Source organism: Salmo trutta, chromosome 16 (assembly GCF_901001165.1).
Source record: "Salmo trutta chromosome 16, fSalTru1.1, whole genome shotgun sequence".
NCBI classification, from domain to species: Eukaryota; Metazoa; Chordata; class Actinopteri; order Salmoniformes; family Salmonidae; genus Salmo; species Salmo trutta.
Window position 1 is genome coordinate 54,305,103 of NC_042972.1, and position 252,963 is coordinate 54,558,065.

At 43.6% G+C, this 252,963-nt stretch overlaps 3 protein-coding genes and 1 long non-coding RNA gene across 10 annotated transcripts; 2 read left to right on the forward strand and 2 right to left on the reverse strand.

Annotated features, from left to right (window-relative positions):
- Positions 1 to 11,721: 11,721 nt before the first annotated feature.
- LOC115151050 (SRSF protein kinase 1) lies at positions 11,722 to 65,584 on the forward strand. Of its 2 annotated transcripts, XM_029694984.1 has the most exons (15): positions 11,722 to 11,965; positions 12,599 to 12,653; positions 38,760 to 38,881; positions 39,673 to 39,781; positions 42,674 to 42,849; positions 50,529 to 50,635; positions 51,022 to 51,187; positions 57,400 to 57,425; positions 57,638 to 57,857; positions 58,207 to 58,581; positions 59,034 to 59,134; positions 59,546 to 59,653; positions 60,581 to 60,650; positions 60,845 to 60,937; positions 62,620 to 65,584. In XM_029694984.1, the coding sequence occupies exons 1-15, from the start codon at positions 11,953 to 11,955 to the stop codon at positions 62,802 to 62,804; spliced, it is 1,926 nt and encodes a 641-aa protein (XP_029550844.1). In that variant the 5' UTR covers positions 11,722 to 11,952; the 3' UTR covers positions 62,805 to 65,584. The 2 variants fall into 2 exon arrangements, with proteins under 2 accessions (XP_029550844.1, XP_029550845.1); XM_029694985.1 differs by lacking the exons at positions 11,722 to 11,965; positions 12,599 to 12,653 and adding an exon at positions 28,976 to 29,046.
- On the reverse strand, positions 27,578 to 29,066 carry LOC115151052 (uncharacterized). Its single transcript, XR_003867202.1, has 2 exons — positions 28,593 to 29,066; positions 27,578 to 28,147 (listed from the first exon to the last, which is right to left on the reverse strand). It is a non-coding gene; the product is annotated as an uncharacterized LOC115151052 (long non-coding RNA).
- Positions 65,585 to 65,692: 108 nt separating the features above from the next.
- lhfpl5a (LHFPL tetraspan subfamily member 5a) lies at positions 65,693 to 79,422 on the reverse strand. 2 transcript variants are annotated; one of them, XM_029694987.1, is made up of 4 exons: positions 79,106 to 79,422; positions 78,061 to 78,334; positions 75,991 to 76,221; positions 65,693 to 65,831 (listed from the first exon to the last, which is right to left on the reverse strand). In XM_029694987.1, exons 1-4 carry the CDS (start codon positions 79,232 to 79,234, stop codon positions 65,821 to 65,823), a joined length of 645 nt encoding a protein of 214 aa, XP_029550847.1. In that variant the 5' UTR covers positions 79,235 to 79,422; the 3' UTR covers positions 65,693 to 65,820. The 2 variants fall into 2 exon arrangements, with proteins under 2 accessions (XP_029550847.1, XP_029550846.1); XM_029694986.1 differs by having other exon boundaries at positions 75,991 to 76,239.
- Positions 79,423 to 119,235: 39,813 nt separating this feature from the next.
- Positions 119,236 to 233,427, forward strand: LOC115151053 (kinesin-like protein KIF21B). Of its 5 annotated transcripts, none has more exons than XM_029694989.1 (35): positions 119,236 to 119,691; positions 180,007 to 180,229; positions 184,476 to 184,658; positions 187,899 to 188,048; positions 189,328 to 189,459; positions 191,686 to 191,907; positions 196,434 to 196,549; positions 196,629 to 196,824; positions 197,493 to 197,682; positions 198,018 to 198,081; positions 198,284 to 198,517; positions 198,905 to 199,131; positions 199,469 to 199,657; positions 199,829 to 200,028; positions 200,273 to 200,380; positions 200,708 to 200,898; positions 203,828 to 203,935; positions 204,601 to 204,766; positions 204,968 to 205,171; positions 205,263 to 205,364; positions 206,057 to 206,222; positions 206,308 to 206,368; positions 207,153 to 207,207; positions 207,758 to 207,969; positions 208,218 to 208,292; positions 208,586 to 208,696; positions 213,399 to 213,437; positions 218,313 to 218,449; positions 218,666 to 218,846; positions 219,057 to 219,221; positions 219,432 to 219,549; positions 219,766 to 219,936; positions 221,033 to 221,232; positions 222,128 to 222,268; positions 227,926 to 228,003. In XM_029694989.1, the coding sequence occupies exons 1-34, from the start codon at positions 119,651 to 119,653 to the stop codon at positions 222,225 to 222,227; spliced, it is 5,037 nt and encodes a 1,678-aa protein (XP_029550849.1). In that variant the 5' UTR covers positions 119,236 to 119,650; the 3' UTR covers positions 222,228 to 222,268; positions 227,926 to 228,003. The 5 variants fall into 5 exon arrangements, with proteins under 5 accessions (XP_029550849.1, XP_029550851.1, XP_029550850.1 ...); XM_029694992.1 differs by lacking the exon at positions 119,236 to 119,691 and adding an exon at positions 157,120 to 157,248; XM_029694991.1 differs by lacking the exon at positions 222,128 to 222,268 and having other exon boundaries at positions 227,926 to 233,427.
- The last annotated feature ends 19,536 nt before the right edge of the window (positions 233,428 to 252,963 follow it).

Consider the following 252,963-nt stretch of genomic DNA (forward strand, 5'->3'; position numbering starts at 1 on the left):
TTGCAAATTACAGAAATATCTAATTGACATAAGTATTCACAGCCCTTCGCTTTAACACTCCAAATTTAGCTCAGCTGCATTCAATTTCCTTTGATCATCCTTGAGATGGCACTGCAGCTTGATTGGAGTCCACCTGCGCCCAATTCAATTGTTTGGCGAAAGGCACAGGAATACAAAATAGGGGGTTTTAATACTCGACCCAAAAAATACAACATGCCATGAAAAGGCACAGGGACAAAAGCCCAAAATTAAAATGTATACCAAAACACAGGGATGAAAGCCAAACAAAGAGCAAAGATAAACCTCTAATAAAGTCCCGTAATAACAATAACCGGGACGAGACCCATAATAACGAGTACACGCAGCACGAAAGCCGACACAACAAAGCACATGTACTCACAAGACCAACGGACATGGGAACAATAACTGGCCAAGACAATCGTGAATGGAGAGCACATATATACAATTACTAATCAGGGGGGAATGGGAACCAGGTGTGCGTAATGAGACAGTTCAGTAACGCCTAGAGGCCGGGGACGTAGACCTCCGGTACTGGTGCATGGAATGAGCAACAGTACCAGGGGGATCCGTGACAGGACATGATTTAGAAAGAAACACACTTGTCTATATAATGTCCCACAGTTGATAGTGCATGTCAGAAACTATACCATGAAGTCCAAGGAACTGTCCATAGATCTCCGAGATAGAATTGTGATGAGGCATATATCCGGGGAACGGTATACTACTATTTTTAGAGTGTTGAAAGTTTCCAAGAGCACAGTGGTCTTCATCACTGGGAAATTCAAAAAATATAGAACTACCCAGACTCTGCCTAGAGCTGACCAAACCGAGCAACCGGGCAAGAAGGACCTTGGTCAGGGAGGTGACCGAGAACCCAATGACCACTCTGACAGAACTACAGAGTTCCCTGGCTGAGATGGGAGAACCTGACAGAAGGACAATAGTCTCTACATCACTTCACCAATCAGGGCTTTATGGGAGAGTGGCCAGATGGAAGCCACTCCTGAGCAAAAGGCATATGACAGCACTCCTGGAGTTTGCAAGAAGGCATGTGAAAGACTCTGAGAGCGTAAGGCAAAAGATGTTGTGTTCTGATGAGACAAATACAGTATTTCAACAAGTCCAGGCGATAACAGGCTACACTGATAACTCGAGCTTGGTTCCCAAATTTCTAAACCATACCAAGCCCTATTTTGTATAGTGTCGCAATAATATTTCAATTGAGGAAGTGCGATCATAATCATTAGGATATTTTAGCGATCCGCAGTAGATGTCCTAAATGCCCCACAGCCTTCAGATGTGAGCCAAACAGCGCACTTGCACTTGATATGTGTTTTTAGGCTATGGATCAGAAAGTGAACTTGTCATTTCCAAACGTTTAGATCAGTTGTATGCTGCTTTGGGATCAATTAACAGCAAGGGTTGCATTAAATAGGCACAATATTTTTTTATGATGTATTTGGCGATGTTCATTTCATTCGCACTAAACTTACAAGTAAAAGCATTCACTGTGAAAATTTATACATGTAGGCCTTTCATATATAGACTATGCACAGCACTTGGTTCAATTTATCGAATCACATTGCTTTTTTTGCGCAAAACGCAAAAACCTGTCAAACTCACTCTAAACACCAGTGGCGACCCATCATTCAGGGCAGGTGGGGCAACACCTGTTTAGCTTAAAAAATAAAAAATGTTTTGTTTTTTTTGTTGCCTGTTTTTGCATGTTATTTTTGCATTAATACGTGTCATATATCAGTTTGCAAACAATGCTTTCTTGAGTAAGGCAGCTCCAAAATCCAGGTATATACAGAGCATAAGGGTTGGTAATGTTCTCTAGTTGCGCCGTGATGGTCTCAGTGTTCTGTCACTCATGAGGACACTATATCACCGCAAAATCTACAGGGAGAGCTTGAAAATTCAAGACCCTTGGGTGCTGCCATATATTTTCCTTATAAGTGCCCATCCAAGAAGGCTCAAGATCATTGGACACAAATAAAATGATGTCAAATCTGTTAAATCTACCGTAGCTTTGATTGGGCGTATCATGTCAACATCATACAGTACTTTCAAAATCTTAGCTAGCAAGCTAGACAAGCTGTCGTCATCATGAATGAAGTCGACAATCTACTGGCAAATCCTTTTCAATCCTTGTCATATGAAGACAAATTCTAGATAAAACGTATCGGTGCTCATCAGCCGTTGGACATGAACATTACACACAAATTGGAAATTTAAACAATGAGTGGTTTGGAAGGAATCAGTGGTGCTGTTCAGTGGAGAGGGTGTGTGGTCCAAGTCTGGGTTTAAGGGTCTCTTTTCCAAGCTTAAAATAATAAACATTCAAATGCAACACCATGGGCCAGAAAAGGTTGAACACATTGGCCATGCTGTCAATTCAGCATGACTTCTGCCGCGTTCAAAACAACTGGAAACTCGGAACTGGGAAATCTCAGACTTCAGTGAGTTCAAGACAACTGGTAACTCCAAAATATCTTTTGGGGAAAAAACACGTTTTGAACGGTCATCCAACTCGAAATTCCAAGTTCGGAAACTCAGGCCTCTTCCTAGAGCTCCGACCTGAAGATCACTGACTTCATAATTCAACCTTGTTTTTTTCAGAGTTCCGAGAATGGTAGGGACTCGTGGGCCAAGTTGTGTTAGTTGGTGTTATTGTCACCTTGGGAGGACCCTAAAATACCACACTTGTTCTATATTAAACCTTGTTGATCCTTCTGTGAGTCCCAAAATGTATTGTATGCTACTACATAAATTATGTGATATGCCAGGGAGATATGTATACTGTTGCTAAGAAAGTAATAGTAGTATGTTGTGTAGTAATTTATTAGTAGCCCATGTGCCTCATCCTAATAATGTGGTCCCTTTCCCCCTCATAACTTAGCCTACTGTTCTGACTGTGGTGCACATGTAGCCTGTTTTAGAGAATATTGTAAGAGAGTAAGGACCGACTCTGGTAGAGACGAGAAGCAGGTACAGCGAGTAAACATTTAATTATCAACAGACATGGAACAGCACAGGACAGGACAGCGTCTGGACAAGAATACATAACATTAATGCAGACACCAGGAACAAACGGGAGAGCAGACAGTTATAGACGGGGCAATCAACAAAATGAAGGAGTCCAGGTGAGTCCAATGAGCTCTGATGCGCGTAATGATGGTGACAAGTGTGCGCAATGAAAGGCAGCCTGGGGCCCTCGAGTGCCAGAGAGGGAGAGTGGGAGCAGGCGTGACAGTACCCCCCTTCTAGGGGTGCCACCTGGCGTCCCACCTGGGTGAGCCTGACAGGCAGGCCGAGGCATGGGCGCTGGAAAAGCCGGCTGGGGCATAGAAACCCGACGAACCGGTAGAGGCATGGGAGCCTGGCGAGCCGTGAAAGCCCAACGATCCCGCTGAGGCATGGGAGCCCGACGAACCGGCTGAGGCTTAGGAGCCTGATATGGGGTGGGCGCCTGCCAAGCCCACTGAGGCAAGAAGACCTATCGAGCCAGATAAGGCGTGGAAGCCCGATGAGCTAGCTGAGGTACCCCCGGTTCCCTCGGCGACGGCACCACAGATGTGGTGTTTTGTGCTCGTGCACATAATTACATTACCCGACCTCCCCCAGTAAAACTAATCCTGTCTGAATAGGGCTATATATGGAGGGTTTACCCATATCCAAAACGGACCTGCATGGGTAAAATATTTTACTCCTCTCAAACTTTTTATATTTTAATAAAGCTTTGGTGATTAAGATTTATTTCCAATTGGTCTCAGGAGCCAAACCCTTTATCGACAATCTTGGCTACTTTGCAATTGCATTGGGCAGACAAAACAAAGCCTTAATTGAGGAAGAGGCCTATTCGGACTGGATTCATTTTACTGGGGAAGGTCGGGTTATGTAATTATGTGCAGGAGCAAAAAACACCACATCTGTCATTTTAGTACCGTTCATTTTTTTCATTTCATTTAAAGTACTCCAAAGCTTTTTACTATAATTCTTTATATAATTTATACTTTATCCACAAAAGCATATGGACACCCCTTCAAATTAGTGCATTCTGCTATTTCAGCCACACTCATTGCTGACAGGTGTTTAAAAGCGAGCACACCGCCATGCAATCTCCATAGACAAACATTGGCGGTAGAATGGCCTTACTGAAGAGCTCAGTGACTTTCAACGTGGCACCGTCATTACCGTCAAGTATGTTTGTCAAGTCAGTTCGTCAAATTTCTGCCCTGCTGTTATTGTGAAATGGAAACATCTAGGAGCAACAACGGCTCAGCCCCAAAGTGGTAGGCCAAGCTCACAGAACGGGACTGCCGAGTGTTGAAGTGCGTAGCGCGTAAAAATCATTTGTCCTAGGTTGCAACACTCACTACTGAGTTCCAAACTGCCTCTGGAAGCAATGTCAGCACAAGAACTGTTAGTCGGGAACTTCATGAAATGGGTTTCCATGGCCGAGCAGTCACACACAAGCCTAAGATCACCATGTGCAATGCCAAGCGTCGGCTGGAGTGGTGTAAAGCTCGCCGCCATTGTAGCAGTGGAAACGCGTTCTCTCCCTATGTTGGTTGATCACACCAAATGATTTAATCAGCCTCCTGAGTTTGAAGAGGTGCTGTTGTGCCTTCCTCACCACTGTTTGTGTGGATGGACCATTTCAGGTTGTCAGTGATGTGTACGCCGAGAAACGTAACGCATTTCACCCTCTCCACTGCACTCCTGAATTCCACGATTAGCTCGTTCATAAGAGGTTATTTTCCTGGCAACACTCTGCCAGGGCCCTCACCTCCTCCCTGTAGGCTGTCTTGTTGTTGTTGGTAATCAGGCCTACCACCGTTGCGTCTTCTGCAAACTTGATGATTGAGTTGGAGATGTACATGGCCACGCAGCCATGGATGAACTGGGAGTATAGGAGGGGGCTTAGCACGCACCTTTGTAGGGCCCCCATGTTGAGGATAAGCGTAGCGGAGGTGTTGTTGCCTACCTTCCCCACCTGGGGTTGGCCCATCGGGAAGTCCAGGACCCAATTGCACAGGGCGGGGTTCAGACCCAGTGCCCCGAGCTTAGTGATGAGCTTGGAGGGCACTATGGTGTTGAAGGCTGAGCTGTAGTCGATGAACAGCATTCTTCCATAGGTATTCCTCTTGTCCAGATGGGATAAGGCAGTGTGCAGTGTGATGGCGGTTGCGTCATCCGGGGATCTGTTGTTTTGCACACATGGTCCTGTTTTATCCATTTCTGTGCTGATCAATGGGCAGTTTATTACCTATTAAGGCCTGAAAATAAGCCCCCCACAAAAAATATTGCAGCAAGAGGAGTTGCCACATTTATCCAATAGGTGTCTCTATAATGACAGTCTAAATCATCAAGTTTGCAGACGACACTGCGGTGGTAGGCTTGTTTACCAACAACGACGAGACAACCTACAGGGAGGAGGTGAGGGCCCTCGGAGTGTGGTGTCAGGAAAACAACCTCACACTCAATATCAACAAAACAAAGGAGATGATCGTGGACTTCAGGAAACAGCAGAGGGAGCACCCCCCTATCCACATCGACGGGACAGTAGTGGAGAAGGTGGAAAGTTTAAGTTCCTCAGCGTACACATCATGGACAAACTGAAATGGTCCACCCACACAGACAGTGTGGTGAAGAAGGCGCAACAGCGCCTCTTCAACCTCAGGAGGCTGAAGAAATTTGGCTTGTCACCCAAAACACACTCAAACTTTTACAGATGCACAATCGAGAGCATCCTGTCGGGCTGTGTCACAGCCTGGTACGGCAACTGCTCTGCCCACAATTGTAAGGCTCTCCAGAGGGTAGTGCGGTCTGCACAACGCATCACCGGGGGCAAACTACCTGCCCTCCTGGACACCTACATCACCCGATGTCACAGGAAGGCCAAAAAGATCATCAAGGACAACAACCACCCGAGCCACTGCCTGTTCACCCCGCTATCATCCAGAAGGCGAGGTCAGTACAGGTGCATCAAAGCTGGGACCAAGAGACTGAAAAACAGCTTCTATTGAGTGGCTGCTGCCAACATACAGACTCAAATCTCTTGCCACTTTAATAATTGGATGTAATAAATGTATCACTTTAAACAATGCCACTTTATATGTTTACATACCCTACATTACTCATCTCATATGTATATACTGCACTCTATACCATCTACTGCATCTTGCCTATGCCGCATGGCCGTCACTGATCCGTATATTTCTATGTACATATTCTTATTCATCCCTTTGCACTTGTGTGTATAAGGTAGTTGTTGTGAAATTGTTAGATTACTTGTTAGATATTAATGCACTGTCGGAACTAGAAGCACAAGCATTTCGCTATACTTGCATTAACATCTGCTAACCATGTGTATGTGACCAATAAAATTTGATTTCAAATACAACACGTAAAATGTCTTTACCTTGTTGTCTGCGTTTCTCCCTTTACATTTACATTTACGTCATTTGTTGTTGGTTCATCACACAATTATTTAATCAGCAAACATTATTGTAAAATGGTGTTAACACAATGTTGAACATTGGAAAATAGTGTAAATACAAGTCACATCCTGGTGATTTTTTTTCTATTGATAAATGTGAAGTTTCCAGGCGGGAGGGCTATTAGCTAAATCAGTCATAAAATTTGGCATGCCATCCAGTTCAAGTCCCCTTGCTTTGTAGTACGAAAGTAAAAGCTAAAGGCACTGCACTGCCATCTACTGAACTGGATTGGTGTAACAGTATATGCGTACCAAAGCAGATCTTGCATGTTGTAGGCCTACTGGCCTATCAATACAATGCATTCACAGTGCACTAAACACACTTTAAGTGAATGTACTAAAGCAATCAACACATCTACGCACTGTGAATTGCATTGATATTAGGCCAACAATAATCTAATCAAATTTTATTTGTCACATTCTTCGCAAACAACAGGTGTAGATTAACAGGGAAATACTTACTTACGGGCCCTTCCCAAAAATGCTAAGATATTTTTTTTTGAAATAGTAGAAAAATAATCTGAAACTGAGAAAAATAACACGAGGAACAAAGAGAAAAATATTAACACCAGAAACAAACAGAAAAATATTAACACCAGAAACAAACAGAAAAATATTAACACCAGAAACAAACAGAAAAATAATAACACGAGGAACAAACAGAAAAATAATAACACGAGGAATAAACAGAAAAATAATAACACGAGGAACAAACAGAAAAATAATAACACGAGGAACAAACAGAAAAATAACACGAGGAACAAACAGAAAAATAATAACACCAGAAACAAACAGAAAAATATTAACACCAGAAACAAACAGAAAAATAATAACACGAGGAACAAACAGAAAAATAATAACACGAGGAACAAACAGAAAAATAATAACACGAGGAACAAACAGAAAAATAACACGAGGAACAAACAGAAAAATAATAACACCAGAAACAAACAGAAAAATATTAACACCAGAAACAAACAGAAAAATAATAACACGAGGAACAAACAGAAAAATAACACGAGGAACAAACAGAAAAATAACACAAGGAACAAACAGAAAAATAATAACACCAGAAACAAACAGAAAAATATTAACACCAGAAACAAACAGAAAAATATTAACACGAGGAACAAACAGAAAAATAATAACACGAGGAACAAACAGAAAAATAATAACACGAGGAACAAACAGAAAAATAATAACACGAGGAACAAACAGAAAAATAATAACACGAGGAACAAACAGAAAAATAATAACACGAGGAACAAACAGAAAAATAACACGAGGAACAAACAGAAAAATAATAACACCAGAAACAAACAGAAAAATATTAACACCAGAAACAAACAGAAAAATAATAACACGAGGAACAAACAGAAAAATAATAACACCAGAAACAAACAGAAAAATATTATCACCAGAAACAAACAGAAAAATAATAACACGAGGAACAAACAGAAAAATAATAACACGAGGAACAAACAGAAAAATAATAACACGAGGAACAAACAGAAAAATAACACGAGGAACAAACAGAAAAATAATAACACCAGAAACAAACAGAAAAATATTAACACCAGAAACAAACAGAAAAATATTAACATGAGGAACAAACAGAAAAATAATAACACCAGGAACAAACAGAAAAATAATAACACCAGGAACAAACAGAAAAATATTAACACGAGGAACAAACAGAAAAATAATAACACCAGGAACAAACAGAAAAATAATAACACCAGGAACAAACAGAAAAATAATAACACCAGGAACAAACAGAAAAATAATAACATGAGGAACAAACAGAAAAATAATAACACCAGAAACAAACAGAAAAATATTAACACGAGGAACAAACAGAAAAATAATAACACCAGGAACAAACAGAAAAATAATAACACCAGGAACAAACAGAAAAATAATAACACCAGGAACAAACAGAAAAATAATAACATGAGGAACAAACAGAAAAATACTAACACCAGAAACAAACAGAAAAATACTAACACCAGAAACAAACAGAAAAATAACATGAGGAACAAACAGAAAAATAATAACACCAGAAACAAACAGAAAAATTATAACACAAGGAATAAATACACAATGAATAACGATAACTTGGCTATATACACCAGGTACCAGTACTGAGTTGATGTGCAGGGTTACAAGGTAGTTGAGATAGGTATGTACATTTAGGTCGGGATAAAGTGACTAGGCAACAGGATAGATAATAAACAGTAACAGCAGCATACAGTATGTGATGAGTCAAAAGAGATTAGTGCAAAAAGGGTCAAAGCGGATATTCAGGGTAGCTATTGGTTAACTATTTAACTAACCATTTAGCAGTCTTATAGCTTGGGGGTAGAAGCTGTTCAGGGTCCTGTTGGTTCCAAACTTGCCGTGCGGTAGCAGAGAGGACAGTCTATGACTTGAGTGGCTGGAGTTTTGAACAACTTCCTGTGACACCGCCTGGTATAGAGGTCCTGGATGGCAGGTAGCTCAGCCCAAGTGATGTACTGGGCCATACGCACTACCATCTGTAGCACCTTGCAGTCGGATGCCAAACAGTTGCCATACCAAGCGGTGATGCAGTCAGTCAAGATGCTCTCAATAGTGCAGCTGTAGAACGTTTTGAGGATCTGAGGGCCATTGCCGAATATTTACAGCCTCCTGAGAGGGAAGAGGCATTGTTGTGCCCTCTTCACGACTGTGTTGATGTGTGTGGACCATGATAGTTCCATAGTGATGTGGACACCAAAAAACTTGAAGCTCCCGACCTGTTCCACAACAGCCCCGTCTATGTGGATGGGGGCGTGCTTGGCCCTACATTTCCTGTAATACATGATCAGCTCCTTCAACTTGCTGATGTTGTGGGAGAGGTTGTTGTCCTGGCACCTCACTGCCAGGACTCAGGCCTCTTCCCTGTAGGCTGTCACATCGTCGTTGGTGATTAGGTCTACCACCATCGTGTCGCCCGCAAACTTAATGATGTTGTTGGAGTCGTGTGTGGCCACGCAGTCGTGAGTGAACTGGGAGTATAGGAGGGGACTAAGCATGCACCCCTGAGGGGCCGCCGTGTTGAGGATCATCGTGGCGGATGTGTTGTTGCCTACACTCTCTACGGCATATCAGGAAGTCCAGAATCCAGTTGCAGAGGGAGGTGTTTAATTCAAGGGTCCTCAGCTTAGTGATGAGCTTTGAGGGCACATTGGTGTTGAACGCTGAGCTGTAGTCAATGAACAGCATTCTCACATAGGTGTTCCTTTTGTCCAGGTGGGAAGGGCAGTGTGGAGTGCAATAGAGATTTCATCATCTCTGGATCTGTTGGGGCGGTACAAGAATTGGAGTGGGTCCAGGGTGTCTGGGATGATGATGTTGATGTGAGCCATGACCAGCCTTTCAAAGTATTTCATGGTTACAGATGTGAGTGCTACGGTACGATAGTCAGTTAGACAGGTTACCTTGCCATTATTGGGCACAGGGACTATGGTGGTCTGCTTGGAACATGTAGGTATTACAGACTGGGTCAGGGAGAGGTTGAAAATGTCAGTGAAGACACTTGCCAGCTGGTCACTGCATGCGCTGAGTACGCATCCTGGTAATCAGTCTGACCCTGCGGCCTTGTAAATGTTAACCGGTTTAATGGTTTTACTCACATCGGCTATGGAGAGCATGATCACACAGTCGTACGGAACAGCTGGTGCTCTCATGCATAGTTCAGCGCTGCCAGTATCGCAGCGTGCATAGAAGGTATTTAGCTCGTCTGGTAGGCTCGCGTCACTGGACAGCTCACGGCTAGGTTTCCCTTTGTAATCAGTGATAGTTTGCAAGCCCTGCCACATTCGATGAGCATCAGAGACGGTGTAGTAGGATTCAATCTTGGTCCAGTATTGACACTTTGCCTGTTTGATGGTTCGTCAGAGGGCGTAGCGGGGATTTCTTATAATCTTCCGGATTAGTGTCCCGCTCATTGAAAGTAGCAGCTCTAGTCTTTTGCTCAATGTAGATGTTGCCTGTAATCCATGCCTTCTGGCTGGGATATGTACGAACGTACTCAATCCCATCAGATTGATCCTGGAACATATTCCAGTCTGTGCTAGCGAAACAGTCCTATAGCTTATTACTGAAAGGTCGCTGGTTTCGAATCCCTGAGGCAACTGGGTGAAAAATCTGTCTATGTGCCCTTGAGCAAGGCACTTAACCCTAATTACTCCTGTAAATCGCTCTGGATAAGAGTGTCTGCTAAATGATTGTGTAAAATGTAAAATGATTCCCTACACTTCCTTGTGTTGCCACATAAACTGAAATTAGGTTAACTATTCTAATTTCAGCAACCAGGTGGCGGAGCGATTTCTGCATATTGCACATTAATTTCTTGTTATTATTTCTTGTTATTATGCATGTATTGTTATTGTATTGATACATATTGCTGCATTGTTGGAAATACAAACACAAGCATTTTGCTGCACCTGTGATAACATCTGAAAAACTGCACACAACCAATACACTTTTATTTGATTGTACTGTACCTATGATCAGGGGTATAATCATTAGTCAAAACAGTTGCAAAACGTTTCGTTTTCCAACTAAAACGAGAGTTTCTATTTTACAAATTCGGGTAGGTCACTCCCCGTTTCGTTTGCTTCCGTTTAAGAATCGTTTGCTACAGAATCGGCGCAATGAATACGCCCCAGGTATGGTGTTGTGCATACTGCTACCACTAGGTGGAACCACTACACTGGTGTTGGGTTGAACACGTTGGCTCTTGACAGTGCAGCATCCATCCAACCTGCATGAAGTTCTGGAAAAGGTAGTAATCGATTAAATGCATGGCAAACTCCTATTATCAATAAAGTGGGCCTAGATTTGGCCTGGGCCACATCTGCATGATGATAGATTTTGGGGCAAGTGAACCAGGACTACTGTTTATTCAGTTAAAACGATTCGATATAATCATATATCAATATGATCCGTAAACATATTTGTTTTCTAAGAGGACATGTAGCAAAAATGATCATTTTGTTTCATGTAGGTCTAGCAAAGGGACACAGACAGTAACGTTAAGTGGCCGTGGTCAAGAGGGAACGTTTGTCTGTAAGGGGACGCCGGTCGGTGCTATGTGGGATCGTTGGGACGTCCCCCCAAGGAGGGCCTAGTAGTCTCAAAAATAGATGGGTGTTGGTTAAATTGTGATTTTCATGAATGGAGCGGCCGTTTTTTTTCTTCCTGTCAGCGTGAAGCGGTAGGAAACGACAATGAATCGATGAGCGCTCAACTCCGTTCACATACTCTGATACAAGGTTCGGGTTATGGACGTCCCAAGAATTCCAGATTGCAATGAAAAAGGGACGCCTGCGCTCTGACTACTACACTGAAAACATATCGCTCAACTCCAGCTTGAACCCCATCCCCGGCCCGCTTACAGCATGGAAAGGAAAGGTAATCTGCTTAAAGAATAAGGATGATAAATGAACAGTATCGGTGAACGCGCACAGAAATGATCCAACAAGCTGAGGCCGTTGATTTTGGACATATGACTGTTATTGAAGGAATTGTCAAGGCCGTGGATTTTTGTTGTTGTGTGGAACTAGACAATAGCGAACCACGCGTTGTAGCTAGCTAGGCACGTAATGCTAGCGAGCATGAGCTGTAACGCTAGTTAGCTATCGGCACTAGTTAACGGTGCAGATTTTCCCAGCTGCACAATCCCGATATTATTTGATAAACATTTATTAAACTCGTTTGTGCAACTGAATAAACGAAACACCTGTATTTTGTAGCTAGCTAACTTAGCTGCTGAAATGGCCAGACTTAGTTAACACCTGCTCGCTAGCTATCTTAGCAGCTAACGTTATCTGGCTAGGTAACGTTAGTTCCATATTGCAACAATACTTTAGCCCTCCTTATCACTACGGTGTTTACGTTCTAACTAGCGACCGATATTCTAATTAACTAGCTAACGTTAGCTACCGGGTTGTGTATCAAACTAACGTTAATACGTACTGTTATGGAAGTGAAAGGTCTGCCAAATGAAACGATGGTAACGTTATTTTGTCATCTACCCCGTGACAGTTCTTGCACTCCAGGCGAGGAAGAAAAGGACAAAGACGAAAAAACCCGGCAAAAAGTGAGTGCCTAGTAACTTTTTTTTAAATTAGTTAGTAACTTGGACTGTCGAGAGAGCGCTCCTCTGCATGACCGAATTGACTGGGCGGCACGTGCAGTCGTACGCTGCCGTGAACATTAGATCCTGGTTATCGGTTAGATAATGTCTGATTGGAATCTTTCTGTTGGTATTTGTCTTTCATTATGCCACAATCCTAATTTCGCATTCCTTATCCTGGTTTGTGTGGTTGACTCATTCACTGAACTGACATGTGAAGTGAAAGTTGCCCTGATGCCATTGTTGTGTCCAGGGCTGCATCTCAATCGTGTCAATGGGGTTCCTTCCCTCCTTCACTACCTCAGGGTTTAATGGAGAAGGAACCTGTGCTGTTACTACTCGTGAATGAATAACTGAACAAATAAATGAAAGGACATTTGACATTATTCCTGTTGACAGTGGTGCTCCTATGACAGTATGGTCCATTTTATGCTTTCACTGTGTGTGTGTGTGTGTGTGTGTGTGTGGTGGAGATTCAGGGAGATGATGATGATCGAGCCAAAGTTCTGCCAATTATTGATGAGCTCGATTAGCCTTCTCTCCTCTGAGCACACAAACACTGACACACACACACACACACACTCATCTGCTGCTCTCATGCTTTGGGCTGTAAGTGTGTTAGCATAGCAGTGCTCGTAGGGCCGAATGCCTGTAGGGTTGTTGCATGTATACTGACTGAGGGAGATAGATTGTGTCTGCCCTGCAGGAATCATTAGATATAGAGCTTATAGTATCACACCTTGGAAGGGAATTTAGTGGTCCTAGATGAGGACGGGCAAGGTTATTTAAATATCCGAATGGACATTAGTATTTTTTGACTTTTGAGTACATTGTTTTACACAAAATCATAATGAATTCAGGGCATGTAAAATGATACCTAGGCTAAATATAAGCCTTGCACAACCATAAGTCCCACTAATAATTTTATAAAAATAGTCAAGGTGCTACACAAGATGCCGATAATATACAGTGAGTGCATTCAGAAAGTATTCAGACCCCTTCACTTTTTCCACATTTTGTTACAGTACAGCCTTATTCTAAAATTGATAAAATGTTTTTCCTCATCAATATACTGGACAATGAAAGAAAGTTGATTTGAAAACCAATATGGAAGTCTTTACTGAAAAATGACATCCGGATATGGTCTGATTTTGGCTAGGCTACTTTGAAGCAAGCTAAGACATGCCTCATAATACGTAGTAAAATGTGAAGGTTTCAAATGAAGTATATGTTTTCAAAATGCATACTGCCTCCAGCTCATTGCAAAGTGAAGCCTGCCTTCGGTTGCCTATGCATTTGGATGGTGAATGGGAAGCGCACTTCAATTACCAGTTGAGAAATAAAAATAGTTGCTCTTTTTAATCGTGGTCATCAAAACGGTTTTATCACGCAATTACATTTAGAATTGTTGCGCAATGATTGGGCTAATAAAAGCAGGTTTCACTCCAGCAGCAACGAAAGAGCTGTTTGAGGAGCTGTAGCATCAGCTCTCGTGCTGTCTGACAGATTTCCTGCTCAAAGGCTGAAAATGCTGTGTAAGACCCAGAACGAATATACACGTGGCAATTTAATTCCACAAAATGATGCAAATTAACCGAATAGACCGATAAGCATGACCGGTCAAATGAATTACATTGACTGCAGTGGTAGGCTTGATTACCAACAACGACGAGATGGCCTACAGGGAGGAGGTGAGGGCCCTCGGAGTGTGGTGTCAGGAAAATAAACTCACACCCAACGTCAACAAAACAATGGAGATGATCGTGGACTTATGGAAACAGCAGAGGGAACACCCCCCTATCCACATCGACGGGACAGTAGTGGAGAAGGTGGAAAGTTTAAGTTCCTCAGCGTACACATCACAGACAAACTGAAATGGTCCACCCATACAGACAGCGTGGTGAAGAAGGTGCAACAGCGCCTCTTCAACCTCAGGAGGCTGAAGAAATTTGTCTTGTCACCAAAAACACTCACAAACGTTTACAGATGCACAATCGAGAGCATTCTGTCGGGCTGTATCACCGCCTGGTATGGCAACCGCTCCACCCACAACCACAAGGCTCTCCAGAGGGTAGTGAGGTCTGCACAACCCATCACCGGGGTCAAACTACCTGCACTCCAGGACACCTACACCACCCAATGTCACAGGAAGGCCAAAAAGATCATCAAGGACAACAACCACCCGAGCCACTGCCTGTTCACCCCGCTAACATCCAGAAGGCGAGGTCAGTACAGGTGCATCAAAGCTGAGACCAAGAGACTGAAAAACAGCTTCTATTGAGTGGCTGCTGCCAACATACAGACTCAAATCTCTTGCCACTTTAATAATTGGATGTAATAAATGAATTGCTCATCCATATATTTGCTCATCCATATATTTCTATGTACATATTCTTATTCATTCCTTTACACTTGTGTGTATAAGGTAGTTGTTGTGAAATTGTTAGATTACTTGTTAGATATTACTGCACGGTCGGAACTAGAAGCACAAGCATTTCGCTATACTCGCATTAACATCCGCTAACCGTGTGTGTGTGACCAATAAAATTTGATTTGACTGGTATTTCCATCAATGAATAGGCACAAAAGCCTTATTTCGCAATGGGACTTTATTTCTTCTCCTGGACAATTGGCCTGGTTGCAATTTTGTTTGTCAGTGTTTAAATTACCGGCTAAAGGAAACCCAGACACACACACATCTCCAGTCCTCCGGCTCTGTTTCTGGTTGTCCTAAAATGGCCTAACAATGCCAGTCTCAATCTACACAACACCGGGGAAGAATTTTCCAGTTTTTGTATTCCGCTGCAGCGCTCTCACGCACTTTCCTTCCATTCTCCTGTCTCACAGTCCTGCTCTCTTCTCTCCTTCTTCTTCTTTTACTTCCTCTTTCTCTCTCGCCTCAGTAGCTCACTAGCATTAGTTGCGCAGTGTGTTCAGTTATGGTGTGGTACAGAGGAGAGCTGGGGAGCGGTGTTGCGAGCGAGCCCCAGATCAGAGCACCGTTCCTGGGTTAGCCTCGCCGAGCCTTCCCCTGCCTCCGGGCCATGTGGCTTCAAGACTGGATTGTTTCTCTCAACACCGCCGTTGTCAAGCGGGCCACCGGCCTGAGGTGCAAGTGAGTGGCAGATCGGATGCTGTGTGTGTGTGTGTGTGTGTGTGTGTGTGTGTGTGTGTGTGTGTGTGTGTGTGTGTGTGGGGCTCAACATTAAGGTTTGTCTGCTTGTCCGGGCAAGTAGGAAAAAATGAATTGGTCAGACAACCAGAATATAGATTTCAGTCGTCCTTATGAACAAGTAAAAAAAAAACTCTATCCAATCAGATTTGGATCAGGCAGTGCATGGTTGACATTGAGTAAATTGCCTATATTCCTAAAGCCTACTTCAATAAATGTTATATTTACACAAAGCAAGAGAACAATGTAGACCGAGCTAAGAGTTTCACCAAAGCAGTGCAAAATATTTTTTATTTTTTTCTCTCTCAAATGTCAGATGATCTAGGCCAATAGACACTCATGTGTCTTATTGTTAAAGAAGGCCAAATGTTCAATGTTCTCTCCACTTGGTATGAATGTGACGTCCCTATTAAGCCACTCCTTCAGTTTCATGCATGCTAGATTTCTTCTGCCGCGCTATTTCATGATCAAACGATGAATGAATCAAACGGTGTTCTCGGCTACCTCAGTTTTAAGTTGTTTTTGAATAACCCAAAAACATGGGAGGCCTAAGGTAATAATGAGAACGATTTGAAGAAACAGTAGCAGGATATACAAATCCAATGATACATTTCAACAAACCTTACAATTGAGCAAAGCATTTTTAAGACAGAAGGGGAAAACATCCCTCCTTGTCATTGCGCACCAAACGACCAAAGCCTAATCATACCAACTGAAATTTCATTAAAGCATGAAGACAAATTTAAAGTTATGAGTATTTTCCAAACTATTCCAATAGTGTTTATTGTCCTAAAGTTACAGCTTTTAAATTGGAATTAATTATGAAAGTAGGCGTCTATGCTATTCTCATTCACAGATTTATTTTTAATGACATATTTTAGGCCACAATGAGTGAGAAGGCGCAAATGATCCTCAGGTGGTCAAATCTAATGAGTCAAAATAACTTATGCTACAACTGAGGAAAACTTATGAAGGAAATGATGCATATTGACATATTATTCTAGCAATGTGCAACCTACCTACAACACATATAGTAGCCTAGGTCTAATAACAGAGAAGGATGAGGCAAAAAAAAGCAAATCAGTTTATATTTATCCAGTTCTCAGGACAGCAGATTTGCTCTGCAGCCCATGATGATTTACAACCCATCACAGACACACAGCCAGCAAGGCTTGTTGACTGTCACTCACTCCATCTGTGCGCTTCGGCACACAGAGATAGCCAGATAGGGTTAGGCTACTACACATCTCTTTCGAGCCAAACAACTCCACCAGAGTGGAATGGGCTATTTGAAAAGATCTGGCTCCACTAAATATATTTTTGTCAATGTCATGATTCCTCTCGTCTCCTCTCTCGAGCCAAATGCGTAGCAGTCTTCCATTTTTTTTGTTGTGTGTTTTTAAAAACTGTTTGGGGATGGCTGCTAGGGGGCGATAACATTGTCAATGAGCAAGCTCCCTATTGGCCGAACGTGTTAGACCACAAGTGGCTTAAGCTTTTGGACAAGTAAAAAATCTGTCTGGTCAAAAAAGTGAATGTAAATCCCTGATGTGTGTGTGTGTGTGTGTGTGTGTGTGTGTGTGTGTGTGTGCAGCACACCTGACTTATTGGTGGCTCGACCCATTTTTTTTACTACGCAGCAGATGCTGACTGACATCACTCCACTGGGCACCTGATTAGGTGAGAATGACGAGTTTAGGAGGAGTGGTGTGTGCATGGTGTATTACATGTGTACATGAGGTGTATGCAGAATTGTGTGTATGGAGACATGTGAGTAGGGTTGCAAAATGTATTGAAAGTTCCTGCAAGCTACTGACACAGGCTAGTATATTCACGAATTTGGGGTGGGAAAGAATCTCCTGGTGATATCCACGTTAGAGCTCTGCTACCCGAGACCGACGGGCCCCCGACATATGGTTTAGGGTCGGGTAGGGCCTGTTTTAAGACGGGAGAGATTATTTCACAGAAAATAATGTCCCTTGAGTTTTGTCGCAGTCTAGTGTGACAAAAAGTAGCTAACGGCTAACTGTTCTCGTGTGTCTTCATTGAGCAGAGCAGCCCAAGCAGAGCCGTTGCTATGGATACTCAGACTGAGCTGCCAAGAGCAGAGCTCATGCGGAGAGGACCCGCTAATGGATTTACTAATGGAGTAAGTTATTTTGGGCCGGGCCTTCATTTTGGCAGACGCAATCAGTCCTGGGTAAAGTAGGGCCTGAACGTTGCGTAGGGCCTGAACGTTGCGTAGGGCCTGAACGTTGCGTAGGGCCTGAACGTTGCGGCTTGGCCTCGGGCTTAAAATGAATGCCAACAAATAGGTAAATGACGGCTGTTGGTGTATCTTGCTAACCTTATCTAGCTAGCTAATGTTATCTGTTGCTGATTTAAAAAAAAAAAATGTTTTTAACTACACCGTTCTCAAAATATTAGCCAGCTGGCTAATAGTTCTGGAGCTGGGTTTGTCATTCACATAATAAGGAAAACGTTGCCACAGATGTAAATCGGTTTCTTTGACTTCGTTATCTCCAAAGTTTTGGCATCTTCCACCAGAGACATGCACTTTTTCTACATTGTAATGGACATGGTGCAATCTTTTTGTAGGTAGGCTACTGGCAGGCTGGGGTACAGCAAAGCCAAGTCAGCCCTTGCTCATGGTTCTCACAGGGGCTGCACCAATCAAAGCAGTAAAGCGTGTAGTGAAGTGGTCAAAACCATTCATCTTGGGTTGACGGGGGGAGCAGGGTATGCAAGTGTAACCGATGTGAAATGGCTAGCTAGTTAGCGGGGTGCGCGCTAATAGCGTTTCAATTGGTGACGTCACTCACTCTGAGACCTTGAAGTTGTTGTTCCCCTTGCTCTGCAAGGGCCACGGCTTTTGTGGAGCGATGAGTAACGATGCTTCGAGGGTGGCTGTTGTCTATGTGTGCAGAGGGTCCCTGGTTCGAGCCCAGGTAGGGGCGAGGAGAGGGACGGAAGCTATACTGTTAGTCATACGATGCAATTATACCAGTTATAAAATTGTCCTTTTTTTTCATACAGATTAGCAAAAAAAGATATAGAAAATGTATAAACTATCCAACAGATTTTTAATTTTCTGCTAAAAAAAGAGGGGAGGATAAAGCATACATTTGCGGCCCTTTTTTTTAATTTGCTCCATGGTTACGGCAAAAAGCTGTTTGGCTCAGTCATGACTCGAAGAGGAACAACTTCGCAGGAGTTTGATTTAATAAACAATGCCATGCTGGTGGGTGGTAAGGTTCAAATAAAACCTAGCCATGAAACGAAACGGGCCAAAAATCATTTCCACATCAACACATAGGAAAAGACAAAGCATTGACGCGGGCAGGTTGGATTTGTCACTTCAAGCCCAAATATATCATACTTTGAATAAAACAATGACTTATTGACTTAAATCGTTGTGCAGCATCATGGGTAAGCTCTGGCCATCGTTCTTCAGCTCTACTGCTGCGAATGTTCAAAACGTTCATAAAAATAAAAAAAATCTGTATAAATTCATTGTTTTACCATGAAGTAGCGCGGTGGGAGAGATGCATATTTTTTGACTTGACATTTTGGTGAAAATATTAGCTCTGTCTGCATTGTTCTCTTGCATTCTGTTTTATAACATATCAATTAAAATAAGTTATGCAGACTATAGCGAAGAAATAGGCCACTTGCCGTGGGCTGCCCGGTCAGCTCTACTGCGTGGTGTCTGTCACATCACAGTGTCGTCACCATCGACAATGGAGGTCAGTCATCTTCGATATCTGATGCTATTGAAATATCGCCCAACCCTAGTGTATGTGTCAGATTGATGTCTCAGCGTCCCTGGCTATAGCCCCTGGTGACTGTATCCTGCTGCTCTGTTCTCATTTAAGCAAGCCTTTATTGGCCCATCCTAGGGCCCTATAAAATCTGCTTGGCGGAGAACTCGGACCGAATCACGGAATCCAGACATTATAAACGGAATTCAACAATATTCAAAAATGTATTGAACAGTAGGAAATCCAACTAAATGTATTGAACTTAGGAATTCCTTAATTTGCCCAAAGGTAAGACTTTAATAAAATGCATCAGTGATTCATATTTTCCTGGGACTTTTTGAAAGGAAACGGGAATGCCCCTGTTTGTGTGTGAGTGAGAGAGATGCGGGGGTACGTCTACACAGAAATAAAGCCGGTATGATGCGTTTTGCATCATTAAATGGGTGAATCTTTCCTTGGCTGAATGATATCATGATTATTTGCATCAATTCAGAGGCAATTTCTTTTGCAAACTACAATAACATGAGCGCTACAGAAACATCAGCAAGCAGTAGATATGTTCTATATGTGCTATTTCTATGGTTCCCATTCTGAAGTTTTGGTTTTTGCGTCTTTTAATTATGGTTTTGTACACCAGCTTCAAACGGCTGAAAATACAATATTTTTTGGTTATTGAAAAGATATTTCACAGTGGTTTAGATGGTACAATGATTCTCTACAATGTGTATTTTGTCACAAACTGAATTTAGGCAATTATTACAATTTTAGCAACCAGGAAATGGAGTAGCGATTTCTGCATAGTGCACCTTTAATAATAATGGATAAGGAAAATACGTTCTAGACCTGATTTCACCAAATGTTTGTTTTCAATTGAATTATACATATTCTCTTACAGAAAGTGAATAGATCAATTGATATTGACAGTCACATTGGATATTGCCTGGGAAGTAATCTGATGCAATTTCTTTGTCATGGAGACAAACCAATGTGCATCAGTTGCGTCTTTCTCCAGCATTTTACCTCTAATTTCTAGCCTAAAGCGCTGTGAATTTATTTGTAATTTTAGATAGGTAAAACAAGTGTTTATTGTACCAAAAGTTCTTTATTTATATACACTACCGGTCAAAAGTTTTAGAACACCTACTCATTCAAGTGTTTTTCTTTATTTTTTTAAATTTTCTACATTGTAGAATAATAGTGAAGACATCAAAACTATGAAATAACACATATGGAATCATGTAGTAACCAAAAAAAGTGTAAAACAAAATATATTTTATATTTGAGATTCTTCAAATAGCCACCCGTTGCCTTGATGACAGCTTTGCACACTCTTGGCGTTGGGTCATTGTCCTGTTGAAAAACAAATGATAGTCCCACTAAGTGCAAACCAGATGGGATGGCGTATTGCTGCAGAATGCTGTGGTAGCCATGCTGGTTAAGTGTACCTTGAATTCTAAGTAAGTCACAGACAATGTCAGCAGCAAAGCACCCCCACACCATAACCGCTCCTCCTCCATGCTTTACGGTGGGAAATACACATGCGGAGATCATCTTCACAAAGACGCGGCGGTTGGAACCAAAAATCTCCAATTTGGACTCATCAGACCAAATGACAGATTTCCACCGGTCTAATGTCCATTGGTCGTGCTTATTGGCCAAGCAAGTCATTTCATCTTATTGGTGTCCTTTTAGTAGTGGTTTCTTTGCAACAATTCGACCATGAAGGCCTGATTCACACAGTCTCTGAACAGTTTAGGTTGAGATGTGTCTGTTACTTGAACTCTGAAGCATTTATTTGGGCTGCAATTTCTGAGGCTGGTCACTCTAATTAACTTAACCTCTGCAGCAGAGGTAACTCTTGGTCTTCCATTCCTGTGGAGGTCCTCATGAGAGCCAGTTTGGGACTACACTTGAAACTTTCAAAGTTATTGACATTTTCCCTATTGACTGGCCTTCATGTCTTAAAGTAATGGATAGTTATTTCTCTTTGCTTATTTGAGCTGTTATTGCCATAATATGGACTGTCTTACAAAATAGGGCTCTCTTCTGTATGCCACCCCTAACTTGTCACAACACAACTGATTGACTCAAACGCATTAAGGAAAGATTCCACAAATATACTTTTAAGAAGGCACACCTGTTAATTGAAATGCATTCCAGGTGACTCCCTCATGAAGCTGTTTGAGAGTGCAGTCGCAAAAACCATCATGCGCTATGATGAAACGGGCTCTCATAAGGACCGCCACATGAGTGGAAGACCTGTAGCAAATAGGAAAAATAAACAATAACCCTTGATTGAGTAGGTGTTCTAAAACTTGTGTGTGTGTGTATAAGGGATGCACGATATATCGGTAAACATATAGGATTAAGGCCGATATTAGCTAAAAATGCCAGCATCGGTATTGGACCGATGTCTAGTTTTTACGCCGACGCGAAAAACCAATGTCAAAGCTGACGTGCATACCTATATTACGTAGGTACATGATGTAATGATGCCACGGAAAATGTTGCGTTATACGTGCAACACAGCATTCCTAACCTAGCCCACAATGTCTGCTGTGTGGATCGAGCAGTCATTTGAAAGAGCAAGAACATTTCAGTGAGACAACTCAAAGGCGAAATCCATTAAAACCAAGATAATGGAATTCATTTCCTTTGACAATCAACCGTTCTCTGTCGTGGGTGATGTTGGCTTTCGCCGACTGGTCGAGCACCGGTGCGCTATTTTTCAGATGTTGCCCTACCGGAGTTACACAGTAATAGCGTCATTGCTATTAGCTTCACGACATGCATACTATGGAACGCAGTTTGGGTCTTTGCGTGTCAAAAAAGATACAGTAGCACTGTGAAAGCTGTACAAAAAAGTCTGCGAACACAGGCCAGGAGAGATGTGTTTAAATTACCGCACTGGTAATAAAGCATAATTTGTTCAACCGCAACTTCTGGTGTAGCTAGCTTTAGCTTGGTACCTAGCTAGCACCAATACAACCAGCCTGAAAACAATGACCAGTTGAAACTGCAGTAATTTTCATTATTCTTAGCAATGATTTAGGAATCCTTGTGAGTAAATATTTGCTAGGTTGCCACTTGTTGTTTGCCTATTGAAATTGAACTTCAGTTCATGAAAATAAATGGCTAGCCAGCTACTTAATCCTGTTGCCCAAAACTAGTGGAATTTGTAGTTTGCCTTCAAAATAAAAGTATGGCATAATAACAGTGACGCAAATGAATACAAATAGTAGAATGTATGTCATACTTTTTATTTTGAAAGCTAACCGCAAAGTCCACTATTGTGGCTAATGCTTATTGTGGCTAGCTTCACATAGATAGGTCCGACCACCATTAATCAAATTAGAACTGTCTTATAAATTAAGGTTATTTTAGATGACACCTAGCTATATAGTTAGCTAGCTATAGCTACTGAAACAGATTGTCGTTTTGCTATGTTTTTGGGGAAGAACATTGTTTGCATCCATGAGCTAGGTAGCTTTTTTTTAGGACCAGCACTGTAGGTGCGCGAGACAACTTTACCAGCATCATAGCATACGTATCGATGAATCGTTGTGACATATGAAATATGAGTAATAGTGTAATCAATGTGTAATAACTACGTAAAAAAATTAAAGCGTTAAATTATTATGTGACGTGCAGTCATTTCAGGTCCTGATTGGTAAACAAGCTTATTTGACACGTATCTTTTTGACACTCAAAGACCCAAACAGCGTTCCATAGAAATCCTGGTTGAGAATGAAACGACTGAACAATGAAACAGCACAGCAAGTAAGTGAAAGAAATAAGTTTTGATTATGTTTTACTGGTAATGAGGACATACGTAAGTGCCAACAAAATAACTTTTTGGTCAGTGTGTGTGTGTGTGTGTGTGTGTGTGTGTGTGTGTGTGTGTGTAACCTGGCAAGTCGGTTAAGAACAAATTCTTATTTACAATGACGGCCTACCCCGGACAAACCTGGACTACGCTGGTCCAATTGTGCACCGCCCTATAGGACTCCCAATCACGGCCGGATGTGATACAGCCTGGATTCGAACCAGGGACTGTAGTGATGCCTCTTGCACTGAGATGCAGTGCCTTAGACCGCTACGTCCATGTGTGTGTGTGTGTTAACTATTTAACTGTACTGGAATGCTTAAAAGGCCGCAAAAAATGTTTTCGTATCGTTTTTTGTTGTTGCAAGGAAAATAGTGGATATCGGTATTGGCCAAAAATGTAGTGTGTGTGTGTGTGTGTGTGTGTGTGTGTGTGATATAAATAAATAATACAAAATATATTAGTTTTTAACCCCTCAAGTCAAAGTCCACGAAACGTTGGCACCCACTATGGGGGCCGTGACCCCTAGGTTGGGAACCCCTGATCTAGTTTATTCCTTTCCTCCCAATTTTAACCATTGTCCCACAGATTTAGAAAGGGAAGACCAGTCAATTCCAGTTGTATTATCCAGGGCAATGGACTGTATGTTACTGTAGTGTTTTTTCTAACACTGTAATTCTCTGCAACATTTTCATCCTTGATCTCGCTCTGTCTGCATAGCCGTTGTTCCTGCTCTTTATGTAACCCATTTCTTCCTGCAGTGAGTCTGTGTGTGTTGGACTGCAGAGAGCCCCCCAGCAGTGAGACTGAGTTAGTTAGGACATGAGGAGAAGGGGCGGTAGGGGGTGGGGAAGGAGCACTGCAGACTGTGTGTGTGTGTGCAGATAGGTTACAGAACTACTGTTGTAAAATGACTGTTTTTGTACCGACTGTCTCACTGATTGACACTCCCCTGACTGGCTGATTGGCTCTCACTGACTGACTAACTAGCTGATTGTGAGTGGACTAGGCAGATGTAGGAAATTAAGAAAAGGCCTCCTCTTAGTCTAGCTGGCAAGACACGTTCTGGTGTTTTTCCTGCCTGAAGTTAAAGGTCCAATGTAGCTGTTTTTACAATTAAGTACCATACTGTGATTGTTTCTTTTCGACAATTTAAATTGAAAACAAAAATGGCTTCTTAGCATAAAGTAATTTCTCAAGCAAGAAGTTTGCTAGGACTGTCTGGGAGTTGTCTGAGTGAGGAGGGGAAATCTGAAAACTTGCTGTTATTGGCAGAAAGGTTTGGAACTCTCTTATTGGTGTATTAACTAATTTACCGCCTGGTGATGTCACCAGGCAGGCTACAACTCCATCCCATCAAAGCAGGCTGAAATTTCAAGCTGTCTTTTCAAACGACTCTTACACTAAAAGGGCGTTATCATTTTCATAATTTCACACTTATTCCAACTTCATAGTGTGGAAATACTTTTGGTCATGTAGTGTATGTGGACACCTGCTCGTCGAACATCTCATTCCAAAATCATGGGCATTAATATGGAGTTGGTCCCCTCTTTGCTGCTATAACAGCCTCCACTCTTCTGGGAAGGCTTTCCACTAGATGTCGTAACATTGCTGTGGGGACTTGCTTCCATTCAGCCTCGAGCCTTTGTGAGATTGGGCACTGATGTTGGGCAATTAGGCCTGGCTCGCAGTCAACGTTCCAGTTCATCCCAAAGGTGTTTGATGGGTTGAGGTCAGGGCCTGTGCAGGCCAGTCTAGTTCTTCCACACCAATCTCGACAAACCATTTCTGTATGGACCTCGGTTCGTGCATGGGGGCATTGTCATGCTGAAACAGGAAAGGGCCTTCCACAAAGTTGGAAGCACAGAATCATCTAGAATGTCGGTGTATGCTGTAGCATTAAGATTTCCCTTCAGTGGAACTAAGGGAGCATGTAAAACAGGCCCAGACCATTATTCCTCCTCCACCAAACTTTACAGTTGGCACTATACATATACAGCGTTCTCCTAGCATCCGCCAAACCCAGATTTGTCCGTTGTACTGCCAGCTGGTGAAGTGACTCAATCCATTCCAGCCAACACTTGGCATTGCCCATGGTGATCTTAGGCTTGTGTGCAGCTACTCAGTCATGTAAACCCATTTCATGAAGCTCCCTATGAACAGCTATTGTGGTGACATTGCTTCCAGAGGCAGTTTGGAACTCGATAGTGAGTGTCGCAACCGTGGACAGATACATTTTACATGCTTGAGCACCCAGTGGTCCCTTTCTGTGAGCTTGTGTGGCCTACCACTTTGCGGCTGAGCTGTTGTTGCTCCTAGATGTTTTCACTTCACAACAGCACTCAGTTGACCGGGGCAGCTCTAGCAGGGCAGACATTTTATGAACAGACTTGTTGGAAAGGTGGCATCCTATGATGGTGCCACGTTGAAAGTCACTGAGCTCTTCAGTAAGGCCATTCTACTGACAATGTTTGTCTCTGGAAATTGCATAGCTGTGTGCTCGATTTTATACACCTATCAGCAACGGGTGTGTTGCCAGATCCACTACTATTGTGTTTATACAGTGCATTCGGAAAGTATTCAGACCCCAATTATGACAAAGTGAAAACAGGTTTTTCAAAATCTGAGCAAATTTATTAAAAAGAATAACAGAAATCTTATTTCCTTAAGTATTCAGACCCTTTGCTATGAGACTGAGCTGAGGTGCATCCTGTTTCCAGTGATCATACCTGAGATGTTTCTACAACTTGATTGGAGTCCACCTGTGGTAAATTCAATTGACTGGACATGATTTGGAAAGGCACACACCTGTCCAAATAAGGTCCACCGTGCATGTCAGAGCAAAAACCAATGAGGTCGACGGAATTGTCCGTAGAGCTCCGAGACAGGATTGTGTCGAGGAACAGATCTTGGGAAGGGTACCCAAAAATGTCTGTTGCATTAAAAGTCCCCAAGAACACAGTGGCCTCCATCATTCTTAAATGGAAAAGTTTGGAACCACCAAGACTCTTCCTAGAGCTGGCAGCCCGGCCAAACTGCTCAATCGGGGGAGATGGGCCTTGGTCAGGGAGGTGACCAAGAAACCGATAGTCACTCTGTGGAGATGAGAGAACCTTCCAGAAGGACAACCATCTCTGCAGCACTCCACCAATAAGGCCTTTTATGGTAGAGTGGTGAGCCGAAAGCCACTCCGCAGTAAAAGGCACATGACAGCCTGCTTGGAGTTTGCCCAAAGGCACCTAAAGGACTCTCAGACCATGAGAAACAAGATTCTCTGGTCTGAAAAACCAAGATTGAACTCTTTGGCCTGAATGCCAAGCGTCACGTCTGGAGGAAACCTGGCTCCATCCCTACGGTGAAGCATGGTGTTGGCGACATCATGCTGTTGGGATGTTTTTCAGCAGCAGGTAATGAAAGACTAGTCAGGATCGAGGGAAAGATGAACGGAGCAAAGTACAGAGAGATGCTTGATGAAAACCTTCTCCAGAGTGCTCAGGACCTCAGACTGGGGCAAAGGTTCACCTTCCAACAGGACAGCGAGCCAAGGCAACGCAGGAGTGGCTTCAGAACAAGTCTCTTGCCTAGCCAGACTCCGTACTTAAAAGTTTTTTAACGTCTCTGGAGAGACCTGAGAATGGCTGTGCAGCTCCCCATCCAACCTGACAGAGCTTGAGAGACTGCAGAGAATGGGATAAACTCTCCAAATACAGGTGTGCCAAGCTTGTTGCGTCATACCCAAGATGAATAGAGGCTGTAAATCGCTGCCAAAGGTGCTTCAACAAAGTACAGAGTAAAGGATCCGAATACTTATGTAAATGTGGTATTTCATTTATTTAAAAAAAGAAAGAAATGTCTGTGCTAAATGGAGTTCGAGACGTCAGGAAATCATATGAATAGACCCCAATAACGTTATAGTCTATTATTCAGAGGGGTTAGGTTAAACACGGAATACACATTTCAGTTGAAGGCATTGTTGTACAACTGACTAGGTAACCCCCTTTTCCTATCTTATTATGAGGGTTTTGAAATATGAGGTGTTTTAAATCCCATTTGACTACCTGCCTTTTTAGCTTGGCCTTCAATCAATGAGGACTTTGCTTTATGTTATTTGATTAATCTCTTCTTTTTGTTTTTTTTAATGAAATGTCACATTTTACGTAAGTGTTTTTTTTTGTTAAACGCACTTAAAACAAAGTTTGAATCGATGACACGACGAGTCGTATGAATGTGAACTACAAGGTTATAGACCTGTTCTGGAATAGAGTGCCTGTGTATTGCTTTTATCATGACTTCTCAGTGCAGAGTTTTTAACTGATCATTAAAGATGTTAGGGGGTGTTATGTGTAGATCAGTGACACAATCTCAATCGAATCCGTTTTTAAATCCAGGCTGTAACAGAACACGATGTGTAAAAAGAGGTACTTTCTGAAGGCACTTTACATCCACGACAATATATGAAAAGAGTCGTTTCCTTGATTGCATTTGACAGTGTGTTGTGCCCTTATAGCCATTCCATTACGCGTGAATCAATCTGGTCTTTTCTTTACGCTTCGGGTCCACAGTCCGCACACAGCTTCATACCTTTGTGCGATTTGTAGTCCGTCACCGTCTCCGGTTTCTTTTCTTTGTTGGTCACAGCCGATGGCAACAGTGGGATGCATGGTGCTGAGGTGTTGCTCAAGTCATTGCTAACAGCCATCTGAGTGAAATAAAGATATTACGGTCAAACACCATTTTTGTTTAGCCTAGGTTCTTGGAGACTATGCTGTACATGTTTTGAGGTGACAGGACAGTGTTCAGTGTGTGCAGATTTACCCCTGGCTCCATAGTAACAGTAATAAGTGGGAAACATTGAGAGCGACACGGTAACGTAGAGTAATGGGCTGAGTAATTTATGAATTAACTCTCTTTCACTTTACATAAAGAGAGGGAGATGCACACGGACACAGAGGCAGACAGCCACGTTGTGCAGCGTTGCTAAGAGTAGTGAACACAAAGAGAGTGAATATGGCACAGGTGCAGATTGTGATGCATTGTAATGATAATGAGAGAAGGAAGCGGAGGGAGGGAAAGAGAAGAAAGACTGGATGAGAGGGGGGGAGGTTGTTTTGGTCTGAGGTGGAGGAAGTGTAAGCATTCTTCACCTGCAATGCAGTGCTGGGCTGAGTCGGCCAATCGTAGCCGAGCAGAGAGGGGAGGAGGTTGGGCCAGGCGCTGACGACAGCCAAGGAGAGTTCTCGGTCACAGAGAGGGTGAGAGTGAATGAGCGGGGGAGAGAGGGTGGGAGAGAGGGGCAGTAACAGCAGTGTCTAGCTCCTTTGCCTGAGACTGCAGCGAGACTGGGGCTCACAGATTTCCCCTCTTCATTCTTATCCTCCTGTCCTTCTCTGCACTGCTCTCTCCCGCTCTCTTCCTCCCTTTGTACTTTTCCCCTCTGTTTTCTGGACTCTGTTCATCTCCACGCTGATCCCATCTCCTCCTCCTCCTTCACTCATCTCCTCATCCTGTCGTATTGTGGTGTATGGAGTGAGGATCTCCGGTCCCGCCTGCACCCATCCTCTCTACACCTCCCTCCATGGGCATCCGAGCATCCTGCAGGTAAGAGCAGGGGGAGAGGAGGTGCGTGTGTGTGTGTGTCTCAGGATCTCTGCACTTGCATGTCCTTGGAAGTACCCCTGATATGTGCGCCTGCCTGCGTGTGTGTGTGAGCTGTAACAGCTGGACTTTGTCCTCTGCAGTGGTCCTGAGGATTTGAGGAAGCAGAAAAGACACTTCAGTGATATTTAGGGAGAAGAGTCTGACTGAAAACACTGGTCTTTCTGCCTAACTGAGAATTCAACAGTGGTCAGGGAGGTCTGCGAGTCTTTTCTGTCTCTGATGTTTGACCCTGGTCAGGGTATTAAAGGTTAGATTCGCAAAGTAGTGACCGAAGGAGAAGAGGGTTAATAGAGAAAGGAAGTGTGTGTGTGTGTGTGTGTGTGTGTGTGTGTGTGTCAGGACGTGACATTAACTTTATTTAGCCACGTGTCCTTTGGACAAGTAGGACAGATTTTGATTTACTTGTCAAAGAAATATATAAAATGCTCTAACACCATTTTACATCATTGTATAATATAATGCATTACTATTTGCATTACTATTTTTTTACTATAGAAAATCTGAGAAAATGTAGGCTACACTCTGCCTATTAGCTTCTTTGCAAAAACCAAATACTTTGTCTTTATAAAATGAATGAATAGAATTGGCATAATAAAGCAATCCCCATTAAAAAATTGGTCAGTTTAAGATAGAAATATTGCCCTTCCGCACCTGTGGTGAAAGGTGAGGAGTTAGAGCGGTGTTTGACAGACCATAAGACCAAAATCGTTTGTAGCGTCCGACCGATTTGGCCTGCAAACGTTTGACCCCTCTATGGAAAGGCGATTCTCACGAACACGTTTATGTCTGTTGTTTTGCTCTAGGAAGTATATATGGAAACTGTTTAGTGACACAAATAAGCGGTTAAATACTTTTGTGTGTGTGGACAACCCTTCAAATTAGTGGATTTGTCTATTTCAGCCACACCCGTTGCTGACCTGTATATAAAGTCGAACACACCGCCATGCAATCTCCATAGACGAACATTGGCAGTAGAATGGCCATACTGAAGAGCTCACAGAAAGGGGACCGCTGAAGCGTGTAGGGCGTAAAAATCATCTGTCCTCTGCAACGCTCACACTGCCTCTGGAAGCAACGTCAGCACAAGAACTGTTCATCTGGAGCTTCATGAAATGGGTTTCCTTGACCAAGCCGGCCCACACAAGCCTGAGATCACCATGCGCAATGCCAAGCATCGGCCGGAGTGGTGTAAAGCTCACCGCCCTTGATCTCTGGAGCAGTGGAAACGCCTTCTCTGGAGTGATGAATTACGCTTCACCATATGGCGGTCCGACGGACAAATCTGGGTTTGGTGGATTCCAGGTGAACGCTACCGGACTCGGTGTGTAGTGCCAACTGTAAAGTTTGGTGGACGAGGAATAATGGTCTGGGGCTGTTTTTCATGGTTTGGGCTAGGCCCTTTAATTCCAGTGAAGGGAAATCTTAACGCTAAAGCATACAATGACGTTCTAGATTATCATGCGTTTTCAACTTTGTGCAACCGTTTGGGGAAGGCCCTTTCCTGTTTCAGCATGACAATGCCCCCGCGCACAAAGCGAGGTCCATACAGAAATGGTTTGTCGAGATCGGTGGGGTAGAACTTGACTGGCCTGCACAGAGCCCTGACCTCAACCCCATTGAACACCTTTGGGATTCATTGAAACGCGGACTGCGAGCCAGGCCTAATCGCCCAACATCATTGCCGACTTCACTAATGCTCTCGTGGCTAATGCTGTGGGGACTTGCTTCCAATGTTCCAACATCTAGTGGAAAGCCTTCCCAGAAGAGTGGAGGCTGTTATAGCAGCAAAGGAGGGACCTACTCCATATTAATGCCCATGATTTTGGAATGTTCGATGAGCAGGTGTCCACATACCTTTGGTCATATAGGGTAAGTTTCCTGATCTTTCTTATCTCTCAGATATAGGACAGACACTTCAGAACAAACTTCCTTTTTTTGGGGGGGGGGTGACAACTATCTGTTGTACCATGTAGTGACTCTGTTATTCAATGTGTTTGTATGGGCTAATAGCAGTAAGGCCAAATACAATTTTCCATCAATTAATATAGATTTTAAAATAAAAAATAAAATGTATTTGATACTTCAAGGGGTCTTTTTAAAATGTCAAATCAAATAGGTAAATGATCCTCTGTATGACCTTAAAACAATTCCATATAGCTTAGTAGAAACCCCTCTCCCGGCTTAGACAGGGCTTTGGCTGTAATGGGTTAAAGTCTGGCTACATTTTCTGGTTACTGCCTCATGTCAGCATCGGTTTGAACACGAGGCTGTAGCCAATATGCATATCACCTATAATTTGACCTGTTGGCTTTTTATTTATGTTGATGAAAAATAGATTTGAATATTGTTCCAATGTTGGCCTCTTCTGATCGAAGTCATTGATATTGTGATGACATTTTTTGTAATATATATTTCTTGTCCATTCAGACAACTTAAATCTATATTCTTCTTGTCTGATTTTTATTTATTTATATATATAATTTTTTTTTTTTTTTTACTTGTCTCGGACAAGAGGGCAAACATTAATGTCGAGCCGTGTGTGTGTGTGTGTGTGTACATGTGTGTCAGGAATGAATGAAACAGCAGCTGTGACGTTGGTTGCTCATCAATGGAGACGAGAAAATGTCGGTGACATCGTCGACACGTCCTTCCCTTTCATAATTGTCTGGCACCCTCTCTCTCGCTCCACCTCATTCTCCGCCCCTCTCTCCCCACCAGGGTTGTGAACTTTTAAACGACACGGGGGATCGTTAACGTTGAGACAATCCCTAACTAAATGTCATTTTTTTACCAAATTAAAATCTGTGTAGTTATCACAAAACTACCACTAAAAGGAACTGATCATCATCATCATAAAGGGAACATTTTCATTTTCGTTAGGCATTTTAACGCAACAACACTGACGTTAGTAGGAGGAGATGTGCATCTTTGAAATGATTTGCCGTGGATATAAAGCGCTCCGCGTTAACAGTTGTGAGACGGGAAGCGACTGCAGCCAAGTCCTCTATGGCAATATTTTGATAAGTTAAACGAGGTGGTGGTTAAATAAATGCACACCTTGTAAGGTGGATTTAATTTCCAGTGACTATGAGAATGTTGCTTGTTTATTCCTGGTTTGTTGTGGAGGATGATGGAGCCCTGTAGCCTACAGCTGTTGTGGATGAAGACCTTTCTCTGTTCATCTTTCCTTGATTCCTTGTATCCTCTTCACTTCCTTTTCAAAACGCTATGAGATGGGAATCAAGGAACGGATGAATTTGTAGTCCCTGAGGTTCAGAATAGTGTCGCTATAGTTGATCCCAGTCAGCTGACATGGGTTGGTGTGTGTGTGTGTGTGTTGGTGTGTGTGTGTGTGTGTGTGTGTGTGCGCGCTCGAAGAAGGAAACGGGGAGAGAGCAAGTCAATACTAATTTAGATCCAAAATCCAGTTTTCCTCAGTGGACTTCCAGTGTTGAACAGAAAAACACCAGACAGTGTCTTAGTCTAAAAAAAATGGGACGTGCTGCTCTGTTTTTCACCCTCTGATTTCCCCATGGCAAACATCAGCCTCTCAAGCTGACTGGAGAACTTGCACACACGCTGTGGCGTAGATATAAAATGAATTATAGTTCTATGGGCTGAGGTCCCATGCGTCTGAAGGCGGAAGTACACTACACAATTTTTGCCCAGTCTACAGGCTCTAACCAGAGAACTAATCACATTTTAACTATTCAGTCAAGCCAAATCGTATTGAACGTGTAACCATATAGTAAATGCAGCTGGTGGCACAATCAGGTCAGAATCATGCTATATTTTTCTGGGCAGGTTTGCACGTGTAGTCGGGAAATCATTAGGTTTCTTTCCCTTCCAAGACGATTCGATACGTCTAGATACAGTGCATTTGGAAAGTATTCAGACCCATTGACTTTTTCCACATTTGTTGCGTTACAGCCTTATTCTAAAATGTATTAAATATATTTTTTCCCCACATCAATCTACACACAATAATCCATAATGACAAAGAGAAAACGGGTTTAAACATAAATAAATCACATTTTATTTGTCACATGCGCCAACAAAATGCTTGCTTACAAGCCCTTAACCAACCATGCGGTTTTAATACCTTATTTACTTAAGTATTCAGACCCTGCGCTATGAGAATCGAAATTGAGTTCAGGTGCATCCTGTTCCCATTGATCATCCTTGATGTTTTGTACAACTTTGAGTCCACCTGTGGTAAATTCAATTGATTGGACATGATTTGGAAAAGCACACAGCTGTCTATATAAGGTCCACATCAGAGCAAAAACCAAGCCATGAGGTTGAAGGAATTGTCCATAGAGCTCCAAGAAAGGATTGTGTCGAGTCACAGTTCTGGGGAAGTGTACCAAAAAATGTCTGCAGCATTGAAGGTTCCCAAGAACACAGTGGCCTCCATTCTTAAATGGAAGAAGTTTTGAACCACCAAGACTCTTCCTAGAGCTGGCCGCCCGGCCAAACTGAGCAATCAGTGGAGAAGGGCCTTGGTCAGAGAGGAGACCAAGAACCTGATGGTCACTCTGACAGAGCTCCAGAGTTCTTCTGTGGAGATGGGAGAACCTTCCGGAAGGACAACCATCTCTGCAGCACTCCAACAATCAGGCCTTTATGGTAGAGTGGCCAAACGGAAGCCACTCCCCAGTAAAAGGCACTTGACGGCCTGCTTGGAGTTCGCCAAAAGGCACTTAAAGGACTCAGACCATGAGAAACAAGATTCTCTGCACTGATGAAATGAAGATTGAACTCTTTGGCCTGAATGCAAAGCGTCACATCTGGAGGAAACCATCCCTACAGTGAAGCATGGTGGTGGCAGCATCCTGCTGTGGGGTTGTTTTTCAGCGGCAGCGACTGGGAGTCTAGTCAGGATCGAGGGGAAAGATGAACGGCGCAAGTACAGAGAGATCCTTGATGAAAACCTGCTCCAGAGTATTCAGAACCTCCAGACTGGGGAAAAAGTTCACCTTCCAACAGGACAACGACTCGAAGCACAAAGCCAAGACAACGCAGGAGTGGCTTTGGGACAAGTCTCAATGTCTTTGAGTGGCCTAGCCAGACCCTGGACTTGAACCCGTTCGAATATCTCTGGAGAGACCTGAAAATAACTGCACAGAGTTGCTCCCTATCCAACCTGACGGAACTTGAGAGGATCTGCAGAGAGGATCTACAGAGAAGAATGGGAGAATCTCCCCAAATTCAGGTGTGCCGAGCTTGTAGCGTCATACCTAAGAAGAGTCGAGGCTGTAATTGCTGCCAAAGGTGCTTCAACAAAGGACTAAGTAAAGGGTATGAGTACTTATGTTAATGTTATTTCCTTTTCTTCTTTTTTTTTTATACATTTGACCAAAATTTATAAAAACCTGTTTTTGCTTTGTCATTGTGATATTCTGTATGGATTGATCAATTTTAGAACAAGGCTGTAAAGTAATAAAATGTGGAAAAAGTTACTTTTCACTGACAATCCCAACTCAACAATAATCTGTCCAAAACTGCGTGCGCTGCCTTTCCTTCCAACTATAGGCAATGCGATTTTAAAACAAGCCACAACTTTTTGGCCTTCAAGAGGTGACCATTGCATCCAACATTGTAATAGCACCTCGGTTGGTCAAGATGGTCAACCCCGCCTATTTTCCTGTTGTATTCCATTACAAGCTATTCCATTACAATAAAAGTTCCTAAGAAGTTTAAAAACTCCAAAACCTCGCTCTCTCGCCAATGAACTCTTGCTTTCTTGCCTGACAAACTAACTACAGAGTTTGCCAATGTTAGCTGATTAGTTAAGAAGCTGGGACAGTTTCCAAATGAATTGCATCGGTCGAAACATGACAAAACAAGCAACTTGTTAGCTGGCTATGTAAACAAATATCCAACTCATCATGAAATGTATTTATAAAGCCCTTCTTACATCAGCTGATATCTCAAAGTGCTGTACAGAAACCCAGCCTAAAACCCCAAACAGCAAGCAATGCAGGTGTGGAAGCACGGTGGCTATGAGCTCCACTGCACGGGCATCTACCCTACACAGCTAAGCTGTAAAATAATGTGAAAACGAGGCAATGTATAGCCTATGCATTTCTGCACATAGCAAACATGACAAACCATAATTTATGCCAAACAGATAAACACAAATTACTCTAGTCTTGATTTCAGTGGTTAGAAGTCCAAGATGACACCATACTGGATGGCCGCTGTTTTGCAAGCTCCGACCCAACATTGCTATTTTGTTGTTTATTTCACTCTATTTTCACAATATATCCGTTGTTTCTTTTGAACATCAGATCGGCAGTTACTTACCCGAATTCCGGCTTTTACTTCTCCTCATCTTCCCTGGGCTCTAATTCTGACCAATTCTGACCGATTTTTGGGGGGCTGGCCAAGCGGAAATGCCGACGTTACAGAGGCAAGCGATGGGGATAATGATGAGATTAATGCGAAGGGAAAACTGGCCACCTCTTCCCTCCATTCTACTGGCTAATGTACAGTCACTTGATAATAAGAGGAATGACCTCCGATCCAGGATTTGCTACCAACGGGGGGGACTGCAATATTCTTTGCTTTTCAGAAACATTGCTCTCGGACAAGATACCCCCCACGGCTATCCAACTAGATGGGTGGACAGTACAATGGAGTCATGGAAATTAAAGGGGGGGGGGGGGTGTTTGCCTCTTCATCTACAACAACCGGTGTGCTAATTCTGTTATTCTGTCTTGGAATGCCTGATGGTCAAATGTCGACCCTTCTATCTCCCGAGGGAGTTTTCAACTGTTATTGTGACTGCTGTATACTTTTTACCTCAGGACAATGAAAATAGCAAGCTGGAGCTTAACAAATTGTACAAGGCTATAAACAAGCAGGAAACCCTACATGCGGAGGCTGCTTTTCCGGTTGCACACGATTTTAAGACACATGATGCCCAACTTCAATCAACACGTCTCCAACGCCACTAAGGGCGATAAAGTCCTAGACCACTGCTATTCTACCCTCAAGCATTCATACAAGACCTTCCCTCGTCCGCCATTTGGCAAATCAGACCATGACTACGTACTCATGCTTCCTGTTTACAAGCAGAAGCTGAAACAGGAAGTACCCGCAATTTTCTATGTTGAGAAATGGTCACCAGAATCAGAGGGTATTACAGGACTGCTTTGCTAGCTCTGATTTAGAATATGTTTAGACTCCACCAATAACATTGACGAGCTAACCACCTCCGTCAGCGGCTTCATTATAAAATGCATCGGCGATGTGGTACCCACGGTGTGGGTTCACTGTTTCCCCAATCAAAAGCTCTGGATTAACACAGAGGTTGGCGCTAAACTGAAGAGCAGGGCTCCCACTCACAGAGCTATCGTAGACAACCCTCGTGCTACGGCCCGAAGACAGGAATAAGTACAAGAATGCCCGCTATGACCATCGCAGTTCCTGTATACAGTATGCTTACTTACTTTATTATGCATTTCATTTTCCTTATTTCTCTTTTCTTTCTTTTTTTGTAATACATTGTTATTGATTATTGCATTGTTGGGTTTTGAGTTTGCAAGAATGGCATTTCACTGTACTTGTGCATGTGACATTAAAACTTGAGACTTGTCTGTATGGCTAGCTAGTGAAAGTGACAGCTGAAGTTGACGCTTCGTGAGCGCGGCCCAAATTTACCGCTACTCACAACTGTTTGGGTCGTTAACATATGAATTAACTCGGTAGGAACAAGACAAAACAACTAGTTAGTTGACTATATACAGCTAAAAACCAACTACTTCCATGAGACAGAGAGCAATCATTTTGAGCTCCACTGCTGATGTGCTTGCCTGTACCAACCAAGTTATCGTGACAGGACTTGATAATCTGAGAGCAATTCCCCAAGTTTTACAGCATCAAACATCGACAACACCAAACATAGAGAACCAGTCAAAAGTTTGGACACACCTACTCATTCAAGGGTTTTTCTTTTAATTTTACAATTTTCTAGTAGTGTAGTAATCGTGTTGTAACCAAAAAAGTGTTAAACAAATCGAAATATATTTTAGATTCTTCAAACTAGTGACTCTTTGCCTTGATGACAGCTTTGCACACTCTTGCGTTCTCTCAACCAGCTTCACCTGGAAGGCTTTTCCAACGGTCTTGACGGAGTTTCCACATATGCTGAGCACTTGTTGGCTGCTTTTCCTTCACTCTGCGGTCCAACTCATCCCAAACCGTTTCAATTGGGTTGAGGTCGGGTGATTGTGGAGGCCAGGTCATTTGATGCAGCACTCTCCTTCCTGGTCAAATAGCCCTTACACAGCCTGGAGGTGTGTTGGGTCAATGTCCTGTTGAAAAACAAATGATAGTCCCAATAAGCTCAAACTCGATAGGTGGCATGTCGCTGCAGAATACTGTGGTAGCCATGCTGGTTAAGTATGCCTTGAATTGTAAATAAATTACTGACAGTGTCTCCAGCAAAGCACTATCACACCACCACCTCCATGCTTCATGGTGGGAACCACACACGTGGAGATCATCCGTTTACCTACTCTGCGTCTCACAAATACACGGCGTCTGGAACCAAAAATCTCCAATTTGGACTCATCAGACCAAATGACAGATTTCCACAGATCTAATGCCCATTGTTCGTGTTTATTGGCCAAGCAAGTCATTTCTTCTTATTGGTGTTCTTCAGTAGTGGTTTCTTTGCAACAATTCGACCATGAAGGCCTGATTCACGCAGTCTCCTCTGAACAGTTGATGTTGAGATGTTTCTGTTACTTGAACTCTGAAGCATTTATTTGGGCTGCAATTTCTGAGGCTGGTAACTCTAATGAATTTATCCTCTGCAGCAGAGGTAACTCTGGGTCTTCCTTTCCTGTGGAGGTCCTCATGAGAGCCAGCGTCATCATAGCGCTTGATGGTTTTTGCGACTGCACTTGAAGAAACTTTCAAAGTTCTTGAAATTGACTGACCTTCATGTCTTAAAGTAGTGATGGACTGTTGTTTCTCTTTGCTTATTTGAGCTGTTCTTGCCATAATATGGACTTGGTCTTTTACCAAATAGGGCTGTCTTCTGTATACCACCCCTACCTTGTCACAACACAACTGATTGGCTCAAACGCATTAAGAAGAAAATAAATTGTGCAAAGCTGTCAAGGCAAAGGGTGGCTACTTTGAAGAATCTCAAATATAAATTATTTTGATTTATCACTTTTTTTGGTTACTTCATTAATCCATGTGTGTTATTTCAATGTAGAAAATAGTAAACATTTTAGAAAATCCCTGGAATGAGTAGGTGTCTCCAAACTTTAGACTGGTACTGTATATGGGCCCTGGTCAAAAGATGTTTACTATAAAGGAAATAGGGTGCCATTTGGGATGCAGACACAGATTCCTCAATATCACTTTGGCCTATTGCCATTGAGGCCGATTTGATTGAATGTAAAAAGGCATCACAGCTGTCGATGGGGTACTATTTAGAGGCCTGACCTCCCAGCTTCAGGGAGCACCAAAGGGACATATAAGTATGTCAAACATTTTCCGACCTTAAAAGTAGAATCATTTCAAGATGAAACCACGTCCCATGACATCGGTTGTGTAGATCCAGCAGCTGTAAGCCTCAATCCCAAGTTAACGGAAAAGGCTAATTTACAATAACCCTTCTCTCTCTCCAGACCAGACCCTGCGCCGCGGGGAGGTGCGTCCAAGCAGAATGACTCTCCTATCCCCGACCAGGATGAGGAGATACTGGGCTCTGATGACGAGGAGCAGGAGGATCCCAACGACTACTGTAGAGGTATGATACACACACTCTTGTACAGCTAACCTTGTGGAGGATACACAATTCAGTCCCATTCAAAATCCTATTTTCCCTAACCTGTACGCTTACCCTAACCTTAACCCAAAAACCTAACCATAACCTTAAACTAACCCTAGCTCCTATCCCTAACCCTTAAACTAATTCTAACATTAACCCCCTAAAAATAGCATTTGACCTCGTGGGGACTAACAATCTATCAATCAAATGTGTTTATGAAGCCCTTTTTACATCAGCCGATGTGACAAAGTGCTATACAGAAACCCAGCCTAAAACCCCAAACAGCAAGCAATGCAGATGTAGAAGCATGGTGGCGAGGAAAAACTCCCAAGAAAGGCAGGAACCCGGGAAGAAACCTAGAGAGGAACCAGGCTCTGAGGGGTGGCCAGTCCTCTTCTGGCTGTGCCGGGTGGAGATTATAACAGAACATGGCCAAGATGCTCAAACATTCGTAGATGACCAGCAGGGTCAAATAATAATAATCACAGTGGTTGTCGAGGGTGTAACAGGTCAGCACATCAGGAGTAGAAGTCAGTTGGCTTTTCATACCCAATCATTCAGAGTTAGAGACAGCAGGTGCGGTAGAGGGAGAGAGAGAGCGAGAGAGTCGAAAACAGCAGGTCCCGGACAAGGTAGTATATCCGGTGAACAGGTCAGTGTTCCCAGTTGGTGAAATTTTTGTTTACTATTCTTGTGGGGACTTCTGGTTATAGTTAAAAATGTCCATACACACAATCACACACACCAACTACCATATGTTACTATTGCAGGAGGTTACCACCATGTGAAGATAGGAGACCTGTTCAATGGGAGATACCATGTGATCAGGAAGCTGGGCTGGGGACACTTCTCCACTGTATGGCTGGCCTGGGACATACAGTAAGTGTTGACGTACAGTATCTATAATATCTGTCTGACATACAGTGGACCCTTTGGAATTACCTGGATTTCTGCATAAATTGAACATGAATTTTGATCTGAGCTTCATCTAAGTCACAACAATAGACGTCTGCTTAAACTAATAACACACAAACAATTATACGTTTGTTTGTCAATGTTTGTCTATGGAGATTGCATGGCTGTGTGCTCGATTTTATGTACGTATCAGTAACGGGTGTGGCTGAAATAGCAGAATCCAGTAATTTGAAGGGGTGTCCACATACTTTTGTGTATATACAGTTGAAGTCGGAAGTTTACATACACCTTAGCCAAATACATTTAAACTCAGTTTTTCACAATTCCTGACATTTAATCCTAGTTAAAGTTCCCTGTCTTAGGTCAGTTAGGATCACCACTTTATTTTAAGAATGTGAAATATCAGAATAATAGTAGAGTGATTTATTTCAGCTTTTATTTCTTTCATCACATTCCCAGTGGGTCACAAGTTTACATATATTCAATTAGTATTTGGTAGCATTGCCTTTAAATTGTTTAACTTGGGTCAAACGTTTTGGGTAGCCTTCCACAAGCTTCCCGCAGTAAGTTGGGTGAATTTTGGCCCATTCCTCCTGACAGTGCTGGTGTAACTGAGTCAGGTTTGTAGGCCTCCTTGCTCGGCACATGCTTTTTAAGTTCCTTGACTTTGTTGTCTTGAAGCCATTTTGCCACAACTTTGGAAGCATGCTTGGGATCATTGTCCATTTGAAGACCCATTTGCACGCACCAAAGCTTTAACTTCCTGACTGATGTCTTGAGATGTTGCTTCAATATATCCCCATAATTTTCCTCCCTCATGATGCCATCTATTTTGTGAAGTAAACCAGTCCATCCTGCAGCAAAGCATCCCCACAACATGATGCTGCCACCCCCGTGCTTCACGGTTGGGATGGTGTTCTTCGGCTTGCAAGCATCCCCCTTTTTCCTCCAAACATAACAATGGTCATTATGGCCAAACAGTTCTATTTTTGTTTCATCAGACCAGAGAACATTTCTCAAAAAAGTATGATCTTTGTCCCCATGTGCAGTTGCAAACCGTAGTCTGGCTTTTTTATGGCGGTTTTTGAGCAGTGGCTTCTTCCTTGCTGAGTGCCCTTTCAGGTTATGTCGATATAGGACTCGTTTTACTGTGGATATAGATACTTTTGTACCTGTTTCCTCCAGCATCTTCACAAGGTCCTTTGCTGTTGTTCTGGGATTGATTTTTACTTTTTGCACAAAAGTACGTTCATCTCAAGGAGACAGAACGTGTCTTCTTCCTGAGCGGTATGATGGCTGCGTGGTCCCATGGTGTTTATACTTGCGTACTATTGTTTGTACAGATGAACGAGGTACCTTCAGGCATTTGGAAATTTCTCCCAAGGATGAACCAGACTTGTGGAGGTCTACAACTTTTTTCTGAGGTCTTGGCTGATTTCTTTTGATTTTTCCCATGATGTCAAGCAACGATGCACTGAGTTTGAAGGTAGGCCTTGAAATACATCCACAGCTACACCTCCAATTGACTCAAATGATGTCAATTAGCCTAACAGAAGCATCTAATATTATGTTAGTAGGTGCCATGCGCACAGGTTTGAGTGTGTCAAGAACTGCAAAGCTGTTGGGTTTTTCACGCTCAACAGTTTCCCATGTGTATCAAAAATGATCCACTACCCAAAGGACATCCAGCCAACTTGACACGCCTGTGGGATGCATTGGAGTCAACATGGACCAGCATCCCTGTGGAACGCTTTCGACAAAAGGGGTGCAACTCAATATTACAGACCTGCCAACATGCACACATTTTGCGTGCATGTTCGAGATCAGAGGTAAAAGTATGCAGAAATGAATAGGGCCTGACTTTTTTTCGTGTGTATATACACTGCTCAAAAAAATAAAGGGAACACTTAATTAAACAACACAATGTAACTCCAAGTCAATCACACTTCTGTGATATCAAACTGTCCACTTAGGAAGCAACACTGATTGACAATAAATTTCACATGCTGTTGTGCAAATGGAATAGACAACAGGTGGAAATTATAGGCAATTAGCAAGACACCCCCAATAAAGGAGTGGTTCTGCAGGTGGTGACCACAGACCACTTCTCAGTTCCTATGCTTCCAGGCCAGTACATCAGGAGACGTGGAGGAGGCCGTAGGAGGGCAACAACCCAGCAGCAGGACCGCTACCTCCGCCTTTGTGCAAGGAGGAGCACTGCCAGAGCCCTGCAAAATGACCTCCAGCAGGCCACAAATGTGCATGTGTCTGCTCAAAGAACTCCAATGGGCACTTTTACTTTGGCTGAAACACCAGACTATTCTAGCGGACAGCGTTCAGATTCCCTTTGCGGTAGCCTACTTAAGCTTTGTGTAGCCAGTTTGCGGTCTGTCGACGCGATCATTTTGTTTTTATGTTTTAAATGATTTTGCTTTTAGTGTTGATTTAGGAACCGTTTCTAAAAAGCCAATACTTGTGAGCTGGCCCTCGTGATTGGCCCTGTTTTTGAGAGGCGACAAGCGTTCTTCTACTATAGAGACTAAAGTTGGGGTTCATGTGCTAAGAAAAACGTTATAGATAATTACCTCCATTCTACACTGTACATGTAATGGAATTAACATACAATCTGTGCTAATTCCACCAAACATATTTTTAAATATATGTTCTGGACATAGTAGGAATCTTTTATGTTTTGTAAATACCTTTTCAGCGGACTGAACTGCACCCAGGGCGAGCCATAATGTTTGTCAAAGCACATGAATCTCCAATTTGCCTCGCGCGTCTGGTACTCTAAAATGTTGGCAGGTCTGATATTAGTATGTTGGTACACTGCGTTAAGTTGTCCTGTATTTCCAGGGGGAAGCGTTTTGTGGCCATGAAGGTGGTGAAGAGTGCAGAGCACTACACTGAGACAGCCCTGGATGAGATCAAGCTGCTGAGATCAGTGAGGAACACGGACCAGAACGACCCCAGCAGAGAGAAGGTGGTTCAGCTACTAGATGACTTCAAGATCTCTGGCATGAACGGAAGTCGTATCCTCAGTAAAACAATAACAACAGTGCTTTAGCAACTTGTATACACACAAGCATGTTCAAAGTATGAAAACAGACCAAGGTTATTATAGTTTAGTGTTTTTAAGAGTTTTTCGGTTTGTTTTTGAATTTCAGTTTTCTGACCTTGATTTACTAGTTTTTATTCAGTTTGATAAAAACATTTCTATTTTGTTGTTATATTATTTAGTTTTAGTGTTAGGGACAGAAAGTAGCCTTTGGGAGTGGCCATTTATGTTTTGTAGGTTGTATTTCTGTTAGAATCAAATGTTTGGTCACGTCCTTTGTAAACATGGTATGGATGTACTGGGTCGTACTCACCACTCTCTATAGCGCCTTGCAGTTGCCGTATGAAATGGAGATGCAGCCAGCATGTGATTGCGTATGCGTCTCTTCACAGTCCGTGTTGTGCCGCAAGGTGTTTTATCTGTTTTTAAAATCTGATTTCACTGCTCGCTTGAGTCACTTGATGTGGAAGAGTTCCATGTAGTCATGGGTCTATGTAGTACTGCACGTTTCTCAGTCTGTTCTGGACTTGGACTGTGAAGAGATCCCTGGTGGTGGTGTGTGTGTGTGTGTGTGTGTGTGTGTGTGTGTGTGTGTGTGTGTGTGTGTGTGTGTGTGTGTGTGTGTGTGTGTGTGTGTGTGTGTACTCAGCAAAAAAAGAAAAGTCCCTTCTTCAGGACCCTGTCTTTTAAAGATAATTCTTAAAAATGTAAATAACTTCACAGATCTTCATTGTAAAGGGTTTTAACACTGTTTCCCATGCTTGTTCAATGAACCATAAACAATTAATTAACATGCACCTGTGGAACGGTCGTTAAGACTCTAACAGCTTACAGACGGTAGGCAATTAAGGTCACAATTATGAAAACTTAGGACACTAAAGAGGCCTTTCTACTGACTCTGAAAAACACCAAAAGAAAGATGCCCAGGGTCCCTGCTCATCTGCGTGAACGTGCCTTAAGCATGCTGCAAGGAGGCATAAGGACTGCAGATGTGGCCAGGGCAATAAATTGCCATGTCCGTACTGTGAGATGCCTAAGACAGCGCTACAGGGAGATGGGATGGACAGCTGATCATCCTCGCAGTGGCAGACCATGTGTAACAACACCTGCACAGGATCGGTATATCCGAACAACATCACACCTGCGGGACAGGTACAGGATGGCAACAACTGCCCGAGTTACACCAGGAACGCACAATCCCTCCATCATTGCTCAGGCTGTCCTCAATAGGCTGAGAGAGGTTGGACTGAGGGCTTGTAGGCTTGCTGTAAGGCAGGTCCTCACCAGACACACCGGCAACAACGTCACCTATGGGCACAAACCCACTGTCGCTGGACCAGACAGGACTGGCAAAAAGTGCTCTTCACTGACGAGTTGCGGTTTTCTCACCAGGGTGATGGTCGGATTCGCGTTTATCGTTGAAGGAATGAGCGTTACACCGAGGCCTGTACACTGGAGCGGGATCAAGGTGAAGGGCCCGTCATGGTCTGGGGCGGTGTGTCACAGCATCATCGGACTGATTTTGTTGTCATTGCAGGCAATCTCAACGCTGTGCATTACAGGAAGACATCTTCCTCCCTCATGCAGGCTCATCCTGACATGACCCTCCAGCATGACAATGCCACCAGCCATTCTGCTCATTCTGTGTGTGATTTCCTGCAAGACAGGAATGTCAGTGTTCTGCCTTGGCCAGCAAAGAGCCCGGATCTCAATCCCATTGAGCACGTCTGGGACCTGTTGGATCGGAGGGTGAGGGCTAGGGCCATTCCCCCCAGAAATGTCCGGGAACTTGCAGGTGCTTCAGTGGAAGAGTGGGGTAACATCTCACAGCAAGAACTGGCAAATCTGGTGCTGTCCATGAGGAGGAGATGCACTGCAGTACTTAATGCAGCTGGTGGCCACACCCGATACAAACTGTTACTTTTGATTTTGACCCCCCCTTTGTTCAGGGACACATTATTCCAATTTCTGTTAGTCACATGTCTGTGGAACTTGTTCAGTGTATGTCTCAGTTGTTGAATCTTTTTATGTTCATACAAATATATACACATGTTAAGTTTTCTGAAAATTAACGCAGTTGACAGTGAGAGGACGTTTCTTTTTTTGCTGAGTTTATGTATGGGTGTCTGAGCTGTGTGTTAGCTGTTTGAACAGACGGGTCAATACCCCTCACAAAGACAAGTACGGATGCAGTCAATATCTCCTCTATATTGACCATGCATATTATTGTTAGCTCTGTGTACATCCAAGGGCCAGCTGTGCTGCTCTGTTCTGGGCCAACTGTAATTTGCCTATCCTCCTTTGTGTCACTTGATTTTTTTAAACTGGGCAGCAGTCCAGGTGTGATAAAACTGGGGCCTATAGGACTTAATATTTTTTCCCATTTTTCTCTTAAATTTTGTGGTATCCAATTGGTAGTTTACAATCTTGTCCCATCGCTGCAACTCCAGTACGGACTCGGGAGAGGCGAAGGTCGAGAGCCGTGCGTCCTCCTCCGAAACACAACCCAGCCAAGCCACACCGCTTCTTGACACAATGCCCGCTTAACCCGGAAGTCAGCCACACCAATGTGTCGGAGGAAACACCGTACACCTGGCGACCGTGTCAGCATGCACTGTGCAGGAGTCGCTAGTGCGCGATGAGACAAGAACATTCCTGCCGGTTAAGCCCTCCCCTAACCCTGACGATGCTGGGCCAATTGTGTGCTGCCCCATGGGTCTCCCGGCTGCGACAGCCTGGACTCGAACCAGGATCTCTAGTGGCACAGCGCCTTAGACCACTGCACCACTCAGGAGGCCCGGGCCTGTAGGACTTATTTGGTTGGTTTGTGATATCAAGAAATCAGAGCAGCGCTTTTTCATGGACAGATCTCTCCCCATCTTAGCTACCATTGTGTCAATATGTTTTGACCACGTCAGTTTACAATCTAGGGTTACACCAAGCAGTTTAGTCTTCTCAACTTTCTCAATTGCCACATTCATTACCAGATTTAGGTGAGGTTTAGGCTTTAGGCTTTAGTTAAATTGTCCCAAATACAATGATTTTAGTTTTGATATATTTAGGACTAGCTTATTACTTGCCACCCATTCTAAAACTGACCGCAGCTCTTTAAGTGTTGCAGTGACTTCACTTGCTGTGGTAGCTGACTTGTTTAATGTTGAGTCATCAGCGTACATTGAATGAAGGCTACTAGTGGTAGGTCATTAGCTTCTATGGAAATTCAGTACTACTTGTGCCAAAACTATTTTTATTTGTTTCATAGTACTGTTGCTTCTTTTTGTTTTAGTTTATTCACAATTTCTCCATTTACAGTGCGTTTGCAAATCTGCTGTGCAGCCAGACTTATTTGCCATTCCTTTTGTCTCCCTCAACTATAGTTTTTCAATTCTTCATCAATCCATAGGGTTTTAGTAGTTTTTAATGTCTGCATGCTTATTATTAAGCGAAGGTATCCTGCCTAAATGACTACCGCCCCGTAGCACTCACGTCGGTATCCATGAATTGCTTTGAAAGGCTGGTCATGGCTCACATCAACACCATCATGCAGGAAACCCTAGACCCACTCCAATTCGCATACTGCCCCAACAGATCCACAGATCTGGGGCGGCAGGGTAGCCTAGTGGTTAGAGTGTTGGACTAGTAACCGGAAGGTTGCAAGTTCAAATTCCCGAGCTGACAAGGTACAAATCTGTCGTTCTGCCCCTAAACAGGCAGTTAACCCACTGTTCCTAGGCCGTCATTGAAAATAAGAATTTGTTCTTAACTGACTTGCCTAGTTAAATAAAGGTTACAATTATTTTTTTTAAGATGATGCAATCTCTATTGCACTCCACACTGCCCTTTCCCACCTGGACAAAAGGAACACCTATGTGAGAATGCTGTTCATTGACTACAGCTTAGCGTTCAGCACCATAGTGTCCTCAAAGCTCATCCCTAAGCTAAGGACCCTGGGTCTAAACACCTCCCTCTGCAACTGGATCCTGGACTTCCTGACGGGCTGCCCCCAGGTAGTAAGGGTAGGCAAAAACACATCTGCCACGCTGAACCTCAACGCTGGGTTCCCTCAGGTGTGCGTGCTTGTTCCCTTCCTATACTCCCTGTTCACCCAAGTACCACTCCAACACCGTCATTAAGTTTCGCTGACTACACAACCATCACCACCTCCTGGTATGAGCATCCTGACCTGGTTGCACCCCCCACGCCCCTTTTTGTTTTTACACTGCTGCTTCTCGCTGCTTATTATCTATGCCTAGTCACTTTACCCCTACCTACGTGTACAAATTACCTTGACTAACCTGTACCCCCACACACTGACTCAGTACCCCCTGTATATAGCCTCGTTATTGTTATGTAGTTTTCTTGTTACTTTTCAATTTCTTTTTTACTTTAGTTTATTTTGTAAATATTTTCTTAACTCTTTCTTGGACTGCTTTGTTGGTTAAGGGCTTGTAAGTTAGCATTTCACGGTAAAGTCTACCCCTTTTTGTATTTGGCGCACGTAACAACAAGTTTAATTGATTTATGTTATGATCTGAGGGGTGTGGATGCAGATTTCTGCACCATTAGTAAAGATGTGATCACTGATTTTATTTCCTGTGCTGTTTGTATATAGCCTGGTAGGTTGACTGATTACCTGAACTAGATTGCAAGCACTGGTTACAGTTCAAAGCTTTTTATTGACTGAACAGCTTGATGAAAACGAGTCAATTTTTAGGTCACCAGAAAATACACAATTAAGCATTTCGCACATATCAAAATACTCACTGTTAACACTCGGTGGTCTATAGCAGGGATTCCCAAACTCGGTCCTGGTGCTACCCCTTCCCCCCCCCCTAGCACTACACAGCTGATTTTAAAATAATCAAAGCTTGATGAGTTGATTGTTTGAATCCGCTGTGCCAGTGCTAGGGCAAATAAACAAAACCCGGGGGTAGCAACAGGACTGAGTTTGGGGAAACCTTGGTCTATAGCAACTTCCCACAAAAATAGACTTTAGGGTGAGGCCTGTGAACCAGTAGAAATATTACTTCAACAGCATTTGGCATGAGATCCTCTAAGCTTTTTAGAGGAATATGACTGAATATATATATATATATATATATATATATATACAGCAACACATCTCCCATTGGCATTCCTGTCTCTTATGTAGATGTTATGACCATGTATCTGTATCATCAAAGGAATTATCGAGGTGAGTTTCAGAGATTGCCAGTATATGAACGTTATCTGATGGTATAAAGTTATCGATTTCATGAGCTTTGTTTCTCAGGCTACGTTTGTTATTGTGGGCTATTTTGAGCTCTTTTTCTGGGTTGCTTGTTTGTTTTTAGTGCTTTAGTTTCAGAGGTAGACAGTGATATTTACATTTGAGCTGCAGGGCGAACTGCTGACAGTGGGCTTCCTACTAGGGAAAACTGTCTGTGCTAAGTGTATTTCAGATGTATAGGCACAGGATTACTGCTGACAATAGCTGTTGGTTTGATAGAAGTATTAAGAGGGGTTAGAGGAACAAATTAGGCTACTTACATGGACCGTACTACCATTTCTATGGGAGGTGATATGCTTTCCATGACCTCTGTTGCTGATTCTGAAATGTTGCTTGAGATAATCGTGGAACTCCTGCGGTTGGGTTGAATCCTGTCTCTTTTAAAGGTCTGACGAAGCCGATTTTTGTCTCTCATCAATTCATTTCTGGATAAGCCATTGAGGGAATGCTTCCTTTGAAATGAATGCAAGCTACTATACCGCCCGTGTTGCACTCGCATTGCGTCACGTCCAATGGCAGCATACAAGCTCGAGTCGCCGAGGTTCTATTGTTGATAGCTGACGCGCATATTGATTCTGTCTTGTGAATTTGAAATAGTGAGAGTTTTTCGGTTGCATATGGCCTCGACTATACACCGCTGGTTATTTGACTAAGATTTCTAAAGTCAAGAAGCTACTAGCTAGCAGAAACTCTAGCTAGCTACATTGACTATGTTTACAATGTACACACTTTGCTTTTGTGTAATCAGAGGATCATTTAGTACAACCACTAGCAACAGTTCTAATGAGTACTTAGGAAAAACAGGACCAACGCTATTGTACTTGCGTGTAGTTTCTGAATATGGTACAGTAGAGAAAAATAGAATAAAGACCCTCTTCCCCTCTGCTGTCAAAACTAAACGCTCTGTAGCAGTTAAAATGTCACATTGACGCAACGCTGATCGATGCATATAGCGGAGCTGAAGTGTTACTGTGGTTTAAGATTAAAATGGTCAAAAATAAACAAATTGCTTCTTGCAAAGTGCATTTTCTCAAGCAATAATTTTAGTCTGAGTGTATGGAAGTGGTCTGAGTGGGAAGGGGGAAAATGAAAATGTGCTGTTATTGGCAGAGATGTTTGGAACTCTTATTGGTCAATTAACTAATTTACCACATGATGATGTCACCATGGAAGGCCAAAACTCCATCCCACCAAAACAGGCTGAAATTTCAAGTGGTCTTTCAAACAGCTCTTACATTAAAATGGCACTATCGTAATTTTCACCATTTCACGGCATTATTCCAACCTCAAATCAAATTTTATTTGTCACATACGCCGACTACTTACAAGCCCTTAACCAACAATGCAGTTCAATAAATAAAGACAAATATTTACTAAATAAACGAGAGAGAAAAAGTTACACAATAAAATAACAAGGCTGTATACAGTGGGTACCGGTACTGAGTTAATGTGGGGGAGTACAGGTTAGTCGAGGTAATTTGTACATGTAGGTAGGGGTAAAGTGACAATGCATAGATAATAAACAGCGAGTAGCAGCAGTGTAAAAACAATGTGGAAATATACTACATGGCCAAAAATATGTGGAAACCTGCTGAAATAGCCGAATCCACTAATTTGAATTGGTGTCTACACACACACACTGTGTAAAGGACAATCCAATTTTTGACTGCGCTGGTCTTTTTAGAGTGCTCGATGCTCCCACAGAAATTCAACGTCGATAACTAGTTATCATGATGCACAAGCTAGGCCAATTAGAAACAACACTATCTCCTCTCAGCATTTACCTGCCAGACTCGGAAGCTTGAAACCCCCATTAGAAGAAAAAAAAAAGCTTAAGTCCCATTTTGATTTTTTTTGCTGAAAGTTTACATAATAGTTTTTTAGTTTCAGTTGTAGTTTACTATAATAACCCTGAAACAGACAATCAAAGGACGCAGGCATATTCCATCTACTCAGTACTCCCTAAGATCAGTGCGTTAGTATTAGTCAAAATTATGAGTCTTAAAATCTTTATTGCCCTAGTCCTGGCACTATCTATCAGTGGTTCACAGATGTTGCACTGACGTTTGACCGGTGTTGTACAGCTGTTGGCAGCACAATACACTCCAGCTACATGACACGCACAGAGCCACAGATGTAGTGACAGTTTGTCTGTCCGTCACAGCAATGCTTACATCCTGGTCACAGCTGGGTGTCTGGGCAACGCGCCCAGACTTCCTCCATCCCAGCATGGCCAGCTTCTGGAAGGAGGTCGTAATGATTTCTGGGTTCGTTGGCCCACTTCCATATTGGATAGGTGTATACCAAATGCTTAGGTGTGAATGACAAGGGGGTGTGTGTGTGTGTGTGTGTGTTTTTGAGTCCTTGACCCAGCTCCCCATCAGATGTCTGTATGGTGTTTGAGGTTCTGGGTCATCACCTGCTGAAGTGGATCATCAAGTCTAACTACCAGGGCCTTCCTCTGCCCTGTGTCAAGAGCATCATTCGACAGGTAAAACAACACCTTATTCCTCACACAACATTGGGTGTGTTCCAGGTTGGGTGCATTCGGCAGGTAAAACAACACCTTATTCCTCACACAACATTGGGTGTGTTCCAGGTTGGGTGCATTTGGCAGGTAAAACAACACCTTATTCCTCACACAACATTGGGTGTGTTCCAGGTTGGGCGCATTCTTTTTAGCAAAAACAAACATTCTACATAACTTTTACGTCGAAACAGTAATTGTTTGGGGGGTTTTTTGGAGAGAGAGAGGGTTGAAAATTCCAGACACTATCCCAAAAGTCTCCCAGATTCTTGGAATCCTCCAACTGGAATTGTTCTTAATGTTGAAACCCAATGCAGCAGTGGTCTTACTGATGCTCTACCCACCTATAGGTTCTCCAGGGGCTGGACTACCTGCACTCAAAGTGTAAGATCATCCACACGGACATCAAGCCAGAGAACATCTTGTTGACTGTTAACGAGCCCTACATTAGGAATATGGCTGCTGAAGCTACAGAGTGGCAGAGGACAGGAGCTCCACCCCCCTCTGGATCTGCAGGTACATACACACCACAAAGAAGTAGACACATGTATACGTCCTACGATAGGAAGATGGCTGATGAGGTGACAGAGGACAGGAGTGCCAGCCTCCTCTGTATCCACAGATGACTGGCACTTCTCTCAACCAATTGGCAAACTGAATTAACATAGTGAACAGTTTAGGAAGGTTTTATCAACATGAACATAACGTTACCATCCGGGCTTGGGATGGTGAATAATGGGATTGTAAAGCTAGAATCCTTCATTTTAAGCAATAAAGCAGTCACCCTGCCTCTGTTTTGGCACCCTCAGAGGGTCGGAAGAACCCGAGGCATATGGTTTTCAGGGAAAAGACAGAGATGAGGCAAAGCCTGAACCGGATGCTTCCGGTTTCTTTTAACCCCGCACAGACATTTCTTTTACGCCTGCTACATTACATGCTGACCATACCGCCCGCGTTGCGTGCGCCAGCGTTGCAAAAATACATTGCCACATACACATTTGCACATGCATCAATCATTCATCCAGAAATGTTTGCGGGCATCAACGAACGTCTGCGTAGCCAGGCGCTAAAATAGAACTTGTTTTTTTGGGAGCATATACCCACGTGGGTGATTTGAAAGATAAACGAGGTCCACACTCCAGTCCAGTTGGTGGTGGTAATGCGCCTTAAAGTTTGTTTCTAACTTTCATATAAATTCCACAGAAGAAGAATGAACAAGGAGAAAAACGAACTAGGTTTCCCGTTTTTTTTTTTTTATCTGTGGATTAATTGTCAGAGTAGAGAACACACAATTTTGTATGATTCAACATGGGCCAAACATTCTACAAAGATCCAGCAAAAATAGAGGGACCATATGCATTTCAGGTAAATATCAACCCAGGACAAATTAGCTAGCAACAACAAGCTAGCTAAATGTTCATGAATGTTTCATGTGTGTTTCCACCCGTCTCCAAATGAATATAGTTGGTTTAAGAATTTTTGCCTGCTTGTCATGAACGTGTCTGGTGGGGCCCTGAGAAATGTAGCCTCTCAAATTAATAGACAGCTATGGATTAAAGGACTGACTGTCCATTATATCAAAATTAGAATCATGTAAGTGTTTGTTTAAATTTACATGATTCTACTCCAATGTTTGTAAACGATCTTGTATTTTCAGTTCTGATGAAGTACGACAGTTGAACTAAGCTCATGAGGCTTTTCATTATATTCTTCAACAATCAGTGGGTATACAGTTAATTCGGAAAGTATTCAGACCCCTTCCATTACAGACCCCTTCCTCATCAATCTACTACACACAATACCCCATAATGACAAAGCAAAAACAGGTTTTTGGACATTTCTTTAATGTATTAAAAATAAACTGATACCTTATTTACATAAGCATTCTGCAGCTGAAAAACATCCCCACAGTATGATGCTGCCACCACCATGCTTCACTGTAGGGAGGGTACCAGGTTTCCTCCCGATGTGACGCTTGGCATTCAGGCCAAAGAGTTTGATCTTGGTTTTATCAGACCAGAGAATCTTCTTTCTCATGGTCTGAGAGTCTTTTAAGTGCCTTTTGGCAAACTCCAAGCGGGCTGTCATGTGCCTTTTACTGAGGAGTGGCTTCCGTCTGGCCACTCTACCATAAAAGCCTGATTGGTGGAGTGCTGCAGAGATGGTTGTCCTTCTGGAAGGTTCTCCCATCTCCACAGAGGAACTCTGGAGCTCTGTCAGAGTGACCATTGGGTTCTTGGTCACCTCTCTGATCAAGACCCTTCTCCCCCGTTTGCTCCTTTTGGCCTGTGCGGCCAGCTCTAGGAAGAGTCTTGGTGGTTCCAAACTTCTTCCATTTAAAGAATGATGGAGGCCACTGTGTTCTTGGGAACCTTCAATGTTGCAGACATTCTTTGGTGCCCTCCCCCAGATCTGTGACACAATCCTGTCTCGGAGCTCAATGGACAATTCCTTCAATCTCATGGCTTGGTTTTTGCTCTGACATGCACTGCCAACTGGGGGACCTTTTATATAGACGGCCTTACCAAATCATGTCCAATCAATTGAATTTACCACAGGTGGACTCCAAGTTGTAGAAATATCTCAAGGATGACCAATGGAGTTGGATGCACCTGAGCTGAATTTCAAATCTCATAGCAAAGGGTCTGAGTACTTATGTAAATAAGGTATGTTTTTTTTTTATAATACATTTGCAAAAATTCTAAAAACCTGTTTTCACTTTGTCATTATGGGGTATTGTGTGTAGAATGCTGTGGAGGGAAAAAAACGATATTTAATCCATTTTAGAATAAGGCTGTAATGTAACACAATGTGGAAAAAGTCAAGGGGTCTGATAACTTTCCGAATGCACTGTATATCGGGAGTTGTGCCTGTTGACACACGAGTCTGCCCTCTCCTTGGCTAGAATGGTCCCACTGGATCTTGTCTCCTCCTGTCTGCCTTCTAGTCTGAGTACCAGTGTCTTTAGCTAACATTCCACTCCTTGCCACTCCTTGTCATTGCAAAAGACTGGCCTTTCGGCAATCTCAACATTCAATATGCGCTGCATTTACAACAGAGTTGCTCATTAGTTGTTCAAATTAACATTTTCCATGACATGTGGATCCTCAAAAATAACAACAAATGTATAAAGTCAAAAACAAACATTAACACTATATACAAAAGTATCTGGACACCCCTTCAAATTAGTGGATTCGGCTGTTTCAGCCACACCCATTGTTGGCAGGTGTATAATATCGAGCACACAGCCATGCGATCTCCATAGACAAACATTGGCATTAGAATGGCCTAACTGAAGAGCTCAGTGACTTTCAACCTGGGCTCAACCCCATCGAACACCTTTGGGATCAATTGGAACACCGACTGCGAGCCAGGCCTAATTGCCCAACATCAGTACCCGACCTCAGTAATGCTCTTGTGGCTGAATGGAAGGTCCCCGCAGGAATATTCCAATATCTAGTGGAAAGTGTCCCAGAAGATTGGAGGCTGTTCTAGCAGCAAAGGTGGCACCAAGTCAAAATTAATGCCCATGGGAGAGCACTAGTAAGACAGTGACTCAGCCCACGTAATAGGGTCAGAGGCAGAGAATCCTAGTGGAGAGGGGAGCCGGCCAGGCAGCGACAGCAATGGTGGTTCTTCACTCCAATGCCTTGCTGTTCACCTTCGCACCCCTGGGCGATAGCTAGTAATGGCGCCAGAGGGGATGGCTGCCGTTTCATGGGCTCTTAACCAACCGTGCTATTTTGTTTTGTTTGCATTTTTTGTAACTTATTTTGTACATAATGTTGCTGCTACTGTCTCTTAAGACCCGAAAACAGCTTCTGGACATCAGAACAGCGATTACTCACCTTGAACTGGACAAAGAATTTTTCTTTAATGAGTCGGACGAGAGGGATTTAGTCCAGACACCCGACGAGGCCCTCATCCCCGTCATTCGCAGGAGAAAGACGGAGATATCAAGGTGCCTTGTAAGGATCCGGCGACGAGTGGCTAATCTGCCTTTGCCATCGGTATTATTGGCCAACGTTTCATCGTTGGATAATAAAGTGGACGAACTACAAGCACATATATCCTACCAACGGGACAATAAATACTGTAATATCTTATGTTTCACCGAGTTGTGGCTGAACGACGACATGAATAACATACAGCTGGCCCGCTGGCAAGACAAGGGGTGTCAGTCTGTGTATCTGCAAACAACTGGTGCACGATATCTAAGGATGTCTCAAGGTTTTGCTCGCCAGAGTTAGTGTGGTCTACAGTGGTCTACAGATACTCTATCTACCAAGAGAGTTTATATTCTTCGTAGCTGTCTATTTACCACCACAAACCGATGCTGGCACTAAGACCACACTCAGTGAGCTGTATACGGCCATAAGCAAACAGGAAAACGCTCATCCAGAGGCAGCGCTCTTAGTGGCCGGGGACTTTAATGCAGGCAAACTTAAATCTGTTTTACCTAATTTCTACCTGCATGTTAAATGTGTGACCAGAGGGAAACAAACTCTAGACCACCTTTACTCCACACACAGAGACGCGTACAAAGCTCTCCCTCGCCCTCCATTTGGCAAATTTGACAATTCTATCCTGATTCCTGCTTACAAACAAAACCTAAAGCAGGAAGCACCAGTGACGTGGTCAGATGAAGCAGATGCTAAGCTACAGGACTGTTTTGCCTGCACAGACTGGAATATGTTCCGGGATTCTTCCGATGGCATTGAGGAGTACATCAAGTGCATCGATGACGTCGTCCCCACAGTGACTGTACGTACATACCCCAACCAGAAGCCATGGATTACATGCAACATCCGCACTGAGCTAAAGGGTAGAGCTGCCGCTTTCAAGGAGCGGGACTTTCGGACGCTTACAATAAATCCTGCTATGCCCTCCAACGAACCATCAAACAGGCAAAGCGTCAACACAGGACGAAGATCGAATCGTAATACACCTGCCTGAATGACTACTGACCCGTAGCACTCACGTCTGTAGCCATGAAGTGCTTTGAAAGGCTGGTCGTGGCTCACATCAACACCATTATCCCAGAAACCCTAGACCCACTCCAATTTGCATACCACCCCAACAGATCCACAGATGATGCCATCTCTATTGCACTCCACACTGCCCTTTCCCACCTGGATAAAAGGAACACCTATGTGAGAATGCTATTCATTGACTACAGCTCAGTGTTCAACACCATAGTGCCCTCAAATCTCATCACTAAGCTAAGGACACTGGGACTAAACACCTCCCTCTGCAACTGGATCCTGGACTTCCTGACGGACCACACCCAGGTGGTAAGGGTAGGTAACAACCCATCTGCCACGCTGATCCTCAACACAGGGAACACTCAAGGGTGCGTGCTCAGTGCCCTCCTGTACTCCCCTGCTCACTCATGACTGCATTGCCAGGCACAACTCCAACACAATCCTTAAGTTTGCAGATGACACAACAGTGTTAGGCCTGTTCACCGACAACGATGAGACAGCCTATAGGGAGGAGGTCAGAGACCTGACCGTGTGGTGCCAGGATAACACTCTCCCTCAACGTGATCAAGACAAAGTAGATGATTGTGGACTACAGGAAAGCAGGACCGAGCACTCCCCCGTTCTCTTCGACGGGGCTGTGATGGAGCAGGTTGAGAGCTTCAAGTTCCTTGGCGTCCACATCACCAACAAACGAACATGGTCCAAGCACACCAAGACAGTCGGGAAGAGGGCACAACAAAACCTATTCCCCCTCAGGAGGCTGAAAAGATTTAGCATGGGTCCTCAGATCCTCAACAATTTCTACAGCTGCACCATCGAGAGCATCCTGACTGGTTGCATCAATGCCTGGTATGTCAACTGCTTGGCCTCCAACCGCAAGGCACCACAGAGGGTAGTGTGTACGGCCCAGTACGTCACTGACGCCAAGCTTCCTGTCATCCAGGACCTCTATACCAGGCGGTGTCAGAGGAAGGCCCTAAAAATTGTCAAGGACTCCAGCCACCCTAGTCATAGACTGTTCTCTCTGCTACCGCATGGCAAGCGGTACCGGAGCTCCAAGTCTAGGTCCAAGAGGCTTCTAAACAGCTTCTACCCCCAAGCCATAAGATTCCTGAACCTCTAATCAAATGGCTACCCAGTCTATTTGCATTGCCCCCTATTTTATGCTGCTCTGTTATCTATGTATAGTCACCTTAATAATTCTACCTACATGTACATCTTACCTCGACTAACCGGTGCCCCCGCACATTGACTCTGTACGGGTACCCCCTGTATATAGCCTCGCAATTGTTATTTTACTGCTGCTCTTTAATTATTTGTTACTTTTATTTCGTTTTTTTTAACTGCTCTGTTGGTTAAGGGCTTGTAAGTAAGCATTTCACTGTGAAGTCTACACCTGTTGTATTCGGCGCATGTGGCAAATAAAATTTGATTTGATTTGTGCCAGACTACACTCAATTGTAGGACCTACTGAAGAGATGAGTCTTCAGTAAAGACCTAAAGGTTGAGCCAGAGTCTGCGTCTCTCACATGGATAGGCAGACCATTCCATAAAAATGGAGATCTATAAAGCCCTGCATACAGCTGTTTGCTTAGAAGTTGTAGGGACAATACAATAGACACTGTGCTACTGCTACTGTATGCTAATTACTGAGGCAGATTTGACATAATCCTATGCTGGTTTAGTCATTATCTAGCTGAGGATATGACAGTCGAATGTTCTCTTTCTCTTCTCTCTGCCTAGTGAGCACAGCCCCTGCGCCCAAACCAGTAAGTCTCTGTTTTTATGCATTTATAAAAGCATTATGTTTTTTTTTTAATGTGGTTGCTGCTACCAGGTATTGCATGGGGAGTGGGTGGCTCTCTGTTCACACTTATCAATGGAAAAGCAGTTTTACAAATGGTATAGTAGTCTAAGCCTTGAACTCTCTTCCCTTCTTCACTCCTCTCTTTATCCCCCCTCTCCCTACCCCTCCCCTCAGACTGCGAAGATGTCAAAGAACAAGAAGAAGAAGATGAAGAAGAAACAGCGGAAGCAGGCAGAGATGTTAGAGAAGAGGATTCAGGAGATGGAGGGAGCGCCGGAGGGAGCGCCGGAGGGAGGCGAGGAGGAGGGCGAGGAGGAGACTGAAGGGGCCACCACAGACGCCCCCCCGCCCACCTCCGTCACGCTGCAGGACATCGCTAATGGTGTCACAGCAGGTAAACAAACACCGTGGTTTTACAGAACACATTTAATCCAGATTAAAATGATCTTGTGTTAAATTACGGACCACCATTTAGATTTTGTTCCTTTTCACCTTTTTAAAAGAAACGGAAAGGCAAAACACGTGTTTGGGGAGATCAATTGGAGGCGCAGAATCGCTAATCTTGATTACATAATGGCATGCAAGGTGATTTGTAGATCAGTGATTCTGGCATCCCGGCTGCCATGTAGTGGATTTAAAACAATATTTGGACCAAATGTCATTGGACCAGGGTTGCTGATCAGAAGTGTGTTGACATATGGTTATGTGACTGACTGTCCTATCACTTAACCTCTGTCCCCTAGACCCAGCTCCAGATAAAACGGAGGAGGAGAGCAGGATGGAGGTGAACTGCAATGGCCACGCCCTCTCGGAGAGCCATGAGGTACAGAGGACCAACGAAGAAGAAGAAGAAGAAGAGGAGGACCGACAGAACTCCAACAAACTTGACGCCGTAGCCCCTGACAACGCCAGTACCCAGGGACGGGACTCGCCGGCCGAGGGAGTTTACCCAGAATGCAGCGGCAGAGGGCCCGGCGACCCCGGAACACACGATAAAGAAGGGAGAGGAAAGGAGGGCGAGACGGAAGAGTGTAAACGACCAGAGGAGGATGAGGAGGAGATGGAGACGGATGTGGTGCCTGGAAGAGGGGATGAAGAGGAGGAGGGCGAAAGGAACGGTTAGTGGAGGGGGAGAGGTGGCACTTTGCTGCGCACTTCATCAGGAGGGGAAACCTTATCGAATATTTGGATAGAATAAAGATCACGGAGATCAGACATGTCTCTTTGAAATGTAGATTCAAGTATCATTTCAGCTCTATTCCTCACATTTCTAGTTGCAATGTTCTGAACAGTTCACCTCACTGAAGACACTCGCGTTGATGGCGTAAGTGTTATTTCTAAATAGCTGAAATGTCTCTCTCTCTCTACTGTTTCTGAGGGCTCCTTATAATATCACCAACTCAGTACTTCTCTTTCAATCTTTTCCGTCTTCTTTGTCTTCCAGTTGACTCGGCAGAACTGACTTTTTCCGGATGGTGCGGCATCACACAGCGCTCACATTTATAGATAAATATTGTTTTGTTCCTCTTCTTTTTCTCTCTCCACTTTCCACCCTCTTCTCTCTGTTTAGATAAAATAGCAGCAGGTAGTCTGTTGGTCAACCCTCTGGAACCTCTCAATGCAGACAAGATCCAGATCAAAATAGCTGACCTGGGGAATGCCTGCTGGGTGGTGAGTATAGTACAGCCATTTTTGAATTTTTGAAAATCTTATTTGGGCCCAAATCATCCTTCCTTGCTCGCTAGCTTGATCGTTAATCAGGACCGGATGATGTGGAAGACCCACTTCTCATCCCGTCGACTCGAAATGACCAGATTATTAAATAAGTATGACCAGATATGCGACAGACAGCAAGGGTTTTACTACAGTCTGTTAGATATTGCTGCACTGTCGGGAACTAGAAGCACAAGCATTTCGCTACACTCGCAATAACCTCTGCTAACCATGTCTATGTGACCAATAAAATGTGATTTGATTTGACTTAAAGGCTTACACCAATACGAGTCATGTCAGATCAGTGATGCCTTCTCTTTCATCTTTCTCCCTCTTTATTTCTCTCTCCATCCCTCCTCTCCTCCTCAGCACAAGCACTTTACAGATGACATCCAAACTCGTCAGTACCGTTCTCTGGAGGTGCTGATGGGAGCCGGTTACGGGACGCCTGCTGATATCTGGAGCACTGCCGCAATGGTGGGTAGAGATAGGATAGAGTACACTCTCTCTCACACACACACACACCCCGACACACACTCCTCACGCTTGTCAGATCAACCCAAAACATGGCCTCGCCGGTCTGCCTCCGTGTTCCTGTCAGTAGGAACACGCAAGGAACGTCTCTGCACTTACCAACTACCACAGGTCAGGTCTGGCTGTATGTTGACTTGGTCACGTAAAGAAAAATGTGGGTTACGTCTCACACGTACAACCACGTTTAATAAATAGTTTAGTTTCCCAAGGAGGTCCCCAAGAATGTGAAACACCTTAGTCAATGTATAACTAGCCTCAGGAAAATCTTGACTAGCCCAGCAGACAATGCTCTGATATGTATTTGTATTAAGCTGCGGGGCTTACTAGTCATCAGTCTATCCCCTGTCTGGTACAACTCTGCATTTGAACCTTTTCACACGTACAAACAAACGGGTGTGATCATTCTACAGTGGTCCCTGGAGCGTACGCTCACACCGGCCGGGTTAGAATGCTTATTTGGAAGGTCCAGTTTCGTTTGATGCAACAGTCAGCGTTTGAGCTGGCCAAGCTGGAGTTTTTTTCCCAAATTGAGATGATTTTCAGCGTGAAGGAAAGGCAGCCAACAAGTGCTCAGCATATGTGGGAACTCCTTCAAGACTGTTGGAAAAAAATTACCTCATGCCAAGAGTGTGCAAAATTGTCATCAAGGTAAAGGGTGGCTACTTTCAAGAATCTCAAATATAAAATATATTTTGATTTAACACTTTTTTTTGTTGGTTACTACATGATTCCATATGTGTTATTTCATAGTTTTGATGTCTTCACTATTATTCTACAATGTAGAAAATAGTTAAAATAAAGAAAACCCCTTGAATGATTAGTTGTGTCCAAACGTTTGTCTGGTACTGTATATGTGACTGTCCCTTCTAGGCTTTTGAGCTGGCTACGGGAGACTACCTGTTTGAGCCTCACTCTGGGGAAGACTACTCTAGAGATGAAGGTATGTTCCCCTCCCTGTAAGGCACAATATTGTGCCTTTTTTTTTATAGTATCTCATATTTTAGACCTCAAGACACACTCACTCACACCCTGTTGTGTAGATCCTGCTGCTGTGTCTGTGAGGATTCTGCAGACCTTCATCACAAATGAGATTGGCACCGTCTAATTTGTTTGTCGTCCTCCTCTCTTGCGTAGACCACATAGCGTTGATCATTGAGTTGTTGGGTAAAGTTCCTAAGAAGCTGATCCTGGCCGGAAAATACTCCAAGGAGTTCTTCACCAAGAAAGGTAAACAAAACACCACACTAGAGTGGTATACTACAAACCAGGATCAATAAGTTAGCCAGCAAACTTTTTTTTATTTTTAGAAGGGTATGCTTGAAATGGGAATGGTCAAATGAACTCCACAAACAAAAACATATCAGAGTTTAGCTTTGTTAATAAATGACAAAATCAACAGTTATTTCTGGTTGTTTATCAAAGTTAGCTGGCTAACGCATTGATTCTGCTTTGTAGTGTATCCCTCTGCCGTGTGTGTTTTCGTAGCTGTCATAGCAGGTTTAACCTTTTCACGCGTACCAACAAACGGCTGTGATCTTTCTACAGTGGTCCCTGGAGCGTACGCTCAAACCCGGTGTGATTACAAAGCTCATTGAGAACGTCCAGTTGCTATTGACGCAACAGTCAGCATTGTAAGCTAGCCGCGCTGTTTTCTCACCAACATTTTGCACAAACAAAGTCCTTGCGAAATGATGTCCCGGATGTGAAGTTTTATTTTTGGATGCAATGTTCAGACATTCACAGAAGTAGAGATGTCATAACACAGTCATCCAAATCGGAAAATGTAGGCTACATTAGTCCTAGCGCTAACTGAAGTAATACATATTTAGATAACTCTCGGCTGTCAGAAAACACTATGAATTAGCTAATAGCAATTACTATTTATATGTCATCACGGGTGAGCTGATCATTGATCTACATATTTGAGTAAAACACTTTCTAGAAATCGAATGTAATCCGATTTCCACAATGTTTTGTTTTTTTCAACCAAAGAGACAAGATGAGTTTGGTCCGTTTGCAGTAGGCATGTTGAAGGGGGGTGTGTTGTCAACGACCATTCACTTCCGGAATTTTACCTTTCACCTCATAACATCTTTGGTCTGACAGGTGTTAACGTGACACCCAGAATGCATTGTATAATGTCAACAAACATGGCGCCACACATAGCTGGCAAATAGTTTAGCATTAGCTCATTAAAATCGGTACAACCTTCCAAAATGTATTTTACACACATCATAGGTGTCCATTACAATATATGCTATAATCGGAATGCATTATTTTTCACCAGTACTTGAAAACGCAAGTAAAACTGTAAATACATTGTTTCATACATACATGCTACACTAGAAACGCCAACACGCTATACAGAAAAAAAGGCAATTACTTTGATGGGAACGCACACATATCCAAAGTCTGAACGTGCCAATTGGTGCAAGACTGCGCAAATGTCCGCGTACTGATCTGCGGAAACATTGGGGAAGTGCTTGGGCTCTCCTCGAAGAGAGAAGTTTGTCCGGCTCAGTAAAGCCTCAAACATAAATTGTCCGCAATGCTGAAATGGGCCATGTGAATTAATGAGGAGGCGGAACACACCTAAATTCAGACTGTTAGAAAATAATTTGAAATCGACAAGTTGAAACATAGCCTATAGATATTTAGCAGGCAGCTCGCGTTAACTGTCTTGTTGCGCAACAATCACATTTTGAAATAGTGAGTGCATTCTGACATTATGTGCATAAAACAACTCACGCTGGGGGCGACCGTTGGAGATATTTGTTACTCACATGTGAAAAGGTTAAAGTTGAGCCTTGTCTAAAAGTGTGGGTGATTTTTTTTTTTTTTTTCACATGTAAACTAAACTGTCTTGGGAATGTGTGTGTAGTTAACTTTCTCCCTCCCTCCCTCCTTAGGTGACCTGAGGCACATTACCAAGCTGAAGCCATGGGGTCTGTTGGAGGTGCTGGTGGAGAAGTATGAGTGGTCTAAAGAGGAGGCAGCTACCTTTGCTAGTTTCCTTTTCCCAATGTTGGACCTGGTACCAGAGAAGAGAGCTACGGCTGCAGAGTGCCTCCGACACGCATGGATCGCCCCCTAGAGGAGCCACAGCACTACTACAGCCAACAAGCAGCTCATACAGTACACACATGCATACATACATGTACATATACACACACAAACATACATATGTACTCACAAGCATTCACACACACACACACATATATAAATACACACTAAGAGGAAGCCGTTGCCAGCACCATGCCTGCGTTGCCTCCCTAGTGGCTCAACACACGCACAAACCACACTAGACTGGCTACTGAAGCCCTACTGGTGGCCTTCATAGAAAACACTGGTTCCAGAGAAATAAACACAAGGAAGCCCGATCCAGCAGCACTATATCTATTTATGTCGCTCTCTTTTACTTTGTTTCTTTTTGGTACTGACTGGATATGACTTGAGTATCTGATCTCTTTTTCTTTATTTACTCATGTTTTTCTCTGTGCCAATGATGACACCTCTAACAAGTTTCATTCAGAGTTTCTCTTTTGTTTTTGTTTCTTTGTTTGGCAGATGTGCATGTTAAGATCAAACCTCACAGACCTCCAGTGGACAATTTCAAGACCAATCCAATCATATCTACAAAACACCCACTGTACCACTATACTAGCACATCCGAATGGTTGTTATTTTATATACAGTATTGATAGAGGTTAGTTTGAGTCTTTTCCTTCAATAACAAAGCATATTTACAATGTGTGTAGGATTGTGGGGAAGAGTAGCTACCTAGAAAGTAATGAAAAGATTCTAAGGATTCTCCACGGAAGTATTCCTGAATTGACGGAATGCAATGGAACTTGTTCTGTGTCTATTCTATGACATTAACCTCTGTCCTATCCTTCCTTGTCTCATTCCTAGCGGTAGTTTTGGAATGGCACCTACCACAGTGTGGAGATAGTACCATCATACTCTGTCCCGCGTTTCATTTACTACCTTCTGTTACCTGCATTGATCCACAGACCATGACTAGACCAATGCTACTGAATAACCATGTTTCAAACTAGCCAGCAGATTCCGACCTTACCGTTACGCTTGTTTACACTAAGCTGCACTGGGGTCGGAATGCAATCACGGTTAGATTTAGACACCGCGGAGCCGGCGCGCCGTTTAAAACGTTCCTCAATGCAGCGATGGGATGTGCCGCTGTACTCCAAATTGTACTTCAATTCAAACTGCCCTTTTCCTTCCTCATCTGAGCTAGCAGTAGGCACAGCAGCCATTATGGAATGGCGCATCGCATTGAAAAACAAAGAGGCTGATTGGCTGACACTGCCATTCCAAAATGGTGGCGGTGGCTACTGCTCGCTAGCATGAGGATGAAAGGGCATTTTTCTAGTAAAACTAGCAGTATTTCAATCTTCTTGATGTATCAGTTTGGATATAGGTAAACTTTTCAGTACAGTGTTACATCCAAGGATGTGTATATAAAACCTGGATTGCTGATGCTATGTATTGGCCAATAAGTGGCTTTGAAGCAACCGGTCGACCATATTGGCACTCCCTAGAAGAGGCAGTCCTTCATAGGAATTAATGGATTTCCACAGTATTTCAATTAAATTAAAGGACAAAATGACCTGTATTTAAATATTTTTGTAGTGGGGACAGTAACAATTTAAAAGTATGCATTACGGTGTCTAACAGAATAAACTTGGTAAAAACAGACGTCAATGTAGACATTAATAAAGGCATTTTTATAGCTTCCAAAATATTTTTTACAATGGTGAGGGAGTGCCAAGATAACGACGCGGTGGCTTCAAAACAGTGCCCCCTGTAAGTCATCTAGTGTGTGTGTGTGTGTATATATAAATCATTGGGCACATCCCATCCCTGCATTGAGAAGTTTTCCAGCCCATATCTCGCTGCGGCTCTGTTGTGTCTTAATCTAACCATGATTGTGTTCCGAGCCCGGTGCAGCTCAGTGTAAACAAGCGTAACAGGGTCAGAATCTGCTGGCTAGTTTCATACCTCTCCTGTGGTGTTTAAGGTTCTAGATAAGGTTTGCCTCTGAGAAAATAATGCTTATTTTTTTGCTAGATGGTGTGATACAAGATCGTGAGAATTTTCCCGTTTCAGAAAAATGATCAGAATCAGAATAATTCTGTATTTGATTCCAGAACAGATTTAGAAAAAAAGGGCGTTGGAACAGGGTGCCATTTTAGGCGCACACCATATCTGAACCCCTATCTTGTACATATCTGTACCAAAGAGTTGGCCTTGTCTCTCTGAACTTCTGTTTGGAGCTTCTGTTTGAACTGTGTATATTATGAAGAAGGGGAAGCTCTGCCTGTGTCCCAAATGGCACCCTATTATGTATTTAGTGCCCTATTTATGACTAGAGCCCATTTAGGCTCTGGTCAAAAGTAATGCACTATATAGGGAATAGGGTGCCTTTTGGAATACACACTCTGCTAAGGTGCAAATGTTTGAATGAGTCATGAGATCGATTGATGCCTTGAGACGCATTTGCTAGTTTTTTTGCTGCGTTTTTAAAGCTTATTTTCATACTGACGTTGCCCCCCTTGCAGGGTACGACTGTTTTAGATGCATCAAAGAGAGAGAAATGTATAATCGTGGATTGTAATAAAGAATGATGACGCTGTTATAATGCTTTGAAAGGGTGCCCTCCCCGATCCCATTGGTTGTTCTTTTTCTACAAGTCCCTCTCCTCCCTCCTTCGTTCTCAATGCGCTCTTTCCCTGACCTCTCCTTGCCTTTCTTCCTCATCTGCCTCCCCCTCTCCTGACCTCCCTCTCTGCATTTGATTGTCCACTGCTAAACTAAGTATTTTCTGTAGTTGAATAAACATTTAGATTTTGAAAATGGCTGACTTGTACTTGTTGGGAGGCTGTGCAGTATATTCTATATTCCAGTAAAGCAAGGTCAGGGTATATTCATATGGAACATTTATTATCACTTATTATCAGCGTTCATGTATTATTGTAACGTGATGCACTAAAGTGGAGTTGATATTGCCTTATTTCCACAACACCACCACCTCACAGGTCCTTCTGTCATGTTGTATGTGGTACGTCTGTCTTCTGTGGTTGATAACGAGCTCAGGCTTCCTCTGAAACAGAAAGAGAAAGAGGTAAGACTCTTGTTGTACTATTGGAGCATTATTTTCCGACAGATGGCGCCACTCCTACTTATCCAAACTAAATGGATACCCTTCAACCGATCGCTGCCCGCACCCGCCCACCCGACTAGCATCACTACTCTGGCTGGTTCTGACTTAGAATATGTGGACAACTACAAATACCTAGGTGTCTGGTTAAACTGCAAACTCTCCTTCCAGACTCACATTAAGCATCTCCAATCCAAAATTATCTAGAATCGGCTTCCTATTTCGCAACAAAGCCTTCACTCATGCCGCCAAACATACCCTCGTAAAACTGACTATCCTACCGATCCTTGACTTTGGCGATGTCATTTACAAAATAGCCTCCAACACTCTACTCAGCAAACTGGATGCAGTCTATCACAGTGCCATCTGTTTTGTCACCAAAGCCCCATATAATACCCTCCACTGCGACCTATATGTTCTCGTTGGCTGGCCCTCGCTTCATTTGTTGTCAATCCCACTGGCTCCAAATCATCTATAAGTCTTTGCTAGGTAAAGCCCCGCCTTATCTCAGCTCACAGTTCACCATAGCAACACCCACCCGTAGCACGCGCTCCAGCAGGTATATTTCACTGGTCATCCCCAAAGCCAACTCCTCTGGCTGCCTTTCCTTCCAGTTCTCTGCTGCCAATGACTGGAACGAATTGCAAAAATCCCTGAAGCTGGAGACTCGTTATCTCCCTCACTAGCTTTAAGCATCAGCTGTCAGAGCAGCTTACCGATCGCTGCAGCTGTACACAGCCCATCTGTAAATAGCACACCCAACTACCTCATCCCCATGTTATTTATTTTTTTGCTCCTTTGCACACCAGTATCTCTACTTGCACATTCATCTTCTACACATCACTCCAGTGTTTAATAGCTAAATTGTAATTATTTCGCCACTATTGCATATTTATTGCCTTACCTCTCTAATCTTACTATATTTGCACACACTACATAGATTTTTATATTGTGTTACTGATTGTATGTTTATCCCATGTGTAACTCTGTTGTTTGTGTCACACTGCTTTGCTTTATCTTGGCCAGGTCACAGTTGTAAAAGAGAACTTGTTCTCAACTGGCCTACCTGGTTAAATAAAGGTGAAATAAAAATCCCTCAACTGACAGACGGTGCAGGCGGAATCTTCACACTATCTGATGTAAGACAATGGCCTTTTCTCATTTGGATAAAAGTCTGTCCTCCGCCCTCTCTCCTCCCATGACCCGGATACCAATAAGTGGTTGAGGAGTGTGTTGAGTCGTTAGCAGGCAAATGGAAAATGGTCCTACCCTCTAGCCTCCTTTTGGCAAGGAAGCACTAGTGATTCCTATCTGAGTCCGCGGAACAGTTCTGAAATCTGCCATACCCCCATTGAATCAGCTATTGTTTTCTTGAAGGAGAAAAGCATGCAAACATTTAAATGATATGCTACTTATGCTTATCTATAAAATGTTGTGCTGAGCGATTAACCATCATTTGTTTTTAAACTGCTAATTGAGGACTTTGGATTATTCATTTCATTTGGGTTTATTCTGGGAGCACATTGCACAGTTTCTTTAACACATGCTAAGTTAGGTTACTATGGGGCAGACATGGAGAGGGAGAGAAGAGACTGAAGAATCGAGAGGTATAGAGGGCAGTTGCTACGCAAGGTAACGTACACAGACAGTGCATTCGGAAAGTATTCAGACCGCTTGACTTTTTCCAGATGTATTTTTACATTACAGCCTTTTTCAACAATGGATTAAGTATTTTCCCCCCCTCAATCTACACACAAACCCCATAATGATCTTGGCAGAAGGGCCTTGGTCAGGAAGGTGACCAAGAACCCAATGGTCACTCTGACAGCTCCAGAGTAACTCTCTGAAAATAGGAGAACGTTCCAGATGGACAACCATCTCTGCAGCACTCCACCAATAAGGACTTTTATGGTAGAGTGGCAAGACGGAAGCCACTCAGTAAAATGCACATGACAGCCCGCTTGGAGTTTGCCAAATGGCACCTACATGACTGACCATGATGAAACGAAGATTGAACTTTTAGGCCTGAATGCCAAGCGTCACATCTGGAGGAAACCTGGCTCCATCCCTACGGTGAAGCATGGTGGTGGCAGCATGGTGTGGGGACAGCTGTGCAGAGACGCTCCCCATCCAACCTGACAGAGCTTGAGAGGATCTGCAGAGAAGAATGGGAGAAACTCCCCAAATACAGGTGTGCCAAGCTTGTAGCGTCATTCCCAAGAAGACTCGAGGCTGTAATTGCTGCCAATGGTGCTTCAACAGCATACTGAGTAAAGGGTCTGAATACTTATGTAAATGTGATATTTTATTTTGTATAAATTTGCTAACATTTCTAAAAACCTGTTTTTGCTCTGTCATTATGGGGTATTGTGTGTAGATTGAGGGGAAAAAACAATTTAATCAATTTTAGAATAAGGCTGTAACGTAAAATGTGGAAGAAGTCAAGGGGTCTGAATACTTTCCGAATGCACTCTATATACAAAAGTATGTGGACACCCTTTCAAATTAGTGGATTCAGCCATTTCAGCCACATCCATTGCTGACAGGCGTATACAGCCTTGCAATCTCCATAGACAGACAAACATTGGCAGTAGAATGGCCTTACTGAAGAGCTCAGTGACTTTCAACGTGGCACTATCCTAGGATGCCACCTTTCCAAAAAGTCAGTTTGTAAAATGTCTGCCCTGCTGGAGCTGCCCCGGTCAACTGTAAGTGCTGTTATTGTGAAGTAGAAACGTCTAGGACCAACAACGGCTCAGCCGTGAAGTGGTAGGCCACACAAGCTCACAGAACGGGACCACTGAAGCGAGTATCGCGTAAAAATTGTCTTCGGTTGTGACACTCACTAACTAGTTCTAAACTGCCTCTGGAAGCAACTGTCAGCACAAGAACTGTTCGTTGGGAGCGTAATGAAATGGGATTCTGTGTTTCCAACTTTGTGGCAAAAGTTTGGGGAAGACCCTTTCCTTTTTCAGCATGACACTGCCCCATGCACAAAGCGAGATCCATACAGAAATGGTTTGTCGAGATCGGTGTGGAAGAACTTGACTGGCCTGCACAGAGCCCTGACCTCAACCCCATCAAACACCTTTGGGATGATTTGGAACGCCGACTGCGAGCCAGGCCTAATCACCCAACATCAGTGCCTGACCTCACGAATGCTCGAGGCTGAATGGAAGCAAGTCCACGCAGCAATGTTTCAACATCTAGTGGAAAGCCTTCCCAGAAGAGTGGAGGCTGGTATAGCAGCAAAGGGGGGACCAACTCCATATTAATGCCCATGATTTTGTAATGATGTGTTTGATGAGCAGGTGTCCACATACTTTTGGTCATGTAGTGTATCTCTACCAGTATGCCTTATTTACTTTGAAGAACTACTCAAATAGTTATTTAGGCAGCAGCTCTAGAGATGAGAGGATGACATGGAATGAAATAATAGTAATCAAACAAAATGTAATATGCACAACTGAAATATTTTACCTGAAGTGATAAACAGTAATGGGCAGTCACTACCATCATGGGACTTGTATTAATTGTTTTATTCTGTGTTACAGCATTCAGCCCACATAATAATGCATAGTGTATTTAAAGATGCACTATGCAGAAATCGCTCTGCCATTTCCTGGTTGCTAAAATTAAAATATTTCAGTTTGCTACAAAACCAGCAAGTATAGTGTAGAGAATCATTGTACTATCTAAACCGCTGTGAAATATATTTTCCATAACCAAAAATATTGTATTTTCAGCTGTTTGAAGTTGGTGTACAAAACCGAAAGTAAAATACACAAAAATGGAACTTAAGAACGGGAATTCTAGATATAGTGCACATAGAACAGATCTACAGCTTTTTAGACTTGCTTTCAATGAGAATGACAGATCTATAAAAGTTACATACTGCAGGTTTAATGTTTAAGAAAGAAAATAATCAAACCACAATAACCTCAAACATATTGCTCAGTACCAGGCACATGCACAGAGAGGGCTCCACCTGTGCAGAGCACATGCCCCTTTACCCTTCCAGTCTCCTTTTCGGTGGTGGCCCTAAAAATATATTTTTTATGAATGTTTTGTAGTTCTGAACCCACTGCCCCGCAAGTCATTAAATTCTCCTCTATGCTTCAGAACCATAAAGTTGTATGTCTTGATTGTTAATCAATGACTGTCACGTCCTGACCAGTATAAGGGGTTATTTGTTATTGTAGTTTGGTCAGGACGTGGCAGGGGGTATTTGTTTTACGTGGTTCGGGGTTTAATGGTATATGTATTTATGTAAGAGGGGTGTTTTGATTTATGTGTTCCGGGGTTTTTGGGTAATGTTCTTGTTTTGTATTTCTATGGTTTTCTATGTTGTGTATTTCTTTGTGTTGGCCTGGTATGGCTCTCAATCAGGAACAGCTGTACATCGTTGTTGCTGATTGAGAGTCATACTTAGGTAGCCCTGTTTCACCTGCCCCTTTGTGGGAAGTTGTTTGCATAGCTGTGTGTGTAGCCTGCAATCATGTTCGTTCGATCGTTTTGTTTAATTTTGTGTTCAATAAAAGTCACTATGAGCACTCGACCCGCTGCGCCTTGGTCCACTAGGTACGACGACCGTTACAATGACCAGTCATTGGCGTGCAAAGGCGGCCATGCATATCCAGATTAGTGACCAGAAAGAACTCGTTTCATTTCATCCAGTTTTGCCTGGCAAAAACAAAGTAGGCCTACATTTATCATCCATATTAAATACAGTTTAGCAATCTACTACCGGCTCATCTTTGCCCGAACCATAATAGGCTACCTGGCGATTTGATTGATAATTTTCATATTTCAAATTGGCCTAGTTTCAGTGGCTACTAGCTATGTCTTAAGCAGCTGTAACATCGCACTGCCTTCAATATTATGGGGTGAAGATGTAACATTCTGGCCAATTTATTACGATATTTGTGAGGAAGAACAGGGCTACCCGGCTGGCAATGACCACACTGCAGGCAGGCTGCCCTCCAAAGTGATGGTGCATTGCAGACAGAACATGCTTTCCATCCGATCTGGCAACTGCCTCTACAAGTAGGCCGTATGATTTTGCTTAATCTGGACTCCAGTGAAGTGACGTGATAAACAGTTTATTAGGTACATCCATCTAGTACCAGGTAGGACCCCCTTTGCCTCCAGAACAGCCTGAATTATTCGGGACATTCTACAAGGTATCGGAAATGTTCCACAGGGATGTTGAATCCTGGCTTAGGAAGGTCACCAAAAATCCTGAAATGTCCATCCCTAACCATAACATTTTCCGACAAGATAGAACTGCCAAAGGGGGTGGAGTTGCAATCTACTGCAGAGTTAGCCTGCAGAGTTCTGTCATACTATCCAGGTCTGTGTCCAAACAATTCGAGCTTCTACTTCTAAAAACCCACCTTTCCAGAAACAAGTCTCTCACCATTGCCGCTTGTTATAGACCCCCTTCAGCCCCCAGCTGTGCCCTGGACACCATATGTGAATTGATCGCCCCCCATCTATCTTCAGAGTTCTGTTAGGTTACCTAAACTGGGACATGCTTAACACCCCGGCCGTCCTACAATCTAAGCTAGATGCCCTCAAGCTCACAAAAATTATCAAGGAACCTACCAGGTACAACCCTAAATCCGTAACCATGGGCACCCTCATTGATATCATCCTGACCAACTTGCCCTCTAAATACACCTCTGCTGTCTTCAACCAGGATCTCAGCGATCACTGCCTCATTGTCTGCGTATGTAATGGGTCCATGGTCAAACGACCACCCCTCATCACTGTCAAACGCTCCCTAAAACATTTCAGTGAGCAGGCCTTTCTAATCGACCAGGCCTGGGTATCCTGGAAGGATGTTGATCTCATCCCGCCAGTAGAGGATGCCTGGTTGCTCCACAAAAGTGCTTTCCTCTCCATCTTAAATAAGCATGCCCCATTCAAAAAATGTAGAACTAAGAACAGATATAGCCCTTGGTTCACCCCAGACTTGACTGCCCTTGACCAGCACAAAAACTGTGGCGTTCTGCATTGGCATCGAATAGCCCCCACGACATGCAACTTTTCAGGGAAGTCAGGAACCAATATACTCAGTCAGTTAGGAAAGCTAAGGCTAGCTTTTTCAAACAGAAATTTGCATCCTGTAGCACTAATTCCAAAAGGTTTTGGGACACTAAAGTCCATGGAGAATAAGAGCACCTCCTCCGAGTTGCCCACTGCACTGAGGATAGGAAATGCTGTCACCACCGATAAATCTACAATAATCGATCATTTCAATAAGCATTTTTCCATGGCTGGCCATGCTTTCCACCTGGCTACCCCTACCCCGGCCAACATCTCAGCACCCTCTGCAGCAGAATATATAAATATATGGACGAGCAATGTCACAGCAGCATAGACTAAGATACAGTAGAATATAATACAGTATATACATATGAGATGAGTAATGCAAGATATGTAAACATTATTAAAGTGACTAGTGTGCCATTTATTAAAGTGGCCAGTGATTTGAAGTCTATGTATGTAGGCAGCAGTCTCTGTGCTAGTGATGGCTGTTTAGCAGTCTGATGGCCTTGAGATAGAAGCTGTTTTTCAGTCTCTCTGTCCCAGCTTTGATGCACCTGTACTGACCTCGCCTTCTGGATGGTAGTGGGATGAATAGGCAGTGGCTTGGGTGTTTGTTGTCCTTGATGATCTTTTTGGCCTTCGGGTGACATCGGGTGCTGTAGATGTCCTGGAGGGTAGGTAGTTTGCCCCCGGTGATGCATTGTGCAGCACCACCCTCTGGAGAGCCCTGCGGTTGTGGGCGGTGCAGTTGCCGTACCAGGTGGTGATACAGCCCGACAGGATACTCTCAATTGTGCATCTGTAAAAGTTTGTGAGGGTTTTAGGTGTCAAGCCAAATCTCTTCAGCCTCCTGAGGTTGAAGAGGCGCTGTTGCACTTTCTTCACCACAGTGTCTGTGTGGGTAGACCATTTCAGTTTGTCAGTGATGTGTACGTCGAGGAACTTGAAGCTTTCCACCTTCTCCACTGCGGTCCCGTGGAGTTGGGGGGTGCTCCCTTTGCTGTTTCCTGAAGTCCACGATCCTCTGTTTTGTTGACGTTGAGTGAGAGGTTATTTTCCTGGCACCACACTTCCAGTGCTATGGGGCAATAGTAATTTTGTTCAGTTACCTTTGCTTTCTTGGGTACAGGAACAATGGTGGCCATCTTACATTTAACATTTAAGTCATTTAGCAGACGCTCTTATCCAGAGCGACTTACAAATTGAATCTTAAAGCATGTGGGGACAGCTGACTGGGATAGGGAGATACTGAATATGCCAGCTGGTCTGCGCATGTTCTGAGGACGCGACGTGGCTGGTTTTCCTTTTGTAGTCCGGTCACACACATTTCCTAGGTGGCACACTGAATAGTGGGAATTTACCGATAACAACAGGGTTGTCAACAGTTTGAAGTTGCATGCGTTGCGACCTTTTGCCACCTAGGAAATTTGTGTGACCGGTCCTTCTCAAATAGTACACCATAGACATAATTTACACACACACAGAGAAGTCAGCTCAGACAGATCCAGCTCAGAGCCATCAGCAGCATATTTTAATTTAGAATGGAAAATGTATGTTTATTCAGCTAATGTTAATGCGTCGAATCGTAATCCAACCAATCCAAATTTTGCAAGGCTTGCTGCATCGCCAAAGAGGGAGGTAAAAATAAGCTCACTAAACTTCTAATCGGTCAAAACCATTTGATTTTGAGATGGGTGAAATCCAAGGGTGTGCTATATATTCATTGGCTATGTCATAGCTCATTTGTAAATTATAAATATTCATACATTTCTGGCGCAAACAGTTAATCTGCAAAAATGATAAGTTAATTAGTGGGTGAGAACCAAAGTGTACACACACCTTACAGTACTTAATTTACGCACACACACCTTACAGTACATAATTTACGCACACACACCCTACAGTACATCATTTACACACACACACCCTACAGTACATCATTTACACACACACACACACACACACACACACACACACACACACACACACACACACACACACACACACACACACACACACACCCTACAGTACATCATTTACACACACACACACACACACCCTACAGTACATCATTTACACACACACACCCTACAGTACATCATTTACAAACACACACACCCTACAGTACATAATTTACACACACACACACACACACCTTACAGTACATCATTTACACACACACACACACACCTTACAGTACATCATTTACACACAAACACACACGTCAGCTCTGACAGATCCAGCTCATGATATCCATCAGCACCAGATTTTAATTTAGAATGGAAAATAAATGTGTTTATGCAACAAAAATCGTACCAACTCATTTCGAACTAAAACGTATCGCTCTATATCGTATCGGAGCCAATGTATCTAAATACGTATCAAATCGTCTTGAAAGGCAAAAAATGCACATCCCTAGGAGTGGTACATGTGGTTATACACACATCCCTAGGAGTGGTACATGGTACATGTGGTTATACACACTAGTTAGTGGTATACAGTTGTTATTACATACTGGTATAAGGGGTTATTTAAGTCACAATGTCTCTTTCACAGATGAGCCCTGTATACACATCAATATTCACATCGATACACAAAAAGAAAAACACAATCATAGGTCCTCAATCAGCCTTCTGAAATTCCCTAGAAGCACAAATTCATCCATTTTTAGACAACCTTGGAGATCATTCCACAAGTAAGGTGCAAAAAAACTAAAAGCAGATATACCTAACTCGGTAGAGATGGAAGGGATCTCCAGAGTTAGCCATCCCTTAGACCAGGTCTGTTATCTCGGAAGTCTAAGTTAGCCAGAGTTAGCCATCCCTTAGACCAGGTCTGTTATCTCGGAAGTCTAAGTTAGCCAGAGTTAGCCATCCCTTAGACCAGGTCTGTTATCTCGGAAGTCTAAGTTAGCCAGAGTTAGCCATCCCTTAGACCAGGTCTGTTATCTCGGAAGTCTAAGTTAACAACGAAGTAAGGTACGGCTGAAGTTTATGCAGGAGGGCTTAAAAAAAACGAGCCTTCAAAGTGGGCCAGTCTACTTTCTGATACAGAATACAGTGATGCGTACTGAACCTGTTGCCTATAATAAAGTGTAGTGCGCTATTATAAACAGCGTCCAATGGCTTCAATACAGTGACCGCTTCACTCATATCGACAATATCGCCATAGTCTAACTGGTATGGATGTCGACTGAATAATTAGCTTTCGGCTATTTAACGAAAGGTATTAGCTATTCCTATAAAAGATCCCCAGATATTTTGAAGTAAAGTATTACAAAATGGTGACATTTTAATGTACTTATTATGTTGCGCTGAAGAAAGGAAGTGACTAAGAGTTTCATAATATTCCTTAGAGACTGAGGAGGAAAGTTGTGGTAAAGTGGGTTGGGATGTTTGAAACTTCCTAATGAGATCTTTAAAGGGCAGCGATGAACCTTAAAAGTAATTGCTGTATTACATTGTGGCTAAACACTGTGTTGGTTACGCTAGTCTTCCTCTGCGTTTCTACACGGTCCATGCAAGACCTGTAAAGTGGTGTCACAACGCCAGTTATTGAAGACCTACACAAGTTCTCTGCTCTCCCAATGAATTCCTCTCACTGACTGTCTATAGTGTTTTGAGAGGTTGCTTTGCCTAAATGTATTTGTAATAACGGTGCGTTCTGAAGCCGTCTCAGTTTCTCATTGTGCCCTCTGTGATATGATATAAACTCTCTGGGTGATCTGATTCCAGCACTAATGATTTGGACGAGGACAAGGACAACAGTCAGAGACTAAGGTTTGAGGAACATTCTTTGGAGGAACGCCTTGTTTTGGAGGAACATTCTGCTCACGCCCATTAACACCAGTGCTAGAAATGATGTTATAGACTTAATCTCTTCTCTCTCTCTTTTGTCTCTTCTGATTTCCAGTTTTTTTTTAATAGGACGTCGAGATGGAAGTGTTGAGGTAACATTTTATAATTCTATAATTCAACTTTTCCATGTACCTCCTTCCCACTCCCCTACCTCTCACCCCTTTCCTCTTCTTCCCCTCCTCCCTCCATACCTTTGTCTTTTTCTTTCCCGTCCACCTGAAAGTTGTCAGGCAGTAGTTGGTCCTGTCTGTTTCCCAGGGAGAAGGCTAGGAAGGAGAGGATGAGGGAGTCCATGATGCTGATGATAGCCAGGATGTAGGCCCAGCGCACCGTGCAGTTACCCAGGGTGTACTTATCTGTTCTCTGTCCACACATCCTCTTCACCTCCTCGCTGTCCCATCCGTCAGGGTAGATCATACAGCCTATCACCATGCAAGTGGCTAGGAAAGGGGGGGGGGGAGAGAGAAAGTGATGGACCAGTTAAAAAGCGAATTGTAGTACAGGTGACTCTGGAGGGTGCAGGAGCAAGACAGATGGACAGACCAACAATCAGTTAGGTAGATGAACAGACAGACCGATGGACAAGACCAAGACCCACGCAGCAATGAAAGCTACGGCAGTAGTTGCTTGGCAACTCCAGTCTGATGAGTTAGATAAACTTCATCCATAATTCACCCCTAAGCTCAGCCATCTCACCTCACCTCGGCACGCTAAGCTACATGTGATGGGATCACATTACCTGTCCTGAAACATTACACACTCACTTTCTAACCTGGCACATACAAACTCACTTTCTATTCTCTGAGCGTTTACTCGCTCCCTTTTAAATGCAGACTCCGCTACCTAAGTTACATTTGGCAACCGTTTGCCTTGCTCTCTTAAAACTCGCTCATGGTCCTGGAGAGTTTATGAGTATGTTTTGTTCTAGCCCAGCATTAACTTATTTAATTAGTTGAATCAATGTGCCAGTGTTGGGCTAGAACAAAAACCTGCACCACATAGCTTTCCAGGACCAAAGTTGGTGACCACTCTGGATTTCCTCTTCCCTCTAGGTAGCTGTCCTTGGTGCTGAAATATTCAGTTGAACTAATTTTGTTCATTTCCCGGGAGGTGTTCACTCTGATGTTGCAGCCTGCTTTTCAGAAGCAGATCAAAGACAGAGTGAAGTTATTTTCACCACAAGCACAAATAGACTGACTGCGTTGCCATGGGGAAAAGCCTCAGTGTTGCATTACTCACATGCACAGGTGTGGGATTGGTGGAGGAGGAAGAAGAAAATGAAGAGAAGGACTAGTAAGTGGAACAATACCACTAATCACTCTCAATACTTAGCCTACAAAAAAGTAACAGCACCGAACACACACTATCCTAATCATACACAGTAACAAATTGCTGGAAATGTACAGAATTTTTTTAATCGACTGTATTTCTATATTACAGTACTGTAAAGAGCAAAACATTAAGGGGGATCAATGGCATTCTTCTACACTGATGTAAAATTACAGCAATTGCTGTATTTTTACAATACAATATTACAGTAAAGTACTGTATAAGCTGTTTTGCTGTATATTTACAGCGGTATACTGTGTATAATGGTGTGTTGTGGGGAAATGTTGTGGACGGCGAAATAATCTCTGGCTCCTTAACATTGAGGCGTGCCTTGTGAGAGGCTATATTTGTTGCAACCATTAATGAAAATGCTGTACCCCACAGAATACAGTACTATACCGTATTTTATTTTTCTAAAAATCTTTTCCCATAAATATACACTAATCCCATGTAATTACAGTAAAATATTACAATTACAGTAGCAAGAGCGTCTGCTAAATTACAAAAATGTAAAAATGCAAAGCACACTGCTGGGTATTATAATGATCTCCGCCCTCAAACGTCTTCAATTGTAGGCTAGTGAAATACAGAATAGGTATTGAAATACCTAGATCAAATACATGTAACAAACACTGCCCATCGTTGGCACGAGATGCCTGCACTGTAAATCAAACTGTTTATTAACCCCTGTGCTTCCAGTAATGCCCTATACATTCTAGAAATACAGCATGTTGCTATAGTCAGGTGTTCCAGTAATATGCTATACATTTGTGTTTCAGTAAAGGTCCTATAAATCTACAGTAATTTACTGGCTTTTGTGCTACCAGTAATTTATTGTAAATGTACAGTAACCTACTGACTACTGTGCTGCCAGTAATTTACTGTACAAATGAAAGGAAAAGTTTTAGTGTATAGCTTCTTCTTCTACTCACAGGAGGCCAGCTGCATCCATGCGCATATCTTGTAGACGCTGCCGGCATTACAGAAGAAGAAGAGGCTGAAGCAAACAATGCTGCCCACCACCAGCAGCATGGAGATACCAACGAAGAACATGGCTGTCTTGAAGGCCCCGGACGGGATGGAGCCGAAGTCCAGCGCGCTCCCTTTGCAGATGAGCTCGCCGGTGAGCGCGTTCCCGATACAGTAGTGGAACAGGCCAAAGTAGCCCGCCTGCGGGGTGTTGACGCTGTCACCGATCCAGTAGGGCTGGACAAGAGGGACATCAAGAACAAGAAATATGCACACAAGGGTTTTGGTTACTTACAGCATCATCTGGGGCTGTGTACAAATTTTTTTTTAAAAGAACACCAGAGGATGACACAGGAAAATGTTAAAAACACTTATGGTGGCCTCCCGAGCGGTGCAGTGGTCTAAGGCACTGCATCGCAGTGCTAGAGGCATCACTACAGATCTGGGTTCGAGACCGGGCTGTGTCGCAGCCCGCCGTTACCGGGAGACCAATGAGGCGGCGCACAATTGGACCAGCGTCGTCCGGGTTAGAGTAGAGTTTGGCCTGGCCGGGATGTTATTGTCCCATCGAGCTCTAGCGACTCCTGTGGCGGACCGGCCGCATGCACGCTGACAAGGTCGCCAGTTGGACGGTGTTTCCTCCGACACATTGGTGCTTCTGGCTTCTGGGTTAAGCGAGCGGTGTGTCAAAAAGCAGTGCGGCTTGTCAGGGTCGTGTTTCAGAGGACGCATGGCTCACACCCGAGTCTGTACGAGAGTTGCAGCGATGGGACAAGACTGTAACTACCAATTTGGATATCACGAAAACCTAACCTTAACCTTTATTCTAAACCTACCCCTAATCTTAGCAAGCAGTTGCTTAACAGATTTTGCTGATAGCATAATCATCTGTATGTGTCTATCCAAATAAAGTGTGACCACACTTCTTTCCAATGTGGTCCTCGGGATATAACACACAGCAATGTTAATCTACAAATAGTTTATGAAAAGAAATAACTGTCTACTGACCTGTATGAACACCACCATCACCAAGATGGCGAAGCAGATGGTAAAGATGGTCCACAGGACACCCACGGCGCGCGCGTTACGCACGTAGTTGGTGTGGTAGATCTTAGCTGCTTCCTGCGCGGGGAGCATGGCGACGGTTGGAGAAACTATTTCTAGATGATTGCTTTTTTGATGGTTTCCAAGTCAAGAGAGGGAAAAAAAAGGAGAAAAAAATGTTTAGTTCCTTCTTTCTACACTCGCTCACTTAGACATCCGTAGGTATAGAGGTATGTATCCACTCTGCCTTGTCTGTCCTGATGAACACTGCTGCTCGGAAATTCAAAACCATGGACAGCTCCCGGTGCTGAAGGCGTCACTTACTGACATACAGTATCTCTCTCTCTCACACACACACACACACACACTGAATGTATCAACCAACACGGACCCCACACGGAACAGATAGATGAGTGGACAGTTGTGCTGGGCACCCAGTCAGAATACCACCTGTTGAAGTAGTTGGTTCATAAATGAGGCATGCAGTGCAAGGTAGGCCTAGTGGGTGACTCCCCGTGTTTCTCAGGATTCCAATGAATGATTAATTGATGGTGGGAAACAGATCCTTGGAAGAACGAGGAAAGTTCTAGACTATTTTAATTCATTGATGGAGGGATAAACGGGCTCTTACATGGATAGTGAGAGTAATTTGGTGAGGAAGAAGCTGAGCCTTTTGTTGTCTACAGAGAAAAGGCAACGTAGGCTATAGGCTACGCAGCCCTACTCAGGCATCTGAAAACAGTGGTGTCTCAGCAGAGTTTTCAACACTTGGTCAGTGTGTTTTATAGCCTCTAGGAAGGCCTACCCACTGGGCACAAAATGGTCAATGTATTGTGATGTGGAAAATACATTTGATTTTCAAAAATGTCAACCACAGGATTATGTCACCATGATAACCAAATTTCAACATAGACAAACCTTGTATAAAATATGTTGAGTTTTGAACATTTAAAACAAAGTCAGATCTTCAACGTTATATCCACTATCGACATTTGAAGGACAGATATCTTCTGCTTAGTTCCATCTGTGCCACTGACTTAGTCTGGCTTTAATTCCAGTTTGTCAATAAATTCATAATTTATAGTATGCAAGCAGAAGATAAATCTCCTTCAAATGTTGATATTTGGTTGCGTTCAATATTACTTTTGCAATACAGTCAATAGCCTTAAGTTAAGGCTATTTTACAAACGAATGTATTCTAACAGGGTAATGGCTCCTGAGGAGTCTTTTCATGATAATGACACCGGAGGAGATCCTAACTAATCTCCTAACCAATTATGCTATTTTGTGTTTTTTTCGCGTCATTTGTCAATTATTTTGTACATCATGTTTCTGCCATCATCTGTAATGACAGAAAAGAGCTTCTAGATATCAGCACAGCAATTTACTCACCTCGTACTGGACAAAGATTTTTTCTTTAACGAGTCGTACGTTAAGGATTTACACATTTAACACGGTTGCACATGTTAAATGTGCAAACTGAAGGGAAAAAAACTCTTGCCCGACCTTTACTCCACACACAGAGACGCGTACAAAGCTCTCCCTCACCCTCCATTTGGCAAATCTGACCATAATTCTATCCTCCTCATTCCTGCTTGCAAGCAAAAACTAAAGCAGGAAGCACCAGTGACTCGGTCAATAAAGAAGTGGTCAGATAACGCAGATGTTAAGCTACAGAACTGCTAGCACAGACTGGAATATGTTCCAGTATTCTTCCGATGGCACTGGCTTCATCAATAAGTGCATTGATGACGTCTTCCCACAGTGACTGTACGTACATACCCCAACCAGAAGCCATGGATTACAGGCAACATCCGCACTGAGCTAAAGGGCAGAGCTGCCGCTTTCAAGGAGCGGGACTCTAACCCGGAAGCTTATAAGAAATCCCGCTATACCCTCAGATGAACCATCAAACATGCAAAGCATCAATACAGGACTAAGATTGAATTGTACTACACCGGCTCCGATGCTCGTCAGATGTGGCAGGGCTTGCAAACTATTACAGACTATAAAGGGAAGCACAGCCACGAGCTGCCCAGTGACACGAGCCTAGCAGATGAGCTAAATTACTTCTATGCTCACTTCGAGGCAAGCAACTTTGAAGCATGCATGAGAGCATCAGCTGTCCTGGACGACTGTGTGATCATGCTCTCCGTAGCCGATGTAAGACCTTTAAACAGGTCAATATTCATAAGGCGCAGTGCCAGACGGATTACCAGGACGTGTACTCCGAGCATGCGCTGACCAACTGGCAACTGTCTTCACTGACATTTTCAACTTGTCCCTGACTGAGTCTGTAATACCAACATGTTTCAAGCAGACCACCATAGTCCCTGTGCCCAAGAACACTAAGGTAACCTGCCTAAATGACTACTGACCCGTAGCAGTCACATCCAATCTCTATTGCACTCCACACTGCCCTTTCCCACCTGGACAAAAGGAACACCAATGTGAGAATGCTATTCATTGAGTACAGCTAAGCGTTCAACACCATAGTGCCCTCAAAGCTCATCACTAAGCTAAAGACCAACTGGATCCTGGACTTCCTGACGGGCTGCCCCCAGGTGGTAAGGGTAGGTAACAACCCATCTGCCACGCTGATCCTCAACACGGGGAACACTCAGGGGTGCATGCTTGTTCCCCTCCTGTACTCCCCTGCTCACTCATGACTGCATTGCCAGGCACGACTCCAACACAATCCTTAAGTTTGCAGATGACACAACAGTGGTAAGCCTGATCACCGACAACGATGAGACGCCCTATAGGGAGAAGATCAGAGACCTGGCCGTATGGTGCCAGGATAACAACCTCTCCCTCAACGTGATCGAGACAAAAGGAGATGATTTTGGACTACAGGAAAAGGAGGACCGAGCACGCCCCCATTCTCATCGACAGGACTGTAGTGGAGCAGGTTGAGAGCTTCAAGTTCCTTGGTGTCCACATCACCAACAAACTATCATGGTCCAAGCACAGCAAGACAGTCATGAAGAGGGCATGACAAAGCCTATTCCCCCTCAGGAGACTGAAAAGATTTGGCATGCGTCCTCAGATCCTCAAAAAGTTGACTGGTTGCATCACAGCTTGGTATGGCAACCGCTCGGTCTCCGACCGCAAGGCACTACAGAGGGTAGTGCGTACGGCCCAGTACATCACTGGGGCCAAGCTTCCTGCCATCCAGGACCTCTATACCAAGCGGTGTCAGAGGAAGGCCTTAAAAATTGTCAAAGAATCCAGCCACCCAAGTCATAGACTGTTCTCTCTGCTACCGCACGGCAAGCAGTACCGGGGCGCCAAGTCTAGGTCCATAAGACTCCTGAACAGCTAATCAAATTGCTACCCAGACTATTTGCATTGCCCCCCCCCCCCCCTTTTTACGCTGCTGCTACTCTGTTTATTATCTATGCATAGTCACTAACTCTACCTACATGTACATATTACCTTGACTAACCTGTGCCCCCGCAAACTGACTCTTTACCAGTACCCCCTGTATATAGCCTCGCTACTGTTATTTTACTGCTGCTCTTTAATTATTTATTTATTTTTATTTAAATGTTTAACTTATCTATTTTTTACTTAACACTTATAACTGCATTGTTGGTTAAGGACTTGTAAGTAAGCATTTCACTGTAAGGTCTACACCTGTTGTATTCAGCGCATGTGAGAAATACAATTCGATTGATTTTAACATTCAACCTTAAAATGAGGAACACACTATACATTTCTTCTTATGGAATCATATAAAGTGTGCATGTTCAAGATGCCTGCGATGACATATGCATGCTATGTGGAAATCTTCACAATTTCTGTAATAGTCTGCGCAGAATCTCGAACACACAGCAGGAGGAGGGGGTAGGAAAGCGATAACTATTGACAATGTAAGATATTGAAATATGTCTTATGTACCATGGAAAAACACATTGTATGAAATAAATTAAACAAACCATATAACCTATAGCATTCGTACCATGTTCCAGCATTCATGACCTCTGTCACTCAAGATGACCTGAGGAGAACCGTGGGTGCTGAAGATAGTCCACTATCGCCTTGGAGGTGGTCTCGCTAGTCTCGTCCTCGATGGGTGTCATACAAAACTAAAATCTATTTTTGGTTCCAAGCACCCTTTTTAATGTGTTACAGAAGGGGAATTTAGAGTTAAGCACATATTCTTCCTTTACTGACCGTAATGGGTATTGCCTCCACCCTCTTGGTAAAGTTATCGGTCGCTGGCAGACACCAGCTGTTGCCATTCCTGGATTTAGTGAAGGGTCCGATGTGGTCCATCCCTAACATTTAAAGTGTTAGAGAGAAGATATCTTTGTTCTTACCCGTATCTGTGTCGTACAGTCTGCAGATTTTTGTATTTGTAAGGATACTGACACACACACACACACACACACACACACACACACACACACACACACATACATACATACATACATACATACATACATACATACATACATACATACATACATACATACATACATACATACACACATTCTATAATATTGAACTCTGCTGTGGTCAACTAAAGAAACCATTACAAAACAACTTATCAGGGCAACATTTGAATTGGGACACTTACCGATCATGTGCCATGTTGAAACAACTTTGATGGGCTTCAACTCCGGCGCCACGGTCTTCACCCTCTCAAACTTCTGGCAGGCTAGACAGGGTGCTGACCTTAAAGAGAAAAGTGACATATTGAAACATTGTGTTCTCTCTGATATGACATTAATTGAAATCATACTAATTTCAGATATAATAGAATGTGATTGGTAAACACAAGGTTATTTCACTTGCCCAGCTGTCCACCTCGACAATTCCCCATCAGAAGAAGTGTAGGTTGATTTTGGCATTCATGCGCTTCACTCCGAATTGGCCAGCACGCATCTTGGTCAGCACGGCCTCCTTCTCCTCCTTAGTAAATATCACCCTCCTGTGTGGCTGGCCAACCTTCCCCCATAGATAGATTTGATTGCCTAACAAGTTGGACGAGAAGAGTTGTTGAAATACTCAAGTCTAAGTATATTTGCACTGCTGTCTTTCTCTGTTTCTCTCTCTCCATCTCTCTCTCAGTCTGTCTTTCACTCTCTTCCCAACTCTCCCACGATACATTTCTGCCACAAGAAGTTTAAACATAGGACGAGGGTGCTCTGGGGAGAAGAGAGGGCAGCTAGTCGCGATCATGGCTAGAAGGGATCCATCTTTTGTCAAATTAACATCAAAAGTAGATTTGTTTTGTTGCATTTTAGCTAACCCTAATCCTAATCCTTTTTCTAACCTCAACCTAATTCACATAATCTGCTATGTTAATTCTCCTAATCTGCTGCAAAAATGATCCTAACCTGCGAGGGAAAAGTCAAATCTGATAATTTAACAAACGCTAGATCCCTTCCAGCCATGACCACTAGTTCAACTAGTCATGACAGTGCCACAGTAATAAATGTACAAATTATTGGAAGGTTACATTAAGACTATTGAACGCTCTAGAAAAAAAGGTTATTTGGAGTTCTATATAGAACCTTTGGTTATTTGGATGAGATTAGAGAACCCTAATAAAGGTTCTATATACACTGAGTATATGAAACATTAGGAACACCTTCCTTATATTGAGTTGCACCCCCCTGTTTGCCCTCAGAATTGCCCCAATTTGGCGGGGCATGGGCTCAATAAGGTGTAAAAAGTGTTCCACAGGGATGCTGGCCCATGTTGACACCAATGCTTCCCACAATTGTGTCAAGTTGGCTGGATGTCATTTGGGTGGGGAACCATTCTTGATACATGCAGGAAACTGTTGATTGTGAAAAACCCAGCAGCGTTGCAGTTCTTGACATTAGCCTGGCACCTACTACCAGGGGCGCACCTTTTATTTGTCTTAGATTGAAAGCATGAGTTTGTATCAGCCTGTAAGGCTTTCATCAGATTCACTGCTCTTACCCTGCCATAGAAGTGCAGTGTGCACAGATCACCCAGATCCTCAATGTAGGGACTGACATTCGCTGTGAATGGTTCACCTGACCAAAACAAAAAGGGAAATTATGTGAGCGGTAGATACATAGATCAAGTCTGTGGGAAGGGCATGATCATTTTGCAATCTATCTGTTGAGTAGCTTAGTTAACGTTGGCTAGTTATCTTGCTACAGAAACAACAAGCTAGCTAGCTAACGTAACGCTAACAAGTAGCCTAAAGATAACTTTCATGTTTCACTTACCTTTCCAACAACGACGTGAGCTTTATTATACACTCACCGGACAGTTTATTAGGAATACCACCCCGTTCACAAAAATTGATCGCTCCTACAGACAGTGAGTCACGTGGCCATGGCATGCTATATAAAGCAGGCATTGAGGCATTCAGTTACTGTTTGATTGAATGTTAGAATGGGAAAAACGAGTGACCTAAGAACTTTGAGCGTGGTATGATTGTCGGTGCCAGGCGCGCCGGATCCAGTATCTCAGAAAAGGCTGTCACACACGACAGTGTCTAGGATTTCCAGAGAATGGTTACAACAAACAAAAAACATCCAGTCAGTGGCAGTGCTGTTGTCGAAAACAGCTCGTTGGTGAGAGAGGTCGAGGGAGAATGGAAAGAATAGTGCAAGCTAACAGGCGGACCACAGACAAATATCGGTGCAGTACAGCAGTGGTGTGCAGAATGACATTTTGGAATGCACAATTCGTCAATCCTTGTCAGGGATGGGCTATTGCAGCAGACGACCACATCAGGTTCCACTCCTATCAGCTAAAATCAATTAGAAGCAGCTCCAGTGGGCATGCAATCACCAACACTGGACAATTGAGGAGTGGTAAAACATTGCCTGGTTCGACGAATCGCAGTTCCTGTTGTGTCATGCTGATGGCAGAGTCAGGATTTGGCATAACAGCATGAGTCCATGGACCCATCCTGCCTGGTGTCAACAGTGCAGGCTGGTGGCCCCTGCATCCAATTTGCGTGATGCCCTTGTGTCAGCATGGACCAACATCCCTGTGGAACATTTCCAACTTGTAGAATAAATTCCCCGGAGAATTCAGGCTGTTCTGGAGACAAAGGAGGGATCCAACTTGGTACTGGATGGGTGTACCTAATAAACTGACCAGGGAGTGTATTTCTTCACTTCAACATCATGGACCCACCCAGATACAAAGTAGTTGTAGGTATCTGGTCTTTGCTGGAGTACCTTGTCTGGTACATTAAATAATTGCTTATATCCGGAAACTGGAGGCTGGACAAATCTGTTGTTTCGATTGCTTAGTTTGGCCAGGGCGGCCAGCTCTAGGAAGAGTCTTGGCGGTTCCAAACTTCCAAACTGTGTTCTTGGGGACCTTCAATGCTGCAGACATTTCTTGGTACCCTTCCCCAGGTCTGTGCCTTGACACAATCCTGCCTCCACTCTATGGACAATTCCTTCGACCTCATGGCTTGGTTTTTTCTCTGCACTGTCAACATGCACTGTCAACTGTGGGACCTTATATAGACAGTTGTATGCCTTTACAAATCGTGTTCAATCAATTGAATTTACCACAGGTGGACTCCAAGTTGAAGAAACAGCTCAAGGATGACAAATGGAAACAGGATGCACCTGAGCTCAACCTGTTTTCGCTTTGCTATTATGGGGTATTGTGTGTAGATTCATAAGGAAGGTATTTTATTTCATCAATTTTAGAATAAGACTAATGCAACGAAATGTAGAAAAAGTGGGGTCTGAATACTTTCCAAATGCATTGTAAATAAACAAAATATTTGACATTGTATTCTCACTTGAATTTTAGTGTGCTTTTAAATGGTCGAAAGAGCAGTGATAGACAACTAAACCAAAAATCTGACATTGTTTTTCCATTTTAATTTGGTTGTGCATTTAGATGGTTGAACGCATAGTGATAACACATTGGCAATTCAACTCACTTTTGTCTGTCTTTTTGAGTGGGTGAATTTAGGTTGTAATCTCATTGCTCAATATCAGCCAAATATTACCCAATTATTGACATTGAAATTACATGGTGTGCCAAATGGGTATCCTGCATGGTCAGCATAAGTTTTGTTATTTAGATTTCTGAGTCAAAACTGTATTTTTCCTTTTTCGTTTCTGAATTTGAATAACGAAAATCTACTTGTTTACTCACTGTGTCAACATTGGACATGGAATAAAGCAAAATAAATAATGGTCTGTGTACCTGATAGAAGAATTATATGTTTAAAGATAAATGATTAAATAATTCTACCCTGAAACCTAACTATTAGTGATATAGTTTATGTAGCATGTATAATGAGTAATTAAATTGTTAAACATAAAGTTCTAACTAGGTTGGACTAGGATAAGAGAGGAATGTGAGTGTGTGTTTAAGAAAACACCGAGAACCATTAACCTGTTTGACCCGACCTAGCTAGAACTCTGAGCGTTTATGATATGAGAGGGAGTACCCCTCAAGGTTTCCCTAATCTCGGAGGAATGGAACTGTCGGCTGGGTAGTGATATACAGTGTTGAGAACTCTGGAGAAGGAGATAACTCTCCTAAAAGTTTGTGTGTATGTGTGTGCGTAAAGAAGGAGCCTGGTATAAAATAGAGGCCTTTGTATATGAACTGCAGAGTGCCCTCGTGAATAAACATTTTTGACTATTGTAAGCTGGGAATTCTGTCTGTTTTATTTAAACCAGAACTTTACGAACTCTGAGTTGCAGACTGAGTAGATTAATTGAAGTTTATGAACATTGATAACAAAATTTTGGCCAACTAACCTTTTCACGTGTGAGTTCCAAATATTTCTAACAGTCGCCCCACTTTAATTTTTGTGTGATGTCAGAATACACTCACTGTTCCAAAATGTGAATGTTATGCAACAAGACAGTTAACCCGCGCTGCCCTCAAACCAAGGCTTGTCAATTAAAAATTATTGTATACCAAGTTTTATTTTCTAACAACAGTTTGAATTGAGGTGTGTTCCGCCTCCTCATTAATTCACATAAGAAGTTGCATAGCCTTTACTGAGCCGGACAAACGTCTCTCTTCAACGAGAGCCCAAGCACTTCCCCAGTGTTTCCCCAGATCCAGTATGAAGACATTGCACATCTCTAATCAGAACAGGCCTTGCACAAATTTTTTTCACTGGCACATTTTCTGGATGGTGCCCGCATTGCTTTCATTGTTGTTTTCCTTAGAAATTGGACTTTGGATATGTGCGCATTCCGATCAAAGTAAGTAGCTTATTTTATGTATATCATGTTGTTTCTATTGTAGCACACCGTGTGTATTTATGGATCATAATGTATTTACTGTTTTATTCACACGTTTTCAAGTACTGGTGACAAATCATGCATTCCGATCCTTGCTTAGATTGTAATGGACACGTGATGTGTGTAAAATACTTTTTTGAAGGTTGTACTGATTTATGATGAGCTATTGCTAAGCTATTTGCCGGCTATGTGTTGTGCCATGTTTGTTTTTTTAATATATTTTTTAAAATGTAACCTTTACTTAACTAGGCAAGTCAGTTAAGAACAAATTCTTATTTACAATGATGGCCTACCTCGGCCAAACCCAGACGACGCTGGGCCAATTGCACTCCGCCCTATGGGACTCCCAATCACGGCTGGATGTGAAACAGCCTGGATTCAAACCAGGGACTTGTAGTAACGCCTCTTGCACTGAGATGCAGTGCCTTAGACCACTGCGCCACTCGGGAGCCCATGATGTTGACATCATACAATGCATTCCGGTTGTCATGTTAGCGTCTGTCAGACCAAAGATTTTATAACAAGGGATAGTTCACTCGACTGACTTATAGTGCTTTCAAGACAACTGTGAACTTCAGGTCGGAAAGTCTGAGCTCTAGAAAGAGGCCATGTTCCCGAGTTGGATGACCGGTCAAAACGATTTTTCCCTGTCAGAGCAGATTTTTTTCTGAGTTCCCAGTTGTCTTGAACGCACTGAAGTTGGAAGTGAGAGATTTCCGAGTTCCCAGTTGTTTTGAACGTGGCATCAGATTGTGACTTTGGTACCTCATGGTTACCAGCTTAGACCCTCCTTTTCAGGGGTTTTACTTTTATTTAACGTGTACATTTCTGTTTCCCACCCATTTATTGATAATTCCCCCATTTACGTGGGAACTCCTTCAAGACTGATGGAAAAGCATTCTAAGTGAAGCTGTTTGAGAGAATGCCAAGAGTATGTAAAGCTGTTATCAAGGCAAAGGGTGGTTTGAGATATTTAATGGAGTGAATAACCTGGGGGCTCCATGTTACCCACTTTATGACACTCGAACCTTGCATGTCACGTATCACGTGTCTGGATCACAACCAGTCAAAAGCAACATTTGCAATGCAAATTCAGGGGAATTCATTAATTTGGACATTTGCTCAGTACCTGAAGGGTGAATAGAAAACTGTTCACATCAGACCTCTGAAGGTGGTAGCATATTACTGCAATCTAGTCGATGTTACCTTTTACAACAGGTTATTCTTTTACAACAGGTTATTATTATTTGACCATGCTGGTCATTTACGAACATTTTAACATCTTGACCATGTTCTGTTATAATATCCACCCGGCACAGCCAGAAGAGGACTGGCCACCCCTCATAGCCTGGTTCCTCTCTAGGTTTCTTCCTAGGTTTTTGGCCTTTCTCAGGAGTTTTTCCTAGGGAGTTTTTCCCAGCCACCGTGCTTCTTTCACATGCATTGCTTGCTGTTTGGGGTTTTAGGCTGGGTTTCTGTACAGCACTTTGAGATTTCAGCTGATGTACGAAGGGCTATATAAATAAATTTGATTTGATTTGATTCTGTAAATACACTACAATTCAGGATTAATGATACTAACTTCAACCCATGTCAGATTTAAGAATATTGGATACCTCATTGTACATACGGTACCAACATATATAAGCATAATAATATAGACTTTAAAGTGCTTTACCTTTTAAAACAGGCCTAAGAACAGGCATTTGTCGACTAGTGAATAGATGTTTAAAGACGGCAATTACATTCACTTTTATTACATATCAAGAGGAGGAGGGGAGGTAAGGGTGAGGGAGTTTCTTCAACCAAACCCGTGTACACCAATCTATCCACTCTCTCCCCACACACCCCAAATCCCTCCATACAAATGCCATATGTCAACTTTCAGTAAAAACAACACTTGAAGTGAATTTAAACATTGAATTAAACCGATTGTCGAGGGAGAGCGAGAGAGAGATTGAGTTAATCCCCTTGCTTTGGTAATGTCAACATATGTTACCCATGTCAATAAAGCCCCTTGGAATTGTATTTGAATTGAGAGAGAGAGATAATCACTGTTGTACATTCCATTTCAAATTGTGTAAAACTGTTCTAGAGTCATATTGTCTCAGCACAGTAGGGTACAGCAGGGTTAGAGAGATATCCAGACTTACAGTGACGGGGACAGGATTATTGCTTCTCATCAGGGTGTTGTAGGAGGCGGTAGTGCAAGACTTTGAGAGCATCATGTCCACTTGATAGGGCTGAGTGACTGAACTGTATGAATGGTCCTGTCAGTGTGTGTGTCAGAGAGAGAAAATGTGTTTGTGGGGAGTGAATCAGTAACCAAGTAATATTACAGGTTCCGTATCATTGATCATCAACCCCCCCCCCAGATGTAGGATCTGCATTTGATCATTTTCTCACAGCAGGAAAATAATCCTGCAGCAACAGGAAATATTAATTATTGTGTGGATTATAATTAACATTTTTGTAAGGTTTGATAAATATTTATTTAGGGCAAACTTTAACAGCATTTTAAACCTTGAATATGCTATGTTTGCATTTCCTGAAATTTAGCTCAGGGCCATAGGCTACAGAGGCTCACCAGTAGGTGTCACTATAATGTTATAATTGAAATAGCATTAGATCTTACAAGGTCATCACCACACCAGTGAAAAGAGTCGGACTAAAATAGGAATTTATTCCTGAATTTTATCAGAGGCTTTGGGTAATTTTTTTAAAGCATATTCTACCACTGATATGCGTAGCCTAGGATAAGGGTTAGGCTCTAAAATGCTTCGCTAGGCCCAATTTTCGGGACAATTTATCGAAGTTGACAGATGTCAGCTATGTGAGTAATAAGGTAAACAATAGCAAAGCTTTCCTCCATCTTTGTTTCTTAAAATGGATTGTTATTTTCTTTTAACTCTTTTTTGTTGTTGAATGTAGCAATCCATCTTTCTGCCCCCAATGTTCATTAGGCCTGCCTACCCAATGCCCATGCAATTACCCTAATTGCAATGTCAATTGTATTTACAAACCTAGTTTGCATATTGCATTATTTTCCCATTACCACTGTCAACTCTCAGAATGACACATCCAGATGATGCTCTCATGAAAACTAGTCAACGCCTAAATGATCATGCCATTGAAGGAGAATAGGTAAAGAATAGTAACTGCCACCTGTCTCGTCGCACAATGTCACGATATAATCTGATGACTATTGTACTGAAACAAATTAACGGTGCGCGAGACAATCGAACAATGCCGGTCTCGTGGGAGGGGCGGGCCAGTAAATCAATCAATCAATCAATCAATCAATCAATCAATAAAACAAACAAACGCTCCCGCTCATCTGCTCCTCCGTTCATCCCCGCCGGCGCCAAGTCTCATGAATAGAACACCCGACACGCATCTCTTGATGAACGGAAACGACCATCTGCTTCCGTTGATAGGGGGAGGTTGACGATACATTGCTATCTTCAACCTAGTTATATATTTTTTTAGAATAGCAGGTAGCCAAACATTAAATGTCAATTCATTTTATTGTTAAGGAAATGGGTTGACTAATATAAATGCGATGATATTATTAAATGTGATGATGATAACTCTATTGGAACACGGTTAATTCTACCACAACAACTAGACGAATCCTTTCCATGAAGCATATATTTAGAAACCTACTAGAAGGCTATGGAACTATAACAACTGTCGTAGTACCGTTATTTCAATCACTTTGACAAATGTATCAGATGTAAGATATTTTCAAAAGTCTTAAATACAGAACTAAACTGATAACGCTTGTAATGCCGTCTAGCTTATGTTCAGAACCTTTGGTTAAGCACTCGTTGAGGTTTCACGCATCTTTCACCCCTGAGTCATTCAAACCAAATCAACATTTTCAGGGGAATATTTGGATTAGTCACCAATATATTAGATAATGATAGACTTAGATTTCGTCATTTTAACTACCATTTAATCCAATAGCAAAACATACAAGATACAAATGTCAAAACTGTTATTTTCAATGTGCTGAATATAAATAATAGTAGATGGTAAATATCATTTTCCATACAGTATTTGACATTTTTTTCATTAACTTGCATCCAATGGCAGGTTGTGAGCATATTGAGAAATATGTCAGTCTTACAGTTTCATTATCCTGATACAGTACATAGATATAGTCATGGGAGGCTCCAGGGAGGGCAACACAGTGCTGAAGCCCCCTTTAGAATAGGCCTAACATCCCAAGAAAGATTTTGTTAGCATATGCACAGATGTACACCGTATATTACAAGCACCCCTATGCAAGGACCGAGCTACCCCTTAGCTACTCCCCTGTACGTAGGACAAATCATCAGAAATAACGTATGCCATTTTACGTGACTTGTCAACTGATACAGTATCGCCTGTCTCTCTGCTTGAAATTCATCAGTTACAGTGAGTGTATCAATGAAATTCAGATAATGAGTGGAATATATTGTTATATACAACCCAGGTATTTCATCAGTGCATTGTACAATACACTATAATTCTAAATGGTACCACGTGACTACTTAGACTCTTGTCCTACGGAAGCACACCGGCTGATGGAGAATGATTATGTAGTGTTTACAGCCACATCCATATATGATTTGTTTTTACCTTCCAACATAAATTGATATGAAATTGATACATTTGTGAGGTAAAAATATAGAAATGTACAGTGTTAAGCAGTTATCAAACTATATACGTTAACTAGACACTACATACTTTTGTTTTATTAGTTATCAGTTTTGAGAAGTTTGATTAAGTGATGGGTAATTGTATTGTTAACCATTGACAATATAATCATATCAAAGTAAAATGAATATTGCATTTTGAAAAGCAGATACATACTACATCTAAGTATCTCATTTGATATGGTGAACAACTGACTTTGTGAAGTTGTTGTACTCAGTCAATTGAAAATGTGCTTCGAGTTTTGAACCATGAGTCATTTTCATGATCTGTTTAGATTGTTGTGCTTAGAGTTGTGAAAATCTATCACATACTTGTGAAAATTGCACCAAAATGGTTATTTAAAAAAAAAAATCCCCCGATTAAGGGAGAGAGAGGGACAGTGTAAGAGGCACTCAGAGAAAGAGAACGAGAGGAGGAGAGATCAACATCAATAATGATAGCCATCAGCAGCTGTCATCAGCAACTGTCCTTCTCTCCTTCAGGGGAAAGTTGTGTTTTGGCAACTAAGGACAAGGGAGGTCCTGTGTTTTTGGATAAGTAGCCTATTTACCCTGTGAGATTCAGTGTATCAGATCACCCCTTAATGATTGTGAGGTCACAAACAAAGCTGACCTGCAGTTAATGAACAGTCTCAGTGGACCTATTTGATACAGGATACTGTTTCACATTTCAAATAACTGTGGAAGTTAAGGTTTTCCCTGAGAGTTGAACTTAAATATTTTTTTAAATGATCGGAAATAGGACTGTAATAGGCCTATCTTATAGCAAACTTTTTTAGCGTAATTATGCTTAGCCTACATCATCTCTCATGACAAAGTCAACAGTTATATTACATACTGTAGAGCAGGGCTGCCCAACCCTCTTCCTGGAGCTCTACCGTCCTGTGGGTTTTCAGTCCAACCCTAATTTAACCCACCTGATTCTACTAATTAGCTGCTCAACAAGACCTTAACTAGCTGAATCAGATACGCTTAATTAGGGTTGGACTGAAAACCTACAGGACGGTAGATCTCCAGGAAGAGGGTTGGGCAGCCCTGCTGCAGAGAGTCTATGATGATTTCCTTACTGTGACGTCCCTCCCGCTCTGTCTGCAGGGATCTTCTGTTTGGTAGTCTGCCGGTTGCAGGAGGCCAGTGGGCATAGCTGGGAGGATCGTCAGCTGATTTGACGCACCTGGGCAGGCTTGGCCTGCAGGCTATAAAGGGTGGCCACACCAGCCAACATACACTCTCTCTCTCTTCCCTTACTGGCAGGCTGGCTTCTACCACATTTAGTTTTTTTTGTGGTTTGTTTTCACCATACACTGCATACGCTACTGATCCTACAGACATCAAAAGCTTATTTTACACGTTTGTATTAAATGTAATCCCTTTTACATGTAAGTCATGCGCGGTCTCCATTTGTCGTTACGAACTATGAGCCAGGTCGTAAAATCCAAACGCACAGTGTTTTCTGTGCTGTGTCGACCTTCTGTGTGCCTTTCAATTGTTTATCTGTACGGAGACTCTGTATACATAAACAACGGAAAGGCACACAGAAGGTCTACACAGCAGAGAAAACATGAATGGTGACTTTCCTGACCCCCGGTAACTCATAGTTACCCTCAGTCTTAACCCCCCCCATATCTTAAGGCAACATAGTTATGGAGAAACACCACACACTGTAGCTGCGTGGACGAAAGGGTCCTTTGACTTAGGTCCATTTCAGTATTTAGATTGTTTTACTTTAGAACATTGGCTGATTGTTAAGCCAACCATTCAACTTTCCCTGGTTATTGTGTGTACACGGGCAGAACTCTAACCGTTTCCTGTCAGTTTACTAAACTTCACCTTAAAGTCCTGTCTTTCTTGTATTTCCTGTATGTGTTGACTTACTTAACTTATACCTTTTTAGCTTCTAGTGGGCCTCAACAGTCCAGTGGACCCTGTTCTGGGCAATTTTCTTAAGTTCTTTCCAAGTGGTTCCTGCCTGATCTTTTATTTGTTGCCTTGTGGGTTCCATTCATTCATGTACGTCATAGTCAGTGATTCATTTGATTTTCAACCAGGGAAACCAGGTGTGCTCACTCTCTGGGCCAATCAATGACATGAATTGATAGTAAAAAAAACAGCAGGACATTGTGCATCCTTGCATTATACACTGAGCAAACCAAACATTAGGAGCACCTCCCCCTTTTTGCCATCAGAACAGCCTCAATTCGTAGGATCATGGAGTCTACAAGGTGTCAAGTGTTCCACAGGGATGCTGGCCCATGTTGACTCCAATGCTTCACACAGTTGTGTCAAGTTGGCTGGATGTCCTTTGGGTGGTGGACCGTTCTCGATACACACAGGAAACTGTTGAGTGTGAAAAACCCAGCAGCGTTACAGTTCTTAACACAAACCGGTGCACCTGGCAACTACAACCGCGCCCTGTTCAAAGGAACTTCATTTTTTTGTCTTGCCCATTCACCCTCTGAATGGCACATACGCAATCCGTGTCTCAAGGCTTAAAAATCCTTCATTAACCTGTCTCCCTCCCCTTCATCTACACTGATTTGAAGTGGATTTAACAAGTGACATCAATAAGGGATCATAGCTTCCACCTGGATTCACCTGGTCTGTCTATGTCATGGAAAGAGCAGGTGTTCTTAATGTTTTGTATACTCGGTGTATAACGGTAGCTACGTGTTTGTGTATACTGTGTGTTCTCCCTCATGTCAATGCACTCAGCTTTATTAAGTGATTTTATCCCAGCGCTACAGTTAGGCTGTTTATAATCAAGTTATTTCAAATCCAGCAGCAGCAATCCAATTTTCATCCGCATAATGGAGAGAGAGAGTAGGTGTGTGTGTGTCTTGTGAGTGTATTCTTGAGTGTGACTGTGTGTGTGTGTGTGCTGTGCAGGCCAATACAGCCTGCCGCCACAGTCACAAAGCCCTCTGCACTCTCTGCATCGACTGTCTAAACCCTGGGCTCTCTACCATAACCTTACTTACTTAAATGACTTGTGTCCTGTGATGAGTTAGTGAGAGTTATTCTTGTCTCTCAGGTCTTATGGCTTATTGATGAGGATCAGCCTCTAGGCCTGTGCAGAGCCATCTCTGCAGCCATTTCTAAAGGCTCTAGGTCTGCTGGTGTCCTGGGCTCTGGGGTGTAGAGACAGACAGACCAGGGTCCTATGATCCGGTGATGCTGCTCTCTTCCAGCAGTGTGCGTGTATGTGAGAGAGAGGGTGTGTGTGTGGGAGTGTGTGGGTGGGTGGGTGTGTGTATCTGGGTGTGGGTGGGTGTGTGTGTACACGTGTGTGTGTGTGTGTGTGTGTGTATCTGGGGGTGCACATGCGTGTGGTTGTGTGGGTGTGTGTGTGTGCATCTGGGGGTGGGTGGGTGACTGTGTGTGTGTGTGTGCACAAAGTGTGTGGTTGTGTGGGTGTGTGTGCACATTTGTGTGGGTGTGTATCTGGGTGTGGGTGGGTGCTGGTTAGTGTTTACCCTGTCCTAAGAGGCACCCCCTCGATCTTTTCCTCTCTCTCTCTCTCTCTCTCTCGCTCTCTCTCTCTCGCTCTCTCTCTCTCGCTCTCTCTCTCTCTCGCTCTCTCTCTCTCTCGCTCTCTCTCAGCCCTTTTTAGAGCTATGTTTCCATAGAAACGAGGTGCAGGATGCCCTTAAGAAAAGCAGAGAGAGATGTCCACGCCCAAATCAAAGCACATTAACTGTCTATTTTCACCATGTGACTCGACTATCACCCAAAACTGTTGTCATCCTATTGATAATTACACCATATTTAACTAATATGTCAATGTGTTGTTGTCACCATTGAAAATGAAAACTTGTCCTGAATGAATGTACAGCGGTAACAAAGATGATGATGACAGGCACAGCTAACACCCCCAAGGTGTAGCTAGAATAGCCCAGGGAGGTGTATGACTGACTGGTGTATCTGTTAGTGATCAGATCAGACCTCTGGATGTATCCTACCAGTGGCATGTATTAATGGATGCCAAGGAAAGCCAGGCTTCCCCATAAAATGTACAGATAAAATAAAAAATAAACATGAAATAATTTGTCTTTCGTGTTTTGTAATTTTCCTTCAATTCTCAAAGAGGCTAAATGTATCTCACAGGAGAAAGCCTCCGAGCGAACTAAACAGCGCCCCTCTGTCTCTCTACATGTAGGCCGTCTATCTGATGCTGTCTGGTCCAAACAAGTATAGCATTGTTGCCACCCGTAGCATTGAGGGCAAGGGAAGCCAGCGAGCATTTGGCCTCCCTTGATAAAAAAGTATAAAACATTTGCCAATCAGCGTTGAGCTAAACTGAGTGAGCTCAACTGTGAATGGTCCTGGTGCACCAAAAAAAGTATCAAGGGAAGCCAGCTTGGATTTTGGCGTCCTATCAAATGCCATTGAGAGCATACGTCGTTGACAGAAAAACTTGAATTGTTGCATCTCGTTGTGTTGTTGTGTTGCTAGCTAGATAAAATGGGCCCTTTCCTAAATTATCCACTGATGGAGATAGGGATTTGGACTTGTGGTTTTACTTAATTTTCCGTACTGGCCAATGATTTTAACGGCAAATCTGATCCAACCATTAAATCATACATTGTTGTGCCCCTGGCCTGAGAGTATGGAAGTTCAATATGCAGCTAGATGTTGAAGGCTAATGTTAACTAGCTAATGTTGCCTATGAATGGAAGTTAGGCTAGCGAGCAAGCATTTTAGCCAGGTAGCCAGGAAAACAAAAAATATAAGCGTATACTGTATGACAGAGCGATAGACCGTTTCGTCAACATGAAAGAGAAGAGCGTTTAGCATTAGCGTTTCTCTACAAGTAGGGTGAGTCAACATGTTTTTCTACTTGCATGAACGTGCACACACATCAGAACCATGGACAGCCACATCATATTTAGCTTACGTAGATTGGACAAAATTGTGGGTATCTACTGTATTAGACTAAGCATGATAATGTTGAAATGTTGAAGTTGAAATGGTGCCGGAATGATGAAGTCAGCTCCTGTTTTCTTTGCGACTTGCGGTAACTCTCTGTGGTTCTAAATCAATAGTTGTTTCCGAAAATGTGGGAAACATGAACTTGCTTGACCACGCTGTAGGTCACGTAACTGTCTGTTACTGTACATGCAGTGTGCTTTGTGGACTTCACTGGACAGAGGTTAGTGTCCGGTTTTGTGATGAAACAAAGGTGTGGTTGAATTTATTCTGCCACTGTGTTTTCTTATTGTCTCAGACCTTATGCCTATATATCACGGTCACAAAGAATATGAATTAACAAGTTATAGAGCAAACAACGCAATTATCACAACACATAGAACTGGGGGGGCTGATCCTAACCCTCCTGTCGCTATGTTGTCTGTCTCCTCTCTCCGTTCAGCTACTACATGTGGCTTCATTTATAGCTCTTTGATGGACGGGGCTCTCTGGTGTGTGTGTGTGTGTGTGTGTGTGTGTGTGTGTGTGTGTGTCAGAGATGGGGGATGGGAGTCAAAATGCAATTTTAGTGTTCTTATTTGACCTTATTTTACCATCCCCTACCCTGCCACTCACACAACCATACACCCCGCCTTTCCCTTCCCACTCCACCCTCCCGTCCTCCTATCCTCCCGTAGCCCCCTTGCCAGTGTCAGTGGGCCAGCCAGCCTTCTCCCTCTCCCCGACAGCCAGAGGCTAGACTAGCGCCCCTCCACCCTCGCCCCACTCCCAGCCCAGTGTGAAGCACTCAGACCTGAGTAGAGGGAGGCAGGGAGTCTGGGCACGCAACCCACAGCTGTGGCAGGGACAGAGTCAGAGTGTGTTTGGGTCACCAGGCGCCCGGGGCAGAGAGGGATGTAATTGTACTCTACTGTGTGCCACTACTACTGTTCTTACTTGACCTTGCAGTGCAGTCACAGTCCACCCCGTAATCACTCATACAGTTACTACGGTCGGCAATGTGATGTTGTCTATCATGATAACTATAATAACTGTCTGTTGTGAAGATTTGTGTGTGTGAGGGTCTGTAGTGTACTTTGTGTCACTGTTCTGTAAACAAAACAGAGAGGCTAATATTATCTCTCTCTCTCTCTCTCTCTCGTAGGATGGAGACTGGGAGTGGTTTGTCTGCACGGCCCAAGGGCCTACACACAGTCTGACTTAGATGAAGTCACAACCAGCTGATTCTCTGCTTGGTTGCTCTCTCTCTCTCTGTTTCCTTCTCTTTCTGATCCCCTCTCACTCTCTATTCTTCTCTTTCTTTATCTCAGTCCCTCTCTCTCTGCCAACTTCAAATTAAGGCTAGGTTTATTGGCATGACAGGAGTGATTCACAGTTGCCAAACCAACACACCGCAAAACAATAATTGGCTCCCAGTGTTCAGTATATCTATGTCCCATTGTTCTTTCACCTCCTCTCTTCCTCTGTCTATGTTCAGTGGATGGGTTGAGACGGTCTACCCTCCTCGTTATGACAGACACACACCCACGCGGACACACACACACACACAATCCTGGCTGCTGTGTACAAGCCTTTGTCTGTAGAACCACAGAGGGGCTTCTATTACTGAGAACAGAGAGGGGCCTATAGATAAAAAAAGAGAGAAAGACTATAGATAGTAACGGCAGTGTATACAAATATAGCAGTGCAACTAAAGGGCTGTGTGTGTGTGTGTCAGTATTGTCGGTGTGTCTTACTTTTCCCTCCCTTCCCTCCCTCCTAACCAATCAGTGAGCTTAAGACTCTTACGTAATCGTGCTCAATTCAAATGGTGGCAAAGAGAGGAAGTGGAGAGAACAGGGTTTTATTAAAGAATGGGAATCAGCTTAGAGACTTCAAAGCTACTAATAGAAGCTGTGTCTATGTGTGTGTCTTTGTGTGGGGAGGGAGGAGAGCCATCAACGAATGAGAATATACGAGGCTACAGCTTCTTCCTCTTGTCACTTCTGTAACAGTAATGTTGGGCTTTGTATGTGTGTGTGTGTGTGCTCCTCTATCTCCCTGTCACCATGTAACAGACAGACAGGGCTTAGGCCTCCATGCAGTCACTGAATACTGTGTCTCTGTGTGACGTCTGGAGGTTGCATTCCTTACTGCCGCTCCTCTCTCAGGGTGGATGCAACTGGGTTGCTCTCTGATCAGCAGACAGTGTTCATGAAACACAGGTTGATTTTACAGGAAGGCAATCCGTAAAGAGCTCGGTCACAGGAAGTTGACAGTAAATACTAATGGTTTATAGTAAATCATCTATTTAGCAAATGTGTCTCTGACCAAAATAAATGGGAAGCTGGTTTAAGTACGGGTTTTTCTTCCTGGGTTTTGTGGGTAGTTGTTTTCTGTTTAGTGTATTTCACCTGACGGAACTGTTGTCGGTCGTTTTGTTGTTTTGTTCTAGTGTCTTCCTAATAAAAGTGAATATGAGCACTATACACGCTGCTTGATCCAGTTGTGGTGGGTAGTTCTGTAACGCGGGTCGTATAACTTTTTAGGGTATAGGGGGCAGTATTTTTGATTTCGGATGAAAAGCGTGCCCAGAGTAAACTGCCTAATACTCGGGCCCAGAGTCTAATATTTGCATATTATTAGTAGATTTGGATAGAAAACACTCTGAAGTTTCTAAAACTGTTTGAATGATGTCTGTGAGTATAACAGAACTCATATGTCAGGCAAAAACCTGAGAGAAATCCAACCAGGAAGTGTGGAAATCTGAGAATTGTAGTTCTTCTTTTGAATCCCTATTGAAACTACAGTGTCTGTGGGGTCCTGTTGCACTTCCTAAGGCTTCCATTGGCTGTCAACAGCCTTCAGAAAGTTTTTCCATCCTTCTCCTGTTACTGGGCAGAGAATAGTAGCTCAGTCAATGAGTGGACTGCCTATGGACAAAGGACTTGGTGATCTGCGAGCGCGCCCCTCCTTCTTTTTCTTCTGTAATGAATACGCTATTGTCCGGTTGGAATATTATCGACGTTTTATGTTAAAAATACCCTAAGGATTGATTGTAAATAACGTTTGACATGTTTCTACGACCGGTAATGGAACATTTTGACTTTTCGTCTCTGGTACTGCGCTCGTGCGTTATGCCTTTGGATAGTGATCTGAACGCACAAACAAAACGGAGGTATTTGGACATAAATATGGAGTATTTTGAACAAAACAAACATTTCTTGTGGAAGTAGGAGTCCTCGGAGTGCATTCTGACGAAGATCAGCAAAGGTAAGAAAACATTTATAATACTAATTCAGAGTTTTGTTGATGCCAGAACTTGGCGGGTAGCTGTATAGCTTGCTTCGATGGCTGAGCTATGTACTCAGAATATTGAACAATGTGCTTTCTCCGTAAAGTTATTTTGAAATCTGACAAAGTGGTTGCGTCAAGGAGTAGTGTATCTATAATTCTTTCAATAACTGTTGTAAATTTTATCAACGTTTATGATGAGTATTTTTGTAAATTGATGTGGACATTCACCGAAGTTTTGGTGGGAATACATTTTCTGAACATCACGCGCCAATGTAAAATGCTGTTTTTGGATATAAATATGAACTTTATCGAGCAAAACATACATGTATTGTATAACATGAAGTCCTATGAGTGCCATCTGATGAAGATCATCAAAGGTTAGTAAATATTTTAGCTGTACTTTTGGTTTTTATGATGCATATCCTTGCTTGGAAAATGGCTGTGTGGATTTTCTTGTTAAGTTTATGTCCTAACATAATCTAATTTTATGCTTTCGCTGTAAAGCCTTTTTGAAATCGGACAATGTGGTTAGATTAACGAGAGTCTTATCTTTAAAATGGTGTAAAATAGTTGATTGTTTGAGAAAATGAAATTATGAGATTTTTGCTGTTTTTTATTTCGCACCATGCTATTTCACTGGCTGTTGAATAGTGTGGGACGGTCACGTCCCACCTAGCCCAGAGAAGATGAAGGGGACCAAGGCGCAGCGTGTATAGTGCTCATATTCACTTTTATTATGAAGACACTAGAACAAAACAACCGACAACAGTTCCGTCAGGTGAAATACACTAAACAGAAAACAACTACCCACAAAACCCAGGAAGAAAAACCCCTACTTAAATATGATCTCTAATCAGAGGCAATGAGGATCAGCTGCCTCCAATTAGAGATCAATCCAAACAATCCCAACATAGAAATAGAAAAACTAGAACTTAAACATAGAAATAGAAAACATAGAAAAACACAAAAACACCCCCTGTCACGCCCTGACCTACTCTACTATAGAAAATGACATCTTACTAGGATCAGGACGTGACAACACCTGACGACAGAAGTCAGTGTGCATGCGCCCGGCCCGTCACAAGGTGTCGCTAGAGCGCGATGGGACAAGGATATCCCGGCTGGCCAAACCCTCCCCTAACCCGGACGACACTGGGCCAATTGTGTGCCGCCTCATGGGTCTCCTGGTTGTGGCCGGCTGCGACACATCGATCCCAGGTTTGAGTGATGCCTCTAGCACTGCAATGCAGTGTTAGCCGTAGTTAGCCGTAGTTGCCTTGCTAGCAAGCAAGGAATAAGGACGTTGCCAGCCAGTACGACGATGGAACACTTAGAACGAACAACTGGGTCGCGTCCATAGACACAGAACAAAAAGACTGATCGACTGGGTCACGTCTCTGGCAACCGAACCGATAGAACGAACAACCAGCCGGCTAGGGTAGAAAGGATGAAATAGTATAAATATGTTTTTAATGAAAATATGTAAATCATTATTTGAATATGTTGGTAACCCGAATATGTTGGTAAGCCCTCGAAGCCGGTGTTTGGAGGATATATTGGCCGTGCCAATATATCCTCCAAACACCGGCTTCTCAGACATCATTACTTAAGTATCTTTCATAACACACAGACTGTTATGAAATGGTCTGCCTGTCGGTGTAAAGTGCTTAGGTAGTCACCTGCAGTTGACGTGAAGTGGGGACCGTACACTAACATGCACGGCTGTCGCTGTGGCTGAGGGAACAAGGGGAAAATCAAAACAGCTTTGGGTCAAGAGCACTGTGAATGTGTACATGCATATGTGTCTGCGTGCATGTGGAGTGTGCCTTAACAAGTACGATATATGTACATATTTGTGTGGGGTTATGCATGTTTATCTGTCTGTAAGTACAGTATGTGTATCCATGTTTGTCTGTATTTGCCTGTGTGTGGGAATCTGTGTGTACAGTCCATAAGAACAGTCTGTGCGTGCATATCTGTGCGTACCATAGTGTGTATGTGCATATGTGAGTGTTTGTGTGTGTATTCATTGTTTTGTGTGTTCAGGTCCCAGTTGTGTCAGTAGCAACTTGGTTCCCCAGGCTGGAGGATTGAGGCTGATCCTTGTTACTGAATGTTAATCTTACCAGGAATCCTGCGCTGTTGTGAAACTATGCATGTATATATGCATGCTTCAGCCGTCCGGGACCCCAACAACCTCTTGGTCCACTGGTCCCTGCTACTCAAGGCTTATATTCACCAAACGTCTCAGAGTAGGAGTGCTGATCTGGGATCAGACCCCCCCCCTTTTATTTGATTACGTTATTATTTTTCATTCCTTAATTAAAAGTCATCATCTCATCCCTGCTCAGGCTGTAGCAGCCAAACAATGTTCTCTCTGCTCCCCATACTGTACTGTCTTTAGTCATCCTATTTAGCTAGGTTAGGCTGACTAAGCATGCTGCAGAGCTGACTGACTAAATCATTTTACTAGTTTTACAAAGTAGATAAGGCATACTTTCATGAACTGCCTCTATCCCTCTCTCTTTTCTTTGTGTTGTGTATTTTCCTCTCTCATGTGGTCTATGCGGTCTGTGTTTATCTAACCTAAAGTAGCAGGCCAAAAAGTAAAAAATCTCTTTCTGAGTGGAAAAAACAGGCGCAATGGATTATGGTCATTGTAGTTCATTTACACGTTTCTACACTGAACTATGCTGAATATTTGGTTAATGAAAACTACAACTCCCTTCTCCTGCGTTCTACTCTCGTGAATTATTTGATTTCTATCTAGAGAAACTGCATGTTGGAATCAGAAATACCTGAACTAAATAGTATTCAAGTAATTTAACTGTTGTTTAATAACTGTGAAAAAAACGAATTGTTGGTTAATCGCTCAGCTCTATCAGGATCAGAAGGAGCAAAGCTGAGGATAAGAAGTTAGAGGAAAATTCACATCACTCTTCTGAAAACCTAACCCTGGGCTAGATTGTTTTTGAAACTGTATTTGAAAGGCTGTTTTAAATGTAAATTTCTGTCTTGTTCATTCTTCTAGATGCCACAATCAAGACGGGTGCCACTGTATGACCGGAGCAAGGAGAAATTAAAATTCAGTTGTTATCCCAGTGGAAAAGACACCACAATTTCACCCAAAATAACACATTTGCTGTTGTACTTTTTTGTTGCTCTTTTTGAAGATATCCTTCACATAAGAAACAAGATCAAAATAACCAATGTTTTTTTTCTTCCATCCTTGACGGCCTGGATGAGGGCCAACTGCCACTGGAGTTTGATGAAAACAGTCCGGGTAGCACTTTATTTGGGTAAAACATCTGTTACCTTAGCAAGCAGTTGCTTATCGACAGATAGTCCGTTTCTTATCAACAGATTGATTGTTGATAGTATGACCATCTGTGTAGCATCTACAGATGGACTATCCAAATAAAGTGTGACCTCAGGCCGATATCTGACGTGTCAGAGTCTGCTGCACTTGATGTTTTTCTTACAAACCTCATCACTGGCCATCTGCTCCCTGATGCTCTCCTCTGGAGAACCTCCCATCTAGTAACTGCCAATCAGATCCCTCCAGATAGTATTGATTGAGTTACAGAGACCAGATGATTCAACGATGCTCCATAGGATGAGTACTTCAGGAGAGGTTAGGGTTAGCCCTAACCCTAAACCTAAAATCAATGATCCAGAGATGGCCAGCCTCATCATCTCAGACATTAAAGCAACCTGGAGCCTCTATATAATGTGCCATATACCGGTGTTCTGCTGGATGGCAGTAACTGTGCATCAAAAGACTGGAATTAGTGTCATGGAAGCTGCTGCATGCCCTGGCCTGTGTACAGAACTTGTAGAATTAGAGCATAGACTGTATTCCCCAAAAAGTGTATTGTTTTGTAGACGTATTTGTTCAGGACTTCTTCACTGCTCTATATGCATTTCATGAATTTGTTAACATCAAAATTGACTCAGCCTTCATCAAAAAGAAAAAAGGGAGCACTTCATTGAGTACAACAGGCTTCTAAAATGCAATATTTCAACTTCAACTTCAATTTCAACTTAAAATTTCATAAGGCACTATTACAACCCGGTAATGGCCTTGAGGACCTGGGGGCGAAGTTGCCCACATGATGTTTGTGATGGTAGTAAGCCTCAGGCAATGAGGTTTGTAAAGCAGTAACAAATACAGCAATATGCAGTTAATGCCTTTTGGGAAGGTTTTCGATTGTGTTTCCTTTTTCGTAAACGAAAACCTTCATGAAAGGAATTGGGTAGAAGTAAATTAATCGACAAATACAAATATAATTTTACATACAGTATCAGTCAAAAGTTTGGACATACCTACTCATTCATACCCTACCTTTTCACAACATAACTGATTGGCTCAAACGCATTAAGGAAAGAAATTCCACAAATGACCTTTTAACAAGGCATTCCTGTTAATTGAAATGCATTCCAGGTGACCACCTCATGAAGCTGGTTGAGAGAATGCCAAGAGTGTGCAAAGCTGTCATCCAGGCAAAGGGTGGCTACTTTGAAAAATGTAAAATATATGTAATGTCTTGTGTGTAGGTGGCAGGGAAGTCAAGCGCAGGAGAATCAAACTTGGTATAAATGGAGTCGTTTAATAGACTTGACAAAATACAAGAACCCGTCGCACACCAATACATAATACACAAACATAACAAACAAACAATCTCTGACAAGGACATGAGAGGAAACAGAGGGTTAAATACACAACAAGTAATGAATGGGATTGGAACCAGGTGTGTAGGAAGACAAGACAAAATGAACGGAAAATGAAAAATGGATCAATGATGGCTAGAAGACCGGTGACGTCGATCGCCGAGCACCGCCCAAACAAGGAGAGGCATCGACTTCGGCAGAAGTCGTGACAATATAAAATATATTTTGATTTGTTTCGGTTACTACATGATTCCATATGTGTTATTTCATAGTTTTGATGTCTTCACTATTATTCTACAATGTAACCATTGAATGAGTAGGTGTGTCCAAACGTTTGACTGGTACTGTATATATTTCATGACTGCATTTCAATTCGATGATATAATCTTGATGCCTGTTCAAAAGCTGTGTATATTAGCAGCATATCAGAGACCAAAAAGCTGAACAGATACAGATACAGAAATAAATACTTATTTCCCTCATTAAAATGCAAATCAATTTCTAACATTTTTGACATGCGTTTTTCTGGATTTTATTGTTGTTATTCTGTCTCTCACTGTTCAAATAAACCTACCGTTAAAATTATAGACTGATCATTTCGTTGTCAGTGGGCAAACGTACAAAATCAGCAGGGGATCAAATACTTTTTTCCCTCACTGTAAACATTTTTTATTTGTAGGATGGATAAATCACATTTCATTTTCAATGATTTACCAACCGCAAGGGTGGGGTGCTGCTAGCTCTAATTTTAATAATATTACCTTTAATGAGTCTGAGTCTTGTCACCCCTTTTCATTCAACCCTACTTTGTCTCTCAGTGTGGACCACCGAGGAGAGCGCAGGACCAAACGAGGTCTGAAGAAATGTGAGTAATTAACCTTGAATCATGACTGATAAAACTTTCCAGGACATGTAGTAGCACCTTTGCAAATACAGTGGTGTTTCTGTAAAACACTTGACTACAAACAAAATATTTTTCTTCTGGGCATGAGGACAATTGAAAATCTTTATTTTTCTAATCCAAATATTTACCTAATCTAATCACTTTTCAGATGCCAGTGAGCTCACACTAGACAGCAGCAAAGCAAATCACACTAGACGCTAGCACAGCAAATGGTTTCCTGTCCCTGTCCGAGGGGAACAGGAAAGTGATGCGCCAGAGAAAGGAGCAGCGCTATCCCAGCACCCAAGAGACGTTTAATAAATAGAACCAGGTGCTGTGCAAGGAGGGCATCGACGAGTGACATTACTTGGAGGCTGAGTGTCTACACGACGTACATATACCGTAGGCATAGCCTACAAGGGAATAGAGAGGAAAGAGGCCAGTGGCAATATAATGCTAGGACAGAATGCTGTTTCTTGGACATTGTACGCCTCAAAGCATAAGCACAGCACCTAAAAATTATCCACAACTTACGCCTCCCCAAAATCATACCAAATGTGTCTTGTAGAGTAGGGGGTGTTTCTGGACTGGCCGGGCCAGGCTTCTGCCCTTCTACAGCATCTCCTCTGAGTCTGACACACTGACCCACCTGTATGCATTCCACACCCCATTCACTGAGCCACTTTATCTTGGGCTTAGATTTAACTCCCCAAATGCAATAATTGATCTCAGAAAGTATATGTGCCACTGGGTGGGGTGGGAGAGGGGTTTACAATACTGATGTTATTTTGTATCTCTCCTTTCTCCCTTTTGTTATAATTTGTTAAGAATTCTAAAAAGAAATGTGCTATATACTAATACAATTCTTACATGCATTTATTCAACCTCCAAACCATGTCGTGCACCTCCTTCTCTTCTACCTTGTTGTCGAATTCATCCTCTTTGTTGCAAAGCCAGCCCCTCCACCGTTACAGGCACCATTTCCATGGATGTATGTATATTACTAGAACATGATATAATAGCGCTGTGTTCCCCAACTCGAGTCCTCGAGTACCTTCAGCAGTACACATTTTGATGGTAGCCCCAAACGAACACGCCTGATTCATCTTGTTAAATGAATCATCAAGCAAGCCCTCAATGAGTTTTGTTTTTTGGTTTGTTTTTTTACTCTGGTGAGGAGGATTCTAGATTAAATATAACGTTTTTTTTTTTTCATGTTGGTTTTGTTTTGTTGAATTGTGCCATATTGTCACGACTTCCGCCGAAGTCGGCTCCTCTCCTTGTTCGGGTGAAATATGTCACCGGCTTTCATCGCCGCTCCATTTTTCATATGTCCATTGGTCTTGGCTTGCTTCATACACACCTGATTTTCATTTCCCCAAACAATCTACTTGTATTTAACCCTCTGTTTCCCATCATGTATTTGTGTGTCATTGTTTCATGTTATTGTGGTGTTATGTTACGCGCCTTACTTTTGTTATGTTCCGTGTTTTGAGGGCGTTTGATTTATGTAGCGCTCTCGTTTTGGAACGAAAATAAAAGTGTGCCTGTTATCATTACTCTGCTCTCCTGCACCTGACTTCACCTCTAGTACACCCCTTGACAGAATTACACACCTCCAATGGAATCAGCAGGAGCAGGAGCAGGTGCCCCGGTTAGAGGAGTTGAGGAGCGCGTCCAGGAACATTCGGCCATGTTACATCCTCTTGGTGCCATGATGGATCGCGTTGTCCAGACCATGGACCGCTGGGAGAGACAGGAAGTCTCTTAGCTGCCTCGACCAGCACAACCGGGGTTGTCTCCACCTGTCCCATCCGGAGAGAGTTCCAGTGGGATGCGTCTCTCCCTTCCCAGGGAGTATGATGGAACGGCAGCACAGTGCCAGGGATTCTTGTTACAACTGGACCTCTACCTGGCCACTGTGCACCCAGCTCCCTCGGGAAGGGAGAGAGTGGCCGCCCTCATCTCCTGCCTCACAGGTAGAGCGCTGGAGTGGGCAAACGCCATGTGGAAAGAAGGAGACACGGCGTCAAACCACTTCGAGGAGTTCACCCGTCGCTTCCGGGCCGTCTTCGACCATCCACCCGAGGGCAGAGTGGCGGGGGAAAGGCTCTTCCATTTGAGGCAGGGGACGAGGAGAGCCCAGGACTTCGCCCTGGAATTCCGGACCTTGGCCGCCGGAGCAGGCTGGAACGACGGCCCTCATCGACCACTATCGATGCAGCCTACGAGAGGACGTCTGACGTGAGCTGGCCTGCAGGGATGCCACCATTTTCTTTGACCAACTGGTGGATTTGTCCATCCGATTGGATAACCTGCTGGTCACCCGCGGATGCCTGCTGGTGCCATCTTCCAGCACCCCTGCTCCGGTGCCCATGGAGTTAGGAGGGGCTGCTCATAGGGAGGCTGGAGGAGGAGCCATCACGTGCACCATCTGTGGCCGCAGAGGACACACTGCCGGTCGGTGCCGTGTTTGTTCCTCTGGGAGTCGAGGCAACTCTGGCGTCACCTCAGGTGAGTTCGCACCACACTCATCCAGTCCTCTGTTGATCAACTGTTTGTGCCTGTTTGTTTCCCTGAGTTTTCCCCACATTCCCAGTATAAGGTGCTCGTCGATTCAGGCGCAGCTGGGAATTTTATCGACAGAGCATTAGCCATTAGGTTAGGGATCCCCATTTTTCCTATAGTTAGACCCTTCCCGGTACATGCTCTAGATAATCGACCATTAGGGTCCGGGCTAATCAGGGAGGCCACCATCTCCTTGGCCATGGTTATGCAGGGGAGTCACGAGGAGAGAATCAGTCTCTTCCTCATTGAATCTCCTGTGTTTCCTGTGGTACTAGGCCTTCCCTGGTTGGCTCTGCATAACCCCACTACTTCCTGGCAACAGAGGGCTCTCACGGGGTGGTCGCGAGAGTGCTCAGGGAGGTGTGTAGGGGTTTCCGTTGGTGCTACCACGGTGGAAAGTCCAGACCAGGTCTCCACCGTGCACATCCCACCCCAGAATATGCCGATTTGGCTCTCGCCTGTAAAAAGAAGGCGACTCAATTGCCACCTCATCGACGGGGGGATTGTGCGATAAATCTCCTGGCAGATGCTGCGCTTCCCAGGAGTCACGTGTATCCCCTGTCGCAAGCGGAGACGGTGGCTATTTTTTTTTTTTTTTTTTATTTAAATTTATTTCACCTTTTTTTAACCAGCTATGGATACATATGGATAGAGTACAGTAAGATACATACAAGTAAGATAGATATGTCTCTGGATCCCTGCGTCAGGGGTACATTCGGCCCTCTACTTCCCCCGCCTCCTCAAGTAAATTTTTTTGTGAAGAAGGATGGAGGTTTACGTCCGGGCATTGACTATAGAGGTCTCAATCAAATCACGGTGAGGTACAGTTACCCGCCACCGCTAGCCACCATTAGCTTGCTAACAGAGCCAGGAAGTCACACACGCTTCATATGAAACGAATGGGGTGGTATGTGCAGCACAATGCACACAACACTAAATGCTTCACCAAGATAGCTATCTAGCAGTAATCCATGAGGAGGTACAACACTGAGACCATGTGGCTTGGAATATCATTCATTTTGTTTGCTGAAATGATTTATTTTCAATAAATTGTTTTCTTTCATAAATAGCCATAACATGCACATTACTCACATGTAAATACATGTATTGAACTCCAACAATCAATCAACATAGTACGTGCTCAATTTGAAATCTTGAGAAGGAACAGGCAACAATTAGGCCTATGTAGGACCAGTTGATAGTCACCAGAGCAGTTTTATTTAAACTTACACTATTCAGTGGTAACATTCGTTTTTTACACAATAATAAAAAACTTTATGCACAAGGGGGACACTGGATGAATAGGATCACATAAGGTTTACACAACTTATGACTAATAGGATGCAATAAAATGGAAAAACCCCGACATCCCGGCACGCCAGACAGGCAAAAAGGCGCCTAAAAATGAGCATTGGGTGGGATTTGGGCTCTGATTGCTTAGCGACAGAACGAAATTTGCTGGGGAAGAGGTTGGTCCAAAATAGAGGGTTGTTCAACTTTTTTGGGGGGGAGGGTAGTGCGTTTTTACCCCCTGGTTTACATTCGCTCTTCTGCTTGTATTGTCCCTATAAACAATGGCTGGACTTACTTTTAATATTACCCTAATAAAGTTTAGAAACGTTTGTGAAGGTTTGGTATGGTGTCGCTATAATTAAGCTTTAGCTACTGCCGGCGTATGATATGAAGGCAGTGTACCCCAGTGCTCCAGCTGACTCCGACAGTTGAACTTGAGGTGAGGAATACTGTTTCAGGCCTATCAGAGTTACTCCTATAATCTAACATTGTAGTGCTTATCTTTATACAAAATATTCAGATCGAAAATGAACAAATTCTGTACGTCTATATCTGTATAGCAGACGCAGTAGCCGTCTGGCATAAAGAAATGCAAGTTGGCGTCGTAGCATGCCACCGGCATATCTCTCTCTATGGGGTCAGGCCTAAACTTCTCTTCCTTTTCATATTGGCTCTATATACATATTAAAATAGGAATATCATACAGTGGACACCTTAGTCTATAGGTCTATGCATGCAATGCCCTGATACAATCAATCAACCCAAACTGTGCAGCGGCCAATTGATGAATGGAAAGAGACATCTGTTTCAAAACACCAAAAACTTTATTGACATTCGGAGATTATCAAGCCAGGGAGGGATGTATTTTCTTTTAATCGAGATTGACATAGTCAATTTATTGTGGCGTTGAAAACGCAAAACATGGTATTGAAGTGCCTGAAGTCGGAATGCGTTGTTTATTGGTTGTGTGGTGCATTGGCACAGAAACCTGTTGGTGGAAAATTTGTTGCAAATATTTTATATAATTATAAATATGGCATCAAAATGTTGAAAATAGGATTTCCCCCCCAGCTGATCGTTGTCTGCAGCTGGCTCTGATCTTACTGTAATGAAATGGGCAGGGAGAGCGAGCTTATCTGTGATGGTCGGCAAACCCCCACAAAAGCATGCTGATGGCAAAGTCGATATCCACATTTATAAACACAGGGTCGCTACAGTTATTGTTATTTTTGGTCGTAAACATTATTTTTGAGGTGAGGGTGGGAGGGTGTTCAATTTACACTGAACAAAAATATAAACATAACACCTAAAGTGTTGGTCCCATGTTTCATGAACTGAAATTAAAGATCCCAAAAATGATCCATACAGTATGCACAAAAAGCTTATTTAGCTCAAATTCTGTGCACAATTTTTTTTACATCCCTGTTAGTGAGCATTTCTCATTTGCCAAGATAATCCTTCCACCTGACAGGTGTGGCATATCAAGAAGCTGATTAAACAGCATGATCGTTACACATGTGCACCTTTTGCTGGAGACAATAAAAGGCCACTGTAAAATGTGCAGTTTTGTCACACAACACAATGCCACAGATGTTTCAAGTTTTCAAGGAGTGTACAATGTGCATGCTGACTGCAGGAATGCCCACCAGAGCTGTGCCAGAGAATTGAATGTTAATTTGTCTACCATAAGCCGCATCCAACATCATTTGAGAGAATTTGGCAGTACGTCCAACGGCCTCACAACCGCAGACCACCACATCCGGCTTCTTCACATCTGGTTCCTTCACATCCGACTTCTTCACCTGCGAGATGGTTTGATACCAGCAACCCGGACAGCTGATGAAACTGTGGGTTTGCACAACCGAACAATTTCTGCACAAACTGTCAGAAACCATTTCAGGGAAGCTCATCTGTATGCTTGTCGTCCTCATCAGGGTCTTGACCGGACTGCAGTTCAGCGTCGTGACTGACTTCAGTGGGCAAATTCTCACCTTCGATGGCCACTGGAATGCTGGAGGAGTGTGCTGTTCACAGATGAATCCCAGTTTCAATTGTACCGGGCAGACGGCAGACGTGTGCGTGTATGGCGTTGTGTAGGCGAGCGGTTTGCTGATGTCAGCGTTGTTAACAAAGTGCCCCATGGTGGCGGTGGGGGGATGGTATGGGCAGGCATAAGTTACGGACAGCGAACACAATTGCATTTTATCGATGGCAATTTAAATGCATAGAGATACTGTGACAAGATCCTGATGCCCATTGTCGTGTCATTCATCCGCCACCATCACATCATGTTTCAGCACGATAATGCAAGGCCCAATGTCGAAAGGATCTGTACACAATTCCTGGAAGCTGAAAATGTCCAGCACACTCACCAGACATGTCACCCATTGAGCATGTTTGGGTTGCTCTGGTTCGATGTGTAGGACGGCGTGTTCCAGTTCCCGCCAATATCCAGCAAATTTGCACAGCCATTGAAGAGGAGTGTGTAACGGCTGTCTGTGGAAGAAGACCAAGGTGCAGCAGAGGATGTGTTCATCATTAGAATTTTAATAGAACAACGTGAACACTATACAAAAAACAAGAAAACTGACAGCCAAAACAGTCCTGTCAGGTGCAAACACTAACAGAAACAATTACCCACAAAACCCAAAGGAAAAACATGCTCCTTATGTGTGACTCCCAATCAGCAACAACGAGCTTCAGCTGTGCCTGATTGGGAGCCACACACGGCCCAAAACAAAGAAATACAAAAACATAGAACGCCCACCCAATGTAACACCCTGGCCTAACCAAAATAAAGAACAAAAACCCCTCTCTATGGCCAGGGCGTTACAGTACCCCCCCCCCCCCCCCCCCCCCCCCCCCCCCCCCAAGGTGCGGACTCCGGCCGCAAAACCTGACACTGAAGGGGAGGGTCCGGGTGGGCCTTCTTACGGCTGGCGGGCGCGGCGATGGCCTCTGTTCCACCCTTGGCGTCGCCCTCTTAGGTGGCGCACCTGGCCACGCCGAAGGTCTGGAGGGCGACCCTGACTGCGCCCGGCTGGCGGGCGGCAATGGCTGCGCCCGGCTTGCGGTGATGGCTGCGCCCGGCTGGCGGGCGGCGATGGTTGCGCCCGGCTGGCGGGCGGCGATGGCCTCTGTTCCACCCTTGGCGTCGCCCTCTTAGGTGGCGCACCTGGCCGCGCCGAAGGTCTGGAGGGCGACCCTGACTGCGCACGGCTGGCGGGCGGCCCTGGTTGCGCCCGGCTGGCGGGCGGCGATGGCTGCGCCTGGCTGGCGGGCGACCCTGGCTGCTCCGGCGGCACTGACCCAGGATTCACCAGGCTGGGGAGATATGAAGGAGGCCTGGCCCTGGGCGCAGGCACAGGACTCACCAGTCTGGCGGGCGGCTCTGGCGGCTCCGGCGGCTCCAGGCTGGCGGGCGGCTCTGGCGGCTCTGGCCCAGGATTCACCAGGCTGGGGAGACATGAAGGAGGCCTGGCCCGGGCTGGCGGGCGGCTCTGACTGCTCCGGACAGGCGGGCGGCTCTGGCGGCTCCGGATAGGCGGGCGGCTCTGGCAGCTCCGGACAGGCGGGCGGCTCTGGCGGCTCCGGACAGGCGGGCGGCTCTGGCGGCTCCAGACAGGCGGGCGGCTCTGGCGGCTCCAGACAGGCGGGCGGCTCTGGCGGCTCCTGACTGGCGGGCGGCTGTGGCGGCTCCTGACTGGCGGGCGGCTCTGGCGGCTCTGGACTGGCGGGCGGCTATGGCGGCTCTTGACTGGCGGGCGGCTCTGGCGGCTCCTGACTGGCGGGCGGCTCTGGCGGCTCCTGACTGGCGGGCGGCTCTGGCGGCTTCTGACTGGCGGGCGGCTCTGGCGGCTCCTGACTGGCGGGCGGCTCTGGCGGCTCCTGACTGGCGGGCGGCTCTGGCGGCTCCGGACTGGCGGGCGGCTCTGGCGGCTCCGGACTGGCGGCTCTGGACTGGCAGGCAGCTCTGGCGGCTCCGGACTGGTGAGACCCACTGGAGGCCTAGTCCTGGGAGGTGGCACAGGTCGGACCAGGATGGGGAGACCCACTGGAGGCCTAGTCCTGGGAGGTGGCACAGGACGGACCAGGATGGGGAGACCCACTGGAGACCTAGTCCGTGGAGCAAGCACAGGACTGACCATGATGGGGAGACCCACTGGAGGCCTGGTCCGAGGAGGAGGCACAGGATAAAACGGGCTGTGGGGGAGCACTGGAGTTCTGGTACGGACGCTCTTTACCCACACTCCAGGCTGAATGCCCACTTTGGTCCGGCACGGGCGGAGAGCAGGCATTGGGCGAACTGGACCCTCCCAGCGCTCTGGAGACACAGTGCGCAACGCCGGCGCAGGATAACCTGGACCGAGGAGGCGCACTGGAGACCAGACGCGCTGAGCTGGCACCATCCGCCCTGGCTCGATGCCTGCACTCGCATGGCACTTGCGGGGGGCTGGTATGTAGCGCACCGGGCTTTGAACGCGCACTGGGGACACCGTGCGCTCCACAGCATAACACGGTGTCTTACCAGTACCACGCTGCTTCCGGTAAGCACGGGGAGTTGGCTCAGGTCTCCCGCCTGACTCCGCCAATCTCCCCGTGTGCCCCCCCAATTTTTTGGGGGGGGCTGCCTCCCGTGTCCGTTGCGCTCCGTTTCCTCATACCAGCGCCTCTCAGCTCTCGCCGCCTCGATCTCCCACTGCGGGCGGCGATAATCCCCAGCTTGAGCCCATGGTCCTTTTCTGTCCAGGATTTCCTCCCAAGTCCATGACTCCAGATAGCTTTTCTCCTGGTGCCTCTCCTTGTGCTGCTCCTTCCTCCGCTGCTTGGTCCGTTGTTGGTGGGTAATTCTGTAATGGCTGTCTGTAGAAGTAGACCAAGGTGCAGCAGAGGATGTGTTCATCATTAGAATTTTAATAGAACAACGTGAACACTATACAGAAAACAAGAAAACTGACAGCCAAAACAGTCCTGTCAGGTGCAAACACTAACAGAAACAATTACCCACAAAACCCAAAGGAAAAACATGCTCCTTGTGTGACTCCCAATCAGCAACAACGAGCTTCAGCTGTGCCTGATTGGGAGCCACACACGGCCCAAAACAAAGAAATACAAAAACATAGAAAAAGGAACATAGAACGCCCACCCAATGTAACACCCTGGCCTAACCAAAATAAAGAACAAAAACCCCTCTCTATTGCCAGGGCGTTACAGAGTGGGACACCATTCCACAGGCCACAATCAGCAGCATGATCAACTGTATGCGAAGGAGACGTGTCGTGGCAAATGATGGTCATACCAGATACTGACTGGTTTTTTGATCCAAGCCCCTACCTTTTTTAAGGAGTCTGTGACCAACAGATGCATATCTGTATTCCCAGTCATTTGAAATCCATCGATTAGGGCCAAATGAATGAATTTCCTTATATGAACTGTAACTCAGTAAAATCTTTGAAATTGTTGCACGTTGCATTTATATTTTTGTTCAGTGTATTTTACAGCACAAGGGAAGGGTCATGTGAAAATATTGAAAATGTTGGGGAGGTGGGGTAAAAAAAAATGTATGACACCTTGAGTTGGACTCTGTCACGTACACTCCCTCTCCGGGCCTCTAGGTCATCAGGCTGCTGATTATCCCACACACCTGTCACCATCGTCTCGCGCACCTGCGCCTCATGACACTCACCTGGACTCCATCACCTCCTTGATTATCTTCCCTATATCTGTCACTCCCCTTGGTTCCTTCCTCGGGTGTTATTGACTCTGTTTTCATTTCGGTGCATTGTTTATGTTTCGTGTTCATTGTTTATTTTATTTATTAAAACACTCACTCCCTGAACTTGCTTCCTGACTCTCAGCGCACTCGTTACAGATTTGGAATAACACTGTGAAAATGATGATTATACCCCTTTAGTGTAAGAGCTGTTTTGAAAAGACCACCTGAAATGTCTGCCTCTTTGGTGGGATGGAGTTTTGGCCTGCCTGGTGACATTACCAGACAGTAAATGAGTTAAGAGTGGTCCTAAACCTCTCGGCAAATAACAGCTAGTTTTCAGTTTCCCCTTCCCCACTCAGACCAGTCCCAGACACTCCCAGCAAAATTCTTGCTTTAGAAATTGCTCTTTACTAAGCAGCTATTTTTTTTGTTTCTTTTTGACCATTTTAATTGAAAACAATCACAGTAAGGCACTTAATTGCTACACAGAAATGATTTCATATTGAGATAAAAACGACTGCATTGGACCTTTAACCATGGGGCGTTCCTCTGCCCATGCAATTGCTGACACATGCCAGCTCTTACAACGCCTAGATATCAGCAAACCAACCAACAGAAGCTCCTCATAAGAATGAGGATCCTTCCCCTTGTTTTGTTTTTACATTTTAAAAGGGAATTTCAACATCTTACAAAATACTGTAATATAGCCCTGTATATAAAGTCACATTTTATGCTCTTCAATTATATTCTATAACGACTCAAAAGTGTGGACCCTAATTTGTCTTCTTGTGCGTTTTGAAAAAACAATGAAAAAAAAACATTCACAAAAAAGTTGTATTGAATTGAAACGATGGATCATACTGCACATGTCTGTGCAGCTCTCATGACATTTTGGATTGGAAACCTGCCCTGTTTCTGTGACGTGCCTCTAATTCATCTCCGATAATGGTCTCAGAACAAAATGACAATTTGTCAGATGGGATTTGATCCCTTGAACATGAGCCATGGAGGATGAGGAAAGGATTTAGGGCATGTTCCGTTTTTCTACAAGGATTAAACCATAAATAGGTAGGAATCAAGACGTTCGTCGGAGCCAAAATCAGAGAGAGGAAATCATACTTTTGAAACACATCCTCATTGAGAAAATCAACAGTACAAAAGATCAGAGAGGGTCCTTGATTCTGACATTCCTTCTAAACATTCACTACAGCTACAATAGCCTGGAGGTGATCGGCAGGAGAGAACAGAGGGGCGAAAAAAACGGAAGAGAGAACTTACATTTCCTCTTTTGAAGATTGTGACTGAAAGCAGGAAAGAAACACGGCACTGAGCCACTTCCTTCGCAGGTTGCTCCTCCCCACCAGAAACACATTCTACCATAACACCATTGCAATACCAGTTGATAAAACCTTACTCTCTTAACATCAAATCCATAGGTCTAATATTAACTTGTTACATGCTTGTAATAAGTTATGTTGCTTGTACTATTTTACTAGTAGTGAATAGACTTACTATTTTTACTCAAAACCATGATCTATCTGCCATTAGTCACTATAGGACTCATCCTGCAACTAGCCATTGCTTACAGATGGCTCAACAGTGGAAGCTTCCGTAGCCTGGCGTCCTTGATCAACCAAACCTAAACTATGAGGTTTCACCAAAATAACGTTTCCCGTCAAAATCCAATGTCTTTAGGAATAATACTGTCCTTCGCTATCAATAAATATGTCCTTCGCTATCAAATAGCGTTTAAAGAAGTTTTTACCCAGGGTCTCCCATGTTCTGTCAGTGGGCTGCCATTGTAGTCCGTTCTAGGCCACGCAGTTACGCGAGCGTAAGCTAACGCGTGATCTCCCACTTATACAGGCGGAAAATGGTAGACCCTGAGATAAAAATGTGTTTTAAATGCTTATTTGATAGCGAAGGACACATTCAACCTGACGAATCACAAGTAATTGTTAATAGAGATACTGGATATGCCTCTGTTGACGGGAAATTGTTGGCTCGTTGCGGGATGAAGCAATATAGGCCTATCAGTGGTGGATCGACTCACTCTTACTGAAAACCCTTACCTATCTGCCGTTAGTCACGACCGGCCTATCCCAGCTTGTTCTGTGCTTGTGTAACCGATGTGAAATGGCTAGTTAGTTAGCGGTGGTGCGCGCTAATAGCGTTTCAATCGGGTGACGTCACTCGCTCTGAGACCTTAAGTAGTTGTTCCCCTTGCTCTGCAAGGGCCGCAGCTTTTGTGGCTCGATGGGTAACGATGCTTCGTGGGTGTCAGTTGTTGATGTGTGCAGAGGGTCCCTGGTTCAAGCCCAGGTAGGGGCGAGGAGAGGGACGGAAGCTATACTGTTACACTTGTTATATGTTATCTGTAGACTCACTCACTCTTTCTTACTTTACCATGCACTAGTCATCATACAACTACATCCCTAACTTGGTATGTTACCTTTGACCCCCATGATGTTAAATCTGTGACCCTTGAACCTCCCTCTCAGACATGGGAACACTGACTCTCTTTATGACTGGTTAACGGGCCTCAGATGTTCCCTTTGCTACTGCCCACAACCTTAACACACGCGCGCACACACACACACACACACACACACACACACACACACACACACACACACACACACACACACACACACACACACACACACACACACACACACACACACACACGCACGCACACACACACACACACCATTGGGCGCCTCTTGAGGCTCTGAGCTCCCTAATTGGCCTATTAGGTAGGACGGGGGCGGGAGTATTTGATGTATGGCTAAGAGCTTGTCAATCAAATGCGATTACACCCGCCCCCCTACGGTTTTCTCTCTCTGCCTCCGCTGTGCACATTCAACGTGAGACAGACAACAAATAGGCAGAGAAGGTTGTTACTGTGTGGTTTTGGATGAGCGCCGAAACCGTTTGTAGACTTCGCACATACACAACAGGATGTAGCAGCGGCGAAAGAAATAAGAAAGGAGAAGAAAAACGCGTGCGAAGAACGGGAGGTGTAGATTGTGAGAGTGGACAGAAGCAGAAGCCGACGGTAGCAGGATTTCCCACGGCAGGTTATGATGACAGCACCGCGGCCCGAGCTGCTAACCTGAAGTACCGCTCCATGCGTTTTTGTTTGATGCTACGCTGGATTTTTACGCACTAAACGGACTCTGACTGGCACAGTTCAGATACTTTTGTAACAGAGGGGAGCACTGAAAGAAAGAGGACAGGATGGCGAGCCAAAACGACTGCTGTGTGAAGGTCTCTTTGAGGTATGCCCCTCCGCGGTCCCCGAAAGCCCACTGAAAGATTTCTGTTGACCTTCGCAGAACGCATTGTGTCTCTGTCACTGTGTGTCTCTGTTACCGGGCAATTAATTAATTGATTCGCTCACATGTGAGTCCTAGAAGCATTCTCTGGTGATGTTATTTAGCTGTCCATATGTAGAGTACAGCAATAATTGCATTAGTACAGTTAGAATTTGGCTTGCTGTTGCAACATATGGGTGTTCTTGTAGCTACTGTACACAGAGCAGATAAGGCAAAGCATGTGCGAGCATGCCTTCATATAGGTGCAGAAGATTAAGTAGATCAGTGCTATTATGCTGATAGGCTGAATGATCTGTTGGTTGAAATCATGAGTGTTGTGTTATTTCTAAAAGTCCTCAGCCCAGGTGCTGGCGGGGTAGAATATCCATGGGGCGTTGCAGCCTGGTCTCATAGACTAGACGTAGCATAGTAATTGTAAAGCTGGACTCTCAAGTAAGTATGATATATGTTACGTTTGGTATGGTTACATTAGACAGACAGTTACTTAATGCAAAAACGAAAGTACTTTGGTTGGAGAGCACGAATGAAGTGTACAACGTGAATGAAGGTTGCAAATTTGGATATCATCACTGACAGCATTTTAGCTAAATAGCAACTTTTCAACTACTTACTACTTTTTTGCTACATTGCAACTATTTGGCGTGTTAACTAACCATTCCCCTAACCTTAACCCTTTTAACTAACCCTGCCCTTAACCCTTTAACCTAACTCCTAAACTTTACCCTGACCTTAACCTTAACCCCTAGCCTATCTAACGGTAGCCAGCTAGCTAATATTAGATACTTAGCTAGAATTCATAACATATCATACGTTTTGAAAATTCATAACATTGTACATTTTAGAAAATTCGTAACACAATTTGAATTGTAATTCGTAACATATCATATGAGATGGGTGATGGACATTCACAATGTAATACATACCATACGAAACGTAACATACTAAATGGCGTGTCTCAGATTTACGTACAGAATAATACGAAATGCTCTGAAACCAGGTTGGGCATTTCTGCCAGTCACAATAATATCAAATTCTCATCATGTGAGCTCTCCATGCCATGTGCTGTTGCTATTGCAATAGGGTGTCTTTTCATCGTTACAAAATAATTGCTTTCCCTCAATGACTCGGTGTTAGAAGAAATTTGCTTTGGACCTTGCCGAAATGTGCTTTTGCGTTTGAGTCGACCATCACAAAGAGATGCCATCGCTCCGGGGAACAGCATTTACATGTGCCTCACATTTATTCACTGCCTTTGTTGAGAACAAAACCCTGAAGGCACGGGACTGTGTTGTGAGGTTATCCATGAATATTGGACATCGTCGCTGTTTAATTTGCGTGCCGTAAGGGGATATTATATATCACAGTAGGCGATCACCGCTAGGGCTGTAGCGGTCGTGAACTTTCATCACCCGGTGATTGTCAAGCAAATAACCGTCGGTCTCACGGTAATTGACCGTTAATTAACATAAACACATTTAGCATCTCCTGGCTTCCGCACATAAAAAAGTCTAATAAATCCATGATTTATATTAGACAGGTCTGATAGAAGAACAGAATAGCATACTCTGAGTTGTCCTTATGTTAGGTCCTGATCTGGCTATGCCAAATGGCTGTGGGCTACACTAGTTCATTTAGCAGACAAGATTTGCTTATAATTTTGTGGCATTATTTTATATTATTTCATAGTATGAAGAATACAGTTGAACAAATATATGAATATTTTCTCCAAACGATTTGAGGGAGCGCGGCTATTCTGTGTTAATCAGTTAACAGAGAAATAGGTACTCCTATATGCTTCATTTAGAGTTATTAATGTAACTTTAGTTGTTCTACAAACGTTGGGCTTATTACATTGTAAGGCTGCATGATGCGACTAATGATGATTTGAAAAAAGTCGCTTGAAAGGCATGAGCTCTGCTTCGTTTTTAGCGCAGGCTGTACACACCAATAGTCTCTCATTCACAATTTGACAAGCACTTGATAATGCCCTGAATTTCACAGCAGCATCCCCTTTGTGGCTGTAATGCACCCTAAACAATCCATGCCTTTTGCGGCCCAGCTTGCTGCGTTGTGCCCTTCTCCCTGAGTGTGCTGCGCAATCCGAAGCGTCTCGCACTCACATGGCTCTCCTTCACGTGGATCAGGTCTTTCTCACAGGCTACAAGTAAAGACAGACACATCGGGGATGCAACGGCGCACGTCCTTATCCAATTCCGAGGTGTACAGTACTAGTCAAACGTTTGGACACACCTACTCATTCCAGAGTTTTTCTTTATTTGTACTATTTTCTACAGTGTAGAATAATAGTGAAGACATCACAACTATGAAATAACACATATGGAATCATGTAGTAATCAAAAAAGTGTTAAACAAATCAAAATATATTTTATATTTGAGATGACATCTTTGCACACTCTTGACATTCTCTCAACCAGCTTCACCTGGAATGCTTTTCCAACAGTATTGAAGAAGTTCCCACATATGCTGAGCACTTGTTGGCTGCTTTTCCTTCACTCAGTGGTCCAACTCATCAAAAACCATCTCAATTGGGTTGAGGTCGGGTGATTGTGGAGGCCAGGTCATCTGATGCAGCACTCCATCACTCTCCTTCTTGGTCAAATAGCCCTTACACAGCCTGGAGGTGTGTTGGGTCATTGTCCTGTTGAAAAACAAATAATAGTCCCACTAAGCATAATGCTGTGGTAGCCATGCCGACTGACTAATATATAATTGATAGGCGAATATTGTCACCCATCAGACTTCTTGATTTGAATCTTCTCTTTACTTATACAAAATGATATGTGTAACATTTGTTTCGATTTAGAATGGACCATTATCATGCACCTGTATCGAAACGGGCAGCAGGAAAAAATATGTCATCTATGTACTTAAATAGCGAATGGAGGATGCTTTTCCCCGTGGTTTATTTTCATGCCAGCCAGGTAGACTATACTCCTTTTGTAAATGATACGCAATGTGCATAATATTAGGAAAGTTAAGATATAAATATAGTAGGTCTAGCCTATAGAAAGCTGATGAGATCCTCCTCTTTTTATTAGCGGCCATCACTCTGTTTTCTCCCGCAATTGCAAAGCCTATAGAAATGTTGTGCCACGTGAAGTGTTTGATTTTTTTTTTTTTTACATTTACATTGTCAGAGTGATTAGGGGGACAATAGAGTGCTGAGTACCAGTTGGTAGCTAGTTTGGTAGGCTACTAATGATAATCGGCAGTATCAGAGCTTCGAGAAGCATAATTACCCTGACTAAATGGTCACGTGGAATTTGACTGCCTTCATGACTCGTGACCGCCCCGGTGTGACGGTAATACGGTCACCACCCAGCTCGGTTAGAACTCCATAATGTACCTCATTGGATGTAGACCACATAGACTAGTAACGTGAGAAGGCATGACTTAATTGGGCTAGTATATTGGATAGTATATCTGCAGTCGTGCGTGCGTGTTTCTCTTTCTCTGTGTGTGCGTGCGCGCGTGGTAACCTTGTCGCAGCCAGACGGTTTTGCCCCGTGGCAAGGCGGCCGGAATCAGGGCCTTTTTTTGAAGTCAACCGTAATATTGATGGCCCCATTTTCCCATTTTTCCCGTGCAGTGGCCCATGTGTGGTTGGTAGGCTAGATGTTTACAAGGCTCGTAGCCTGTAGTCAGTCAGCTGGCTGCGTCCCAAATGGCGCCCTATTCCCTATATAGTGCACTTCTTTTGACCAGGGTCCATAAGTAAAGAATATGGTGCCTTTTAAGGATGCGTCCAGCTGACGGGCTATAGGCTACGAGCCTTGTAAACATTTAGCCTACCAACCACACATGGGCCCTTGCACGGGGAAATGGGGCAATCAATATTTCAATATTACGGTTGACTTCCAGAGGTCCTGATCTCGCCCCCCCCCCCCCCCCCCCCCCCGGTGCGGCACGAGACTGTCAGACAATGGGCCGACACCACCGCCTCACCACGGGGCAGAACCCGGCATGAGAGTCAGCCTGTCAGTTAGTTCCTTTGCGCTTTGTCACAATGTCAAAAAGAGGAAGTGGTTTAGCCAACATTTTGCTGAGGCTTTTCAAAAAGAGTGAAAAGAAGAAAAGCGACGCTGCTTGTTCATTGTTGTTCATCTGTTGTTCATCTGTTGTTCGTATTAGGGCGGCAGGTAGCCTTTAGTAGATCGAATCCCCGAGCTGACAAGGTACAAATCTGTCGTTCTGCCCCTGAACAAGCCAGTTAACCCACTGTTCCTAGGCCGTCATTGAAAATAAGAATTTGTTCTTAACTGACTTGCCTAGTTAAATAAAGGTTAAATAAATAAAATACAAATGAGGAAGTTGGATGTGCTGTAAGGTGGGGTTAAATGCCCTACTATTGATTTATTCAACTGGCCGGGGAGGGGATGGTATGTGAGGATGAGTGAAGGTGAACGGCATCAGTTATAGTTCACACCTTTCACACACACGCACACAGTAGGAGCCTGACATGACCTGTCAACACAGCAGCAGGAGACAAGGCCTACTGTCCATATATGGTTAGCTGTCTCTCTATTCAAAGCTGCATTTTTCAACAGATTATTTTGTAACAATGGAAGTACAATTTACGTAATTGGTGTTAGTCACCCTGCACTAGGTATAGGCCTACATTAAGCACACAAAGTGAACAGTACTAACCAATGTTAACTAACCAATGTTAACCAATGTAATAACCGTAGTGCCACTGTTGTAATAGGAATCTTAAAAGCATGCTCTGTTCTCTTCTTCGTGTGTGATCTGAAATGTGCGTATTTACTCTGTTCCTAATGGGTGGCACTGAAAGCAGTGTTAGCAGTGACAGGAAGTAGGGACGCACACAAACAAACACACGGCTCTAGATGACTTCCCGTGAAACTAGGGATGCATCCCAAATGGCACACCCAATACACTACTTTTGACCTTATCTCAATGGGCCCTGGTAAAAAAAATTGTGCACTATATTGGGGAATAGGGTGCCATTTGGGATGCACATTAAGATGGACTGTCTTCGTTAACGACAGGGAAGACTATTCCAGGGAACGCCAGGCCACTGATAACAGAGAATAGATGGATGGCTGTGTAATTGCTCCCACATTTATAATTGGAATTCCGTTCTGCAGCAGAGGAACCTCAGTTCTAGGACTGCGGACAAGGACTGCGTTTAGAAAAGGTTTGGGTTTGACGAGCGCGTGTGTGTGAGCCGACGAAGGGAGGTGTTGATGGCCAAACAAAGTCAGGTCATTCACCACCCTGACCCCATAGCCCCGCCCCTCCACAGTCTGTGTCACGACAGAGAAGCCGTTCGTTTCCTGTCTGTCTGGGAAGCCTTCACTAAACAACATTCGGAGAAAATACAGCCAACACACAGATAGCCTGTTACACAATGACCCAGAGTCTTGCATCCAAACAGTAGATCACACACTTCCGGTGCTGTCGATGCCATCTTGAGGGCTGGTGTTGGCTTGTGGTTGACAGATTTATGTTGCTGATGGCTTGGTCTAAGCCATGTGTGTGTTTTATTTAATCTGTGTGTGTGGGAAATCATGTGCTTTTCATGTATTTCTCTGTGTGTGCAAGCTCATTTGTGAACATGTGCTTTTGGGTGTGTGGGTATGTTTGTTCTTGAGTATTTCATCTGCAGGCCATGTTTGCCCCTCTCTCCCCTCTCTCCGTCCCTCTCCGTGCTCCATCCTCCTCTCCCCTCCTCTTTTCACCCCCCCGTCATTGCGGTCCAGAGAGAGGTCTTACGTGAAGGTGTTGAGTCAACAGCCAGTCTTGTTATAAATAGACACAAAGAAGACCGAGAGAGGCTGTTGACTGCACGTCTCCTGCGACGACTGGACGAAACTGGAGGAGACTGGAGGAGAGACACAGGGCCCGCATCCCAAATGGCACCCTATTCCCTATGCAGTGCACTACTTTGAATCAGAGCACTGGTCAACAGTAGTGCTCTAAATAGAGTTGATCAGACGAGCAGCCAGCCACCACCTCAGGGTGCTCTGAAACAACATTACCCGTCAAGCGCGGGGGGGTCTGATGTTCTGCTCCTCTTGTGATGATGAGGCTGGAAATAGATTTAATATGAATACTTTAATTGTGATGAATAGGTTATTATGAACAGGGAAGGAGATACAAGGATGTACTTTGTTGACTGTTGCCATGCAGGAGTGGTCTTTGCGTGTTGTGGTGATCGCAGAAGCGTTTTACCACACTGGTTACCGCCACGGCTTACAATTTTGACTAGAGTCTGTGTGACGCAACGTGCGTCGCGTGAAAGGATTTTCTGCGACCAACTTTCCGTTGCTGCTTTGGTCCGCATTCAGACTGTTACAGGCCACGATATTGACAGTCTGCCCTTGGCACAACAGTGATTAGCCTAGAATACAATGACAGAAGCCAGGGGATGTAGAGTAAATTGACATTTTTGTTAAAAGGGTTTGTTTTGGTTGTTGGACGTATGTCCTGTGTAGGATGTGTGTGTCGCGTCTGTTTCCTGTTGACACTGTGAACCGTTCACTGGGTCGACAGCCTCTCTAGGGGGGCTGCTTTACAGGCCTGGCTCTGGTGGGAACTAGCCCACCAGAGTGTGTGTGTGTGTGTGTGTGTGTGTGTGTGTGTGTGTGTGTGTGTGTGTGTGTGTGTGTGTGTGTGTGTGTGTTATGCTGAGAGATTTAACCAAAATCATTGGTTCAATTATTTTGAATTCCATTTCCTTCTGTTTTTTTTCTTCTTCTGTGAGCTCAACGCGCACACATTGCATAGTTTCTCTAGAGATGAATCAGATCAAGCCCAAACTGTAGTAGGGAGTTGTAGTTTCCAACAAGAAAAACAATTCTACATAGTTTAGCGCAGAAAACTTAATTAAACTTAAGTAATGAACAACTATAATCCATTGCATGCCGGTGTGTTTCTTTTGCACCTGCTACGTTAGATTAGTGTTGGGACAGAAGAATGCGTGACAGAAGAATGTGCAATTTGAAAGGGATAGAAAGCAGTTTCTTTGCGAGGTATCCAGTGCTTCATTTGTAAATCGGGAGGTGCCGGAACAAACAGTGAGCACAAGAGAAGAAAAATCTCCTTTTTATAATAATGCATTGCATTCATTTCATCGCATTTGTGTAGTGGCATAGAGCAATAGAGTAAAAGGCACTTAGAGAAGTTTTATACATGGTACATTTTTTGTGGGTGAAAAATTGAAAATTTTTGGCCTTTTAATAAAAGCATTTCTTGCAATTCTATGTACGTCCTTTTACATGACTGGAGACTTTGGCTGAATCTTTGTTAATACCACACAAATGATCGAAATGGCAGGCAACTTTGACACTGACAAAACTGAGAATCTGATATCAATAAAAACGACCTTGTCTTGAATCCGTCAATAGACTAGGCCTCGGTGTGTGAAGACACGTTGTAGGCTACAATGTGAGGAGGAAATTGTAGTCCTAAAAATGCTTTCCAGTTTCACTGACCCACACAATGATGCGCAGCTCACTCACTGGTGACGGCCGACGGACTCGTGCCAAAAGCCTCTGTCTCTGTCTCAAAACAATATTTGGAAGTTGATCAAATATTTTGGTGGCCTACAGCAGTCTAAATTAAATGATTCAGTGCAACGCTTGAGAGATGCTTGTGTCTTTCGGAGCAGAGAGGGAGAGAGATACTGGCGGGCTTCTCTCACAGCCACCGTCCCAAATATATATATATTGATATTGATTGATATATATATATATAAAATATAAAATATGCCCACAAACTCCAGTATAGCTGTGGGGCTTACAAGTCTGAATTTCTTACAGCCTAATTTTCAAGACATCAATGTACAGCAACGTTTTCAGGCGTCACTGCAGAACACCTGGTTATGCACACACAGCTGTGGGGCTTACAAGACTTGAATTTCGTGTACTTTTCAAGACATACATGTAGCAGTAGAACAAACGTATATCAAGTCAAATGATTGTGATATCAATGAAATACATCGACGCAGGCTACGGCAGAACACCTATTATGTTATACAGGCCTCGTGCCTATGTGATAATATGAAGCGCTTATTCAGATTAACTTCACAGTGCACCTTAGTTATCCAAAACCTCCCATAACACAGCCGTTTCCTTGTGCGTCTCCTCCCTATTTCTTCTTTTGCTCCTGGTATCCGTGACACATCTGTGTCCTTTAGCGATCCATGACCTCACATAGGGGACTGGGTTGAATTGGCTCAGGGGTGGGCCAACAAGGTTCAGAAAGAGAAGCCCTGATATGGTGGAGGTACGCAGAGAGGCGCGGGTTGAGGTCCAAATCAGATTTGTTTGAGAAAATCCCCGCTCGCATTCTGTACTGGAGATGGGGACGGTGTTGACCACCATCACCAGCACTTTGAGTCCATCTGGAACGTGTCCTTTTTCATTACCGTTAGTGTCCTTGTACTGCCTGTAGGTCCGTATGACCGTACATGGACTGTCGATGCCAAGCCGAGAGATTTTACCACTGTTTCTCCATACATAGCTCCTACGTCCTCCTGCCAGTATTGCGCGTAAAGCACCTTCAGCTCCTCTATGACCTGGCTGTGTCCTGTATTGTCCACCGTCCGTCCTCCTTAAGAGAACATTCTAGCCTCCACGGTTCCTCGCCAAGCTCTATGAAAAACTCCCTCTGATTAAGGACTCTACTCTGGTCTTCAACCATTCAGTTTGATGCCTTAGAAAGAGTTCTCCTAAATCCCTGTCTGGCTGAGGTGTGTGTGTGTGTGTGTGTGTGTGTGTGTGTGTGTGTGTGTGTGTCAGTCTGGCTGCTTTGCCATTGCACTGAACACCTTCGCTTCCCTGGTGACTGCCCTGTGTGCAGTAATAATTGTGCGGTCTCTGAATTGTCACTCGAGCTCCAAAAGAGAGAGTTCTTGATGTGCGTCACACATAAGGCCTAGATCGTTGACAAACCCATGCGAGGATATCCTCACGCTAAGGCCACTAGCTCTGACGGGTCACACCGTCGCAGGAGGCATCCTCAATGCTTGTGACCAGCCGGGTCATTTTTCCACACGGACTCGACCGTTCTAAAACTGGATGCCACCCATCTAGTGTCCAAGATCCTGTCGATTTTTTTTAAATTTTATTTTATTTTTTAGCACAGCTAAATGTCTAAACTCTCTATGCACTCCCTCAGCTCCATTCGTTTTATTGGATACGGTATAAAGCACATATGAGCTTGTCCATAAGTATTTTCAAAGGATTGATAGCTCCCGTCTCTTTTACCACATTGCCCAATGTGAGCTCAAGCCTGCGTGCGGAGCAGTTATATTAGGGAAGAGGACCCGGAGCCTCGTTGCTACTCCGCTCTCGCGTCCCAGCGTGACAGACGCACCACCACACGTAATTCCGATGAGGGTTTTGGAGAGAAAGTCCTCAGTAAACTTTACCCCCTCCTAATGCGGATAATAGATTACGGACAATTCCCCCAGCAGATAAGTCCTCCCGTTCCACAAGATCAACAAAAATGTTTGCTGGTACGTCCATATCTGCCAGCTGAAGTCTTGATGTTTACAATCAAGGCTCTGTTTTTAATTCAAACTAGTAGCCTCATCGAGCGTTAGGCAGATTTTTTTTGGGGGGAGAGCACTGTACTATTCTTTCAAATAGTTTTCACTTCATTTCGGATGAAATATGTTGCTGTGTGTTGGCGCAAGCAACATTTTGAGTGGAGTATTCTCCCCAAAATAATCTAACCGAACCGACCACACAAAAAAACAGGAGACTGGCCCCCTGCCCTCATTGTCCCCTGGTTATCTCCTGTTAAGAGCTGTTCAAGGCCAGATACTTACTGTAGCCTATAAAATGCATCCCTCTCTCCACCCTTCCTTCAAGTAAAGCTGGATTGCATGAGCAATCTAACATAATAGGATAAGTGAAAGCGAGTGTTCCAACTATATCGCTTTCTGGGATTGGAAGCAGGGGAGGATGCAATACAATGTCGTTACTAGTGAAGCTAATTACAGTGTTACACCGGTATAACAGCTTCTATCTCAAGGCCATCAGACTGTTAAACAGCCATCACTAACACTGAGTGGCTGCTGCCAACATACTGACTCAACTCAAGCCACTTTAATAATGAAAAATTGATGTAATAAATGTATCACTAGCCACTTTAAACAATGGCACTTCATATAACGTTTACATACCCTACAATACTCATCTCATATGTATATACTGTACTCCATACCATCTATTACATCTTGCCTACGCCGTTCGGCCATCACTCATTTATATATTTATGTACATATTCGTCTTCATTCCTTTACACTTGTGTGTACAAGGTAGTTGTTGTGGAATTGGTAGATTACTTGTTAGATATTACTGCATGGTTGGAACTAGAAGCACAAGCATTTCGCTACACTTGCATTAACATCTGCTAACCATGTGTATGTGACCAATACATTTGATTTGATTTGAAGGTGTTACCAGGTATTCAAACAGGACACCGGATCTACCAACAACATCTTCATAGAGGTCCCTCTCCAGATAGACAGACAGACACACACACACACACACACACACACACACACACACACACACACACACACACACACACACACACACACACACACACACACACACACACACACTCCAGCCTCTTCACCTTGGCCACATGGTCTCTGACCTCTAGTCATTAGAGGAAGTAATTTGTCAGGGGGTGCTAAACGAAAGACTTTCCTGACTGGAGCTGGGACGGTTACAGAAACTGAAGCATGGGAGAGTCAACAAAGCACGGCGCCGTTAGTAAAGAACGGTAAAGTACAGCAAAGCCTTAGCTCAACGCAGACTTACTTAGTATTGTACACTACAGGCCCGATTGGCACATTTTATATCGGCTGATATGAATACAAGGTTTATTACCCATTAACACGGAATGCCATCACTAACCACTGATCTGTCAGGAGTGGTGAAAGCTTTATTGTGGACACGCTTATTTTGATCTATCGTGGCTCTATTGGATTTAGTATGGATCCCTACTGTGTTAGATCAGTGATTTAGGACGAGGGAAAAATGCAAAGGTCTACAGTCTAATCGATAAGTCCAAACTCATGGCAGTACAGAAGCTGTAGCATTTATCAGGAATCAACTGTATTATTTTGTTATTATAAATCCTGGGGGATTACAGTAGGACTGTAGGTGCCCTGTTCACTGCCTGGCTGTTTTTATAAGAAGGTCGTTCCATTTGATTTCAATCACTTTTTGACCGCATCCCTTTTTATTTGAATGAAACTTTCCATGCATATTTGCCCACGGTAGAAGTGGTCAGAAGTTACATTTTTGGTATCAGAATGCCAAAACATTCAGGAGATAAAGGTGCTCAAAGTTGACCCATTATGCATACTAGGGTTGGGCCGTATACAGATTTTCATACCTTCATACCGTTTCTGTACCTTACCGGGGTATACGGTATTAACGGCAGTGCAGTATGTGGACATCTCATTCCAAAATCATGGGCATTAATATAGAGTTGGTCCCTCTTTGCTGCTATAACAGCCTCCGCTCTTCTAGGAAGGCTTTCCACTAGATGTTGGAACATTGCTGCAGGGACTTGCTTCCATTCAGCCACAAGAGCATTAGTGAAGTCGGGCAATGATGTTGGGCGATTAGGCCTGGCTCGAGGTTGGCGTTCCAATTCATCCCAAAGGTGTTTCGATGGGGTTGAGGTCAGGGCTCTGTGCAGGCCAGTCAAGTTCTTCCACACCTATCTCGACAAACCATTTCTGTATGGACCTCGCTTTGTGCACAGGGGCATTGTCATGCTGAAACAGTAAAGGGCCTTCCCCAAACTGTTGCCACAAAGTTGGAAGCACAGAATCGTCTAGAATGTCATTGTATGCTGTAGCATTAAGATTTCCCATTACTGGAACTAAGGGGCCTAGCCCAAACCATGAAAAACAGCCCCTGACCATTATTCCCCCTCCACCAAACTTTACAGTTGGCACTATGCATTGGGGCAGGCGTTCTCCTGGCATTCGCCAAACCCAGATTCGTACGTCGGACTGCCAGATGGTAAAGCGTGATTCTTCATTCCAGAGAACGCGTTTCCACTGCTCTAGAGTCCAATTGCGGCAAGCTTTACACCACTCCAGCCGACGTTTGGCATTGCGCATGGCGATCTTAGGCTTGTGTGGCTGCTCGGACAGGGAAACCCATTTTATGAAGCTACCGCCCAACAGTTCTTGTACTGATGTTGCTTCCAGAGGAAGTTTGGAACTCCGTGGTGTTGCAACCGAGGACAGACGATTTATACACACTACGCACTTCAGAACTCGGCGGCCCCGTTCTGTGAGCTTGTGTGGCCTACCATTCGCGGTTGAGCCGTTGTTGCTCCTAGACGTTTCCACTTCACAATAACAGCACTTCCAGTTGACCAGGGCAGCTCTAGCAGGGCAGACATTTGGTGACCTCACTTGTTGGAAAGATGGCATCCTATGACGGTGCCACGTTGAAAGTCACTGAGCTCTTCAGTAAGGCCATTCTACTGCTAATGTTTTCTCTGGAGATTGCATTGCTGTGTGCTCGATTTTTGTACACCTGTCAGCAATGGGTGTGGCTGAAATAGCTTAATCTGCTAATTTGAAGGGGTGTCCACATACTTATGTATAAATAGTGTATTTCTTTCCAAATGTATTATTATTATTATTATTATTATTATTATTTTTAAATATGCATGCTAACAAAGTACTAGTGAATTCCCATAGCAGACGCTAGCTAAATACTAGCAAGTGCAAGCGAACATTAAACAAATTGCAACGACTAAAGACACCCCAGCTCATGAAGTTGTATAACTATCTCAAAAGGTTTGCAGCACTCACAAAACAAATATTAGACAGCAGGGAACTTGATCCAGGAGTGGATTGGCTGTCTTTGCTGTAACCAAGAAGCTTTATCTTTTTAAGCTCGTGACTTAGCTAGCAAATTAGGAAACCAAATGCATTTCTGGAGACCTTTTTTTTGGCACATCTTAGATAGTGAAACTTATATATTGAACAAAAATAGAAACGGAACATGCAGCATTTTCAACGATTTTGCATTTTCAACAAGTTTTAAATCCATTAGTCCCTAATCTATGGATTTCACATGACTGGGCAGTGCCATGAGTCCCCCCCCAAAAGAAACTCTGGGAGGGCTTTTTTTACAGACAGTTTCATCAGCTGTCCAGGTGGCTTGTCTCAGACGATCCCGCAGGTGAAGAAGCCGGATGTGGAGGTCCTGGGCTGGCGTGGTTACACATGGTCTGCGGGTGTGAGGCCAGATGGACGTACTGCCAAATTCTCTAAAACAACATTGGAGGAGGCTTATGGTAGAGAAATTAACATTACACTCTCTGGAAACAGCTATGGTAGGCATTCCTGCAGTGAGCATGCCAATTGCATGCATCCTCAAAACTTGAGACATCTGTGGCATGCTGTGCACCTATGTAACGATCATGCTGTTTAATCAGCTTCTTGATATACCACACCTGTCAGGTGAATGCATTATCTTGGCAAAGGAGCAATGCTCACTAACAGGGATGTATACACATTTGTGCACAGAATTTGAGAGAAATATCCTTTTTGTGCATGTGGAACATTTCTGGGATCTTTTATTTCAGCTCATGAAACATGGGACCAACACTTTACATTGTTGCAATGATGTTTTTTGTTCAGTGTAGTTTATAAGATATTTAGCTGGCAAACATTAGTAGTGAATTTCAAGTGTAACTTGATCAGCTCTCCTGCGTTGCGCAGCAGTGGGTCGTCACGTCATGACAGCTTCCGTTTGCTCCGTGTGCTCGTTGTAAACAAACATACTCTGTGACTGGCTCAATCAGCTGCTTTGGGGAACAGTTAAAAACAATGACGCAACAGCTGAAACGAGGAACATGATCTGCTTCGTCTTTTAACCTAGGGCACATGTTGACTGCAGGTATTCATTTGAAAATATTCAATATCTTCACATTCATGAAAAAAATAAGCTAAAAATAGTTTGAGGTATTGAAAATCATACTGTGGGTATTTAAAAATACGCTGGTATACGGTATATACATTATACCGCCCAAGCCTAATGCATACCCCACTATACCATGAGATGTCTGTCTTCATCACTGGAAAAGATTATCGGTTGCATTTGATAGTTAAAAAAAACTTTTAACATCAATTATCAAAAAAACCCGTGTAAACTGCATAAAACATTTTTTCGCATATTGTTGCATGTCGTAGTTTTAAACGCTAATTTACATCATTTGAGCTGCGTGTGAAACAGCATACTCTTGAATACAGGGTGGGTGTCATTTCAATATAGTTCATAGAATGGACCTGTCCTTTCAGAGCACCTGCAATTTAGCTGGTACGCCATTGACATTTAAATTGAATTGCCATTTTTACTTCCAATTACTACCACAATGATGGCCGCCGGTCCACCCGCTGTCGAAGGTCAATGGGAATGTATATTCTATTATCTACATTTCTATGATTTCCAATCAGATGAATATGGAGATGTCAATGTTTGATTTAGTTAGATTTTATGCAGTATGTTTTGATCTATTTCTAGCCTGCCCAGGGACTGTGGACGACAGCTTACGAGCTAGTTCCGAGACTATACTCTGTGAGATGTTGATTATTGTGCTTCTGTGGTAATGTGTCTGATTTTAATATCCTCCGTGAGCAGTTTGGATAACAAATTCCCCCTCCCTGTCGATTCCACATGACTCGTGTGTTTCAGTGTGTTGTGGAGGTGTTGTGTGTTTGTCTGTGAGTTTCTCTCTCTGTGTGTGTGTGTGTGTGTGTGTGTGTGTGTGTGTGTGTGTGTGTGTGTGTGTGTGTTTATTTCTCTGTTAGTGTGTGTCCCTCAAGGTGTTATGTTAGTTTAGTTGTTAATGAACTCCTCTGGGTTCATCAAGACAATGTTTCTGTTGCAGAATAACTTCCAGTCAGGCCGCGTGGGCCTCCCTCACACTTCCTGTTCTCTTCCTGTTTCTGAAGCTGCCGAGCAACTCTCTCTGTCAGCGCATGCAACAGTGCGCGCACACAGCCAGAGCATTATTTGAATGTTCACAGGTTTTGAAAGACCGTCTGTTGAGAGTCAGTTGGGTCATTTGCATCCTATTGGTATCAGATGTCAATCAGGTTACCTAAAAAGAGAGGGCTTTTTCAGAGCCATTTCATTCCTTCAAAGGTACAGTTTACAGACCATCTCACATTCAGAGCTGACTTTTACATTGATTTACACAGACTCAGTGTCAGCAGGTTATGTGGAATGTATCCTCTCAGTTCACGATATATGATATATTTAAGCAATAAGGCCTGAGGGGGTGTGGTATATGGCCAAAATACCACGCCTAAGGGCTTTTCGTACGCACGACACATCGCGGAGTGTCTGGATACAGGCCTTAGCCGTGGTATATTGTCCATATACCACAAACGCCTGAGGTGCCTTATTACTATTATAAACTGGTTACCGACGTAATTAGAGCAGTAAAAATAAGTGTTTTGTCATACCCGTGGTATACGTTCTGATATACCACGGCTGTCAGCCAGTCAGCATTCAGGGCTCGAACCACTCAGTTTATAATGGCCAATATACCACGCCTAACAGCTGTTCTTATGCATGACGCAAAGCAGAGTGCCTGGATACAGCCTTTAGCAGTGGTATATTGTCTATATAACACAAACCCTGAGGTGTCTTGCCTTATCGCAATTATAAACCGGTTACCAACATACAGTAGTAGCTTTGCGTCACACCCATGGTAAATTGTCTGAAATGTTTGTGTTTCGTTTTCACCTTTCATTTATGCACTTTCTTGCGCTATGAATTTTGGGGCACCATGATGTTTTAATAAACATCTTTATTTTGCACTCGGTTTTGGATAGCGTGCGGGTCTCCATCTCTTCATATATTGTCTGATATACACACGGCTGAAATGCTGTTTCAGCCAATCAGCATCGAGGACCCAAACCACCCGTTTTATATACGGTGCATTCGGAAAGTTTTCAGACCCCTTGACTTTTTCCAGAGTTTATGTTACAGCCTTTTTCTAAAATTGATTAAATACATGTTTTTCTCATCAATCTACACACAATAACCCATAATGACAGAGACAACAGGTGTTTTGAAATGTTTGCAAATGTATTATAATGAAAAAAATGAAATACCTTATTTACATAATTGAGCTCAGGTGCATCCTGTTTCCATTGATCATCCTTGAGATGTTTCTACAACTTGATTGGAGTCCACCTGTGGTAAAGTCAATTGATTGGACATGATTTGAGAAGGGACATACCTGTCTATATAAGGTCCCACAGTTGACAGTGCATGTCAGAACAAAAACCAAGCCATGAGGTCGAAGGAATTGTCAGTAGAGCTCCCAGACAGGATTGTGTTGAGGCACCGATCTGAGGAAGAGTACCAAGAAATGCCTGCAGCATTGAAGGTCCCCAAGAACACAGTGGCCTCCATCATTCTTAAATGGAATAAGTTTGGAACCACCAAGACTCGTCCTAGAGCTGGCCGCCCGGCCAATCTGAACAATTGGGGGAGAAGGGCATTGATCAGGGAGGTGATCGAGAACCTGATGGTCACTGACAGAGTTCTTCTGTGGAGATGGTTGTCCTTCTGCAAGGTTTTCCCATCTATGCAGCACTCCACCAATCAGGCCTTTATGGTAGTGGCCAGACGAAATCCACTCCTCAGTAAAAGGCACATGACAGCCCACTTGGAGTTTTCCGAAAGGCACCTAAAGGACTCTCAGACCATGAGAAACAAGATTCTCTGGTCTGTTGAAACCAAGAGTGAACACTTTGAGCTCCAGCTTCATGTCTGGAGGAAACCTGGCACCATCTCTACGGTGAAGCATGGTGGTGGCAGCATCATGCTGTGGGGATGTTTTTCAGTGGCAGGTACTGGGAGACTAGTCAGGATCAAGGGAAAGATGAACGGAGGCAAGTACAGAGAGATCCTTGATGACAACCTGCTCTCCAGAGTGAGGGTTCACCTTCCAGCAGGACAACGACCCTAAGCACACAGCCAAGACAATGCAGGAGTGGCTTCAGGACAAGTCTCTGAATGTCCTTGAGTGGCCGAGCCAGAGCCCGGACTTGAACCCGATCGAACATCTATGGAGAGACCTGAAAATATCTGTGCAGAGACATTCCCAATCCAACCTGACAGAGCTTGAGAGGATCTGCAGAGAATAATGGGAGGAACACCCCAAAGGTGTGCCAATCCTTGTAGTGTCAGACTTGAGGCTGTAATCGCTGCCAAAGGTGCTTCAACAAAATACTGAGTAAAGGGTCTGAATAGTTATGTAAATGTAATATTAAAAAAATATATATATACATTTGTTCAAATTGAAGAAAAAAAACAGTATTTGCTTTGTCATTACGGGTATTGTGTGGATTGAGGGATAAAAAACAATTAAATCCATTTTAGAACAAGGCAGTAACGTAACTAAATGTTGAGGAAAGTCAACGGGTCTGAATAGTTTCCAAATTTACTGTAGACTCACTTATCAGAATGTAAGAGAATCACTTATATTGTAGAGAGTATGTATACATTTGTATGACCTGTTGTGAGTGTGAGGTTCCACCCAGCTGTATAGCATGGGGTGGTGGTGGTGGGGCAGTTCTTTAGGACAGAAGACCGTTATCTGTGGACTGGCCAGCTCAGCACAAAGAACTGCAGCTAGTTAATGACATCAGCGCCATTCACTGCCTGTGCTGTGGTCCCTCTGGCCTGAAAAGAGGGAGAGAGGGGGGGATAAAGGGAAGGAAATAGAACAGGTGAGCGGGGGGAGTGAAAGTGTGGGGAGGTGCTCTGTTCAACTCTCTCAAAGAGTGCAGTGTATAAAGTCAGAACATCTGCTTTCTCAGCCACTGCCTGTCACCAAGGGAGTACCCCAAGGCTTGATCCTAGACCCCACATTCTTCTCAATGTACATCAACAAAATAGCTCAGGCAGTAGGAAGCTATCTCATCCATTTATATGCAGATGATACAGTCTTATACTCAGCTGGCCCCTCCCCGGATTTTGTGTTAAACGCTCTACAACAACGCTTTCTTAGTGTCCAATAAGCTTTCTCTGCCCTTGACCTTGTTCTGAACAACTCCAAAACAAAGGTCATGTGGTTTGGTAAGAAGAATGCCCCTCTTCCCACCAGTGGTATTACTACCTCTGAGGGTTTGGAGCTTGAGATAGTCACCTCATACATGTACTTGGGCGTATGGCTAGACGGTGCACTGTCCTTCTCTCAGCACATATCAAAGCTGCAGGCTAAGGTTAAATCTAGACATGGTTTCCTCTCGTAATCGCTTCTCTTTCACCCCAGCTGCCAAACGAACCCTGATTCAGATGACCATCCTACCCATGCTAGATTACGGAGATGTCATTTATAGATCGGCAGGTAAGGATGCTCTCGAGCGGCTAGATGTTCTTTATCATTCGGCTATCAGATTTGCCACCAATGCTCCTTATAGGACACATCACTGCACTCTATACTCCTCTGTAAACAGGTCATCTCAGTATACACATCGCAAGTTAACGCTTATTATTAAAACCCTCTCAGGCCTCACTCCCCCTTATCTGAGATACCAACTGCAGCCCTCATCCTCCACATACAACACCCGCTCTGCCAGTCACATTCTGTTAAAGGTCCCCAAAGCACACACGTCCCTGGGTCGCTCCTCTTTTCAGTTTGCTGCAGCTAGCGACTGGAACGAGCTGCAACAAACACTCAAACTGGACAGTTTTATCTCCATCTCTTCATTCAAAGACTCAGTCGTGGACACTCTCACTGACAGTTGTGGCTGCTTCGTGTGACGTATTGTTGTCTCTACCTTCTTGCCCTTTGTGCTGTTGTCTGCGCCCAATAATGTTTGTACCCTGTTTTGTGCTGCTGACATGTTGTGTTGCTGCCATGTTGTGTTGCTACCATGCTGTGTTGTCATGTGTTGCTGCTATGCTATGTTGTTGTTTCTCTTTATGTAGTGTTGTGGTGTCTCTCTTGTCGTGATATGTGTTTTGTCATATTCTTTTTTTTAAAATATTTTTATTTTTAATCCCAGCCCCCATTCTCGCTGGAGGCCTTTTTGCCTTTTGGTAGGCCGTCATTGTAAATAAGCATTTGTTGTGAACGGACATGCCTAGTTAAATAAAGGTGAAATTAAGAGGAAATAAAAATAAAGAGGAGAGTGATAGAGTGAGCACTGTGTGTTTGAAGAATAGACAGAGCGGGGCAGGGAGGTTAGAGGGAGAGAGAGTCAATTGTGGATGTCCACTTTTGTGTAACTAATGCTGCTCTCTTGGTTGCGAGTCCCTGTTAGGAAAAAAGGATTGGTTGTCACAGATTTTCTTTTTTAAATGGGGAAAAATAGAAGAGTGAGAGAAAGAAGGAAGTGTCCTCCACAAAGGGGACAGTGTCGTAAGTAAACATCAGTCCTCAGTTTTTTTTGGCGTGTTTTGCGTGTGTGTCGCATTCTGTATCCAATGTGTGCTAATGTTGTACGTGTGTCTGCCGATTGATTGAGCGTCAATGTATTGCGTGTATAATTTTGAGGCGCGCAGCTGCACCCAATCTCTGATTCTCCCAAACAGAGAACCTACTAAGATATATAATATATATCGCTCAAAAAAATAAAGGGAACACTTAAACAACACAATGTAACTCCAAGTCAATCACACTTCTGTGAAATCAAACTGTCCACTTAGGAAGCAACACTGATTGACAATAAATTTCACATGCTGTTGTGCAAATGGAATAGACAACAGGTGGAAATGATAGGCAATTAGCAAGACACCCCCAATAAAGGAGTGGTTCTGCAGGTGGTGACCACAGACCACTTCTCAGTTCCTATGCTTCCTGGCTGATGTTTTGAACACCAAGATTGGCAAATTCGCCACTGGCGCCCTGTGCTCTTCACAGATGAAAGCAGGTTCACACTGAGCACATGTGACAGACGTGACAGAGTCTGGAGACGCCGTGGAGAACGTTCTGCTGCCTGCAACATCCTCCAGCATGACCGGTTTGGCGGTGGGTCAGTCATGGTGTGGGGTGGCATTTCTTTGGGGGGCCGCACAGCCCTCCATGTGCTCGCCAGAGGTAGCCTGACTGCCATTAGGTACCGAGATGAGATCCTCAGACCCCTTGTGAGACCATATGCTGGTGCGGTTGGCCCTGGGTTCCTCCTAATGCCAGACAATACTAGACCTCATGTGGCTGGAGTATGTCAGCAGTTCCTGCAAGAGGAAGGCATTGATGCTATGGACTGGCCCGCCCGTTCCACAGACCTGAATCCAATTGAGCACATCTGTGACATCATGTCTCGCTCCATCCACCAACGCCACGTTGCACCACAGACTGTCCAGGAGTTGGCGGATGCTTTAGTCCAGGTCTGGGAGGAGATCCCTCAGGAGACCATCCGCCACCTCATCAGGAGCATGCCCAGGCGTTGTAGGGAGGTCATACAGGCACGTGGAGGCCACACACACTACTGAGCCTCATTTTGACTTTACATCAAAGTTGGATCAGCCTGTAGTGTGGTTTTCCACTTTAATTTTGAGTGTGACTCCAAATCCAGACCTCCATGGGTTGATAAATTGGATTTCCATTGATTATTTTTGTGTGATTTTGTTGTCAGCACATTCAACTATGTAAAGAAAAAAGTATTTAATAAGATTATTTCATTAATTCAGATTTAGGATGTGTTATTTTAGTGTTCCCTTTATTTTTTTGAGCAGTGTATATAGGATATAAATATATATATAAAAATATATAAAAGACAGTAGCCTCTTGAGCATCCAGGCATCAGGTGTAGAGTCTAATCTAGAACCACAGAAGTGTCATACTAAATGGGTTCATGATTTTCCAGAGAACTCTCCTCTGTTCTATTTCACTGTGTCTGGCTGTCACTCTGTTATACGCTCTAAAAGTGACAAGCCATTTACCAAGAAGTAGCCTTGTAGTTTTTTCACTTTGTAGGCTTTTTGAATGTTCTTCAATGGGCAAAAACGTAGCGCAATGGTTTTCAAGCCAAATACTTCAGAAAAGGCATCTTGCAGAAGTAAATGAATCCACAAACACAAATATATATTTTTATACAACTGTTGGGTCTAATCCTTAATGCTGATTGGTTAAAAGCGCATTCAGTGTCTAGTCCACAAATGACCTCCAGCTAAATCTATGACGTTAAAATGCCTATAAACCTGGTTCCATCTGACTGCGCATCAGCCCAGCCAGCCAATATAAAAAGCATCTAGACATTATCTCACATTTCTTTTAGACTAACAATTAGTTTTCAACAGTGGAGAGTTGTATAAAACTTGCTGTCCGTCTCACTGACATTTGCAACATTGTTTCAATATTCAAATTCGATCTCCAGCTGTCACATAGTAATGAACGTATAGGGGCCGGGACGAGACAGACAGGCAGGCAGCGCGTTTTCTCAGCCAGTCGGAGTCATGAATCAGCTGGCTTTTATTTATATATATATATATATATATATATATATATATATATATATATACACAAAGAAATGTAAATTTAAAAAAAATGTAAAACGAAACAAAATTCAGCTAGTTTGCTGTCTTTCCAACTTCAGTTTGAAGTGATTGTGTTAGCTGTGTTGTTGGCTAGCTCCTCTGAACAACAGTGTCCTGACGAGAGCACATTTCTATGCCAGGTGAAATCGCACCTCATTAGCTCATTTGTTATGGATGTATCCAAATAAATGTCACTAGAAAACAGCTTAAACAAATGCAAATGCTGCTACTGTTATTCTGACTGCACTATTTGACGTGACTGTAAGTTAGCCGTAGTTGGCTAGCTAGCAAGCAAGGATAAGAACGTTGCCTACCAGTATGGCAATGGAACATTTTAGAACAAACTACTGGGTCGCGTCTATAGATACAGAACAAAAAGACTGAACGACTGGGTCACGTCTCTGGCAACCGAACCAATAGAACGAATGACCAGCTGGATTGGGTAGCAATCCTAGATTTCTGTCGGGACTATATCTTGTTGAAGGATGAAATAGTATGAATAAATGTATCAAAATAATGTTTATAATGAAAATATGTTAATCATGATTTGAAAATAGAACAGATCTACCGCTTCTTAGACTTGCTTTCAATGAGAATGACAGCTCTATAAATCACATTTCTATATGAATTTGATTTGGTCACCCAAAAAGTTACATATTGCAGCTTTAACGAGATTATTTATTTATTTTTCTAAAAAAGATGGGGGTAAAAATTTAAGAGGGCAGTCCATATGAGCAGACAAAGGATATCCTCTGTATGGAGGAATGGTCTAAGATCCCTCACAATGGGTTCTCCAATCTCATAAAACCTTTTAGAAAAAGGCTCAGTGCCATCATCCTCACATGGTGAGGTATTTAAAACAGGGGTGGCAATCATTTGTATCCTTATCTTTTTTTAGAAGAAAAAAAAAGTGGGGATTTTATAATCGTCAAGCCCATTCAAAAGATTAAGGGACATGACCTGGAAGTAAACGTAAACGGCGGTTACTTTCACAGGGTATAGGCCTGCTAGGACAGGATAGAATGGCCTACCCTCCTTATTTAAATGCAGTCTTTCTCCTATCTCCCCCTCTCACTTTCTGTCTCTCTGTCTCTCTCTCTCTGTCTCTCTCTCGCTCTCAAAGACACACACACACACACACACACACACACACACACACACACACACACACACACACACACACACACACACACTCTCCTTCACGCTCGAGCGGGTGACTCTGGCGCTGCGCCGGACTGACCAGGCCTTCTTTGGCCCAGCAGGACCTGGCCTCACACAATACACACTTTTTCTCTGGCCTGGCCTCACACACACATGCACGCACCACATGCCATAACTGTATGTATGCCTGAATTTTTTCCCAACCCACTGAATTCCTCCCCCAACTCAACCCTGGCCCAGACAGGCAGACCCCTAGTTCTCCTTCCAATCTTCCATCCCTTCCTCCTCCCCCATTCTCTCCGCTCCTCCCTCCCTCTAATCTTCTACTGGTTTGTTATGTAGAGCTGTAGTCTGACAGCAGTGTGACAGTAGGCTGAATGAGCTGGCTCTCTGGCTGTAGACACGATAACAAACGACACTGTGTGTGTGTGTGTGTGTGTGTGTGTGTGTTAGGCAGGGTTGTGCTCAATTCAGAATTTAATTCAGACTGCCTCATAAATTCCAATTAAATTCTTGAATTTGAATTGAAGTAGTAAACAGGATACAGAATTGCAATTTGAATTAAATGAAATTTAATTGAATTCAATGAAATTCAAATGCCTCTTAAATTATATATTAGGTGTAGCGTATACAAATCTCCATCTTGTGCATAAAGCATCAAACATGATGTTATACACTGTAAATGCAAATAGAATATTAATGAAACAATTAGATTTTCAGGACAAACTCTTAAAATGAATGATCAAGGAAAATAAAAACTATATGCGAATATGCTAAGTTATTTTATTTATTTATACATACATACACACACACACACACACACACACACACACACACACACACACACACACACACACACACACACACACAGTGGGCTCCAAAATTACTGGCACCCCTGACTGGCAATGCACAAACAATGCTTAAACAAATATAAACAATATAATTATAGAGAAACTCGAAATACCAACATGTGAGAAATACTGTACTTTATTAATGGTTCTGTGACAACAAAATCAATGTTCTGCCATGGCCATCTCAGTCGCCGGACCTCAATCCAATAGAAAACCTGTGGGAGAGGGCAGTTGATAAGCGCAAACCCAAGAATGTGAAGGATCTTGTTAGAGGAATGGTCCAAAATCCCTCCAAATGTGTTCCTTAACCAAACATTACAGGAAGAGACTCCATGCTGTTATCCTTGCCAGAGGTGGTGGTACTAAGTACTAAATGAGGAGTGCCAATAATTATGAAACCTTGATTTTGGTTAAATTTATTTTGTATTAAGTAATTGAATGATTTTGGTTGGTTCCATTGAAACATTAATAAAGTACAGTATTTCTCACATGTTGGTATTTTGAGTTTATCTCTATAATTATATTGTTTGTATTTTTTTAAGTATTGTTTGTGCATTGCCAGTCAGGGGTGCCAGTAATTTTGGAGCCCACTGTATATACAGTTGAAGTCGGAAGTTTACATACAGCTTAGCCAAATACATTTAAACTCAGTTTTTCACAATTCCTGACATTTAATCCCAGTAAAAATTCCCTGTCTTAGGTCAGTTAGGATAACCACTTTTATTATAAGAATGTGAAATGTCAGAATAATAGTTAAGAGTGATTTATTTCAGCTTTTATTTCTTTCATCACATTCCCAGTGGGTCAGAAGTTTACATACACTCAATTAGTATTTGGTAGCATTGCCTTTAAATTGTTTAACTTGGGTCAAACGTTTCGGGTAGCCATCTACAAGCTTCCCATAATAAGTTGGGTGAATTTTGGGCCATTCCTCCTGACAGAGCTGGTGTAACTGAGTCAGGTTTGTAGGCCTCCTTGCTCGGCACATGCTTTTTCAGTTCTGCCCACAAATTTTCTATAGGATTGAGGTCAGGGCTTTGTGATGGCCACTCCAATACCTTGGCTTTGTTGTCCTTAAGCCATTTTGCCACAACTTTGGAAGTATGCTTGGGGTCATTGTCCATTTGGAAGACCCATTTGTGACCAAGCTTTAACTTCCTGACTGATGTCTTGAGATGTTGCTTCAATATATCCACAAAATTTGCCATCCTCATGATGCCATCTATTTTGTGGAGTGCACCAGTCCCTCTTGCAGCAAAGCACCCCCACAACATGATACTGCCACCTCCGTGCTTCACGGTTGGGATGGTGTTCTTCGGCTTGCAAGCCTCCCCTTTTTTCCTCCAAACATAGTGATGGTCATTATGGGCAAACAGTTCTATTTTTGTTTCATCAGACTAGAGGACATTTCTCCAAAAAGTACGGTCTTTGTCCCCATGTGCAGTTGCAAACCGTAGTCTGGCTTTTTTTTTTGCGGTTTTGGAGCAGTGGCTTCTTCCTTGCTGAGCGGCCTTTCAGGTTATGTCAATATAGGACTCGTTTTACTGTGGATATAGATATTTTTGTTCCTGTTTCCTCCAGAGTCTTCACAAGGTCCTTTGCTGTTGTTCTGGGATTGATTTGCACTTTTCGCACCAAAGTATGTTGTTCTCTAGGAGACAGAACACGTCTCCTTCTTGAGCAGTATAACGGCTGTGTGGTACCATGGTGTTTATACTTGCGTACTATTGTTTGTACAGATGAACGTGGTACCTGAGAGGTACTGAGTTTGAAGGTAGGCCTTGAAATACATCCACAGGTACAACTCCAATTGGCTCAAATGATTTCAATTAGCCTATCAGAAGCTTCTAAAGCCATGGCATAATTTTCTGGAATTTTTCAAGCTGTTTAAAGGCACAGTCAACTTAGTGTATGTAAACTTCTGACCCAATCGAAATGTGATACTGTGAATTATAAGTGAAATAATCTCTCTAAACAATTGTTGGAAAAATTATTTGTCATGCACAAAGTAGATGTCCTAACCGACTTGCCAAAACTATAGTTTGTTAACAAGAAATTTGTGGAGTTTTTGAAAATTGAGTTTTAATGACTCCAACCTAAGTGTATGTAAACTTACGACTTCATATATATATAGATGGGGAGGAATGCATTTTCCAGAATGCATCAGTTTAACCCTCAAGTTGACCCCAAAGCCTTCAAAAAGAAGCTGAACAAATGGTTAGTGGAAATATAATGAGCTATTCTAACCAACTGAGGTTAAAAGTGTATATGAACATTGTTTCCTGAGAAAAGTGAAATATTCTTTGGTATCTGGAAGTGTGACCTGTCAGATTCAAGGAAACTCTCATGTTCTATGACTGAGTGGAATTTATTTGAATTGCACTGAATTCTACATCCTGTTGGGTGTGGCTAATTCAATTTGAATTTCAACTCATGAGTTGAATGGGAGTCAATTCAGAATTGATCACAACTCTGGTGTTAGGATGAGGCCAGCTGGTCTATAAGCACCTCCAGCGCTAAGTAGCTTAATTGTTGTTAGAGCATGTGGATTTGTGTGTGTGTTTTTTTCTTGTTATTGTGTCTGAGTATTTGCTAGTGTTTTTTTTTCTTTTTTCTTGTGTATCTGTTTGTTTTTGTGCGTGCGGCGTTCGTTTCAGATTGTTGTGTATTAAGCTGCCAGAGATATTGTGTGTGAATAGATAGAGAGGGATTTGTGTTTCATATAGCAAAGCTTGAAAAACACTGATTTCAGCAGAAAATCCTGTCTGTGCCATTGTAGTACACTCGGATTAATACCCAGCATCTGATCAGAAATAGTACTGCAATACTGGTGCTTGTAGCCAATACCTACATGTAGGTTTTGAATTGCTTGTTTGCTTTGGATATGGCTCATATGTCCCCTTTCCATGCTGATGTGGCGCCAGACGGGATGGCTGCCGTTTTACGGGCTCCTAACCAACTGTGCTATTGTTTATTTTTTTTGCGTTGTTTGAAACTTATTTTGTACATAATGTTGCTGCTACCATCTCTCTTATGACCAAAAAGAGCTTCTGGATATCAGAACAGCGATTACTCTACTCGACCTGGACAAAGATTTTGTCTTTAATGAGAAGAAAAGACGGAAATGCAGGGGGCAGAGATCGAGGTGCCTTGTGAGAATTTGTTGGCGAGTGGATAACTCGCCTCTACCATCTGTTCTATTGGCCAACGTGCAATCACTGGATAATAAACTGGATCTCCGTTCGAGACTACCAACGGGACTTTACAAACTAATATCTTGTGTTTCACCGAGTCGTGGCTGAACGACGACGTGGATAATATACAGTTGACTGGGTTTTCCGTGCGTCGGCAGGACAGAACAGCTACGTCTGGTAAGACGAGGGGTGAGGGTGTGTGTCTATTTGTCAATAACAGCTGGTGCGCGATGTCTAATATTAAGGAAGTGTTGAGGCATTACTCACCTGAGGTAGAGTACCTCATGATAATCTGTAGACCACACTATCTACCAAGAGAGTTTATCTATATTTTTAGTAGCCGTCTATTTACCACCACAAACCAGAACGCACTCAACGAGCTGTATAAGGCCATAAGCAAACAAGAAAATGCTCATCCAGAAGCGGTTACTCCACACACAGAGACGCATACAAAGCTCTCCCCCACCCTCCATTTGGCAAATCTGACCATAATTCTATCCTCCTGATTCCTGCTTACAAGAAAAAACTAAAGCAGGAAGTACCAGTGTCTCGCTTAATACGGAAGTGGTCAGATGACGCGGATGGTATGCTAGAGGACTGTTTTTCTAGCACAGACTGGAATATGTTCCGGGATTCATCCAATGGCATTGAGGAGTATACCACCTCAGTCACCGGCTTCATTAATAAGTGCATCGACGACGTCGTCCCCACAGTAACTGTACCAACATATCCCAACCAGAAGCCATGGATTACAGGCAACATGCCTGCACCAAGCTAAAGGCTAGAGTTGCCACTTTCTAGGAGCGGGACATTAATCCAGATGCTTATATAAAATCCCGCTATGCACTCAGACGAACCATCAAACAGGCAAAGAGTAAATAAAGGACTAAGATTGAATCCTACTACACCAGCTCTGATGCCCGTCACATGTGTCAGGTCTTTCAAACTATTATGGACTACAAAAGGAAACCCAGCCGCGAGCTGCCCAGTGATGCGAGCCTACCAGACGAGCTAAATGCCTTTTTATGCTCGCTTCGAGGCAAGCGACACTGAAGCATGAATGAGAGTACCAGCTGTTCCGGATGACTATGTGATCACGCTCTCCGTAGCCGATGTGAGCAAGACCTTTAAACAGGTCAACATTCACAAGGCTGCGGGGCCAGACGGATTACCAGGACGGGTACTCCAAGCATGCGCTGACCAACTGGCAAGTGTCTTCACTGACATTTTCAACCTCTCCCTGACCGAGTCTGTAATACCTACATGTTTCAAGCAGACCACCATAGTCCCTGTGCCCAAGAAAGCGAAGGTAACTTGTCTAAGTGACTACCGCCCCGTTGCACTTATGTCGGTAGCCATGAAGTGCTTTGAAAAGATCCACAGATGACGCAATCTCAATCAAACTCCACACTGCCCTTTCCCACCTGGACAAAAGGAACACCTATGTGAGAATGTTGTTCATTGACTACAGCTCAGCGTTCAACAACATGGTGCCCACAAAGCTCATCACTAAGCTAAGGACCTTTGAACTAAACACCTTCCTCTGCAACTGGATCCTGGACTTCCTGACGGCCCGCCCCCAGGTGGTAAGGATAGGCAACAACACATCTGCCACGCTGATCCTCAACACTGGGGCCCCTCAAGGGTGCGTGCTTAGTCCCCTCCTGTATTCCCTTTTCACCCACGACTGTGTGGCGAAGCACGACACCCAACACCATCATTACATTTGCTGACGACACAACAGCTGTAGACCTGATCACTGACAACGATGAGAAACCTTATAGGGAGGAGGTCAGAGACCTGACAGTTTGGTGCCAGGACAACAACCCCCACCTCCAACGTGAACAAGAAAAAGGAGCTGATTGTGGTCTACGGGAAAAAGGAGGGCCGAACACTCCCCCATTCGATGTGGCTGTAGTGGAGCGGGTCGAGAGTTTCAAGTTTTGGTTTCCACATCGCCAACAAACTATCATGGTCCAAATAAGACAGTGGACAACACAATTTCCCCCTCAGGAGACTGACAAGATTTGGCATGGGTCCCAGGATCCTCAAAACGTTCTACAGCTGCACCATCGAGAGCATCCTGACCGGTTGCATCACTGGTATGGCAACTGCTCAGCATCTGACCGTAAGGCGCTACAGAGGGTAGTGCGTACGGCCCAGTACATCACTGGGGCCAAGGTTTCTGCCATCCAGAACCTATATACTAGGTGGAGTCAGAAAAAGGCCCTAAAACTTGTCAAAAACTCCAGTCACCCAAGTCATAGACTGTTCTCTCTGCTACCTCATGACAAGTGGTACCGGAGCGCCAAGTCTAGGTCCAAAAGGCTCCTTAACAGCATCTACTCCCAAGCCATAAGACTGCTGAACAATTAATCAAACCTCAACTAACCTGTAACCCCGCAGATTGACTCGGTACCGGTACCCCCTGTATATAGCCTCTTTATTTTATTATTACTTTTTATTAAATTTTTTACTTTAGTTTATTTAGTAAATATTTTCTTAACTATATTTCTTGTACTGCATTGTTGGTTAAGGGTTTGTAAGTAAGCATGACAAATCAAATTTGATATGACGGACTGTGACGTTTTGTATTAAACACAGTTGTGTGTGTATGTCTGTTTGGATGAGTGTGACTGAGTATTTTAAGCTGAGGGGCTGAATTTGGAGGTGTGTGTGTGTGTGTGTGTGTGTGTGTGTGTGTGCTGTTCGATGCAGCTTTAAGCACTGACCGGGAAGGAGGCTACGCTAAATCTCCAGACATGCAGATACACAGGAAGACTAGCACTTACTCTACCCCCCTGGAGAGGCAGACGGACAAGCGGAGTTCAAACTACGGAGGGTCACTGCAGGCTAGATGGCTGTACAAACACTACTGCGTGTGTGACTATCGCACAGATGGGCTTTCAGGCAGATAAGTGTGATTGCGTGTGTTAGAGATGAGAGATGTTCTCTTGCTCAGCCAACCAGCCTTGTGTGTCGGTGTGTTTCTCTCTGTGTGTGTATGTGTGTTATGGAAGCCAGTCAATGAGTGCAATGGATAGTTTAATGAAGCCAATCATAGATATACACTGCATTCGGAAAGTATTTAGACCCCTTGACTTTTTCCACATTTTGTTACATTACAGCCTTATTCTAAAATGGATTAAATTGTTTTTTCCCCTCATCATTCTACACACAATACACCACAATGACTAAGCAAAAACAGGTTTTTAGACATTTATGCAAATGTATTACAAATTAAAAAGGGAAATCTCATTTCCATAAGTATTCAGACCCTTTGCTATGAGACTCGGAATTGAACTCCGGTGCATCCTGTTTACATTGATCATCCTTGAGATGTTTTTACAACTTGATTGGAGTCTACGTGTAGTAAATTGAATTGATTGGACATGATTTGGAAAGGCACACACCTGTCTATGTAAGGTCCCACAGTGGACAGTGCATGTCAGAGCAAAAACTAAGCCATAAGGTTGAAGGAATTGTCCGTAGATTGTGTTTGAGGTACAGATCTTGGGAAGGGTACCAAAACATTTCTGCAGCATTGAATGTCCCTAAGAACACAGTGGGATCCATCAATTTTAAATGGAAGAAGTTTGCAACCACCAAGACTCGTCCGAGAGCTGGCCGCCCGGTCAAACTGAGCAATCGGGGGAGAAGAGACTTGATCAGGGAAATGACCAAGAGCCCGATGGTCACTCTGACAGAGCTCCAGTTACTCTGTGGAGATGGGAGAACCTTCCAGAAGGACAACCATCTATGCAGCACTTGTAGTGTCCAGACAGAAGCCACTCTTCAGAAAAAGGCACATGACAGACCACTTTAAAATTTGCCAAAAGGCACATAAAGGACTCAGACCATGTCAAACAAGATTCTCTGGTCTGATGAAACCAAGATTGAGCTCTTTGGCCTGAATGCCAAGCGTCACGTCTGGAGGAAACCTGGCACCATCCCTACGGTGAAGCATGGTGGTGGCATCATCATGCTGTGGGGATATTTTTCAGTGGCAGGGACTAGTCAGGATTGAGGGAAAGATGAACAGAGCAAAGTACAGATCCTTGGTGAAAACCTGCTCCAGAGCGCACAGAACCTCAGACTGGGGCGAAGATTCACCTTCCAACTGGACATTGACCCTAAGCACACAGCCAAGACAATGCAGGATTGGCTTCCGGAAAAGTCTCTGAATGTCCTTGAGTGGCCCAGTCAGAGCCCGGACTTGAACCCGATCGAACATCTCTGAAGAGACCTGAAAATAACTGTGCAGCAACGCTCCCCAGCCAACCTGACAGAGCTTGAGAGGATCTGCAGAGAAGAATGGGAGAAACTCCCCAAATACAGGTGTGCCAAGCTTGTACCGTCATTCCCTAGAAGAATCGAGGCTGCAATCGCTGCTAAAGGTGTTTTCAACAAAGTACTGAATAAAGGGTCTGAATACTTATGTAAATGTGATATTTCATTTGCTAAAATAAATGTAAAAAAAAAGGTTTTTGCTTTGTCATTATGGGGTATTGTGTGTGGATTGATGAAAAAAAAACAATTTAATCCATTTTAGAATAAGGCTGTAACGTAACAAAAGGTGGAAAAAGTCAAGGGGTCTGAATACTTTCCAAATGTATTGTACATAACTGTTCACATACAGTAATATAGGGCAATGTATGATCTCTGTGTGTGTGTTCCATCTATCTTAGCGATATGCCGTCTGTTACACACACACACACACACACACACACACACACACAGAAATATCTCATTTAGATTGTGTAACACTTCCATTAATCGCAGTCTCAAATAGCCGCCTGTCCCTTTTTTTAATAGCCGGACGGCACACATTTCAGCAAATTACCGGCTGATTTAAAATAAACACTGGGTATAAATGAATTGTTTACGAGGTAACCATGAATTACCATGAATTGATTAGGGGGGGTTAATGTTTGATTTTGTTACGTTAAATAATTCAGTAATGACTCTCAAATGTTTTTGCAATCATCCTTTTTTTTTATCGCCGGTAAGAAACTGCTAGCCATTGACTGCTAACAGCTGAGAACTGCTAGCTAATTGGCAAGCACAGAAACAGTCGACAACTTCGGGAGTACAGGCCACCCTCAGATCGAACTAACAAAAATAGCCAGTCAAACGGGAGAATAATTATTCTGTCAAGGAATTTTTTTTATTTCTTTTATTTTAAATAGAGGCATACTTAGACAAAATAAACATGATACAGTGTGTAAATGATACCACATTTGTGCAGGAAGAAAATACATGTATTAAAATGCTGGAAGTGAAGGCTGGAATGAAACGATTAACTATGCAAACAATGTGTGCATTAAGGAAATAAACGCCTGTTTTGTGTTCAGTGATTTAAGCAAATATAAGCCCGGGCTATTAATGGAAGTTTTACGGTAAGTATTCACACCCCTGAGTCAATCACATTTGGCTGCGATTACAACTGCGAGTCTTTCTGGGTAAGACTCTTAAGAGCTTTGCGCACCTGATTTGGTATTGCACTACACTGGTGATATGGTGTCTTTTGAGACCCAGCCATAGACTCAGACTTGGGTCTTCCTGTCTGTCTACTGTGTGGAAGGATTGCTCATTTAATGTCCCTCCCTCCACTGCTCTTCCTCTCCCTTCCCCACTCCCCCCTAAAGGAATAATAGACTGAGGCTAGGGGGGTGGGCGGAGGAGGGGGTGTGTGTGTAAGGATTGACCCAGAATCCTGGCTGAATCTGCTGATGTAGCTTTGTGGCTCTACAGACCAGTAGATCAGAGTTGGGCTACTCCTCCACTCCTATCTGTCTATCTATTTAGAATAGAATAGAACCAGCTGTCTAGAATAGAACCAGCTGTCTAGAATAGAACCAGCTGTCTAGAATAGAACCAGCTGTCTAGAATAGAACCAGCTGTCTAGAATAGAATAGAACCAGCTGTCTAGAATAGAATAGAACCAGCTGTCTAGAATAGAACCAGCTGTCTAGAATAGAATAGAACCAGCTGTCTAGAATAGAACCAGCTGTCTAGAATAGAACCAGCTGTCTAGAATAGAACCAGCTGTCTAGAATAGAACCAGCTGTCTAGAATAGAACCAGCTGTCTAGAATAGAATAGAACCAGCTGTCTAGAATAGAATAGAACCAGCTGTCTAGAATAGAATAGAACCAGCTGTCTAGAATAGAACCAGCTGTCTAGAATAGAACCAGCAGTTCTAGAATAGAACCAGCTGTCTAGAATAGAACCAGCTGTCTAGAATAGAACCAGCTGTCTAGAATAGAACCAGCAGTTCTAGAATAGAACCAGCAGTTCTAGAATAGAACCAGCTGTCTAGAATAGAACCAGCTGTCTAGAATAGAACCAGCTGTCTAGAATAGAATAGAACCAGCTGTCTAGAATAGAACCAGCAGTTCTAGAATAGAACCAGCAGTTCTAGAATAGAACCAGCTGTTCTAGAATAGAACCAGCAGTTCTAGAATAGAACCAGCTGTCTAGAATAGAATAGAACCAGCTGTCTAGAATAGAACCAGCAGTTATAGAATAGAATAGAACCAGCAGTTCTAGAATCCATTCTGGAACCCACATAGAGCTCTCTCAATGATGTGAATAAAATCCTCTTCCCTGCATGCTGGGATGCTACTCGGTTTAATAGGGTTAGAGTGAAGAGGGATACAGCTGTATACACAGCTTCACTGGTTTCTATATGATAGTGATGACTTGGACATCTGTCTACCTAATCAGTGCTGTTAGCAGACAGTCAAGCTGGCTAGTGGTTTGAGCATTTACTTAGAGAGAGCCGAAAGAGAGCTTGGGGGGGGGGGGGGCGTAGATAATGCAAATGGGAGAGGCCGAGGGAGTAAATCGACGATGTCCTCCTTTGTGATTCCATCTCTTCTCTTTCAGTCCCGTAGAGAGTGAGAGCGATTCTAACCAGACACACCTTTCCCTCCCATCCTCACATGTTTTCTGTTCAGTCTATACTGTATGTGTGAACTCTCCCCAGCCCGCATTCAGACCTGCCATCGCCCACCCATCCCTGTCTGTCTGTCACCATAGATCTGTGAGAGAGACCTCCACTATCCCAGAGGGTTTAGCCTGATTCTGAACTCCGGGATTCTCTCTTTGTTTTTGGCACGGTTCTCTTTGATATTCTTGTCTTATTGTCTGTCCTTTTTAGAGTGACAAACCCTCACTGCCCCATCTCACTCCATGCCTGTGTATTCATGCATTCCTAAGGGAGGTCACATGATCTCTTCTATGTTTTTCTAGTGTAGGTGGATGCAGACTAATCACTGTATTGTATGTAGAGTGACGGTGGCGTGCTAACGGCTAACAGGGACAGTGAAACGCCTGAGCAGTGCTAATCGCTAAGAAGTAGTATGACTGTTGCTGTGGTCTCTGAGAGACTAGTTAGCTAGCGGTTGTGTGAAGGGTCTGAAAATTGATCTGAAGATTATGGGGTGTCTGGTGTGTGTGTGTGTGTGTGTGTGTGTGTGTGTGTGTGTGTGTGTGTGTGTGTGTGAAGCATTCCTTGTGTCATATATGAAGCGTGTAGAAAGTACATGGCTTTCACTGCAGTCCACAGAGCCAGATCATTTTGTTGAGTACGTGGGTGCGTGCCGTACCAGTCAAAAGTTTGGACACACCTACTCATTCCAGGGTCTTTCTTTATTTTTACTATTTTCTACATTGTAGAACAATAGTGAAGAAATGAAACTATGAAATGACACATATGGAATCATGTAGTAAACTAGAAAGTGTTCAGCACATCAAAATATATTTTATATTTGAGATTCTTCAAAGTAGCCACCCTTTGCCTTGATGACAGCTTTGAACACTCTTGGCATTCTCTCAACCAGCTTTAAGAGGTAGTTACCTGGAATGCATTTCATTTAACAGGTGTGCCTTATTAAAAGTTAAATTGTGGAATTTATTTCCTTCTTAATGCGTTTGGGCCAATCAGTTGTGTTGTTACAAGGTAGGGGTGTGGTATACAGAAGATAGCCCTATTTGGTAAAATACCAAGTCCATTTTATGGCAAGAACAGCTCAAATAAGCAAACAGAAATAACAGTCCATCATTACTTTAAGACATGAAGATCAGTCAATGCGGAAAATGTGCAGTCGCAAAAACCATCAAGTGCTATGATGAAACTGGCTCTCATGAGGACCGCCACAGGAATGGAAGACCCAGAGTTACCTCTGCTGCCCAGAGTTACCAGCCTCAGAAATTGCAGCCCAAATAAATGCTTCACAGAGTTCAAGTAACAGACACATCTCAACATCAACTGTTCAGAGGAGACTGCGAGAATCAGGCATTCATGGTTGAATTACTGCAAAGAAACCACTACTAAAGGACACCAAGAAGAAGAGACTTGCTTGGGCCAAGAAACACGAGAAATGGACATTAGACCAGTTGAAATCTGTCCTTTGGTCTGATGTGTCCAAATTTGAGATTTTTGATTCCAGACACTGTGTCTTTGTGAGACGCAGAGTAGGTGAACAGATAATCTCCGCAGGTGTAGTTCCCACCGTGAAGCATGGAGGAGGAGGAGGTGTGGGGGTGCTTTGCTGGTGACACTGTCTGATTTTATTTAGAATTCAAGGCACACTTAACTAGCATGGCTACCACAGCATTCTGCAGAGAAACGCCATCCCATCTGGTTTGCGCTTAGTGGGACTATCATTTGTTTTTCAACAGGACAATGACCCAAAACACACCTCCAGGCTATGTAAGGTCTATTTGACCAAGAAGGAGAGTGATGGAGTGCTGCATCAGATGACCTGGCCTGCACAATCACCGACCTCAACCCAATTGAGAAGGTTTGGGATGAGTTGGACCACAGAGTGAAGAAAAAGCAGCCAACAAGTGCTCAGCATATGTAGGAACTCCTCCAAGACTGTTGGAAAAGCATTCCAGGTGAAGCTGGTTGAGAGAATGCCAAGAGTGTGCAAAGCTGTCATCAAGGCAAAGTGTGCCTACTTTGAAGAATCTTAAAATCGAAAATATATTTTGATTTGTCTAACACTTTTTTTTTTTTGGGTTACTACATGATTCCATATGTGTTATTTCATAGTTTTGATGTATTCAATATTATTCTACAATGTAGAAAATAGTAAAAATTAAGAAAAACCCTTAAATGAGTAGGGGTGTGTGTGTGTGTGTGTGTTGTGTAGTGTAGTGTAGTGTATAGGTTCATAAGTCAGTCTTTGATAGATACATGGCACTGTAATCTACCAGAGTGACTGACTGGTATGTGTAGTGTATTGGTTCTTGTGTGGGGTTCATAAGTCAGTCTTTTGTAGATTGCAGTGCCATGTATCTATCAGAGTGACTGGTGTGTGTGTGTGTGTGTGTGTGTGTGTGTGTGTGTGTGTGTGTGTGTGTGTGTGTGTGTGTGTGTGTGTGTGTGTGTGTGTGTGTGTGTGTGTGAATAAGCTTCCATTTAATCAAAGTCATGGGTGGAGCACTGTAGAAAAACACAGACTGTACAGCTATAAAGCAGTTCTGACATTATGGATATTGACAGAAAGTCCTAGTCAACCTAACCCCTAAAAAGGGGACTCCATAGCAAAATGCTCTGATAGCAGTGCAAGCCTATCCAGCCCAGCACAGCCTTGCACAGCCACAGACCAGTGTCATCACACTGCATATTCTCTATCTATACCTCGAATGGGCTGGGGCTACTGACCCAATAATGGCGTTGGCAGGTCTGTGGTGCAGTGGGCAGCAGTGTGCCATGGTGGCAGACGAGACAGCAGGTCACCTCTCCAGGGTGCTCCCCCATACCAGATGGTCATCCCAAATGTCCCCTCTGTGTCTTACGCTCCCCTCCCTTCTTCTCCTCTACTCCGCTCTTTAAAAAAATGTCCCCCTTGACTTGCCTAGTTAAAGGTTAAATAGAAAATGTAATAAATGAATAAACCCCCAATTGAGCCATTTTGCTTCATCTCAACTGTCCCATTGTTACCCTTGACCTACTGCCCCATTTTCTATCTATCGCATGTACCCCCGTGTTGCATCTCCCCCTGCTCCACTACTATGCCCCCATTTCCTCACATGACTCTTGCACCTGTCCCCATGTGTACCCCTGCGTCCCCAACACATTCTGTGCCCATACCTCCTCCCCTTGTAACTCCCAATTGCATCCCTGTCCCCCACATGCACCTGTCCCTCTCTGACCCTGTTACCTACACTTGCGTCCCTCTCCATACCGACCTTCGTCACCTTCTCCGCCTCCCAGCTGTGGTCCCTCTTTACATGCTCTAATAGAACCACTATAAACATTCTATCAATTCCACTTCTATGAATAAGGCTCTGTCCTGTCCATGGCTAGCTGGGCTGCCAGTCTGTCTAGTTGCAGTTCTAGCCGGTCTCTCTAGCCGGCCTCTCTGGAGCTATGTTGAGTACAGGTAGCCAGCTTTCTCCATGGGATATACGGGGGCTCCCTATGACCGTCTGTCTCTCTCTGTCTGTCCATCTGTTTACCATAGACAGTTTGAATAATAAGATGGACAACTTGAGGCTGAGGGTATGTCGATTTAGAAGGCAGGGCGATGACTCGCCTAACATCTACACCCGGATTTGTCGGTCACAGAAAATCAATACTGATGTGCACGATACGGAGAGGAAATGGCAGTAAAGTCGCCGACCAACAAGAGTTGCTCAGAAGGCCGTTCAATTGAGTCGCCAATGACGCTGAACTGCGCCAGTGTGTGGAGGAAGAGACTGCGGGATCAGTGATTTTAAAAACAACTTTAGGGTAAGAGCAAAAACTTTTTGGTTGTTGTTGCCAAACCTGAAACCATCCTTCCTTCCTGTTCATGTGTGGTAGGAATGTTACAATGACCTCTATAGTCAACCAGTCAGTGTTCTGTCCTGCTTCTATTGTGATCTATCTACTGAAGGCTTCTTCGGTTTCATCCCTTCGCACTGTTACTGATATGCCCTCAGCTCCCACCATGATAATACACGAACCGCTAACCGGGACAAGTCAACTCTCGGGCCTTTTCATCCAAACGTCTGATGGAGGCTTAATGAATTCAGTTATTATTCTCCTTCTTAGGGAGAGAGAGGGAGAGAGACTTTTAAAAGGTGCATCACTACAGAGTTTCTAAGTAGACTATCAAGTACTCCATCATATCAGGTGAAGCTAGTGTGACAAAGCAGTTTTCACAGACAGAGGATCCCATGTTCACTTTTATTATCACGTTTTCTCTTTGTGTTCAGTGATAATATACTTTTAACACGGGCATTATTGCTGGGATATGAGGTAACAACAGGACCTGGCCTATGTTGAGTTTTTAAAAAGTTCAAAGTGTGTTAACATAAAAGCAATTTGCGATTGTGTTTGGGGAAATAAAGATTTAAAAAAGGTATTTAAAAAGGTAGTGGTAATATTTAATTCAGTACAGACGTTTGTAGGTGGCTTAACTTACCCCATATCCTTGTGCCAGAAGATAAGCTATGTTTTCGAAACTGTAATGTTTACATGAATTCTGATTTATTTCCAGGGACACACAACATCCTGAAATATATGTAGATTACTTTGTTAGAAAAAATACTATATTTCCCTTGATGGAGGGACGCTGAATGTTTAAAGAAAAATGGCGTACTGCAGTTCTCTGTGCAGTTTGATAATAAAGTTAGAATCTAAACAATGTAAAGGGCTAGTTGTGAAATCACAATAACAACAAAAACTGTGAAAATACTTTCCTTTGGTTGGTTGTCGAATTCAAAATGTTAAAAAAAAATTATAACGATTGTGTAAATCACTCCGGATGAAATAAATAGATTTTGTGTTTGTTTTTACTGTATTCCCATCCATTCAAAGCTCATTATACTAAAATGCCTGAGGAGATTAAGTGATGGAGTGGTGTCTGTGAATGAACTCTCCATCTCACACATGCATGCACTGACTTGTGTTTGTGTGTGTGTGTGTTTGTTTGCTTGGTGTGTGTTCTGTTGGTGTCAGTTCTGTTGGTGTCAATTCTTTTGGTGTCAGTTCTGTTGGTGTCAGTTCTGTTGGTGTCAGTTCTGTTGGTGTCAGTTCTGTTGGTGTCAGTTTTGTTGGTGTCAGTTCTGTTGGTGTCAGTTTTGTTAGTGTCAGTTCTGTTGGTGTCAGTTCTGTTAGTGTCAGTTCTGTTGGTGTCAGTTCTGTTAGTGTCAGTTCAGGCTAATCCTAATGTGATTCCATCCCGATGATGATGACTAAACTAGCTGGACTGGGAATTGCCAGGGAGCTCACCATATGATATTATCATGATACTTCGGTGGCGATACGATATGCATTGCGATTCTCACAATTCTATCCGTGTTGCAATTTGATACTGTGATTTTATTGCGATTCGATGTTCCAAACATATTGCTCACCATATTTCTGCTGCAGAGGGACAAGAGAGAGCCTCGAGAACGAGTTTTGATCGGTCATGGAAATAAAAGTTCTGAAAGCAAATGTACTTCCGATTTTAAAAAGATGGAGAAGAAGCTATGAACGAAAAATACTGGAGATCTTCAAAAAGAATATATCCCGATGTGTAACTGTATCAATTTTTATCCCCATCACTACTAGAGTTACTGACTCGGATTAGGAAGGGAGGAAGAGCGAGAGAGGGAGCAAGACAGAGCGACACAGAGCAGATGGATTGAGAGGGTCAGGTGGGTTGCTATGCAATGTCACAGGTTAGGTAATCAAGCCTCATCTCCTCAGTAGCACCAATGTACTGATGGCTTCCTGATCCTACCCGACTCTTTAATGATGTATTGATGCCATCAGACTGTCTGAATTAAGATTAGGGTTGGGAATTGCCAGGGGGGCCTCACAATCCGATATTATCACGATACTTAGGTGCTGATACGATATGTATTACAGCTCTCACAATTTTCTATATGTACAGTTGAAGTCAGAAGTTTACACACACCTTAGCCAAATACATTTAAACTCAGTTTTTCACAATTCCTGACATTTTAATCCTAGTCAAAATGGTCTGTTTTAGGTCAGTTTGGATCACCACTTTTATTTTAAGAATGTGAAATGTCAGAATAGTAGTTGAGAGAATGATTTATTTAAGCTTTTATTTCTTTCATCACATTCCCAGTAGGTCAGAAGTTTACATACACTCAATTAGTATTTGGTAGCATTGCCTTTAAATTGTTTAACTTGGGTCAAATGTTTTGGGTAGCCTTCCACAAACTTCCCACAATAAGTTGGGTGAATTTTGGCCCATTCCTCGTGACATAGCTGGTGTAACTGAGTCAGGTTTGTAGGCCTCCTTGCTCGCACACGCTTTTTCAATTCTGTCCACAAATTTTCTATAGGATTGAGGTCAGGGCTTTGTGATGGCCACTCCAATACCTTGACTTTGTTGTCCTTAAGCCATTTTTGCCACAACTTTGGAAGTATGCTTGGGGTCATTGTCCATTTGGAACACCCATTTGCGACCAAGCTTTAACTTCCTGACTGATGTCTTGAGATGTTGCTTCAACATATCCACATCATTTCCCTTCCTCATGATGCCATCTACTTTGTGAAGTGCACCAGTCCCTCCTGCAGCAAAGCACCCCCACAACATGATGCTGCCACCCCCGTGCTTCACGGTTGGGATGGTGTTCTTCGGCTTACAAGCCTCCCCTTTTCCCCTCCAAACATAATGATGGTCATTGTGGCCAAACAGTTCTATTTTTGTTTAATCCGACCAGAGGACATTTCTCCAAAAAGTATGATCTTTGTCCCCATGTGCAGTTGCAAACCGTAGTCTGGCTTTTCTATGGCAGTTTTGGAGCAGTGGCTTCTTCCTTGCTGACCAGCCTTTCGAGTTATGTCGATATAGGACTCCTTTTACTGTGGATATAGATACTTTTGTACCTGTTTCCTACAGCATCCTCACAACGCCCTTTGCTGTTGGGATTGATTTGCACTTTTCGCACCAATGTACGTTCATCTCTAGGAGACATACCGCTCGGGAAGGAGACGCGTTCTGATGGCTGCGTGGTCCCATGGTGTTTATACTTGCGTACTATTGTTTGTACAGATGAACGTGGTACATTCAAGCGTTTTGGAAATTGCTCCCAAGGATGAACCAGACTTGTGGAGGTCTACAATTTTTTTTCTGAGGTTTTGGCTAATTTCTTTAGATTTTCCCATGATGTCAAGCAAAGAGGCACTGAGTTTGAAGGTAGACCTTGAAATACATCCACAGGTACACCTCAAATTGACTCAAATGATGTCAATTAGCCTAACAGAAGCTTCTAAAGCCGTTTAAAGGCACAGTCAACTTAGTGTATGTAAACTTCTGACCCACTGGAATTGTGATACAGTGAATTATAAGTGAAACAATCTGTCTGTAAACAATTGTTGGAAATATTACTTGTCATGCACGAAGTAGATGTCCTAACCGACTTGCCAAAACTATAGTTTGTTAACAAGAAATTTGTGGAGTGGTAAGTAAGTGTATGTAAACATCTGACTTCAACTATAAATAATATCGTGATATGTAACTGTATCCATTTTTTCCCTCTGTCGCTAGTTAAGATGGAGCCAGGGCTCACTACTGGCTCAGTGAGACCTGACACTTACTGTCCCAAATGGGCACCGTGCCAAAACAGGATGACAGGCACCACAACTCTCCGTCTACTGAGTAGTTATTAATGAGAGAAAGATGACACTGGGGAGATATTAACTATCCTGGAACATGACTCTTAACTCCCTCCCTCTTTGCCTCTGCCAGCACGTGTGTGTGTGTGTGTGTGTGTGTGTGTGCGCGCCTCATGTGTTTGAGTTTGTGTGTATGTGTGTGTGTGTGTGTGTGTGTGTGTGTGTGTGTGTGTGAAGGAGAGCTTACAGTTGTGACGTCCTCTGAGAGGCGAAAGGAGAGGAGGCAGTGTTGTCCACAGATAAAGTATCCAAATTCTCTTTATCTGCATGCAAAGAAACTGCATGCCTGTCTCTCTCTCTCTCTCTCGCTCGCGCGCCTGCACACAGACGAAACATTTCATCGGTGACGTCACTTGCTCTGTAAGAGCGGCGGCTTTTGTGGAGCGATGGGTAATGACGCTCTGTGGGTGACTTGTCGACGTGTTCAGAAGGGCCCTGGTTCGAGCCTAGACGAATTTGGCTAACCGAAATGAGTATGCTGGCGTACTCCCTTAAAACACCTTCATTTTGAGATGCCTTAGCCAGATTACACTTCCTCAAAATAGTCCGAAATAATTTAAAATAACAAAAAGAAAATGTCGTTATTTTTTAATATTTCTGCAGAGGAGATCTTAGTCGCGCAATGTTACATCTAACTAAGATGTTTGGTGCAGTATTTCTCAATGGAAAAGTGTGCATAAAAACAAGTCATCTCTCATTGAACGACAACAAAGACTTTATTGAAGAATCCCTACTGTTGACCAATCACAGACGAAGGGGCGTAAACTTGGGCTTGCCTCAAAGAAAGAATGTGGTGTGCCCTAACAGCACAAACTGTTTTCGGTCCTGGGAAGCATGCGGACGCCTTGAGAGTGGATGAGGCTTATCTCTCTCGCCCTCCTTTCCTCCCTCTGGCTCTCCCTCTCTTTCTCTCTTTCTGTGGCCCTGGTGAAAGAGAGAGAGGAGGAGGAGAAGGAGAGAGAGAGGTTAAGGAGGGAGGAGAGAGGGTGGGAGAGGAGGACAGGGAGTAGTGGGCAAGAGGAGGTGAAGGGAGAAAAGAGCACTGTTGTTTACCTGTCACAGTCTATGATGGACTGACTGTAAAAGAGAACAAGGACTCCTCAGGAGAAGATGGAAAGGGAAAGGAAAAATAGTTTTCTGTGAGGTGTTCACAGGTGAAGGATATAGGATTAACACAGGCATGTCTTCTCTCTCTATTCCTCTCTCTCTCTCTCTCTCTCTCTCTCTCTCTCTCTCTCTATTCCTCTCTCTCTCTCTCTCTCTATTCCTCTCTCTCTCTCTCTATTCCTCTCTCTCTCTCTCTATTCCTCTCTCTCTCTATTCCTCTCTCTCTCTCTCTCTCTATTCCTCTCTCTCTCTCTCTCTATCCTCTCTCTCTCTATTCCTCTCTCTCTCTATTCCTCTCTCTCTCTCTCTATTCCTCTCTCTCTCTCTATTCCTCTCTCTCTCTATTCCTCTCTCTCTCTCTCTATTCCTCTCACTCTCTCTCTATTCCTCTCTCTCTCTCTATTCCTCTCTCTCTCTCTATTCTCTCTCTCTCTATTCTCTATCTCCTCGCTCTCATCTATTCCTCTCTCTCTTCTCGTCTCCTGATTCACTTTCCTCTTCGTCCGTCTCTAGTCCTCCTCACTTCTCTCTCTATTCCTCTCTCTCTCTCTCGCTATTCTCTCTCTCTCGCTCTATTCCTCCTCGCTCTCTCTATTCCTCTCTCTCCTCTCTCATATTCACTCTCTCTCTCTCTCTCTATTCCTCTCTCTCTCTCTCTCTTATTCCTCTCTCGCTCCTCTATTCCTTCCGCTCTCTCGCTCTCTCTATTTCCTCTCTCTCTCGCCTATTCCTCCTCTCTCTCTAGTTCCTCTCCTCTCTCTATTCCTCTCTCTCTCTCTCCTTCCTCTCTCTCTCTCTATTCTCTCTCCGCTCGATTCCTCTCTCTCTCTATTCCTCTCTCTAGTCCTCTATTCCCTCTCTCTTCTATCTCTAGTCTCTCTCTCTCTCTATCTCTCTCTCTCTCTCTCTATTCCTCTCTCTCTCTATTCTCCTCCATCTAATTCCTCTCTCTCTCTATCCTCTCATCTCTCTATTCCTCTCTCCCTCTATCTATTCCTCTATTCCTCTCTCTCTCTCGCTCCTCTCTATTCCTCTCTCCTCCTCCTCTCTCTATTCCTCTCTCTCTCTATTCTTTCCTCTCTCTCTCTCTCTCTCTCGTCTAAATTCCTCCTCTCTCATCTCTCTCTCTCTATTCCTCTCTCTCTCTTATTCCTTTCCTCTCTCTCTCTAATTCCTCTCTCTCTCGCTATTTCTCTCTCTCCTCCTCCTCTCTCCTATTCCTTTCTCTCTCCCTCTATTTCCTCTTCTCTTTCTCTCTATTTTCCTTCCTCCCTCTCTCTCTATTTCTCTCTCTCTCTCTCGCTCTCTCTCTCACTCCCTCTCTCTCTCTAATTCCTCTCTCTCCTCCGTCTCTATTTCCTCTCTCTCTCTCTATTCTCCTCATCTCTCTCTCTCTCTCTCTCTCTATCCTCTCTCTCTCTCCTCTCTCTCGCTCTCTCTCTCTCTCTCTCTCTCTCTCTCTCTATTCCTCTCTCTCTCTCTCTCTCTCTCTCTCTATTCCTCTCTCTCTCTATTCCTCTCTCTCTCTCTATTCCTCTCTATTTGTCTCTCTCTCTATTCCTCTCTATTTGTCTCTCTATTCCTCTCTATTTGTCTCTCTCTCTATTCCTCTCTATTTGTCTCTCTATTCCTCTCTCTCTCTATTCCTCTCTATTTGTCTCTCTATTCCTCTCTATTTGTCTCTCTATTCCTCTCTATTTGTCTCTCTATTCCTCTCTATTTGTCTCTCTATTCCTCTCTATTTGTCTCTCTATTCCTCTCTCTCTCTATTCCTCTCTATTTGTCTCTCTATTCCTCTCTATTTGTCTCTCTATTCCTCTCTCTCTCTATTCCTCTCTATTTGTCTCTCTCTCTCTCTCTCTCTCTCTCTCTCTATTCTACTCTTTTCGCTGGTTCACAGAAGTGGGCGTATTTGAGACTTAAATCAGACTTTATGGAGCAGTTTTACAGTATGGAAATACGGTTTTCAATGAAGACTGATTCTAGCTTCTCTCTTGACTTATTGAGAGTGAATGAGCTTCCTTTTATGATGGCTAGGGTTAAAGTGAGCATACACACACACACAAGTTGGCACACACTCACAGACACCCCACACACTGCTGTTGGCACAATGCTGACTTTACTACAACTCTGGGCTCGATTGAGATGGACTTGGCATCCTTGAGCTAAACGCTGAATGCTGCCTTGTGATTGGCTAGCTGTCTGGGTTTGCGCGTCAGACCTGAGTTACGATAGGCTGTGCTATGGCTGGGACATTTGCATATTTGGCCAGGGCTGTCCAGTCGTAGGGCCTCACGAGTGGGTTCTGTTGCTAGGGGAAACAGAACCTTCCTGACCTTTGACTGTTGACTCTAAACAGTTTGGAGTTCTGACGACGGAAGAGAGAACCACGGAAACCAGTGGCCCTCGTTTTGACTCGCTCTCTCACTCTTTCTCCCCTCTTTCTTTCAGTCAGTACTTTGTCCTCTGAAGTTCTTCACTGGTTGTGTCTTGTGCGCGCTGGCTTGATCCAGTGGTCGACACTGTGTCATTGTGTTAGACTTGGTCCTGTTCCATCGTTGCCGACAGACAGTCTCTATACCAATGTAGTTAGGATTCTTTGGCTGTTTTAAAGAGGACACGCAGGACATTGCCCGCGCGCGCGCACACACACACACACTCTTACGGTAAATACCCTGATTTAATAAATGTTGTTTGTGATTATAGCAGCTTGCCACGGTGTGTGCCCGTGTTGACCTTGTCCTGCCCAGTCCTGTAGAGGATGTGGTTGACCCTCCTCATGTCTCTTTGATTAGGACAACTAGAGGTGATACAGTGGGGCAAAAAAGTGTTTAGTCAGCCACCAATTGTGCAAGTTCTCCCACTTAAAAAGATGAGAGAGGCCTGTAATTTTCATCATGGGTACACGTCAACTATGACAGACAAAATGAGAAAAAAAATCCAGAAAATCACATTGTAGGATTTTTTATGAATTTATTTGCAAATTATGGTGGAAAATAAGTATTTGGTCAATAACAAAAGTTTATCTCAATACTTTGTTATATACCCTTTGTTGACAATGACACAGGTCAAACGTTTTCTGTAAGTCTTCACAAGGTTTTCACACACTGTTGCTGGTATTTTGGCCCATTCCTACATGCAGATCTCCTCTAGAGCAGTGATGTTTTGGGGCTGTCTTTGGGCAACACGGACTTTCAACTCCCTCCAAAGATTTTCTATGGGGTTGAGATCTGGAGACTGGCTAGGCCACTCCAGGACCTTGAAATGCTTCTTACGAAGCCACTCCTTCGTTGCCGGGCGGTGTGTTTGGGATCATTGTCATGCTGAAAGACCCAGCCACGTTTCATCTTCAATGCCCTTGCTGATGGAAGGAGGTTTTCACTCAAAATCTCACGATACATGGCCCCATTCATTCTTTCCTTTACACGGATCAGTCGTCCTGGTCCCTTTGCAGAAAAACAGCCCCAAAGCATGATGTTTCCACCCCCATGCTTCACAGTAGGTATGGTGTTCTTTGGATGCAACTCAGCATTCTTTGTCCTCCAAACACGACGAGTTGAGTTTTTACCAAAAAGTTATATTTTGGTTTCATCTGACCATATGACATTCTCCCAGTCCTCTTCTGGATCATTCAAATGCTCTCTAGCAAACTTCAGACGGGCCTGGACATGTACTGGCTTAAGCAGGGGGACACGTCTGGCACTGCAGGATTTGAGTCCCTGGCGGCGTAGTGTGTTACTGATGGTAGGCTTTGTTACTTTGGTCCCAGCTCTCTGCAGGTCATTCACTAGGTCCCCCCGTGTGGTTCTGGGATTTTTGCTCACCGTTCTTGTGATCATTTTGACCCCACGGGGTGAGATCTTGCGTGGAGCCCCAGATCGAGGGAGATTATCAGTGGTCTTGTATGTCTTCCATTTCCTAATAATTGCTCCCACAGTTGATTTCTTCAAACCAAGCTGCTTACCTATTGCCGATTTCAGTCTTCCCAGCCTGGTGCAGGTCTACAATTTTGTTTCTGGTGTCCTTTGACAGCTCTTTGGTCTTGGCCATAGTGGAGTTTGGAGTGTGACTGTTTGAGGTTGTGGACAGGTGTCTTTTATACTGATAACAAGTTCAAACAGGTGCCATAAATACAGGTAACGAGTGGAGGACAGAGGAGCCTCTTAAAGAAGAAGTTACAGGTCTGTGAGAGCCAGAAATCTTGCTTGTTTGTAGGTGACCAAATACTTATTTTCCACCATAATTTGCAAATAAATTCATTAAAAATCCTACAGTGTGATTTTCTGGATTTTTTTTCTCATTTTGTCTGTCATAGTTGACGTGTACCTATGATGAAAATTACAGGCCTCTCTCATCTTTTTAAGTGGGAGAACTTGCACAATTGGTGGCTGACTAAACACTTTTTTGCCCCACTGTATATGACCACCATTTTAACTTATCACTGACGTTACCTGCTGACATTACCACACAATGAGGAGGGACCCAGATGGCTCACAGTTGCCTTCTACACAGTGGATCAGAAGTGCTACTGATAGAAACTTTTATTTCTAATTCTCTTATTCTTATCCGTATTTCTTTTGAAATTGCGTTGTTGGTTAGGGGCACGTAAGTAAGAATTTCACTGGAAGGTCTACACCTGTTGTAATAAAATTAGATTTGATTTGAACCCCAATGGCAAATGGAAGACACACACATATGGTTCACAGTTTCCCTCATTCCCTTCTGCACGGTGGAGCAGAGGAGTAACTGACTAAACGTTCTGACACAGTTGCACTCCCAGTCCTTACGCAAAGGCACAAACTGTTTTATATGAATTTAGATTTAGTGTTTCAGTCTCATCTCAGCCCTAAACCCATTACTTTATGATGATTCATCTTCTCGATTGGGGGATTAGAGAGGCTTTTAGGGGTTTTAGATAACGCTGTGTGTGTGTGTGTGCGCGTTTCGATAATTATACTGATAGGAGAATCCCCTCACAGCTAGTTTGTAAAGAGTTCCTAACTCCCTCGACGTGTGTCTGCTGGGATTTTAGTTTAACAAATCACTGGGGTAACGAATGCAGACTGGTGGGTGTTTGGTGTAGAAGTTGCCTTTAACCATAATTATTAAGGGAGGGAAATCAAAACTGACCTTGGATCAGTTTCTAAGTGTGTCTTCATCCTGCTGTGGTGTTGGGGGGTGCTGAGGCTCTGTGGTTGTTTAAACATTCTTCTATAGAAATCAAATCACATTTTTTCACACGCGCCAAATACAACTGGTGTAAACTTTACCGTGAAATGCTTGCTTACGAGCCCGTCCCAACAATACAGAGTTTAAAAAGAAAAAATAGTAACACAAGATGAATAAAATACCCAAGAATGGAGCTATATACAGGGAGTATCAGTACCAGAACAATGTGGAGCTATATACAGGGAGTACCAGTACCAGATCAATGTGGAGCAATATACAGGGAGTATCAGTACCAGATCAATGTGGAGCTATATACAGGGAGTACCAGATCAATGTGGAGCTATATACAGGGAGTACCAGATCAATGTGGAGCTATATACAGGGAGTATCAGTACCAGATCAATGTGGAGCTATATACAGGGAGTACCAGTACCAGATCAATGTGGAGCTATATACAGGGAGTACCAGTACCAGATCAATGTGGAGCTATATACAGGGAGTATCAGTACCAGATCAATGTGGAGCTATATACAGGGAGTACCAGTACCAGATCAATGTGGAGCTATATACAGGGAGTACCAGTACCAGATCAATGTGGAGCTATATACAGGGAGTACCAGTACCAGATCAATGTGGAGCTATATACAGGGAGTACCAGTACCAGATCAATGTGGTGCTATATACAGGGAATACCAGTACCAGATCAATGTGGAGCTATATACAGGGAGTACCAGTACCAAATCAATGTGGAGCTATATACAGGGAGTATCAGTACCAGATCAATGTGGTGCTATATACAGGGAGTACCAGTACCAGATCAATGTGGAGCTATATACAGGGAGTACCAGTACCAGATCAATGTGGAGCTATATACAGGGAGTACCAGTACCAGATCAATGTGGAGCTATATACAGGGAGTATCAGTACCAGATCAATGTGGAGCTATATACAGGGAGTACCAGTACCAGATCAATGTGGAGCTATATACAGGGAGTACCAGTACCAAATCAATGTGGAGCTATATACAGGGAGTACCAGTACCAGATCAATGTGGAGCTATATACAGGGAGTACCAGTACCACATCACTGTGGAGCTATATACAGGGAGTACCAGTACCAGATCAATGTGGAGCTATATACAGGGAGTATCAGTACCAGATCAATGTGGAGCTATATACAGGGAGTACCAGTACCAGATCAATGTGGTGCTATATATAGGGAGTACCAGATCAATGTGGAGCTATATACAGTGAGTACCAGTACCAGATCAATGTGGAGCTGTACACAGGGAGTACCAGATGAATGTGGAGCTATATACAGGGAGTACCAGTACCAGATCAATGTGGAGCTATATACAGGGAGTATCAGTACCAGATCAATGTGGAGCTATATACAGGGAGTACCAGTACCAGATCACTGTGGAGCTATATACAGGGAGTACCAGTACCAGATCAATGTGGAGCTATATACAGGGAGTACCAGTACCAGATCAATGTGGAGCTATATACAGGGAGGACCAGTACCAGATCAATGTGGAGCTATATACAGGGAGTACCAGTACCAGATCAATGTGGTGCTATATACAGGGAGTACCAGTACCAGATCAATGTGGAGCTATATACAGGGAGTACCAGATCAATGTGGAGCTATATACAGGGAGTATCAGTACCAGATCAATGTGGAGCTATATACAGGGAGTACCAGTACCAGATCAATGAGGAGCTATATACAGGGAGTACCAGTACCAGATCAATGTGGAGCTATATACAGGGATTACCAGTACCAGATCAATGTGGAGCTATATACAGGGAGTACCAGATCAATGTGGAGCTATATACAGGGAGTACCAGATCAATGTGGAGCTATATACCGGGAGTACCAGATCAATGTGGAGCTATATACAGGGAGTATCAGTACCAGATCAATGTGGAGAGGAATGAGGTATTTGAGGTAGATATGTACATGAAGGCAGGGTAAAGTGACTAGGCATCAGGATAGATAATAATAAGGTATTTGAGGTAGATATGTACATGAAGGCAGGGTAAAGTGACTAGGCATCAGGATAGATAATAAGGTATTTGAGGGAGATATGTACATGAAGGCAGAGTAGCAGCAGCATATTATGAGTGTAAACGTGTGTGTGTGTGGTTTGTATATACTAGAGGTCGACCGATTATGATTTTTTCCCCCACGCCGATACCGATTAATCGGCCAAATTTTATATATGTATTTGTAATAATGACAATTACAACAATACTGAATGAACACTTATTTTAACTTTATATAAAATATAATTAGTCTCAAATAAATAATGCAACATGCTCAATTTGGTTTAAATGATGCAAAAACACAGTGTTGGAGAAGAATGTAAAAGTGCAATATGTGCCATGTAAAAAATTTAAAATAAATGCTCACGTTTTAAGTTCGTTTTAGGTTGTAGTTATTATAGGAATTATGACGCGTTGACTATTTCTCTCTATACCATATGTATTTCATATACCTTTTACTATTGGATATTCTAATAGGCACTTTAGTATTGCCAGCCTAATCTCATGAGTTGATGGGCTTGAAGTCGTAAACAGCGCTGTGAATCAAGCATTGGTAAGAGCTGCTGGCAAACGTCAGACTGCTCTATCAAATATCAAATCATAGACTTAATTATAATAAACACAGAAATACGAGCCTTTGGTCATTAATATGGTCAAATCCGGAAACGATCATTTCGAAAGCAAAACGGTCATTCAAATCAAATCAAATTTATTGGTCACATACACATGGTTACCAGGTGTTAATGCAAGTGTAGTGAAATGCTTGTGCTACTAGTTCCGAACATGCAGTAATATCTAACAAGTAATATAACAATTTCACGACAAATACCTTTTACACACAAGTGTAAAGGAATGAAGAAGAATATGTACATAAAAATATATGAGCGATGGCCGAACGGCATAGTCAAGATGCAGTAGATGGTATAGAGTACCATATATACATATGAGATGAGTAATGTAGGGTATGTAAACATTATATGAAGTGGCATTGTTTAAAGTGGCTAGTGATACACTTATTACATCAATTTTTCATTATTAAAGTGGCTAGAGATTTGAGTCAGTATGTTGGCAGCAGCCACTCAGTGTTAGTGATGGCTGTTTAACAGTCTGATGGCCTTGAGATAGAAGTTGTTTTTCTGTCTCTCGGTCCCAGCTTTGATGCACCTGTACTGACCTCGCCTTCTGGATGTTAGCGGGGTGAACAGGCAGTGGCTTGGGTGGTTGTTGTCCTTGATGATCTTTTTGGCCTTCCTGTGACATCGGGTGGTGTAGGTGTCCTGGAGGGCAGGTAGTTTGCCCCCGGTGATGCGTTGTGCAGACCTCACTACCCTCTGGAGAGCCTTACGGTTGTGGGCAGAGCAGTTGCCGTACCAGGCTGTGACACAGCCCGACAGGATGCTCTCGATTGTGCATCTGTAAAAGTTTGTGTGTTTTTGGTGACAAGCCGAATTTCTTCAGCCTCCTGAGGTTGAAGAGGCGCTGCTGCGCCTTCTTCACCGTGCTGTCTGTGTGGGTGGACCATTTCAGTTTGTCTGGGATGTGTACGCCAAGGAACTTTATAACTTTCTTTATAACCTTCTCCACTGCTGTCCCGTTGATGTGGATAGGGGGGGTACTCCCTCTGCTATTTCCTGAAGTCTATGACTATCTCCTTTGTTTTGTTGACATTGAGTGAGAGGTTGTTTTCCTGACACCACACAGTGCCCTCACCTCCTCTCTGTCGTTGTTGGTTATCAAGCCCACTACTGTTGCGTCGTCTGCAAACTTGATGATTGAGTTGGAGGCGTGCATGGCCAAGCAGTCATGGGTGAACAGGGAGTACAGGAGGGGGCTGAGAACGCACCCTTGTGGGGCCCCAGTGTTGAGGATCAGCGAAGTGGAGATGTTGTTTCCTACCTTCACTACCTGGAGGCGGCCCGTCATAGTCCAGGACCCAATTGCACAGGGCGGGGTTGAGACCCAGGGCCTCCAGCTTAATGATGAGCTTGGAGGGTACTATGGTATTGAATGCTGAGCTGTAGTCAATGAACAGCATTCTTACATAGGTATTCCTCTTGTCCAGATGGGATAGGGCAGTGTGATGGCGATTGCAACGTCTGTGGACCTGTTGGGTCGGTTTGCAAATTGCAGTGGGTCTAGGCTGACAGGAAAGGTGGAGGTGATATGATCCTTGACTAGTCTCTCAAAGCACTTTATGATGGCAGAAGTGAGTACTATGGGGCGATAGTCATTCAGTTCAGTTATCTTTTCCTTCTTGGGTACAGGAACAATGGTGGCCATCTTGAAGCATGTGGGGACAGCAGACTGGGATAGGGTGAGATTTGAATATGTCCTTAAACACACCAGCCGGCTGGTCTGCACATGCTCTGAGGACGCTGCTCGGGATGCCGTCTGGGCCGGCAGCCTTGCGAGGGTTAACACATTTAAATGTCTTACTCACGTCGGCCACGGAGAAGGAGAGCCCACAGTCCTTGTTAGCGGGCCGCGTCGGTGGCACTGTAATGTCCTCAAAGCGGGCAAAGAAGGTGTTTAGTTTGTCTGGAAGCAAGACGTCGGTGATGCAGCCAGTCGAGATGCTCTCGATGGTGCAGCTGTAGAACATTTTGAGGGCCCGTAGCGTGCTTTCTTTGATTCGTCCGTGTCCCGTTCCTAAGCGGTAGCTCTACCCTTTAGCCCAGAGCGGATGTCGCCTGTAATCCATGGTTTTTGGTTTGGATACGTTCTTATAGTCACTGAGGGGACGACATCGTCTGTGTACTTATTGATGAAGCCCGTGACTGTTGTGGTAAACTCCTCAATACTATCAGATATATCCCGGAACATATCCCAGTCTGTGCTAGCAAAACAGTCTTGTAGCTTCGCATCTGCTTCATCTGACCGCTTCCATATTGAGTGCATCACTAGTACTTTGTAAACAGGAAGCAGGAGTCATGGTCAGATTTGCAGAAGGGGGGACGGGGGAGGGCCTTGTATGTGTTTCTGTGAGTAGAATAAAAGTGGTGCAGTTTTAGCTCCTTTAGTGGCACAGGAGACTTGTTGGTAGAAGCGAAGTAGGACGGTTTTAAGTCTCCCCGCGTTAAAGTCTCCACCCACCAGAAACACTGCCTTTGGGTGAGCGGTTTCTTGTTTGTTTATGGCCCCATACAGTTGAGTGCCAGAGAGGTGTTGGCTTGGGGCGTGATATAGACTCACTAGATGACGAGATAGACGGATTAGTTTGTCTATATCAGGCATCCACATCATGACTCAGATAGGATAGACAGAGATTTGAATTATCTTTCTCTGCCTCCTCCCCCCCTCTCACAGTTAATCATTTTTTTTAATCATAGGTTATTTTTAGCTGCAGAGCATCCCTTCGGGTGTGTGCTTGTTTGTCTGTGTCTGTAAGGGTGTGATATTTGCAGTAGTAATCAATGTTATGGATCAGGCCTTTTGACTGGAGCAGCAGTGTGAGCTGACACGGTTACACGGGTCCAGCTGAGCCCTGTGTGTGTGTGTTTGTGTGTGTTTGTGTGTGTGTTGTATTAGGGGTGTCAGTTTTACTAGACCCCTGAGCATTCAGTCATGGTAAGATGTGCTTGAGTGTTGATTTTATTCATGGGTGTGGCATTTCCTGTCCGGGGATCAGAGTTTGTGTGCGATCGTGGGTTGGTTCTTCTTCCCTCGTGGGGACATTTCCCACGTCCCCATGAAGACAAAGGCTATTTTAAGTTTAGCGGTTAGAATTAGGGTAAAGGGTTAGGGTTAGGAGTTAGGGTTAGAATTAAGGTAAGAGGGTTAGGAGTTAGGGTTAGAATTGGGGTATGGGATTAGGATTAGGGTTAGGATTTAGGGTTAGAATTAGGGTAAGAGGTTTAGGGTTTGGGTTAGAATTAGGGTAAGAGGTTTAGGTTTAGTGTTAGGGGTTTCAGGTTTCAGGAAAATATTAAATGGAAATGAATTTTAGGTCCCCACGAGGATAGATGAACAATGATGAACTGTGTGTGTGTGTTCACTCAGGGTCCATTTTCATCTGATTTACTGCGGGTCAACCCTCACATGAATCCTACTCTGCCTCTGTCTATAAGAGGAACAGAAGAAACGCAGAAAAGGAGAGAGAACTAGACAACATTGCTCTAGAGCATTGTTTCCCAACAGTACAACATCTTTGTTGCCCTGGACAAACACACCTCATTTGAACTTATTGAGGGCTTGATGATTACTTGACAAGTTTAAGCGGGTGTGCTTGTCCAGGGCCGCAATGAAAATGTGTAGTTTAAAAAAAAAAAATATTTCCATTTTTGGGTGGTTATCCTTTAATTCCAGTGCGCACCTACAGTAGCAAGAGGCTGTTGCTCAGTGGTATTTTTGTAGTGCATGCGTGATGGTAGAGTTTGCAAAACAAATACCCCCTGGATTGATTTAAGTATGGTGATATAATTATGCCAGGTAAGCATAGGCTACTTTGTTAACATTTAATTGAGAAGGTTTTTTGGTAAAGCCTTTCCCATCTACCTTGAAGATTTTTCATTAGCGTCATCGCTAACGGCTACAGGAAGTGGTAGCTGCGAGCCAGAGGAGGCTGGTGGGAGGAGCTATAGGAGGAATGGGCACATTGAAATGGAATAAACGGAACGGAGTCAAACGTGGTTTCCATATGCTTGATACCGTTCCATTTATTCCCTTCCAGTCATTACAATGAGCCCGTCCTTCTATAGTTCCTCCCACCAGCCGCCACTGCTGCTGACATGCACAGATAGGGGGAATGCGCGTTGCCTACTTCTTCTTTGGGTTTAATGGCGAACTACACTCAAAAGGTGTATTGTCGCCACCAACTGGACGGGGGTAAAACGATTACAAAAGAAAAATGCATTCCCTACAGGGAAGGGAAAGTTAACATGAATCCCCCATACACTACAAAAAATGATTAACAAACATATGTACATTCCCACTCCTTCAGTTCTTCAAACACTCAAATCCCCTGCTCAGGCTCTGGGGCCTGAAAGGGTGGGACGGCAGGAGACAGTACTCCGTGAAGCTCTTCAGAAAGATGCAGAAAATTCCATCATTTTTCTCCCTGGCCATTGTCTTGTACTAAATATGTCAAATCTCCTTTATAGTGGTCTTTCACACACACACATACAACAGGTGTAGACCTTACAGTGAAATGCTTATTTACAAGCCCTTAACCTGCATTGTTGGTTAAGGGCTTGTAAGTAAGCATTTCACTGTAAGGTCTACACCAGTTGTATTCGGCGCACGTGACAAATACAATATGATTTGGATTTGATAGTACACATATTCCAGCTGTACTCGAGTAGGGAGAGACTCCACATGAGAAAATACTTTTCTCCTTTCGGTCATTAACCATACGATTCATCCTCCGTACATCAACCACTCCTGGAATTTTCGTTAATAGAAGTGACCCCGCTCCTCCGCTCTCTCCACTGGCTTCCAGTTGAAGGTCGCATCCGCTACAAGACCATGGTGCTTGCCTACGGAGCTGTGAGGGGAACGGCACCTCCGTACCTTCAGGCTCTGATCAGGCCCTACACCCAAACAAGGGCACTGCGTTCATCCACCTCTGGCCTGCTGGCCCCCCTACCTCTGAGGAAGCACGGTTCCCGCTCAGCCCAGTCCAAACTGTTCGCTGCTCTGGCACCCCAATGGTGGAACAAGCTCCCTCACGACGCCAGGACAGCGGAGTCAATCACCACCTTCCGGAGACACCTGAAACCCCACCTCTTTAAGGAATACCTGGGATAGGATAAAGTAATCCTTCTAACCCCCCCCCTTAAAAGATTTAGATGCACTATTGTAAAGTGGTTGTTCCACTGGATATCATAAGGTGAATGCACCAATTTGTAAGTCGCTCTGGATAAGAGCGTCTGCTAAATGACTTAAATGTAAATGTAAGTGTCAACATCCTCTGAGACTTCAGATATAACTACCTTGGCAGGTGCCCTGCCCCGTAGCTCAAAACATGATGCATAATATCCATCAACTTGATTAATATCCAACACCGTTTTTTTTTTAACCGCAGAAAAACAAGAAATCAGAACAAGCCCATTTTTCATGATCTTCACTGATTTTACTTTACCCAAAGCTTTCTCCTTTAATTTTCCCACACCAATTTTGCGTATTTTTCCATTCTTCTGGACCAAAGTCTATTTCATTCTTATTTCCACTTCCCATGAGGTTCAAACTCCATATCCACCATCTCTCGAAAGCGTCTCCCAAAATGAATTCATTAACGGGAATCAACCTAACCAGGCGCCCCTCTGGAGTGTTAAAATATGTTTCTCTGGACAACGCTAAGCCAGATTTGTGGCCTGTTGCCATGAGAAAAGGGCAACCAGTGGAACACAAACAACATTGTAAATACAACCTATATTTATCTGTTTATTTATCTTCCCCCACTATTTGCACAACACTTGAAATGTCAAACTTTAAAAACAAAAAACTTTTTGAGTGCAATATTTACTATTCATTTCTCTTTTTTTTGGTTTATGTTAAATGTGTTCCTTCTCATGTTTCCCATGCCAATAAAGCCAGAGAGAGGGAGATGCAGTCATACAGGAGAGATGGAATGGAGAGAGAGTGAGATGCAGTCATACAGGAGAGATGGAATGGAGAGAGAGTGAGATGCAGTCATACAGGAGAGATGGAATGGAGAGAGACAGAGATGCAGTCATACAGGAGAGATGGAATGGAGAGAGAGGGAGATGCAGTCATACAGGAGAGATGGAATGGAGAGAGAGTGAGATGCAGTCATACAGGAGAGATGGAATGAAGAGAGAGTGAGATGCAGTCATACAGGAGAGATGGAATGGAGAGACAGAGATGCATTCATATAGGAAAGATGGAATGGAGAGACAGAGATGCAGTCATACAGGAGAGATGGAATGGAGAGAGACAGAGATGCAGTCATACAGGAGAGATGGAATGGAGAGACAGAGATGCAGTCATACAGGAGAGATGGAGAGAGAGTGAGATGCAGTCATACAGGAGAGATGGAATGGAGAGAGACAGAGATGCAGTCATACAGGAGAGATGGAATGGAGAGAGACAGAGATGCAGTCATACAGGAGAGATGGAGAGAGAGTGAGATGCAGTCATACAGGAGAGATGGAATGGAGAGACAGAGATGCAGTCATACAGGAGAGATGGAGAGAGTGAGATGCAGTCATACAGGAGAGATGGAATGGAGAGACAGAGATGCAGTCATACAGGAGAGATGGAATGGAGAGAGACAGAGATGCAGTCATACAGGAGAGATGGAGAGAGAGTGAGATGCAGTCATACAGGAGAGATGGAATGGAGAGAGAGAGAGAGATGCAGTCATACAGGAGAGATGGAATGGAGAGAGACAGAGATGCAGTCATACAGGAGAGATGGAATGGAGAGAGACAGAGATGCAGTCATACAGGAGAGATGGAATGGAGAGAGACAGAGATGCAGTCATACAGGAGAGATGGAGAGAGAGTGAGATGCAGTCATACAGGAGAGATGGAATGGAGAGACAGAGATGCAGTCATACAGGAGAGATGGAATGGAGAGAGAGAGAGAGATGCAGTCATACAGGAGAGATGGAATGGAGAGAGACAGATGCAGTCATACAGGAGAGATGGAGAGAGAGGGAGATGCAGTCATACAGGAGAGATGGAATGGAGAGAGAGAGAGAGATGCAGTCATACAGGAGAGATGGAATGGAGAGAGACAGAGATGCAGTCATACAGGAGAGATGGAATGGAGACAGAATAGGGGTGTGTCTGTTCTAGTGACTAAGCTCTCCAGCGTCTTGTCTGTTGTGTTCTCTGACCTACTGCTGCTTTGACTTTCAGAAGTTAATTAAAAATATTCTAATTTACAACCAAATCCAACCCATTGTGGTTGAGTGCTCAGTAAGTACCGCAGAATGAGTATTATCAGGTGGGTGTCTCCAAGGGCAGATAAAAACAAGAGGAGAGGGACAGAGAAGAAAGGACAGAGAGAGAGATAACTGGCAAAAAATAACGTGAGCTAGAGAGAAAGCCAGGAGAGCGGAACGAACGGCCCTCAGCCCTTTCACGTCCACAGCTGTACCGCCAACGCTCCTGGCGTTCTATTACGTCGGGACGACGTAACACATCTACATCCACGCAGTGCTTGGTGTAAGCAGTCGGCTTGAAACTGTACCAGATAGCGTTTTAGAATGAGATACTCTGGAAAGACACAGGATGGGTTCCGACGGCAGCATGGCCTTAAGAGCGGTGCCGTTCAGTCTCTGATTGGGCATCTTCCTCTTTTGTCTTCTCGAGAGTTCTACTAATAGGCCTGCTAATGTATGTAAATATGTCGGAGGCAGTGTGTTTTGAATGTGACGGGTGTTTGAATGTTTGTTAATGCAACTACGGTACCAGTCCAAACGTTTGGACACGCCTACTCCTTCCAGGGTTTTTCTTTCTTTACATTTTTTTTACTGTTGTCTGCATTGTAAAAAATAACACATATGGAATCATGTAATAACCAAAAAAAAGGGTTGAACAAATCAAAATAGATTTTATATTTGAGATTCGTCGAAGTAGCCACCCTTTGCCTTGATGACAGCTTTGCGCGCTCTTCACTATTATTCTACAACGTAGAAAATAGTAGTAGTGGTTAGTTCGTAAACACTTTTGATTGGTACTGTACTTAGTAATCCTCTCTCCCTAATGCAGGTCTGTAGGCCAGTCTTCCGAGCCCTCAGCCTCAACAAACTGCTGCAGTCAGCACTGGGGGAAGGTGTCTGTGTGTGTGTGGTGGGCATGGTTCTTTTGTATTATCATGTTTCAGATGAAAGTATAGTATAGTGTGGTCTCTTTGTTTTCTGTTTGTGTTTAGGGTTAAGGTTAGAATTAGTGTCCGGAGCTTGGGTTAGTTTTTTTTAGGGTTAGCGGTTAGGTATTCGGGTTAAGGTTAGGGTAAGGGTAACGGGCTCGTGTCAGAGGAAAATAGGATTTTGAATGGGACTGAATTGTGTGTCCCCACAAGGTTAGCTGTACAAGACTGTGTGTGTGAGGGCACATGTGTGAATTGATAAGTGTGTGCAGCTGCTCATATGGAGAGAACATGGGAGAGAGACACTGGTGTGGTCTCAGTGGGGGGGGGCTTATCTCTATGGGGGGGAGTTTCTGTGTGTGTGTGTGTGGGGGGGATTACCTCCCGAGGGGGGGTTAGGAGGTTAGTGGGGGAGATACAGTACTGATTTTGCTTGGTCATGGATTTTACCAGATTAAAATGATTAGCTAATGATCTGCACTCCACATTATCTAGGTCAGTTCAAGTTCTTCATCTATTTTTTTTTTTAAAGCTCATCCTCAGTAATAGCTTGTTGGAATGCTCCCAAATGTGTTTTATATAACAAAGTACCGCCGTCTCACCATTTCATTGACCATACCTCTTCTGTATTTGAATAATGACATTCTTTGAACCCCTTGTTGACAGTGTTGTCTCTCCTGTATTGTTCAGGGACGCAAACCAGTCACCTTTCTGCGAAAGTCGCTGTTTTGAATGCAAAATATGTGACCTATGTGACTTGTGTAGATCCGATGAGACAAGTTTGAGGGGGGGGGGGTTGGAGCAATACTGGATTCAATACTTTGGAGCAACACTTAAGCTGGATGCCACTATAGAGGTGAAAGGAACGTCACACACTTTCCCCCTTCTCACTTTTCAATACAGTGGATAAAAAGGGGTATGCCAGGTGTACTCTCTGCCTGAAAGAGATCAATTATGCCAACAAAGGATATCACGCTCTGCTGGCACATTGTAGAACAGATGTCCACAGGCAGAAAGTGTACAATGTAATACCGTGCAGTGTAGCTCAAAGATATTGGTTTTGTTGAACTTTCCTATAACACTTGTGTGAGTGAGGGGGATCATTATGTTTTTTTTACTCTGAACGTCGATGTCTACTATTTACATTTACGTCATTTAGCGGACGCTCTTATCCAGAGCGACTTACAGTAGTGAATGCATACATTTCATACAATTTCATACATTTTTTCATACATTTTTTTTTTTTTCTGTGCTTTTTCTGTACTATAGTGGCCACTGTAGAGCAAAAATACAATGCCTGTTTGTTTCATTCTATTTCTGCTTTAAGATGTTTTTCTACTTTAAGTGCAATATTTAGATGTGTGGTGACAAGCGTTCTATTATAAAGGCTGTCGTGGCTAACTGCATTATTAGTGTATTGTTTTTTTTCTCAAAACTTGAGTGTCATTTGCGGTAAAGTCTAGGCAATAAATAACATTGGATTGCTTTCTATAATTTTTTTAGCCGTGAGTTAGGTTCACATTACTCACTTTTTTTATTTTACACACAGAGACCGATCATGTAGATCATATTATTTTGTTGTTGAATTAGTTTAAACCTGCATTTACCCCTAGCAGGGATTTTTTTTGCATGTTTCAGCGCAAAAAAAAAAGGGTCATCTTTTTGGGCCCTACGTTTTTAAACTTTTAACTGTAAATTGACAGTGATGAACACTGTTTTAACCCCTCTTTGACCTCGTGTCTCTCTTGTCTCCTGTGTTTTGAAGGATCCGTCCCCAGATGGCGAAGGAGAAGATTGAGGGCTGTCACGTGTGTACCCTGGTCACGCCCGGGGAGCCCCAGATGTTGCTGGGTAAAGACAAGGCCTTCACGTACGACTTTGTGTTTGACATCGACTCAGCCCAGCAGCAGATCTATGCTGCCTGCGTCCACAAACTCATCGAGGGCTGTTTCGACGGATACAATGCTACGGTGTTTGCCTACGGACAGGTACTACGAGAGAGACACACACTCTCAGATGGTCATACACACAGGCCTCTTTACATTATATTACTTTGATGACACATACTAGTCCCAGGAAATATATGTTTGTAGTGTAAAGAGACGGCTCTAGATTCAAATATTTTTTTGAGAGATGGTACCTTAATACCTTAATTGGAGGAGGGGTGGTAGGGTTGGACGGTAATAAAGAAAATATATATTTTTTAAGATGTGTGTGTGTGTGTGTGTGTGTGTGTGTGTGTGTGTGTGTACGTATATTTTATATATACACTACCGTTCAAAGTTTGGGGTCACTTTGAATTTTTTTTTTTTTAAATTTGAAAGAAATGCACATTTTTTTTGTCATTAAATTAACATCAAATTGATCAGAAATACAGTGTAGACATTGTTAATGTTGTAAATGACTATTGTAACTGGAAACAGCTGTTTTTAAAAATGTTTTATGGAATGTGTACAGAGGCCCATTTATCAGCAACCATCACTCCTGTGTTCCAATGGCACGTTGTGTTAGCTAATCCAAGTTTATCATTTTAAAATGCTAATTGATCATTAGAATTATGTTTGCACAGCTGAAAACTGTTGTTCTGTTAAAGAAGCAATAAAACTGGCCTTAATTAGACTAGTTGAGTATCTGGAGCATCAGCATTTGTGTGTTCAGTTACAGCCTCAAAATGGCCAGAAACAAAGACCTTTCTTCTGAAATTCGTCAGTCTAGTCTTGTTCTGAGATATGAAGGCTATTCAATGCCAGGAGTGGGAGGCCCCGGTGCACAACTGAGCAAGAGGAAAAGTACATTAGAGTGTCTAGATTGAGAAACAGACGCCACACAAGTCCTCAACTGGCAGCTTTATTAAATAGTACCCGCAAAACACACAGTGAAGAGGCGACTCCGGGATGCTGGCCTTCTAGGCAGAGTTCCTCTGTCCAGTGTCTGTGTTCTTTTGCCCATCTTAATCTTTTATTTTTATTGGCCAGTCTAAGATATGGCTTTTTCTTTGCAACTTTGCTAAGAAGGCCAGCATCCCGGAGTCGCCTCTTCACTGTTGACGTTGAGACTGGTGTTTTGCAGGTAGCCTAGTGGTTAGAGCGTTGGGCCAGTAACCGAAAGGTTGGTGGATCGAAGCCCCAAGCTGACAAGGTAAAAATCTGTCGTTCTTCCCCTGAACAAGGCAGTTAACACACTGTTCCTAGGCCGTCATTGTAAATAAGAGTTTGTTCTTAACTGACTTGCCTAGTTAAATAAAGGTTAAATAAAAAAAATCTTTTTTACAACGTTATCAATGTCTACACTGTATTTCTGATGTTATTTTAAAGGACAAACATTGACATTTCTAAGTGACCCCAAACTTTTGAACGTCCCTTTTTAAGGACCCTGTCTTTCAAAGATAATTTGTAAAAATCCAAATAACTTCACAGATCTTCATTGTAAAGGGTTTTAACATTGTTTCCCATGCTAACACGCATTCCAATTAATGAACATGCACCTGTGGAACGGTCGTTAAGACACTAACATCTTACAGACGGTAGGCAATTAAGGGGTCAATTATGAAAACTTAGGACACTAAAGAGGCCTTCTACTGACTCTGAAAAACACCAAAAGAAAGATGCCCAGGGTCCCTGCTCATCTGCGTGAACGTGCCTTAGTTATGCTGCAAGGAGGCATGAGGACTGTAGATGTGGCCAGGGCAGTAAATTGCAATGTCCGTACTGTGAGATGCCTAAGACAGCGCTACAGGGAGAAAGGACGGACAGCTGATCGTGGCAGACCACGTGTAACAACACCTACACAGGATCGGTACATCTGAACATCACACCTGCGGGACAGGTATAGGATGGCAACAAAAACTGCCCGAGTTACACCAGGAACGCACAATCCCTCCATCAGTGCTCAGACTGTCCGCAATAGGCTGAGAGAGGCTGGACTGAGGGCTTGTAGGCCTGTTGTAAGGCAGGTGCTCTTCACTGTCGAGTCGCGTCTTTGTCTCACCAGGGGTGATGGTCGGATTCGCGTTTATCGATAGGGGGCTGCTCCCTCTGCTGTTTCCTGAAGTCCACAATCATCTCTTTTGTTTTGTTGACATTGAGTGCGAGGTTATTTTCCTGACACCACACTCCGAGGGCTCTCACCTCCTCCCTGTAGGCCGTCTCGTCGTTGTTGGTAATCAAGCCTACCACTGTAGTGTCGTCTGCAAACTTGATGATTGAGTTGGATGCGTGCATGGCCACGCAGTCATGCGTGAACAGGGAGTACAGAAGAGGGCTGAGAACGCACCCTTGTGAGGACCCAGTGTTGAGGACCAGTGGGGTGGAGATGTTGTTACCTACCCTCACCACCTGGGGGCGGCCCGTCAGGAAGTCCAGGACCCAGTTGCACAGGGCGGGGTCGAGACCCAGGGTCTCGAGCTTAATGACGAGTCTGGAGGGTACTATGGTGTTAAATGCTGAGCTGTAATCGATGAACAGCATTCTTACGTAGGTATTCTTCTTGTCCAGATGGGATAGGGCAGTGTGCAGTGTTATGGCGATTGCGTCGTCTGTGGACCTATTGGGTCGGAAAGCAAATTGGAGTGGGTCTAGGGTGTCAGGTAGGGTGGAGGTAATACGGTCCTTGACTAGTCTCTCAAAGCACTTCATGATGACGGAAGTGAGTGCTACAGGGCGGTAGTCATTTAGCTCAGTTACCTTAGCTTTCTTGGGAACAGGAACAATGGTGGCCCTCTTGAAGCATGTGGGGACTGCAGACTGGGATAAGGATTGATTGAATATGTCTGTAAACACACCAGCCAGCTGGTCTGCGCATGCTCTGAGGACGCGGTCGGGGATGCCGTCTGGGCCTGCAGCATTGCGAGGGTTAACACGTTTAAATGTTTTACTCACGTTGGCTGCAGTGAAGGAGAGCCCGCAGGTTTTGGTAGCGGGTCGTGTTAGTGGCACTGTATTGTCCTCAAAGCGAGCAAAAAACTTGTTTAGTCTTTCTGGAAGCAAGGCATCGTGATCCGCGACAGGGCTGATTTTTCTTTTGTGGTCCGTGATTGACTGTAGACCCTGCCACATACCTCTTGTGTCTGAGCCGTTGAATTGCGACTCCACTTTGTCCCCGTGCTTCGTTGGGATGGTGTTCTTCGGCTTGCAAGCCTCCCCCTTTTTCCTCCAAACATAACGATGGTCGTTATGGCCAAACATTTTTGTTTCATCAGACCAGAGGACATTCTCCCAAAAAGTACAATCTTTTGTCCCCATGTACCGTAGTCTGGCTTTTTTATGGCTGTTTTGGAGCAGTGGCTTCTTCCTTGCTGAGCGGCCTTTCAGGTTATGTCGATATAGGACTCGTTTTACTGTTGCTATAGATACTTTTGAACCTGTTTCCTCCAGCATCTTCACAAGGTCCTTTGCTGTTGTTCTGGCATTGATTTGCACTTTTCGCACCAAAGTACATTCATCTCTAGGAGACAGAACACGTCTCCTTCCTGAGTGGGTATGACGGCTGCGTGGTCCTATGGTGTTTATACTTGCGTACTATTGTTTGTACAGATGAATGTGGTACCTTCAGGAGTTTTGGAAATTGCTCCCAAGGATGAACTAGACTTATGGAGGTTTACCATTTTTTTCTGAGGTCTTGGCTGATTTCTTTAGATTTTCTCATGAGGTCAAGCAAAGAGGCACTGAGTTTGAAGGTAGGCCTTGAAATACATCCACAGGTACACCTCCAATTGACTCAAATGATGTCAATTAGCCTATCAGAAGCTTCTAGAGCCATGACATCATGTTCTGGAATTTTCCAAGCTGTTTAAAGGCACAGTCAACTTTGTGTATGTAAACTTCTGAGCCACTGGAATTGTGATTCAGTGAATTATAAGTGAAATAATCTGTCTACAAACAATTGTTGGAAAAATTACTTGTCATGCACGAAGTAGATGTCCTAACCGACTTGCCAAAACTATAGTTTGTTAACAAGACATTTGTGGAGTGCTTGAAAAACGAGTTTTAATGACACTAACCTAAGTGTATTTAAACTTCCGACTTCAACTGTATTACTTAATTCCATTATTTTACTTTTAGATGTGTGTATTGTTGTGAATTGTTAGATTCTACTGCACTGTTGGAGCTAGGAACACAAGCATTGATTTGATTTGAATGCACTGACTTGAAGTGACCAAATTGTGATGTGTATGTGTGTGTGTGTGTGTGTGTGTGTGTTATAAATAACATGTGTGCGTGTCTCTCTCTGTTTCAGACAGGCTCAGGGAAGACCCATACCATGGGGACAGGGTTTGACATGAACGTGCAGGAGAAGGACCAGGGTATCATACCTCGGGCCGTTCGTCAGCTGTTCCTGGGGATCCAAGAAAGGAAGACACAGGCCCAGCAGCAGGGCACACACCCTCCAGAGTTTAAAGTCAGTGCACAGTTCCTAGAGGTAAGAACGCACACACACATACAGTAGGCAGGCACCCTCAAACATACGCAGTAGCAGCAGTAGCTGCGGACGGACGGACGCACACACTGACGGACAGACGAACGCACACACTGACGGACAGACACATGAACTCCCACACAGACAGACACATGAATGCCCACACAGACAGACGCATGAACGCCCACACAGACAGACGCATGAATGCACACGCAGACAGACACATGAACAGACAGACAGACAGACAGACGCATGAACGCACACACACACAGACACATGAACGCACACACACACAGACACATGAACGCACACACACACACAGACACATGAACGCACAGACGCATGAACGCACAAACAGACAGACGCATACACATAAACACACATGCAAGCACGCACACCCACACACAGACACAAAAGAAACACCCAGTTACTTGGGCCACCCATCCAGTTCAGAGGGGATGAAAAGCTCTCTAGAATAAAATATTGTCCTCCAGGGAGGCATTGTATGTTGTCATTTGTTGTTCTTGCCTTTGATTGATTGAGTGTGTGCATGTTTGTGTTCATTTTCTCTGTGTGTGTGTGTGTGTGTGTGTGTGTGTGTGTGTGTGTGTGTGTGTGTGTGTGTGTGTGTGTGTGTGTGTGTGTGTGTGTGTGTGTGTGTGTGTGTGTGTGTGGTAATATTAACTTTAACCAGATGTGAAGGGGATGCAGGGATCAGCCCTGGTGAAGCTACAGGAAGTGACATTGTGATGACAGCTGAAACAGGAAACAGGATCCTGGTGACTGATCTGATGTTGGTCATTAGCTGTGATGTTACCCAGAATGAGAACATGGACAGACAGGCAGACGTTTGGGAGACATGAGCTTATATGTGTCATTGACATCAACTGGCTGTAGCAAGAGGTGCCTCGTACACACTCAGGTGTCTGGCTTGTAGTGAAGTAATATTTGATATACAGTATATGTACAATGCCAGTCAAAAGTTTGGACACACCTACTCATTCAAGGGTTTTTCTTTATTTTCTACATTGTAGAATCATAGTGAAGAGTCCCACCTGCGGGACACACTATTCAACAGCCAGTGAAATAGCAGGGCGGCAAATTCAAAACAACAAAAATCTCATAATTCTAATTTCTCAAACATACAACTATTATATCCCATTTTAAAGATATACTTCTCGTTAATCCAACCACATTGTCCGATTTCAAAAAGGCTTTACGGTGAAAGCATAACATTAGATTATGTTAGGACAGCGCCTAAACAAGAAAAACCACACAGCCATTTTCCAAGCAAGGAGAGGTGTCACAAAAACCAGAAATACAGCTAAAATGAATCACTAACCTTTGATGATCTTCATCAGATGACACTCCCAGGACTCAATGTTACACAATACATGTATGTTTTATTCGATAAAGTTCATATTTATATCCATAAACCCCCTTTTACATTGGTGCGTGATGTTCAGAAAATGTATTGCCTCCAAAACTTCCGGTGAATGAGCACATCAATTTACAAAAATACTCATCATAAACATTGATAAAATTTACAACAGTTATTGAAAGAATTATAGATACACTTCTCCTTAATGCAACCACTGTGTCAGATTTCAAAATAGCTTTACGGCGAAAGCACATTGTTCAGTATTCTGAGTACAGAGCTCAGCCATCAAAGCAAGCTATACAGTTACCCGCCAAGTTTTGGAGTCAACAAAACTCAGAATTAGTATTATAAATCTTCACTTACCTTTGCTGATCTTTGTCGGAATGCACTCCCAGGACTCCCACTTCCACAAGAAATGTTTGTTTTGTTCGATAAACTCAATGTTTATGTCCAAATACCTCCGTTTTGTTTGCGCGCTCAGATCACTAATCCAAAGGCATAATGCGCGAGCGCAAAACCCGAGACAAAGTCAAATAGTTCCATTACCGTTCGTAGAAACATGTCAAATGATGTTTACAATCAATCCGTAGGGTCTTTTTAACATAAATCTTCGATAATATTCCAACCGGACAATAGCGTGTTCATTAGAGGAAAAAGGAAGAACGGCGCGCCTGCGTGCCCGTACAGTAAACAACTCGTTGGTCCCAGGCTTGAGACAGCTCTTATTCTCTCCCCAGTAACAGTAGAAGCATGAAACAAGGTTCTAAAGACTGTTGACATCTAGTGGAAGCCTTAGGAAGTGCAAAATGACCCCACAGACACTGTAGTTTAGAAAGGCAATCAATTGAAAAACTACAAACCACTTCCTGGTTGGATTTTTTTCTCCGATTTTTGCCTGCCATATGAGTTATGTTATACTCACAGACATCATTCAAATAGTTTTAGAAAATTCAGAGTGTTTTCTATCCAAATCTAATAATAATATTCATATCCTACCTTCTGGGCCCGAGTAGCAGGCAGTTTAATTTGGGCACGTTATTCATCTGAATTTCCGAATACTGCCCCCTGTCACCAAGAAGTTAAACAAATCAAAATATATTTTATACTTGATGACAGCTTTGCACACTCTTGGCATTCTCTCAACCAGCTTCATGAGGTAGTCACCTGGAATGCTTTTCCAACATTCTTGAAGGAGTTCCCACATATGCTGAGCACTTGTTGGCTGCTTTTTCTTCACTCTGCAGTTCAATTCATCCCAAACCATATCAATTGGGTTGAGGTCGGGTGATTGTGGAGGCCATGTCATCTGATTCGGCACTCCATCACTCTCCTTCTTGGTGAAATAGCCCTTACACAGCCTGGAGGTGTTTTGGGTCATTGTCCTGTTGAAAAACACATGATAGTCCCACTAAGCGCAAACCAGATGGGATGACGTATCGCTGCAGAATGCTGTGGTAGCCATGTTGGTTAAGTGTGCCTGTCGTTAGTTCAGCTGTAGGCTGTTTGTCCTGTCATTGGGTTATCAGCACTGATGATAAAAAGCCATTGGCCAGGGTTAATGTGTGCGTGTCCTGTGAAGTGGGAACTTCTGAGGTGACTCTTGACCTCTCACAACCTTTAACCTTATTGCTTCCTAAAGGTCAGAGGTTATGTGGTACACCATTTGATCCTTGCCCTTTCATTGCTCACTGTCGTGTGTGTGTGTGTGTGTGTGTGTGTGTTTAATGGACGTTTGTGTGTGTGTGTGTGTGTGTGTGTGTGTGTGTGTGTGTGTGTGTGTGTGTGTGTGTGTGTGTGTGTGTGTGTGTGTGTGTGTGTGTGTGTGTGTGTGTGTATTTAATGGACGTTTGTGTGTATTCCAGCTGTACAATGAGGAGATCCTAGATCTGTTTGACGGAGCCAGAGACCCAGACTGTAAGAACAGGAAGTCTAATATTAAGATCCATGAGGATGGCAGCGGCTCCATCTACACCACCGGAGTCACCTCACGTCTTGTCAACTCAGAGGAAGAGGTGTGTGTGTACAGTGCTAACAGTGTGTGTGTGTGTGTGTGCGCTATGACTGGTTGATATGGACAAATTCACGATATGGGCGATTCACGATATACTGTTTATCTTGATTTTTTTTTTTAATTCTCTCAAAATAATCTTTGTTGTACAGTTAAAGGTGTAATATAGTGCATTTCAAACAGTCAGCAATTACCTAATGAATTCAGGGCTTGTGAAATTATACCTAGGCTAAATATAAGCCTTCCACAACCATAAGACCCACTAATTATTTTATCAAAATTGTTTTACCTGATTTTTATTTTTTATTTTTTTGCAATAATCACTGATCTGGCTTTCAAGTCTGTCTATGAAAATGCCCTTTTTGTTACAAATTTAACCAGAAACATGCATAATGCACATTCACTAATAATTACAAAAATCTTGTAGCAGGCATTATATAAAATTAACACAGGTCTCAAACAATCTCTCAAGCACAAGCCCACGTGCTAGTGAGTAGCCAGCTAATCCTTATATTTCAAGTTTAGCTAGCTTGGATCTATTTGCTCTTTTCTAACTTATTTCTCAGAATGAGAACGAGTTGTCAATTCCTGACATAATTGTGTTTTATGCTTATTGTACATTTTATAAAACACAGACTAGATGGCTAGTATAACAATCTTTGGCTTAAATGCTGCTAGCGGTACATAGTGCCGCGTGCAACAAAATGAGCACACATGTTCCAGAATCAATGTTCATTCATACTCCTTTTTTTAGTAGTCTCTTCTCTGCTCACAATTTGAGGAGTTGAGACATAAAAAAGGTTAACTTCTCTACCACAGTAAAATCATTTCTCAATGTGTTTCGGTGTCCATATGACCGATTTCTGGACCAAACTTCAAATGCAAATAGCGAGTTGAAACTGCTTGTCAGAGAGGAAAAAAGTGATCTCTCATTTTTGTTGTTGCGACCGGCAGGGGGAGCGGCTTGGTGTGTGAGAGGGGCTTGGTGTGTGTGTGTGTATGTGTGTGTGTGAATGTGTGTGTGTGTGTGTGAGTGTGTGTGTGTGTGTGTGTGTGTGTGTGTGTGTGTGTAAACGGGAAGGTACACAGTCACAGCAGAAGGAGATCAAAAAGAGATAACATGACAACAAGCGGATATAAATGCTCGTTAAAAAAACTAAACATTTAATAAAAACTAGGTTATTGCGATACAGGCATCTGGAATATTGCGCTAAAACATCCATTCAAATTTGATGTATTGCCCAGCCCAAGTGTATACAGTACTAACAGTTTGTGTATTACAGCTGTTACAGTGTCTGAAGCTGGGAGCGTTGTCTCGTACCACGGCCAGTACCCAGATGAACGCGTCTAGTTCCAGATCTCACGCCATCTTCACCATCAACCTCTGTCAGATGAGAGTCTGTCAACAAACTGAGGTAGGGTTGGAGGGAGGGTGTTATGGATCAGAGAGGGTAGATACAGTGCTTATAGAAAATCTACTCCCCCTTGAACTTTTTTCACATTTTGTTGTCAGTGCCTCAGTTTCATGCATTTAAATACGTTTTTTTTAACGTATCTACACACCATATGATTTTATTTTTTTATTGTGGAAAAAAAATGCTATACTAACAGTGATAGCAATGCGAAATGTCATTCTGAGAAAACATCACTAACGTTACACACAGTTGATACACGTTGATCGCCGTTTCTTCCCCATCACTGTCATCAGAAGACTCTACAATGTCTTCAATGAAAATGTTTTTACCTAAATCAGGGGTTTCCTCATCATCTGATTTATTTTTCAGAGTCCGAGAGAGTCAGCATGGCACAAACGTCCTCCAGAAAGTAGTCCATCACAACTGTTTCCCACTGAACTTTGTCGATAGCGCCTGATAAATTCAGGGCAGCAGCAACATATTTGCAGTTCTCCATGGCTAACTTTATATCTCTTGAAAAAAACGCAGTAGAAAGGATTATGTACGCATAATGAGCAGCTCATTTAAAGACACAAGATGCTAGACCGCAGACCAATCTGAAACTCATCTCTCGGCATGTCCAGCCCACTCCATTATCTCAGCCAATCATGGCTAGCAGGTTTGGCTTAACCAACAATGCTCGTAATTTAACAACTTTATTCGTATTTACAGATGGTATAGAAGTTTGTTATTAAGGCATATGAAAGTTCACATGTTCGAGAAGGCATTTCTGGCAAAAAAGCATTTTGATAAAAACTTTTTTTTTTACGTTCAAACAGCTCTCCTGTGAAGTCGTGACTTGCGACGTACACCTAGTTTCCTGAAACGGGTCACATTTACTTTTTTTATTCCTTAGCCACTCCACTGTAGCTTTGGCTGTGTGCATTGGGTTGTTGTCATGCTGAAAGGTGAAATTCTGTCCCAGTTTCAGCTTTCTTGCAGAGTGCAGCAGGTTTTCCTCTAGGACTTTTCTGTACATTGCTCCATTCCCTTCTATCCTGATAATTCCCTGACGATGAGAAACATCCCCATAACATGATGCTGCCACCACCATGCTTCACAGTAGGGATGAGTGTTCTTTGGGTGCTGCGTTTGCTCCAAACGTATCGCTTTACATTCAGGTCAAACAGTTACATTTCTGTTTCGTCAGAACACTACACTTTTTGCCACATGGCTACAGAATCAAGTGTTTTTTTGCATACTTCAAATGCGATTCCAGGTGGGCTTTCTTGAGTAATGGCTTCCTTCTTGCCACGCTACCATACATGCAACATTTGTGGACGGCTTGGGATATTGTTGTCACATGCACACTTTGACCAGTCTTAGCCTTAAAAGCCTGGAGCTCTTTGAAAGTTTCCATTGGACTCTTGGTAACCTCTCTAATCAGTCTCCTACTTGCTCGGCCATCCAGTTTGGAGCGACTGCCTGAGCTAGGCAGGGTATTGGTGGTGCCATACACTTTCCACTTCTTACCAATTGTCTTGACTATGCTCTAAGGGACATTCAAGGCCTTTTGAAATCTTTTTATACCCATCCCCTGATCTGTGCCTTTCCAGAACTTGGTCCCGGATTTCCTTTGAAAGCTCCTTTGTGCTCAAGGTTGAGTTTCTGCTTTGCAATTCACTACCCAGCAGGAGGAACCTACAGGAACTGCTGAATGTATCCAGAAATCATGTGAATCACTACAATTTAACACAGGTGGAGGCCAATTAACTCGGTGTGTGATTTTGAAGGTGATTGGTTACACTTGAGCTAGTTTAGGATGACTATTACAAGGTAGGTAGACACTTATCCAACCAAGATATTTCTGTTTTGATTTTCTAAAGAAAACCTGCACTCTTTTTTTCACTTGGAGGTTGTGGAGTAGGATGTGTAGATCAATGGGGGGAAAAAACTATTTGAATGAATTTTAATTCCAGGCTATAAGGCAACAAAAGGTGAACATTTTTATAGGTAGTGTAGACTTTCTATAGGCACTGTAGATGTATTGACTGAGGGAGAGACTCGAAGAGAATAAATAAAGGTAGAAGAGGGTAAAAGAGGAGTGAAGAGGAGAAAGATGAACGAATCAGACCGAGTGACAAGTAAAGTAATGACAGTAATACAAATAATTAACAAGTTTGAATGAAGTTTTTGCTGATAATTGTTTACTAATTGTTGTCTCTCTATCCGTCTCTCTCTCTCCAGGAGAATGGTGAGGTGAACGGAGGTGTAAATGGAGGTGTGATTGGGGAGGTGAACGGAGAGGTGGATGGTGTTGGCGGAGATGGAGGGTCTATTACCAAGCCTGAGTATGAGACTCTGATGGCCAAGTTTCACTTTGTGGACCTAGCTGGATCAGAGAGACTCAAACGCACCGGAGCAACGGGAGAACGGGCACGGGAGGGCATATCCATCAACTGTGGACTGGTGAGGAGTGTGTTTGTGTGTGTGTGTGTGTGTGTGTGTGTGTGTGTGTGTGTGTGTGTGTGTGTGTGTGTGTGTGTGTGTGTGTGTGTGTGTGTGTGTGTGTGTGTGTGTGTGTGTGTGTGTGCGCGTGCGTGCTGCCACTTCCAAGGAGCGGAACACTAACCCGTACGCTTATAAGAAATCCCACTACGCCCTCCGACAAATCATCAAACAGGCAAAGAGTCAATACAGGACTAAGATCGAATCCTACAATACCGGCTCTGACTCTCGTCGGATGTGGTAGGGCTTGCAAACTATCACGAATTACAAAGGGAAGCCCAGCCGTGAGCTGCTTAGTGACTAGAGCCTACCAGACGAGCTAAATGCCTTCTATGCTCGCTTCAAGGCAAGCAACGCTGAACAATGCGTGAGAGCACCAGCTGTTCCGGACGACTGTGTGATCACGCTCTCCGTAGCTCATGCGAGTTAGACCTTTAAACAGATTAACATTCACAAGGCGGCATGGCCTGATGGATTACCAGGACGCATACTCAGAGCATGTGCTGACCAGCTGTCAAGTGTCTTCACTGACATTGTCAACCTATCCCTGACCCAGTCTATATTAGCTACACTTTTCAAGCAGACCACAATAGTCCCTGTGCCCAAGACTGCCAAAGTGACCTGTCTAAATGACTATTGCCCCATAGCACTCACATCTGTAGCCATGATTTAAGATGGCGCCGACAGAGATGGTCGCCTTGCTTCGCGTTCTTTAATGCCACTTTAATAATGTTTACATATCTTACATTGCTCATATCACATGTATATACTGTATTGAGACACAATCACTGGACACTTTAATAAACAGGCCGACTCTTTTCTCTGTATACATCAATGATGTCGCTCTTGCTGCAGGTGATTCTCTGATCCACCTCTACGCAGGCGACACCATTCTGTATACATCTGGCCCTTCTTTGGACACTGTGCTAACAAACCTCCGAACGAGCTTCAATGCCATACAACACTCCTTCCGTGGCCTCCAACTGCTTTTAAATGCTAATGCATGCTCTTCAACCGATCGCTGCCCGACTAGCATCACTACCCTGGATGGTTCTGACTTAGAATATGTGGACAACTACAAATACATAGGTGTCTGGTTAGACTGTAAACTCTCCATCCAGACTCACATTAAGCATCTCCAATCCAAAGTTAAATCTAGAATCGGCTTCCTATTTCGCAACAAAGCCTCCTTCACTCATGCCGCCAACATACCCTCGTAAAACTGACTATCCTACCGATCCTCGACTTCGGCAATGTCATTTACAAAATAGCCCCCAACACTACTCAGCAAACTGGATGTAGTCTATCACAGTGCCATCCGTTTTATCACCAAAACACCAAAACACCATATACTACCCACCACTGCGACCTGTATGCTCTCGTTGGCTGGCCCTCACTACATATCCGGCTCCAGGTCATCCTTAAGTCTTTGCTAGGTAAAGCCCCGCCATTTAATCCAAGTAAAAATTCCCTGTCTTAGGTCAGTTAGGATTAACACTTTATTTTAAGGATGTGAAATGTCAGAATAATAGTAGAGCGAATGATTTATTTCAGCTTTTATTTCTTTCATCACATTCCCAGTGGGTCAGAAGTTTACATACATTCAATTAGTATTAGGTAGCATTGCCTTTAAATTGTTTAACTTGGGTCAAACTACCACAAGCTTCCAACAATAGGTTGGGTGAATTTTGTCGCATTCCTACTGACAGAGCTGGTGTAACTAAGTCAGGTTTGTAGGCCTCCTTGCACGCACACGCTTTTTCAGTTCTGCCCACACATTTTCTATAGGATTGAGGTCAGGGCTTTGTGATGGCCACTCCAATACATTGACTTCGTTGTCCTAAAGCCATTTTGCTACAACTTTGGAAGTATGCTTGGGGTCATTGTCCATTTGGAAGACCCGTTTGCGACCAAGCTTTAACTTCCTGACTGATGTCTTGATGTTGCTTCAATATATCCACATAATTTTCCTCTCTCATGATGCCATCTATTTTGTGAAGTGCACCAGTCCCTCCTGCAGCAAATCACCCCCACAACATGATGCTGTCACCACTGTGCTTCACGGTTGGGATGGTGTTCTTCGGCTTGCAAGCATCCCCCTTTTTCCTCCAAACATAATGATGGTCATTGTGGCCAAACAGTTCTATTTTCTTTTCATCAGACCAGAGGACATTTCTCCAAAAAGTACGATCTTTGTCCCCAGTGGCTTCTGGAGCAGTGGCTTCTTCCTTGCTGAGCGACCTTTCAGGCTATGTCGATATTTTACTGTGGATATAGATGCTTTTGTACCTGTTTCCTCCAGCATCTTCACAAGGTCCTTTGCTGTTGGGATTGATTTTCAGTTTTTGCACCAAAGTACATTCATCTCTAGGAGACAGAACCTGTCTCCTTCCTGAGCGGTATGACAGCTGCGTGGTCCCATGGTGTTTATACTTGCATACTATTGTTTGTACAAATGAACGTGGTACCTTCAGGCTTTTGGAAATTGCTCCCAAGGATGAACCAGACTTATGGAGGCCTACAATTTTTTCTGAGGTCTTGGCTGATTTCTTTTGATTTTCCTATGAAGTAAAGCAAAGAGGCACTGAGTTTGAAGGTAGGCCTTGAAATACATCCACAGGTACACCTCCAATTGGCTCAAATTATGTCAATTAGCCTATCAGAAGCTTCTAAAGCCATGACATCATTTTCTGGAATTTTCAAAGCTTTTTAAAGGCACAGTCAACTTAGTGTATGTAAACTTCTGTCCCACTGGGATTGCGATACAGTGAATTATCAGTGAAATAATCTGTCTGTAAACAATTGTTGGAAAATGACTTGTGTCATGCACAAAGTAGATGTCCTAACCGACTTGCCAAAACTATAGTTTGTTAACAAGAAATTTGTGGAGTGGTTGAAAAATGAGTTTTAATGACTCCAGCCTAAGTGTATGTAAACTTCCGATTTCAACTGTATATCACTCCAGTATTAATGCTAAATTGTAATTATTTTCGCCTCTATGGCCTATTTATTAACTACCTCCCTACTCTTCTACATTTGCACACACTGTACATAGCTCTTTCTATCTTTTTTTTTGTGTTATTGCCGGTGCGTTTGTTTATGTGTAACTCTGTGTTTTTGTCGCACTGCTTTGCTTTATCTTGTCCAGGTCGCAGTTGTAAATGAGAACTTGTTCTCAACTGGCCTACCTGGTTAAATAAAGATAAAATAAATCAAAATAAATGGATCACTAGTCATTTTAAACAATGCTACTTTAAATAATGCCACTTTAGTAATGTTTACATATCTTACATTACTCATATCACATGTATATACTGTATTTTATACCGTCTACTGCACCTTGCCTATGCCGCTCGGCCATCGCTCATCCATATACTTATATGTACATATTCTCATTCACCCCTTTAGATTTACGTGTATTAGGTAGTTGTTGGGGAATTGTTAGATTACTTGTTAGATATTACTGCACTGTCGGAACTAGAAGCACAAGCCCTTCGCTACACTCACATTAACATCTGCTAACCATGTGTATGTGACCAATAACATTTAATTTGATGAAATGCTTAGAAAAGCTGGTCATGGCTCACATCAACACCATCATCCCAGACACCCTGCACCCACTCCAATTCTTATACCGCCCCAACAGATCCACGGATGACTCCATCTCTATCGTACTCCACGCTGCCCTTTCTCACTCAGACAATAGGAACACCTACGTCAGAATGCTGTTCCTTGGCTACAGCTCAGCGTTCAACACCATAGTGCCCTCCATGCTCATCACTAAGCTAAAGACCCTGGGTCTGAACACCTTCCCCTGCAACTGGTCCCTGGACTTCTTGACGGGTGGTGTAGGTAGCCAGGTGATGGTGTAGGTGGACAGCAACACATCCGCCACGCTGAGCCTCAACACGGGGGCCCATGCGGGGGTGCGTGCTTAGTCCCCTCCTGTACTCCCTGTTTACCCACGACTGCGTGGCCGCGCATGACCTCAACCCTCATCATTAAGTTTGCCATCGTCACTACAGTGGTAGGCTTGATCACCGACGATCAGGTTTCTTGGTGTCCACATCACTAAGGATCTACCGTGGTCCAAACACATCAACACAGCTGTGAAGAGGGCATGAAAACGACCCTTCCCCCTCAGGACACTGAGAAAATTTGCCATGTGCCCTCAGATCCTCAAAACGTTCTACAGCTACACCATTGAGAGCACCATTGTCAAAATCCTGAAGTATCCCTTTAATCCAGTAATTCTTTTGAAACTATTGATCCTCTGTGCCTAAATCGTGCTCTCTGGTGTATTTTGAACATTGAGAGTGGGCTGTGACTGGATGTTTTTTTAATAATATTTGTTTTGACTCTCTGTCCCCACATGGGCCCCTTCATTAATCTGGCCCCGTGTGTGTGTGTGATAATGTTGTGTATGTGTTTTAATTGCTGCTGAGAAACGTGATCATGATGATGATGGTTATGAGTATGTGTTCTAGCTGGCTTTGGGGAATGTGATCAGTGCTCTGGGGGACCAGGCTAAGAAAGGAGGACATGTTCCCTACAGAGACTCTAAACTTACGCGCCTGCTACAGGACTCACTGGGAGGAAACAGGTAACACGCATACACGCACAAGTCTCTATAACACACTAGTCAGCCTCTGTAACATGTCGGATTCCTTTCCCCTCTCCAGTCGTACGTTGATGATCGCGTGCGTGAGTCCGTCGGACCGGGACTTCATGGAGACCCTGAACACACTGAAGTACGCCAACAGAGCCAGGAACATCAAGAACAAGGTGGTGGTGAACCAGGACAAGACCAGCCAACAGATGTCTGCCCTGAGGGCTGAGATTGCCAGGCTACAAATGGAACTTATGGACTATAAAGCGGTGAGGAGAGATGGAGGGATAGCAGGAGGGACAGAGGATTGGGGGAGGGAGGGATGGATGGGGTAAGGGGGGGTAGAGAGAATGAGGGAGGGATGGATGGGGTAAGGGGGGGTAGAGAGAATGAGGGAGGGATGGAGTCAGGGAGCGATGGATAAAGGGAGAGAAGAAGGGAAATGGATAGAGATAGGAAGGCAGAGAGGTTGGAGGATGGAGAAGTGGGAGGAGGGACCAATGGAGAGATGAAGGGATGGAGGGAAGGATGGAGGGATGGAAAGAAGGAATGGAAAAATATCCCTTCCCTCGTGTTAATCAACTTTAACCTTTGGCCTAGAAGATTACAGGAAGCAAGGGATGGTTTAGAACAATAATGTGATTAAGAGCGAGTTAATGGAGCATAACCAATGGATGACCTTGTTGAGTTATAGGAAAGATTCGATCGGAGTTGGAGAGTAATGGAGCATGTGATTGGCTGAAATAATGTTGTCTCGTTTATGATTGGCTGAGGTGTTAACCAGTATGTAAAGAAATAAAATGGAAAATGGGAGTTTTTACCGACAAGTGATATAAAAATCAATATTCTCTTTTTTTGATTGAATGAAATGTCATTGTTCTGTACGTTCATCGGAGGAGATAAAATATTCCTGTATGTGTATTGTCCCCCTCCCCAGGGTAAGCGTGTGACAGGTGAGGACGGCTCGGAGGGCTTCAGTGATCTGTTCCAGGAGAACTCGATGTTACAGAGAGAGAACGACACGCTACGCATGCGAGTCAAAGCCATGCAGGAGACCATCGACCACCTCAACACACGGGTCACCACGCTCCTCGCCAACGAGGTCAGCACGCTGCTGGCCAAGTCAGGTAAGACCGAGAGAGGCGACGCCCCCACTCTCCAATGGGATTGGCTGATTGTTGAAGATTGTGGCTGTCTGAAAACCTGAAAACCTTCAATCCTTTTTCTCTCCTTCCTTGTTTAATCAATTCCTACACGTCCCTCTCAAGGCGCATTGGAGGAGAGGATGCAAGGTCCATCCATCCCTTAGACCTTCTCCTCCAATGAGCTTTGAGAGGAATTTGAGGAGACTAGTATTTGACAGCTCAAAAGGCTTTCAGACACAGACCATATCATGTAGTTAAGAAGTCTCAATGTGACCTCACGGTGACCTGACTGTGAACTCTGACCTTTTGACCTCTAGGTGAGGGCAATGAGGAGATTGGTGCTCTGATACAGAACTACATCAGAGAGATCGAGGAGCTCAGGTAAGAGTCTGTAATGAGTGGGGGGGAAAGCAGTTCACGGAGTTGCAGCTCACTGTGTTTTGCCGTTACTGTACAGTTCATGGAGTTTTTCTTTTGTTGTAGTTTGAGGAACTTTCAGATTATGTTCTGTATACCGTAAGAGTTAAGTTGGACTAATGACATCGGTTTGTCTTCTTGTTCTCTCTACACCCCCCCCCCCCAGATCTAAGCTCCTGGAGAGCGAGTCGATGAACGAGTGTCTTCGTCGCAGTGTAACCCGTCTCTCCTCCCGCTCCCCGTTCACCACCTCCTCCTCTCATAGCTCCACCCCAGGGCCACACCCCTTAGGCTCCTCCCCTTCCCTTTCCATGGAGGCGGAGATGACGGACGTGATTCGTCGAGCCAAGACGGACATCGAGAGGCTGAAGAAGAAGGAGAGGAGACAGAGGAGGATGAGGTAAGAGGAGAGGAATGGGGCAAGGATGGCAGTGGAGTAATGATCGCACAGTGACAAGCAGCTCTCACAGCCACTGGAGGGAGGGAGGGAGAGAGAGACGGACGGATAGAGGGAGATTAAGGGAGAGTGAGAGGTCTCTGCTAATAACTGAGCTCTCCATGTTCACTTGGCAACAGTCCCAAAACACAATGGCAATGGAAGAGTCCCAAATCGAAATCGGACAAATCAAATCAAAGGCACATGGCGTGTAATCAATATTAGTAATAGATTCATATGGTAAATAAATAACAAACTGCTTATTGTGTCACAGCTGTTATGAGCTGTGCCTTCTCTCTCTACTTTGTGTGTGTCCTACTCTGATCCTGGGTCAATACGTTCTACTTGCAGCCCAGAGAAAGAGAAAGGCTTGAAGAAACGAGCGAAGCTTCATTCTCATGAGAACGGACATAATGGAGAAAACGGCCAGATGGACTCGGATGACAACTACACAGAGGATGCGATGTCACCTCTGCAGGAGGAGGAGAGCGGGTGTGACGAGGAGGAGGGGAGGGATGAAGAGGAGTTTGACAGTGATGAGAGTCTGGTGGACTCCGACTCGGACTCTGATGAGAAAGGTTTGTGGATGACGACAATGGCAGTGGCAGAAATGTCTCCATTCCAATTCAACCTATTGACGCTGTGTACTGTCGCTTTGACAGGATTGATGCGCATCAGCAATATGGTGGAAGTACAATTTTTGTCCTCTGTTTGGCTGTATGGTACTTTCACCATATTGCTAACCTATCCAATCCTTTCAGACCTACAAGGAGTACCTAATTAGCATTAGGGCTAGGAGTTGATTTTGAAATCTGCAACTGCCCCACTCTACTATAACATGTCTGTCTTAGAGCCACAGTGTTCACCTCTTGACTCTTGACCTCTCTTTGCCCTCTGCCCTCTAACCCCCTGCAGCTAACTTCCAGGCGGATCTGGCAGACCTGACGAGTGAGATTGAGATCAAGCAGAAGTTGATCGATGAGCTGGAGAACAGTCAGAAGAGGCTGCTGCAGCTCAAACTACAGTATGAAGAGAAACTCATCCTGCTGCAGAACAAGATCAGAGACACACAGCTGGAGAGAGACCGAGTACTGCACAACCTCTGTGAGTAGAACTATGAGTAATGTAGGCACACAGGATCCCCTCAGTGAGTGGAGCGACTCATAGATGCTGAATAGACACGCTGCTCTCTGTCTCCATTCTACCGCTTTCAAGCACACACACTCTCTCTATCGTCTCCTTCTATCCGTCTTCCTTCCCTCTCTCCTCCTCCAGTGTCTATGGAGAACTACACAGAGGAGAAGGCTAGCAGGATTAAATCAGAGTATGAGAAGAGGCTGAAGGAGATGAACAGAGACCTGCTGAAACTGCAGGCAGCACAGAAGGAACACACCAGGCTACTGAAGAACCAAGGGCGCTATGAACAGGAACTGAAGAAACTACAGCAGGAGGTCAACGAGATGAAGAAAGCCAAGGTGAGGAGGAGGAGGAGGAGGAGCAGGGAAGGATGTTAGCTCTATAGGCTACATTAAGTGCATTTCTATTATATGCAATGTTGAGACCTTTGCTCAGCACCTACCCAATAAGTGAGGCAAAGGAGTCAAAGCTAGGAAACGCTGACGTTGAAGATCTGGGTCAACATTGAGACCTTGCCCCTCAATAACGCTCCGTCCCTGACGGTTCTCTCCAGCTAAGTGCAGTATGACCTCTGGTCCCCAGGTGGCGCTGATGAAGCAGATGAAGGAGGAGCAGCTGAGGAGGAGGATGCTGGAAGCCAAGAGGAACAGAGAGATCGCTCAGCTCAAGAAGGAGCAGCGACGACAGGAAGTATGTGTGTGTGTGTTTTTGGGCTCAAAGAAAGTACCTGCTTCACATGATAACCCCCAGTAGACTGCAGTTTCTAAAGCCATCACCCTTCTGGTTACCAGTTGATCTCCAACTTTGTTATCAACCGGCCTGGGATTTGAACCAGCAACTTTCCAGCTATTAGTCTGCTTCTCTAATCCTTAGGCTGCCCTCGGATCTACATTTTCGTGTATTGTTAGTGTATCTCTCTATCTGTTTCTGTTACCCATTTCCAGGTTACTGACGTTTGAGAAATGTATGGTTAATATACAGAATCACCCATATATTGACTGACCTCTCCTCTATCAGTACCAGATTCGTTCGTTGGAGAGTCAGAAGCGTCAGCAGGAGCTGGTCCTGAGGAGAAAGAGCCAGGAGGTGACAGCCTTACGACGCTTGGCTAAACCCATGTCTGGACGCATGGCTAGACGACTACAGCCCCTAGACTCCGGAGCGGAGCTGTCTGCCAGCACCACCTCCTCTGAACCAGAGTCCAACCGGTAGGTCGTGCCGCTACACAGAGGTTGTGTCCCAAATGGCACCCCATTCTCTGTAGTGTTAACATACACTGTAAAAATGTCCTGTTATTTTTCATCTAACTTAGTTACTGTAAAAAAAAAAAAAAATTAAAACAGTATGTTACTGTACCATATTTTACAGTATACTGTTAATATTTTTATGGTATACTATTTTACGGTATACTAATACTGTTACCGTAATTGATTTACAGTACCAATAATGCTACTGTAGTCGTTTTACGGTAACAAATACTCTTACTGTAAAGCCTTATTGGCATTTTTTTTCTTTCAATTTTTCAATTCCTCATCAATCCACAGGGATTTAACAGTCATTTTCTTAATATTTGCATGCTTATTAGTAACTGGAATAAGCAATGGTCTAAGACACTGCATCTCAGCGCAAGAGGCTTCACTGCAGTACCTGGTTTGAATCCAGGCTGCATCACATCTGGCTGTGATTGGGAGTCCCATAGGGCGGCACACAATTGGCCCAGCATTGTCTGGGTTTGGACCGGGGTAGGTCGTCATTGTAAATAAGAATTTGTTCTTAACTGACTTGCCTAGTTAAATAAAGGTTAATTAAAATAAAAAATAAATCATAAATGTGTCAAGTGCAGCGTCTGTTTGCTCCTCATTACACACCACGGACCATCAAATATTCTTTACATTAACAACGTAGGAATCACTACAAGTTATTGTATGGCCTCTTATACACTATATTAGGCCCAGCCTTTGGAACTTTGGTTTTCCTAGATATGGCTACAGTATTGTGATCACTACATCTGATGGATCTGGATACTGCTTTCAAGCACATTTCTGCAGCATTGGTAAAGATGTGATCAATACATGATGATTTCATTCCTGTGCTGTTTGTAACTACCCTGGTAGGTTGACTGATAACCTGAACCAGGTTGCAGGCACTGGTTACAGTTTGAAGTTTTTTCTTGAGTGGGCAGCTTGATGAGAGCCAGTCAATTTTTAAATCACCCAGAAAATATAAGTCTCTGTTGATATCAAATACATTATCAAGCATTTCACACATATTATCCAGATACTGACTGTTAGCACTTGGTGGTCTATAGCAGCTTCCCACCAGAATGGGCTTTAGATGAGGCAGATAAACCTGTAGCCATATTACTTCAACAGTATTTAACATTAGATCGTCTCTAAGCTTTACAGGAATGTGGTTCTGAATATAAACATCAACAACTCCACCATTGGCGTTTATATATTTTCTGTACATGTTATAACCTTATATTGCTACCACTGTATCATCAAATGTATTATCCGAGTGAGTTTCAGAGATTGTCAGAATATGAATGACATCTGTTACTAGCAAATGATCCATTTCATGAACCTTGTTCCTTAAGCTACATATGTTTGCGTGGGCTTTTTTCAGCACTTTTCTTCTGGGGTGCTTCCCTGTTTCCATTTTCATTCTTTACTGGGAAGCTTAGTAGAAGTAGATATGCTCATGTTATTTATGTTAGTGCAGGGTGAGCTGCAGACAGTGGACTTCCTCCTAGGGCACAGGTAGAAATCTGGTTCGTAGGCACGTGATTACTTCATACAATAGCTGTAGGATCAGCAGATGCTTTCAGGGCAGGTAGAGGGACATAAATTAGGTTACTTACATTGCGTCTACCAACGGCCCTGGTGCAATGTACATTTGCTGAAGCATTATGACAATTCTGCGTCACAACAGTAGGGATTATCTGAGCTGGGCTTGGGTCATTGATAAGTCATAGTCTCAACACAGCCGTGTAATGGACCAGGAACCCAAATGATTTTGGTTGGATCCCATCCTCCTTATAAAATGTGTTTTGTTTCCAAAAGGTATCGAAATTGTCAACAAAAGCTACACCCATTGAGCTGCAATAATCACGTAGCCAGTTGTGAAGAGAAAGAATCCTGCTAAAGCGTGCCGCGATTCAGAGAGGGCACAGGGCCAGATAGGATGGGTCTTTTATTAGTTTCTAGCAGAGAGTCAATCAGCTCTTTCAAATCCAGTTTCAACTGTTCAGAGCTGCCCTTCATAATGTCATTAAAACCCACACGGACTACGATGGAAATCAATTCTATGTCCAGACGTAGTACATTTGGGAGCAGCTTAGTAATGTCATTTACTCGAGTTCCGGGATAGGACATTGTTTTTGCAGCAGGAACGGTCACATTTCTTTCCACCCATGACGGTATTTGTTAGTGACAGAGACGTGGTTGTTGGCTTCCTTCATTTTCAGTTCTGTGGCCTTCACTAAGTGAAAATGATTTATGTATGATGTGCCTTTCTGACTGTATATTTATAAAATAAATGAAGTTCTACAAACAAAGCAATGCGGATAAAATAACCAATCAGGTACGAATGAACTAAGAACAAAATATTACATTTTATAATAATAATTAGCAAAAAATATGTGCTTTGGTTTGATTGCCCGTTTGCTTTTAGTGTCGCATTCTACTTTGAATATTCGCAAATACAGTAAGTGAACTGCTACTGTTTTTTTATGTAGCATTTTTTTTACGGTAATGTCCACAATACATGAAATGTTTCCCGTCCATTGAATTTCATCCAACAATGTAATTTATGGTAATCTACTGTATTCCGTTTATACAGTATGAATGAAGTCTGTTGATTATACAGCAATTTACCATGACAATTTCGAGATTGTTTTTAACAGTGTAGGAAATAGGTTCCGGTGTGTTTTGTTAAACAGTTAATATAAACACTACTTTTTAAAACTTTCTTCCATTTCATAGTTTGATTGTTGTTTTATGTCGTGTTTCAGTTGAATTATAACTTTGGTTTTATAATGTACAATTACTTGTTGAAGAAAATAAAGTAGAAAATATCTCCTTCTCTCTCTGACTCTCTCTCTCTCCCTTTAACTCTCTCTCTCTCTCTCTCTCTCAGGACCACCTCAACCAAAGTGTCCAACATAGTGAGACAGTGGAACACCAAGATGAATGGCTACCTGGGAGAGAGCGAGGGGACTACCACCAACGGGACACAGGTTGTTGGGTAAGTCGTGGCAGGGAGTGTGTGTGTGCCATCGATTGTCAGGTCAGATGCAGAGCAGGGACTGGTGTGTTTGTATCTGGTGTGTGTACATGTTTTTGATGCATCGCCAGGTCAGAGAAAGGATGCGTGTGTGAGAGTGTCAGTGTGAGACTTGTGAGTGTGTTTGTATGTGTTTTTTTGTTGTTGTGTGTGTGTGTGTGTGTGTGTGTGTGTGTGTGTGTGTGTGTGTGTGAGTGCCAGCGAGCGTGCAAGGTTAGATTCAGATTAGGTATGACTCTGTTGACATTTACTTAGCCAAGGCTTTCGTCAGCTTCAATAAAGTTTTATTCAATTTTACAAAGCCATTTATCGAATTATCTTCAAAATGAATTGACAGGAGTGGCTTTCTTAGTCATATAATCCCTCTCCTTCCCTCCTCTTCCTCCCTCTCCTTCCCTCCTACTCTCTCCTTTCTTCCCCCACCTCTACCTATCCCCCTCTTTCCCTCGCTCCTCTACCTTCTCTCTCTCTTCCCCCCTCTCCCCCTTCCTTCCTCACTCCCTGCTCCCCTCCTCTCTCTGCCCCTACTCCAGCAGCAGTACTAAGGATTGATATAGCTGTGATATGATTGACAGTTGATCTGTTTTGTAACGTCCTGGACTGTATCTCTGTCTCTCTCTGTGCAGCAGTAGGACGCGTCTCCAGCAGCGCAAGGGTGTTCTAGTGGGCAGCAGTAGTTTCTCCAAGGCGGCCCGTCAGAAGTGGCAGACTCTAGAGAGGAGGATCCTGGACATCGTCATGCAGAGGATGACCATCACCAACGTAGAGGCCGACATGGACCGACTCATCAAGGTACTGTGATGTCACTTCCTTTGCACTCTAGTGAGACTTCCTCTTAACTTTTAGTGCATTGTGATGCACTTGCAAACTCATTATTACTGACTTCATTCACTTACCAGTTTACTTACTTAAAACATGCATCATTCCTTCCTGTCTGTTAATGATCTGGCTAACATGTTTTTTTCCCCCCTCTCTTCCTTGTGTGTGAGACAGAAGCGAGAGGAGCTGTCTGTGCAGCAGGAGGCGCTGTTGCGTAAAAGGCAGGTGCTTATGGCTGAGGGGGAGGGGCCTGACGGGGAGGACCGCCTTGTCCAGGAAATGAACGAGGACATTGAGGTTCTGAATGCAAACATCGACTACATCAACGACAGCCTATCAGACTGCCAGGCAACCATCGTTCAGATAGAGGAGACCAAGGTGAGAACACACACACACATTAGTGTAAAATGTCCTAGTTCTGGTTTACGGAGCTCCGTGGAGCCTACTGAAGCCTGGGTGTTTCCTGCAGGATGAGCTGGACTCAGTGGACACCTCAGTGGTCATCAGCTCCTGCTCTCTGGCTGAGGCCCGACACCTCCTGGACCACTTCCTCAAGGCCTCCATCGACAAGGTAACTAACATGGGCCACGACCCAGGACCATCTGGTGGCTACAGGAGTTCATAGTTTTATAGTCCAGATATACCATAACACAGACTCCAAACTAATGTCTACTGAAAGTTCTCAACTTGGAAATAGTCCCTATCAGCTCCTCTTCAGTTTACAATTATTTTGGCAAATGATGTGCAAATGGACACCCGTTTCAGGGAGGGTTGGCCAGTAGTGGAAAGATCCTGCGTGTGAACTGAGAGAATCAGTCGGGACTGAACGGGATGCGTAGTATAACAAGCACCATTAGTTCCGGTGTTTGTTTTTTCCGTCACTGATTATCTGGACAAATCACTATTTCGCAGGTGTTAGCATCTTTTGATTTTGAAGTGGAGGGGACGTTCGGGCCTGTAACTTGCAAAAGAGAGAGGGGTGGAGCTCCTCATTCGGGTTCCGCTCCTCGTTCACGTATTTCCTGATTTCTTCTCTTAACGTGTATGGACCCCCGAACTAAAGTCTCACGTAATTGGTCAGCTGCTCGATTAAGTTCTGGGTTAAACAAGGTTACCCAGAAGTAGTTAATAGCTGTATAGTTGATATATGCTTCCCTCTGCTGATCTTTCCAGGGACTGCAGGAAGCTCAGATCACTTCTAGTAACGTGTTAGTAACTGGTAAGTGTGTGTGCGTGTGTGTGTGTGTGTGTGTGTGTGTGTAGGGTTTACAGGTGGCTCAAAAGGAGTCTCAAATCCGTCTGTTGGAGGGCCAGCTGAGACAGACCGATATGATTGGCTCTGCCCATAACCACCTCATCTTGGACGCGCTGAGAGAAAAGGCTGAGCGTATCCCCGAGCTGCAGGCACTCATTCACAACGTACAGCAGGGTGAGGACACGCACCTAGCATGCACACTCACTCACCTCACCTCACCTCACTCACTGTTTCTTCATGTTTCTGTCTGTGTTCACAGAGAATGGTTATGTCAGCACCGACGAGGAGCCTTCAGAGTTTAGCCAGGCCTCTGACGGCAGGTAAGACTACACGATCCGCTTTCTGGGGCCTCATTTATAACCGTTGCGTAAACGTAACACTAAACGTCAGCGTGCGCCATTTCTGAAAAGACTGTGCACGCACAAAGACGTAGAGATTTATAAACTTGGCGCACTCCGTACATACGCGTATTTCCCGTTCTAAATCAGACCTGACGTTAAAAAAAAAGTGCGTGTGTGAACAAGCATCCTAACTCCGCCTGAAAACACCCATAATTCACCTTTTATGGTGACAATACCGCCCTTATTTGCTGTACACTTTGGAAGTATTGGAATGAGGCCAAGACAGTATCTAAAGGAAATAGCAGTGGTGAACTTGATCAAATGTCTTCTTTTGTAGTTACATTTGCTTCGTCTGACCCTTTCAAATTGTTGTAGACCTGTAAACGGGTCGTTTGAATGCAATAATGTTTGCATTCACTTTTCCCCCGAACCTAAATACGCTGCCCGCGAACGTTGGTGTAATATATTCTCCATTTGCACAAGGTTACTACTTTTGCTTTCTCGCCACGCAGTCCTTCCAGCGGCTAGAAACCGCGTGTACGCGGGGTCCACACTTTGTGGGAGGGTAAGCACGTTCGAGTCAAGTTCAGTTCTTTATAAATTGCCAACGTTTCCGTGACAACTGCCGCACGCATGTTCTGGAGCCTATTTTGTGCGTTCGCAACGTTTTTATAAATGAGGCCCCCTTGAACCCCGCACCGCATACTCATCGTCACTCATTTTCTGCGTGTGTTTACATCTCTTGTTTTCTCTCTCTCTTCAGTGTGTCTCAGATGAAGTCTTCAGCTAGTCAGGATGACTTCAAGCTGAAGGTTCAGGTAGGTGAACGTGTGTTTCAGGTGTAGGCTACATGGTGTCTGTCTCCTCTCCTCAGCGGAGGAGAGGTGGTCCGGATGTTTCAGTGGTCTGGATGTAACTGACTCGCGTGACGTGTTTGTGGATAGTTACAGCACTGGAGTAGATTCCGTTGACTGAACAAAGTGGAGGTTGTTGTCAGTGAAATCATATTTGTAGTTGTACTCAGCTGCCAGGAGATGGCAGCCTCTGCACATGAGTCATTATGGCTATGATAGTTGCCTTCACAGAACCCCAAGATAACTAAACTACTCTATCCCAAGCAGTGGAGGCTGCAGAGGGGAGGATGGCTCATAATAATGACTGGAACGGAGCGAATGGAATGGTATCAAAACATGGATACCATGTGTTTGATGTGTTTGATACCGTTCCACTTATTCCACTCCAGCCATTACCACCAGCCCGTCCTCCCGAATACAGGTTCCACCAACCACTTGTGATCCCAAGCTATAGTTTGTTCTATTGAATGCGTAATTGGACATCTTTCTTCCTACTCTTTCCGCCTCTCCCCAGACTGAGTCCCGTCTGTCAGCCCAGATGAAAGCGGTATCGGCAGAGTACCTGGGTCCCGCGTTAGACCCGTCCACTAAGAACATCACCAAGTCCCTGGTCTCCCTAACAGACATCCAGGAGAACGGTGGCTCAGGTGGCCTGAGCCTCACTCTCCCCATCTTTAGAGACAGGGTGTCCAGGACCGTCAGCCTACCTGTCCGGGGACACACCTTGTGAGTCTTAAGCTACTGTTCCTTATGAGAAGTTCCAATATGGCAGATGGTGGCTTCAGAACAGCGCCACTTGTCGTCCATCTAGGGAATCTAGTTCTATGGCCGCAATACTTGCCAATGCTAATGCTAGCTTGCTATGGCTATACATGGCAGTGTCACATGCTAGTTCTAACAATCTGCTACTGTAATGCTAATGCCTATTTTCGCTCTATCTCTTGCTCTCTCCTCGCTCTGTGTGTATTTATCAGTCCTCGACAGTCTCGGGGGGGTGACACATCCCCTCTAACAAGGAGGAAGTCTTATGACCGAGGCCAGTCTTACAGGTAGATAAACTCTCTCCCTCAACTAATCACTAGCCAATACATTGTTTAGTTGAATCTCTCTCCACAATCCCTTTACCAGTGTTCCTGCATTATTGTATTCCTTTTTAATTATGTAAAGTGTGTCGTGACCCATGTGAAATGCACATGAAATAAATCTGACTTGATCGATCAATCAATCTGTTGAATGTGAGACACAAAGTCCAAAAACTGGAAAACAAGTTGTCATCATCTCCCGCATCTCTCCACCCTCCCCTCTCCCCTGCACCCTTCTCGCCGATCGCTCTCTCTCACAGAAACGCTGATGGGCACACTCCCCCATCCTCCCCCCCTCTCAGAACCAGGAACGACCGCAATGTCTTTTCAAGGCTCACCAGCAACCAGAGCCAAGGCTCCGCACTGGACAAGTAAGTACACACACACACAAACACACACACACACACACACGCACACTGTCAGTTCGAGACGCCTCAATATAGGGAATAGGGTGCCATTTGGAACCCACCCCATGTCTTTTGATTTCGTAACAGTCTCAGGCAGCCTCGAGTCAGCTGTGGAAGTCGACTTACGTCCTTGAATGCATTGATTGTAAGGTGTTTTTGTATACAGTAAGAGTGTCTGCTACATGACTAAAATATACGATGTTGAGAGTGCTGTTGTGAAAATAATTCAAATATATACTCCGTCTGTTCAACCTAAGCGTTAGACTTTTTTCCTCCTAGAAAAAAACAAGCCTGAAGAGCAAATTCCGTTTTCCTCTACATTGTAACAGAAAACGAAATTATACTGTCATTTGGAATATTATCAACAGTAAAATACTTCAAATGTATAGGGGACAGATTGGAGTGGCAGCAAGTCTTAAATGGTTGAGTATTTCACCATGTCCATTAAGGTCTGTAGTCACTGCCAGTTTGGAAGCCTTTGTCTAGAAGTGCAAGTGATATAAAATACAGCATATTAATGAATATTTGGTGATGTGTAAACACTTTACCTAGCAGCCAACCTGCTTGCACCAATCCCTTGTAATTACAGTAAAATATTGTGAAATCCAAAACCCCTCTCCTTAATAAATGTCATTAATTCATTCTTTCCGATTACGGTAGCATTTGCTTTTACGGTATAATACATGAAATGTTATGGTATTGTACACAGTACTTGCTTTGATACCGTATTTGTATTATAGTACGTGTGCTGTAATATGAAATGGAGAATTTCACTTGCCACTGAGCTGCCTGTAAGTTACTGTCAAATTCCCAGCATCCCTTTTACAGTGTACTGTTCCTTTTTCCAATCAATTCTAATTCTCAGCCCTGAAAATGGCATCCGTTAATTCTCAGCCTCTAAATTGTTTGTGTAATTTCACATCTTTATTCATCTTTATTAATCCTGCTAGGTTGTTGAGTTTATTGATCCGGTGTAGTAAGTGGTGGGTAATAAGTGTGTGTGTGTGCGTGCGTGCGTGCGTGTACTAGGGCGGTTGGTCTACGGCTGCCTGATAACGCCTGTGGATTCTCATGATCTACACCCAGGAGTAGTTCATTGAGCACAGAGGAACTTGTTAGATTCCTCTGTGGGATGTTGTCAGCAGGCAGCCATTTTGTTCTGATTTGAGTTGAGGGTGGTGGATAGGATACAGTTTTAGGCGTGTAGCTGCACCATCAGGGGCATATTTCACAAATGTGTTACATTACATGGTTTATTGTTATCGTTGGTTTGATGCTCGCTGAGGCTGGGAGGTTGATCTAATTTGTGTTTGACAGTAGAGGATGAGGTGCGGGCTGGAAAGTTGGGTTTATCGTGAGTTTTAGTTACAGGTCATTGCTTTTCAATGGTGTATGATGTTCAGCATGGTTTTCACATCAACATGTTTTTGTAAGAATTTTACGTCTATCTGGTATGCTTTGACAAGAATCAATCCAAGTTGTTACGTTTCCTTGCACACTGAGTGGGTTCACTTTGCTTTGGGTTTACTTATGTTTATTCATTTATCCAAGTCTTCCTCTTCACATAAGGTTGATAATAATAATAATGTAAAAATGGAAGTTTACATACACCTTAGCCAAATACATTTCAACTCAGTTTTTCACAATTCCTGACATTTAATCCTAGTAAAAAATTCCCTGTCTTAGGTCAGTTAGGATCACCACTTTATTTTAAGAATGTGAAATGTCACAATAATAGTATAAATAATTATTTATTTATTTCATCACATTCCCAGTGGGTCAGAAGTTTACATACACTCAGTTTGTCTTTGGTAGCATTGCCATTAAATTGTTTAACTTGGGTCAAATGATTCGGGTAGCCTTCGACAAGCTTCCCATAATAAGTTGGGTGAATTTTGGCCCATTCCTCCTGACAGAGCTAGTGTAACTGAGTCAGGTTTGTAGGCCTCCTTGCACGCACACGCTTTTCCAGTTCTGCCCACAAATTTTCTATAGGATTGAGGTCAGGGCTTTGCGATGGCCACTCCAATACCTTGACTTTGTTGTCCTTAAGCCATTTTGCCACAACTTTGGAAGTATGCTTGGGGTCATTGTCCATTTTGGAAGACCCATTTGCGACCAAGCTTTAACTTCCTGACTGATGTCTTGAGATGTTGCTTCAATATATCCACACCATTTTCCTACCTCATGATGCCATCTATTTTGTGAAGTGCACCAATCCCTCCTGCAGTAAAGCACCCCCACAACATGATGCTGCCACCCCCGTGCTTCACGGTTAGGATGGTGTTCTTCGGCTTGCAAGCCTCCCCCTTTTTCCTCCAAACATAACGATGGTCGTTGTGGCCAAACAGTTCTATTTTTGTTTCATCAGACCAGAGGACATTTCTCCAAAAAGTATGATTTTTGTACCCATGTGGAAAACCATAGTCTGGCTTTTTTATGGTGGTTTTGGAGCAGTGGCTTCTTCCTTGCTGAGCGGCCATTCAGGTTATGTCAGTATAGGACTCGTTTTACTGTGGATATAGATACTTTTGTACCCGTTTCCTCCAGCATCTTCACAAGGTCCTTTGTTGTTGTTCTGGGATTGATTTGCACTTTTTCGCACCAAAGTACGTTCATCTCCTAGGAGACAGAACGCGTCTCCTTCCTGAGCGGTATGACGGCTGCGTGGTCCCATGGTGTTTATACTTGCGTACTATTGTTTGTACAGATGAATGTGGTGCCTTCAGGCGTTTGGAAATTGCTCCTAAGGATGAACCAGACTTGTGGAGGTCTACAATTTTTTTTGAGGTCTTGGCTGATTTCTTTTGATTTTCCCATGATGTCAAGCAAAGAGGCACTGAGTTTGAAGGTAGGCCTTGAAATACATCCACAGGTACACCTCCAATTGACTCAAATGATGTCAATTAGCCTATCAGAAGCTTCTAAAGCCATGACATCATTTTCTGGAATTTTCCAAGCTGTTTAAAGGCACAGTCAACTTACTGTATGTAAACTTCTGACCCACTGGAATTGTGATACAGTGAATTATAAGTGAAATAATCTGTCTATAAACAATTGTTGGGAAAATGACTTGTGTCATGCACAAAGTAGATGTCCTAACCGACTTGCCACAACTATAGTTTGTTAACAAGAAATTTGTGGAGTGGTTGAAAAACGAGTTTTAATGACTCCGACCTAAGTGTATGTAAATTTTCGACTTCAACTGTATCTTATTGCACTACTGATATCTTCCTCATTAGCAATATTCCTCAATATTCCTGATCTGCTCATGTCCTCACAAAACAATGACATCTGTATGGTCTGGTACAAAACATCCATATGGTTTCTACAAAAACAAGCAGGTCTGTTTAACATCTGGACATAATTCTCCAGGAAAAGTGATAACAGGTTCTGAATCTGAATAGCTGTAGCCTGATTTGAAACCCATAACACACAAACCTTCTTAAAATCCTTTCTCGGAGATGGAAGGATGCCGACGTTGCAGACAGCCTGATTTTCATATAGAGTACAGTTGCACATTTGCACTTACAAAAGCCTTGAATTAATATGCTGGCCACTAATAGCCATACCCCATAAACCTCTTACAGTATTACAAATCAAATACTATGGCTGAATTTATGAAGGTTTTGTTATGTTGCCTTCCAGCAGCTTTGCTCCCTACTGACATTCTTAATGTCCAACTGGCATTACAAAGCCTGCTCTCTCAGGGTAACAATCCTGCGAAATGAGCAATAAAATATTTATATTGTGCGTCCAAATGGCACCCTATTCCCTTTATAGTGCACTACATTCTTTTATTTTATTTAACCTTTATTTAACTAGGCAAGTCAGTTAAAAACAAATTCTTATTTACAATGATGGCCTACAAAAGGAACAGGGTGCCGTTTGGGACAGGATAATAGTGTAAAACTGCCTTTTATTGCAGCGCTTGCAGTGTTTTCCCTAGTTTACAACTCCGGGAATAGGTGGTACGCCAGAGCAGATCTTTCCCACAGAGACAGCTAAGAGTGGTGGGTTCTCCTGTGACGTCCAGTCTGATTGACAACCCTGTCCTCCAATCAACTGCCTTCTCCCTGCTGATAACGCAATCCCCTCTCTCTGGCCTGCCCCTTCCCCCTCCTTTACTTCCTGGTTATTGGGAAACCCCACCACCAATCCCAGTAACCCCTCCCTCTCTAATTGCACTTCTGTTTTATCCCTTACTGTACTGTAGGTATCCCTTCCTTCTTTAATCCAGACCCAAACTGCTAAACCCTCCTATTGTAGCAATGTTTTTATCTCCCCCACCCGAATCCTAACCCCACCGTGGGCTAGTGGACTAGTCTGAGTGCCATGCCATCTCTACTACTTTGTCTTGTCACATTCTGAAACAGGCTATCACTCAGGCTAGCCATAGTCTAGGTGGCAAATCGCTGTATACCTTTTCCCACCCCTATCCCCTTTCCCCAAGCCTAACCCTAACCTGCATCTTAACCTTACCAGTATAACCCTTCCTCCTCTAGCCATAGAGCTCAACTCCTATCTTCCTCTCCTCTCCTGCTCCTAACCTCACTCCTGTCTTCTCCTCTCCTGTCCCTGCTCCTAACTCTGTTAACGTTGCTCCTAACCTCCTTTCCTTTCCTTTCCTGTCCTGCTCCTAACCTTGCTCCTGTTCTGTCTTCAGGTCGGATGACAGCGACTCCTCTCTCTCGGAGGTGCTCAGGTAGAGATATCTGTCTGTCTCTGTCATTCTGTCTCTCCTCTTGCCTGTTTGGCCAGTCACTCAGCTGGCCACTCCTCCTTTTCTGGGGTGGGCAGTCGATGTGGAGCATGCTTTAACCTCATCGGTCCCCCCTCACCTTCCTCCAATCCCCTTCCACCTGTGTGGTGTTCTATTTCTGTGTTGCTCCTCCCCACTACTCACGGGATCTGAATGAACCTTTTTCATCTGGAGAGCTTGGGTTAAATAAGAACCCTTTTGGATGAGGGCAGTTACGTTCATTCAAGCTAAGGCTACAGAGGATAACGATTCTGAGAGGATAGCGTCTATAAAGCATTGACAGCACATAAATAGACCTCGTTACACTCTTAAAAAATGATGTGTTAAAAACATTCCAATTTGTTTTTTTTGGTAACCCGGCGCTGGGTGAACATTGGATAGCACACACAGCGGGTTATTTGAATAACCCAACATGTTGGGTCGTTAGGATTACCGAAACATGGGTTCATTTAACCATCAGTTGGGTATTTTTTTTAATCTTCCTGCTGGGTTGACCAAGCAGTTGGGTCTTTTTGAAGTAGGTTAGCGTTTTTTGTTTTCGTCATGAATGTTGTTCTGGAGGCAGCTCTGCAGAGTGGTCACTAGCTGGCGCAGCCACAAACACCCTTAAAAGACCTTTGCTTGAAAAACGAGAAAAAAGTGTCAATTATACTGTTTGTCAATATTGAGACGACATTGCCAGTATACACTTCCTCAAAATAGTCTGAATTTGTACGTTTTTGACAAGGAGATCTTAGTCGCGCAATTTATACGTGTTTGGCGCCGTATTTCTCAAGTGAAGAATGTGATTCAAAATAAGTTGTCTATATTTGAATGACAACAAACACTTCCTTGAAGGATCTCAGAGATTCCACACAACTATCTAACCAGTGAACATCACCGACGAAGTGGCGTAGACTTAGGATTCCGAACTTCGACTTGCCTCCGAAAAATGTTTGGTGCACAAAACAGCTGAAAAAAACCTTGCGAAGGCCAAAATGAACAAAATGTACCAAAATAACGTTAGAATATACGTACAAACTGTTTTGGATGGGAAGCATGCGGACGCCTTAACCCTAATCTTAAATTATAACCAATGTTAACTTTGCAGCTGGCCCATCTAGCGGAAATCGCTCAGTTCTGCCTCCAGGGCGAGATTCATGAGAATAAAGGTTAACCTGTCTTTTGCAACGTTATCCTTAGGTTATTTTCAGGAGTCATGGCTTTTTAGAGGTGTGGCTTTCAGAGATCTTATTGTCCACCCGTGAAAGTAAATGCCATTCCTGTTCACCATTTTACATTTACATACTGTAAATAAAAAATGTTCCTTTACATTTATTTTGCGTTTTACACATTCTTGTGGAATATTAAGATTACTTATTACATATTATTATAAGGTGGTATCTATCCCAAAATAGGTGTTTTTGGAACTCGTACTTCTGTAGGCCTCATTGAAGCTACATAAATGTCAATGTTCAACCTAAAAATGTGATAACTGTACAACAGAACAGATGAACAGGAATGACATTTTCTCTCATGGATGGCAAAAAAACAACGATCTGATCTGACCGCTGTGTCGAGCTACTGTTTAAACTCTCCTTCCCCAGACTGTAAAAGTGGAATTGCATTTCCGCACTGACATATCAATCACTGTTTTTATAACCCTTTTCGAAAGTTCAGAATGACATACTTGGAATTGCGCTAAAACAGTGGGCTGCACCAACAATGAATAATTTAACGCTGATGGGGGTGCTCCAGTTGATATGTTCAGTGGTTATTGCAGTGCCCTTGATTTGTTACGGGACCACCCAGCTGCCCTGAGCCGCACAGCTATTTCAACCCGTAATAACCTACCTATTTCAAACCAGGATGAAAACCCGCCAACTTTAGAATGACGCCAACATTTTCACGACTTTTCTATTGCCGGCAACAAAGCCTGTACTTTTAGTCATAATAGCGCTAATGTGTTTTAAAAGTCCCGCCAATCCCCTCAGTATAAAGATCACCTTTCATCTTACCAGCTTTGGCACGCATTAAATCATAAACATTCTACACATTAGATTACACACAAAAACGACATCAGCAGCCTGGCGTTTGACTATAGCCAATGTTTTATTCGTCATAACAAGGTCATTATTTACTAGGAATGGCGAGCTAAAAATAGCTTACGGTTGTGAATGTGAAAAAAAAACAAGACAGTCCATTCTGTCCGAGAACTTTTTGACGCATAAAGATACTATTAAATTACCAGAGGGGCTATCTCATAAACATTCAAAGTTCCAGAACGGTGTGAAAATGGAAGCCATGTTGGTCAGGGAGAAATCCGAACCAGTCTAATTGGAATGAAAGGCGGTAGAGGCAAAATCCTGATTTTAATTATGCAAGAAAATAAAAGTAATGCATCAGAAATTGTGTAATAGAATTATTCTCAACCTAAAATATTGTCATATAATTATAATACAGTTTTATACAGGTTTTATACACATTTTCTGTATAAATAGTATCTTTAAATGTATGTTAACGGAACACAACAACAGGATCAAAATTGCCGGCTGCTGGTATATGCTGCCTGTACAAAAAAAAAAAGTGGTTTGAATTGAGTTCTTAAACACATTGCCCGATTTAAAATAAAAAATAAAAAATGTTATATTTTTTTTAAAGGCGACAATTCGTAAAGTCTGTCTGTAAAGGGGGAAAGTCTCCAATAATACAAGTAGATGACGGAAGAGAGGAAAGAAGGAAAAGAGGTATGTGGATATTTCGAGCCTGAAAACCCTCTAGGCTGTTCTTAGCCGTTTGTCGCCGTCAAATCTCGGTGTCTCTCTCTCTCTCTCTCTGATAATCTAACATCTAACACGTAGAGATAAAGAAATAGACATTATAGATCAATCTCACTTATCACAGCTCTAATCATCCTACTGACAGTCTTATTACACCTCTCTGGTTTTCATCACATTTATACAAAGATAATGGCGTTATCATAGACTGATCTCCCTCTTATCTCATTATATGGGACGCCACGTTTGGAAGGTTCAGAACCACACGACACACAGGCAATACCATGCACTGCAATACCTTCCATTCCATTATATTATTTTCAGGATAGCACAAATGGAATAACTAATGTAAGGCCCCTGTTTTGAAAGGCTTTGATTGTCAGGTCCTCTGTTCTCTCCTTGGAATGAGAGATCAGAAAAAGACAGTGATTGATTGATTGGGCAGAGAGTCCACACAACTATCTAACCAATGGGAATAGCGATAGAAACACTCTTTCAGAGCCTATTGGCTAACTTGTGAAAGTTCCCCTGCTCTCCCTGGACATAAGGTTCATTCAGAAGACAGCTCAATCCCTCTTATCCATAAACCCAGTGTCCAGTTCCAAACCAACAGATTTGATTTGGAACTGGGTCGATATACTAGCCCTGTCACACCTAACCTCCATCCTACTTTACCCCCTCCCTCCTCTGTGACAAGACAAAGGCCTGGTTCCAATCAACCACTCACAGTCCATTTGGAATGGATCTAGGCCACAGACAGAGAAGGAGACGGGGTCTGATGTGACAGCCCCCCCCCCCCCCCCCCCATTCTCTCACTCACTCACCTGTCCCAGAAGCCTCTGCCTTCGCCTGAACACTGAACTGGGATTGGGATTGGCTCGCAAGGGCAAGGACCACGAGCTCAGCTCACTCTTGATTGGTGGAGATGTTGCATGTACTGTAGATGCCACAAGTTGTTGTTTTTTTGAGTTGGCTGTTGCCGGGCTGTCGTTGAGTTCTGCTTCTTCTTCGGCGCCGTGAACCGCCGCCGTTCTCTATCATTTGAATGAACTGCACTGTGTTTCTGTAGGTCTTTTTTTGGGGATTGTTTTGTGTTTCAATTCATTTGCGTTTGTGAGACTATAGCTGACATGCATGCAGCTTCTCTTTCTCGCGTCACTGTGATTGGCCCAGGCTGGTCTAGCAGCCGTGACATGCTGCTCACCTGCTTTACCAGCACAAATCACGCCACTGCTATACATAGGGAGGGAGGGTAAAATATAGCCCTATTGGACAAAGCGAACAGGACGCGTGTGTGCGTGTGTGTGTGTGTGTGTGTTTGAGGGGTCCAGGGAGACAGATCTGTCCCATATTTGCCTTTAATCACTGGTCCCTTTATCCCCACTCACTCCTGTCGCTCTCTCTCTCTCTAGTTCCCCCTCTCTCTCTCTCTCTCTCTCTCTTTCCATCCGTCCCTGTGTCTCACTTGGCCGGCTCCCCCCGAGTGCTCTGGGACTCTTGTCCTGGCAGCGAGAAATTAAAGAGGGAGAGAAAGGAATAAAGGGAGAGAAGGAGAGAGAGAGAGACAGAGGTAGAGAGAGGGATGATGAAGGAAAAGAAAAAGAGGGATAGGGGTAGAGAGATAGAGGGAGGGATGGAGAGACAAAGGAAAAAGGGAGGAAGAGGCTCGTTATTTCTGAGGGAGAGTTTTTTTTTGCCACTGCCAGCCAGGAGATGGATGGTTTTAGACCAGGCTCTCTAATTGAGCTTCCACAAAAGAGAGATGGAGAGCAACGGGTGGGTACAGAGAGGGAGGGAATGGGAGGGAGTGGTTATACCTATATCTCCAGCAGGGGGCATGATAGAGCTGTGCTCCTTTAGGCCTGTGGATTTTCTAAGTGTGTGTTGCGCATTTGTGTGTGTGTTCTGTGTGTTCGTTCATTGAGGTGTGGAGCCTATCTTTTCATATTTGATGAAGTGTGTATTGCGTACTTGTGTGTGTGAGATGTTTTGTGTCTGTGCGGGGTTAGTGGTCTGTGTGTCAGTGTTTGTGTGTGTGACGGTGTGTGTGTGTCTCCCTCAGGGGTGTGATCACTCCCACGGGGGGAGTGAAGGGGGGACGGACGGCGCCCCTCCAGTGTTCAGCCGTAGCAGAGGGACACTCTAAACCTGTCCTCTGTGTGGATGCTACAGATGAACTGCTCTTCACTGGATCCAAAGGTACAACGACAATGTCCTAACTAGGACCATGGGATGCCTTTTTGTCTTTGGAAACAAACATCAATTGGTTAAAGCTATCATGTTAACCTCATGGACTATCAGTCCTCGCATTCATAGCTCCAGTCCCATCCCTTCATAGAAAACGAAGTGGTTGGGCTGCCAGTTTTAGATGTTGATGTTTTTGACCCTTCTCTTCTTTCTCTTGTTTCTCGTCAGACCGGACGTGTAAGATGTGGAACCTGGTGACGGGACAGGAAATCGTCACGCTGAAAGGGCACCCCAATAACGTGGTCTCAGTCAAATACTGTTCTTCCTCCTGCCTAGTATTCTCTGTCTCCACCTCCTACATCAAGGTCTGGGACATACGAGACTCTGCAAAGTGTGTCCGCACCCTCACGTGAGTGGCTCGCTGTGTATCTTTCCACCAATCACGGCTCACCTTCACCACCCTCACTGATCAGTCAGTGCTACTCTGTAACGGTCCAGACGCGTTTACGGCCAAGCTGAATGAACCAATGTTTACATGTTTACTAAATCTCAAGATCTCTCTCTCTCTCTCTTTCTCTCTCTTCTCTCTCCTCTCTATCTCTCCTCTCTCTCTCTCCAGGTCTTCAGGCCAGGTGGTATCGGGGGATGCGTGTGTGGGCACCACCACCCGTACCATCACGGTGGCACAGGGTGAATACCAGATCAACCAGATAGCTCTCAACCCCTCTGGCTCTGTCCTCTATGCTGCTGCTGGTAACACCGTACGCACCTGGGACCTCAACAGGTACCAGAAGGACACTGGTTTTTAGCATTGTAACCACTGCTATGCAGCAATGTATTTTTACTTTTGGCGTTGATTTAGCTTTGTATGTACGTACATTAGCTGTGCCTATAAAGGTTTTCTAGCAATAAAAAATAACTCTCTCCTATCTCGCACTGTCTTTTTCTCTTTCTCCCTCCCCTCTTTCTCTCCCTCTGCCCTTCCGTTCTCTAGGATGATGGCATTAGGGAAGCTGACAGGTCATATAGGCTCAGTGATGTGTCTCACTGTAGGACAGTCTCTACTGGGCAAAGACCAGGTCATCACTGGCTCCAAGGACCACTATGTCAAGGTACTGGACACACGGCTACACGCAGTGGCGCACACACACACACACACACACACAAGCATTTCCATTGTACCCCGCTACGCAGGCTACATCCTGATTATCTACCCTTCTCTTGAGGTGTGAACTGGCATACTTCCTGTTGTGGATTCCCGTTGGAGTGTGCAACCATGTTTGTCTGTTTGGTCATGTTTTCTGACTGCTGTCCTGTTTTTGTGTCAGGTGTTTGACGTGGCAGAGGGCATGCTGGGTAATTTAGGCCCCGCCCACAACTTTGAGCCTCCGCACTATGACGGCATCGAGTGTCTGGCCATCCAGGGAGACGTTCTGTTCAGCGCGTCACGAGACAACGGCATCAAGAAGTGGGACCTGGAGAACCAAGAACTCACACAGGTACACTCTTAGATAAAAAAAAAGGTGCCATCTAGAACCTAAAAGGGTTCTTCTGCCGTCCCCATAGGAGAACCCTTTGAAGGAACCTTTTTGGTTCCATGTAGAACCCTTTCCACAGAATAGCCTTTTGTTCTATGAGTGGAGAGGGACTGTGGGTGTGTCACGGCACCGTGTGGCAGCGATAAATGAATGTCATTGATGGCAATACTGGCGGTATTGGGGAAAAGGGAACGTACTGCTACTGTACAGGCGGGTTGATGAAGGGTTATCTGTCTACAATGTGGCCAGCCTACAGTGGCAGGAGTGAATCCTGTGAGGTAAAAAGCCATGTCTTTACCGGCGCAGCCCAAAGGGCTACAACCCAATCGATACCCTACTAGGGCCAGGGTCCATAGTAGTGCACTATATAAGGAATATGATGCAGCCAAAGTGTTAGCTCTGAGGGACAAGTTAGTACTGTGTCATCCAGTTTTTCATTTGCCATGAGAGAATAGTCAGCATTGTAGAGCAGGTATGTCGATAGCTACTGAGTAGGGTTAGGGAATACTTACTTTGATCGTTTGTTTATTGAGATAACTTTGGTGTATTTCAGTATTTTCAAATAATGTTTTCCCGAATCAACTACTTCTATTGGAAAAACATTATTTCAGTGACTGAACAGACCTGGGTTAAAATGCATTGGATTATTTAAATATTTGTATTGGAATATACACTTGCCTGTGTATCTTAGTATTTTTAAATACATGACAGTACTTTCTGAGTGTATTTCCAAATGCATTCCCATATTTAACTACATGTGTTAATCAAAATACTTCCAACATTGTCTTTGAAAGTATTTGAAGTACCCTAAATAGTATTTAAACCCAGGTCTGGTGTATGTCCGTGTAGGCGTGCGTGCGTTCATGTAAGTATCCGGTAAAAGCTTTATAAATCCTCTTGAATGGTGGGTAATCTTAGTCAAACACCCACAGTAAGCCTCTGTGGAAAGGATATCTGTGCCCAGTTTAGCCATAGAGGACCGTGTACACTGATACACGGTCAACGTTGGAACTTCAAACACTACTTCTGTGACTGTGTGTCCCCACCTCCTCCACAGCAAATCCCCAACGCCCATAAGGACTGGGTGTGCGCGCTGGCGTACGTTCCCGGTCGACCCATGCTGCTGAGTGCGTGTCGGGGAGGCATGCTGAAGGTGTGGAACGTTGATAACTTCACCCCCATAGGAGAGGTCAAGGGTCATGAGAGCCCCATCAATGCCATCTGCACCAACTCACGGCACATCTTCACCGCTTCCAGGTAAAACATGACTAAGACATAATTATAACCATATTATAGCTTATTATAACCTTTCTCCGAGATGTATTTTTCAATTCATATCCAGGTATGATGTTACGCCACTGGAAGGGTAAAGTAAATACGGTAGTTGGGGGCTTTCAGTGGATGTAACTGCACTGGATGTAACTGCACTATCAGGGGCATATTTCACTAATGTATTTCATTACATGGGTTATTGTTAGATGATTGTTAATATACTTGGTGTTTATGCATCGCCCTGCTAGAGAGTTGGTCACATTAATGACATACCTTACTGCAGCAAAGCAATTAGAAAAAGTTACTCCAGAACACTACATTCTTTCTGAGAAGATGCTATGTTGTCTAGTGCAACATTGACTGGTGCATGAGGCATTCATCTTCCTTGTCGAGGATGAATCTTTCTGATGTCACTCAGCCGTACACAACTAGTCACTCGCTTGGTAGAGCTCAGCTGATGCGTGCGACCAGGCGTATCATTGGCATGTGCAGTATGTCTTTCTTCTTCCCAGCATCTCATGGAAAACTTTAGCAGACTGACAGGACCATATGGTACGGCGGTGAAGTACACGTCCTACATCACTAGGATTGTAGATTGAGAGGGGTTTGCGTGGATCTGCTTCGCACGCCCAATAGTCTCTGTCCTCCCTGTACCTACCTCTTTCCACCAACGCCTTTCACTTTTCATGCTTAATGCCCTTCCTGATCCATCTGAATACACCTTTACTAAACTAGTACCTTATCTTCGTCTTGTACTAACCCGCTTTAACCTCTCCTTTTCCCCTCTCTTCCTTCTCCTACCTCGCTCTCTCTCTCTCTTTCACCTTCTGTATTTTGTCCGCTTCTCCTCCCCTCTCCTCCTCATCCTGCCCTGCCACAGTGACTGCAGGGTGAAGTTATGGAGTTATGTCCCAGGTCTGACCCCCTGTCTACCTCGACGGGTTCTGGCTATCAAGGGTCGTGCCACAAGCCTCCCATGAGCCTTCACTCCGACTCACAACCCCGCTTCTGCTCTCCTCTGGTACTTTCGCTCATTTGCGTTGCTTTCTCTTTCTGATTCTTTTCATCTCTCCGTTCCATCTCTTCTTCTCTCCGTCCCCTGTCTTCATCTCTCTAGAGCCCTCTTTCTCTTGCTCTTTTTTATTTTCTCCCTCTCTTCATGTCGCTAATGCCCTTGCCCCAGTGGCAGTCGGTGCCATTTAAGATGAGGGAGGATTCTTTTTTTTTTTCATGAACATGGCCTTATTTCTATTACAGCGTATTGGATGACTGTCATTCATATTCCATTCACCCAGCTCAATGTAACATCAAAAGGTTCAGGCTACTACATGATACTCGTATTTTCCCTGTATCCATCATGAGGTTGCTACAACCTAGCCGATGAATGAAAGTTTACAACGTAGAGAATCTTGAGTAATCAAGGTGACAGACAGTGACACATTCAATACCGCCTTGCACACTCTTGCCTGCATCTAGCTGATCTAGGGAGCAATCATTAGTCCAACAGTTGCAAATGTGAATTTCTGTTGGACATATTTAGGTGTTTTTATCCCCATTTCATTCCGGTTGCTTCCGTTTAAGAAACCACATGAAAACAGCGTGATCACTTTGCTCATTGTATATATAATTCCTTCTCGCATCGATCTACGCGCTCTCCTCCTCTCACCTATTTCCTTCACTTGTGGACTTCAGTGCACAACAAATCAGCTGTCTCTGACCAAGCTTTCCAAGCCAAACCTTCATATCATAACCGCTAACCGCTACACACAGCCTACATCGTTGTCGCGTCATAGTCAACATAGCGGGTTTACTAACATGTTAGTTCTAATAGCTATCTACAATCATGCAGTACAGTGTACAGTCAGAAAGCAGTTTAGCAGTTACACAATAAGAGTAATTAACACAATACCATACGTAGTTCATAAGGCCTTATTTTGTGGGCCTAGTTTTACCCTAATACAGGGGCCTGAAACTCATATACATCACATTGAACCAAAACCACGCCCATCATTATCATATTTCCCAGCATGCTCTACTGCAGGTACATTTTTTGAAATGTTTGTTAGAATATTTTTGTGTGTATATATAGAGTGCATTCGGAAAGGATTCAGACCCCTTGACTTTTTCCACATTTTGTTATGTTACAGCCTTATTCTAAAATTGATTAAATTACTTTTTTACCTCATCAATCTACTCACAATACCCCAGAATGACAAAGCGAAAATATATGTATTAAAAATGAAAAACAGAAATACCTTATTTTCACAAGTATTCAGACCCTTTGCTACACGACTCGAAATTGAGCTCAGGTGCATCTTGTTTCCATTGATCATCCTTGAGATGTATCTATAACTTGATTGGAGTCCACCTGTGGTAAATTCAATTGATTGGATATGATAACGTCCCACAGTTGACAGTGCATGTCAGAGCAAAAACCAAGCCATGAGGTAGAAGGAATTGTCCGTAGAGCTCCGAAACAGGATTGTGTCGAGGCACAGATCTGGGGAAGGGTACCAAAACATTTCTGCAGCATTGAAGGTCCCCAAGAACACAGTGGCCTCCATCATTCTTAAATGGAAGAAGTTTGGAACCACCAAGACTCCCCTCAGAGCTGGCCGCCCGGCCAAACTAAGCAATCGGGGGAGAAGGGCTTTGGTCAGGGACATGACCAAGAACCCGATGGTCACTCTGACAGAGCTCTAGAGTTCCTCTGTGGAGATGGGAGAACCTCCCAGAAGGACAACTATTTTTGCAGCACTCCACCAATCAGGCATTTATGGTAGAGTGGCCAGACGGAAGCCACTCCTCAGTAAAAGGCACATGACAGCCTGCTTGGAGTTTTCCAAAAGGTACCTAAAGGACTCTGACCATGAGAAACAAGATTCTCTGGTCTGATGAAACCAATATTGAACTCTTTGGGCTGAATGCCAAGCGTCACGTCTGGAGGAAACCTTGCGCCATCCCTATGGTGGAGCATGGTGGTTGCTGCATCATGCTGTGGGGATGTTTTTCAGTGACAGGGACTGGGAGACTAGTCAGGATCGAGGGAAATATGAATGGCGCAAAGTACAGAGAGATCCTTGATGAAAACCTGCTCCAGAACGCTCAGGACCTCATACTACGGCGAAGGTTCACCTTCCAACAGGACAACAACCCTAAGCACACAGCCAAGAATACGGAGTAGTGGCTTCGGGATAAGTCTCTGAATGTCCTTGAGTGGCCCAGATAGAGCCCGGACTTGAACCCGCTTGAACATCTCTGGAAAGACCTGAAAATAGCTGTGCAGCGACGCTCCCCGTTCAACCTGACAGGATATGAGAGGATATGCAGAGAAGAATGGGAGAAACTCCCCAAATACAGGTGTGCCAAGCATGTAGCATCATACCCAAGAAGACTTAAGACTGTAATCGCTGCCAAAGGTGCTTCAACAAAGTTCTGCGTAAAGGGTCTGAAGACTTATGTAAATGTGATATTTCAGTTTTTATATAGACTTTTTGTACTGTATTATTGACTGTATGTTTGTTTATTCCATGTGTAACTCTGTGTTGTTGTATGTGTCGAACTGCTTTGCTTTATCTTGGCCAGGTCGCAGTTGTAAATGAGAACTTGTTCTCAACTGGCCTACCTGGTTAAATAAAGGTGAAATAAAAAATAAATATATGTAAAAAAACGTTTTTGCTTTGGCATTATGGGGTATTGTGTGTAGATTGGTGAGAAAATACAATTGTATCCATTTTAGAATAAGGCTGTAACGTAACAAAATATGGAAAAAGTCAAGGGTCTGAATACTTTCCGAATGCATTGTATTTTTTTGAATATCTATGTTTGTGCATGTACATTGCTTGATTGATTAATCTCATGCTACACAAAGATAAATAACTTACATTTTTCTAAACTAATCCAATACTTACTTTTTTGCACCCATTACTGAAATGTTTGTTCCAGTTTAAATGCCTTAGGTAGTCTCTTTACAATGTTCCTAACCCAGGCACTCATTCTGAATGCAGGTAGCAGGTGAATAAATATCCTAACTGTTGTATATCCTATATCCTGGCTGACTTCCAATAGGAATTACACATCATTTTGCAAGCCAGTATAGTGTGACTTGCAGGCCTGATGTGGCCTGTAAACCATGAGTTTCAGGCCATTGTATTGCACTTTCAGAAAAATAGGTTTTGATTTGTCCTAAAGGGGTACAAACACTTGTTACTATAATGGTACCTTGTAAAGTCATCCTTTGTACCTTTTTATTTATAAGTGCATAATTGTAGCCCAGTTCATACCTCAGGCCATTCCAGTGACTTTTCCAAAATTCACAGATTTTCCAAAAATCCTCTTTGAAAGGATTTTGGATTTCCTGGTTCCGTTTCTAGGAAACTTTCAACCAAGATTTCTGGAGAACCTGGGAATTTTCGGAAAGTTACCAACATTTTGCAACTCTACCTGCAAGTCACATTATGAGGAAAACTACCTAAGGGGTCGGCAACGACATTTATGTGATCGTGTCTCAAAGTAATCAAGGTATGAACTTATTATTATTTTCAAATACCCAACAGTTGGTCCTGTGTGGTCCTCTGTAGCTCAGTTGGTAGAGCATGGTTCTGATAGTGGGATAGATACTCACGACCACCAATATGTAAAATGTATGCATGCACGACTAAGTTGCTTTGGATAAAAGCGTATGCTATATGGCATATTTTAAATATAATCTCTTTTTGGGTTTAGTTGTGATCATTTTGCTGTGTAAATAATATTACTCAAATTAATTTCCGGCCCCTAGACCATCCACCCTGACAAAAATCGTCCCACGGCCGAATCTAGTTGCTTACCCCTGACCTGCATTTAAGCTGGAACAAACATTTCAGTAACAGGTGCAAAAAATCGAACCAACTGATTGGATTAATTTTGAAAATTGTATGTTTATCTTTGTGTAGCATTAGAGTAATCGCTCAATGTACATGCACAAACATAGATATTGAAACAAACAATTCTAAAAATCTGCCTGCAATAGAGCATGCTGGGAAATATGATAATGATGGGTGTGGTTTTGGGTCAAAGTGATGTGTATGAGTTTCAGGCCCCTGTATTAGGGTAAAACTAGGCCCACAAAATAAGGCCTTATGAACTACGTATGGTATTGTGTTAAATATATATATATATTTTTTATGATCATATATTCGCTTAGGATCTCACTTGGTGCAGTCCATAGGGCTGAAAATTAATAAATGCAACGACCATGTCTCTGTCAATAGCAAACACAGTCATGTGTGGTACTGGTAAACACTCGAAAGTTGACCTGGGAAAAATGCAAATAAGGCTTATAGCCCTACAGCAGGGCTTTCCAATTCCTGGCCTGAAAGGCCGAAACATTCTGGTTTTGGATTTTTATATGGTTCTTCAAAGAACCATCCCAATTTATGGTTCTTCATAGACCCTAAAATGGTTCCCCTATGGCATCGCTCTCAAGAACCTTATTTGGTTCCAACTTGCACCTTTATTTGTAAGAGTGCACGTAACACTACCAATAATTATTATTTTAATTGGGTCCTACCTACAGTACACACACATGCAGATGCATGTGCACACACAAGCAGACACAAACACACACGAGCGCGCGCATGCACACACACACACACACACCCTTCCTCTCCAACATCATCCATGTCAAATCATCCTACTATTTTCCACTAATGCTACAGTAACACGGGGTCTCTGCAACACACCTCAGTGAGCCCAGCTAGCAGCCTGATGTTAGGAGGGATTGGGGAGGGAGAGGGAGTGTTATCCTGGGTATTAAGACAGCAGTAAGCTCGGCAGAAACACGCTTATATGACAGCAGTTAGGAGGTAGTGCTCGACAGGTCATGAATGGAGAGGAGATTAAGAGTAAATTGTCAACTGAGCTGAGAGTTTCTTCACAGGGAAACGAGAACAGAACAGCAGAGAAGATACGTTGATTCTCTTCTTAACTTCCTAATGCAATTATAGTATTTTGCAAACTTCAATTGGAGCTCTGTTGATCAGAGAGAGGGGGGCGGGAAGAGATGAATAGGAGGGAGATGGGGCGAGGGACGGAGAGGGAGGGGGCATATGGTGTTTGAGAGAGGGGAGAAAAGAATAGAGAATTATAGAGGAAGAAATAAAGAGGGACAGAGGGATGAGGGTTGTGGTGTTTGCTCTATCTTGAGGGGAGGTTGTGTGTCACAGAGGAGGATGATGTTTGATGTCTATTTTGGAGCTGATTCCTTTGTGCTCCGTAATTGGTGAAGGAGTAGGGGGTAGCATTTGTGTGTGTGTGTGTGTGTGTGTGTCATCTTTCTGTGAACTGTAGGTTTTGATGTCTTGTCTCTCTGGTGCTGTGTGGGAGTCACAATGGAACTGTTTGAAGACGCTAGCAATTGAGTCCCTCTTTTCTTCTCTCTCTCTCTCTCTCTCCGCCTCTTGCTCTTGTTCTTTTCCTCCCCCCTTGTATTCCTCGGTCTCTCCCTACCTCTCTCTTGGTCATCTCCTTCTGCTCTCCTTCCCTCTCAATGTTTCTCTCATTCTCTGTGTCCCCCTGGTCCGCTCTCTCTCTTTCTCCCCCTTCATCTCCCCACCCCCACTCTATTTCTCTCTGTCTCTCTCCATCTCTCTACCCCGCCATCCCTCTGTCTCTCTCTCTCCCTCCCTCTCTTTCTAGTGATATGACAGTGAAGATCTGGTCAGCAAAGGTGGGGAAGAAGAGTTGACGTTCGGTCGGAGCGTTATTGTAACATCATTACTGGTGGCCATCTTCACTGAGGGCCTTCACCCCTGACCCCTGACCCTCTCACCTCAACCAATCGGGTGTGACGCGGCAGGACGTCATGGTTACCAACCATAACCGGGGACGACCAAAGTGTGGATGACGCGTCGTCGCAAAGTTTAGTCTCCTCCGGAAAGATCCTTATGAGGAGTGTGTCTTGAACTGAAAGGCAAAACGGGAAGTTTGAGACTTTTAGCCTTTTCTTGTTTCTACTGCCAATCCAACTGTAAGTGCAATTGAGGTGTGATGGGATTTGGACAAGATAAAACCTTTATTGTGCCAGATAATGGCTGTGTGAGGACAAAAAGCAGGATGTTCATAGACACAGCTACTGACTGATTCATCTACTCTCCTATTTATTACTCATTCAATGAAAATAAGGTCTCCCAGAAGTGAACTAACCCTTGGAGAACACCATTTCTGAGCCAACTAAAGACTTTCTATCTTCAGGGCTGTCTGTGTTTGATTGTCTACTGGCTGAGATGAACCAACTGGAATTCATTTACAGCAAAGGGGGCTGAGAGAGTGAGTTGTTCAGTATATATACAGTATGTATGTTGAAGCCACTGGACAGTTTGTTGAGAGTTCATTTCAGCCCTTTGTGATTCCCTGCCTCTTCATCTCTATGGATGGGTTTGCAGGCTGCTGAGTCTGCACTGAGAGAGCCTAGCAATAATAACATCACTACTAACACCAGTCCTGGAGGAACATACACACGCACAAACACACACTGCTGTCTTATCAGGGTGGGTGTGCAGGAATAATAGTATTATTCACACAGACATACCAACCCCACCAGACAGCGGTAGCTCCACAGGTGCCACAGTTCCAGATCATTATCTCTCCTGCCTTTATATAGCCTGAGACTGGCTTGCGTCCCAAATGGCACCCTACTTCCTATAAAGTGCACTGCTTTTGACCAGGGATTAGAGTGCCAGTTGGGGCTCACCCTCTCTCTCACTGAGGCTCTCAACACTTCAATAAGCACCCTGAAAATCACCATCTCATCCTCTCCTCTCCTCTCACCCTGTGAGCCTGGTATGCTGTGCGACTCCATTCTGATCTCGTTAGCTGTTGTAACTTGTTGTAGCTTCTGCAAAACTGGGTTTGAATCACAGGAGGTTGGTGGCCCCATGATTGTGGGGGACTGGCTCATGGTAATGGCCGGAGCAGAATAAGTGGAATGGTATCGAATACATCAAACACATGGTTTGATGCCATTGCATTCGTACCGATCCAGCCGTTATTATGAGCCGTAAATCCCCTCAGCAGCCTCCACTGGTTTGAATACTATTTGAAATCTTTCAAATATTTATCAGCGTTTCTTCTAGCCTGCCTGGATTTGCCAGACGTGGCCCGTGATGCCAGGCACGCTCAATCAAGCACAGGTAAACTATTTAGAATTTCAAATAGTATTTGAGCCAAGGTCTGAACTGATGATAACTGTAACTGCGGACACCAATATAGCGCTAGTTCTGCACCACAACGACAGTGGTGGGAGGGATGGTAATGCTAGCCAGGCTAATTGGCTGCTGTGTTAGCAGGTGGTGATGAGTTATGCTGCATGATGGGCAAAAGTCTGATTAAGTAGGTCAGGACAGGAGAAGAGCGACGCCTCCCTATTGGCACCCTATTCCCTACATAGTGCACTACTTTTGACCAGAGTCCTATTGGCCCTCGTCAAAAGTGGCGCACTATATAGGGAATAGGGTGCCATTTGGGACGCATGCTTTACCAGATCTTTTATTTCTTCCGTTCAGTAGTTTTAAAGACGGAACCCTTCGCTGCTGTGTGTGTGCCTTTGGGGTAGTGTGGGGGCGACGCCTGGCTTCATACACACACATGCTTTTAGGTTATCCATCTTGCCTGGCAGGGCTTGGCTTCCTTCAGCTCTGAGATTTACTGTCTGCTAAGTTAAACATATTTGTCTTCTAACCCTCCCATGCACGCGCGCGCACACACACACACATACGCACACACACACACACACACACACACACACACACACACACACTCACTCATGTGGCTAACCACTATCTGCAGGCACCGGTGATCAGAGAATCTTCCCTCCTTCTAACCCTTTTAGAAGGGGACATTCTAATCAATTCCCACTGATGATGTCACAACATAGAACATTCCGGAGAAATGGTGAAATTCTCACCCTCCTCCCTGCAGATCGGAAATATCTTCAGATGCCTAGTGAGCGACTGAGCCATGTGTAACTCACAGCATTTCTTCTCCTGTGAATATACCTAGTTGTTATTGAGTGCACTTTATCAGGTAAAGACTTAGAAACGTGTGTACTGTACTGTGATCAAATGGGTTACATTAGAGGAAGGGATCGGTGGTCCAATATAGCAAAAGAAAAGTATCCCAAATGAAATCTACTGCAACGAGAATCTCAAATCATGTCTTTGTAGAGCTGTCTTTGAAGACTGAATCGATGTTGTCTCTCTTACAAGACATGTTGATGCTGCTAACTTGATGTAAATAGTTTGATAAAGAGAGACATAAGATGAAGCAATCATGTTATTCTGAGCCTAGGTTAAGGTTTGAGTTGAAGGTCGAGGGAGTTTATACTATACACAGATCCAGTTTTATAATCTCTGTATGTAGCCCACAACGCCTTGTTTTTAAAGCCATTTGAATGTGTTTAAGGTACAATCGGTGTTCCTTTGTCATAGATATTCCTCTATGTAATCTCTATCAACTTTTACGACTTCTTTAATAACGTCAAACTATCATGCATTTTTTTGTTGTTGTTGTTGTTGACTCCCTTTTTAATGTTGTATTTTCCAAATCCTCTATCATGTCCCTTGGAAGACCAGGCTTAACATGAAGGATGTTGCAACACCCATAGCTGTGCCAATCACCTATAGCTAGCTAACTATGTGGTGCTCTACTCTGCTGACTGTTCCAGGATCAGCCTTTCTACTCCTTCGCTCGGTGTGTTTCGCAGTAGCTGTTCGAGGAAGCTCTGTAGTACTTAAAGGCGCTTTTAAAGGTGCCCCCTGCTTGTGCATACACTGTAGAACAGAGCTGCGTGATCATAGCGGTAGTGAAGGTAGGAGAGGAGGAAGCCTCCGAACCATGGGCAGAGTTCATATTCCAATTGAATGTTCAGGCACACTTTATTTGGATAGTGCGGATAGTCCATCTGTGGTCATACCATCAACAAATATCTGTTGACCGGCAACTGCTTGCTAAGGTTAGGTTCAGAATAAGGGTAAGGGTTCATTTTGGGTTAGGTTAAGGGTTAGGGCTACTAGATAGTTGGTTGAAATGTTACTGATCATCTACAGACGGCCTATCCGAAAGAAAGTGTTGACCGAATGTTCCAATTGATGACATCGCAAAGGCGCCGTTTTAATTCCGGAACAGGACGCCGACGAGAACGATCAAAATTCTCACCTCCCTAATCTCAAAGGGTTAACCACACAGCCAAATTAGAGTCCCTCTTCTCTCCAGTTGGAAGTGCTGCTACTGACCGAGCATGTCTGACAGCCATGTCCACTCGCTATAGATTCCTAGGCTTCTTCTCTCGTCTCCATCAGTACCTCTCTGTTGGCTGAACCACCTGTATACAGGTGTATTATACTGTCTATCGGAGGGGAGATTTGGGCGCAGTTATTGACTTTCCTGGTTATCCGACGCCCCGACAAAAAGACGACGGACTTTCCTACCCAGCGTGCAGATGTGACTGTCTGTATATCTACCCGAGCTTAACCTTTCACCTAATTAGAAAATGAACCACTCAGCCTATCAGCACCACGTAGGCTCCATGTCTCTGCCGGTCGCCTCTGCTTTCAGGCCCACTGCCTTACAGGGCACATAGAATTGGTACAGAGAACCTTGACGTGTCCTCTCTACATGTTCTGTACAAAAGCTGTAACCAGTCTCAGCCTTACTCCAGCGGCGTTCAAAAGGCTTCAACGTTACAGAGCATTCAGAAACACGTGTATTTAGCGTCTGCTAAAATGACTTAAATGTAGAACGGATGTGAATGTCTGTCATGGTATGGGATTGGTTTTGTCAGCTCTATTTGTTAGATTTCTATCTGCGACGTACTGAACCTTTCACCTCACTTGATATCTACTTCCCGGGCTGCTGTGCTGTGCGCTCAGAGCGTTTAGGCCTAATCAAACGCTGAACAGAGCTGGGCCTCGTTTCCCAGTTGCGATGTAACTTAAGCATTACGATGATCGTACCAGATGCATCGTTATTTACGAACCGACTTTTAAAGAGTTGTTTCCCAAACGAGCAAGTAGAGAGTATGTCGTTAGACCGTGTGTCGATATTGATAGGATCGAAAGAAAAGCAGCGCTGCTCTCGGATCAGCTTTCTCCCATTCAAATGTTACCTTAACATTATAATTATTCCACAATACTGATGAAGGATCAGCTCCTAGACAGATATTACCAATTATGTCTGCAAATAGGCCATAGAGATATAGCAAAATCAAAAATAATGTGCAAAATTACAGATCGACCACATCATTGTTGTCACACATCATGAAAAACATTGAAGTAAAAATGACAGACAGTATCCTAGTCGCAAAATAGAACTCCATTGATTGAACATGAAATATATGTCAATATGATTTAAATAGTATATGTAGGCCTATGTATGTTTTAATGCACTCATCCCGGTTTTCATTTTGAAGCATCACTTTATCCTCAACTTGTTAGTAACAATTGCAAATACTTCGGCAACTTTTGTATTTGTAGTCAAATTCATTCTGAAGTTATCTGCAGTCACAGTCTGACAGATAGCCTTAACATCTTGGTTCTATTTTTAGCAGAAATGGTCTGTGAATAAAGTGACGAGGAAGGGCAAAAAAAGCGTCTGACGACGCACTTGGCTGCCATACGAGTGGTCTGGATCACTCGTACTGTAGCTGTGCAAAGATTTTCAAGTGCCACGTTGCTAACGAAACACCATATCTACAAAAGATACATTGTAAGTAAGTTCAAATATGTTCTGGTATCTAGGCCTAATCAAACACTGACCGAGCTGATGTGTCTAATATTTTGAGTGGCTGCTCAGAAGTACACCCAATAGAGGTCACACAGAGTGATGGTGTCCTTTGTCAGCTCTGTTTCTCTCTATTTCTGCTTCACAGGCAAAGTGGACAGTAGCATGTCTCTGGTGGTATCTGTGAACCAGGGTCAAATGTCATACCAGGTGCCTTTTTTTATTTCACAGGCTCCTCCCCCTACGGACTACTGTAAGTGTTTGTACAGATAATATTGTGTTTCTTTTTCTTACAATGTGCATGTGACCAAATACCATGTAAAATACCTTGACATTTGACAAAAACTGTAAGTAGATTTATTATTTAATGATGGATCAATAAATTGTTCCTTCAATTAAATAAAACAACTTAAAAGAATAAAATCAGTGGTCTCAGAAGTACTCAAATCGTCAGTCTTGAAAGTCGTCTTTTTGAAGTAAACTTCAGTCGAGTGACTAATTGTCTTTTCATGCAGTCAGCTGTCAGTTTGTGGAAACAAAGCAGCTCTGCGGTGAGATACAACAGATGTGGGTGGATGAGAACACGTTACTGTATTCCTCTGGACCAACACTGATAGGATCTAACAAATAACTTGGGGAGTCTAATCACGATAGATTGTGCCCCTTCTCATTCTGAGCGAGAGAGAGAGAGACTCCCTCGCACCATCCAGTCGCATCTTCATTTCCTGAGCTTGTCGAGGGTGCTCCACTTGAGGGTCTGTCGCGGTGATGTACGGCAGCCATTACAGCTGGAGTGTAGGAGGAAACCACTTTATACTGTTTCAGACGCGCACACACACACACTCCCTCTTTGTCTCTCTTCCCTTCCATCAATAATACATTGAAAAGTTGAACACATTTTTATAATTGCACTCTGTCGGGTCTAGTCCAATTTCTTGGTCTGTCAATCTCTTTCTAATTACTTTAATATCCTTCTCCCCAGTTCCCCAATACACCCTAACTTTGTTTGTACAACGATTTGGAATTCCAGCATTATAATATTGTAAATGCCTTAAAGTTTTCCTCCAGACTTTGTTTTACCTTACCAATTGCCTAATACTTCCTAACTATTTCACCAACTTTTTCTAAGGGCTTTATTCAATCTGTATTGTTGAAGCGTTACGGATCGTGCGATAGAAATGTAAAGGTAATTTCCGATTTGAGCTGACATGCTGAGCTTCCCGCGAATGCGGTCTCCGCTAACGCGGAAACATTTCCTTTACATTTCAATCACCCTGTAACGCTGAACGTCGGATTGAATAGAGCCCTGGGTCTATTGTTTGCGCTCACACGTTTCTCCTGTTAACCTTTTACGAAGCCAGACATAGAAATATAATGCATAGAGCAGATGAATTACAGATCAGCTCTCTACGTCCCCAAAGTAGCACTGTGATCAGAGTGACCCCTTGGCGACCTTGAACATCGCATTGGTCGTTGACTAGTAGGCTATACATACCAATTCTCTCTGGAAGTGTTGCCCTTTTTGAGCAGGTAACAGCAGGAGATGTGTACAGTCTTGGTCTTTCAGTGCAGCTATCTTGTTGGAGTAGTCAGAAAGCTCTGAATGCCTTTCTCTCTCAGCTGACTTTCTGTCCTGTCCTCCTCCCCTGGGTCTGAGGGGGTTTGGAGATGGAGGATAAAGACTGATAGTTTTATCACGCAGAAAGGGGGATGGAAAAGAGAGAGAGAGAGAAAGAGGGATAATGGGTTGGAATATGGAATAAAAAAGCGGATCGGGAGATAAAGAGATACAGGGTGGTATAACTAAATGATGAGTTGAAAGGGGGTAGAGGAGGATAGAGAGGGTTACAGGGAAAGTAATAGAACGGGGGGGGGGGGGGTGGAGAGAAGGGTTGACGGAATGGAAGATGGAGAACTGAGAGTACTGTACACACCTTAGCCTTGAGAGGAGACAGGGGGTACTCTGTGGTGGAGTGGAGGGAGTTCATTTGAAAGCAGAAAGGAACTATAAAGCGAGAGAGAAATAGAAATCGAGAGACTAAAGAGAGAGAACCACATGAACTCTCTGTACAACCACCACTACCACCACTGTACTGATAAGTCCTGTAAGCCACATGGACAACCACAGAGATGGAGGGCAGGGGTGCGAGAAAAAGGAATGAAGGAATGACCGAGTGAAAGAGAGGGAGCGAAAGGCAGAAAGAGAGCGAGAGAGAGTCTAAAGAGACAGAGGGAGAGAAACCATGGCAGATAAAGATTGATAGAGAGCAGAAGGACAGTGGGAGTTCACAGAGGGACTTTAATACATCGTCAAACACAGTCAGTCTTATAGACGCATACCGTACATCTGCATGGGTTTATGCAGAGAACAAAGGCCGAGCATAGCCGCAGAATAACATGGGCGTGTCCTACAGTATTCCTCTCTTTGAATTTTGGCTTAATCACTCTGTATGCGTGTGGTTTACACATTGTGTGTTCACGCAATGAGCCAAATAAGAAGGATACCGGTGAATTAACTGTTGAGCAGAAAAGATAAAAAGTAAACTCTCTTTCGGCACTGTGAAAACTTGATTTCATGTTTGAAGTACTGAGGATCAGACGTTCTCTTCATGCAGTCATAATGATCAGACCTGGGCTCAAATACAGGCTTATTTAAGTATTTGTCTTTTAAATACTTCCGGTGCATTCGGAAAGTTTTCAGACCCCTTGACTTTTTCAACATTTTGTTACATTACGGCCTTATGGATAAAATCATTTTTTGTTCACTCATCAATCTGCACACAATACCTCTTAATGACAAAGCGAAAACAGGTTTTTAGAAATGTTTGCAAATCTATTAAAAATAAATTACAGAAATACCTTACTATAAGTATTCAGACCGTTTGCTATGAGACTCGAAATTGAACTCCGGTGCATCCTGTTCCCATTGATCATCCTTGAGGTTGGAGTCCACCTGTGGTACATTCAATTGATTGGACATGATTTGGAAAGGCACCCACATGTCTATATAAGGTCCCACAGTTGACAGTGCATGTCAGAGCAAAAACCAAGCCATGAGGTCGAAATAATTGTCTATAGAGCTCCGAGAAAGGATTGTCGAGGAACAGATCTAGTGAAAGGAACCACAAAATGTCTGCAGCATTGAAGGTCCCCAAGTACACAGTAAATGGAAAAGGTTTGGATCCACCAAGACTATTCCTAGAGCTGGCCTCTTGGGCCAAACTGAGCAATCGGGGAGAAGGGCCTTGGTCAGGGAGATGCAGCAGAGCCTGGACCTGCTAGAGCAGTACTACCATACCTGGGTCCTGGCAGTAAACCCCAAAAATACTAAAATAATGATTTTCCAGAGAAGACCCAGATCTCAGGGAATTAGACCAAAGTTCTCAATTGGTACAAAATATATAGAGTACTGCACACACTACAATTACTTAGGTTTAAAAATAAGCTTAACTGGACACCTTAATGAGGCTGTGAATGAACTGAGAGAGAAAGCACCAGGGGCGGAAATCCCGGGGGGGGACGACCCCCCCATCCTGGGAAAAATATGATTTGTCCCCCCCAATATATCACTGAAACATAACTATGTAATTTAAATAATATTAATAATACGCAATGAAAGCAATTGTGCTGATTATAGACACTTAATAGCGCGTTTTTAAGTTTCAAAAGATTGCGACCCCCCCCACCCTTTGCCTCACAATGGTTTGATCCACTGCCAGTTCCTTAGCTTGCTAGGTAACAGAGAGGTCGTATCTACTGTCTGAAAGGCACTCAATGCACGTAACTGACGTGAGGTTAATCCAGTCAATCGCGCACACACACTAGCTGAATATGCAGAGCTAGCGCGCAAATATTAACTATTAAGCTAGCTAGTACCTATTCCATTTATGTGGCGTCGTCAAAGATGGAATCTTTGCTATCGTCAATTTATTCCAAGATCAGCACGCAGATGATGTAAGTTAGTGCTTCAAAGTCCCCGTGATAAGGTTAGCGATAAACTGAAATCCAAACTGAACAGAACTACACTCTCTTCTACCATTGTCTTAAATATATTTAATGGTCTCGTTGTAAACGCTAAATTGTCGCAAGGGAACTTTTATTTATTTATTTATTTTATTTCACCTTTATTTAACCCGGGTAGCAAAGATTATAGCAAACACCACTGAAATGGAATTGGTGCTCGCTAGCTTTGCAAATTCAGCTATTGTTGGAAGCCAGCCAATATGAAACAAACTATTAAAATTACAAAAGGTTGCAGCATATGTTGTGTAAATGGTGAACTCATACAGCTGTCAACTCTTGTCATTTTAATCCGTTTCACATTTGCTAGCTACCTTTTAGATCGAAGCCCAAATAGAATGATTGAAGATGATAGAAGCCCATCTCCTACAGTAAATAACCTACACACTGTGTGTGTAGCCAGCCAGCCAGCCAGGTAGAAAAATGGCAGAAAAATAAAAGACGGACATCAGAGTATTTTTCAATACACCAAAACGCATAGTAAGAACCCTAGTAGCCTAATATATCAAAGACTAGTTGATAAAATGTTCATAAGAAAGAAATGAAATTCTAATGGAAATGTTTCATAATGATGTCATTAGGCAGAGCAGGCAACAGATGGCACACAGACAGCAGAGTTGGGGACAGATATGCAGGGACAGACTGGCAGAGACAGGGAGTCTCAGGTAAGTTTGAGTCTTTGTTTGGCAACATTATGAAAGGTTCTCAATTTGTTTTACTTGTAAAATAGGAACATAATTGGAAAATGCCATGGATACCCCCACTCTCAACTTGTGACTGAACTAAGATTTGTTAAAGGCAATGGTATTGCTGTTGTGATTAGTTGTGTAGTTTTGGGTACCGGTAGTTAGGAGTACGGCAAACACCTTATTTCTTTGGTTCCTCAATATACATTTACCATATTACAATGTAGGCTACGTGTTACAGCACTACTTTTGGTGTCCCCCTCAGGAATTGCTCTTGAGAACATTTCATGTAATTGTCCCCTCCAAAGTTGATATCAGATTTTCACCCCTGGAAAGCACGCAGGGCATTCTACGCCATTAAAAAGCTAATTCAATTTGAAATACCTATTAAAATTTGGCTAAAACTATTTGAATATGTCATTGAACCAATTGTACTTTATGGCAGCGAGGTGTGGGGTCCACTTGCAAAACAAGATTTCATCAAATGGGACAAACACCCCATTGAAACCCTGCATGCAGAGTTCTGTAAGATTCTCCTACATGTCTAGAGGAAAACTACAAACAATGCATGCAGGGCAGAATTAGGCCAATATCCACTAATAATAAAAACTCAAAAAAGAGCAATTAAGTTTTGGAAACATTTAAAAATGCAGTGACCCCCTCTCATATCATTTCCAAGCCCTGCAATGCCAAGAGCTGAGCAAAGAAAAGAGTCCCCTCATCCAGCTGGTCCTGGGGCTGAGTTCACAAACCTGTTCTACTAACACACTGAAGCCTCAGGACCAGAACATCCAATCAATCAGAATAAACCAAATTACAACACAGTCAAAACAAAACTACATTTCTTATTGGGAAACACAAGCACAAACACAAAGCAAAATGCAGTGCTATCTGATCCTAAATTGACAGTACACCGTGGCTAACTATTTGACCATGGTTACTGATCAAAACCTTAGAAAAACCTTGACAAAGTACTGGCTCAGTGAGCACAGCCTTGCCATTGAGAAGGGTAGACACAGGCAAACCTGGCTCCCTGTAGAGGAAAGGCTGTGCAACCACTGCACAATAGCAGAACCTGAGACAGAGCTGCATTTCCTGACAAAATGTGAAAAATATAAAACAATTAGTGTCATTTCCCCAAATCTGAAACCCTTATTCAAGGTTTCAAAGACTTCTCTGATGAGAGTAGGCTACCAGTCCTGTTGGGGGAGGACGCAGAGAGCTGTGGGTTGGCAGCACACTACATTGCTGCCTGCCATAAGATGAGGGACAGTGTCTGACAGACCAATTAACCTGCACATGTACTCTACTGTATGCTTATTGTTATTGTTCAATGTATGGTTATTTTGACCCTTGGTTATTGTTGTTACTGTTGTCCCGTTGACAATTTTGATTCTCATTATTTTCATATTGTAAATATCCAAAATAAGCTTTGGCAATATGTACATTGTTACTTCATGCCAATAAAGCAAATTGAATTGAATTGAGATGATCAAGAACCCAATGGTCACTCTGATAGAGCTCCAGAGTTCCTCTGTGGAGATGGGTGAACCTTCAAGAAGGACAACCATCTCTGCAGCACTCCACCAATTAGGCCTTTATGGTAGAGTGGCCAGATGGAAGCCACTCCTCAGTAAAAGCCCGCTTGGAGTTTGCCAAAAGGAACCTAAAGGACTCTTAGACCACGAGAAACAAGATTCTCTGGTCTGATGAAACCAAGATTGAACTCTTTGGCCTGAACGCCAAGAGGCACCGCTTATCACCTGGCCAATACCATCCCTACGGTGAAGCATGGTGGTGGCAGCATCATGCTGTGGGCATGTTTTTCAGTGGCAGGGACTGAGAGACTAGTCAGGATCGAGGGAAAGATGAAATGAGCAAAGTACATAGATCCTTGATGAAAACCTGCTCCAGAGCGCTCAGGACCTCAGACTGGGGCGAAGGTTCACCTTCCAACAGGACAACAACCCTAAGCACACAACCAAGACAACACAGAAGTGGCTTCGGGACAAGTCTCTGAATGTCCTTGAGTAGTCCAGCCAGAGCCCGGACATGAACCCGATCGAACATCTCAGGAGAGACCTGAAAATAGCTGTGCAGCGACGCTCCCCATCCAACCTGACAGAGCTTGAGAGGATCTGCAGAGAAGAATGGGAGAACTCCCCAAATACATGGGGGGCCAAGCTTGTAGCGTCATACCCACGAAGACTCGAGACTATAATCGCTGCCAAAGGTGCTTCAACAAAGTACTGAGTAAAGGGTCTGAAGAATTATGTAAATGTCATATTTCAGGTTTTTTTTTAAATAAATTTGCAAAGATTTTTTTTTTTTTAAACTGTTTTTCCTTTGTCATTATGGGGTATTGTGTGTAGATTAATGAGGCAAACTTTTTTTTAATACATTTTTAAATGAGGCTGTAACGTAACAAAATGTGGAAAAATTAAAGGGGTCTGAATACTTTCCGAATGCACTGTATGTGTATTTGAGTTAAAAAATATATACAGTACCAGTCCAAATTTTGGACACACCTACTCATTTAAGGGTTTTTCTTTATTTTGACGATTTTCTACATTGCAGAATAATAGTGAAGACATCAAAACTATGGAATCATATAGTAACCAAAAAAGTGTTAAACAAATTAAAATGTATTTTATATTTGAGATTCTTCAAAGTAGCCACCCTTTGTCTTGATGACAGATTTGCACACTCATGGCATTCTCTGAACCAGCATTCTCTCAACTCATGGCATTCTCTTCACCTGGAATGCTTCTCCAACAGTCTTGAAGTAGTTCCCATGTATGCAGAGCACTTGTTGGCTGCTTTTCCTTCACTCTGCAGTCCAACTCATCCCAAACCATCTCAATTGGGTTGAGGTCAGGTGATTGTGGAGGCCAGGTCATCTGATGCAGCACTCCATCACTCTCCTTCTTTGTCAAATAGCCCTTACACAACCTGAAGGTGTGTTGGGTCATTGTCCTGTTGAAAAACTAATGATAGTCCCACTAAGCGCAAACCAGATGGGATGGCGTATCGCTGCGGAATGCTGTGGTAGCCATGAATGCTGTAAGTATGCCTTGAATTCTAAATAAATCACAGTGTCACCAGCAAAGCACCATCACACCTCCTCCTCCATGCTTCACGGTGGGAACCACACATCCGTTCACCTACTTTGCATCTCACAATGACACGCTGGTTGGAACCAAAAATCTCAAATTTGGACTCATCAGACCAAAGGACAGATTTCCACTGGTCTAATGTCCATTGCTCATGTTTCTTGGCCCAAGCAAGTTTCTTATTATTATTGGTGTCCTTTTAGTAGTTGTTTCTTTGCAGCAATTCAACCATGAAGGCCTGATTCACGCAGTCTCCTCGGAAACAGTTGATGTTGAGATGTCTGTTACTTGAACTCTGTGAAGCATTTATTTGGGTTGCAATTTCTGAGGCTGGTAACTCTAGTGAACTTATTCTCTGCAGCAGAGGTAACTCTGGGTCTTCCTTTCCTGTGAAAGTCCTCATGTGAGCCAGTTTCATCACAGCGTTTGATGGTTTTTGTGACTGCACTTGAAGAAACTTTCAAAGTTCTTCTGTATACCACCCCTACCCTGTATACCACCCCTACCAAAGTTCTTGAAATGTTCCGTGTTGAGTGACCTTCATGTGTTAAAGTAATGATGGACTGCCGTTTCCCTTTGCTTATTTGAGCTGTTCTTGCAATAATATGGACTTAGCCCTATTTGGTAAAAGACCATCTACCTTGTCACAACACAACTGTCAGTGTAGCACGCCAACAGGAATAAACATCTCTCCGGGAAGAAGGCGGGTGTGTATGTTTCATGATTAACGACTCATGGTGTAATTGTAACAACATACAGGAACTCACATCCTTTTGTTCACCTGAGCTAGAATTCCTCACAATCAAATGCTGACCGTATTATCTCCCAAGATAATTCTCTTCAGTTATTGTCACAGCCGTGCATATCCTCCCTCAAGTCGATACCAAGATGGCCCTCAAGGAACTTCATGCAAACTGGAAACCATATATCCTGGGGCTGCATTTATTGTAGCTGGGGATTTTAACAAAGCAAATTTGAAAACAATACTACCTAAATTCTATCAGCATATCGACTGTAGCACTCGTGTTGGAAAAACACTGGACCACTGTTACTCTATCTTCCGCGATGCATACAAGGCCCTCCCCCGCCCTCATTTTGGCAAATCTGACCACGACTCCATTTTGCTCCTCCCTTCCTATAGGCAGAAACTCAAACAGGAAATACCTGAGCTAAGGACAATTCAACACTGGTCTGACCAATCGGAATCCACGCTTCAAGATTGTTTTGATCACCTGGACTGGGATATGTTCCGGGTAGCCTCAGCGAATATCATCGACGTATACGCTGATTCGGTGAGTGAGTTTATAAGGAAGTGTATAGGAGATGTTGTACCCACTGTGACTATTAAAACCTACCCTAACCAGAAATCGTGGATAGATGGCGGCATTCACGCAAAACTGAAAGCGCGATCCACCGCATTTAACCATGGAAAGGCGACTGGGAATATGGCCGAATACAAACAGTGTAGTTATTCCCTCCGCGAGGCAATCAAACAAGCGAAATGTCAGTATAGAGACAAAGTGGAGTCGCAATTCATCGGCTCAGACACGAGACAAACGTGGCAGGGTCTACAGACAATCACGGACTACAAAAGGAAAACCAGCCACGTCACAGACACCGACATCTTGCTTCCAGACAAACTAAACACCTTCTTTGCCCGCTTTGAGGATAATACAGTGCCACCGACGCGGCCCGCTAACAAGGACTGTGGACTCTCCGTGACCGACATGAGTAAGACATCTAAACATGTTAATGCTCGCAAGGCTGTCGGCTCAAACGGCATCCCTAGCCACGTCCTCAGAACTTGCTCAGACCAGCTGTCTGGTGTGTTTGCGGACATATTCAATCTCTCCCAATCCCAGTCTGCTGTCCCCACATGCTTCAATATGGCCACCATTGTTCCTGTACCCAAGAATGCAAAGGTAACTGAACTAAACGACTATCGCTCTGTAGAACTCGCTTCTGTCATCATGCAGTGCTTTTAGAGACTAGTCAGGGATCATATCACCTTCACCTTACCTGTCACCCTAGACCCAATTTGATTACTGCCCCAAAAGGTCCACAGACGACGCAATCGCCATCACACTGTACACTGCCCTATCCCATCTGGACAAGAGGAATATCTATGTAAGAATGCTCTTCATTGACTATAGCTCAGCATTCAACACCGTATTACTGTACTCTCCAAGCTCATCATTAAGCTTGAGGCCCTGGGTCTCAACCTCGCCCTGTGCAACTGGGTCCTAGACTTCCTGATGGGCCGCCCCCCAGGTGGTGAAGGTAGGAAACAACATCTCCACTTCGCTGATCCTCAACACTGGAGCCCCACAAGGGTGTACTCCCTGTTCACCCAGGACTGCGTGGCCATGCACGCCTCCAACTCAATCCTCAAGTTTGCAGACGGCACAACAGTTGTAGGCTTGATTACCAACAACGACGAGACAGCCTACAGGGAGGAGGTGAGGGCTCTCGGAGTGTGGTGTCAGGAAAATAACCTCTCACTCAACGTCAACAAAGGAGATGATCGTGGACTTCAGGAAACAGCAGAGGGAGCACCCCCTGTCCACATTGACGGGACAGCAGTGGAGAAGGTGGAAAGTTTTTTTTTTAAGTTCTCGGCGTACATATCCCTGACAAACTGAAATGGTCTACCCACACAGACAGTGTGGTGAAGAAGGCGCAACAGCGCCTCTTCAACCTCAGGAGCCTGAAGAAATTTGGCTTGTCACCTAAAAACCTCAAACTTTTTTACAGATTTACAATCGAGAGCATCCTGTTGGGCTCTATCACCGCCTGGTACCTTAACTGCACCGCCCACATCCGCAGGGCTCTCCAGAGGGTGATGCGGTCTGCACAACGCATCACTGGGTGCAAACTACCTTCCCTCCAGGACACCTATAGCACCTTCACAGGAAGGCCAAAAAAATCATCAAGGACAACAACCACCCGAGCCACTGCCTGTTCACCCCGCTACCATCCAGAAGGTGAGGTCAGTACAGGTGCATCAAAGCTGGGACCGAGAGACTGAAACACATCTTCTATCTCAAGGCCGTCAGACTGTTAAACAGCCATCACTAACACAGAAAGGCTGCTGCCTACATACAGACTTGAAATCATTGGCCACTTTAATAAATGGAACACTAGTCACTTTAATAATGCCACTTTTAATAATTTTTACATATCTTGCATTACTCATCTCATTTATATATACTGTATTCTAGACTATCTATTGCATTTTAGCCTATGCCGCTCTGTCATTGCTCATCTATATACACTGCTCAAAAAAATAAAGGGAACACTAAAATAACACATCCTAGATCTGAATGAATGAAATAATCTTATTAAATACTTTTTTCTTTACATAGTTGAATGTGCTGACAACAAAATCACACAAAAATAATCAATGGAAATCCAATTTATCAACCCATGGAGGTCTGGATTTGGAGTCACACTCAAAATTAAAGTGGAAAACCACACTACAGGCTGATCCAACTTTGATATAATGTCCTTAAAACAAGTCAAAATGAGGCTCAGTAGTGTGTGTGGCCTCCACGTGCCTGTATGACCTCCCTACAACGGCTGGGCATGCTCCTGATGAGGTGGCGGATGGTCTCCTGAGGGATCTCCTCCCAGAACTGGACTAAAGCATCCGCCAACTCCTGGACAGTCTGTGGTGCAACGTGGAGTTGGTGGATGGAGCGAGACATGATGTCCCAGATGTGCTCAATTGGATTCAGGTCTGGGGAATGGGCGGGCCAGTCCATAGCATCAATGCCTTCCTCTTGCAGGAACTGCTGACACACTCCAGCCACATGAGGTCTAGCATTGTCTTGCATTAGGAGGAACCCATGGCCAACCTCACCAGCATATGGTCTCACAAGGGGTCTGAGGATCTCATCTCGGTACCTAATGGCAGTCAGGCTACCTCTGGCGAGCACATGGAGGGCTGTGCGGCCCCCCAAAGAAATGCCACCCCACACCATGACTGACCCACCGCCAAACCGGTCATGCTGGAGGATTTTGCAGGCAGCAGAACGTTCTCAGCGTCTCCAGACTCTCACGTCTGCTCAGTGTGAACCTGCTTTCATCTGTGAAGAGCACAGGGCGCCAGTGGCAAATTTGCCAATCTTGGTGTTCTCTGGCAAATGCCAAACGTCCTGCATGGTGTTGGGCTGTAAGCACAACCCCCACCTGTGGACGTCGGGCCCTCATACCACCCTCATGGAGTCTGTTTCTGACCGTTTGAGCAGACACATGCACATTTGTGGCCTGCTGGAGGTCATTTTGCAGGGCTCTGGCAGTGCTCCTCCTGCTCCTCCTTGCACAAAGACGGAGGTAGCGGTCCTCCTGCTGGGTTGTTGCCCTCCTACGGCCTCCTCCACGTCTCCTGATGTACTGGCCTGTCTCCTGGTAGCGCCTCCATGCTCTGGACACTATGCTGACAGACACAGCAAACCTTCTTGCCACAGCTCGCATTGATGTGCCGTCCTGGATGAGCTGCACTACCTGAGCCACTTGTGTGGGTTGTAGACTCTCTCATGCTTCCACTAGAGTGAAAGCACCGCCAGTATTCAAAAGTGACCAAAACATCAGCCAGGAAGCATAGGAACTGAGAAGTGGTCTGTGGTTACCACCTGCAGAACCACTCCTTTATTGGGGGTGTCTTGCTAATTGCCTAAAATTTCCACCTGTTGTCTATTCCATTTGCACAACAGCATGTGAAATGTATTGTCAATCAGTGTTGCTTCCTAAGTGGACAGTTTGATTTCACAGAAGTGTGATTGACTTGGAGTTACATTGTGTTGTTTAAGTGTTCCCTTTATTTTTTTGAGCAGTATATTTATATTCCATTCCTTTACTTAGATTTGTGTGTATTAAGTATTTGTTGTGGAATTGTTAGATATTACTTGTTAGATATTGCTGCACTGTTGGAACTAGAAGCACAAGCATTTCGCTACACTCGCAATAACATCTGCTAACCTAACCGTGTGTATGCGACCAATAAAATGTGATTTGATTTAAAACTGAACAACTATTCATCCTTATTTTGAGATAAGAGTTGTTCATGTTTGCTCCTACTCTGACAACAAGTTCGTTATCTCTGCTGCTGCACACCTTATCTTACCCAGTTTGACATTTTATTCTTCTTCTCCTGCTTTCCTTCCACCTTTCCTTCCGTCTCTCCACTCCCCTCCTGGCCCGTGACAGCTGTATTTCCTGTTTCTTCCCATGGCAGGAAGCTGTAAGACACCAGGGCTGTGATGAGATATATGAGCATGCCTGTGTAGTGCCCCACCACCAGGCAGAGCGGCTGTGCCAGGACGAACAGACAGAAGATGTTGACGCTGGCACCCTCTGCCAGCTCCACCCAGTCCTCCTGACTAGCACTCAGCACACCGCAGAAATAGATCAACTCCACAGCCGGGTAGAACGCCAATTCCACCATGACGCTGTTCGAGGTAGATAGAGCTGCCTTAAAATAGATGTGTTAAAACACACTTGTTCGAAGGAGAGAGTAGTTTATTGATCTTGAGTACACACGTATAAACACACGGGGGTATGCAGACTGAAGTAAATGTGCAGACACGATTAGGGTATACTACAACAACAACAAACTCCTCTTGGAAGAAGAATACGTTTTACAGGTGAACAGAGGACCTTTTGGTCACACACACACACACACACACACACACACACACACACACACACACATATGCCCTTTTGGTCCTTCCGTCACACACACTCACTCTCCCACAGAGAGTCAGACACTCTGTAAGGGTGTGTCCTGTGGAGATGGAATGTTGGACCTTTGATCATCAGTCCTCTTGGATCAGTGCATAAAAAAAAAAAAGTTAAAATGTAAAACAAAAATGCATTAGCCAACTCAGGTAGGATCTAAAGGGGGCAAGGCCATCTGTATCTCACAGCTCTACTGACAACAGATGTGATCAAAACAGCTCACTGTAACATACTCTTAGTACCAAAGGCAGGCATTAAGACATTATCAATTTTATAAAGGATTAAAATGCTTATTTTGGTCAAAATATACTTTACAGAAGATGTTTTTTTCAACCTTCACCCTGACAGTGCTTTGCAGAGTAGGCTACGTTGGGTTGTTGTAATGAGGTTCTCTTTCAGTCAACATCTCACTATGGGACACAGCCTCGTACATGTATTCGCTTAAGCCTTATTCAATCACGCCTAACGGGCCAATCAGAGCTTTGAGGGTGTGAGCACTGCTCAATGCTCTGGTTTCCTCATTCTACTCCTCTTCACGAGTCTATTTGCTTCTGAACCCGTTTAGCAGCTTTCTTCAGAAAACGTACCTCTCTACCCAACTGTTCCCTTCGGTGTGGGTTACCACTCCACAACAGGGCTTCTTTAATATTTTCAGGAATTTTGCAAACTTCGGCTTCTCTTTACAGAGTAAAGTTAGCGTGTTAGCAGCGCTGTTTATCGTCAGCTTTTCTTTGATGTGCAAATTGTCAGACTATTCATTTTACTTCTTGAAAACATTTTAAATAAATGCAATTAACTCGTGGGCCTAATGTAGGCTATTTAAATACATTTTAAAATGAATGATCCGATTGTGGAACTCCTCCACTCATTCAGTGCATGAATCAAAAGGGAAAGGGAAAACTTCCAATGCGTTCAAGGCTTAAAAGTCCTCTGACATTTTTAATTTCCTTCTCAAAATCTCCGATCTAAATCTCAGTCGAGCGTTTTGTTTTCTATTTCTTTGTTTTTCTCTTTCCGTGGTGGAATCAGTTACCACGGCATCTATTGTTGCTTGCTAGGTCTGTGAATGTCCTATGAATACATTTAGCCTACCGTGTATTATTTATAATCATATGTTGTGTTGGACGTGCGCTCACAATCTACTGTAATTAACGTATTTGTCCAGAAATTGTATTATTTCTTAAAGATATGTTTTAAGGAGCGTGGCAGTCCAGATTAACACAAAATAAATCTACAAATATGCCCATTTATTATAATCCACATAAGAATTAACACAAGCCTCCTATATAGGCTACTTGAACTGGCGTCCAGTGGACCTGCAGTCTAAGGTACAATGTAGGTACGGTCCTGCATTTTTCCTCAAACATCTGCTCCCTGGCGGCGATTCTAAATATTTCTTCACATATTAAAATCCTCCTGCTGCAGTCTTATTTTCCAACTGGGATGAAACGGTTCAAATTAAGATCTGACCTCTGTAGCTAGCTAGCTATCGTCACTCAGGCGGTGATAGCCACCGAATTAGCTAGCATCCCTTCTAGCGCTACTGTACTTTCACTACCCTGAATGTATAAAGACTGTCTTTATCTCCCACTCCCCTGGTAAATAAAGCATTCTGCCTACCTGGCTTCCAGCTATTGTTACCCCGTGTCTCGCCAGACTTCTCTATCTAGTTAGCAGCATGTGGAGTAGCTAGCTAGCCTTCCCCTGGTAATTCCGTCCATACTTTAGTCCAGGGGTGTCAAACGTCCGGCCCGCGGGCCGGATCAGGCCCGCAAAGGGGTTTAATCCGGCCCGCGAGATGGTTTTGTAAAGTATAAAAATGAGCTGCAATTTTTCAATAAAAGAAACTGCTGTTCCAATTGCGTCCACTGGATGGCGCAATAGCAATTGTGTTAAGCAAGCAAACCGTTTATAACGGAGCAGAGCGAGTAGGTCAAGCAAGTGCAGCCAGTCCAGATGAGCTACTTTGTTTTGCCCGCGATATTTATTACGGCTTCTACTTTTAACATTTTGTGCTTTGGCACCATCATTGCCCCAATATGTCTCTGTCAAAAAAGAGAAAAGTGGACGCAGAGTGCAGAGTGTTCCAAGAAAAATGGTCATCCTCCTATTTATTTACGGAATTGAATGGGAAAGCTGTATGTTTGGTGTGTTCACAGCATGTTGCAGTGCTGAAAGAGTATAACCTTCGTCGCCACTATGTGAGTCTTCATGCCGACAAATATGACAACTTTCAAGGACAGCAGAGAAGAGAGAAGGTGAATGAACTGTTGGCGGGTCTGAAGAAACAGCAGTCTGTGTTTACTCACAGCCGAGACATCAGTGACGCTGCAGTGAAAGCTAGCTACCTCATTGCTAATGAAATCGCAGTGGCTTCAAAACCATTTAGTGAGGGTGAATTTGTAAAAACATGCATGATGAAGGCAGCGGAGATTGTGTGCCCTGAAAAGCGCCAGGCTTTTGCAAATATCAGCCTGACAAGAAACACAGTTGCAGACAGGATTTCCGATCTTTCAGTGGATTTGGACAGCCAGTTGAAGCAAAAAGTAAAGTCATTTATTGGGTTTTCAGTTGCAATTGATGAAAGTACGGACATTACAGATGTTGCACAACTGGCCATTTTCATCCGCGGAGTTGATGACACATTGACCATCACCGAGGAGTTCGTGGAGTTGGTGCCGATGACAGATACAACGACAGCAGCTGATATTTTCACCGCACTCGTCGGCGCGCTGGACAGGGTCGGAGTGGACTGGTCCCGCGCTGTCAGCCTGGCTACAGATGGTGCGCCCTCAATGATCGGGAAAAAAGCAGGCGTTGTGACAAAGTTCAGAGAGAAAGTGCAATCTGCAAATGGAGGACGTGATTTTTGGACTTTTCACTGTATTTTGCACCAGGAGGCTTTGTGTTGCAAGTCATTAAAGATGGATAACGTCATGAAGGTGGTCATCCAAACTGTTAATTTCATCCGATCCAGAAGCCTGAATCACCGTCAGTTTGACAGCCTTCTCAGAGAGAAAGACCACATCCATGGCCTGCCATACCACACTGAGGTAAGATGGTTAAGCCGAGGTGCTGTGCTTAGGCGTTTCTTTGATTTACGAGAAGAAATTGAACAGTTCATGGAAGAAAAGGGCAAACCAGTGTTAGAATTTCATTCCGCAGAATGGATGCAGGACCTTGCATTTATGGTGGATGTTACAGAGCACCTGAATAACTTGAACAAACAGCTGCAAGGGCGCAACAAAGTCGTCACGCAGTATTATGACAGCATACGTTCTTTCAAGTTGAAGCTGTCATTGTGGGAGACGCAACTCGCCGGTGGTGATGCAGCTCACTTCCCCTGTCTGAAAAATGTGTGCGCGACCCAACATGTGGCAGACATGAAGCGGTTCAAAGATAAAATAACGGCACTGTTACGGGAGTTTGAGCAACGCTTTCAGATTTTTGGTGAACTGGAGAAAGACTTCAACGTTTTTTGCTCGCCATTCACCGTGAATCCCTCTGATCTGCCCGTCAGCATCCAACTTGAAATAATAGACTTGCAGTGTGACTCGGATATGAAGGGCAAATTTGCCGCAGCTGGCTTGGACACATTTTATCAGAATCTCTTGCCAGGTTACCCCAACTTGACAGCCCTCGCTGCAAAACTGTTGTGCATGTTTGGAACCACATATCTTTGTGAGCAAGTTTTCTCTGTAATGAGCATAAATAAAACAAAGCTGCGCTCAAGGCTCACGCACAAGCACTTGAATCACATCCTGAAGTTGGCTGCCACTCAGGATGTGACGCCTGATATTGATGCGCTGGTGAAAGCTAAAAGATGCCAGGTATCAGGAGTCAAATAAACTATGCAACCCCACTTAAAGTGCTGCATGAGACACCCTGATATAGTTCTGTGATCTGTGATATACTTTTGTGAATCACTGAGGCATTGTGTGTTTGTGTGTTCTTTTTCTTTAGAATTTTCAAATAAACTTGAGGTGTTTTATGATTAATAGTGATGTTGTGCTTGTACTATTGTGGACACACTGTCCTCAGGCTCCAGCTTTATGTTTTATGTTGATCGTATTAAAACAAAGAAAACAATCTGAAGTTGTTGTTTTTAAGTTATATATACCATGATTTTACCGGTCCGGCCCACTTGGGAATAGATTTTCCTTCATGTGGCCCCTGAGCTAAAATGAGTTTGACACCCCTGCTTTAGTCGAAACAATGTCGACTAAGGTACCGACCAAGGGGGAGAGAAAGCAGCGCAAGCCTAGGCAGCTTGTCTTGGCAATTTCGGCCATTAACTTGTCCCAGTCTGATTGTCATCCGTTCTGTGTTACCTGCCTCAGCGTGGACCACACTGGCTCTCGTTGACCCTGCTAGATGTGTGCATAGCAGCCGTGCATGACTGGATCTACCGATCCACAGCTCAGGTGGGGCGCTCCGTTAATGCAGCTACCCTCTTCTTTGTCTACATGGCAATACAGGCTAAGGAGCTGTTCAAACTCCCTGGCCGAAGGTGGTTGCACTGTTGACCAGGTGAAGTTATCAGAGTTAAGCCACCTTGCTGACCATTCCATCCGGACCCTCATGTGTACCGATGAGGCTTCTGGGAGGGTCATGGAGTATGAAAAGCCCCTGTTCCCCCACCACTGTTTCCCCAGTCCCTTCCACGGCTGCCTCAGGGCTCCCCGTTCCCTTGCTCCTCACAGGGAGAAGTGGCTCGCGTGTGCAGTCTCCCTTTGGGTCCTATGTATTGTAGGCCAGGGGTACAGACTACAATTCCTGGGGGTACCCTGCGTTTCATGGGAACAGTGCAGTCCATTTCTGAAGTGTACAGTGGGGGGTCTGAAATTATTGACACTTCTACATGAATGCGGATGCTACCATGATTACGGATAATCCTGAATGAATCGTGAATAATGATGAGTGAGAAAGTTACAGAGGGTCAAAGATCATACCCCACGACATGCTAACCTCTCACCTTTACCAATAACAGGGGAGGTTAGCATGTCTTGGGGGTATGATTAGGGCTGTGGGGGTCATTAAATTTTGTCAGCCGGTGTTTGTCAAGCAAATAACTGCCGGTCTCACGGTAATTGACTGTTAATTAGCATAAACACTTTTAGTATCTCCTGTCTTCCACACATAGCCTACAAGCCACTGATGCAGACCTTTGGAACATCTACATTTTAAAAAGTCTAATAAATCCATGTAATATAGCATACAACATCACAATAAATCCATGATTTATATTAGACAGGTCTAAAGAAACACGATATGAAGAAAATGTAGTCTATTTCAGAAGAACAGAATTGTATACTCTGAGTTGTCCTTATGTTAGGCCCTGATCTGGCTATGGCGGTGGGTTACACTAGTTCATTTAGCAGACAAGATTTGCTTAGAATTTTGTGGCATTATTTTTTGTATTATTTCTAGTATGAAGAATGCAATTGAACATAGCTTAATAAAATAGAAAGGATATTTTATCCAAATGATTTCAAAGGAAGTGTGCACATCCGGCTATTCTGTGTTGAGCGGTTAACAAAGAAACTAGTAATCCTATATGTTTCATTTAGAATTATTTATGCAACTTTAGTTGTGATACAAACGTCGGGCTATATGTTTTGATGTTTAATACATTCTAAGACTGCATGATGGGACTCTAATGATGTTTTGAAAAAACGTGCAAGCTGCACACACTTCATCACTCTCTCATTCACAATTTGACAAGCACTTGATAATATTCTCACTAGGCCTCGATATGCCCCCTAAAAAATCCATGCCTTTTGTGGCCAAAGTCACCATTGTAACCTTGGGCTGAATATAATACGCTAATTAAAATTCCCTTCTCCCTTCTCCCAACTGCAGTGCTCCGAAGCACCTCTCACTCACATGGCTCTCTCAGATGTAGCCAGTGCCCGTCACGTGATTGGGTCCTTCTCACAGGCATTTCAGCTAAGAAGTAGGCTACAAGTGAATGAAGACAGACACATCGAGGATGCAACTGCGTGTGTCCCTCTTGTTGAATTCTGAGGCGCATATGGATGATGTTAGATCTGTCTACATTTAGCCTACTTTTCACCAGCCAACAAGATGAGTAGGCCTAACAAACAGCAAAAGCACTTGCCTATTGTATGTCAATCTACTACCCCCATAGTAAAAAAAAGTGTATCTATTTTATTGGTTAAAAGCAATGAGGCTCTTTGTTTAGCTTAAAATGTTGATAAACTATTAGGCTATTTTTTCACATTATAAGCGCAGCAATGTGCTCATGGCAGTAGGTTATAAGTGCAAATGTTCCAAAATGCAATCAATTAGCGGAAAAACACTTATCTCCAAAGTGACTGCAAATATGATTATGCATCTAATGCTTTATTATAAAGGTGCATATTTATGAGTTAAATTAT

What these genes read in the sequence shown, in the direction of transcription:
- LOC115151050 (XM_029694984.1), top strand. An exon ending in TGGGGAATGCCTGCTGGGTG is followed by an intron (nt 59,135 to 59,545) that starts GTGAGTATAGTA and finishes TCTCCTCCTCAG; the next exon opens with CACAAGCACTTTACAGATGA. An exon ending in GGAGTTCTTCACCAAGAAAG is followed by an intron (nt 60,938 to 62,619) that starts GTAAACAAAACA and finishes CTCCCTCCTTAG; the next exon opens with GTGACCTGAGGCACATTACC.
- lhfpl5a (XM_029694986.1), bottom strand. Translation starts at nt 79,234, where the DNA reads ATGCTCCCCGCGCAGGAAGCAGCTAAGATCTACCACACCAACTACGTG. An exon ending in TGATGGTGGTGTTCATACAG is followed by an intron (nt 78,335 to 79,105) that starts GTCAGTAGACAG and finishes CCTCTTGTCCAG; the next exon opens with CCCTACTGGATCGGTGACAG. An exon ending in ATGGATGCAGCTGGCCTCCT is followed by an intron (nt 76,240 to 78,060) that starts GTGAGTAGAAGA and finishes CCCCTTTCCTAG; the next exon opens with CCACTTGCATGGTGATAGGC.
- LOC115151053 (XM_029694989.1), top strand. Translation starts at nt 119,651, where the DNA reads ATGGCGAGCCAAAACGACTGCTGTGTGAAGGTCTCTTTGAG. An exon ending in ACATGGACCGACTCATCAAG is followed by an intron (nt 204,767 to 204,967) that starts GTACTGTGATGT and finishes TGTGTGAGACAG; the next exon opens with AAGCGAGAGGAGCTGTCTGT. An exon ending in TCAAGGCCTCCATCGACAAG is followed by an intron (nt 205,365 to 206,056) that starts GTAACTAACATG and finishes GTGTGTGTGTAG; the next exon opens with GGTTTACAGGTGGCTCAAAA.